Genomic DNA, 241750 nt, shown 5'->3' on the forward strand with positions numbered 1-241750 from the left:
AAATGCAGATTTCATAATGGTACACTTTCACTTAGCAAACATCAAGATATCTCTGGCATATATATCTGCTTTATTAAAGTATGGCGCGGAGAAAAATATGAAACATCCTGATATCTCTGATATGTATGTCTTGTATATTAAAGTCATGCACATGAAGGGCGTGCTGAACAATGTCTGATATATTAAGGTAATGCGCTCGAAGAGCACGCTGAAAAATATTGAACATACAGATACCTCTGATATATGTATGCCTGATATGTTAAGTTGGGCGTGCTGAAAAATATGTTTAATTATTAAAGTTACGCGCCTGAAGGGCACGCCAAAAAATGCAACTGGATGAAATTTGAGGCTGACACGATGCATTTTAGGCAATGATGAGCCTGTGTCGAAATTCAAAAACACACTGACCCCCCTATTGGGCATTTCAAAAACATGGTGACCCCCCCCCCCTATCACCAAAGTCAAAACAGAGTGACCCCCCTCATGAATCCACCGCCCGGCCCCCCCCCCGGCCAAAGAAACTGACCAGTCCCTAAGTACTGTGCCCGAAGGGCGCGCTGAAAAATATCAAATGTCCAGATATCTGTGATCTATATGTCTGATATATGAAAGTCATGCGTTTGAAGGTTGTGCTGAAAAATATAGGGTGCGCCAAAAAATATAAAACATAGAAATATCTCTGATACATATGTCTGATATAAAGTCACGCGCCTGAAGGGCATACGGAAAAATATGTCTGCTTATTAAAATTACGCGCCCAAAGGGCACGCCGAAAAATGCGACTGAATTATGAAATTTGTGGCTGACATGATGCATTTTAGGCAAGCTTGAGCCCATATCGATATTCAAAAACACAACTTACCCCCCCCCCCTATTTGGCATTTACAAAACATGTTGACCCCCATCACCAAAGTCAAAAACACGTTGACCCCCCCCCTCCCCCGGCCGAAGAAACTGATCAGTCCATACACTGGGCATAGTTGTCTTACAAACGTATATTGCAAGTAACAGTTACTTCTATTTTATCTTGAATCAATACAAATAACATTTCTAGTCTTAGGGAGCGTGCAGTTATTACAGCTGGGGGTGGGTCGACAAAATCCAGGGGGATCATTTGAAAACTGCAAAAGGGGTGGGGGTCCTGTCAGTATTTTTCAAACAGCTCAGAGGAGTGGGGATCACTTAATTTTCATAAGTATCCGTTTCCGTGTTCTAAAATATTCTAGGAGATAAAAATGATTCGCTGCATGATTTCATTCTCTGAAGTCGTAAAACTGAACAAAAGTATAATTAGGCCTATCTGCCACGTGAACATCTTGACTTGGCAACTCTTAGGCTATTGTCTTATTGTATATCGAGCTCACTGAGGGCAATGAATAATTCCTATTACTTACATATTAGAGATATAGCAAGTTTTATCAGGAAAATATTTAACAGTTACCTGTAGACTACAAATACCATGAAAAGTGAAATTATACTTTCAGTTGAAATTCCAATATCATATTCCTAATTGTTGTCAACATACGAATTCAAATACCCTATTTGAATCACGTACATTTGTATCAATTACATGTATCAAACACCTATAGGCCTAAAAGCACAATTTAATTTAGTTTAGCATTGTAAAAAAATTCCATTCATTGTTTCCTCACATAGTCTCCCATGTATAGTGTATAAACATTTTCAATGCAATTCAAAAATCAAATTTCTTGTACACACACTATGTAAATTTAACCATCATATTCAAATCAAGAACAATTATATTAATTATCCAATGTCTGCATAAGTATAGGAAGTTTTTCATTGGAAAAAAATTATTCACAATTTTAACATAGACTCCCATGTATAGTGGATAAACATTTTCGGTGAAATTCCAAAGTCAGATTTTTATGCACATACCAGTTGTTACAACCCTATCCCAATTAAGTACATTTATTTATGTCAATTATCAAATATCTATAAATAGGTACATAGATATAGTTTTGTATTGAAAAAGTATTGCATAGTTTTCTCATAGACTACCATGTATAGTAAATCAACATTATCAACAGCTGATTTTCAATTCAATCCAAATGTCAACATCTTGTTGACACACGCTTGTGCAAAAATATTGAGATCCACCCGTAATTTCTGTCCAATCCCTTTGAGGGGTAATTTTAAAATTATAGCTAGTCAGAAGGGGAAATTTGTAAGTTTGTAAGGAGGGTAGCCTAATTTGAAAAAATCTGAGAATCTCTTTTTTGGATTCTATCGCCCCCTCCTCCAGAGGTGTTTGTGTGTGCAGCTTTACTCCGGCAATGGGGGGGGGGGGGGTATGAAATTTTTGTCGTCTTAAAAGTGGGGGAGTCATCATTTTTTTGGTGCAGTGGGTTGAGGGTTCACTTAGGGGTCCAGACACTTCGCACCAAAACCAGTTCGCCCCACACAACTTCGCCCCAAAACCATTTCGCACCAAAACCACCTCGTCCCAAGTACTACCTCGTCCAACGCCACTTCGCCCCAAGTACCACCTCGTACTAAAATCACTTCGCCCAAAGTATAGTACCGTCAACTCGTCCTAAAACAACGATGCCACGACGTATCATAACGTTGTTTTTACCTGCAACTTGGAAGCATTAGGGGCCTAATGTGTCAAGACATTTTGGCTACCACGAAACATTTATTGTTGCATGAAACCTAAACAGTAGGAGAAAGAGAAACTACTCAATGCTACAATTCAGGCGACGTGCGCAGATTTGCACCATGTCATTTTCTCGAAATGTGTACAATTTCAAGATTTCAGTCCTGGGTTGATAGATAGGTGATGAAAACTTCGATGGCAGTGGTTGGTTATTTTCAGCTTTAAAGGGCCCGGGCCTACCGGTTGGCGATAGTTTGGGGCAAAGTGGCATTGTTTGGGGGCGAAATGGTTTGGGGCAACGTGACTTTTGGGGCGAAGTGGTTTTGGTACGAGGTTGTTTTGGTGCGAAGTGGTTTTGGTGCGAAAATGGTATGGGACGAGATGGTATGGTGCGAAGTGGTTTTTGGTGCGAAGTATCTGGGAACCTTCACTTAGGCTATATTGACTGATGCGCAGGAAGAATTTACCGACCCACCCCTGCGCCATTAAAACTGAACGCTCCTTAACCCCTCGCGCGACACAAAGGGCTTAGGCCTACATAATATTTTACATTAGAAAGACGATATCATCATGATTTTTGACAATTCATTTCCAGTTCGCCTGTGTGTGACATCGTGAGTTCAGCTCATTGCATATAGCTGTCACCCCAATGCCTTTCGGAGGAACACCACAACCAGGTTCAAAATGGCGTCGATGCAGGTAAGTATTATTGTGTCATCAGCATTTTCTTGCGTTTCTGGCCCACATTAGGTGTTTGAATTGGACAAATTTGCACACGCCTATTTAGGCCAAGATCAGCAAAATTTCATATAATGAGACAGAATCCATCTCCATCCATGTTAGATGGACGGACAGTTCTCTGGCAACAAAGGTCGCGGCGTAGGATGTTTATGTCAGAGTGTATAAAAACATCATCAGGGATGTTGAAGTACTAGTGAAATGATGTCAACATAAAGAATCATTGGACTTGTATGTTGTGTTATGATCAAGTATACACCCCGTCTAAGTGAACGTCTTTTCTTTGTAGCCGCAACTCGGTAATATTGACAATCACGGGACAGCATAGTGGATGGACTCTGGCTGGCCCAGAATTTTTTTTGCAAGTGTATCTATCGTATCGACTATCGTACGCGGATAGATAATTTTGTTGCAGCCTTTGTTAGCGTGCTACCATAGTATCAGAGTTGAATGCGATTCTGATTCGGTGACATAGATACAAGTGCGGAACTCAAAACGCTCTGGTCATAAGATCATGCCTCGGACACACGCACGATCTGTAGTCTCTTCACCATGATCACCGAACCGAATTTATTAACTGCATTTCCTGTTATAGGAGTACATGTACATAGAAGTCACGGTAATCGATAGCAGGGAGGACATTGATTTCGAGAAATTAGTCACGTCACAGTTTTGTTAGATGATTACTTTTGTTATTAAACATGACATTTAAAACAATATATCATCAAATATGTCCAAAGAGGACACTTTGATGAAAGTTACCCAGTTCTTCAACATAAACAGGATATTTATTGATAAACGTCAAGTGAAAGTCAACCAGTTCGTGGAATCGGTCATTCATTTCACACCATTCGAGGTTTGGTTGAATAATCTCACAGTTTCAGTCCCAGACATTTGTAATGTTGTCTACAATCATTGCTGTATTGTGTGTTTGATTCAGAGACGGCTACAGAAAGAACTAATGCAACTACAGAAGGACCCCCCACCAGGGGTCAGTGTCAATATAGAAAGTACTTCATCAACAATAAACCAGTAAGTCTCATTTCTTTTCAAGTTGCAGAATCTCCATCAGCATCAGCTTTGTTTTGCCCCATACATTACACATGCCTTGATTCTTGAATTGTGACATTCTAGTGCCCCTTCAGGCCAGATGATTTAACGACTTATGTTTATATGCAAATATTATGATTACATGTGGTCACAAATTGGACCTATAAAATACTGAATATTTTTTCCATTGTTTTTGTTTGAAAGCCAACAACAAGTTCTTGTTCTACTTTTAAAAGAATGTTGAGCTACAGCCAGTACGTGTGCAGACTGTGTTGTTATTGTTGACAAGTGGATTCTGATCTGAACTAGGATACAAGTATAAGCATAACAGAGCTTTTTACATGAATACATGCTGTGTGACAACCTCTGTTGGTGTTTCAACATGCTTTGGGAAGTAGAACAAGAAACTACAATTGACATATGAAAACCAAAATGGTGAAAAATCATTAAAAGTTCCAGCTGCTGGCCCCTAGACTATTTATCTTGCCAAGATCATATAGTGTACCATCTGGTCAAGTTTGTATAGTGTACCATCAGGCCAAGTTTGAGTAGCGTACCATCATCAGGTCAAGTTTGTTATAACCAGTGAGGTATACCAAGGTCTATATGTTGCATTTTAACAAAAACATGAACATTGCAAGGCCCTTGAAAGAATAGATACTCTGTAAATACGTATGTCTTGGACTTTGCGCAATACGGCCTTTTACAGATTATAATAGTAAATGGGGAAGTGACAAGCCTTACAGTGTAAGGGTTAAGTTGAAGAATCATCATGAGCAGATATAATGATTAAGTCACATCGATGGTGTTAATGTTAGATATGCCACGAGTGCGCGCTCTCTCTCTCTCTCTCTCTCTCTCTCTCTCTCTCTCTCTCTCTCTCTCTCTCTCTCTCTCTCTCATATAATGTATGTTGATTCAGTTTTCAGTGAGCACATTTATTGCAAACAATAAGACGGAACTACAGTAGTAGCAATTTACTTAAACTTACGTAAATGATTAAAACTGATTGAACCTTGTTTAGAATGTTTGATGTTGCTTGTTGCAGAGGATGTTTGAAGAACTAATTAAAAGTTTAATATTTGATTTGAAGAAGTAACATGGAGCAATTCTTACATTAGCCACCGTACAATGTAGATATCATATTGTGTTTATCAATCTTTGTCATTGAGAATCCGCCTCAAGCAAGCAGTATTTCAAACAACTTCCAATTCAGTTAGGAACAAAGAACATCAGTAGATTTCATAATGTGGTTTGCAAAATCCATGGTAAAGTTTGTTGCGTGTTTGATAATCTTCATTTGGATGGAAAAAGAATGAGTAACAGCGGCAAGGATAGAGTGGACATAAATACGATATTGGCATGGTTTTGATACTATGGAATTACTTTGACTGATTTTGATTTATACCATGGCATTAATTTGACTGATTTAACCCATGGGACGTTTCTTCATTGTAGGTGGATAGTAGATCTAGAAGGCGCACCAGGTTCATTATATGAAGGTGAAAAATTTCAACTAAGGTTTAAATTTGGGCCAAGATATCCTTTTGACTCTCCAGAGGTAAGACTTTGTTATTGTTGTACCTGCGTTGAATATTTTCCTATGTTCATCGTTGATATGCGTGTTGTAAGCTTTTTTCATTACTTTGAAAACAGTTATTACATTCTAGAAAGCAGAGACAGTGATGAACGAATGTAGTGATCTGCCTTGGGTGTATAAATTTTGTTTAACAATGGGTTGTCATTCTACCAGACTGCCAGGCAAATAAATACTGGTGCCACAGTATTGATCAAAAATGAAGACAGGATTACTGGAAAGGTTGTAGATTTCCCTTGAATAGTGGTCCTGAGGAACACTAAGTCCTGGATTTGTTTGCTGATTCTTAGAGTGTAGTCAAAATAATGTAAAAGGCGTTTTGTCTTCATTTAGTGGATAATTTGTAAAGTTGTTTCAGTCTGCAGGATTGGCACAGTGAGTCATACATGTACTGACCTTTTTGTTGGATAGTTCATCTGTGAACATATGTCTTTACAACTCCTTAGTTCTTGTCCATAGTGAGCTTTGGCTTCTTTAATTATGGTATGGAGTGATAAACACATTATAGCGGTATATTAGCAAAAGAGCTTTCAGAAATTATATAAGGCCTTGACCATTTGATCCTAATTTGCTGTTTATTGGTACACCAACTTTATTGTAAGAGAGTTACTTTTGGAATATACATGCAACTAATATAGCTGTCAGTCTGATTATGACAATGGTATGCATTTACATGTATGGGCATTTCATCTATTGCGTACTGTAACATCATGCATACTTACTGTGACTGTACATACATACATGACACAAGCATACATATACCTTTACAAATTTATACTTTCAGTCATCGAAGCAGTGAGTAAACTCTGTGGTATAACTCTAATAGATATATATGTATGAAAACACAGTGCTGTCATTGATACACACCCAGTACATGTAGCAAATCCTGTTTGGCAGAAGTATATCCTTCAAGTGACACATTTATGAATAAACAATATGTAAATTCACTTCCTTGTTATACGTATTGATCAAACTTACAACAAAATGCAAATACCAGGAGTCTAAAACGTTTCTTTTATTTTTCCAGGTTATATTTATAGGAAGCAACATTCCAGTACATCCACATGTCTATAGCAATGGTCATATATGTTTATCAATACTTACAGAGGACTGGTCACCAGCATTATCAGTACAATCAGTGTGCCTTAGTATTGTTAGTATGCTTAGTAGCTGTAAAGAAAAGGTATGTAACTCTAGTCTATGTGGTCAATCCCACTGCAGCATTGTTTATTTACAGCCGATTTCTTTCAATCTTGCTGATTTGGTGTCTGGTAAACACACATTGTGGCATGGCACATACTGTGTGTTATCTAATACTAACAACAGAAAGTCTCCTAAAAAGATGCTGTCTCAAGTAACTAATCAGGGTTAATTCCAGGCTGTATCATTGTACAATTTGCACAATAAGATCTTTATTGGCCCTCATATCAGTGTTATACACTGAGGGCGCAGCATTCTCCAAAGGGTAAAGTTCCACACACACATGGCAAACTTAGGCCTGCGGGTAGTTATCTTGGTTATGGTGTGACATGTAAAGCATTAGAGTTACCCATCAACCTTTGCTACATAGATACCCAGTATGTGTACAGTCTTGTTCAGTCTTGCAGTTTTGATGACCATTATGTGATTCTGTGTACTATGGCAAATAGATTTGTATTCTCCAGGGATGATGATAAACTGTTATGTGCCTATAGAGTGACCCTTATGGTCTGCAGTCTTGGCTGATATGTCTGTCTGCTGGTGTCTTCTTGGTGAAATATTTGCCTGTCTGAATGTTTTATGTTTTTTTATGTCACTAATACTGGTTAACAGTGACATAATTTCATTGACATGTTGTGTTTGCCAGAACTCAAATAGAAGTGAAGTCAGTTGTCATACAGTCTGTGCTTCATCATATGGTCAACGTGGCTATCTTTGATTCATTGAACTTGGAGCATTGCACATCCACTAGTACAAGCAAAAAACACAAAGTTGTTGAAGACATCAATTGACGAGATGGGCTGCACTTGCCCTTTGCATTGTGAAAATTTTTAAGTCTGTTGTTCAGTGTCACACCACAAAACTCTTATTAAGTCAGCTTTGTATTTAGTTGTGGAGCCTGTATGTAGGGAAAGGGCTTAACAGTGTTTTCACATTATGAATTATAGACTTCTCAAACCATGGAAGCAGAGGACATCACTCATTTTTGGCTTGAGTGACCTCATGTGACCTTTGAGCGTTTGACCAGAGCAACTCAGGTGGCCGTACTCATACACAATAAGCAGTGTGCAGACACTACAAAGATCATAGTATCAACAGAGTACACTAACAATAAAACCTTGCAGCAAATAAAACAGTTTTAATTGATGTAAATTATTGGCGTCAATTTAACAACAAAATTAGAAGTGCAATGGAGTAAAAGTATTTAGCCAATATGTCATCATTATAGTCAGCCAATAATTATGTCATTATTTCAGTACTGAATCCACTAGGCAGATATTACAGGTAAAGTTATTGGTAGCAGTGAAAAATGTAAAGTAACCTTTGAGAGTTTTGACATCTATTACTTTGTTACGTGCAGGTTTACTGTAGAAAGAAAGACACCTTTTATATTAATGCTGTTTTACTTTTCTTTGCAGAAACGTCCACCAGATAACACATTTTACGTTAGAACATGTAGTAAAAGTCCCAAGAAAACAAAATGGTGGTATCATGGTGAGTACATTCATTACAAGCTATTCTGAAACAACTGGACAGCTCATTGTCAATATGATATGGCTGAAAGTTATAAAAGTAGTCTTATCAAATGGCATATTTTTCTCACAGCAAACGGGAATTTACGGTAGAATGCGCCTCCAGGACAGATATTCAGAATCTCAAATTTTTACTATTTTTTTCTGATCTGCCACTGGTGACAATTCATTTTAAAGCTCTTGGAGTAAGCAAATTTTTCACTCTCTTAGTTTTTCGAACATCAACATTTTAATTTTTCCCCTAAGAGACAATACAAGAGTGGCAGACATTTTGAATGTCAAAAACTGGTAAATATTGGGTAATTTGTTTCTGTTGTACCAACATTTGCAAAGTGACACAAGAGTTTTATTCGTGATTTGGTAAGACAAATGTGAAACGTTTTCACTTTTGAGGTGCATACTACCTTAACCATTCTTTCATGGGATGTCATATTACATATATCTTCTGGCAGATCGTTACAGAGTCATCTGTCGGGTTCAAAAGGCAAAACTCAATGAATGGAGTCGATGTGAGTTTGTTTGCGTGTTTCTATAACTCCCTTTTGTATGTTTGTAAAAAAGATTTAATGATCTGTATTGAAATCACACGAGGTACTGTCTTATGATAATATTTAGGTTGGAATATTTGACAATATATTATTTAAAAGTATGAAGCTTCAAACATACATATACATGTATTTAAAAATTTAGGTCTTTTTGCTTCAAACACCAGATAAATACATTGGAACGCTTGGTGTCCGACTGTGAGATTTCATAGTTTCAAATACTAGATAAATACATTGGAATGCTTGGTGTTTGACTGTAACATTTCACATTACAGTTGTTTGATCAGAACATCTCTGCTGTCATTTACTTTAGTCATCAATGTAGTCTTGACTTCCAGACCTCAGTCACTTCGCTCTTGCATGATAATCATAGAAAAGTGTGCCGCAAGTGTTGGGAGTTTGACTAGCATTAAGCTCGAAGCAATGTTGTCTGGAGACTACTGATTTCCACATTCCAGGATATTTATACCCACCAATCAAATAGCTCCATCAACATTTGAGATAGTAGGCGAAATTTTGTGCATATTCAATAGAAGAAGAGCTTCTAAAAATAATTACAAAGAACAAGATGAAACTGACAGCATCAATAAACTTGTCACAAGTGACTTGTAAACAATCAAATGACATATCAATTATACGTCAAGACTATCAGGGATTCCCTCAACTTACAGACGTACCACAAGACTGCTAACATGACAGGCACCGTAGCTAGTTTGACTGAAAAAATGGACCTGACAGTAGAAATGAAGAAGTTTGATAATGAGTCTGAGAGACAAGCAGGTTGACGCAAATGCATTTTTTTTAGTGTTCGTTATTTTGACAACTGGATACGGAAAGTCTGTTGTCTTTCAGATCACACTGTTCTGCTACAATACAAACAAAAGAGGCTTACAATAACACAAGTCCGTCGCCATGGTTCCATCTCAATTAGTGGCTCTGATGAAAGATCAAGTAAATTTTCTGCAGCAACACAAGGTTGATACTATATATTTAGGGGACAGAGGCGTTGCAACAATAAAGCAGAAAATGGAAGATGGAAGCTGCAGGTTGGGACATGCAATTCTCACGTCCCCAGTGCGCTGGGAGTGTGAGAACACAGTGTGAGAACAATTTGTTCTCACACTCTGTATTGTTGCGCGACCGAACACCTCGTATGTGAAAAGTATGTTGATTGGTCAATTCTGCTCAGTGCCTAGTTCTCTGTACGAATTATTTGACGAATAGAACATCGCGTAATGTACAACTGGCACTATAGCGGACAGACGACTGAACCGCAGAGTGAACAGGTTGTTCTAGATTTGAGTACGGTCAGCACGGCGTCGGCAACAAATACACGGAGGATGACCGCTTTTATGTTGTAACGGGAGAATTCAGGCCATTACAAACCTATCGGCTAAACGCTCGTCGACATATTTTCTTGAGAAGAACTGCCTTGACAGCGATACAGTTAGCGAAAGACTTCGATGAGCGAGCCATTTGCACACGAGGCTGTAGCAGACGACAGCTTTCACGCAATGTCATCAACAGATGGCAACCAGAGCTGTTTCGCAACATTTTCCTCAGATGACCTGGAGAATTTTGTGGCTGACCAACAAAACAAAATTGCCATATCGGTAATATACATGTTAACGTGTTTGATATGCTCATCAATGAACGGAACTTCATTTTTCTTTGCGGAATGATACAAATGAAACAAGTGCAATCATGTGCTGGTTTTTGATAGTATAAACCTACCACAATAAAATGCAATTTTCTAAAGATATTGGAGGGACGTGAGAAAAATAATCCCACACCCCAATGGGTTGGGATGGAATGTCTCACACTCGTTGGGGAATTCTGTCTCACACTCGCCTTCGGCTCGTGTGAGACAGAATTCTCCAACTCGTGTGAGACATTCCATCCCAACCCGTTGGAGTGTGGGATTCTATTATTCTCTCAATCCTGGCCGCTGGGAGTGCGGGATCTACGGTGTGGGAAAAATCGATCCCACACTCTCAGAAATCGTCCCACACTCTGCAGTAAATATTACACAAGCTCTGATTGGATGATAAACAGTCTGTTTCGTTCCACGCATGACATGTTATCCAATGGCACAACAAGTAACACACGGACTGGAACAACAGTTCAGCTCAGAACTCACTTTCCGACCTCGTTAACGCAAGGCTAACGCAGAGCTAACGCAACGTTAGCGAGCTCTATGACGCTGCGTTAACGCCTATTGTTAAGCCAAACAAAAGAAGCTAACGAGCGCTAACGCACAACAATGGCCGGTGGCCTACCCAGAATATTCATGATTAAATGGTTGACACAATAGCTAGTGGCACATGAGATTTTCCAACTCAAAAATAAATGTTGTAGTTGGTGAAAAACTGGATGAAATCGAATTCTAAGAATAAACAGTGTGAAACATTGCATGCTGTAAAGGGGGTATATCTCAGAAGTACGTAAACTGTTTAATAATTTCACATGCCGATTTTAACTTCACGTAGGCGACCTAAAGCATGGACGTAAAGTCATGCAAGGTTGGAAAATGAGCAAATTACTTCAATAGTTGCCATTGTCGTTGTTCAAAACACAGCGAACGTTTTGTTTCTCCATGTTGATTTTGGTACGTAGCAAAACATCAGTACGAAAGTGTCACTGACATTGCTTCTATCAGCGGTCCTCCGAATATATTGATATCGTTATCGTCCACTGAAGACTTTCTCAAAGTTTGTAAATAAAATTAATATTCTGAATAACTGCTGTTCAGATTTTTTAAATATTTTTTTGGGGGGGAAAAGAGTAGGGGAATAAAGAAATTTTTGGAAATCATTGTGTCGGAGTCATTATATAATTCAAAACCATTTCGCGCATTTACTTCTTTCCATATCTGTTGGATTACGAAAATTACTTTATCAAATCGTTTTTGTATCTTCAAGGTGTGTTTCATTGCCGAAAGTATTTTATCATTATACTGACACGAACCTCGGAGACATGAAAAAGATTTGTTTTTTAGTTCACGTAGGCCTAATCACGCACGATCCCTTTTGTACAGGGACCGTGACGTAAATATACATAACGCTGATTGTAAATCCATGCCCAAGGCCGATGACAGGTTATGTTAATCTCAAGAAAATTGTACATTCGAGTTTTTGTACAGAAAAGAGATTCGTGATTTTCAGTGCCAGACTTGTGCAGCTCATCTGTCTTCATAAATTGTGTCGTTCTTTCATGACAACTACAATTAAAGTATGGTAGCATCGGAGAAGGAGCCAGCACGACTTCGTCCTCAGGCAGCTTGATTGATTCATCCCCCTTACAAACCGTTAACTTATTCGACGTATGAAGTTCGTCGATACTTGCATTTATTAAGTTCACGGAATTATTTTCTTTACCTTTCAGTTTGTTTAAATTTTCAAATGTAATGCTGAAGTTAAAAAATTTATGTCAAGTGGCAAAATGATCGCAACTGTTAAAAAAAATACTGACACGAATTTGCACTGAAAATTGTTGCATACTCATTTGAGACGGCCTTTGGCACATCACCTGATCAGTGCCATGTCGCAACTAATCTTTATTGCAAAATATAGGACAGCACGAAAAGAAAATAAAGACAGTAGTTTCTAGCTTCATGAACAGTATTTAATCGTTCCTTGCAAGTAAAAAAAAAATTACAATACGAAGTCTCAAGTCTAAAAACAATGAATTCCTTCAAGTTGAACTGATATTTTCACGTATATTATTGCGATCTCTTAATACTTCCGTAAAGCCTTATCAATGTCTACAATACAGCGTTTCCAAACACTAGCGTGGTCGGCAAGTGCAACTGGTTGTGGATAGTACGTGAACACAGCTTGGTAGATAGCGTCATTCCGTCGCGGACTCAACGCCTCCTTCTGCAGGCCTCGACAACTACATGTATTTCCGCTTACCGTTCTGTTAACCCTCTCTTCAGGTTTGTACACAAGGTACACAAGGCGCTTCGCGAAGTTACCTATCGAAGAGGCACCCGAAAGTGCCTCCTGAACCTTATCCAAAGATACGGTAACTTCGGGAAGTGTCTCTCCCGAAGGGAGGGCTACAGGCACAGGAAGATGAGAAACGTGTTGGGGCGGCATCGATGGAGTGATGACTGGTTGACTGTGAAACTTTAACTGGCGTGGTGCAGGGATGAAGGACGGTGTGGTCAGCGACGTAGGTTGGCATGGAAGGGGGACTGTTGTATGCTGACTAATCGTAGCGGGAGTTTCCTGGGAAGATCTATCTAGTAAGCACCGGAGCATCTGCATCAACTCGTCCTGCTTCTTCTCCAGCCGCTCCAGTCTTTCGGACACATCCAGGCTCCCCTGATTCTGACGGTTGACTGTCTGCGTTGCCTTGTCGGAAATGTCGGTGTCTGTCTAGGTACTTGTGGACTTCGGTATGTTATGTTGCCTGCCGTACTCTTCTACCTGCCGCTGGACTGCTTCCATTTCCTCACCAGTTACAATGACACGGGAACGTTGGTATTGCATGTGGGTACGATGAAGGGTTCGTCGGAAGATTGGCCTGGATCGCCGTTCGCCTCAATCCTGAAGGTCTGAAAAATAAAATTCATGTAGAACAGTGTAAGATTGATGAACATGCAAATACATCAAGATCGTTTCTTAGCTTACTACTCGGATCGCGTTTCAGATGTGTAGACATAACGACGTTTTTATCTCTCTGTTGTTTGCTCTTCTAATTACTTTTACAAATTTGGCTTTGAATGTGAAAATACTTACATCTTTAGCTGACCTGGATTTCTTCTGCCTTGAACTGCTAGTAGTATCACTACATGACTGTTGATCCAAATAAAAAAAATACAAACTACATTTTTACCAGTAACAGTACCAAATATTTAATTTTGCAACCCGGCCGATATCGCAACGTAATACAATGGAATCCAATACTTAGGTAAGATGGCGTATGTCCTTTTAACATTTTTCAGTTGAAATATGGGTAGATGCGCGTTGGAAAGAATAGGCTGACGTTGACTTATGGATTATCTCTGTTGGTAAATAATATCATGAATAATGCTGCGTGCCGACTTACCCTTTTGCTGCCTGTCTTTGTTTTGCATCTCGTAGTTTCATCAGACGTCTGTGGGCATAAACATCAAGAGTTAGTATGAGAGTGGTAGACTCATAGAAATACCACAAAAACGCCGTCTAAAACTTCACCCGACTTAATAATTTGAGCAAGAATTTCGTTCGTAGTCTATGACATTTACTGGGATACCGTACCCGCTCATCGAGAATAAAGGCTACTTCGATTTCATAATGAGACTAACCACGGTGGAGGGACCGTAGACTAACTTACTCTTTTCAGTGATTCGCTAGACGGAGCTGTATTCTGGGGCTCATCGGTTGAAGGACCTGCCTCTGCCAACATATTACCAAATTCTGCCTCTTTTGTTCCGAGATCTTCTTTGTCATCTGTAAAAAAGGAAACTGACAATATTAATACAAGCAACACTACTATGTTTGATCTACGAGTTGAAACATTGAATGCATATCAACCTAGGCTAAAAAAGCCATATCAGTAATATGCATGTTAATGCATACAACATACCTGACAGTGCTAAGATTTTAGCATCGAGCTTCTTGATCTTATTTCCCTCCTTCCACGCAAAGTAAGCAGGTCAGAGTACAGTGGCAGACGACAGAGTATAACGATTTTTGATAATGTTGTACGTGTCCAATGTGACTTTAACGCATCATTGGGGATATTTTGTTTCACACTCACCTGCGGCTCGTGTGAGACAAAATATCCCCAACTCGTGTGAGAAATCTGATCCCAGGTCCTTGGGGGTGTGAGATTCTATTAGTCCCATTCGTCTAGGTCAAGGGTCATATGTACAATTTGAATTCAATGCTCAGTCTGCCCAGTTGACATCATCACAATGGAATGCAGTGGCAGTCTTCAGACCCATGGTTGCTTTGCTCCACAACTTGTCTGTCCCTACCGACAGCGACGCACTGTACATTGATGATTTAAATTGCATCAGCAAAGTGAATGAGGTCTGGAAAGCGAGACTATCAGTATCATCAATGGCTCTCAAAGAAGTAGTCACCATGTAATCAGTGATATCTGTTCTAATCCTTTTGTTCATAATTATGTATCTTAGATAATGGTACATTACCATAGACTGCATGTACCTAAAAATGTTTAAATTTAAAGCCGCACTTTTCAATCCCAGGTTCTCGCATTAGTGGAGTTCTCTTCCCAGTCAAACACATGGCCAGTACGGTGTTTGATTTCTATAACATTAATTACACAAATTGATTTCAATCTTTTGTCACCTTTTGCTAATCCTGCAAACAGAGCTTATATAACCGCTTGTTTGACGGTCGGTTCAAATTTCCAACGGTCATTTATTCCCCGGCACCACACTCGAACGTCTTCCAGTCATGTTAGAATTTGAATATAACCATTGAGTTCGATCAGCAGCAGCTTCGTGCTGACCGCTTGGCAGTCTGTCAGCGTTTTCGCGGTTGGAAAAAACTAAAAAGTGGCATTTTCTGGAGCGTGTGCCCTCATGTTGCCTGTTTGGTGTCCACTTACACAATGAACGCCGCCATAGGTTGGCACCCTTTTAAAGGGAGGCTCTGCCTTTAATGGAATCCTATACATTTACTGAAATTACCTGTAGCTGTAACTTTTGTTAGCTCTTTTATTGTCCTTGTTTTAAACATCAATTGGCAAGTTCTTGATCTACATACCAAACCATTTGGAAATGCACACTATTTAGCTTGTCAACACAGTGTTCATGCATGAAAACTGCATTATTATCGTCAACTCATGTGAGCTCAGATTGATGAAAGTTTTGGATGACTGATCATGTCAGAAAATCAGTTTTTCATGTTGTCAATAATTGACTTTACTGGTCAAGTCTTACATGATATCATTGCCTTTCTTTGCAGATGACAAGGTGTAAAGATGGTCCTCTTAAAGAGATACGTCACAAAGTACTCAGTCTTACACTCAACACCCAGGATGCAATATCTTCAAACATTTTTACAGAATGCAAAACTACATCACTCAAGAGCTTTTACTCCATAACGTTGATTGAACGTGATGGATACGGACTGATGCCAATCATATGAAGACTGTACTATGTACAGGGAACCATTGCAGAGCACACGTTGCTATTGATGCTGTAATGTAACCATTTACAATGTTGCTTTGGTCATGTAGGAACTGTTTGGGATATGTGGGAATTAACATCCGGCATTTTCAGGGAGGGAGATAGACTAGAGAACCTGCCCATAGTCTGCAATGAGTAAGTTTCTCCATCCTCTAGTATGTATATGTATTTTAGGGCAGCTGCCACACGTGTTCAGTATTTCATTAGCAGCAAATGCATTTATATCTGACCAGTCTGAAACATGGACTGACCTACCGCTAACTGTCTTGTACTGTGTGTACCTACATGTATGTAGTGGTTCAACCATATCATTGAAAACAATGGGGTCCAATGGAAGACCAATCTGAAGAATACTCATTTCATGCTCAGCACTATTATGATTCAGCATTACCCTAGGGAGTCATGTTTCATATAAAAGGCACCCTAAGATTACCACTATTTGACTGTTCTACAGCTGCGTTAAACTAATGAAAAAGTTGAAATATGTGCTTTCTAGTAAACCCTTTTTTTCTTATGAAAACCAGTTGCCTTCTATTGTGCCTGTGATGTTGAACCATAGCAGCTTGCCCTATTCCTTTATATATCAGAAGTGCCATCTACCAAACCAAAGCTTGCAACTACTAAACATGATAATGGTTGAAAGCTATGCATGGTTGAAATCTGTATGCATGATCATGTATGTCGTGCTAAACCTAGTGATGGCATTAAGTGCACTGGAAAATCGGATACAGTATGTGTGTTGGAAAGTCAGTTAATTTCAAATATGAAACTGTTTTCAACTGGAAAAGCTGATTTCTATTAGAAATTGCTCATTCATATTTCTCTGTCACATTTCTCTGTTTCTAACCTTTTAAGGTAGCGACTCAGGTTCATTGTCACTTATTTTCAATCCTCATTTTCACAAAGAAGACGTGGTCACACACCCGACATGTGGTACTTTTTTTATCTGCTCAGTCACCGAAGAGTTCAGAAAATTTGTTAGTTTTTTAAAAACAGTGCGCATACGGCTGTTTTACTCAAAAACACGTATTTTTTAGTTTTTTTACTCAAAAAAGTGTAAGTACAAATCTCCAATCGGCCTTGGTGATCTGTTTACGGCAATCGACGGCTGGGTATACTGGGCAAAAAACCGTGTCCCGGATTTTTGAAATTCGCTTTTGTTTTCGCACAATGCACCTTCAAAGTGTCAACTTGACGTTTTTTGCATAAATTATCGGCCTTTGTTCACGTTTGTCAGGATATCTTCACTTCCAGGCCCTTTATCGGAAATCTGAGACACGGTCTTTCAGATATATTCATTCACTGTCCACAGGTGAAAAATCAGTCTAGTCTGTCCAGGCGGCGCCGACTTATACTTATTTGAATAATGTACGCACTGCCAAAAACGGAACTGAGAAAATCGACGATTTGTGTAAACGACCTATGCGTCACACATTGTGACCAAGAAGTCCGACTCGTGCACTATTTTCTGCGAATTTTCTTACACCAGGACTAAGTTTAAATATTTAGAGTCAGTTTTTGGAATTTTGAATATGTTTAGGATTGCAGATTGTGTGAAAATAGAAAGAAATTATACACTGAACTGGCAAATGCTTAGTGCCAGCAGTGGGTAGTATTTACACAACAAACACAGAGGGGTACTTAGCGATTTAATCCATTTTTGGAACGTTTAACTAGTAGATTAACTGTATACTTATGTCTCAACGGTTACAATCTGGTTACCAGAGTTCACAGTCAAGACGAAGACGTCGAAACTTGCGTAAAAAAGTCTATCCGATCGAGACTTATGTGCTGTCGTCGCGCGATCGCGTCGGGCATTCAATTGTTCTTGACTCAAGTTGTCTACTTCCTGTCTCGCGATCGGCAATTTATGCATGTTCTTTGTGAAAAGTGATTGTCAAGTTCATGTTAGCGCCGACACTGTGCGAACGGGACGTCACTTGCTAGTTTTCCTACCTCAAGATGAGACGAACACACGTAACTCTTGACAACATAAAAAGTCTGTCGTATTTTCTTAGCTTTTGCACCACACTGCAAACTTGTCGCCCTTTGTTACGACGGGAGAGATTTACTCGTGTTATTTTTTCAAACTTTATTTATATGTGTTCTTGTACCGATTTTATCAAACTAATAATAATCACGCCGTAGCGTAGAACGCTATACCAGCGCAAACATAATTATTTCGGAGATTTTTACTTTTAGTCAAACTTTCGATGACTGACCTCATATAGCAAAAATTGCTAGTTTCAGCACTTCTAGAAGTTGAGCCGGGTTTGTTTTACGTTCAGTGTTGAGGTCCAGCGAGCAGCTGTGGAGTCTGCGAGTAATTGATAAGTGTAGACAACACGTACACAAGAATCATTTGTGAACCCTCGCAGAAAAGGCATGAAATAAAAAAAAATATTTGCATTTCGTTTCGAAAAATTAGCAGATCGGTGAACTTGCTCTTGTGAATCTACATTATGTGTGTATGAACTCCTGCACTGGCTTGGGAAACTCCTTGACATAAATGTCGCGTGATGTCGGGTACGGTTTCTCAGCATACACGAAAAGACTGCACGATAGAAAACTCGAGTTTAAAAATATAAAAGAACACGATACTAACACCAAGCATGTACAGCAAGAGTGATAAAATTATCGCAACTAACAGAAGTCTCATCTCGCTCAGGCTAATTTTTGGACTCGGGTATGTAATCAGCATAGCCTAATATGTCCGAAAAGCAGCGTGTCAAATACTTTCATAGTTGTTGAACTGAGCACGTCTCCGTTATCGTCTGCGTCCTCGGCCAAATCTGACTCTTCACTGCATTCTTGATCGTTATTGCAGGGAGTATGAGCCAAAGTCGAACTGTTTTATATTTAAATCGACCTTTGCGCACGTTGGCGTCTTTTTCAGGTCTGCTTTTGTGGACCTCGCTTGCTTTTTCGATGGTACGGAGCGCGAGCGCCGGCTTTGGTCTGCTCGACGTGTTTGCCGTACCGATACATGCGGAGTTCAAAATGCTGAGCCTAACGTTGAAGCTAGCGCATGCGCACTATACCGCAAAGCCTATACATAATCTCTGCGTGTTTATCAAAGATATCGTGGTCGGTAATCCGCGACTGTTAAGAAAAAAGGGAAATAATGGCACGCGGTGTAGCTGATAGTTTGCCATTTTAGTAATATTTCAGGAATTTCCCGGTACGATGTGACCCAACCCCTTTCCCCAAAAGAAAGACCACGTGTCAGTGGTTCGAAATTTGAAATAAAAAAAAAATTGCTAAAATTGACCTTTGAACCTGAGTCGCATCGTTAATATGCTTTATTTCATTTATATTACATTTATGAGCCTAACAATTTTTCTTATCTATTGAGAAAAGCCGGTCTCGAACGTTTGTAATCAAAAGCAATTCCCTGCTTTCCAAATGAATTTCTAAAGTAGTATTGTCTTTTTTGTATAGATTTATACATTTTATTATGATGCCAACCGTCATTGTTTTGACTCCGAAATTATGGGAAATTGCACAAAACTGAGAAAAAACAAGTGTATTCTTGATGGCAGAATTCTTTAGGTCTGATGGTTCATGATCATTTCTGATTTGATTGGAAGCACTCCAAAGAAGTGTTAAAGTTCTGCTGGAGAGTCTACAAGAAATAAACACAACCATCATGTACTGTAATACATCATACGCTCACGTATCAGTTTGTTTACAATGTGTCCTAACTCCTTAGCTTAGCAACAAGAGTGTGGATGAAGAACTATCGATCTTTGCAACTGCAAATTCAGAGGCCAGCAAACTCAAAACTTTCTGAAAAAAGTTTTTGAGATCTGTACATAATTGCATGGTCAAATATTGCATGATTGTTTGAAGTGAAACACATTTTTAAATGAAAAAAAGACAGTGGACACAAGTCAAAACATAAGTGAACAGTTCCTTTTGATTGACTCAATGCTCATTTTCATTCCGTATAATGTTACAAAGAAACGATGAATGCTGTTGGTAAAAACTCCACTCCAGATGATACAAAATTGTGGTCATTGTCACATAGGTCGATGTAAACGAAATGTGAACTTTTGGCACACATCACAAGATAAACAAATCTTATTTACATGAAATACCATTAAGACATGGCAAAAAATAGACGAACTTATTTCTCCTTTTATTCACATACTATAAACTTTCACTTGCATTTAAAACTGGTGAATAAATTATTATATAATTTTTCAGGTCACTAATCTTTTACGTTGATAGTCTTTGCTGCATGTCCCAGGTGTAAAATGTGATTTTAAAGTCCTCCAGGGATATGCCATGTCATGTGAAATCAATAAGATTAGTAATGCATCATGTATCATATCAACCTATCATAACAGCGTATATTTGCCAAATAAATCCTTCACGTGGTGCATTTCAGTTTCATCTGGTCTCACTAATATAAGCTGGCCTTTGATTTCAGGGAATTCATAAAGGTTGGTCTAACCATTCCACCATCACAGTCACACCTTGGCATATCCCCATTGTTTTCAGCAGTGCGGTTGAACCCACATACAGTGAAATAGGGATGAAAGGGTGTAAGTTTCCCTAATTAAGATTTGACTTCGTAGAAGAATGTATGTTATCATAATTGTGATTTTGGAATTTGTCAATATCCAAGAAAAACGTTTTGGGACTAGCTTTTTTAGTATCTTCACTCCATGAGATGTGTAATTGTAAAATTGTCTGATATTTACATTGACTCATAGGCTTTATGGCTATGAGAAATTCATTGATTTTACTGATAAAAGACTTATTCCACTGGACAAACTATAATCAGGAATGCTAATTACACACTAGAATTTTGTTATTACTACATTACATATAGGAAAACTGACATATGCTTGGTGATTACTTTTATATCTGTCTTTTTGTCAAAGAATAGAAAAAGGGTGTGACATAATGACATGGACAACAATAGTGATGCGTTTGTGTAATATTTGAGTCTGTTTTTGTATAGGTTGACGAATTTGTTTGTGAAATTGCTGATCATGACAGCCACATGGTTTGCATGATTCCACAGCGTGAAGGGCAGGAGTGTTAGCCATAAAACTTCACAGTGATACAAAATTCTGAACATTTGATACAAATTGTTCAGCTGTCTGTGACAGAGAAAAATCTCACTTTGTGCTGTGAGTAATGCATCAGCAGTGCATCAGTGTTTAACATGTTTTCCATTTTCTTTGATTTTTTTCAATTTTACATGGCAATTTTGAGGGAGCTGCTTTTTTGAAAATTCTTTTAGACTGAAATCTTATTGAATAACAATGACCTTTGAACCTAACTGGCAACATCAGTCTGAATATAAAGTTTAACAAAAGTCAAATTTGAAAGGTCAAAGGCCAACAACTCCCTGTAAAGCAAAGGGCAATTTATTGCTTTTGACTGAAGCAAAAATTCTGAAATACATTTACACAACCAGTATTTGTTGCTGTTTTTATTTTTTTCTTCCACTTTGTTTATCTTTATAACAAAAAAGAAAATTTGAGGTTTTAGGGAATCATTTCAAAACACTGCCCATGTCTGTTTGATGAATTCATTTGCACAGAAAACTTCCCAAATTTGAAATTATTTTGGCTCCAGGTGTGCAACAAAAGTGAAAATTTACAACAATAAAGAACTGTCATATCAAAGTGTATCAGTACCAAAATCCAACAAAAAAGATATCATCTGGCATAGTATTCATTGCAGTGAAAAAGCAGTTTGCTCAAAACACTGGGTACAGTTTTCACAAACTGGTGGTAACTATGAAATGAAATCTGGGGCCAAAAGTTTTTTCATTTGAAATCATCAAACAGACAGGAGATAGTGAGGTGTCAATGATATGAGACATATCTGAACATAAAGAACAAACCCCTTTTAAAACATTGGTATTCAGCTTTGTTTAAGCAAAAAAATCAATAATAATTTAAAGACTTGTGAATACTTGTTTGTTAATTGTGAGCAGAATTGGCTAAAAAGCATAGCTTTTTAAGTAAATGTGTAACGATCAGATGTATTGATTGCATCAACTAAGAGGTATGTATGAATAAATTATTAAAAAAGCTCCCTGCTGTTTCTAATAAGTTGTCTGTTACATTATGTATGTTGTTCATGGATCCTGGCTTGGGTATCTGTGACTGTAGATAATATTATATCGGTATTTTTTCATTCTAACAACCGTGGTAAAATGTCAAACTAAGCAAGTATTTGGCTTACAAACACTGTATGTATATATGTATATTGCATTGTTGTTGTTGTTAACAGTGAAATATTGATCTGAACATAAAGTTACCTGTCAACGATAACAAAAGTGATATACATATCGATTACTGACAATTTGTTCAACAAGTGTTCCTAATATTCTAGTTTATAAACAAAATAGTAAAAATTTGGTGACAAGTTAAACGTTATGGCTTTAGTTCAGAACCATGATTGTTATTTATACTCTTTCCATGAAAACATTTGGAATTCCTTGTAACATGATTGGAACTAATTTAGGAGAATAGGATCTTTTAGTTGTTCAGATTTATCAAATACGTTAATTCCAATTATCTCAAATTAGTTCCAATTGTATTTTGTAAAGGCGATGCCACCTGATTGGCCACAATGTGCAGTCTGGATTGTCTGATCGTGATAATGTTTGATGGGTGCCTTTCATCCAACTTGGATTTGACACTTGGGTTTTAAAGGTTGGAAAGATACATGAAAGATGGGCAACATCCTAAAGGTGGTGTCCATTGTCTGTACCCAGCAAGTAATGTTATGTCAGCTACCTTGTTGGCAGGATTATTGTAAGGTTGGCAAGACAGTTCAAGTCAGGTCTACTGGGAAATAACAGCCTGTTAATTGATTGAATTAAATAATGAATTCCCACACATAGATAGGAACAGTGAGACAATTTGTCAGCAGTTCACACAATCTGCATGTCATAAACTTGGTAACATTATTTCAGATGGTACAAAAAAGTAAATTAGGATTGTTTGTCTTGTCAAGATCTTTGTTGTGACATGGTGTTGTTTTTCATTATGGAGATTTTCACTTCTGTTGAGATTAGATTGCATTGCTAAAGACTAGTTTGGGTGCACCTAGAAAACACTGTGCCACGTTTTCCTTAATGAAAACAATTGAGTTTTCTTAGGTGGCCTCAAATGGTTTTGTGAAGTAAGTAGACCCCGTAGGATTATGTTGATTTCTGAAACTGATCGGTGTGGGTCTAGCATTCTTCAGTATTACTGTAATTGGGCCCTTACGTGTCTTTATGTCCCTCATACTGTAATTGGGCCCTTAAGTGTCTTTATGTCCTTATTACATTGTTTGTTAATGTTTCCAATTCACAAAATTGAGTTTACTATCATCCATATTTAGTTGTGTTAAGGTAAAGCATAAAGCTAGTGATGCTGCACATTACTATAGCTATGTACAGCTAGTATACTATTATGTACAATTTAACATCAAAATAAAGTTACTGTTTCAGAAAGAGCAAAATTTTGTCATTAAACAAGGTCATAACTTCAAATGCAATTTTTTTTCTACCTTGGCAAGTTGATCATGCCTTGCAAATTTTTACAGCTATTTGGTAAAATGAATCTACCAATTGTGTACTTTATATATTTTATTGAAAATATATTTACTATGGAACTTTGTTGTGTGTATTCATCTTTTGTTACTTCTACTAAAGTGTAGTACTCAGTAATTAACATGTTGTTGCTCTTTTGCTTCTTGAATGTTTTCAATTGTTTAATTTTTTTTGTCTATGAGCAGCAGTGGGTGCTTTTTGAAGTCCACAATATACTGAAATAAATGTCAAGTTGTACAAGTTCAGTTCCTCAACACCTCATCATTTCTCAGAGTTGGTAATGGCACAATAAATACTGCACTGTATGTCCTGCTTGACCAGATTTCTGCTATCATGGTTATAAAGGATTGTATTCCAATATTGTCATCTCCTTACAGACAGCTGTGACTAGCTGATGATTCCTGTAAACATGCTAATAGTTTGCTTTCGTCTTTAAGTGCATGTCACGAATATTTCCCACCCCTCAAATCATTATCTAGCCCAGTTAATATTTTCCAAATTTTTTTTGCAGTTTTTTTACTATTTCATTGTAATCATGAAAAAAATACCCCTTTTCATATGATTTTCTGAAGATGTAACCATGTATGCCATCAGAGAGTACCACCACTGGGCTCTTTCCCTGTCTAATATCTATATGCAGATCTCTATGTTCAAGTTCCTGTCCATGCAGCTGCCCCCCTCTCCTATCACATCCAATATGCTGATCACAGCAGATTGTAGGCTACAGCTGGTAGTTTTACTGGTCAGTACAAAACTACTAGCAACTGGTCACACTCCACTGATAGTTAATCAACAGGTGGTAAAGTACACAGTCAGGATACCAGTGACTTGGGTCCGTGGGAAGGAGTTATGATGATGTCATGGAGAGAAATGTTCATTTTATCTATAATTTAATTTCTAGAATAGCTGATGATCTAACCATAGATGGAATCAACTGTCACTTGAGGGCGCTGTCTGGCTTCAACACAATCTAGCTGCCAGCTAGTGCTGCTAGCCAATGGATTACATGACTGAGGATAGTTTTACACACCAAAACCTTTACATGCTTTGATCTGACATCTCTTAAAATCTTGCCGTTGAATTTTAATGAGCTGGTTCCTTGGGATAACCTTAGTTAAGTTTTGTTCAAATTGTGATGAACATATTTGTACTTTTAGGGCATTTTCCACCCCTTTTGGTCAAAAACCAGTGAAAATGGACAAAGCTACAATGTGATAAGAACTGTGAAGGAGACTTTGAACTTAATACAGCCAAGAACTTTATTTCACTATTTCACTTTGACTAGCAGGCACTTTGCCTGAAAAAATCCATGGTACCCCCGGTACATTGCGGCCAATCAAAATGTCAATTTATTAATTGGGTTGGACAAGATTAGTTGCCATGCAGACAGCTGTTTTCAACCCCTTTTCCCATTGATTGTATACTTATACAGTATTGGATGTTGTAATCACCTACATTATATTTATGGGAATAAAGAAGAAGAATTCAATTCAAATTAGGCTAATAATCATTTGTTGGCATTTCTGCTATGTTGATGAAATGCTTCATGGCCCTTTTTAAAATGCAAGTGTTTCCAAAAGCAGCAAAATTTTGAGATATTGGTAAAACCCCATGTGAGGATGGTTCTTTGCTTCAATCAGAATTTTGTTTGGCCTTTTTGCCTCTTTCCTTTTCTGAGTCGGTGACTGACAAAAGGGTACTGAATCCCCTAAAATCTTGGTCAAGTTAGTGACAGACAAACTTCAAGGAAAAAAAGCGGAACACCAAATTTTAACTCATGAATATGTTCCGATCATTTCGCTCACTACAAATTGACAATTAGTCATCCATACACAACAAAAAACCTTCATTGATGCTTACCAGTCAACATACCAGAACAAAGGAAAAACCGTCAGTCAGGAAGTGTGCCGAACAAAAGAAGACAGACTAAAAATGAAAACGAGAAAGAGAATAACTTTATTGCAGATAACAAACAGCCCAACCAACTGATGAGCTGCTAAATAATCACAGGCACTACCATCTACTAAAACTCAGTGATAGACAAAACAAAATAAATTCGGTCCCTCTTGAAATTGTCTGGACAACATCAAAGTCTTTCTGTTTTCATTTTACACAGTGATCTTGCCAACAGATTTAAAGTTTCCTGATCGACTGTTAGTAAAATATTTTAAACATTGCTGAAGTTTCTTGAGTGTTATTTTAAATGCAACGTATTTCATCTTCACAGCGATATTATTTTACAAACTTTGCCAGGAAGATTATCTTCAAATTAACGATTTCAAAATTGTCTTCATATCATTCATTGTACAGAATTAGTTATAGTGTGCAAATGTGCAAATCTGATGAGTTAAATATAAGACATAATTGCAGAATTTGTGTCAAAATGACAATCAGACAGTTGAAAACATTCAAAATTTTAAAACGAGAAATACTGATTATGCTGTTGCAACATTTAGATATATTGTGTTTGTTCAGCATTGTTTGTCTCCATGTACATGAATAAATAGGAATTCAAGGTGTTACTCGTCTAATTTGTTAAAATTATGACAAAATTGGGAAAATTACTATTTTGGAGCAATTTTGTCATTTTTAGTCAAAAAATCTTAAACAGTATTTTCTTTTTAAAACCCCTGGACAGACAGCTTTTATATTTGGTACACAGACGTACAGAGATGACAATAGTTAGATATGTGGAATTTGTCCTGAAATATACAAATTTGTATTTTTAAGACGATATTGTCATTTTTGGTCAAGAAAACTTGTTTTCAAAATCACTCGTTTGATAGCTTTGTAATTTGGTACAAAGTCCCGATTAGATAAATTTTCTGCTCAAAGTGTTGGGAAACCCCCAAATTTTTATATTTTAGGTAATTTTCTCAGTTTGTGACCTTAAATGACCTACACCAATCCAGGATATGTTGTGAGACAGTTTTGAAGGCTGTGAACATAATTTTGTCATATTTGGTATCAATTTGTAGGAAAATTTGAACCAGAAAACAAAGCTGAGGTGAATGTTTTCATTGCGGACCAATTTTTGCAACTTTTCTTTGTAAGACATACAAGAACTGATGAGAAATTTGGATCCAGGATAATTCCAGATGTTGTAATCACCGCCCACAGTGGAAGGCATTTCACCATCTGCTGTTTACATTAGAATGATAACACTCATGGCATTAACTAAAAACTCACCAAGGTTGTAAGTACATTTCCTGTCGTTCGGCGTTATATAATACCAAGGGTTGGAACATTTGATATTTAGGAGGGGGTAGGGTCTAGAAGATTGATGAGGTAGCATTATTTTTTTACCTGATCCCTTGTACATTTTTTTACCCACTCCCACCTTTTCTTTTTATCAAACCTTCTCTGTCTATTTTTTGTTGTTAACAGTTGCTTATGTATTTAGGATCTGCTTCTCCCATTGCTATAGAAGTTGATATGCATGTTCCTAAAGATGACCTCCAGTACTTAAGTTGGAGACCTTATTTGCTTTTGTCATTCTTGTTTTTCCTGGTTTAAATATTTCTCTAATGGACCAATTCAAACCGAATGTGAGCACACTGTCCTTGACGGTATTTTTACCAGTATCTTATTATTTTGATAAAACCTTCAAATGACCAAAAAGTGCTTCATTTCACAGCAAATCCAAACGTTTCAAAAACTGATCATTACCTTAATTTCTATTTCTTTTTGAGTTGGAATATTGACTAGTTGCAATATGCCATGGATTCTTCCTGCATGCAAATTTAGGTACAAGAAAAACAAATAATGTAAAATTTGCTGATATTTGAACTTCAAATTAGAAGTTATCCCTAGCTCATTTAGTCTGTGGGGGAAAAACTAAGTTTTCAAAATTCAAAAAAGCAAGACACAAGCATTTGAACCGAGTTCGTGCAGGCAGAAAACCAGCAAAGAACTGCACAACAGTCAGTTTGAAAATGAATTTGTTCCGAGGCACCCTGGATGATTGATACGGGAACATTTTTATTATAAAATCATCCTGAGGGAAGGACCTAGATGCAAACACCTGGGATTAAGTGCAGCTTCCATGTACTAGTAGATATAATATACTACAGGTAGCTTTACTTTTGAATTATTCAGTAGAAACATGGATTCTCAAGAAGCATCTTTAGTGTACATCTTCAATCTCCACCCACCGGCATTAGTTTAGCAGAGATGTTCTCATCTTTTTAATTTTGCATGAAGTTTCCTGGAGGAGAGGGCATGAGGGAAGTATTATAATACATAATGGATGACATATTTGGCATGTAATTATCAGAAAAGGGTTTTTCTGACAAAACCCCCAAAGGAATTAGTCACTTCCCCAAGAAAGCAAAATAGAACAGAAGATATCAGCAAGAAGTAATGTCTCTTCCGTTATGAATATTTAAAATATCTGTGCTAAAACAGGGAAAATGTTGATTGAAACTCATGACAATAAATTTGGAGATATCTATAGGCATTTCATTACTGAAAAAGATTGATTTATAATTACCTCTAGAGTTTTTCCTTCTTGAAATTAGGATGTATATCTCTATCTTGGATGGCCAAAGGGCAAAGGCACAGACAGGTTTCAAGACCCACATGGTGACCAGTTAGGTGGAGAGGATTTATTTTGCATGTGCACAGTAACAATCATTGATAAAATTTATCTTTTCAGCATCTCTGGTGACAGTATAGATTGCAAATAATGAATAGTTCTGTTCAGGAAAAGTTGACAGTGCCATGAACTCAACATTATCAAGGTCAGCTGTTTTCATCTCTTTGTAATTTGTTGAAGTTGAATGTCTACACAGATTTTTTTTCTCTTCTCATATACCATGTAACATTAACCCTTTGAGCGCTGTAATTTTCTCCCACCAAAACTTTAGTGCAAAATTTTACAAATTTTTAGGAATTTTTCTGTAATTTTTTGATAATTTTGGACCGAATGGACATCAAATTTCATTGGCTACAGTTTTTTCTCAAAATTATGGCAAACATCTGAGAAAAAGTTGACTGTGGTTTGTTTTTTAGCTACTATAGACTATAGTCTATAGAAGCTATTGGGATGGGTATCCGTCCGGCGTCCGGCGTCAGTCTGTATGTATGTATGTATGTATGTCCGTTTGTGAGGCGTCCGTCCACTCAAATATCTTGAGAACCGCAGTACTTACTGATTTGATATTTGTTGTGTAGATGAAAAATACGATTTTGAGAAACTGTTTTTTTTAATTTTTTGATATTGTTGAAAATAGGCAAATTAATGCCAAAAAAGGTGTTTTTGGTAAAAAATCTTCTTCTTCATAACCGCTGGTCAGACAGCTTTGTTATTTGGTATACAGGTCCCTAGGGGTAACCCAACTTAGACTTGTTCAAATTGTGATGAAATATGCAAATCTGTATTTTTAAGGAATTTTTTTGTCATTTTTGGTCAAAATTTGACTTACATTGTATGTAATTCTTGTACTGTATAAGCCCTATCAATTCACCCAGAAAAAAATAATTAATATGATTGTAAATAATTGAATTAATTAGGAAATCATCAAAGCCAAAATATTTTTAGTGTAGAATTATCAGAAAGTTCAACTTTTTTTGACAGTTCATAGTGAAATGCTTACCATCTTGGAGGATTAAAACATGTAAAGGCAACTTTCCTGAATCCCAACTTTGACATATTCTGAACCGTCATTTATTGTGCCCTGTATGTTATCTAAAAGAAATTGCTCAAAATAGTCAATAGAGATAGAGATAGAGATAGAGAAAGTTCTAATTTCCATTTATGGTTGACTTGGTAAGGATAAAATAAAATTACTTTTTGAGGAAAAAAATAGAGTGGTCAATTAAAAGAGTGGTCAAAGTGATAGGGTTTTTATGGTAAAGCTGGGCTGTATAAAGATTCCTCATGTGCTATTTATAGCAATTATGCAATCTGTGTAAACAGTGCAATGAAAGTGTAACATGATTCCTTATAATGCTTTTGATGACCTTGAACTTCTTAAGTTTCAAACCTTTGTCTCTTCAGTGTGCTTTCTCTGAGTATGTACAGTCTCAACTTATTAAACAGAACTCACAATGTTAATCAAAGATATCCACCTTCTTCATCAATACATGTGTCACAAAAGGTTATTCTCTACATAACTCAACAGAGCTCTGTCAACTGTTGAGTTGCTTGTTCTTTCAAAACCGCTGGTCAGACAGCTTTAATATTTAGTTTACTTGTCCGTAGGATGACCTTAGTGAGATAATTTCATACAGTAAGGAAATACTTAATTTTGTATCCATGTCTATAGTAGCTTCAGGGACTTTGGCCCTATGTTTTATAAAGGGGACAATAATAGACTTTGGCGCTCAAAGGGTTAAGGTCCAGGTCTTTTTTGCACAACACTGGCTGGCCGTGTTTATGATTGAATTAACCCTTTGCACCCTGACCCCCTGGTATTCTATGACGTCGTCAGACATTTCTGTCCAAGCTGGGTTCAAAGGGTTAAAAATCCTCTAATCTATGCAAATTAGTATACCATGATGTCACATAGTACAAAGCTGATATGCAAATTAGAAAGCCCTCAGCTGGGCTACAAAGAAGTTAATTTGGAGGAATAGGGAACATCAAATATGATCTGTAGAAATACACCAATATGTTGAAAGAATGTATTTTTATAGTCTGTGTTAGCATAAATCAAATTCCAGATGAAGATGATTTATGCACATACTGACAGTTTTTACATGAACAATGTAGCTGTTTTTCACAAAGGTGAATAAAAAACAAGACAGGTCCAGATACTTGTCAAAATGGAAAATGATTTATTCATCATTCTTGAAATATTAACAATAGGTTAAATTACACCTTCAAGGAAAGATAGATGAGAGGTGATAGCTAAGGTATCAGATGTAATAACTAAACCCTATATCAGACAAACGCTTTCTTTTTTTATAGTTTCATTATTTTTTCCCCATGTATTAGTAAATGTTTCTATTTTTTATAATCTGGGAGCAATATCAAAAGTTTGATTTAAATAATCCATACACATAACTGGTATACTTGCAAGTAACTGGTATACTTGCAAGTTTTTCTTGTGCATTGGTCTTTCTGAAGTCACTGTAATTCTAGCTATATATATTTTTATTTACATTTTTCAAACTAATTAGCTCTACTGCACCATATGACATATTATTTTACTGTCACTCACAATAAACATGTTGAAAGGAACACTCAAATGACAACACCATTCTTCTAAGGTCATATTTTTCCTCAAGAATTTCGAGGTTGTAAAATCATGATTGAAATGGATTCTGGAAGATTGAAACCTGAATTTCAACTCCAAAGTTGTAACAATGTACATTGTTATTACACTTGATTCAGGGTTACGGTATTGAGAAAATTCACAAAGTTATTTCCAGTTCTTTCTTTACCTGAATTTTAAAATATCTTTGTATCTCAGTATGGACCTAATTCATTTAGAAAGTGTTTTGTCGTTGCGACAATGGTGATTGCACTCTTTACTCCTACAGGAATATAAATTATACTATAACCCAAACGGGATTCGAACCCCCACACACTCACGGCAACATCGCCTAGCTGCTAGGCCTCACACAAAACCAGTCTGCCACTGCTTCCAACCCAAAAGAGTTGGTCACACTAACCGACTTAGATGTTTCAATTCTGTGCGCGACCGAACAACACGGTATGCGTGGAGCAGACGACACACAGACACAGTACACACACACAGTACACACATATATAGTAATCGGAAAAGCACGAAGCTTTTTACAGAGCTATCAGACAGACTCAATTACCTCCACCAAAATATATATGACAAAAATCTTGTGTTGCAATTTGCAAAATCAGATGTTGAATTCCAACTTTTAGACTTGTTTTTCTCAGTATCACATTTTATTTGTAGTAAAGTTGACGTCTCTTGCTATTATTACACTACTGGACATTTATTCAAAACTATCAATAAAATATGCTGGTCTTCAATTAGCAAAATATTTTGTATTTGTCTAAAAAATATGATAAAAGCAACTAATGAATATTTGAAAACTTTGAGTAGACATTCCTCAAGTAAACATCTAAACCTGGTTATGACTCAATATGTTGAGGTGACATATGTGTGAATGAACTTACAAGTCCATTGACATAAAAATTTTGTACTTTTTGATGTAAATTCATATGCACTTTGACCTAATATCTACTATACACAGTGCCAGGAAATTCCTGACCCAACAAAATTGTAGTTTCTACGAAAGCTAATTTCTGCTATGTAGAAATACTCAGATACTATCGGGAAATAACCCTCCGGGCTCAATTTATGCAAGATAAAACTTGGACTCCCCGCTCAGACTACCTGTGATGGACTCCCTAACTCAGTTATAATCTTGCACGACTGTCTATGACACCTCCGTATGGCTCCGGCATCTTGCATGTTGGATCACAAAATCATGACATTTGTGATATTCAGTCAATTTTTGTCAGTTCATTAGAAGCAGTAAAAATTAACATATTCTATCTCTAAATTTACAAAACAAACTAGATTAAATATGACAATCTTTGTTAAAACTATAGATTTCATACATGTATCCACCTACTGTGTCATACTACTTTCAATTCTATATCTTCGAGTAAACAGAAAAAACATCTTACTATATGTATTCATTTTGAAATGATAGGTTACAATGTAATGTAATGTTAACATGATAACTGCCCTTGTCATACGTCAATTGTCACTTTGTGGTGTTCTGATTATCCATATGATGTAATAAAATATTTTGACTGATTGCAAGCAAGACCAATGGACAAGAAAATGATTATACCGTTAAAAGTTTGATGGGTAATCAAATCTGACATAAGACACAACTCCCAGAATGCTTTAGTGATATACTTGCTTAAACATCAATACCCACAGAGAGCTAGACAAACTTGAGACAAAGCGTAATTTTCAAAATCATTAAAAAAAGGCGAACAAAAATGAAACAGATCTTTAAGTTGGTGCAGTGTAAATTTTTGTTACAGAACTTTCTGGAGAAAATAAAACTAAGGTCACAGCACCTTGTGGTTAGCCAAGATATGACTGTCATCACAACAACCAATCAAAACCTTGACATTGTAAATAATATATTCTAGGGTCTTGAATTAAAGGTAAAAAGTACAAATTATTTAATTACAGATGACTGTGTTCACAGTTTACTGCCAAACAATCTGTGCAACTACATAACTGCTGTCTTATACACTGTACTCATGGTTCTACTGTGAAATGCTCCGCTGTTTTATGTCGTTTGCTGTGCAACTGGTATCTTCCTGCAAATGAGAGCAGACAACTCTTTTCTGGAAGGAGGATGTTCATTGGATGCCTGATTGCTTACTGACCAATCACAGACTATCTGTTATTGGTTACTTGCCAATCACTGTTACTGTTATACTTCTCCAATATGACGAATCACAGCCATGTTTTTTTAACCTTGCAGAAGCAAGATGAGTTACTTATCAGTAACTAGCAAACTAGTTTACATAAATCTATAAGGAGATCATTGTGATGTGAATCTTTGTGCCAATAAGCAAACTACATAAATAACGGATTCACATTTCTCATCTTTTGATAACCTTCAAATTTTAGCTTCAAATATAACGTTGGAATAGGCAGCTACAAAGACACAAAGTACATCAAAAAGTAAGAAAAATACAAAACAAATACTTTGTAATAAATAACTAAAAGGTACATGTACAGTACCGGTATCTCCATTTACAATACAAAACTTTTTTGGTTGGATGTGGACAAGTATGTCCCAGACTGCTTTGAACTCTTTTTATGCTGTCCAGACTTATTTACAACTCCCCAGTGTATTTGCATACATAATATCATGGCCTGAGTATACTTTGGCTACATTTGTTGCAAAAATGAAAATAATAACTATTGAAAATAATTATCAAACAGTACGATGGGTCAAAGGTCAAAGATGTGAGAACAATAGAAATCATAACACTGACTTTCTACAGTTGTTGTTCCTATTATGCTAAGAAAATTATTTTGAAATAAGTTTTTAAAATCAATGACAATTTGTTAAAATAATTCACATTGGCAGTTATAACACGGTATTATGCATTGATATGCAATAATTCAAAATGTTTAAAATTGTAGTTACCAAACTCAACCAGAACTGAAAGGACATCAGAAAAAGACTACTCATGTACAAGAACTATATAAGTGCATTTACCATTTGTTTACCCAGGAGCAAACAAAAACCAGTGGAGAATTAGGAATTTAAGAGTCAACAAGAAAAGGGATTTCTCCGTTGAAGAAAAGTGAGAAAAGTTAACACACTTCAGTGGTGAATATTAGAATTCTAGTGTCTTACAGTGTTAGAATGCAAAACAAACTGAACATAGACTATTGCTGTTGTCATTCTGAAGATCTGACAACACAATTGCATGACATGATGACACACTGCACAGAGCCAGAGATCTGCTACACTGATTTCTATCACATATATGGCCATAGTTGAAACTCTTTTGAACAGTTGCCATGCATATGCTTGAAATATTGTAGAGAAGTTGTCGGTGTTTCACCAATACTGCAAACAGTAAGATATATTTTAAATATGCTGTATCCTATATGTAATTATACATGGAATTGATACACAAGCAAAGAATTACAATTGATTTTTTAAGTTTTGTAACAAAGTATTCTTTACAAGCTAACAAAGATACAAGCTAATTCTAGCAGTACAGAGAATGAATCAGCATATAGAAATGTAGTCATGAGATAAGTAATCATATCATTATCCTTTTTAAATTTTGAACTTATAAACTACATCAGTTTCATAATACTTTGTTGTACAAGGATGTATTTTGCTGTCACAAAACACTTATCTTGGCATTTTCAATCCAGAATGAAAGCAAGTAAGAAAGCCCTAGCCATTGAATAATCACTCAAAGTGTTGATAGTAAATTGGTTCAGTGAATCAGCTGAACATAATTTGCTGTAGAACGCTGTTATATCAAGACTATCCCTTGAAAACCTGTTAAATACGGGAATAACATGCCTTGCCACAGTCATGCAAGCAGAGTATATTTATTTGCAAACTGTTCTATTATGACTGAGACGAGCAGATCATTACAGCATGTAGGATTAGACGCTGTGTTTTCTTCATGTGTGCTGTGTGGCATGTCTGTCAGATTCTATCTTTACAATAGCTTCATTAGACTTGGTTCAAGTTGGTGAATAAAACAGACCTTTCTTGAAACAGACTCTCATATCTTTTGTCATTTCATCAATTGAAAGTTAAATATTTGACCTTGGTTAGGACAAGTTGCTAGTACGGTAGTTCCTGATCAGATCACAGCAAACACATAAGAATGGATTCTGCACAGTAGGGTTAAATGCAATCTTGCCACTTAATCCTAAATTTATATGATTTTGACAGTAACTCTACTGAATCAGGTGCTTCTTTACACGTGGAATAAGCAAGTACAGTAAACATGTGACCCGCAGCACACATGGAGAACTTAAAAGTTACAGACTTGAACCAAGTCTAGTGTTCATGTACGTGGACATTCAGATCAGATGAAAACAGCATGGTTAAGTGTTGTAAGAGTGTAGGATTGACAATATAGGAGAAACATGGTTGTGGAAATGAGAATTAGTCCGCCTTACAATCTCCGCATATCAAACTCTACACACTTGCAATATTCACTATTTTTAAAATACCACCAAATATATGTAAATGTTGATTTGTTCAGGAAAACACACTATATTATCTTGAGCAAGACTGGCTGTACCTGTTGATGGGAAAATCTTTGACCAATTTCGGCAGTAACTGTTGATCATAGAGTTGAAAAGGAACATGTCATGTGACAAGTGTACACTACAAAATATTGTCAGCAACATAATCTGGCTTAAAATAAGAGATCAAGAACAAAAATATTTTTTGTTAGTTTTGAGCTTCTGATCACTGGGGAATATAAGGTCATATTCGGAAACTTCTTGACATTCTTGGAAGGACATCTTTATCAATAAACAAAAAAGTTTTATACATGCAGTTCTGAAATTGGACACAATTCTGCTACATCAAATTGTGTATCATTGTCAGCTCCTGACATGCAAAGGTATATTGCAGGGAAGAGAAACAAACTTTTCGTTTTAGAACCCGCACTGTCTGATATCATGTGTTAGATATGTCTTGTTTGAAGGTATTAACCAAAAGAGGGGTTTAATATGTGTTCAGGAAAAAAGTAAAATGAGTAATGCCAAGTTTCACATGCAAGACCTGAATTTTTGTTCTGAATTGAAATTTACAAAAAAGCAAATTACTAGGTCGTATTTTGCAAACAGACTTAATACAAGTATGAAAAAGAATTGTACATCAGATATGAAATATACAAAAAATGAGCATCCAAATATCTGCTGTACAAAGACAGAGTAACTACTTAAGAATCAAAAGTTATACTTAACTGAAATTGCTGAAAACAAAGTCCTGACATCATATTGCACTTTTCAATCTTTTTTGCTAAACAGTACTACGAAAGACACACAATCTCACGCTGACAAACAGTAGGAAGGTTTCCATAGCAACAAGCACAATAGACACAGCATCACCATGGCAACTGCTATCACTTATCATCACTTTAATATATTGTCAATTTAAAAACAACTATATACATTGGTTGCCTACAACTACTGGCTGGTAATCTGGACTATACATTTTGAAGTTCCTACATTATGATTTTAAATAACTAAATGGAGGAAACAACTCACAAAAATTATCACTACTATACCAGCCAAAGGTGGAAAAGTTTAGGATTTAACAGTTAGGAAAAACGGAGAAAGAATTTCCTGAAATTTGAAAGTGCCAAAGTACCTTTATACAGTTAAGAGTACCTTTGTCTATTGCTTAGAAGTATATTATACCAGTTTTAGTAAGTTTAATAGTAAGAAGTTAAGTATTGAATAAGTGTGAAATTTGCAGCTTGGAATAGACTGGCAATGCAGCTATGTACAGCTTTCTGAAAGCAGTTATAAATAGCTAGTTGCTACTTTGCCTATTAAGGGTGGAATTGGCCACTCAATGCAAGTAATAGTTGACCTGACGTCACCTTAGTTCCCTGTTTGTGTGTTACAAGTACCCACAGGTCAAAGGTTTGTAATCCTACATGACCTGACTTCACCTTTTGTTCCCTCTTTGTGTGTTACAGGTGCCCACAGGTCAGGGTTCACAGGTTTGTAATCCTTCCATGACCTGACTTCACCTTTTGTTCCCTGTTTGTGTGTTACAGGTAGCCACAGGTCAGGGTTCAAAGGATTATAATCCTTCCATTGCCACAATTGGTACAACCCAAGTGTCTTTGATAAAATGTTGGACCTGTAGAAAGGATTATGGGGGTGAAAGGGTGAGGTTTACATTTAAAATAAATATTTTATCATAAGTAATGACCCACTATATTAAAATTTGCTCCATTCATTTGTTTCGTTGATTTTCATTTTTCAATTTCTTACTTTGTAGGTATTTAGGGTTTGGCTATTGTTTCAAATTTTGTTCAAGTTTTAATTGTGTTGAAATCACGATGATAAACACACATTGAGAGGATCTCACAATTCCACAAATGTACATTAATTTATCACTTGTTGTTTTCACTCTGGTATGTTGCATGATCTGAGACTGTTCTTTGTTCTGAAGAAGATTATGTTTGCTGTTGCGTAAAACATATATTTTTGTATTCACAGACTTTCTCTGATTTTTACACCAGGCATTTTTTCAGCTTTCAGAACTACCAATTGGCATCATTTGAGTAAAAGAATCATTTCTCTCTTTGTATACCAATCGTGGCAGAATTTTTTTTGCAAAACTTTCCAAGGAATGAATTTATCCAAATTTTTGAGATGTAATCAAAGATGACTACATTTTGATCATTCATTTTGATCCAGAGGTGAAAAAATCAGGGAATCTTTGGGAAACTTTATCCCAACGAAACCCTGCAATTTTGATGATTTCTCAGCTTACGTATGTAGTTCATCCAAAACTCATTACTTATTTATTTATTTACCTGATTTTCTCCATTCCTCATGATTAAATTTGCAAACACCTGGCTTCTAATCCTCTTTTAAACTGAGACGGCACATAGGTTATTGATAGACACTGATATGTACATACATACATTGATATATATACATACATAGATCATTAGTGTACATTTATAAGCTCTTGAAAGAGCCAAATGCAATAATTTGGACACTGTTAACATAAATTTTATTTCATGATAGATAGTTTTTTATATTTCATAGTCTTCTAAACCATTTTGAAATGTTAATCCATAGCATAGTGCTCTGTTTTGAAACATGACCAAAGATGAAAACCTAATATGCAGAAATTTTAACTGGAATTTTTTATTCTATCTGTCGGTCACAGCTCAGTGTAATCAACTAATATTTTAGCATGTTTCAACAAAACATACATTATATTCAACAGAATTAGACAAAATTATGTCGGAAGATAGCTTATGGGTCAGTTTAGTCTCCCCACCCCTACAGAGGGTTCAATAATTTTGTTTTGAACAGAGTGGATGGATCCATATTGTGGAAAACGGGTAGGACAGGGTTCATGCAAGAAGTTTTAAGATAATAAAAATATCATTCTAATTTTACTTGACAAATGCTCATTGCAAATGAACATGTGCAATGCGCAAAGATTTAAACAATGATCATAATTTCAAAGAAGTAATAGTTGTGGGATTTTCCTGATGAAATGAAATTTGGCAAAGCCTTTCACCTCCACATGCCTGTACATTGGTCCAACCACACCATTGTGAGCAACTGTTTTGAATGAAATCACGGCAATGAAAGCATTAAAGGAACACAGGTCACTGGATGTGAGTGGTTTAAAGGTTACAAGGAGAACACATTACATGATTGGACCTTTTGGTGAGAATTTGACACTCTCTGTAGCTTTGTATTTGAGATTGAAGCCTAATTCCTAAAGTTCAGGATATCTATAGTTAATCCAGCAATGCACTGGTTATTATTTTGATCTATAAATTATTACATATCTAGACTTGCTACGTATGACTGATAGAATCTTGATGTCAACAGACAGTGTCTGACTGTGCCGTTTGTTGCTGCTGTTCTGTGGCTTTGCCAGGGTCAGTTGCAGGAAGATCATCACCGTTTTGAGACAATGTTGGCTCAGTCATGTTATTGAGTTCAATCTCAATCTCATCACCTGATTGTAGTGCCTTAGGTTCACTTTCGGTTGCCGGCTCTTTGCCAGGGGATTCCACTCCTGCAAATTTAACTGGCTGTGCTTTTGGGCTTATACTTTTAATGGGTAGCTGTTTTGTGGTATCCTGTTCTGCAACTGTCTTATGGGGAAGTTCTTCCTTACCCTGCTTGCCATCTTTATCAACCTTGCCTTTCTTTTGTTTTTTATTTCCTTTATCTCGCTTTGCGACGGGACTCTGCGTCTCAGGCGCACTGTCACTTGACTGAGAATCTTTTCGCTCACTTGAGCGGTCTTTTCCACCAAAGCTTGCAAATCTTTTGACAGCTGCAAGGCTGGTGCTGGCTCCCAAGATGGCAGGCAGTTTAGGTCTCTTAAATCGGCCTTTCAAAAGTGGTTTCTTAACAGCTTTTTGTGGCGTCTTGCTTCCATCAGAGTCTGTTGAGGAAATGCTCTGTTGATCTTCTTCTAACGGTTTTGTCTCATCGTCTGCCATAAGTGGTTCCCCTTCGATGTCATCTGTTTCTCCAGTCGAGACTCCTTTATCCTGAAGTGATGCACGTTTCCACTTCGTTGTAAAACCATCATCTAACTGTTGAACAATGATATCATCATCCTTTTTCTGTCCGTTGGTCATGGTTGGGCCGTTCTCTCCATCTGCTACTGGATCCGCTTCACTTTCCCCTCCGACAGAAGAGGCACCAGGCATTTCACCTTCATCCGTAACTGTAATATCTGGAGTATCCACCACTGAACCTGTTGGCTTTTTCTTTGTTTCTTTGGGAGTTGCTTCCAGTCCACAACTTGCATAGCTGTCAACACTTTTATGGCTTTGCGAATCCTCACCAGAAATAGTCCGAGAGCGCCCTCCTGGTTTTGGTGGCACATCTTTGTCTCTCTGCCTGCCTAGACCAGACTGGGTTGCCAAAACGCCCATTCGTCCAATGGCATGGTGTGTTTTGGGCAGCTCTACTTGGTCAAGAGAATCCAGAAAGACTTCAGATGCTAAACTGTTTGAACTTTGCCTCGTGTGGTCTGCATACGGCGCAGAAGCACAGCGATCTCGGTGACAGTTTTGGGATCCTAAACGTTCAGAAGATCGGTAATGTGTGCCACAGTCACCCGGTAGACTGTGGATACGATTTGCATCCTGGTGAGGGTTTTCTAGAGTTATTGAAGGATTACTCCCATGAGTCAAAGATACATTAGATAAACTGTGTCTGTGCACCTGTGGAGATTGATTATTTTTATCAACTAATACATCAATCATTTCAAGACATGCGTCTCGTACATTCATACTTATCAAGCTTCCTTCCTGTTTGGCTTTCTCCAGAAGTTCGCGGCGTTTCATTGCCTTTTCGTGCCGCTTCTGTTCACGGTAATATTCCGAGAAGTTATTGACGATAATTGGAATTGGTAGAGCTATCACGAGTACACCACAAATACAACAAACAGCACCAATGAGTTTTCCTAGTAAAGTTTCTGGGTAAATATCACCATATCCCACGGTGGTCATAGTGATTGCCGCCCACCAGAATGCGACAGGTATACTGACGAAAAGAGTATTTGGATCATCCTTTTCTGCAAAATACGCTAAACTTGAAAACAGCATCACTCCTATGGCAATAAATAAAGTCAAAAGCCCGAGTTCCTTGTAGCTGCGCTGTAGAGTATAGCCCAGTGCTTGAAGTCCCGTTGAGTGCCTGGCAAGTTTTAAAATCCGAAGTATTCTCATAATCCTGAAAATCTGCACCACACGCCGCACATTTTGAAACTGCATATAACTTTCATTGGATTCCGTGAGGAAGAGAGTCACATAGAAAGGTAATATTGCTATGAGATCGATGACATTCAGAGGAGCTTTGAAAAATTTCCACTTATTGGGTGCAGATATTAGTCTTAGTACATACTCCAAGGTAAACCAGGCTATACAAACCATTTCCACAAGTTTGAGGTCAGAGTTATCGCCAGGCTGTCCAAACTTATCCTGTTCTTGAAGACTTGGAAGAGTGTTGAGAGAAAGTGCTATGGTAGATAGCACAATGAAAAGAATTGACAGGATTGCCACCACCTGAAAAACAAAGAAAAACAACAATAATGAACATTATATTACCATGCCCTGTCCGTCGCATTTTAATTGGTCGAGCTGAACCATGTGACCGACCACAAATATGCAATAATGGTTTGTTTATGTGCCCATGAATATGAATAATATCGTAAACATCGTAACTTTTCAGCTAAAACGTAAATTGTAATTTGTACAAAGATCATAATCATTCACAAAATAAAATGGAACACTTGTGGGCCAAGTTTAGACACTTTTTTGAAAAATCTCCGGATTTGCAAAATTTTTACAGCACGCGCACTACTCACTGACAAGTTCTGGGGCCCCGTTGTCGTTTGCGTAGGATAATTTCGAAAATGGAATAATGGAAATAACAGACTCCGCGCTGACCATTAACGTTTATTTATGGGCAAGGGCTCGGCAAGCCTTGCCTGTTAATTTTTGGTTTTCCTCTCGCCCTTGCCCATAAATAAACGTTAATGGTCAGCACGTCGCCCGTTATTTCTAAAATGAACTACCAATTATGTATAATAACAGTGACTTTCCATCTAACCATTACTTTATTAATGTATTCAGAGCAAGTTTACACAATATTAAATGTTGCTTAGTCTGAAAGAAAAGCTAAACACAGTTCCTTTGCTTTGTTAGGATTTCTATAGTAAATGTATCATAAAGGATAATGTATCTCCTCTTTATATACAATATTTTAACATGCACAACAGAAAATTTACAAAGCTAAAACTGTAGGTTGTATTCATAATTTGTCACACAAATCTGAACAGACATATATAAACAAAGTTTGAGGCTATGAAGCAACTAAAATCCCTTTAATGGTTAAATCCCAAACCATGACACTCTTTGTGAAAGGAGCCTGACAAGCTTTGACCTTAGAGAAGGGCGCCAATGTGTGACTGTGGTACAGCGCCCCCTATAGTTCATAGATGCAGTATTGTGGATATCCCACAATATTGGCAGTTCAGGAGTGAAGGAAATTGAAAGATTGATGATGGCTTTCTGTTTATCGCCTTCCCTAAAATATACAGCATCTTCATCATCTGTAGACTACAAGGACATAAATTATAAGGATTTGATATGGCAAGAAACTGCATTCAAATCTTTATTACGACTGACAAAATCATTAATTATTGTAATATTGAGTGATAGCTTCAACAACTACCTGTAAATGTGTGTGGTATCCTAACGATGGCGTTTGTGGAATGCATTTTTAAGAACGATCAGTATGATAAAACTTGCCATGACAACATAATGGATTAATTTCAGCATTTACAATACTCTACGATCTTTTATAAGAATTTTTTTTATTATTCCAGATTTTGTTAGAATGGCAGCTAGGCCACAAATTTTTATGAATCTACTTAAAATTGAAAGCACAAGGCATCTAAAATTGTGTGTACTTAAAGATTAGAACTGAGTACACCTATTTCCAGGATTTCAAAAAGCTCCATGTGTATCTGAACTAAAGTAGCTTTATCTGCATCACTACTGCAGGGAAAGATGATCAGTGTACTGAGAGCCATCCAATGTCTTTTTATATCCTGCCATTTTGTATCTTAGCCTATGTGTGAACTCATTTTCATGATGGAAATGGTGACAGGGCATTGAACCATCTTCAATTCATCAAATTCAATGGTGCATTTTTTTATACTTGTAGCATTTACAAAGTCTGGCAGCTATTTTAAATGTCAAATGGCTGGTAAACTTTAGGATCATTTTGTTTGCTATCTTTCAAATTTGCACCATGGCCCTATTAAATATTTTATACGATTTTAAAGAGGAAAAGTTCAATATACTTCACAAAATGTATCTGGACATACAGACTTAGTTCAAGATATGTAACACAAATTGACCCCTGATTTCCTGTAAACTGGTCCACAATCACCATTGATAACAATGGGTTGGGTCAAACCATTGATAACAATGGGTTGGGTCAAACCATTGATAACAATGGGTTGGGTCAAACCATTGTGGTTAAAGGGTTTGGGGGAGAAAGGCTGAGCACTTGTGTAGATTTCTTTGAGATATCGGGTACTGGCTTTACCGTTTCACTATTGGACTTAGGTATATCAATTAAAAAGTGTGGAGGACTTAAATACAGATATATTAAATAGGGGGAAAGTTTAATTTAATCCTTAGATTTGTAGGAGCACGGTTTATAGAAAACTCATCAACTTTGGGATTGCGAAGCAAATTTGAAGGTCCAGGTTCTATTTTGAATGAGAGTTGTTGTTCTTTTTTTATTCATCACAATCAAAGTAATATCTTAGTCACATCCCCTTATATCCGTTACTCAAAGTACAAGTATCGATATTTGAATTTCAATAGCATTGCTTTATGAGGTCAGCTGTGAGGTGAACGTTAAAATAAACATCTCCGCGATATTTACTGATTTCATTGAGACCATCAGCTTTGAACAAGATTGGAATAAAGAGCCTTTCATTCAGTCTAAAATTGCTCTGTGTGATTTTCTCCAATCCATTCAAGTCATTTCACAGACAGGGCCACGGGGGAGATTGGCGTACTGTAATTGGAATCAGTATTGCCGAAGGCTTGCCTTGATTGACAATGCTAAGCTGACATCACTCTGGTTGAGATGTAAACAATATTATGTCAGCTCAGAACACAAACAGAAACAAAGGTAGATTAAATGATGACTTGAGTACTGTATACAAACATGGAGAAAATAGTTCACTATTTATGCTGTTGAAATCATCGGTACTGCTTTGATGCAGAAGATATTGAATCAATGCCTGTTATTCATACCATACTTGTTTTCCAAGTTCAAGAGACAAGACAAACTACCAGAAAAACTGTTAACAGCAAAATATTTGTATCTTTTTCTTAATCTATGCCACGAGCAGATAAATTTGTGGGTTGTATTTGTGCATTGTAAATGTTAATACTCACTTTTCCCGGAAGTTAAATTTGGCGATCACATCTTTACAAGTAATAGAATCACTACAAGTATCTGCTCTATTCTTTACTGTAGACATGGAATATACACTAGACAAATTTCTTGGTGAGTGTACTTAGTACATCAACAATATTTACCTGACGTAAGTTTATGTTCAAAATCAACTACGCAGGTTTTCTAACTTAATTACTCTACAACACTCAGGTTTATACCTGTAGCCCCATTAGAGTAAATTTAAGTGTCAAAGTGTTTTGCAGTATTTCTATTTGCCTGCAAAATACAGTTACTGGTTTTACTCAAAATATCACAGTAAAATTCCTAGTGTTCAGCTTGTCAACACAGCCTGTACACTGTACCATGTCAGATATTGTTGACAACTAAATTTTAGTCTAGACTAGAATTCATAAAAAAACACAAAATTTGCCAAAAATTGAATAAAAAAAAATATAATTGTAGGTAACTTCCCTCTCCTTCAAAACCCAAACATCTATCTCCCACCTCCATAAGATTAAAAAGACGGGTGAGCGATGTTTGCAGTTATGACAGCTACATTTCTTGATGACCTAGAATATTGATTTTTGTCCTGAGATGAAAAATCCATGTCAATGTGTTCTTCTAACACAAACAAGTAGTTAATATCAATCAGCAAGAGATCCACCACAGAGAGTAAATAATCAACAAATATGATGAGATATTTGGCAACCGTGTCACTTAGATATCTGTACATATGAAAGTTGGATTAATATCCTACATTCACTAGGATTCTACAAAGCTACATAGAAACAGTGCCAAATTTGCTCTTGTTGTACTGTATTTTTGTGATTCCCCTTGGGCGACTTGGTGCAAACATTCAAACATTAATGATCAAATGAATTACCTACATCACTGTTTCCATGGCAATGGCTACCATGGTGATAAGATTATTTGCATCATCAGTGACCTGTTTCTTTTTAGATCTTGAGACATATAGGTATTGCGGGGCATCATTGTCATTATCTGCCCATCAGTTCTGACCTTACAGGAAAATTATCAGAATTCAGTAAAACTAATTTACGTTTAAACTTCAGCCATCCTAAGACAGAGAAAATACAGCGTAGAGAATCCGGAATTTATCTTTGACAGTATCATAAGAAACATTTGTTTTGATCACCCATACAAATGGTATGTTGTACACATCGGGATATTCTGAAATAGCAAAAGAGTGACGCCTTGCAAGCCTTCACAATTATTTTCTATGTTCTTTTTTCACAAATTAAAATGACATTGTGAACTTCTAACAAAGAACCATACACCAGGACAATCCAACTTCAATTTACACGTTTTATTTTCAGTATACATTACATGAAACAGATGTGTAATGCAGCTATTCAATGAATTTTTTATATACCGGTATGCAGTAACATTGGAACCCCTTTGAACCCTGGAGAAGGGAGACTTAGGTCGGGTCTGGGTTCAAGGCACAAAGTATCATTTGTAGCATTTCTACTGAATACACAAATCTCTTAAAATCTGTTAGGAAAAAATATGACATCATAAAAATGTAAATACATATGCATGTAAATACAATATAAAATTTATTTGGTAGAAAAACAACAAAAGAAAAACGGCATATTCATAGCAATCTGTTCTCCTTGAAAAAAAATACTCAACCCTCACCCCATCACATTGCCATGGTGACCATTACCATAGAGATTGTGATGAAGATATCTCATTTCATCACTAAGGTTCGAATGTTTGAATCAACCTATTCCATGCAAAGAGATTCCCTAAATTAAACTAGCAAAGCACAAATTGTTTATGCTAAGTTTGAGTGTGAATTGAAATTTGCTATCATCTATGGATAAGCTTCCTTATCCACCAACAACACTCAAAATTAACGGTACTTCCTTGTCTCAGGAAAACTAAACCTTGCCTGTGGACAACTAATTTTTGGAAATAGTTAACACAGTGAGAGTGCATGAAAGCACATTGTAGCAGAAATGTTGTATAACACTACTCTACAAAATAATCAGTTTTCTTTTCATTTCAGCTTATAAAACAGCGTCAAACAAATGTGATACAAAACAACACACCATGTTCACAATCCCTTCTTTCATCATCCAGAATGCCTAAGAAGATTGAGTACAAATAACTTAAAGCTGATGATGCAACTTTATTGTATTTGTTCACATTTAAATGTTCAAAGTTCACCAACTGTTGTTTTAAAAAGTCTGCAATCCAGCATGGAGCTACCACATTCCATTCCACTGTACACTGTGGTTTTATTACACAGCACATGTGTATAAGTGGTAGTCCTATGAGATTGCCTGGCTGACTGCATGGAAATTAAACTACACAAGAGACGATATTAGGCTAGGATGTTCATTTGTTGGTCAGATTTTTAGAAATGTATAATTTCAAATTAGCCACATGGTTAGAGTAAAAGCGGACTACCAAATCTTTTCTTGGGACAACTTATTTTCAGAAATGGATGTTCATTTGGACTACCATATAAAAAATTTAGATAAGAAGATAAAGGGGGTCGTTGTTCTGTAAAGAACAGCTAGGCAGGTTGACTTAGGGATCACTGCTCTGGTAAAGTTAGGCAGGTTGACTAGCCTACACAAATGTGACTGCTGAGCTCTACCTGGGGAAATGGAGTGTGAGGAAAGAAATAACAAACAAGAACACTTTTATGACGTTAACAATCTTCTTCCAATATGACTGATTACGATAATTTTATGGTCATGTGATCATTCTTTAAACTTTTAACAGGTAACATCAAATAGACTGGCAGCATATCAGAAAGTATCGGGATGAAGGCCTATTTTCAAAGGTTTTTCATGAATTGCAAATGTCTAGCAAGTCTATACAAGCATTTTATGTCATACACCATTTTACACGTGAAATATTCTATGGGTAAATTTGTCAAATGTAGGGCATTTGTAGCAAAGCTAGCTCCCGACTGAGCTTTTCAATGTGCCACTGTGTGTGTGTGTGTGTACACAACATTCTATGGACATGGTTATAAAACGACAGCCTGCACAAACATCCAAGAATTTCACGGACAATTTACACAAATGAGTAGAACCTGTACTGGCATCCACCGGTGTCGACCCGATGACCCACAGTGAATTATTCTACAATTTATACTCCTTAATCTATGAAAGGTGCAAAATTTGACAGATAAATTCACGGTGCTAAATATAAGATGAAACACCGTCGTTACGTTGTACATGCATGTATTTGACAGCCTGGATACAACATCATTTATATCCATGAATATTTCATATCAATAGAATTTTTGTCTATTAGGACTAGGCTGTAGTATTTTGCTCACAGCAAGTGTGCTTTTACACCAAAGCAAATACCAGAGCTAGGCCAGTCTAGGGCATTTGATGAAGTTGTCACTTGGACTCTTTCTGTGTGTGACAGCGAACAGTTTAAAATGCTGTAAGGAAAGTACCCTACAACTCAATAATATAACAATGATCCCTCATTTGTTTTCAATATGGATAGGCTACACAAATGCAACTTTTGTAAATCTTAAAAGCAAAGATTATATACTTTCATTATTACTGATCACAGATTATTTTAACATTAACGCTATACTTATGTTATTACAATACAATGCTACGACTTAACTGTTATTAACTGTAGGGTAGTAGAACCAGCCTATGACCTCACTTTATTGAAATTCACCTCGCAAAATTCATAGGGAAATCAATAAAAACTAGGCCTGCTTTCAAAATCCACTCAGGGCATGTTTTTCACCTGTATAAGCAACTCTAAAACCTTTTCAATGTGGACAGGTCTTTCTACACCTACACTGACAACACGTAAGGTGTGTGTCTATGTACCCAGCTGTAAAACCTGTCAAAGGTAGTCAAATCTTACACAAAGCACACAGATTTATTTGAATTTGTCTAAACCTACTTGTGTTGTAACAATTAATATCTGTCACAGCACTGACAGCTTTCCTTTGCAAAAAAGTCGGCAAGAAAGCCTCTCATAAATTCTTTTGTGATAGGAACTTGACAGTTCTTGTAACGGGGACACTTTTGGTTTTCTTTATATCACAGTATGGATGAATGCCGGACAAGAAATATCTTTTAATTCAAGAATATGGACTTATTGCAAAAAAAATATTTACTGGATGTTTATAAAACTAAGAAAATCATTAAATTTTTAAGCAATTGCATGGCGGCTTTTGATATAAACATACTAAACACTTCAAATAATGCAATTTTTCTAAATTTTAGATGAGATTGACATTAACGTGACAAACATGATTAAAATCTAGAGACCTGGATGTCACAGCTATTCCCATGGTAAAAGAAATCAAGGGTTGTACAAGGGTGTTGATCACAACACTACATGTAATGCAGATTACCTGTATGGATCAATGGCCAACTTATCAATGTATATCACACTGCTCACTTGTAAAATGAATACCATTCCGGTATGCTGAACAAATCTGACTGAGTATATTCTTTCTCAAGGTTACTTATTATTATTAGCTTCAGCAGACTATGTCCCTGCCTTCTTACTGCACTTTATGGTTACAGTAAACATTCAGTAGCTGTCAGATTCAAGTTGTTGGCGGCACTGCATTGCATTGAATTTGCCAGTGTTTGCTAAATGGCAAGGCATTTCCTTATCATCCATGTCACCTTACTGTGGGACAACAGCTGATAAAACAATCCAATCAGTTCTTATGCCCTACATGACAGAGTGCCTCACACTTTCCATTCTTGACCTAAAATGTATTCTACCGTTATTATGCCTGAACTGATTTGATTGGTATATTCATTGAACTGTATATGGTACAATATTTTCCACAAAACAAGTTTTACTTAGATTCTTATTTTCTTTACTCTTTGCAAGAATAGACGATGACAATATACACCTATGCAGTATGCAGACACCTACATTCAGGTTGCAAATACTTTAACTATTAGAATCCGGATTTCTCATTCACACGTAGTGAACAAAAAGCATTGACAATATTGCTTTTAAAAATCACATGTATATATATATATATATATATATATATATATATATATATATATATATATATATAATATATAATATATATATATATATATATGTATATATATATATATATATATATATATATATATATATATATATATATATATATATATATATATATATATATATATATGTATCTGGATAAACACAAATTCATGCAAAGTTTCCATTTAGTGTGATGATAGAATTAAGATTTTTGTTTACAATCTTGAAGGAAACAACACCAGTGTAAATCAGGAGATAAAAATTCAAATGTCTACACATTTGTTTGTATTTGTTAACCCAGATCAGGTACAAGGCTGTTGCAATCAATAAACACTGCATGCAATCTTTCCAAGAATTACCATTAGCTGGTGACTGATTGCCATCTTGCAAAGACACACTTTGTGTGGAGTATACCCAAGCTAACCATTATGTGAGCTGCCATTCACAAGTAAGTACAAGTAAAAATCAACTTGAAACATCATGTTCAGCCAAGCATGCAGAGTGTGTGGGAGGGAATATTTTTACCTTGTGGCATTGCTGTTGATAACTATCATTATTAAACCATATATACGTGTACCGCAATCCAGGGATATATGCATGCACAAATTTGGCAAATGTAAGCTCTATAATGGTAAACTGGACAGTGGTTCCAATTCTTTCTGCTAAAAAGGGTGTTTTTTGGTCACCATATGTTTTTTTACCATTATGTAATTGTTTTTCCCTGTTTATAAACAGTAAAGATCGATGAAAGAAAATTAAAATTGGCAACACAAAATAGCTTGTCAGATGACTTGACATTTTTAGAATTCACAATCCTCTTATTATCCAGTCTGAGAGCTTCAATACATATCACAGCATTAGAAGTAACTGTGACAGAATATTGTGAATGACTGGAGTAAAAAGCACACAGGCACTTAAGGTTTTGAAAAAGTGGTATCACAAATAATTCTTTTTTTGTTTTATTATATATTGGTGTTCCCTAAATTACAAACTAAACAAAAAGAATTGTAAACACATGGGACTTCTAGTCTAGAGTTGTTTATAAAATGTTTACATCAGGAAATGTAAACAGTCATTTCAGCAAGCAACCATTCAGATAAAACATTAAAGACTGACATAAAGAGTATTTCTGGTTGACTGAATATTTACATCTTCCATTGCTTTAACAATGGATGAGCTTTGAGTTTGCAACAAAGAAATTTATCAACATTTGTCACTTGTTAGGTAAACACACTTCAGCCTAGGCCTGAGGAACAATGTTACAAATACCATGTGTACAACACTGCATACATTGTTAAATTCAGAGACAGATACTGCCTGCAGTGTTGATATGCATAACTGAATAAAAACAGTCACATATCCATGCAATTTCACTGATTGTACAATATATACAAAATTAACAAAACAAAATAAATTGGCAAAAAAATATCCAGATCACAGAAAGTGTGGAAAGTATAATACTATTTATCACATATGATGGATGCTATTTCCAAATCTTGTCAGGACAAAATAAAATAAAATGAATACATCCATTTGTTGCCTAAGGCAGGCCCTGCCAACTTTCCATCTAAATTTCTACACACTAGAATCTTAATTCAAAATAATTAACTATGGGAAACAGATTTTTTCCAAGGAGTCATAGCATTGTTGCCTGGTTTTAAGATTATTCAAACATTGTTGCTGTTACACATTATATTGCTTGTGTTTATGACAGCGCAGTCTCTAACCATCATCACAGCCTGGTTACGGTAGCTGACTCATATTTCATATAAATTATCTCATTTGAAAGCCAAGCGTCAGACAAAGCTTGAAAGAATAATCAATCATTTTATTAAAATTATGGACATGTGTCTCTTTCAATGAATTCAAACATATATCTAGACTAATCACATGTACAATGAGATGTTACATTTGAAACAAAACAACACAATTGCAAAGCTTTTTGAGCTCCAACATTTACAAATACTTTAGACCCCTTTAAATGACAACACACACTTCAAAACACATTTCTACAAGAAATTAAAATTGAATCATCCAAACATTCTAAATAGTCACATTTTTTGATGATAGATCCACAAATGATTAATCCATTCCCTATTTGAAAATTGTGTGTAAGCTGACAAACTTTAGCTTAATAAGATGACAATATTTTGGTTATTTCAAGAAAAAATTTTCAAAAAGACAAGCAATATCATCATTCATCAATTAAGAAAACACAAGCTTTCAAAATTGGCTCTTTGATGCATAGAGAATAACAAGATATACACTGTAGGTACAGAAATATTTGCCTTGAATTTTAATAATTGAACAAGAATACTTCATTTGCATGTTAATTATGTCAATTTTAACACTTGCCATTACCTTGTTGCATTGATTTATCTTTAAAACAACATGATAGACAGGTATTGAAATCAATTTCACGTATTACAATGTCAGTATTTCAGGGATTTTGGAAATGCCTTTCAGTCATGATCTCCATTTGAATTTTGAGACAGAATGGCCAGGGTAAGTATGGTAGGATCAGGAAAACCTTTGATGGTAAAAAAATTCAAAAAATCCTATGAAGAACCAATGTTGTAAATTTATACACCTCAAATGTATGTTTTTAACATGATAGTCTTTGACAAGTGTAGTGATCTGATGTTTTCAACACTTAGTTTTGTCCAGTTTGAATATTCCGTTTCCTTCATGCCGACACAAAACTGGTAAAATGAATACAAGGAAACTGAAATATTAAAAATAGCATTACTGTTCATGATTTAAATGGAGAAATAATTGGGTAATTATGCATTTTTCATTTTACAGAAAAGTCTGACCTTTGACCCCCGTACACAACGCATTCCCCTTGCAATTTTTTCATTAAGGGGTGAAAAAGACCACCTTTGAAACCATGGTAGTTAATGCAATCACTCTTTATCGTAACTTGTTGCTATGGAAATCATACATTCAGCCTTCCTTTGGGACATTTCCGTTCATATTCACCGACACACTCTGATTTTTTCTTCTAATCTATTTATAAACATGTATGGAGAACAGAAAAACGTGACTGCAGGGGAGCAATATCAGGAATTTTGTTCAGCGAGAATGATTTAGATTTGAACCCAACTCAGGGACTCAAACAGTGTTTTATTTTACCCATAATTCAATAGTAATGTCAACATACATGCACAGCTTCATGAACTCCTTCTCATTTTCTTCAATTTACTGAGATTCAAATGAGGAATTTCACTCATGGAACAAAAATTCCTTGAACTCAGAGCACAGAATACACAATCAGATTTACCGGTATACCAACAGCATGTGTACCTCCCCATCTCTCACTGACTGTGTGATGGTACTTCATGCAAAACTCACGTCAGGGTGCAAAACACATGAAATTTACCCACTAGAATTTACAAGTGTACCGTTTCTCATGATGTCCAGAGTAATGTGAGGTACCGTGGTACATTTATCTGTTATGTCTGTCTGTCTGTTATGCTGGAGATGTAAGAATAAATTGCACACTTGAAGAGCATTTTGGGATCAGGTGTAGTAACGGGTCAGATTTTAGCTGTTTTGACTTCGAAAAATCATGTTTTGAGAGTGTTCAAAAAATCGTATGCCTTTGTGGTGAGACGACAGTAAAAACTATGTTTCAAAAAATATTTAGAATCAACTGTATGATTTTCTCACAATGGTTAATCCATCAGGCTTGCACAGAAAAATTTGGTAGATCATTCTTTTCATGTATACCTTGTGTGAAATGCTGGAAATAGCTATCAATGCTGGAATCATACCAAGGTTAATTAAAATTCAGGGATAATCTAACTGTGTGTCTGGCAGTCACGGTGAAAGACACTATACAACAATCAAGTCACAATTGTACAGAGTCAAGGATGATCAGGCAGTTTACTCAGAGGAAATATTATGTATATGTGTGTACTGGTATATGCATATTTACACACTGTCCTTACATCTCACAAATACAATTTTAAAATGCAATATGATTTAAGGTAAAAGCCTCAAATCAATAAACAAATGTTGAATTCATTTCAGAGCTGTGGAGATTAACTGCATTTGCAGAAATTATTTTGTCTTTTTTTAACTTTTTATGCAGTTCTTGCTGACAAGGAAAACATTTATTTTCAGTCTTTCGAAGACTTTCACTTTATTCATGGCTAAAATTGACTGCCATTTCATACACAGTCATATAAACATACATGTATACAACAAAGCACAATAAAGTGTAGTTTGAGCTCCATCTGGTTGGAACTGTATGAATGTCATTAATGGAGAGGAGAGTCTTAGAAGAGTGACTGAGATATAATTAGCATGCACAACAGAGCAAAGTTCAGGTGCTGAGACAAGAAACAAGTCAATACTTGACCAGCGCTCTTGTTACTTACAATTAGACAACCAAAGAGTACTTAGAGCTCTCAGAGTTAATGCCTTGACCTTGTGTGACCGGCGCTCCTTAGCTGGATAGTCTGCTAAGTAGATCGATTTTCGGATCGATCTATCGATCCCGTAGTCGATATGCCCGCCACTGCAACCTAAATACTCACAAGGTGTGCAACACAATCACTCAAAAAACACGCGATCCGGGTTTTCAACTGGCCGTGCGCTCACACAAAACATTCAGAACTACACTACCATACACCTAGTTGGATCACAAATTTAACCATCTCTTTGAAAATCACGCCGATGAACGTGTTACTCGCATCATCTTTAAGAAATCGGCCGTGTTTTGAGACCAAGCGTAGTGAAATGTGGCCTGCAGAACGATTCTACCATATGATGTAATTTATTCCACTACTGATTGGCTAATCAACGGCCCAAACAAAGGTCATGGCGAGACGTCACTGGTTAAGTATAGTTGTACCAATCAGCAGTAGAAAAAATTACGTCATATGGTAGAATCGTTCTGCAGACCGCATTTCACCGCGCTTGGTCTCAAAACACGGCCGATTTCTTCAAGATGACGCGAGTAACACATTCATCAGCGTGATTTTTGAGGAGATGGTTAAATTTGTGATCCAACTAGGTATATGGGAGTGTCGTTCTGAATGTTTTGTGTGAGCGCACGGCCAGTTGAAAACCCGGATCGCGTGTTTTTTGAGTGATTGTGTTGCACACCTTGTGAGTATTTAGGTTGCAGTGGCGGGCATATCGACTACGGGATCGATAAATCGAACCAAAAATCGATCTACTTAGCAGACTACCCAGCTAAGGAGCGCCTGTGCCTTGTGTGACCTGAATGAACATTAACAGTTAATGAAAGTTCTAATTTCAATTACGGAATAACATGCATTATCGATACGTTTATTAGATTGGAGAGCAGAGGAACTCTAAACGCCATTTACAATTCTTTCCTTAGTAGTTTTTGGGAAGTCTGACATTTTCAGCTAAGCTATCAACATCGGAGTCAATAGAGTCAATGTGAATCCATGGAACACCTGATCTACGATGGCTTAAAAGAGTGTGATGAACAGAATACCTGTCCTGAATGTCAATGAAGTGTGGGTGCCTGGATGACAAACCTTGAAGGAAAACAAGATAGTATTTCATGGCTTGATTTGTCCTTGAACCCGTTTCCCTCAACATGATCAGAGTTCTGCTATGAGCTATCTGCTGTGATCAGCATATTTTATCAGAATGCAAATTATGTCTTTTGAAGTTGGAGAGATTGCTGTTTTCCTGGAAAAAGTAGAAATTGGATACTTGAACATCTGTATATCTTCTAATACATCAGACGAATATTCTGATGTTCTACAATTGAATTTCATGTACATAGTATTAGAACCAGTGAAACTGTAAATTTTTGCAAGGAAGGATCTCCCTAGCTTACTCTTGAATTTTGAATAAAGCATCTCTGTAGAGAATACCTGGGCAATGCAGAATAGACAGCTTCAATGATAATTTATGAATGTCAATGCAAATTTTTGACTGTCTTCAGTTTTTGATTTATGTTTGTGAAACCCATAGGTTCTCTGTACAAGTATGCATTAAAATAGACTTGTGATTGTTTTAATACAAGAGGTTATCATCTATAAGAGGTGACATTGCAAATAAATTATGATGTATAGCATAAAAATTCATGCATACTTTACAGTGATTGTACATGTACCTTTTCCCTGCATGTACCGGTACATTTAGGGACTTTGTGATGCAATCATTTGCACTTACAGTTTTTTCCTTATTGCATCTTTTAAGGAACCGGTCAGTTTCTTCTCAGGGGGTGGGATGGGGGTGGATTATTTTTTGCCGATGTCGAAAAGTGGCTGACCCCCTCGATTCCAACTGTCAAAAACAGGGCGACCCCCTGCGTTCGACAAAGGTAAAACAAAAGGTGGTTATATATATAAATATATATAATATATATATATATATATATATATATATATATATATATATATATATATATATATATATATATATATATATATATTTAAAAACTATCCACTGTTGATTGACCAATCAGAGTGCTCAATTCAGGGTGTTTTATTTACACGTAAAGCCCTGGTCACCAAATTCCAGAAACGAATGACAGCGCCGTAGTAAAGTACTGTCCAATCAAAAGTGAACATGTCATATTCTGTAGACATCTGGTACGTTTTAATATTCAAATTTGGTAATACAGCGGAAACCAGCTGCAACACAAAATCTGCTGTGCCCTAGGGCATTTATATAATGTGCCCTAGGGCATTTATAGGATGTTCCATTACATTGGAAGGCTATTTCACAAATAAAAGTTTTAATTCATATCCTAAACATGTTACATTGACAAAGGGGACGGTTGACGTAAATACATTGAAAACGAAAATATATCAGTTAGGGGCGATAGTTTTTAAGTCGGATAAAACCCTCATACGAGGGCTCTTCTGGTATATAAAGTCCAACCTACAATAAAATGTCTCGGCCTGCGGCCTCGACATTTTATCGTTGGGTTGGACTTTATATACCAGAAGAGCCCTCGTACTCGGGCTTTATCCTATACATATATATATATATATATATATATATATATATATATATATATATATATATATATATATATATATATATATATATATATATATATATATATATATATATTATATATATATAAAATACAAAATTAATGAATTTATATGGGGTGTCACCCTGTTTTTGACAGTTGGAATGGGGGGGGTCAGCCACTTTTCGACATATATACCGGTATATATATATATATATATATATATATATATATATATATATATATATATATATATATATATATATATATATATATATATATATATATATATATATATATATATATATATAGTATAATTTTTGGGGTATATTTAATACATTCAGTCATTCTGTTTCAATGAAATTGTTGTTATGTCAGTTGTAAGATAGTACCGGGAACTTAAAAGTGTCAATTCTAAACTTTGAATACAGTATTTTGATTGAGCTGTGAATGTACACCACTCTTTTTTTGCATAACCAGATGTCCAGAACTGTTGTAAGAAAAATGTGACTCTGAAATATTAGTGCATGTTGCTTTCTAATACTGAATTCTCATAGAGAAAACAGAAAAAATTCAGGAACTTGTCATGCTTTTCATATGAACTGCAGATTTTATAATGATTAGTAGACTTTACAAAACAGAATTTCAATTTACAGACGTCAAGATATTTCTGACATATATCTCTCTGATATATTAAAGTACTGCGCCTGAAGCGCGTGCCAAAAATATTGACATCCAGATATCTCTGATACACCTATCTGATATATGAAAGTCATGTGGGTGTAGGGCATGCTGAAAAATATGTTTGATATTTTAAAGTAATGCACCCGAAGGGAGCACTGAAAAATTTTAAACATACCGATATCTCTTATATATATGTTAGATATATTAAAGTTTCTTGCCTGGAGGGGGCTCTGAAATATATGTCTTATTATTATTAAAGGTACTTGGGCCTCAGCCCAAGTACATTTGTTTTCATTCCGTGGGAAAAACTCTGTAAGGTATAACCATTCCTGGCTGAGACCAGGGAGGGCAAAATGTCTTGGCTTCATCTTTCTTGGCATAATAAATGGCGTAATGATGTTAACTGAATGGAAGTGCTGCTCTCAGCCAGTCTTGAATAAGTGAGATGTGAATATTAATGCTTCTCTATCTGAGTTTTTGCCACAAAATCTTCTGAATATAATCAAAATGTGCATCGAAATGCAACAATTAATGCACCCTCCGTTTCCTAGGCGATGGCACGACCCTTGCTACACCCACTGGACAAGCCAAAGTGGGAGGGGTAATTTCAGTTTGGTCGAACAAGAGGGCTCGAGACCAGAATTTAACATTTAAACTTGAAACATGTTTAATCGCTGACAAGATGTGGACTAGTGTTAATCGAAGTAAAATTGTGAAAAGGAAAGGTTTTATATCCCGGACACAATGAAAAACATTACGACTGGAACTGTACCCCCAGTTGAGAATAGTAATGCCCACAGCGATGGAGAACACTTATCCTTGAGCTGAGAAAACCAGACCATCATTTCGAAATAGAGCTGCAGATTCGAGAAGCTCGTTCAAAATAGCTAGGTACACCCCATAAAGGGGTGGTTTCGAGTTTTGAGGGCAAATTTCGCCTCCTTCATATAGAAATCGTACGTTTGTTTTTCCAGGAGAACACACCATTTGACACAAAATTTGCATGTAAAGGGGTCGCCAGTAAGCACGTGGTCAAATCTGGCATAAGAAACAATATGAAATGTTGGGTAAAGCCAGTCCAAAATAAACTGATTTGAACTTTTGTGTTTTGTAATTTATACCACTGCAGTAACATTACCTTTTTTTGACAACATCACACAATGTAATACGTTTTGAAACTGAATACTCCGACGTATTCTGTGTCTCCTTTGCTAAAAAATACGGTATGCCGATTACCATTTAAGGAGATGATGACGTCAAGACAGATTTGTAGTGTGTTTGGTCCTGGATGGTGCACGAAGTTTTGTCAAGGTAGCTTGTGTATTTATTTCCTAAATGGGAGAGATTAGGGTCGATCTAAACGAAGGCCGAAGAATGTTATGATCCTCTAAGCGAGCTGAACTCTAACGCGAATGGTTGGATAATTTGGAGGATGTCTAGAATGATCTCGTCTCATTAAGATTATTTGGCGGTCAGTATCGAATTTCAACTGCGTCACATCACAAGTTTGCGAAATGAGTATTCCGTCGAACGGTCAACGAACGATATTTTAGAAATCTGGAGACATGGCACATCGTATTTTTATTTTAATATTTTATATTTTACAAAAGATGTAAGAAGCAATGATGTTGTCGAAAATTCTGAAAAAAATATAGGAAGATTTGATCGCGAACACATTTTCACTTGGGGTCAACTAGCTCTGCGTACGATGCTGTGTGTTCCGCTACAGCTAATCGCCCCGCTCACCACAGCCCTGCAAAGACCCGTACACGTACGTAGGGTCGGTGACTTCAAATCCATTTTAGGACTTGACGTAAAAAGCCAATTACTGCCGAAATTCAGCGTTCTTGGGCCCAAGTCGTATCCCAGCCTACCTCAGCTACTCGATCGCTTCCAAAAATGACAGTCTTTTATTCACTTCTCGTAAATAACCGTCGATGTCGGCAACTCTCACGCTAGCCCTGCGTACGATGCTGTGTGTTAGCTGTAGCACATAGCATCGTACGCAGGGCTAGGGGTCAACATGGGGTCGCAGCCATGTTGCCTCAAAACTTATTTCTGTCTGCACTCAAAACTCAAAAATGTCGGATATGAACCTGAAAATCGATGCAATTTTGTCAAACTTCGGCGAAATTTCAGCATATAGACAAAATTTCATCTAGGTAAGGTAAATTTACTGAAATTTGATCGACAAATAATCCTGAGCTTGAACGTGACAGCTCGCCTTCTCCGGGAAGTCAAGCATCCAGCTGCTCATACACAGTTGCCCATATAGCCAGGTTTATGAGATTGTTTTCAAGCGACGGCGGCAGACCGTACGGGGCTCTGGATATGAACCTACCGCCGGTGTAGCTATAATAACTGTTGCGTTGTTTTTAGTGCCCACGGACGAAGTCCTGGGGGAGTTATAGGTTTGGTCATGTCAGTCCGTCCGTCCGTCCGTTCACGCAGATATCTCAGACATGCCCTGGTCAATTTCTTTCAAACTTTGCACAAGAATAGTACCCAACCCCATACAGATGCATGTCGATTTGTTTCACAATGCGATCGAATTTGGCCGTGTTAGAGGACTTTTTAGTTTACACCTCCATAGACTCCCATGTATAAGGCAGTTCTCCATAGACTTTCATGTATAAGGCCAAGAAAAATAAAAATTTAGTTTCTCATCGTATTCATATTGCCTAAAGGATGCAGTGACACAGTTTTTTGTCCCCACGGATAAAGTCCAGGGGGCTTATAGATTGGGTCATATCCGTCCGTGAGTCCATCAGTGAGTCCATCGGTTCACGCAGATATCTCAGACATTTTGACAAAATATCATGTGACCTTGGTGACCTTTGATCTCAAATATACATTATTGTCCATAACTCAGTAACCACAAGTGCTAAACCTTTCATATTTGGTATGATGGGACACCTTATGACGCCACATATTGTACCTCATTAATTATGCGCATATCTAATTTTGAGCGAGCCAATAGAGCTAGAGGTCTGATTTTTGGTATATAGGGATAAGTTAACAATATAATTTGTTTGACAAAACGTCACGTGACCTCAATGACCTTTGACCTCAAATATACATATTTGTCCACAACTCAGTAACCACAAGTGCTACACCCTTCATATTTGGTATGATAGGACACCTAACGACACCATATATTGTACCTTATTAATTATGCGCATATCTTATTTTGAGCGAGCCAATAGAGCTAGAGGTCTGATTTTCTCAGCATTGTATCTTGATCTATTATTGAAATTAGACACAATGCAATACACACCAAGTTGTATGATAAAAGAGATGATTTTAATTTGAAATCATTAACTTTCCTACTTGACCAGTAATATTCCGTCCAGTCCAGCTTATGGTGTGTACATTTCACAACTACTGAGATGCTGTAGAGCTTGTGATTCATATGGAGATTTTCAAGAGAGACACAGCTTATTAGTCTTAAAGCTGGTGAGACAAGGATTTTCACAAAGTAGGTTGGTTAGATCTTTTAGAAGTTCTATGGTAGATATGGAGATCTTATATCTAAATATGGCAAATCTGTCACTCAGATGATGAAAGACAGTATTCCCGACTTTGACTCAGAACAGTAATTTAGCAGATAGCTGAATTACCGTACAATAACTTTGTCACACTAGTTCAATCTTGACGGGTGTAGCATGCTAGCAGGGTACGCTTACCCATTCCGGACACCTGGTACCACCACTTATATAGTGGTTCAAGATTGTACTACCGATTTTGTCAGTGATCTTATGTTTCTTTGTGTGTTTGTTTTTACTGTTTATTGGACCTGGTAATTTATTTGCCTTGAATGATAATGATTGCTGGAATCGATTTGATGTCATATTGTATATAGGAATAACTTAGCAATACAATTATTATGACAAAATGTGACGTGACCTCAATGACCTTTGACCTCATATATATATATATATATATATATATATATATATATATATATATATATATATATATATATATATATATATATATATATATATATATATATTTGTCCACAACTCAGTAACCACAAGTGCTACATCCTCCATATTTGGTATGATAAGACACCTAACGACACCACATATTGTACCTTATTAATTATGCGCATATCTAATTTTGAGCGAGCCAATAGAGCTAGAGGTCTGATTTTTGGTATATAGGAATAACTTAGCAATACAATTATTTTGACAAAATGTCATGTGACCTCAATGACCTTTGACCTCAAATATATATATTTGTCCACAACTCAGTAACCACAAGTGCTACACCCTTCATATTTGGTATAATGGGACACCTTATGACACCACATATTGTACCTCATTAATTATTCACATATCTAATTCTGAGCAAGCCAATAGAGCTAGATGTCCGATTTTTGGTATATAGGGATAACTATAGGGTAGAAATCTAAATATGCCCATCTAAATATTAGACATCTACCATCGAGAACAAAAGAAATTTGCTGTAATTTGAATATTTAAGGAGTTTAAGCAATTTCACTATAAATAAAGAACCCCTGCCTCAAACTCCACAAAAGTTGCTAGACATATTTTGCCGTTGTCATGCGATTGCTTCGTTTAATAACCAGTTAATCAAATGCCTAATTGACAGGAGGAAATTCAAGACCATATTTGAATAGTAGTATATATTGTCCTCAAAATTACTCTATCTCGGCCCAAGTACTCATTGCCTTCAGCAATACTGCCTTGTTATCATTAAAGTTACATGCCCAAAAAGCATGCCGAAAAATTCAACTGAATGATGAAATTTGCGACTAGCACAATGCAGTTTAGGCAAGAATGACCCCGTGTTGAAATTCAAAAACACACTGACCTCCCTATTTGGCATTTCAAAAACATGGTGACCCCCCTATCACCAAAGTCAAAAAGAGGGTGGCCCCCATGAATCCATGGCCCCCAGGCTGAAGAAACTGACCAGTCCCTAACCACTGACACTGTCATAACCTACGGTATACTAAATTTATCTAATAACCTGCAGTAGGGAGAGAAAACAACTAGTAGCTTTTTCACTAGGTACTACTGTATAGACTTTGTACATTTGCAATATTCATGTGTAATTTTAAAGTTTTGACATATTTTGCATGATAGGTTAACTTCCTGTCAATTAACATCACCTAGTATAGCGCCCTCTAGAGACAAAAACAGTAGAGCACTTACGGTATTGGCGTTGAGAAAAACTGTGATCACGAAAATTAAATTTTGAGTTATTTTCTTAAACAAAGAGCGCTACTCTTAGCAGCTTGTACAAATTCAAGTTAGATTGAATGATAGCATGCAGCTGTCGTACTTGGTGAATCACAGGGACACCTTGAAAATGTGGTTAAAAAGAAAATGCCACGGGCCATTTATTGATATGCTTTTAATGACAAGTTGGTTGGACAAGTACCAGAGGGAATTGCACCAAAGCTGCTGGCTGCAATATCTCAAAATTTTCACTCACTAAAATTAGCGAAAAAGTCACAATGGCATACAGTGAATGAATATGCAGAATACACTAAAATGAATTGAGCAAGCCTGCACTACATCTAAAAATAGTACAAATTTTCCATGGTAAACATTGCATTTTCTTTGGATTGCATAAGTGGGCTGATTACAACAGGGTGTTAAGTTTGCAAAACGCTAACCATGTCATAGTTAAAGATGCACATACGACTTTGCTACCCCAATTTCCCAGTGTTCAAGTTCAACAAAACCAGAACAAACTACAAGGTACAGGATTGGGCTTCGCAAATGTATTGATGTTCTGGGCAGGATCGACGAATCTAAAACAAACAACCTTTCATAGTGCCATGATTTCATCACCATTTCATCACAAATCATTCACAATCTTTATCTTAGCATGAACTTTAGACGGTACATTACACCCGAGTTTCGCAGATGAGCAATTAGATTGAATTTTCCACTGTCTAACCCTTGTTTCTGGTTTAATAATCATGGTTGAAATATAGGAAGCAGGTATGTACCGGTATATGAAGCCATGTCATATGGAACCTGTGTGGTGAATGAGCTGTGAATGATTGTCATCTTTATCATGGAGACAGCTAGGTTAGTGTACAATATCTGCCATCTATCACAGAATGGGATTAAAGCACACCATGGTACCAGGGCCGGTGAATGATGTTACAAAACTCTACATCAACTGTGCCTGCTGTCAACAATACACATATATCAGTGAATATAATATTGCTTTTGACTGTATTCTGTCACTCAGGAAGACCATGTTACTATTTTATAATTTTGTCTATAGCAATTTGAGATCAATTTCAACTCCTAGTTATTTGCATTTGATGGCTAGAAAATACACTATTTGAAATGATTCAGCTATTTCTACAAAGATCTAGTTCCGCTTTTAACAATTATTGGATATACCATATTCAGGAATGCTTGGAAGTCAGATGCCATTACTAGATACCCGACTAATTTAGAGAGCCAGATTAATTTAGGATTTTTAAAGTATATATTTCAACAGATGTCCTTCAGTGTGTTAGAGTGTAAACATGTCATCCAGAATTTCCATTTCAACAAACTTTAAATACAGCAGGTCAGTGACCATTTACCTACATTCCTTTGGTTTGAGTAATTATCTGTAAATTGTATTCCTATGGATAGGTTAGACAGTTCTTTGAAGTCTTCAATGCCAAAATATCATTTTCATACAATTTAAATTTTATGATCCTATTGTGAATGCATCAATTATCCATGCTATTTTAAGGATCATATAGTGCTGACACCTCACGTGCCAGCAATGAAGTGTCTCAATGCGATAAATATCAATTCTGCATGACGATCATTTTTAATAAGAAAGTCTATTATTAAATGACTACTTGAACATGTAAATTGAGAAGTACCAGTAAATTGAGAGGTACCAATGTCATCACCTTCATACATATGATGTAATAGGTTTATCTTTGTCCACGTGATTGTTATTCCCACACTGTGAAAGCCTACTAGTATATCCCTTTTCCTGCCGAGCGCCCTTGTCCGTTATTCTCCCAAGTCAGTAGAAAACCGCCCCATAATATGTGCCTGCAAAAGATTGGCTCTCCTGCATGTTATCCTGCCAGGCATTTTGGCAGAAATCGCCCATTTTCAGGGTAGTTTTAGCCGTACTTATACGTGTTAGACTTCGATAATTTCTACATGCCCGTAGACAGGGGAAGGAGCTCAAGGGTTGCTGCAGAAAAAAATTGAGGTCACCGGCTTTGTTTGCCCCTGGGAGTGCGTCATTTTATTGCCGTTTCATGTTTATTTTTTCGGAAATAAACTCCTTCAGTATTACGCACGTCCGCTAGGCACAAACATCACCTCACTCGTCTGTTAGTCAGAGACCCTGAGGGTCGTGCTAGGGGTGCAGAAGCACCGTCAAACCTGTCCTGTTTCCCCCAGGTAGGGTCATTGAATACGTACCTTAAACGACTTGGCAGTGTAGCACAAAAACTACGTTTTTGCCGTTGTATTAACGACATGGCTGAGCCATTGAAGCACAGCTCAACGTAATTTAGCCAGCTCAGTTGGGAGTTGGCTTACGAGTGTTACCGTTCATTACTGACTTAATCGAGTGGTCCTCAGTCAGGTACGGGTTTGTACCGACATGGCTTGGGCTGCAGCTAACCAGTGATAACCAGTCACTACACCCAAGTCTTCAGTTGACTTTTGCGATGCACGGGTGCAACGCAATATGCTTCCATTGTTCTAGCCATCGACGTGTCCACATGCCTGGCAGCCATATTGTACTGCTAGCTGGTTTGCATAACAAAAGCAGTCCCTGCTAACTGCAGGCGGTATCCCCGTAGCATATTGACCTTATGTCACCTTTTGAATTCTCTGTACGCAAACAGCGTACGTAGTTACTAATGCGTCGGCAAGAGGATACGTTTGCCTGCAAACCAGAGCCAATACTTCGGACGATGGAATAAATAAAAAATCCAAAGCTACGTCCATTGAATGGCACGGCCAAGGCGGTGAAGGACGTTGCCTGGCTTGAACTTGCAGAGCTGAAGCCCAGCTTAGTACGTCGGACACCAGTTTGTAATGGTATTTCCGAGTCGTTCATATCCGTTCCATCGGAGGAACAAGTCAAGCCGTCCCGTCAAAAATACGTTCTCATTTTCAGTCACGCACAACTGAATAAGTGACTTTCGTCTCGCACCATCGGCATATCTGCCAAGTCGTTTGCAAGAGGTAGCCTTCTAGATTAGCATTGCCGAGTTGGTCAAGTTCGGCAGCAATCTCTATAGTGCCAGGCAGCCAAGTACGTCCAATTCCGCCAGAAAACGTCACCGTGCTATCCTGCCAAGTCCGCTAAAAAGCGGTAAAAAAAACCCAGCCCCCCTCGGGTGTGGGGGACTGGCGGACAGGTTTCTGCACCTTTCCCTGTCTATCGACTCCCTGCGAACCCATTTCGAGGGGAAAAGGCGTTCCTTGTCAGAAAACCTGTCCTCGGATGACCCCTAAACGCACAGGGGATAGCAAAACGTAGTGCCGTCGACTTGGCAGGAAAGGGGGTACCCAAAAAGGGCCCGATTTCCACCGGGTTGGGAGAATAACGGTCACCAGTGCTTAGATTCTGGCTACACCGAATTTCAAGCGGATTTTCACCGACTTGGCAGGAAAAGGATATAATAGTTATGAATGCTGGCACATCTTAGGGTCAAGCTTCAAATGTAAGCAAATATATAATTTTACATGTTTGTAAATATAAGACAAAACTGAAAGATCCTTGGCAAGGCTCTCCTCTGTATTCTTTGAATTTTTGATAAAATGTCAGAAAGCCACACTCCACTGGCTGTGAAGACAGATGGCTGCCAAGATAAGCTGTTCATAATAAAAATGCTGTGGTACACAAGAAACAGTAGCTCTCATAAATAAAATGAAGGTATTTGTATTTGCTGATGTAACTGGGGCAAGAGTGATAGGGGCCTTTTCAGATCAGCTGAGTGTGTTCTACCTGCCCAGCGGATCCTGTAATTTATATGATCAGAATGTCATGCTCATTGAAGATGCACTGTACAATACTACTGCATCTAATGAAATTATAGTTGATGGTTAAAAGTAGGTCGATAGCAAATGAAATTTCAAAAGACTGACCCTGCAAAATCTGTGCACAAATCAAGCTTTTTGTTGTAAACATTTCAAAATTGACTGTGACAACCATTCTTGATCTTTAAGTATTGATTGCTACTCTCTCTTTCCATAGCTAACCAAGTTCCTTTGGGAGTTCCATCAGCCTTGGGCTTGTCCTATCACACTTTTATTGGAATTATTTTTATTCAATTTGGAAAATTAGGGCAGGCGCTGAGCAAACATAATTAGAACGATTTTCACTTTAAATGAAAATAAGATTTCGGTTTCGTCATGTGAAATTAAATTCTTTTAGATGTTAAGACAATAAATTCACATAAAAAGTGCTTTCATTTGTAAAATGCCCTGGCACACTTTCTTGTAAAATGTAATCCACACTTCTCAGAGTATTACACAATAAGTCATCGCTGATGACACAGTCCACGCTGGATTATGGTGTTTGAATTACAGTGATTGAATTACATGCTCGGTAGCTTCATTATAGGGGAGGGGGTGATTTTGTTAAATGTTGGGAAATCACATGATAGTGGTCTATGGGGGTCATGTTTGTGAACTTGGGACAGTAAAGTTATGGCTGTTGGTATTTTTTATGGTAAGATCAATAGTTACATTTATTTAATTAATGATGTCCATAAACTGCGGCAGCCATATAGTTCGCATTGCACCATTAATTGACATGCACATGCACACTACAATACAATGTCTGTGTGCCAAATTAGTTTGAATGAAATCTGTTCAGGGATACCGGGTAGTTGAGTTTAAAAAATATGAAAAAATCGCAACACAATGGCCATCGGGCGGCCATATTGGATTGTATCGCAAAATAAATTGACGTGCATATATATGCCATAGTACCTTATCTGTGTACCAGCATTGAATTTAATCGGTTCAGGTATAGTTGAGTTATGGTTCAAAAACACAAAAAAATTGCAACAAAATGGCCCCTTAGTGGCCACATTAGATCGTATCATGAAATAAATTGGTGTGCATATATATGCCATAGTACTTTATCTGTGTACCGACATAGAATGAAATCTGTTCAGGGATAGTTGAGTTGTGGTTAAAAAACTTTCAAAATTCATAACAAAATGGCCGCTTGGTTGCTGTATTGGATTGTATTGCGAAATAAATTGACATGCATGTGTATGCCACAATACTTTATCCTTGCACACAGTTTGAAAAAAATCAGCTTAAGGGTGACAGAGAAATGGCTTCTGACGGAAGTCCCCGCCGGACTGCATCTGCAGGGACTAAAAACATACTTAAAGCCACCACATGATTTCCGGTGTCAATGTTTGTATGATGTCGGTTTCAAGTTTTTTGAACTTCCATATGTGCATATATGAAAATTAACCAGCATGCATTGTACTGTCACATGGCAATGTCACTACCAATGCATTCATCAGTGATAGCTACTTACAATGCTAATACCGGTACTTTAGTTCCCACTTCTCTGATGTCAGTATTTTTGGAAAAGTTTTTCCACATTCTTGAAGCTTGAAATACCATTTTAAAGCACTGAAGGATATCAGCATTAAAAGCTTCCGTAGACAGGTATGTAATGCATTGGTTAATAAAGTATTCGCCACTAGCTGTGGTACAGGTGTCTCCAGGCAATCTTCTGATTTCAACACTCACATGAAACGAAAATTTAACTTCGTTTGCATCTCATACGGAGCAGTTTTGACTGCTTGACAGTGCCATACATTGTAAGCTACAATCCGATCAGTTACATGTATTTATTCTACAGTTTAGACTTTCATTACTACGCTAGTTTTTTATGTTGAGTTTAGGACTAATATCCCTAACCTAAGTGGTAATATTGCAATTTAGATCCTCAAAGTTGCTGATATCATAACAGAATGCTTTTGTTTAGTGGAGACCATGACCATATTTAAATGGCAAATAGGTTCTACATCAACCCACAGTATATCCATCTACTCTTTCCTTGTACATTTGAGCTTTTTCTGTTTTAGCAATGATATACTTTTCACTCTTTCTTCACATATAGTGGTCCAAAATTGGAAATGCCTCCCAGAACAATAGCAATTAATATTGATCAGTGATGACAGTGATACTGATTTAGACCAAACAAAAGACCCTGATTAATTATTTATGACAAAGAAAGTCACAAAAGAAATCAGTAAAAATAGTGACAATGACGCTGTACCTTCTCTAATGTGTGGCCAGGTCAGGTAATTGGTTGTTGGCATGGAGTTGTTGGTAAATAGTTGATGATGTAGGGGCATGAGGTGGGATATGGACCCAAAGAACCCAAAAGATGATTAAATACATCAATCAAAAAAATTCTAAGCTACAGTATAAACTGCCTAAAGATAGTTCAGAGTGGAAAAAAAGGTTAAATAATTCAGAAATAAGAATTAACAGTCCAAAATAGTAATGACGCACTTCCTACTGACCTGAGTGCATGTGAAATACACAACCTGGCATCTGTAAATTAAATGTATACCAAGTGATCATTTTAAGTCACTTTTAACTGTTTTTAAGGGATATTCCAAAGAGTCCTGTGGAAATGATGAAAAACGCTTATCTGGTCTTGTGTTTGTAAAACCTCATGGCTGATAATTGTCATAGTATTCAAAAGAAATTGAAAGTGAAGAAATTACTGTTTTTAATAGGCATATTTTCCTTGAAATACATGACCGTGTAAAGAATATATGCTAAAAGTGTTTAAGAGTAAATTTCTTTTCAAAAAATAATTTAATCTGTGACCAAAGGATTTTTATTCTTTGAGTTTACAAATTCAAACATTACAATTTGTTCAATCATCTTGTGCAGTGCAAAATTTATAAAATGACTGAAAAATAAAAAAAATTGGCAGAATTAGTCTTTGTGATGTAAAATCATGGGTTGACATCACGATAATTGTTAATCTGTTCGAAGTACTTTCTATAATTTAAAAAAGAAAAGTTCATGCAGAAACGGTAACATATATTGTCAGCAATGTAGTGTTAATTTTGACTTTACATCAAAATATGCCTTTGCTGGATACCAAATATGTGGGGCGAAATATTAAAATCAGCCGTGTTCAGCAAAATCCACACAACAGCATTGATCCTTTTCTAATTTGATTTGATTTGCCTGTGTTATCCTTGTATGACAGTCAGTACAATATGGAACTTGAACACAACACAGTGAATAAGTACCCTCATTTCCAACCTGTCCCATCCCTGAAAAAATAGTTTGGTCTTATATTTATAATGTTAATAATTTCTGTATTTGTTAAAATGTGCGCATCTCAAAAACTTTTGATCATAAACATTTTCATTGTTTTTTTATAGCTGACCAGTCAGTTAACCTGTTTATTTTGAATATTTGAGCATTTTTTCTCAGTATTTGACATTTTCAGAATAGCTTCTTATTCAATTTGTCATTTTCTAAAAGTTAAAATGCTCCTTTGTGTGGTCAAGCTTTCCACAAGCATCAAATGTTGTACAATGTACTTCATATAGGAAGGTCTGCCTCTAGAGGGCGGGGCATCATGAATAATGAATAGTGTTTTGTTAGTTATTTCCTCCACATAAACTTCTGATTGTACTGTAAACATTGAACATGGCCGACGTCCGATTTTCCTGTCTAAAACTTTCACTCATTTTCGTTCATATGACTCTGAAACTCAAGGAAACGATTGGGAAGAAAGAGTTATCTTGAAATATCGAGGTACTCGCCGATATTTTGCAAAATTAAATGAGAAAAAATGCAAGGAAAATGCCGACAGGCTTACACAATGACTTTTTTCAGACTCAGAGGCATATGATCATCTGCAGATTATGCAACATGCCCATATCACGTGAGGCCATGAGGGGATATCCACGCAACTCAGTACCAAACACTAGCGCACACAGGGTGAGCAAACACAAAGTGAGTACCCCTAACGTCAGCTCAGTAGTCTGCAATAGATCGTAGTCAACTAAGAACCTTTAGTGGAGAAAGGCTTACATGTAACACTGTGGCTATGCCGCTAAGTCCCTTTTGATTTTTGTCACAGCTCAAAATCGTTCTCCTACACCTCAACCTGAACCATGAACACCCCCACCAGTTTATGATATGACCCATCACAATGGCATAACGTCAACGGATCTTGACAGACGGAAGTATTGACAGACGGAAGTAGTTGACACCAGCATACTGGTTTTCAACTCTAATACCTTCTCTGTCTATAAATAGACATGGGAGCTAATAAAAACAGTAATGATAAGAAATTCCATATCAGTTATATTCTAACTGAGCAAAAGTAGTGTTTAGGAAATTCAGGATCTATCATTATCTTGTCAACATACTGGCTTTTTGTCAAAATAATAGTTAGAAGGAACAGCTTGTTGAAAGACAAAACTTTGGTGTACTGAGAAGAATGACAAGACGAAAGAGATATCATTTATGATTTCAGACTGTATTTTGTATTGGTAAACACTGAAACTGGACACAATTCGATACTCTGCCTGCTATAAGATCAGGTGACAGAATAAATGGATTGTAAATGATCATTTGTTTCAATGTCATGATAGAGTGAATGAAGTGAAAAATGAATGTTTGTCACACTGTGACTTGTTTATAACATGCACCTGAAAGAACTGATCGATTGTACAAATACAAGTGATTTGTCATTCAGTGCAGGTTCACTGTCCGATCTAGGTCAAGGTTTGTTTTGCATGAATGGAGTCAGGAAGTCCAAATCAAACTACACACAGTGGAATTGATTTCTGAAGGTCATTCTCACAATATAAATACCAGTATAGTCATTGTAAAATTTACAGCACCAGAATTCTTCCTTGTTTTATTATCTGGATCAAGTAAACACAGCTCATTTGCAGGGAGGAATTGTCATTCATGATAGGAATCTTGTAACTCCTAAACTTTTGTCTCACATCCTAATGTTTTTGACCAATAGAAATAAGGAATTTTGTTCAAAACCCCATGACTCTGATACTTGCTGTATATATCTATTTTTCATAAGGATTCTTAAGAATGAATAGCACTAACTCAATATGTGATAGAGAAGACTTTGGAAAACTGATCAGCAGCCACTGTTGTATTACAGGCTAAATAAAAGCAGTATTTGCCACTTTTTCACTTTCATCGGTTTCCATGTATCATCTTCAATTTACTGGTTAACCAGATGACATTAATATTGCCACCACTGTTACTGTTGACAAGTGAATTCAGGTTTACGGCATTCACAAATTCATGTGTTATCAGCAAATGTGTTGTGCAGCAGTTAATTGATTGATTGATTGAGTGATTAATTGATTGATTGAACCCAGTTATCACCATGATCTGATCCTATTCCATTGTTTCCAATGGTATAGTTTGGAAATAGGATTAGACTAGAGGTTGAAGATTCGGTGTTAGACATTTACTGGTAAAGATGGTACTCATAATGACGATGCTGTGACATCAAAGTGCATAAGATTGACAATGACAGTTACCATAGAAACCAATGCCATATAATCTATCAAAAAAATGTATCAAATATGGTAATTGTGAATGAAATTTTCAAAGCCGAATGATAAGGTAGGGTGAATTGATATTCATGTTTGCCAGTGCAGTCTGTAAAATTTTGCCCATTTATTGAAAGATGTAACTATAGGTCAATTATTATTCAACCTAACAAGACAGTGAATGATAAAATTCATTGAGAACTGTAAGTCATACATATACAGAATAAAAGGTCATACGGAGCATTAGTACATATTTATATTTGCCAGTCAGAAAGTTTCTGTTTTGCTAAGTATGTGCTAACAGCTATGCTTGTTCATGTTGTTTGCCCTAGACGACTTTCTAACACTATCCTTGTTCCAATTATCAAAGACAAAAATAGTGATATTACAGATAAAAACAATTATCGTCCTGTTGCACTTTCCACTATTGCTTCTAAAATAATTTAACTTGTTTTATTGCGTCACATTGATTCTTATCTGGGAACGACTGATAACCAATTTGGTTTTAAGTCAGGATATTCCACTGATATGTGCGTCTTTATTTTGAAGGAAATTATCAATTATTATAGACAACATGGTAGTAATGTATTTATTACATTTATGGACGCCTCTAAGGCTTTTGACAGAGTGAACCATTGGACGCTTTTCAAGAAATAATTCAACGTAAAATTCCCATTTACCTTGTCAGATTTCTTGTCAAATGGTATCGAACTCAAATTATTATTTTTCGTTGGGGTACATGTTTATCTGAGGGTTTTACTGTCACAAACGGTGTAAAGCACGGTGGTATTTTATCACCAAAGCTCTTTAATATCTATATTAATAATTTGAGTGTTCTCTTATCAAACTTGAATACTGGCTGTAATATTGGTGGCATTTTTGTTAATCACTTAATGTACGCGGATGATATCTGCTTGATTAGTCCTTCTGTCAAAGGTACACAAAAGTTAATAGATCTCTGTACTCATTATACTTTATAGTGATACTCACGACATCATTTTCAACAGTAAAAAGACTAACTGTATGTGCGTGTTTGCGAATCACAGTAAGATTCGGCGCATTCCATGTGTGTATCTGAACGGGGTTAAATTAACCTTTGTTGTTCAGAAAAAACATCTAGGGTTCGTGTTAACTGATCATTTCAGAGATGATGATGACATTGAGCGGCAGACGAGATATTTTTACGTAGTAGCGAATATGCTAATGAGAAAATTCCACATGTGTACTTTTCATGTTAAATGCATTCTATTTAAAGCGTATTGTTATCAGTTGTATGGGGGACCAATATGGAATAGCTATTATGCAAATGTCTTGAGAAAATTGAAAGTTGCTTACAATAATGCTGCACGACTGTTATTGGGTTATGAGAAACGGAGCAGCGCGAGTCTAATGTTTGTATCTAACAGAATAAGCAACTTTGATGCTCTTCTGAGAAATCAGATTAACAGCCTGAGACAAAGACTTTTGAAAAGTAGCAATGCAATTGTACGAAATGTATGCAAATCATTGTATTTCAACTCAGAGATGGTTAAAACACTGGAATAAGTTACTCTTTGTTTAAATGTCTGTTTAAAAAGAAACCCATTGGATTATGTCTGTAGATATAATCAATTTTTCTATCTTTTCAACGATAATTTAATTTTGTAACTGAATTTTCATACTATTGCCTTATTTGACTATTATATGGACGCTCAAGTCCGAAATAAAGATATAATAATATTAGTACATATTCATACTATCTTTAATCCTGACCATTTCATTCCAAGGTATAATCGATAATTGTCACAGTAAACAAACATATTTGATCTACCAGGTCATAATGAATGAAAAATTTCCCCTTTAATGTAGTAACTGAAATTACACTAAATATTAACGTGAAACTGTCACTACTGGCAAGCATGGCATTTCTTCGTTGCTTGCATGTTTTCTGAATCTAATAATTGCACATCAGAGATAATCGGGAAAGTACCAGTGTGTGATAGATATGTATAAAGACTACAGTATAAGACAAAACCAACATCTTTTTGTAAATTATTTACACATGTTACAATCTGTCAACAACAGATTGTCAATCTGTCAACAACTCTTATTTTACAGCACTGGAAAAATGTTGCCAAGTACTTGCAGCTACATTTACAACAATAATGTAAGCATTGTCCCTAATTAAATATTCAAAAGTTTCACTTAATCCATCTGCTTTTTGTTTCTAATGTCATAAATTACTTGGATGGCAGTAAATAATAACTGCATAATGGATTGACATAATAGCTATTAATTAAGCAAGGTATCTCAATTTTATATATTCTATCATTTTATAGGAGAGTATCAAATACAAAGACCAAATCATTGCGATTTATCTTGTATGTCCCCATGATCGGTGGGATTCTAGAAATTTAGCTCGTAACAGCTGTGGCCATTAATTCTGGAAAGTTAATCTACTGGACATCCATCAAGCGTTTGGCAGAGCAGCTGATAATGTACAAGACATATTCTTCAAACTGTACAGTGTGGGCAAGATCCATTTATATACGGTGTGGGCAGGATGGTATATGGGAAGGATAGTAACTGGGCATGATCGCATTACAACACTAGGGTCAGCTGTGACTGATAGTAAGGTGACTGCAGTCAGAGTGTTGGCTTTACATCATTTTAACAATAAACCATTGTGCCTGATATAAGCTCATTTCTCTGACAGCTTAAATTGCAAGTAAATGACAGATATTTTGATCGTGCAACATTAATATTTTTTAATATTTCTGGGCAACATACTCCATGTGGCACTTCTAACAGTATTTTTTATCAAATAATATTACAGGTGGTTTTAGGATAATTAGGGATTATTCAAAATTAGGCAGGACCCTCAAAGAGACATCACAGCTATTAAAGTTGCGTTTTTGGTGGTTTTAATGTTCTGGCATCAAATTCTCTTTACTCAGAAGGATAAGATACCACGAAGGCCCTATCAAACTGTTATTTCCTGGTGTAAGAAAGAAAAATAGTTTGCATAGTTTGGCAAATCTTACAATGAATATCTCTCAAATGTGAAATGTAGTTTTGTTTTGGAAAAGATTTGATATCTACATGCCTTTCAGTTCAAAAACTCTGCTGAGACACTGGTATGGTCAAAACTCTGGCTTGTGACTCTGACTGGCTATGTCCAATATGTTAGACCAAAAATATGCATCAATTGTGCCAAATGTCAAAGACCAGCAATAAATCTCTACCAGGGTTCCCACTAAAGTTTATTTGCAAGCTGGTTGCGCAGTATCCCCAACTTCCCTCCCAGTGGAATTTCATGTTTTATGCAACTTTAGTTTCAGTCATTTCGATCAGTATTAATGTTGGTAACGATAAATATGCAATCTCAGTGCAGACTTTTCTTCTGTGTTTTGAGTTGTAGCGCTTGTTGGCGGCACAGTTGGTACGAACACATGGTCTCCACCGTATCGTTTTGTATTGGATAAGTCGCAGAGGAAGAGATATGCCTATTTTGCACTTCTGTAGTGTTTTGTAGGCATAATGACGTTAGATATGACGTCATGAGGTACTTTGAAATTATTGACATGCACTATTTAGCAAATGATCTCATCAGACATCAAGTACTGTCTTGTCTTCCTTGGAGTCAAATTGCAATGAGTAATAATAACTTTACAGTGAGGACAGTAAGATAAGATTTCTGTGATTATTCTATGAAATTCTCCACCTGATACATCTTGCATACTGCAATTCAACACTGTTATGAAGATATTGACTGGAAAGTCAGCGTAACCCTTGCTGTGATAACTTCACAGATCAGTTACCACTGGAAAATTCTAAAAGATTTGATATTAAAGCATAAGTCACATACCGGTATATTAAAACTCTTCCGTTTGCATGTGAAAATCATGTTGATTTTGATCTTGAGATATCTTGGACATGATAAATGGACTCACATTATGTTAAAAACTTTATTTTCTGAGTATCTTTTCACAAAACAAGTCACAAAAATTGAATTTACAGTTAATAAGTATGTTTTATGGGACAATGTCAGACTTAATTAGTTTTAACTTTTGACAGACAAACCTGGCAGGAAACAGTTCATGCTCCTTCCATAATAATTTACACGGTCTGAACATTTCAAATGGGAAAGAACTCAGTTGCAGATACCCTCTTGATGTAGCATCCATGCAGATTCTAGCATTATTCTGTACTTGCACACAGCTATGATCTTTCTTCTATTGACATCAGATTTTTCATGGTGAAGATTATATTTATCTTCAAATGCACACTTGGAAGTTTCAGTGTTAGAATTATTAACTTATTGTTCATATTCTTAACCATATGCTTGCTTATATGTTATCATATAAGTTAGGCCAAACAAAAACACTTGTGCTGTTCCGATAACCAGACCTACCCTATTTTTACCTGCCGACCCTAAACTTTTTACAGCTACGTAAACATGGAAGTAAAAAAAGAAAGAAAAATACTATAAAATCATGCGTTCGTTACTTGGAATTTAATTTTTGTTTAAATGAAGATGTCTTTTTTTTCCTTTTACATGTATGATACATTTTTCTGGAAATGTGGCCAGTGTTTGACTGCCCCAAACCCCTGAAAAATGCATATTTAAAAATAAAAATATTTTGGGAAAAAAAATTCCTGACGACCTACCTACCCTATTTTTGAAAGCCATGTTATCGGAACTGTTAAGTAATAACACTACATGGTGCAGGCTCCTTTTTTTCCAAATTTCAAAGGTGGATTTAGCAATTTTCATAGATTGAGCAAATACTGGCTAGACAAATTATGCGTAAAATGCATGTTGCTGACACTTGGTCTGGTATTATTGTACAACAGAACTCTGATTGAGAAATAATTCACAGCCAAACTGCCAAACTGATGTTTCTGCATTTCCAAAGTCTTTGTATGACATGACATTTCCTATACATGAAATATTCTAAATTCCTACACCTATTTGTATCAATACTTTTTGCATATGTTCACTGTACAACAAAGGCCAGTCATTGGCTTGGAGCTGTGACTGTGATAACAGCTAGACAAATGATGCATCGTATTTGAAGGTTACTAGAAACCCTGCCAATATTTCATTCATTTAGTGCACAATACAAATTCAAGCCTATATGCACTTTACAAATGAAGGTTTTCAACGTTTGCTCACAGTTGCCTGAGGGAACTTTCAACTATTCTGTATCATTATCAGACATGTCAAATGTCAGGAGTTACACAACGAGATAAATCTTTTTGACAAGCAATACATACCAGTATTAAATTTTCTTAAAATAAAACACTGAAATCTACAGTTACCTTTCTTTGCAGGTTCGAAAACTTTCTATCAGATGAAAGAACATCGGCAAACTGATAGAATTTGTCTATCAAATTCATGTACCGGTAGTGCAATCTGTCATCATATCAATATGAAAAACTGAGCTTACGACTACAAACTCAGTAGGCTTATTTTCTTGTCACAAAATTACCACATAACTCCATTATTCCAATGGTGTTGATTGAAGGGAATGAAGTGGTATGATACAGAGGTCCAAAGGGTTGAGTATCTAATACTAAATTAAATTACTCAGTGATCTGTACTCTCTATTTGTTGACTGTAACATTCAGTTCAGCTGTCTCCTACACAAGTAATCCGGAAAACTAAACCATAGACTACACTCTTTGTTAACACCTCCAAACTATGAACACAAGTAACGGTATACGTTAAGAACAATCTCTTAACTGTGAACACATGTAATGGTACAAGTAAAAAAAGAACAATGCATATAAAGATTTCAACAGTCACACTTGTTATTGATCTGTCTGTGCTATTTCTCTCCACTACTGGCAAACTGAGAAAAAAAATAAATTGGATGGTACCAAATTGCGAGGTCTAAAATGTTAAATCATTTAATGCACAAAAAAAATACGTATTTGAAGAAAAGTGTATTTTTTTGATTTGTAATATCTTATCCATACATATTGTTGTAAACATGTAACAATCTATAATAATGCATAGAGTCTTGTTTATGATTTCTCCATGAAATGCACACTGGGATTTTTATTCTATTCATTTTTGTCTGAACAATCAAAAGTGTAAAGAAAATAAGATTACAGTATAATGTCCTTTGGACAGAAACCCTTGTACTTTTGTGAAATGTCACATTATTGGTAAAAAGCAGCACTTTTAGTTTACCGCTGAAAAAAATGCCACATTATTATATTGGGAATGAACACCTGCCTGACTGTCAGATCTCTAAGGAGATGTGTTTTTCACAGTAATTGGTTAGAAGAACTGCAAACTGGTCATGCATCTACACTGCCTGGGAATGAAATTGATTGCTTTTGTGTGAGCTGTGAGCTGTGCTAATCAAGGAAAATGCAATAGAGTACTGATCAGTAAAGAGAAAGTCATGGCTGGCAGACAAGATTTCACTGAGAATCAATCTGATTGCTGGCAGCAACAGATCAATTAGAACGAACACAGAAAAACTTTTTGCATTCATTATCAGCATACCTGAATATAAAGCATCCCACACTTACATGTATCTCTGTCACCATAACCTTAGTATGGTATTTCAATTTGTTTGATAAGACACGAATTCTGCCTTATCATCAGTACTACCATTTTCACAGAAACAAAGAAAAATTACAGGTGAATTGATAATGGAGTTGGAAAGTGCACATTTTAATGACTCAAAGCAATTAAGCTGGCAAGCAAGAACTTCAAAGAATGAAGCAACATGATTATTATTCACGGAAGATGTTCACCGAGCCCTTGATGAGTTTTGTCATCTACAGACATGTCAACATTATGCACATAAAACTTTTTCCAGCAGTTTCATTATTTGTCATGGTTTATCCTCTTATTTTATGACAAATATTTGTAAGTGATACAGTGTTTTCACTTTTCTTGTTGTATGCCCACATTTTATCACTTTTGTAATAATTTGTTCTGCGTTCACCAGTATTACATACTGGGAGCTGGGATGTGACTTCATTAAGACATTTCTCATTTCTTAGCTGCCTTCTTGCCTTATGAAATATTTTGTCACTGTGCCAAGCAGATGGCTGAGTAAATCTACAGTCTCCACAATTTAAATGTATCAAGATACCCATACAGACAAGTGTGGTTCTTCTAAATGCATTTTTACTACAATCTTCACACTTTTCATTGCATCGTTAGAATTAAGAAATTTTTGTTCTGGCAAAGAACAGCATCAAAACTTTCATTTAATCACATGACACCCAACTGAACCATGTTATGGTGTGCATTTAATTATTTAATAGGAATGTGAACATTGCTTTGTCAGTTCTGTTTAATAGTCTTCAAGTGTCTCAGTTTCTTAAGTTAGAATGCGCCACAGGGACATATATTTAGACACAAACATTTTTTCACAGGTCTTCTGATCTACCATTTATGGCAGCTTATAAAGTTTGCACTGTCTTAGTTTTGTGACAATCAAACATTGAATTTTCCCCATAGAGTTAACACAGGGATAGCAGCCATTTTGAATTTGGAATGTCAGTAAATGTTGGGTAAGTTGTTTCAGTAGTTCCCATATTTGTGATTTGACCTCTAATTTTTATTCTTGATTTGGAATGAGAATGGTTGGAAGTTTTCTTAAGAATTGCCTGAGCAAAAGTTTAAGTATTTCAGTTGTAAGGCAGGTACTTAGCTTCAAGATATTTAAATAACCTTCATCAACACCTGACATATTGACCCACTATGTCAACTGGAGTATAGTAACATCACATCAAATCCCAGTATCCATACAACAAATAGTGATGATCATTTACAAACTAGACATCGGCATAATATTATACTCACATTTCATAGATAGATTTTATCCATCTGAGTAGCAATCAGATGGTAATAGTAAGGTTAAGTAAATTGGCCTGAAACACTAGGACCTTAAAGTGGCTATAATGTGACCATCTAAACCATTAGATGTATCCTGATTGTCTTGTGCACAGCTTATGTCTGCCTATCTGTCTGGAAGACAATTTTGAATATAACCACGGGAAAATTGCAATTTTTATTCAAAGAATGGCAAAAATAACATTTAATTAACATGGATAACAGCAATTTGACATGGTGCAGTTCATAGATAACTTTCAGAAACCAAACAGTCTCCAGATAATACTCAAGATAACACATGATCACATGTAGTGTTATTGTACACTGACATCCTGTTGGACAGGATCAAGAGTGACATCCTGTTGGACAGGATCGGGATTGATGGACCCAGAATGCAATGTATCAATATCCTTGATATCATCTGATATCATCTCATTGGTGAATGATTCATTCACTATAGGGAAAAAGTGCGTGACTAGAGCGAGAAACTGACGCTTTCTCGCAATCGGTGAGAATATGTTCTTATTCTCACCGCTGTCGGTGAGAAAATTTTAATCTCCACTGGAGATTGGTGAGAAATGCACTCCTTGGCGAGAATCAAGTGTGAGAACAAATTCTCACCGGTGAGAATTGAAATTCTCATCAAGACTCGCTGTTCATTGGCGAGAATCATAAAGACTCCGAAAGGCGAGTCTTGATGATTCTCGCCAGTGAATTTCAATTCTCGCTGTACTTAGTGAGAATTTCCATTCTCACCGGTGAGAATTTGTTCTCACACATGATTCTCGCTAAGGAATGCATTTCTCACCAATCTCCAGTGGAGATTAAAATTTTCTCACCGACAGCGGTGAGAATAAGAACAGATTCTCACCGATTGCGAGAAGCGTCAGTTTCTCGCTCTAGTCACGCCCTTTTTCCCTATAGTGATTGTTGATGTCACATATCACAAGGTATTATCCTGAGCATGATTTCACTTCTGATCAGTCTTTCAGCCATCATTTCATGAGTCAATGTGTTGTTGAAACAGAATGCAACCAGGAAAGATTTTCTGAAGACGCCTCATAATATAAAACTGCTTTCCAGAAACGGCTAATTATGAATATACAAGTGGTCTTAATCGTTTGTTATAGACAGAAACGGCTAATTCTATGAATATACAAGTGGTCTTAATCGTTTGTTATAGACACTTTGATTGCTTCCAAACTTTCAAATACTTTACTTATGACAGTTATGTAAATTTTTATTTAATATCCAAAATATATTTGGCATGGAATGTGAAGGTATGGAGTTTCAAAACCCTGTAAATTAGACAAATTTCCAGTCTTTAATATCAAAAATACCAAAACATATGATTATGAATGTTAAACCCAATTTTTTTCTTTCCTTTAAATTTAATGACAATCCTTTGAATACTGACAAAACCAAAATCATTCACTAACATTTTAAATATTATCCTGAGGGTAAACTATCAGAAATACACACTGTGGCCCCCAAAGTATCATTTTTCAGATACACAATGCTCGTAGCTTCCATTGTGGTCCTTTGTTTCATTCAATATCCTGTTGCATTCATATGTTACTTTCAATTACTGCTATTAATAAATGCTTTAATTAAGATACATACAATGACCATACTGTGTTCATTTCCAATTTATGATTAACCCTTTCTTCACCATAGTTTGGCCCAAACACATTGTTGTCAATGGTGAGTGTCGACCTCTTTACTTCGAATAAGGGGTGAACAGGTTAAATGCTGGCAGCTTTGCAAGAAATTGTACATTGCTGTTTTCTGCAGAATCAACAGTACCTGCTGTTTCAGTGTGCAGCTTGAAGTCTTTGGTTATTTAAAAGTGGTTAATCCAGTGCTACATGTACGTAAATTTGCAAATTATTTGTTTTACAATTATTTGTTTTACAATTATTTGTTTTACAATTATTTTCAAAACAGCGAAATGTATAATTTGCAGCAAGAGTAGTGGGACATACTGGACATAGTTGAAATGTATTCAGGCACTTTGCAATTAATGTTAAAACTGTTGGTAAAAGACATTACACAGTCAAGGAAAATGATATTTTTTTTACTTATTTAGAAAAGATATCTTAAAACAAACTGCAAATTACAAAGCAGATATTTTTCAAGAATATTTATAAAAGATTAGATAAAAGACTGAAGGGGATGTAAAATGAATAATAAAAAATATATTGACTGCAGTGAATCAAGATCAGCAGCCGCTTTCAATCCCTCACTTGGATATCATCATGTGTGGTCAAAGCCTGCAGTACTGATGATTGGAGAAGAGCTTCTTGATAAAATCTCAAAAAAAGATGACTTGTGTAGACCTTTGGAGATTTCATAATTTAAAGTGAGAAAAACTAAATGCAATGTGAAATGGACATGAGTGCAACTAACAAAGATGAAGTGTTGAAGATTCCATTGTGGTTTTACACTGGAATGAGTAACTTGAGAGAATAAGGACAGAGTAATTAAATTCTTTGTTACACATCCACTCAAAATTATGAAAGGTACCAGTAAGTTAGTAAGTGGTTCTAAAACACACACAAAAATTTTTACATGCCCAAGGTTTTAATACCTGATTGTCTCCATGTGATATGAAACCCTGTTCAAGAATCAAAGCAGAAACTTTGTTTATATGTTGACTTCAACATGACATTTTACCGTTCAAGCATGCAAGCATTGTAAGTCCATTTTACAAAATTTGTAAATTGTTATTGTAATTATTCTGTATTTCAAGATTTGGGACTCATAAAAATACAACCAGAAAATAAGTATAAGAATTTCACAAAAGGTCCACAAAATGGTAAAAAAGTGTAACAGATTTGTAGACAGAAAAGCTACGTGGTAACGTGCTATTCAAAGACACTGTCTTTTTTTCATGACAACTTCCAAAAACCAATCCACGTGTAGACGCAAAACAAAGAGTTTAATTGCTTTAGCCGAAGTGTATTTGCAAAATGAGTATAAATGATGTTTCATGTAGCAAATCCATGGTCTGGAAACTGAATATGAGTTTGTCAAGTGTCAATGATACACACCACATAAGTACATGATTTATTGGTGGACAGGTAGCACACTCAGAAGCCATATTTCACATGCTTATACATCCATACTGAACTGATAAGCAAGTCCCTCAGAGAATACTGTAATAATTGCCATGAATAGAAACGCCAAATTTTCTGTTGTTCATTAAAATTACAGTAATGATCACCAAACGGGTTTACCCTTTCAGCACTAATTTTGGAACAATCCTATGGTATGCAATGGAGTAATTGGACCATTAAACTGGGAATGGGGAGAATAGGTTGTGAACATCACTTGGATGGATGACGCAGCTGTCATCAGTGCACAGAGCGCTGTATGAGGATATGAAGTGTGACAGCCATGGAGGCTTACATTTGTGTGGGTGAACGGTAGATTACTGTATCTGCACCTGGTATCTACATTCACTGTACTTGGGGAAAATGACAAAACAGGGGATCAATAATGCTCACATCAAAATTTTCAAAAAAAATTTACCCTGGGTTATTTGACAATTTGATAATTTTACAAGTAAGATCAGGAGTAAAACCAGCAGGTACATGTATATGTACTGTATATTATTATACCACTCTCTGTGACATCATCTTCTATGAAACAACGAGGAATATAACCAGATTCTACCTGCAATTTGAATAATTCACAAAAAACACCAACATTCACCATCTCAAATTATAAATATCGATGAATCCATTCATTAAACACTGTTATGCCGAACTAGAGAGCTATGGTACGAGAAGTTTTGAAGATGTTCTTATCAAAAACATTCAAATTTGAAGATTTTAGCGTATTGAAAATTTCAAATTTACAAAAAGTCTGGAGGCAACAACAAACATAAGAAGCAGAACTTCTTGCATAATTCATGACACTCTCGTAAATGAAGATACCGGTAGATATTCAGATCAGCTGTATATTACCACAAGGAATGCTGTAATAAAAGTCTGTATAAAAGTACTTGAGATTTGCCTTAGAGACCTCTGACAATTAAGCTGTTCAGTTCAATAAAGCACTGGGAGAGGTCGCGTAACTGACCCACACGCATGAATAACATGAAATGATTCTTTATTATAACCTTTCAATTTCACCAGTTTTTTTAATATATTCACCAAAAGTGACACCCCTTTCAATTTTCTTCCTATGTAATGTATTTCTGTTGTTATTTTGTTTTGAATTATTTTGTAAATATATTAATGAGATTCTGTCGATTGTTACAATCAAGGCTTATTTTATCTGCTACTGACATTTTATGAAATGAAGATAAAATCCAGTTTGTTGAAGTTGTATCTGATAATTTTCAACAAACCTGCAAACACAAGTAAAGCTTGAAAGACTTGGATATAACATAGACCAAGGTTTTTCTCGAGGGTCTATGGATATATTGAGCCACATTGTCACTGCATGTACAAACAGCTATACCTACAATTAACCATCTTTCATCTTCTTACGATGTTATCAGTAACAATTTACAGTCAACCTTCTGTGAAAAATTTACATAACATGAAGACAATCTTCCTCAACTGATTGGATAAATTATTGCAGTATTGCATATCTATGCAAAGGAATTTTAACAATTAACACGATGTTAGAAGTACATTATCTGGATAATTTTGAAAATCAGTCGGATATGACACTCTTTTTGTTTGATGTGAGCAATAACTAAACTTTATGAAGTCCACTATACAATGAAGTACCGGTATGAAGTGTTATATACATACTGATTAGTATGATATGTCAATAACCAGTTGGGAAGGACATGAATGGAGCTCTCATGTTCAACATGTAAAATGAATGTGCAATCAAAAAGAAAGCAATTTTTCGGCACTTTCTCAAGTCGTGCCGATACCATTTCTTCCCATTTCTGCTCTTCTGCATTAGGAGTTTAAAACGCCCGGGTCGCTGTGTTGTCTGTTGAGCTGCACTCGTCCTTTGAAATTGTATTTGGGCCAATTACATAACCCGTATCGGCAGAGTCGATTGACTCATTGGGTGCGATACGGTTATGTGATTGGTCCATTTACGATTTCAAAGGACTGGTGAAGCTCAACGGACAACACAGCGACCCGGGCGTTTTAAACTCCTCATGCAGAAGTGCAGAAACCAGAAGAAATGCTATCAGCACGACTTTAGAAAGCGGCGGAAAGTTGCTTTCTTCTTGATCACACATTCATTTTTCATGTTGAACATGAGAGCTCCATTCATGTCCTTCCCAACTGGTATGGATTTTTACTCATTTGCGGTGAGATGGTAGTTTTATGTGCGGTAGGAAAAAATATATCACCGGCCAGGTCTTGGCGTGAGCGGCCATTGAGTCACATCTGTTACGTGCAGAGAAGACGAACAAAAGGGTGAACTCAGCAGTTAACGTTTAAACAAAATTTATTACGAAAATAAAACTAATTGCTAAGTCAGGGATAGAGTACAAGCTTTAAAAGTGTACAGACTACTTATCTCAGCTGGGACGGCAAAGCTCCAGTCTCAGAGTTGTAACAGTCAGTTGGATGAATGAACAGTCCTTGCAGGCTTGAAGCTGCACAAAGTCCACAGTATAAATCCAGCGTTGGCAGTGAAGGTCTTGAAAAGTCTTGAGAATGACTACTGCTGGAGTTTAGTAACACACAAGAGACACGATCCCAAAAGTCTGACTGGAAGCTGTGCACGTCCCTTTTATAAAGGCATATAAGAACAATCTAGAACTTTTATGACATGCTAATTACTGTTCTAAAATTATCTCCCTTACACAACTAATCAACTTTCCAGAACATTCCAAACATGACTAATTGAATTCAAGGTTGTGAGGTCATCAAGGGCAGTGACCTTGGGAATGTTCTAGACTGATTGAACTCAGGTCATGATGAGTGTGGGGGAAATGACCTACATAACACACCCCCTCTTCAAAAAAGAAAATTTTTCAAAGAAAAATCTTTCTTTTGGAAATGTTATCTTTTAAAAGATTTAAGTACTCGAATATTTTTTTTTTTTTTCTAAAGTAAAACTTCTTGAAAGTGAACAACAATAAACTCTAAATACGAGAAAGACAGTCTGCAATTAAATTGTCTCTGCCTTTGATATGTCTAATATCAAGATTAAACTCCTGTAACATTAAACTCCATCTTAGCAATCTCTGATTTTTGCCTTTAAATTTCTGCAGAAAAACAAGAGGGTTGTGATCAATATAAACCACTATTGGCTGATTTGAAGAAGTAACATAAACTTCAAAATGCTGTAAAGCTAATATCAAAGATAAACACTCTTTTTCAATTGTAGAGTAGTTTCTCTGGGATTTGTTAAATTTGCGTGAAAAATAGCAAACAGGATGATCTACCCCATGACTATCCTCTTGCAATAAAACAGCACCAGCAGCCGTATCACTAGCATCCACAGCTAATTTGAATGGCAAAGTGAAATCTGGTGCAGACAAACACTGGAGCACTTTGCAGTATGGCTTTAAGTGTATCAAATGCCTGTTGGCATTGCTCTGACCAAACAAACTTTACTTTCTTTTTAAGTAAGTTAGTCAAAGGCTCAGTAATTGTGGAGAAATTTGGACAGAATTTTCTGTAGTAACCAGCCATACCGAGAAAGCGCATCAGTTGTCGTTTGCAGTTTGGTATGGGAAAACTTGAAATGGCACTGATTTTGGCATCAACAGGTTTTACCTCACCCTGTCCTACAGTATGTCCGAGGTAAGTCACCCTCGCCCAACCAAACTCAGATTTGGCAAGGTTGACAGTCAACATTGCTTTGCTCAGTCTCTCAAAGAACTTTCGCATGAGCTTGATGTGTTCCTCCCAGGTGTCACTATACAGGACTACGTCGTCAACGTAAGCTGCACACCCGTCTAGCCCGGATATGACGTCGTTGATCATCCGTTGGAACGTTGCGGAGAGTTCTTCATTCCGAATGGCATCACCTTGTACTGGAACAATCCGTCTGGTGTAACAAAGGCGGATATTTCACGAGCACGATCCGTCAGAGGGACTTGCCAAAATCCCTTCAGTAGGTCAAATTTTGTCACATACTTGGCTTTTCCCACTCGGTCGATGCAGTCATCAATCCTCGGGATTGGGAAAGTGTCTGTCTTTGTTAAAGTGTTGACCTTCCTAAAGTCCGTGCACATACGATAACTGTGGTCTGATTTGGGAACAAGTATGCACGGCGAACTCCAGTTACTTTTACTGGGTTCAATAAAGTCATTGTCCAGCAGGTATTTGACTTCTTCCTGGAGATATTTCGCTTTTGTTGGATTCAGTCTGTATGGATGTTGTTTTACAGGCTTACTGTCCCCAACATCAACGTCGTGATAGATGACGTTTGTCCTCGTTGGAACATCTTGAAACAGGTGTTATATTCATGGAGCAGTTCTTTCACCTGTTGTTGTTGTTCTGGCTGGAGGTGTGCCAACTTTGTAGACTCCAGCTTCTCCAGGATTTCTGAGTTCTGAAGCTTGACCGAGCCCAGCTTTGAGTTTAGAGTATTTTCACTCAAGTCAGTTCAGTATCACTATCTTCATAATGGTTTGAACTGACTGCACTGACAGGCTGAGTTATAGTAGGATTATCCCTATCCAAATATGGCTTAAGCATATTTATGTGACATAGCTGTTTTTGTTTTCGCCTGTCAGGTGTTATTATGATGTAATTTAAATCACTCAATTTCTTATCAATTAGGTATGGCCCAAAGTAACGAGCATGGAGTGGTTTGCCAGGAATTGGAAGTAGAACAAGAACTTTTTGACCTGGTTCAAACTTCCGTTTTGAGGTGCTTTTATCATATTTGGTTTTCATTGACTGCTGAGATGACTCAAGATTTTCTCTGGCTAATTCACATGCTTTAGAGAGTTTTGTACGAAAATCTGACACATATTGCAAAATATTCAGACAATCATCGTCGTCAGACAGGAATTTCTCTTTAACGAGCTTAAGTGGGCCACGGACTGTATGTCCAAATACAAGCTCAAATGGGCTAAAACCAAGAGACTCTTGAATTGACTCTCTAACAGCAAAGAGCAGAAAATGAATTCCTTCATCCCACTGCTTCTCTGTGTCAAAACAGTAGGTCCTAATCATGTTTTCAAAGTTTGATGAAATCGCTCAAGAGCACCCTGACTTTCTGGATGATAGGCGGATGACCTATACTGTTTAATGCCTAGCTGATCCATTACTTGTTGAAAAATTCCAGACATAAAGTTGGAGCCTTGATCGGACTGGACACATTTAGGGAGGCCAAATAAAGTGAAAAATTTGACTAAAGCTCTCACTATAGTCTTTGTCTTTATGTTTCTCAGTGGTATGGCTTCGGGGAACCGAGTTGATGTACACATAATTGTCAACATGTACTCATTTCCTGATCTTGTTTTTGGTAGGGGCCCAACACAGTCTATTAGTATCCTACTAAATGGTTCTTGAAATGCAGGAATTGGCTGTAAAGGGGCCTTTGGAATGGTCTGATTCGGCTTTCCTACCATTTGACATGTGTGACAAGTTTTACAGAAATGTGTTACATCTTGCCTGAGATTAGGCCAATAAAAGTGACTGAGAATTTTGTGATAAGTTTTCCTTACTCCTAAGTGACCAGCCCAGGGCGTTTCATGGGCCAGGCGCAATATTTCAGCACGGTAGGGCTTTGGAACCACAATTTGATGTTTTATAGCCCAATCGTCATCAACCAAGACATCTGGAGGTCTCCATTTACGCATGAGAATACCAGATTTTGTATAATAGGAAACAGAGCTATCTGAAGTTTTACCTTCATCATCTACCCTGTCAAACAAAGACAAAATATCTGGGTCTTTGTGTTGTTCCGCAATGAGATTTGATCTAGAAAATGTCTGACTTTGGTCAGCAGAAGTTTTACTGGAAGTTTCAAATCCACGAGGGATAACGGAATGATCCGTGTCAAACACCTGACTGAGAAAGGTGTCATTTAAGTCAACATCTGTGACATTATTTTTGAGAGTATTTTGATTCTCAGAAGTTTTCTTTGACATGGCTCGAGTAATAGCACATGAAGAAAAAAGGCCGGGAATGTCTTCCTCTATTGGCTCTGGATTTTGATCTAAACTAGGATTATCAGTCACAAGTGGATTAGTAATGACCTTGTCCCCAGCAAGGTCGTTTCCGAGAAGAAGGTGAATCCCTTCAAAAGGCAAAAAAGGCCTAATACCTAAAGTCACAGGTCCAGAAACAAAGTCCGAAGACAAATAGACATTATGGAGAGGAACAGGAATGTAGTCATTACAATCTACCCCTTAATAAGAACTTTAGAACCTGAAAATGACTTTTCAGAAAACGGCAGGGTATCTGCCAACAAAAGAGACTGGGAAGCCCCGTATCTCTTTAAATTTTGACAGGGGTAGCGGAAGAGAAATCACTAGAAAGTGATATAAAACCATTATGAATAAATGGCTCGAAAATACCCATAATGCTATCTTGAGAAGAATTGACCTTGACCTCATTAATTGGGGATAGAGGGGTTTAACCTCAGAAAATGTGTTGCACACATTATTAGACTCTAATTGAGTTGATGAAGAAATAAAGCCGGTGGCTTAGATCCACTTTGACCACTTTGACCTTCACGTTTTTTTCAATTTGAAACACTCTGACATTAAATGGCCGTCTTTCTTACAATAATTACAAGAAAGTGTACCGAACTGTTTGTCAGAAGGAGATTGAGACTTGGGATTTGATGATGTGGAAGTGTTACTTGAACTCTGTGAACTGTTGTCATTTGATTTTCTACTGTCCTTTGAGAAATTCTTGGATGAAAAGGAGGAGTTAAATTTACCTGCATTGTTTCTGTAGGAAAAGGACTGGGATGGTTTGCTGAGAAATGAAGATTTGTGGGTCAATGAATAATCATCGGCCAAACGTGCAGCAACCTCCAATGTATCTGCCTTTTGTTCATTGATAAACGTCTTGATGTCACTCCGGATGCACCTTTTAAATTCCTCAATCAAAACAAGTTGTCGTAATTTGTCATAATTCTGACTGACCTTTTCAGAAGAACACCAGCGATCAAACAGTTGTTCTTTTGTTCGAGCAAATTCAACATAAGTTTGGTCTTTCGCCTTCTCACAATCCCTAAATTTCTGACGGTACGCTTCAGGCACCAACTCATAACCCTTGAGAATTAATTCCTTCACAGAATCATAATTTGAAGCCTGCTCTACTGACAATTGAATGTAAATTTCTCTGGCTTTTCCCACCAAAGCACTCTGCAAAAGCATAGACCAGGACTCCTTAGGCCAGTTCAGACTCTGAGCAATTTTCTCAAAATGAAGGAAATATTTATCAACATCCTTTTCTTGGAAAGGGGGAACTAACCTGAAATGCTTAGTGATGTCAAACTTGTCTGAAGGGAAGAATTTTCCTGACCGTCCAAGCTCTAAACGTTTCATTTCTAATCTTTCCTGCCTGTCTTTCTCTCTCTGTCTTTCTTCCATTTCTAATTGCATTTGTATTTTTTCTTTTTCTAATGCCTGTCTCTCTTTTTCCATTTGTAATTCTAGTTTCTTGATCTCCAAATTTGTCTGCAATTCTAATTCTAATTTTCTGAGTTCAGAGGTAGACTCGGGCTCATAATCTTTCAGGGTGGATTCCTCAAATTGGCCTAAATCAACTAGATGTTTGGCAATACGGTACTGTATTTCCTCTTGCGCATAGATCTTTTGACTTCTACTTTAAGGAAATTGGCCAGTGCAATGAGGTCGTCTTTTCTGAGGGAATCAAATGTGTCCTGATCAAGGTCATCCATTTCCTCTGGTTTAAATTCCGCCATGATTAAATTTCGCTGAGTTCACAGAATACTGTAGTTTTAAAAAAAGGCAGGCAAAATGTTGTCAAACGGCTCAAAATATTCGTCTCCCGGACGAGCCCCCAATTTGTTACGTGCAGAGAAGACGAACAAAAGGGTGAACTCAGCAGTTAACGTTTTAAACAAAATTTATTACGAAAATAAAACTAATTGCTAAGTCAGGGATAGAGTACAAGCTTTAAAAGTGTACAGACTACTTATCTCGCTGGGACGGCAAAGCTCCAGTCTCAGAGTTGTAACAGTCAGTTGGATGAATGAACAGTCCTTGCAGGCTTGAAGCTGCACAAAGTCCACAGTATAAATCCAGCGTTGGCAGTGAAGGTCTTGAAAAGTCTTGAGAATGACTACTGCTGGAGTTTAGTAACACACAAGAGACACGATCCCAAAAGTCTGACTGGGAGCTGTGCACGTCCCTTTTATAAAGGCATATAAGAACAATCTAGAACTTTTATTGACATGCTAATTACTGTTCTAAAATTATCTCCCTTACACAACTAATCAACTTTCCAGAACATTCCAAACATGACTAATTGAATTCAAGGTTGTGAGGTCATCAAGGGCAGTGACCTGGGAATGTTCTAGACTGATTGAACTCAGGTCATGATGAGTGTGGGGGGAAATGACCTACATAACACATCCCTTGGGGAAGTATAGGGAGTAGTGGTACTGCCGTCGTATGTTGATTGTTGCATGAGCTGTTCAGTCAATCATTTCAATTTTTTTTCAATATTTTTTCAATATGCAACTGCCTGTTACACTCACACACACACACACACACACACACACACACACACAACACACATATACATATTATATACCCGGTATATATATACATGTATATGTATATGTGCATGGGTGTATACATTTGTTTATTTATTTGTGTTTGTTATTTATTCAACGTTCTATGATATTGTTTGTTTGTTTATTTGAATCTGCTTGTCTGTATTTTTGTTTTTTATTTAATGCATTTGTACGCTAATTTATATGTTTATTTATATGTTTGTTTCTTTTTTATTTATTTATTTATTTACTTATTTATTTATTTGTTTGCTTGTTTGCTCGTTTGTTTGGCTTTCCCTGGCTCCCCTGTGATGAAACAACCAGATATGCAGAGGGTGATAATACACACAGTCTTGAGACATTAGGGACATCTAGGATGCCAAATGATAAAATTGGAATCGTCAAAGCGTACCTTAATCCTGTTTGTCGTTGACACAGATTGTTCACCTTCTGGGGTAAATTGCAACGTGCATTTCAAGGAGTTATTAATTCTTGATCTTTTGTCTGTTCAAGTCATAACATCCCTTCTTCTACTCAAAGTTGTCAGTCATAAAGACTGTTATATCTGCTTTCATGCTGCACTGACTGATGACTCATCCTCTTTTAACATAAAGACATGTTTATTTGTATGTACAATGACTGTGTACTGGTATGCAATCTCCATGTATGGCTTATTATTTACATATATGCAATAGTGACATATACCAGTAGACCTCTAAGGGCTGGAAGGACCATTCTCATGTCACAATCATAAATATACACTGCATCAAAGATCAGTATAACCCTTTGAGTACTGTAATTTTTCCCACCAAAATTTTAGTGCAATATTTTACCAATTTTTATGATTTTTTCTGTAATTATTTTTATAATTTTGAACCAAACAGTCATCACATTTTATCGGCCACAATTTCTTATCAAAATTTTGGCAAAAATCTTAAAAAAATTGACGGAGATATATTTTTTAAAGGCAACAAAAATTGACTTTGGTGCTCAAAGGGTTAACTACCTTGATTAGAACTACACAACCCCTAGCGACTCCCTAGGTAATTGCTATGGAGATCAAATGAACTCCCTATGCAGTTACAAAGATCTCATTGAATACTTTGTATCTTTTCTATTTTGACAGATGCTGTTCTGTTTAAGATTGAAAAGTTGAGTAGACTCCTTGAGTATAAGCTACAGAGATCTTTGACTCCCCAGGTGATAGCAACTGAGATCAGATATTGACTCCTTAGGTGATGGATTCATTTTCCCCTACTGGATGAAATATATCACCTTCCATATTATTAGTGTATCTTACAGTACCATTAGGTGTCGCACATAAAGCTATACTGCATGGCTCTTTTTTACTCCTTACATTGAAAATGTATTACAGGTAACTGAGTATTAGTAGAACAAAAGAGTAATTTGATAGTGGATTCTGGTTTTCATGGGTACCTTTGCAGAGAAAATGTTAAATAATGGATTGAAAGTTTAAGTGATAGGAGCATCAGTGACAGAAACTTCAAAAAGTGTAATAAGCTATGCAAAAACATTTTTGGACATTGGGGAAAATATATACGGTAGATCAATAGTTCTAGCCACCAAGTTCCTACACAGGTTTTTTCTTCTGTCATTAGCTGGTATCATTTTCACTTTTTGTAAATATTAATACCTACAAGAAATGTTTTCTGTCAATTAATGTGGTATAATCCCTGTGGTCAAAACAGACCAGAACTTAAAATGTTGGGAAAAATCAAGAAGTAAGAAGTGATGTCGTCAGCAAGGCATACATGTATTTACCTTGTCTCAATGTCTTGCTGCTTAGCAAGGTAATGCAATATACGGTACTTGAAAGAAATTGCTATGCACAGGGTTTGCTCTGAGAATACAAATAAGGAATAACCATGAAATCTTTGGAGAAAGGATTATAGTGCTGGGAAACAAATCGTGTCAAGACAATTTGTCAAAACTTTTCCTGCTTTAGAACTTTTGCTCATAAATGCTAACAACTTGGACCACACCATGTAAAATGTATAATAATATTATTATTTTTAAAATATCACTGTAAAATACCGGTACACACGAGGGCATTACTGCAGCATTATCACTCTCTTTTCATGTGTGAACTGGAAATATCCCAGAGTGCACTCCATATTGGTGGTATAAAATCGGAAGAAAATCTTTTAGTAACATTGACATTAAAAAGCACAATTATAAGTAAGGTTACTACTGCAAAGTGTGTACTTGGATATTGCTTCTGTTTCACATTGCTTGAATAATGACACTGACACAATGGTATTTTCCAAATAATCTACTATTAGAGCATTTATAAATTGTGAGTCAATAATAAGAGATGCTACACAACACCAGAAGTTCAATACCACTCTTTTTCTCTGAATACACATATTTTCTAGTTTTAAGATTTGATATTCTGGGCTTTTGTTGCAATTTTACATGTACCTCTTAAACTTGTAGTTTCAATTTATTTTGCACAAATTGTGTAACATTTATCAGAGAACACTTGATCAGATTCTAGGGAAAAAAAGATTTTTTTCACTCTTTCAGAAACTGTCATGTCATGCATCCAATATCATATCAAATCTTGCTTTTTTTCTAATAAATTAATTGATTAAACAATTTTGAATCAATTGATTAATTGATTGATATTATTTGTACTCACAAAAAAGCTAATAATCGAAGTGAAATATGATATCAGTGTTCAGGCCAGCAACATACAACAATTGCTGCCTACAAAGCAAAGCTGATAACAATATAGTTAATCAATGTTCACTTTGAAGGTTGTAAACGCTCAACCATTTCTGATCACTTGAAATTTTACAAGTACAGTTTACTGGAACTTCAGGTGCCACTTCAAGCTAGCGGTCATTGTGAGTGTGTCCATGATCTGCTAGGTAGGGCATTGTTAGTGTGTCCATGATCTGCTAGGTAGGGCATGTCCATATCAATTAAACAATCAGTCTTGGAAAGTACTTCAGCTTTGATATCATCAATCAATTGCCTCAACAAAGTGATCTGTGCATGTACTGCCCAAATTCTCTCATCAGCAGAAAAGGAAATTCACACAAAATCACAACCAGTCAGACATATGGGCCGGTTAATTGAAAAATTGTGTGCCGCACAAGTAAAATACTACTTGCCTTGATAATTAGGTTTTACATGCTGGTATTTCATGCCTCTGTTCTGAGCAACTTAAAATTAGCAATCATATCCACTCGCCCACCTGCCACTCAAATATATAATTTGACCTGAATGGCTGAACGTTTAACTGCCCCAGCAGGCAAATTTTCATTGACTTCTTACCCTGTTATCATCTGTTATAAAAAATCCAGGGAGGAAAAAGCCAGCTGACACACATTTCTATTTGCTTGCAAGCATTTGGTCAAGAACTGTATCATTAATTGATTGTAGATAATCAATTCCCAGATATATTGAGGGTTTTTTCCAACCAGTCTGGTGTATTTTTGTTCTTGACCAAATATTGACGTTTCATTTTCAGTGAAAGCAGTTACTCACAAAGAAAACAATCTGTAGAATTCTGACAAAACACACAGTATTGATCATCCATGCACAAAATCACGGCCATAATCCAAATATCCTAGTCTGTTGCAGCATTCAATGTCAGAATGTCTCAATTTCATCACTGAGCCTGCTTGGCAGCCTTTAATACCGATACATCTAATTCCTTTACAATCAAGATATATTTTAGAATTAGTCAGGCTGCAATTTGACTTTGGTGCAAATACGATGAAATTAAACTATGCATACAAACATCCTGGAGGCTAATCATGACATATTACAATCACTCTACTACTTAAACACTTTCACTGGAGCATTGCATTGCTCATAGTTTAAATTGAATGGCAGACCAAATATTACAGGTGGTACGGTATCTTTCATTTTGTATGGTCAAGGTAACAGTGTTTCATTTGTTTTTGTTTTTTTGTTTTTATTCTTAATTATTTATTTTTTTATTAGGAATAAGCAGACCAAAAAAAAACTACAAAAAGTGTGGGTACGTTAGTGTGGATTTGCATATGAACAAGACAAAGGAAAAATTTTTATGCATTTTTTGTGAGTGTACAACTTTATGCAGATTCTCTAACTTTATAGACATTGTACTACATTTTTATACCAGATTTTTAGAGCAAATTCTTCCATTTATGATTTACCATTTGAAACCTTGTATTCAGTGCTAGGCAGTCATACAAAAATGGTCCCCAAAACTTTATATACCGGGTACATGTAGCTTGTTAATGTGTTTCATACCTTCCTTGATCTTCGATAAATGTAAGAAAACAGGAACCAATCAAATGGCCCTTTTCAACAAAAAGTCAGAGTAAAATGAGCAAAGTCACAACTGATTGGCCAAGCCACTCACTGCTGTCGAGCTCAAGTAGAGCCCTGAAACAGATAGCACTTGACAGATGGACGCTGGGAGCAGGTGCAGAAATAGTGATACCTAAGAGTGAGATTGCATCTCTTGACATCTGAAACAAGATGAAAAATTTGTTCACCTTAAACGTATGTCACTTGCTAAAACGTGTAATCCTTACATATGTTTGGGTGTAAATTTAGAACGTTACAATGTATGTTTGCATAATGTCTTTGCTCAGTGCAGTTCTATTACAGTTGATGTATGAATTCGTGGGAAAATCAGTCTCCTGTAACTCCTGTAATATTATAGTCTGATTTCTTCTTGTAATGTTTATAATCAATCCTTGTTCTTGTCCATCATTGATGGGTCTGTCATTTCTTTATTTTTATATATAAATGTTCTGTGGAAATAACTGGGGTAAATTGTGATCCAAGCATCTTCTAACTAAAAATATAGAATTATTGTCATATCAATTAAATCTAAATTGGTGAGAATCAATTATAAGTGAAAGGTATTGAATTATACTTAACGTTACAGGTTAAGTGGCTGAATGCTAATTCATGATAGAAATTAATGATACTGTCCTTGATAAACCAGTCAAGCAAAGTCGTGATTGGCTGATTTTTGAAACTCAGTCTGCTTTGGTGGGTACATGTATGTACATGCATTCTTACAGTCATGGATGAATTTATGCAATGATAATATATCATTATGATAATTATGAAGAGTAAAAGATGAGATATATGGCAAAATTATGACTTTATTACTTTGTGACGTTATTGCAACGGTGCAGCAAATTAAGATACATAAATACTTATTACACGTCCAGGGTCAAATAGGAAAGGTCACCTGTACTGTATATTTCGAGTCGCATTCAGGAATGAATCACCAAGCTTTTTTGTGGAAAGTCATTCATCTGTTTAACCATGTCACATACACCATTTACCATTAACAACAAAACAGAACATGTTATAACACCAGCCTTCACTTCATCTCACCCGCCCCAGTGAGTTTATGTAAAGTGTGTTGACCTACTCTGAAATAACAAGTCATCGTTGATGACACAGTCCCCACTTGTTAATGGGTGCTTTGATTACAGGTCCTCAGAGAGGATAGAGTCCTCTTCATTAGGTCTGTGATAAAAGTACTTTTGAATAAATTCGCTTGATACATGTCTGAGTTGTAGTTCAGGAGATGAAAAAATCGTAATAAAATGGCGACATGGTGGCCATATTGGATCGAATCACAAAACAAATCAATGTGCATATGTATGACATAGGTCAATGCCCTTGTACCAAGTTTGAATAAAATTGGTTGAGATATGCCTGAGTTATGGCTCTGTACATGAAAAAAATCGTAACAAAATGGCCGCCTGGCGGCCATATTGGATCGTATCACAAAACAAATTGATGTGTATAGCTATGACATTGGTCAGTGTCCTTGTACCAACTTTGAATAAAATCTGTAGAAACATGCCTGAGTTATGGCTCTGTACATGAAAAAATCGTAATAAAATGGCCGCCTGGCGGCCATATTGGATCGTATCACAAAACAAATTGATGTGCATAGCTATGACATTGGTCAATATCCTTGTACCAACTTTGAATAAAATCTGTAGAAACATGCCTGAGTTATGGCTCTGTACATGAAAAAATTGTAATAAAATGGCCGCCTGGCGGCCATATTGGATCGTGTCACAAAACAAATCAATGTGCATATGTATGACATAGGTCAATGTCCTTGTACTAATTTTGAATGAAATTGGTTGAGATATGCCTGAGTTATGGCTCTGTACATGAAACAATCGTAACAAAATGGCCGCCTGGCGGCCATATTGGATCGTATCACAAAACAAATTGATGTGCATAGCTATGACATTGGTCAATGTCCTTGTACCAACTTTGAATAAAATCTGTAGAAACATGCCTGAGTTATGGCTCTGTACATGAAAAAATCGTAATAAAATGGCCGCCTGGCGGCCATATTGGATCGTATCACAAAACAAATTTATGTGCATATGTATGACATAGGTCAATGTCCTTGTACCAATTTTGAATGAAATTGGTTGAGATATGCCTGAGTTATGGCTCTGTACATGAAAAAATCGTAACAAAATGGCCGCACGGCGGCCATATTGGATCGTATCACAAAAAGAATCGACGTGCATATCTATGACACTGGTCAATGTCCTTGTACCAACTTTGAATAAAATCAGTTGAAACATGCCTGAATTATGGCTCTGTACATGAAAAAATCGTAATAAAATGGCAGCCTGGCAGCCATATTGGATCGTATCACAAAACAAATCGACGTGCATCTGTATGACATATGAAGTAATCCTTGTACCAAGTTTGAATGAAATCGCTCTAGGCATCTCTGAGATATCTGCGTGAACGGACGGACGGACGCACGCACGCACGGACGCACGCACGGACGCACGCACACACGCACGGACATGACCAAACCTATAAGTCCCCCCGGACGGTGTCCGTGGGGACTAATAACAATTGTGAAATTATTTACATGACAATTTCCCAACGGAGTTCAGTATAATTCTGCCATCTATGATATCTCTCATAAATATCAATCATTTTTTCATATCTAATCATTGAAACTATGAAAGTATTCCTATATGCTTTTCTGAAGCTTCTGTTTTTCTAACTGAACTATCTGTATAATTTATGCAAAGAACTTTCATGGGTAAACAAAGTTTAATGCTACTATCATCTGGTAAACATAAAAATAAGATTATAAAAATCTAGTTTGTTCAGTAATTATTATCTCGTCCCTTCAAAAACTCACAGACACATATACTGCTATTATATGGAATTGAAATTTTAAAATGTTCACGTTCGAAAACAATCATATTTGAATCACAAAATTTATGGTGAAAACTTTATTTACCGTACTCCACTAGCTTCAAAATGAACTCCCACAAGTGGTAGTCTAAGAGATTATAGGGAAAGGTTTCAAGTCTGATATCTGCCCCGCAGGCAAATTCTACCTTTCAAAACAATATATGCTAATTTAGGCATTTGAAAAACTAGTGTCAAAAAAAAAACTTGTACTTATGTATTGATACTAACTACCTGTATACACAAATCTTAAATGATAATTCATTGAAACAGAGAACTGTGCCATTAATTACACTTACAGCATGCATAAATATGAGATATTTGTAATAACATCATGGTTCCTATAGTGACAATAACAAATCTACTGTTAAGGTCAAACCCGAGATTCCAAAGACCAAGGTACAAACAAACCTACACGTGCAAACGCGCAGTGAAGTACATGTATTCCGTACATGTTGTACACTTTGTTTCTCTTGGGCGTACTAAGTCTGCACAACACATCACACATCGTGTCCTTTTTATTCTGGAGTAGAACTATTTTCTAAAATATTAACATACGTATTTTATTCATAACTAATATTCGAATTTTGGATGTCTTCAGGTGTTCACATTGAAGTACTGTTATGTATGTTCAACTACCAACAAACAATATCAAAACACAATCACTGTGTTTTGATATTATCTGTTGATAGTTTACCATATTGTGGTGATTTATTCAAAGAAGACTAGGAACTACACTGCAGAAAGTATGGTCAAACTTCATTTGAATAAAATTTGTTATCTAAACTATTGCCATCATATTGCTTCAGAAAATCTCTGAAAAACTTTTTTATATAACAGGGTAAACAGCCATGAAAAATGTTATGATAGTGTTCATTTCAGAATGACTAAAAAACACTTCATAGTTGTCAAAAGAATACATATTCAATAGACATTTACAATGTGATTACATTTCTTCTGATAGAATTTGATTATCTTACCTTTTAAATATTCCTTTTAAAAATTACTTTGCAACTTATTTACATGTCTAGTAAAATTTGTACTGAGTTACAGGGTCTATGACATCATCAACTTTGACAACATATTGCAACACTGACAAACTGTCAAAATCATAGTTACAGAATCCAAATACCTCTTTGTACAGAGTTAGAGGGTCTATGACATCATCAACTTTGACAACATATTGCAACACTAACAAACTATCAAAATCATTGTTACAGAATCCAAATACCTCTTTTCACAAAAGAATATATTTTTCATACAGGTTCTTGTCTCTTATGATATTTGTTTGTCTTAGACTGTATAAAGCCACAATCTGTTCTTACAATTATAATAGACAAATTGAAAATATCTATACCAACACCATTTTATTTTTAACCTGAGGTTCCCATCATTTGCGGCATTTGTTTCTTCACAGTTGCAACCAGGGTCAGTGTAAGGCATTCACACACATGATTTTAGGCCTGCTGAAATTTTGCATCTGACCTATCGCTAGACCATTGAATCTCTCAGGACCTCTCTAGTCCTAACTCCTCCATAGCTTGTTCACATTTATCATTTTGAGCAGACTTAAAACATACACCTAATAGATTCCATTCAAAGTGTACCATCCCAGTATAGACCCTACTACTACATATTTCATTTGTTTCATTATTTTTTTTTTGAGGGGGGGGGAGGTGTCAAATTTTCACAAAAATACCAGAATCTGAGTGACCAGTCTAAATTGAGAAAAGAAAATAATCAGTATGATGATGTGATAACGCATTCAATAAGTGCCATGGGATGCCAGACTCTGTCATACTGCAACTTCAAGTTTTTATAAAACCTTGGAATTGAAAAGACTACGTATCTTGAAATGCCCACATCAAAGGAACACTAATGTCCTGTTTGCAATATTTGAGAAGTTTTCTATCAATCCTACAGGAACTGAGACAACAGCACATCTTAAGTATTTTGTGTGAGTTGCCAAGATGTGATATTTAGGCGGTAAAATTTGACAAACACATATCTGCTGCCTAAAACTTCCTTAATTGGTGCTCTCTTGTACCTCTCATGCCAATTTTCAAACTAAAAACAACATAAACGACCGCACAATTGAAAACAGAACCACCCATTGTAACTGACCCATCTGACATGTACCATACAATATTGTACACAGAAATGTGTATATTTTTAGCAAACACATTTACCATTCACATATACAGGTACATGGATCACACATAACACGTTTCTCCATGCCCTAAGGATTACAGTGACACGAACCAAATTTAGCAAAAGCTAACTATATGCAAACAACATGTAACGTAGATTAATTCTCACGTATTCATGCATTCTACTTTTAGACATTAGAGGTCACATGATATCAATGACAGTACTCACGCACATATCAGTTTTCACTTTCTACATTTGCCATTTGGTGATTTTTAAATATTTGACACTCAGATTTCCCATCGATATATTTTCAGAAATGCTAAACTATTTTCAGAACAGTTACAAACTTTGCTCTGACACGCTAAGAATTAATTGTCTTCTAAACAATAATTATTCATTTCCACAAACAAAAAAATCAGCTTCAATATCTGAATGTTTTTCTATCATGGTTTGTTTGAGCTACAGCTACACTGTTTGACACCCGGCAATTCAACGAATAACTCACAAAATTCAGATGGCTGAGGTTAAAGGCTACCATTAAAAGTCAAGCACAAAATCCATCTGCCGGCAGCAGAAAGTGTTCTGGCCGTAACAAACATTGACGCACATTATCGGTAACGTCACCGACATTCGGAAATCAATAATGCTTATTTAGTATTCTGATTTACTTGTCGCTGTGGGTACTGTTATCCTATAATGAAAGAAAGTGTCTTTGATATGAATGATCAGTTCCAACAACACTGGCACTGCTAAACTATTTGGATATTTCATTGATGTCTAGGAGACTGTTTCTGGTAAGGCGCTAATGTCACTAGAGGTACAAACATCACTTTATGGAACTCGTAATCATTTGCTTCAGTAAAAATAAAGAGATTGATGTTCTCCAGCCAGTAGACATGTTTCAAATAGAATCAGAAATTCTGAGAAAAATTCCTTAAAATATGAAGGCTGTGTGATGTCGTAGGTATTCATCATTGTAAATAGGCGTTTTGTACGGCCCTTATGACCTTTGACATACCTGTACATTCCCATGATCCATAGTCAGCCCATGCTTCACTTGCGGGCTAACCATCATAAAGCAATAAAGTTCAGTTCTGTATACTAAATACTTGTCTTTAAATGGACAACTGGATCCTATAGGATATGTATTGATGGCTCCTGACGTGCAAAGATTTGATTGCAGTTAACATAAATTGCGTAAAGCTTGACAAATTTAGAATTTAAGCTTCAATCATAACAGAGAGACCTATTTCAGATCTACACACACTATTATACTGTATGTACATTCATGAAATATACATCTGACTGCATGCTATGACACTGATGTGCAATCAACACAAGATTCCCATTAGAACAATCTGCGTACTTTGCAATCCAGTAAGGGGAATCAGGCTTGGCCTGTTGCCATGGTTAATAGCCCCGTTGTCATGGCAGCCACATCCTGAGCCCCTTAACAATGACAGTAATACAGACCTTCCAGTATTTAGTTACATGCAAAAAGGTCTGCTGGAGAAATCATCATTCATGCTTTCAGCTATTGTATTTTTTGTGGATGGCTGACTTTGCCATAGACTGTGATGCATGTCCTTGACTGATCATAACTGGGATGATCACGTAGAACAAGATGGCTACTGGTCAAGCTATTCATTACCTTTATCCATATTCACTTCCCTCATTGTGGCTGAAAATTCCTGCCGTAGAAGACATCAGAGCATGCTACATTATTTGAAAACTAAAGAATAATGCATAATACAACAGATTACGAACAACATGAATTCCAATGATTATGATGTCAATCACCAATCACAGCTATGCATGATGATGATGTCATCAATAATCTTAGAAATGTACATCAGGATGCTCTAGCAGAACTGAAAATCTTGATCAATAGGTTAAATCGAATGGTCTATGATACAAACAAAACCACATGCACAAACGCACACAGAAATACATGAACTAGTATTTCCATGACTGTTTGCACACATGGGTTGTTTGTCCTGTCATCACATGATCTCCTAGACATACTGAGTCTGTAGAACACATTGTGTCCTTTTTATTCCAGAGCAGAACTATTTTCCTGTACCATTAAGCCTTAAATACACTGATATCAAATGGAGGAAGTTCCATTTCCAAAAAATTTTTTCATGGCTTGTGTCATGATCTACTCAACTTAGTTTATAAAGTTCTATATGTGCTACACTGCATGCATTGACAATAGCATTCTCTTTTAACCTTTGACCTCAGCTTTTCTTCCAATTTGCAACGACATCATCCCAGTCAACTATCATCAATGCAAGAATGCAGGCTATGAGATGTTTAACTGATTCACATTTTGTGGAATATTTCACTCCGAATGATAACAATAACGGCAATGTTAGTGTATCAGCAATATTCAAATAAATTTGTATTTCCAAGATATAAATAAAATACGATAACTGTACATTGTGCATCTAACTTGTAACTCATGTCAGAATGACTATAGGCTTAGATGAGCTAGATCAATATGGATGACTTGAAAACAAGCTGTCTTCACAGGGTAATGGCTGCATTCTTAATAACTTTCCGATGAATGCGTTTCTTGTAATAAACCTCACAAATAAATCACAATATTGCCGTAAATTTTCCAAGTTTTGCTGATTTTATAAAGGAAGAAGAATGGCACTACTTAAGATTGAACACTGGGGCATGAAAACTCAGAAATGAACACATTTATTCTGCTCAAGATCTGCTTGCAGAAATTCACTTTTTTCATTTTGATGTCGTACGTGCCTAATTGAAAATCCTCGGGTGTTGCTGATATGCGACGGATTTTCGTCGCCAAGAGATTACGCTGTAACTTATGATGATTTTGTTATTGTGAATTATGAGTTGCATTATGAACTAATAATTGCAACAGCCAGCCAAGTAATTCCCTGAATCAAGAGTTATTACTTCAGAATACAATCCCATGTGAACCGGAATTCTTTCCAACAAGAATATTTTTAAATATCTTTTATAAGCAATTTCTTTTCATATAAATTCCAATGATGAACTTTCATTTTGACTAAAACTTCACTTTGTTCTGTATTTTCAAAATTCTGGATTGTACTCGTGCTAATTTTGTATAATTTTCATGAAATAAATTTTTAATTTTTACTATCAAGAGATATTGAGCTTCATCTTTTGAAACCCTATTTCAAAGTGTAGAGACCCAATGTCACCATGGCAAACAATAGGACTATACCACTGATGAGGGTGAAATAAACCCTGTCCCTCATCCTGGATGCAGTTCACCTGAAATTATGATATTCACAGTCTTATTTGTCATGATGTCTTCCATCAATTACAAGAAAGTAAATTAGAGTCTGCAACAAATAGACGGTAGGAGAAGCAAGAGGGTAGAAAGTAACTACTACTACCTCCTTGTTGAAAAGAGTGGCTATTATACCCTAACTGTGGCTATAGTGTTCAATGCAATGACAAAAATTGGCAGTGAGTACAATTTGACAGCTCTGTGATGAAAGTAAGGGAAATTAAGATGGCTATCTCATGAGACAAGACAGTTGGTTGGAGAAGACCCTGATAACACAGTTAATATATGCTCTGCATAATGACATGTTAATTAACTTTCACTACAAAAACGTTTCTGTATCAGCCTGTGGACAGTTACTGCCCCTACCAGCCATGCTTGGCACACAGAAAACTGTATGTCTGAAAATCTAGATGTACCATAAAGCAGTACATACACAACAAATGCAGTGATTGCAACCACTCAATTGCACTTTGTTTGAAAAAATTTAAAGTGGGGTTGAACAATGATTGTATAGCATAATAAAACATTTGGCATTGAACAGCTGGGACATAATTTCCTCCTTGATGACAAATAATGTTCTTTGGGCTAAAGAATTAACTAATCAGTTCACAGGAGGATAATTACAAAATGAGCTTGGTGTTTGAGAATGTGATGAAACAGTCATAAGAATTGTGCCTGTGTGAGTTCTTGTTTACAAACAATGTATTTCATGCACGATATCTAGATGTGCTTAATCATCGCATAGCTGCAACATTTTAATTATACGATGTTCTCATGTGTTAGTTCTCCCTGTTTTCCCAGAACGCATTGCAGTATCTTGTGAAATGACGATACTCGCATCAATTTAAATTCACTTTTTCAGGAAATGAAAATTGGTCAGAATACCTTGAACTTTGACCTCTAATTTATATCATAGCGGTATGCTGATATGAGTTCACTCAGTAAGGTTGCTGATCGATGTGAAGACAAATGAATGATAATGTCAAGTTGTGATTTTATGGCTGAAAACCGAATCCAATATATTTATGTTTCATTGGGTATTTTTGATATTTTAGTAAGTATACCACTTAACTTGATTAGAGGATACATTAAAACTTCTTCAATGGTATATTGCTTGCTTCTAGTATTTGAAGAAAACACAAAATGATGTTTTTTAGTAGTGTATGAGTATATTGTCAGCATACATATCGGTATAACTACTAATTTTACAATTTGTATCATAAGCAAACAAAGTATGTAAGGATTACAAAAATGAACAGATCTACACTGAGTTCAAACTCTCTATCCAACAGTGTATCCGTATATGGAGGTATAGTTGTAGCTTAAAGGGAAGACAATTCTAACAACTGTACCTATGATACAATACAATTGTCGAAAAATGAATTTTAATGAGAGATAACATCGGATATTTGTATTACATACATTCAATTGTGTTAACAATGTGACAAGTTTATGCACATTTAGATACAGCTAACATATGGATGCTTGATATTGTGCAAGCCAGGCTGTAGAGTCCCTCAACAAAAATATCCCATAATATTACTATGAGATCATGACAAGACTAAACTCTGTCCAATAGAATGGCAATTTACAAGTTGATGAGATGCACATGGGACTACTGCAAAACGGCTTCTTAGCAAGCACCCTTTTATAGCGAATTCAGTCTAGGGTTCATTAATTTATGATGCTAATCTAGAGTTTTCATAGTATTTACTATGGTGATGATGTCATTATAGCTAAATTAAAAACCTGCTGATTGCAATGAATTCTAAAAATGCTAAAAAAACTTCAAGCTGATTCAAAACGTTCGGTACAGAATGTTCAAAAATACGTATACATGTGTGAGAGAGTCCCGTGGAACTCCCGTGAGCATTTTGTAACGGTGAACGGAAGTACTTGGGTCAAAGGTGCACAGTGATTTGTAAGGAATACAGAGAAAAGGCGTTGAATTGTGCATCCTGTTTTCTCTGTATTCTATGGTTCCATTGTGAGCTATGTGAAAAGGTATAAAGGCACCGGAGATACCCCTACGGGTAAATTGTGCTTCTTGGTATTATCGCGATGGAGGCAACATAACACAGTCCCTTCATGACATCAGTTCTCTAAAGACTACTTTACAACCATCTCAGTACCAGCATCAAATGATGAATGAAAGTTGAAGTATATAGGTAAAGTTTGAGTGTATAAGCAAAGCTGAGTGTATAGGCAACATTTAAAAGATCAGAAATTCAATTCACCATGTGTACAAATGAAGGGACAATCTTCATCCTGGCTATGGGTACAGTATACACATATTGACTGGCCATGAGGGCAACAGCATACGTCTTTAACCCCTCGGGCCTGTGAGTCACCCCAAAACAGACTGTTTCCCTCGGCCTACGGCCTCGGGAAACAGTCTGTTTTTGGGGGTGACTCACAGTCCCTCGGGGTACAGACGTATGCTGTTGCCCTCATGGCCAGTCAATATGTGTTTTGTAACACATCTCATCCGTAGCCATGCATAAGAACGTACTATACACAAAACTTGTCTTATGTAGGCCTATGATGTAATATGTTGGAGTGGTTCAGTAAGAAAACGTTTTCCCCAACAGGTCGCAATACTTCTGCAAAACGTTCAATGCACCTTTGATTATAGTTTTCGTCCGTTTCGAGTCCTCGTTGGAAACCAAAGCATTCAATTCTTCTTCAGAAAGTAGGATAAACCTAAAAAATTCTTGACTATCGTTTCGATCGGCCGCAGACGACATCTTTGTTTACATTCCGGTCCGCGCACGCGTCAATGTCGTTTTTGACGTCAGCGGGCATCATTTTTCGGAACTGATGCCTGGCAGGCAACAGTTCCAACAAATGATGCCTGATGACGTCGTTTACGTGGATCAGCACAAAAAGAATGCATCCCACGTGACTATCAACTGGCGAATTAGAATACAGACTGCGGATGAGGTGTGTTATGTTACAATTGTACCTGTACTTATTTTCAGGAAAGTGGAACTTTGAAGATCATTGACTTGTCTTTAATATTGCTGTGTTTAGAATTCATGTTTTAAGATAAAAAAATGTAAAATTCTTTAAAGTTTCAAGGTTGTAGCTTTATATGGATACCTAAAACATCTTAAGAATAATTGGAAAACCTTTGAACCTTTGAAATTCATTTACCAAGATTTGCAAGACGTTGTTCATAAAAATACCACTCATGAACAAGTTAATGACAGGACAATAGCCATATTTTCGTAACATTTTGATAAAATGTGTTTAATTCTTATTCTCCAGAAAGTATTGTTGAAATATGATCTATAAGACAGGCAAATATAATACTTTATTTTATTAATATAATTCAGGGAGAAAAGACTATGAAAAAGTTTTGTTTAACAAAACATTATAAAAATATCAAGATTAACAAGAGTTGTTTATTTCAAATGAAAATTAGGTTTTATCTATTGAGCTTCTGAACTTGTACAATTACAGACATAATTTCCTTGTCAAGAATAATATTATTTTTCAACTCCAAATTTTGTGTGACCCATTGTCATTCATGGCAAGTTAGGCCTTATGGTGAAATGGGGAGAAATGGTTGAACTTTTAACTTTGGCCTGACCTTTGACCTTCTTAAGGTCAAAGTTTGTAGAAGTATTTTCGTTTATACCTTCACAATGCAAAATATTTAATGTAACTCACTGGAACCTGATATCATGATGAAATTTAAAGATAATATTATGAACTGATTAAATATTTGATAAATTTCCAATATCTAACATTTGAGAAATACCCGGTGTAAACAGGAACCCTTAAAATAATAAAAATCTGCTGAAAAATTTCAAAAATTTTAGATGGACTACTGGAACAGAAGAAAGGATATTTTCAGTGACAATTATGTTGACATAAAGCATGGAGTTATTCTGCAATATTTCAATGTATCCTTGGCGACGGATGCATCATGAGGTTTATGTAATCTGATGAACTCATGTAAATTATTCATGAGTGATGTCATCCAGTGCTGTGACTGATTGTTTTTTTATGCAGAACTAGATCTGGGACAGTAAAAGCAGAACTGTTTGATAGTAGCAGATTTATTTTCCCATTAATATGCAACGATCATTGACAACTACATACACACTAATTTAAAGGACCAATAGCTGTAGCTTTTGATCTTTTTTCTGTTTTTGTTTTGAATGTCAACCATAATTCCTTGTTCTACTCCATAAAGCATGTTGATACACAGTATTCAGCTTGTCAACTCAGCCAATACCGGTACATGTGTAAACTGCATTGTTGTTGTTGAAAAGTGAATTCTGGTCTAGACAAGAATTCAACTGTAAACAATAACAATACATTTTACACATATAGACACTATGTTGACAGGCTAAATAGTGGGTGTTTCAACATTCTTTGGGGAGTAGAATAAGAAGTTGCAATTGATAGACAAAATAAAAATAATGAAAAATCATCATCAAAAGTTAACATCACTGGCCTTTTAAAGGGCCAGTACCTGTAGCTTTTGATGAATATTTTACTATTGTAGTTTCTAATCTCAACTAACTGTTTCATGTTCTACTCCTCAAAACATGATGACATTCACAGTATTCAGTTTGTCAACTCAGTCTGTACATGTGTAGACTGTGACAAATGAATTCCAGTCCGGAATAGAATTTTAAAAAATCATCAAAAGTTACAGCTACTGGTCCTTTAATCCTTTGAGTGCTGTAATTTTTCCCACCAAAATTTTAATGCAACATTTTGGCAATTTTTATGAACTTTTGTGAATTTTTTTTGATAATTTTGGACCAGATGAACATCACATTTCATTGGCTACAGTTTTTATCAAAATTTTGGCAAAACTTGAAAAAATTTGACAAGAGTACATTTTGTAAAGATGACCAAAATTGACTTGGTGCTCAGAGAGTTAATTTCATTCAGTTTACAATAACACAAAAACGGAACCGAATACTTCCAAATTTCACCATTCCCAAGTTCAGTTCCTTTAGGAAAATAAATTTATCTCCTTAACTATTATCATTAAATGATTATGATATTACCTGTCAACTTTATTTGTATCAAACTTTGGCATAATTTCACCATTTCCTATATTAATTGTTGGCACATAGCAATTTGGAAAATGAAGCTAGCATACTACATTCAAGTTAATCAACTTTACAAGTTTTGATACAACGTGTTTAGATGTCAGTATAGACACAGTTAATTACATTTTACTAAAACTAACATGGCAAAACAACGTAAAACCTAAACCTGTAAATTGGACGACTATTCAAAATTACTGAAGTTAGAGGCACATTCATATTCGTGAAATCTTTCGTCATCGTCCGGATATGTTCATAGTGTGGTTGTAAATTCATAAATTCCAATGTGAGCAGCGTAGAAATGTATGGATAGCGTGACCTATGTGTCTCTCTAGAGTGCCCCTGCCTTAAAATTATAAAGGAAAGTTTACAGTGCATACCGGTATGTCTCTCAGCTTCTAAGACAGTGTAGGGTTTGTGATTCATGAGGATTTCTAAATAAGATTTGTATTTGAGTGTACACCAGTAATTAAGGGATATTCGGAAAGTAGACTGATATATGATCTATCAAAATGTTCTGTGGCAGATATGGAGATATTGTGGACAAATATTAGACTTCTGTCACTCAAATAATGATTGACAGCATACCTAATTATGACTTAGGTGATTCATTCAATTGAGTCACTTACAAATTTGTCAATTTTTGACTAATTCTGACTGGTGTAGCAATGCTAGCCAGATACGCTAACCCATTCCAGACACCTGGTACCACCACTTACATGTATTATCTGCCGATGTGCAGCGCACTCCGAAGATTATATCTGATTGGTCGATTGTCACAATTCACAGCAACTTTAATGTTATAAACAATAAAAGTGTCTCATTGACCTGTGATTTGATTATTGGACCAGTTTTGATGTCATATTATCATTAATGTGCCCTCACCATTAAATTGTTGCACCTCTAAGTCAAAATGACATTATTGCTGGTGCTACATGACTTTATTGCTGTTTACCTACCATGCATATTACAGCATAATTACCAGTATATGAAGAATACAAGTCTGACTTGAGAAAATTTCTAGAAATTCATATTAAATTGACAAAAAGTCTTTGTGAGTAATATACATGTAGACACACTGCTTACCAAGAACTGCAACACATATACCCCTTAAAAGATTCTGCATTTAAGTATTGTATTACTATACTGTAGATTTGAAAATGAGGCTAGGATTGTTACAATGTTACACATTGGTCTATAAAAAGGAAGATCCATTTGTTATAACTCTTGCCGTTACAGGCCACAAAGTCAGACTCCAGAAACTTACCTCATGCTCTGACTTTTTGTCAAAACCATAAAGCTACTTATTTGACTGTAGCCCAGCTAGAAAACTAGCATCACTCTCATCGTCATGTGACTCATCCAGGGGTCCCAGGTACAACATATACGGTCAGCATCCAGGCGACAGAGTCGTCTGCTGTTATTTGGTATAATGAATATAAATCATGAAACTCCCATGGCATTCATAGCCAATTACTATAGAGACTAGGCGACACAAGATGTAATTTTTCTCGGTTTGAATCCTTCACAGTCAAATGAGTAGTTATATTGTTTTAACAAATGATCAGAATTTGATGCTGGAAGTACATGTATGCATAAACCCTTTTTGTAGGGTCTATGATGTAAGTTTTTGTAGTCTGAAACTGCGGCTAGGTCCTAAATGTATTTTACTCAAACTCTTGATGGATTCTGTTTCTGTTCATAAAATTCTGTAAAATTTCTTGTTCAAATCCAGACAACATCTCAAAATTACTCCCATTGTCAACAATTAGGCCAGTATCCATGTGTTGTTACTCTTTGTAGCTGAGTTTTAGTCTTTGCTTTATTTATTCACAATAACATTCACTATACAATATGTTAAATGGAAAGGAAGATGAAAATATGGTTGTTTTCTGGAACAAAAGTAACGGAAACATCATCAATAGTTACAGCTATCTTTCTAAGGTGTAAGAAAATGAGTCAAAGTAATTGAAAATCATGTCACTTATAAAGGATATTTATTCCAGTGGACTTTAGGAAGGGTGAATTACTGTATGTCAGCTTGAGGAATCTACCAGTATTAACTTGTAACTTTATAAATTACTGTACAAGCATTTTCCCTGCGCTGCCTATTGGACTCAAAAATCCAGAGTCAAATCTCTTTGGATTATTTTTAATTGTAATATATTCTGAAATGACCCAGCTGATAATCTACCTTTGCAATACTTACCCAGTCTGCTTGTGTGTGAAACATCAATCATGCTACTGGAATTACAAAATATCTGAGACCTAACAGTTCATTAGAAGAAATGTTATTTCTAAGGGAAATTCCTCACGATCAATTAAGAAATTCATTATGTGAAGGTTCGTTTAAAATTAGGACACTTTTGTATGCTAGTGAATGCTTTATGTGATATCATAATGAATGGCTTTAAGTTGTACATGGAAAGCTTTATTAATACCATTTATTGGGAAAATGATGACGCCAAACGATGAAGATTGATGTTTTCAAAACGGACAATTCCAAGAGATAGATGTGGCCACAAAGCTATTTTGTATCAGCATAATTCTATGGCAACATTTATAGTAATGTTTCCCTCCAATACGCATCTTGATTGGGCTTCAAAACACATGACATCAACCTCCAAGATTCTACAACCTATTATACCTATGGAATATCAAACATGCTGGGTTTGCAACATACAGTAGAACGCAGAGACTTTATATGTTTCAATGACGGCATCATTGAAATTGTTATTCAATAATTGTGAATTAAACCGTTATAATGTACATCAAAACAGATGACTTATTGGCTAACACAAAGGTCACCGTGAGTTGTGCAATAATTCACACAGTTTGGCTGTATGACACTTTGGCCCTAGATTCTTCTATTATTCATTGTTACAGGGTACTCATATGTGTAGAAATCTCTGAGACTACCAATATGAGTCGTACATGTTATCTGATTAGAGTCATCGCAGTCTTCTCTACAGCTTGAAGGGGGCCCTAATTAACATAATATGACTAAAGTTGCATATCACTGTGTTATGAAAATTAATTCCTTTGTGTAGTTATTAACATACGAATAGATATATTAACATATGAATAGATATATTAACATATGAATAGATATATCCCAAAACACACAGCTGGTTCACCCCTCAATATCTCAAGTTGAGAACCCTTGTCCAGTTAATGATCTGTTCATGACTACGACAGATCACTTTGCGGACAAAATACTACTGTGTAGAGATTCAGAGGGTGAAACCAGGAATTCAAAGGGCAGTACAAACAAAACAATCACGCACAAATGCACATAGAAATACATACATTTCATACATTTGTACCAAATCAAGTGACACCTGGGTGAACTGAATCCATAGAACACTATCCAATAGGTGAAGGGACAGTGCTAAACCTTACGTCCTTTGGCATAAACAAAGTTCAAAATAAAAACAACAAGCAATATTTGCTGGCTGTTTTCAAATTCAAAGACAACAAGCAGTAATCAGCATTATCATTTATTTAGTAGGTGTAATGGAACACACGATTCTAGCACTTCAGTATGGTATTAAATGTTAATGACACACAGGATGTCAGAGAGATTGCATTTCACTGCTACATCCATATTTGAATTATGGCATCATTAACAGATTTTTTATTGGTTTCATTAACTCCATCAAAATTATTCTCTTGCAACAAACGTGATGCATATATCCTGGGTAATTATCATGTTCTGTCTCCGAGCTTTGGACACTGCACTTCACGTTTGCAGGTCAAAGTTAGTGCAGTGGGATTTTCAAGAATTATTGAACTTGCATTTTATAGTTATTGAATTATTGAACTTGCATTTTATAGATAAATTTGGTTTCACTGTGCTGTAGCACACCATCTGTTATGCTAGCTGCATGTTGGGTTAGATGGTGAGATAGAACTCTGTGTAGCTAAAAGGAAATTTTCCATCATATATTACAACTTTAATGGACTCAAATGATTGATTGATTGATTGATTGATTGATTTCAAATTATCTCTCACAAGTTGTTTTTGATTTAATGATGTGATCTGTCACCATCAGTACTCTCGATGGTTACTTTTAAAATATGAAAATTTGAAATTGCTATTTTTCGCTATTTTGAACTTGAATTTCTAATAATTTTTGGAGACCTCAAAGGGAGAAAACAAATATTCTCCAAAATTCAAGTCTGTGAAAATTGGAGTAAGATTTTAGAATCCTAAAACTACTTTATATCATGAAAGAAATGTTAATGTTCAGCTTTAAAATCTGCTTTGATATATTCAAGAATTATTTCAACAAAATGATGTCTCGGAAAGAGAATAAATACTACATTTTATCCCATCCCGAAAAACAACATTTATCTAAATATAAAATCAAAGTTTTAAAGTCAAATAACTGCAGCTGTAGTATTCATAAGATGCACATATTCATATCACATGACCCAAAAATTAGAAGCACCAAAATGTGTTGCCAGCGGGATATTGTTTGACATAGATAAATGGTGAAAACACATTGTATAGAAGTACTGAAAGTACTGGCATGCAGTCAACTACTGTCGGAAAACAAGAATTCAAACAATACAGCATGTACATAAAAGGCATTACATCAAGTTTTCAAAAAAGTGATCATATTGGCAAAACACACTGAAAATTTGATTTTCGCTAACTAAAAGCAAAGATAAATCTTTCCACGTAATGTTCGACAGTTGACACGGAATATTTTGAGGAAATTTTTTGATGATAACATTGTCTTTGTACATTTTTCCATGTTGTTGTTGACACTTGACACGGCTCAGTGATCAAGGCAAGGTGCAATAAAAAATTGATAGAAAGCTTTACATACAAATTGAAATCACTACATCAAGGTGACATAATGTAAACCAATAAAAGATTCATAAATATTTTATTACTTTCAATAAAATATTTCCCCTGGTTTCCACTGTCAATCTTTAAAGGGAAAGTTCACCAAGGCTGATTTTTACATATGTGCTAGCTTTTGGGTTACTTACTCCAGAAAAGCTGTTTTCGCAACTTATAACTCACATGATTTTTTACAAGAATGGACAAAAATAGCTGCAGAAGTTGCACTTTAGGGCTTCATCAACTCACTGTATTTTGAATCATGGGAAAAGTGCCTAGCTTGACGCTTTCATCACATGAAATGGCCGTGACCATCTTCTGATGGGTATGGCATTGTCCACTCACTCACGTTCAGGCTGTATGTATTTGCATAAATTAATTACCATCTTGATGGAAATACTACAGCACTGTCTTTAGATCATACCTATAGTCTATACATTCTGGACAAAAATAAGGAATGGTTTGCTCATCATCCTTGGGAACATGGATCTAGATTTGCCACCTCAGCAATTTTTTTGCCTTCTCTTGAAAAAATATGTATGAAATTGACATTGTTGTACAAGTCACAGACACTGTCAATGTCAGAAGCCATCACATACAGACTGTATACATGTACTGTACTTCTGACCAGAGAATTTCCCATCAGCCTTGCTTCCACCTTATTCAAACATTCCTGTTCTTTTGTTTTCAAGATGGTAGGATCTTTCAAGCTAAACAAACAGTTTAAAATGAAAAATTCATTGTAGCATCATTTTCATGAGAAATGTAGAATTAGAAAGAAAGCCATAATATATTTTAGCCGTAACGATATGGAGGAAATAAATTCAAAATATGGCGGAAGTAAACTCTTGACGTGACACATGACATAAATTTATGACAGTGTGCATCTCTATCCTGAGTAATGGTACATTTCATCCAGTGGGATTCTACAAGATGATTCAAACTGCTGAATCAGCACTCTCTGTTATGTACAGCTTTTGATATCATGGAAAGCTTGATAAGCATCCCTGGATATATGCCATATTTTGTTACACTCTGACATTGCTTACTGAAGTTCTCGGCATCACTAAAATTTTACGACGTCGCCTGGACCACTATTTTTTTTTAAGCAACTGGGACTTTGCCGTAGATGACTAGTGCAAAGAGGCAGCTGTGTATTTTGCTGCATAAATGTATTTAGGAACCATCTCAGATTGTCACATGAGTTTAAGAAACGAAATTCCTTCATTTACATCAAAACCCCTTTCCCCCTCATCCTAAACGAAGTTTGAAGTGCGAATTGTTGATGCCTGCCTGAGAGTACAAGTAGCATTTTCCTATAGCTACTGAAGAATATGTTTCCCCTGACCACATTACATGGTCAAGTAATCGATCATATATGAGTACTAACCACTGTCAGTATGACACAAACAAGTTGGAAATAGCTACAGCAAAATTTGTTCATACAAGTGTGCAGTTTTTGTTTATTTTTATACACAATGTAAAAGAGAACTTGCAATCACAAAATAAAAGTGAGAAAGTGAAACTCACTAATTGAATAGAGGTCTAACTCCCTCCCCTTTAAACACATGAATTTCGCTTTTTGAACTTATGCAACAATCTGAGACGGTCCTTTATTAGTTACAATGTGAATGGTTGCACAGAATCAAGTGTCACCGCCCAGCAATGTTCATTTCGATGAAGAGTTATGCAAAAAAATGAAGTCAAAACTGTTTCATAGATTCTACTTGAAGTGGCAAAAAACTAATGGTTTATATCTATTCATTTTAGTGTTTCACAGTTGCAGTTTCACCAGTTTCACCTCGAATATCACAAAACACAGTGTCAACAGCTAAATTCTAAAATCTTCTTATTTGTTTTAACATCCTACAATAAATTGCAATAGAAGCATTAATAACAAATTCAATATTTAATTTACAGGTAGAGTTGGCGTAGTGGCCGGAAACTGACACACAAATTTTATGAGATAATATCAAATGAAAACTCTGAAAACACACGCACATATTTATATGTACTAAGAGAATGATATTGAATGTAAATCAATATACCTTTGAATTCACAGTCTGAGATAAATCGTAGTCACTCACTGAGGTACTACAGAAAACTGATGTGAAACAGCAAATGGCAAATGAAGCTGAAGATTTGTAACATAATTCTGAACAAGTAATGTTTATTGGATTGAATATGGAACAAGTTTTAGATCATTAATTTTACAGCAGCCTGTAAATGTATATTGTTTCTTGTAGAATTTTCGAATTAAACAAAAACATAAACAAATTTTATAAAATAATAAACAAATAGAAACCATTCATACAGAATGTTCAATAACTGCTTCTTGCTTGTCTGGGACGAATTAACTGACCATGACAACAGTTCATGACAAAAAAAAATGAGAGTTTGACAGAGTTTGTGTACACTTCTGACATATTTATATTTCTATTCAGACAATGAAATATGCATGTATAGGAATTAAAATGATAACATTCTCCAGATGCAAAGAATTCACATATTTCTGTCTTCAAGCACAGACTAACCTGTGTCAAGAATTAATATGACCTCAAGAATTAATTTACAAGTAAGATACTTTGTGTATACATGTACTTATTAGAAACTTCAAACCCTGAGTCAGTAATGTGACAATACTGTACATCTACTGAAGATATCCAAGCTAGAGTTTATCAAGAAAATGTTGACTGATTATGATATGTCAGAGGCATTCTAATCATATGGAAACTTAATTCAGCAACTACAGTCAGCAATGCGGGGTTGAAGAAAGGAAAAATTTTAAAACTAGACTGTTGACAGTCGCCCTGAGACCTTTGTCTAAATTACTACTGCAACAAGTGATGAAGACGAGTGTAATAGAGGAGGTGTGATTTCAGTGCCAACAGCAAAGTTCAAAAGACTTGGCTGCCAGTGACAAAGCAAATTATGGACCCAAACATTGAGAGTAGCCATCAACAGTTGAGATGAGAGTGCTAGCCATGAAATGTATCCCTGCCATTTGAAATTACTCATCAACATCATCCAGGGATTTGACCTCATCAACCACATCATCGCTTGAAGACAACTTTTCAAAACAGCTTTCCCTTGTGAATAGTTTAAATATAATCAAATTTCAATTATATTGAAATAATATTAGTATAAATCATATCATGGTAATTTTGGAAAAACAGTTAACATCATATCATTGAGGCCTCATTTCTGACGTTCAATAGTTGTTATTATTATACATCTGCATCTGTAACCTATGGAGTTTTGTTGTACAGTAAGTTTTGGTATCAGAGGACGCGGAGTCCGATAACTTTGATGCGGAATACAATAACTTTAGGACACCATTTGACCTTTGACCTCATAACACATTTACCTCAACATGGGAAAAACAAGAGAAGATTTTACATTTTTTACCAAAAATATACTTGGAAACATTCATTACTTCATACAGTGAATGATGGTCTTTTCAAAACATGTGAATTTGAGTGAAATTATGCCACTAACCTACAAATTCTACCATGTGCACTGCGCTGCGCATGTTGAAATTTCGTTCCATGCAGACCGTGTATGCACTTAGTGGAAGTGCTAAATACGTTCCCAGTCTGCTCACTCTCACTCAGAGTAGTGCACGGCGGACATCCTAAAAACACCTTAATTTCAACTTTTATGTGGTAAAATTGGACTAAAAAGGTGTATGGTAGGGTTATTCGCAAAACCGCGATTTATGTCCGAGTACATCGTACGCTTCAGTACTGTCCTCGTCGCTACACATCTCGGACAATACCTCCACTTAATGATGTACTCTGACATAAATCCCGGCCCAGTATTTTGTGAATAACCTTATAAGTTATATTATCATCAAAATATATACATACATGTATTTCAATCAGAGCACTGTTGCAATGTTTGAACATTAATAAACAAATGAATGAAAAAACTCATGAAAGAGAATTTTAGTTTTTCTGTAACAAACGTGAATCAATTTACAGCCACAGCTTTAGATGATTTTTTTGACAAAATAGTCCTGATTTTTGCAGTTTATGTATCAATTGCCAAAACATAATGCAATGTCCAGTCAGCTTTCTCTCTGTGACAAGCAATTTGTATTTGTAATGGACCATCATTAGTGAACTCAAGTATACATGTACATTACAGTCAAGACTCACAAGGAGGTATTTTGAGAAAATGTCGATTGTCAACTCTACACTGAATATTTAATGTTTGTAGAGTTGTAAGATTATAGGAAGTATATATCTCTTTGATAACCTCTAAGACAGTAAAGCAAAATTATTAAAATTTCTATTCCGCCTCAAATAAACTGTACAATTTTCTGGCTGTTGTTTAGTTCTCAGCTATAGAACATACCGGTACAATAAAATTAAAAGCCTTAAAGACTATTGATCATGATTAAATCTGTTCAATTTTCAGGGAAATCACGATGGATGAATGTCCCCTCACTTTGTAATGAAAATCTGCGATGAAATCCCAAACAGAATAATAAATCACAGGTTTCACAACTTTATCTGAGTCTTGAAATAGTCAAGTTCACGTTAATAAATAACTGTTATTTCCAAGATATTGATGATTTTGTTGTTTCTTTTGGGACTTTTGACAAAATTTAGGGATGGTACGAAGTATCAATCACACAATTAATGCAATCTAGTTGTGGTATAACGATCAACAGATTGCTGAGCCAGCAACTTTGTCAGGAAGGAAAAGTTTTCTGTTTCAGGAAATATTTGTAAAGACTATATTTTCAATAAAGCTGTTTCATCCATATAATCTGTGACGATTACATCCTGACAGTTTTTGCAAAGATTGACTGAAATTACACAAGCATAACACACCAGTACTAACAGATTCACAACACAGATTAAACCAGGGTCCATAATTACATTCAAAGTCACTTCAAATCCAAGAACTTTCAAGGACTTTTTTAGCAATTTTCAAGAACTTCCAAGGTGCAAAATACAATATCATTTTTATACCATATCACTTTACACTTCAGTTTTGCAATATCAAGATGCATTGTTTCATGATATGAAAATATTGTGAGTGCCTTGTCAATTTTCCAGGATTCCATTTCATTTTCAAGGACTTTTGAAGGATTTTCTAGGAGTGCATGGATCCTGTCAAACAAGGCATCAGTAAAATGAGAAGGCAAGAAAATCAACAGTTGTAAAAGTATAAGCAGGAACGAAAAAAACTATCTTTGATATTTCATTTGATGGTGGAAAAATGAAGAGAAAGCTAATTTAGACATTTCAAAAGAGACAGTTACATGTACCATAGATGAGACACTTACAATTCCGACAAAATATCCTAACATACCGGGTACACAGATGGTTTTCTGCATGTTCCATGTCAAAATATTTTCCACTTGTGTGTAACTCCATGCCCTTCTCACCATATGGCATACTAATGACGCAAACACTGCTTTCATACTCAAGAAAAATATATCAAATGAGACCTATTGATCCTATCCTGAAGTAGGAAAATTTCTTGAAACCTTTTCATTGACACTGTGCATGTAGTGTATGTATACAATACATGAGATGGGAGACTGTGGTAAGGGTGTTATGGGATAATATGACAGAAAAACACATTGCTTGATATGAAGAAAGACCAATGGTAGATGAGAGAAAGCTGTAGTGTCTCAAGACATAAATTAACCTTGAAAGTCAAGAAATTGGTACGTTTTGGAATTAAGAAGAAGGTTAACAGATTCTCTCTAAAATAAAAAGAAAGCTATCATGCACCCAGGCTTGAGTGAAATTTTCATTCTAATATTGGTGTAAAGACCATTAACATCCAAAGAATACATGTATCATGAAGCACAATTGGACAATCGACACTAAGATGATTTCAGCATTATACATGTAAAGTACATGTCATAGGAATGAACAGGTTCTGCCCCATCAGCAATAGAACCAGCAATGGAGCAGAAACCATGACAATATGCCAATCAACTTTTACTGGGATGCAGAAATTAGCAATAATTCTTCTTTTATGCTTCTATAAAATCAATTTGAAATCATTTTGTAGGTACACATTACAACACAGTTAAGTAACCTATAAAATGTTCTGATAAACAAATGATGATGGGAGTTTGTTACAGCCTAGCATATCGGTAGGTGATATGGTAACCATAGTGATGGATCGCTGTATGAGCATAGTTATCAGTTACCTTGGTAACCAGTACACGTACAATCAGCATTGTGTCCTCCAAGCTAAATCAATAGAACAATGACAGTTCTTTCTGACACAGAAATATTCAAAAATGTTTATCTGTACTATGGTTCAAGCAGAATATCAACTTGTCAATTGAGGTATACTGATTCATTTAAGGTACTACGTGCCTAGAAAGCGAAAGACTTAAACTTTTGCTCAAACTTTCCTCAATGAATATTTCAACCATTGTCTTTCAAAATCACGAATAAAAATTGGGCGTGAGTGTTCAAATTTTGGTACTAGAGAAACAAATTACCCAAGATTTACCGAGATTTGAAATTCAAAATGGCCACCATCCCTCTGTCAACTCTCTGGGGAAAAATAAAATTTTTAATTTTTGAAATACTAAGACGGTGAAAGATGTTTTTACACTAAGAGCATTAAAGTGAGCTCTCACAAGTGGTGGATCAGAAAAGAATTGAAAAGGTTTGAGAGTCCGAATTACTGTCCCCAAGGCACATTCTACCTGAAGTTCAGTTCGATACCTACACACATCAATTTATGTGTTCACTGGTACTTTTTCATGCTGATTAAATCTATCAAACCTCTGCTATTTGAAACTTTTTTCTTTGGTATTTTTATTTCTAATGTCTGGTGCAGTTTTTTAGTCCAATCTCTCCCTGAAAATAAGTACAATGTATGTACATGTTGTCAGCTTGCGAACATGTACAGATATGACGTGCCTTTTTATTGACAAATTAATTTTGCCTCATATTCCTTTATCAACAATTATATCATACCAGTATATTGATGGCGCAAATGCAGCGATCTGATTGGTCGAGACGCAAAAAGAACCGTGGTATATTGGCGATATACCACGGCTGGCACACGCACGAGCTCTCAGCAAGAGCCAAAATCCATTTTTTGACGTTCTATGCAAGAATTTCAATATACTGTTATGATATAATAGCAATAAATCACACCCAGCAAAGGTATACCACTCGATTTTGACCAGTTCACTCCATACATGCACTCGCTATCGCTCGTGCATATATGTCATGAACTTGTCAAAATATAATGGTATACCATCGCTGGGTGTGCTTTATTGCTTAATTATAATACAATACAGTTTATGACTGCCAAGATGAGCTATGGAATGTTTATTTGCACCACCACACGGAGTCATCATGATTCAACATTGACAAAACAAACAAAAAATACTGGAAACCATCAATGCATTAAGCTTGTCAACAAAGCATACCGGTATATGTCTTAATTTTTATTGTTGATAAATGGATGAGAACTGGGTGGATAATAATTCATTTGTCAACACTTTAACAATACATTACAGGACAATAACAGTGTCAGACCTGACACATTGACCTGATGAATTTTAGGTAGGCAATCACTTTATATCAGCCTAGGGAGTCACTTAAAAGAACCAAAACACACTGGAAAATGTCACAGTTTAGAGCAATGTTCTTCTTATTAAACAATTCTCAGTTCAAAATTCTGGATGTGAGTCTATCAGAAGAGATTTTGGATATTACCCATTTCAGTTTTCAAAGTGACGGTGCAGTAGCAATTGAAATCATTGAGAAGGTTTAAGAGTCAGTGGCGTCACAGATTGTCACATAAGTTCAAAAAGCGATTTTCTTTTCCACTTACAGGCAGAGGGAATTCGATCTCAGTTCAATTAGTAAAGTTCACTTTCATACTTATTTTGGTGATTGTATTTTTCTTTCTTTTGAGCTTTTTAGTTGATTGATTGTAGGATATTATAGAGCTAAAACACAGGGCTCCATGGATACAGCAATTACTTGGCGATGCCATATGGCAGGGAGTGTATTACAGAATGTTATCACAGTGTTTTCTCTGCATGTTCATTGAAAGGGGCACTTTCTGCCCCATTCATCAAAATTAGGGGGGCAGACTTGACATTTTAGGGGGCAGTCACTTTTGATGTGAATTTTGCCTTCTTATGAAGCGCTTCCTTGATATCATTACGATCGCCACCCAGTTCAGTTGTGTCGTATTTGTCGTATGCAGCACATATGCATAACCATCGACATGATGACGTTTGTCAGCTTTTGTTGTGGCTCGGCTGCTGCTAAAGCTCGAAGTTTCCCAACTTCCATCATTCATTCACACAGTTCGCTGTACTATGTGCTTTGGTCATCCTCAAATATCAATATATGTGGACGCCTTTGCTTGCTGTGTTTCTGTGCGCGATTTTCGCGCAGTCAGTGACTTTTCAGGGCAGACAATGACTCGAAATGCGCAATTTGCGCAATCGTGCAGTCGAGAGAAAACCCTGAGAATGTTATCACAAAGTGTTCTATTTTACTCCGTGGATGATATCAACACTTCACACTTTTGAACTTTCATTTAGGAGAAGGGGGCTGATTGCAAAAAAAAATTAGTTTGTTGAGCTTATGCCACAATCTGCAATGTTCCTTTTGTCAATTATCTTTGCATGAAGTGTACTCAAACCGTCGTCCTGTCCTACATGCAGATACATGTATTGATTGGCAGATCAAGGCTGGTATTTTCAGATGTACCCGATGATGCAATTCAAATATATCATGTCTACCCAATATTGACAGACTCTACATAATTTGTACAACAGTGTTTGGTTTGTCAGTTAAAATCACAGTTATATGGAAAAATACCACCGTCACTAATATCAAAGCTAATCTTATTCATGGAAACGAAGCAATTTCAATCTAAAGTGGTTGTAGCAAAATATAATCCATGTACAGATCATGTCATGCTATTAGGGCGCCTGTGAATTACAGCTGTGTATTAAGAGAAGTAGGCAAGTCAAGTCTGATCTACTTTGTGTAATATCAGCTGCATTTTCATTATCTAAAAACAGCTTTTTCAACTGATGATACAAATACATCTCTACATTAGAGAAGATTACATGAAACAATACTGTGAAACCTTTTTAAAACTACTATTGCACCGGTATAACATAATACACAATTATTTAGAACTAAACATTTTATAATATTTAGACTGTCATGAGCAACTTCCCAACTCCTCTTTTAAGACAATATGCCATTTTCATGGCTTCTTGAAGACACTATTGGTAGCACCTGGACATTTTGATGGCACATGTCTGTCTTTTTCATTCAGCATTTTGTGGATGCAATTTTGATTGAAAGAGTGGCAATTAACACAGACAAGATTTTTGTGAATATGGTTTGATGTTTACAGAGCTTTTATTCATACTAATTAGGTATACTTGTATGTTAGGTCAGGCATGGGTCATGAAAATAACCATTTGTGGTAATGTTTGTGGATAAGTTTCTTTGTTACGTATGCGATATAGTGGAATATTCCTTGAAAATATTTGATATTTGTAACTATAATAATAGGACAACCTTTCAAAATAATCATTGACACTTGGTGAAATCGCACAAAAATGTCAACTTGCAAAAATGTTCACACTTCCAATATTTGAAGGATTTCTAATTGGTTTGAGGACTAGCAAAGTGTAAAAATCATCACAACACTATTATCGTTGGTGTAAGTGTGAAAATTTCTCACGACAAAAATATTCTCACATAATTTCAAGAGTTTTAAAGGGATATTAACATACTATTAATAGACATTTGATAACTTGTGTATCATAAATTCTATATTTACAAAAACCCAAGGGAATGCGGTGGTGAACCTATATCAACCATTTTTCATAGATACACACACCTATCGATATCAGCAGTATAGTTTGTGGGAAGCGTTGCTATCTGTATTGAAATATACTATTTTATTATCACCTAGGCGGGTTTTATCGGCACAGTTGGGTTTACATTTCTTTGTTAATTTAATTTTGTTTGATTGATCTTCACGATATTTCCTTTATAAAATATATCATCAATAAATATTACATTTTTAATGTTTTACATTTTTGCATAGCCTACTCACAGGAAGTAATAAATGCAGTAAATAATCACACTAGCAGTGACCTCACATTCAAAACATCTTTTACGGTGACCTCCCTGAGAGAGTCCAATTTATCATGTTGACCCAAAGACCTGTACATTTATTTGCTCAATAACGGCATGAAAACTGACACCGACTTCAAGAAGTAAAAGGAATACATCAAAGAAAACTACCGTTACTATCAGCTGTCACAAGATCATTCAAAACATCCATTGTAGAGAATTATTGTGAACTCAAGTGTGTGATCAGTATCCTAATTTGAGGTTTTGAATCATAAACCCGACAAATGCAATATTTTCCAAATAAACATGTGACTCCACCTTTACGTAAAAGATAAGCTTATCAGGAAATATTCAAGCAAAGCAACAAAATCTAATGTGTAAAATAATCATAGAAATTCCAAGTTCACAAGCATAGAAGTGTTCAAGACAACCACAAATAATTAGTACAATTAATCCTTTGAGTACCAGAATTTTTTCCCACCAAAATTTTAGGGCGACATTTTACCAGTTTTTGAGAATTTTTCTGTAATTTTTTTGATACTTTTGGACCAAACAGAGATCATATTTCATTAGCTACAGTTCTTTATCAAAATTTTGGCAAATATCTCAAAAAAGTTGACAAGAGTATACTTTATAAAGGTGACAAAAATTGACTTTGGCACTCGAAGAGTTAATATTATAGTAAAATATTTGAAAGGTTTTTTATCATTTACATTTCTAGCAGAAAAGTAATAATCCTTTCAAGTTTTTAAGAAAATATTTTTTTAGCAATAACGTTATGTCATTGTAATATATTTAATATTCTTTCACTGTTGTTTTCAAATCCTATTTTAAAGAAAAACATTTGAAATAGCCTGCTAGTTCAAGGCTGACGATATCATGTTAGCATTTCACAAAGTATTCCACTTTTGCAATACAAATATTATGACGTGATGTGTTCTTCACATTACCCCGACATTTGAATTCAAGGAAATGAATACAATAGTGTCTATAAATAGAACGTCTGACCTGATTAGCTCCCTTTCATTGCCTTTTGTTTGCTGACTCCGCATAAATATTTAATTTTTTCCAGCACTACAAAATCATCTCACTATAGACAGGCAATGCAGTGAATTCAAAATTTGCATGAATACTTGATCGTTTTATGTCTGCATATCAAGCTAAATTCAAAAGCAGCTTTTGTTTATATTTTTTGGTTCCTTGTACATTTTAAAATTTCACTTTATTAATATTTCAACTGCTCCATAAGAATGTACCCTCACAAGACGATATGCTATGGGCTGTCTTCACAAATCACATAGAGCAAGAGTTTACATGGAGACGTAAATATCAGAGACTTGGTTCAAGTCTGTGAAAGAAAAAATATTTTGGTGAATGCGATGAAGTAGAGAAATCAGGACTATTTTTTCTGATGGCAAAGTGATGGAGATCTCAGTGGTGATTCTGGGAGAAAGTCACTGCTGAACGTGTTCAGTCCATGCATTTGCAATTGCACTGCAATATCAGATGTGAAGACAGTGTACTTTTGATCATACTGCAATCACCTCACTCAAAACATTTCACACAAAAGTATCATGAATGTGTTATAACTTGCTCAAATGACTTTAATTCACATAATCACCGAACTGAAACAATTCGTCTAATATAGGTACATTTTCTCTGTTCAAATAAGGCCAAGATAGAAGAATCACACTAGGGTAACATTTTTAGCGATGGTGTTTTCAACTGAAAACATTCTGCAGATGAAACCATGCATTACTAGGCGGCTCAGGTCACACCTTTTGTACCCCCTGAGAGTGTGAATACAAGAACGCATTCTCTATAACTGCTCTTTACAGATTACTTCAGAATGCCATGAAAGGTGACAGCTTTTCTGAATTTCCAAGAGGTCAAAGGTCAATATGGCACTAAAGATGACATATTTTCCAAGAAAGCTTGTTAATTATCAGATGCATTGATAGCAGCTGGTCAGTCCATATGCTGGTGAACTTGAATACTATTTATAACACCTTCATGAAAATTCCCTGCAATTACATAACATAGCATGTATGCATTTTCAAGGCTACAATACTACAACATGTTGCATTTGTGAGATATGTCTTCATAATCAATGAACGCACACTAACCTATATTGCCATTGATACATAGAGCTAAAAATGTAAATTTCATGTAGATATCTGTAAATACTTGTACCTACATGTAGTAAGCAAGTGTATTTATTGTTGATTTTCCTGCTAATATGCAGTAGGCATCATAAAAGTCACCCAATAGATAATCATATCTCAATCTGTTGATATTAGAAATATTGTAATTTGCTTGCCCCTGCCTCAGTGGTGCAGTTACCCATTCTCAAGTTGTCATCTGATATTCACAAGCAACCTATGATCTGGTGTGAATCAGCAAAACACACACTGAGGTTCTCCTTCTTTTAAATAAAAAAAATTGTGAAATTAATACAATGTATGTGTCATTAGAACACAAATTGTGCTTACTAGTAACTATCCTAGCTACCAAATTACAACTGTAATTTTTCCAATGAAGGAATTCATAACCCTGTCAATCCCTTATTATCCAACACATTGGTATGTTCCTATTATGCATAACAGTATGGCTTGTTCCAAGATGGGAAAATGGGGACAAAACCGTCAACCATACTACCGTATAACATCCCTCAATCTTTTCCATTTACAATCCTGTATTTGCATTGTGATATTGTAATTGGTTGTATGAATCCACTGTGATGAATGTCACTGGCAAACAGAATAATAGATATTGTGACCCCAGTACCACTCAAGCTGATGAATGTAAAGGAAAATGACATCTACCTAAAGGTTCCTTGTCTGAGTTAGAAGTTAGATAAGAGTCCCCCCTCCCCTCCTCCCTAAAAATTAACTTACTGTAATTTCCTCGCCCCTGCCTGGTCCAGTTAGCTCACCTTATTATTACTGTGTTCCAAGTTCCATCTTGATGTTGATGAACAATAATCAACAGTAACATGAACACTGAGACAAATACTTTACCTTTTTGCAATACTTTGGGTCCATGAAGATACAAAGGTTAAAATAAAAATAAAGGCACGGTCCCTTGTGAGCTACATGAACTAGAAACATAACATTAAGGGAGAGGTCTACCCAAGGGTAGTGCAGTCAGCCTGCTCTATTGACTTGCATGAAAAAAATAAAGGGAACGTCATCATAATATTACATTTTCTTGAAACTTGTGACAAAGTCTTGGTAAGAGAAGCCATTTTGAAAAATGTATTCAAGTAGTGGTGATGCTAGATTTGAAGAGATTAAAAATATTGGAATCTAAGATTATTTCTTTCATTACAAAAGAACCTGTGAAAAATGCTGACTCAGCAATTCTTCTCATGCTTTTGACAAATAAATTATTGTAAATCTTCATTGCTTGATCAGCAATTGACTTCTTTCTTCATAAATCTGGAAGTCATTTGTATCGGAACATTTTCAGAATTCACATTGTACATTTATGACAATGCGTCGATTTATCAGCTCGCTTGAGGGCTGAAATTTGCCATCATGCATTATGACCTCCAGAAAATCAAAGGGGCACGTCACATTTTTACAATATATACATATCTGTAAAATAAATATACATATCTACAAAAACATGTGATTGAAACACCATGTTTTCTAATCGTATTAACTATTCACTACTTCCTAAGACATATGCAATTATTTTTATAAAAGAAAATGACAAGATTTGTCCTACTGTTTCATCACCCTCCATAAATTATAATATAGTCACTTTAAACATTGTGAGACAAATATCTTTTCAAATACAGATAATTGTTACAGCTGATAACATGGTCTGTGACATACCAATATTATAACTGACATTTGTAATACAGTGCTCTATTTATAGTATTCCTAATTATCTCTTATTTCATGTTTGCCATCCTGGGCTCGAAATTTTAAAAACGGCAAAAGAAGTACTAAAAATTTAATCCTGAAACATTGATAACTCACATTCTTTGTGCAAAATAATGCAATAACAAACCTGCAAACAAAGGAAATGCTTGAAAATAGAACAGATCATGGTCTGGAATGGACAGCGCTTATCAATTACTTGTGAAAACAAAGGAAATGCCTGAATGTTATTGTTTCCCATCTTTCCAATATGGCCGCCACTTCATGTTTGATAAACTCACTCACCCTCAGCAATTAATCTATATCTCCCTTTGTGATTCTAAAAACATGAATTTTTAATTTGCATTGAAGTTTAAAAGAACTGAGCATCTTCAAATTGTTGCTGTTGACAGTACAGGATACATTACAGAATTAATTACTGTCAAATCACAATATCAAGAATCGTAATGATGAAATCAAAATACATACAAGGAGAGAACTGCTTGGAGTTCAAGGAAAATGAGAAATACATCATCTATTAGAAGGATTAAGCTGAAAATAATCTCATATTTATGACCTTCAATTCAGTGTGATACAAGATCAAAACAACAAAGCAAAGACTTCAGCTATTCTGTATTTGTTCTTTTCTTATTCTTAATCTATGAAAGGTTTGTCTGTTTTCTGAGATTTGCAAAACTTAGAATATATCTTGAATGTATTTCACCAGAAAATTATTCCTTGTATTTATCTTTTAAGGTAGCACACGTCTCAAAATAGAAACAATTAAACTTTTGCTCATACTTTCTGCAAGGAAACTTAAAACCATTCCTTTTTGATATTAGAATAAAAAGTAGGTGCCACCACACAAACTTTGGTACTAGAGAAAAATGGCATCATTCCTGTGTTCAGTTTATGGGGAAAAATTAAATTTTCAGTTTTAACAACTTTTATTTACTCCATGGCCTTCAAAGTGCACCTTTACAAGTGGTAGACTAAAAGTTTGAGGGTCCACATGTCTGTCTCTAAGGTGCATTTTATCTTAAATTGCAATTTTTCATACTTATTGCCCAGTGATAACACAGGTTTGTAATGCAGAACCAATGGCAGCCAATCTGCAGATCTGAAATCTGAAATCACTTGAGCATTAATTCATCCATTTGTATCATTTGTAAAGTCCAAAACCACATTCACAATTGGTTTATAAGGTACAGAGCAAAAAGACAACAGAATTCAATCAAAGAAAACAGGATTTGTATTAAAAAAGTTATGCAAATAATGTTGGGTTCATATATACCGATAGTGAACACATCCTTATATAACTGAAATGCTTTTCCACTCAGGATGAATACCAATGGAGGTTTTTATTTTTGCATGAATTCATGCAGAACCAAGTGATGGGGAAAGGACAATCACAGAGTGAGTTACTTACACTTCTGGTGCTGCCAGTTGGTAAATTTCATCAATTTTCCAAAATCATCACAAAATGTATTTTGAAGGCTGATACTGATTTTACATGTTTTTGACCTTGACCTAAAATTTGGAGGGGAAAGCAGAGCTGTTCTTAACTGCCCTCCCACTGGCATATACAGAAAATATGCCCTATAACTGAATTTTGATGCCCATGCACTGCCCTCCAGTATGTACCGTATAGTCTGCCCGCTCCCACAACAGTTCAAGCTCCCCACTGCCCTCTATCATCACTGAAATTCTCACCTGCTTTTATTAAATCACTGGATTACATATATCTTTTTTTAAAAAAAACAAGCAAAAACATAGCTAGTGTTAATTTTGTCCTTAAACACATTTTCCGGTACCCACTGCCAGAAATTTTCTCCTTGCCCTCTGTAAAAATTAAAATTTCTTTCCCACCCACTGTAAATATTGACTTTCCCTCCCCACCTGCTGATCAGTTTTAAAATTTGCTCGTACACTGAAAAACTGCATGTGAACACCCTTTTTGCAAGAACAGCTTCATTGGTGGCACCTGACAGTTGCAAAGAATCAATGAAAAAACCATTTCCTGAATAAAACTCTTGTAAGTGTAAACTATACACAGGAATATTTAGGTGTAGTGTAAAGCATTGATAATACTCTACACTTTGCTAAACGACTACACTCTCTATATGCTATGTCCTTGTCCGCTATTATCCATCAAAAATACATTAACACATGATTATGCATAAATTGAAGTAAAATTAATTTAATGGCCTTGAGCAAATGTAATTACTCTCATAATGATTCTTTTATCATGTTAATGTACAAAGATGAACTTAGAGTCCAACGGCCCATGTACCGGTATTCTAATCAAACAATGGACTGAAAATACAGTACATGTACCCTATCAAATTCAGAGTCTCTGGTTACATACATGTATGGTTCACATTGCAAAGACCACTTAATCACTCAGCTACATCTCTATCTGTCAAAAATATGGTTTGAACACCAAGCAGCTAAGTTGTTGGGATCTTGCATTGGTAATGGAGACACATAACAGGAAATAGTGATTACAAGATTATTTGACAACATTCAGAGTTTGGTGTAGACTAAAAACACAGTACCTGGGAGTCATTTCGATACTTTTTCTGTAAACAGATGATATGAAATAATTTCATTTCTTAACTCAACTCCCTACAAAGTTTGAAAGTGGCACCTACCAGGCCTAACATTGAATTCATTACTAATGACAGTTGCACAGAATCAATGAAAACACTCAATATCATTACTAATGATATTCAATGTTAGGCTAGGCAGGTTCAAACATGCTCAATAACTCATGCATAAATTGTCTCTACTGGCATTGAATTACAAAAATAATTGCAACATCCTTCCAGCATATTGCAATTAAGCTTTCTATTGCATTTGCATATACTTGACCTTCTGTAGGACTTAATGAAATCTGACCTCAATATTATACCTATTGATCAAGTTTTTGACTTTTTCTTAGCAGTTCCTATAAAATTGTCTTCTACTCTCAAACTTACTCCGAAAACAGTTACATATGCCGCTACATTTTTTAATTATTGTGGTTTTCTAGTTAGATCAACTTGTATCAAAGGCCCTTTACACTTTGTAAACACATAAAAACAAATTATTATCGATTACTTCTTCTAGAAAGTGTACTGTCTGGGCCAATGGATTCACCACTGAATAAAGAAAATTCTCTCTGACAAAGGAAAATTTTCCCATGTAGATGTAATGGTAATTCATTTTCAGGAATTCCTAAATCAACAGAGACTGTAAAGTCAGGTAAATTTTTTCTCACGCACTAAATTTTGGCACAACAACCCCTGATTTTTTTTGTTGATTTGGTGAGAGAATGGTTGAAAAATTCATTGAGGAAAATTTAAACAAAAGTTTGAGTCTTTTATTTTGGAGGCGCATACTACCTTAATTATTCTAATGTCACTATCAGCAAAGAGAGACACACAGTGTCACACTGTGACCTCCAGATTTTAATTGGGAAATATTTTTTCTTGAAATTATACATACATCCTTCTTTGAAAATTATGTAAAATTGAAACAATGTTTTAATAATCAATTCTTAAGGGACAAAGAAGTGTCTGATGCTTGGTATTTTCTCCATACTGCAGGCAATACTCGTGCCTGAACAAAACAACCTACTTTCAAGCATTCAGAAATCTACAATCCCGTTACGAACGCCTGTTGAATTATTAATCTGAAGTCAGGTAAAGATAACAAGATGTGAAAACGACTGCCATGAAGTATACATCCAACTGTAAAAAATTCCTTTTTTTCACCACTGTTTATGAGGGGGGAGGGGGGAGTGGGGTTAAAAATTGGGATGGAATATACAAATTCATTTGTTCAAAATAGAGAGCACATCACACAATTCTACAACCATGTTTGTTTGTTTTTATTTTACATACTTTGCCCAGTTTTGAGTGTGGTCTTGGATTTTGCTTGTTAGTGTGCTTACAATTTATGAGATATTCCACAAGCTTCTTAAAATGTTTATATTACTAATATTTTATGATTGGAAAGGTCCAAATATTTTGTCATGTTCATACATGTTCCTTGTATGATTTAGCCAGTAGGAAATTCGACCATACTTCACCGAAAGCAATACATGTATATTAAAATATTCAAAAATATTCCGAAATTCCTGAGTGCTTTGAACGAAATTTAAAGACAAAAAAAATGTTCATATTAAACTTGGTAAGCATTTGATGAAGGAAAGCTTGAATCAACAAACCTTACATGACCCCATTTCCAGTCAGTGTGTTTTAAGATTGTGTTTACTCTATTTCAGTCAAACAACATTTCTGACTCGCTAGCATTTCTGTCATGAGCTTCTTCTACTCCGATTCTTGAATTTCCTCAGAGTATAAGAGTGTTTTTGTCATGTATTCTCAGCTAATGGCTCTCTCATGTCACTCCATGCATGTTTTCTTCTCAGTACAATGATCTTAAATTTTGAAAAATATTTACAAGTAAAAGTAATCGATTACAAGGTAAATTTCATTTCTGATCAAGATTATCTTCGTACAAAGGTAGGCATGGCAATTCACTATCATTCTGAATTCCGTTCCAAAATATTTATTACCCTTTTCACTGGCCTTGATCACAGATGGCGTTGTCAATAAGCTAGCAGTCTAAAACACAGGTAAGGTCACAGAGATCTACCAGTAAACTGACAATGGCTATTAAGTCATTTCAGGGACTGAAGACAGTAAAAGACAGCAAGCAAAAGACTACGTACTGCAAAATTCAAAACATTCCATGTGACATTCTTTCAAGTTGCAGCAGAAGTCATAGCGTAACATTGCTCAATGACATGTTCTTAAATAAACATGCACAAGATATGAATAAATTTCCATGTTCCGGTAATGACCTTGAATTTCAGATACAGCTGTCTAGTTCCATTGCATTAACAATCAATCACCAACGGGACTAACTAAATCTTTCCATCCTTTCTCCCTGATGCAATCTTTAAGCCATGCCGCTGTCATTTGAAAAGTGATACCCTAAATTCTGATTTCAAGAACTAAATTACGAAAAGGAAATTTCACAAATTAACAATTTTTTTCCCTCTCAGGTTTTACAAGGGATTAAATATCAGGAAAAAATTACAGCAATCATAGAGTATATCTAGAAAGGTAAATTTGGATTATTTAAAAAAAAAATGCCAAAGTGATGAATTACAAGTTCCTACATTGAAATGCAAATTTTAAAAGGATTTGAAGAATTGTTTTTGATTTGAAACTTGTATACTAGAAAACATACGAGCATTTTTCTATCTTCTCACAGGCTAGGTTTTGACATATTAATTATAGTGACAAAGCTCTAAAAACTTCTTTGTTTCTACTCAAAAACAGACTCCTTGAACTTTTAACTTTGGCAGAGTTCAACACTTATGAATAAATTCATCAATCAATTACTGAAGTGTTAATCATTGAATAATGATTTTGAAATGATCAGTGCTGTTTTTTAACACACCTGCTGCTCTTATGCTGACCCATATACTAAGAAACAAAGTTTTAACCAAATTTTTGACCAAAATGTCATCATTTCATTTTCACTTGTGATATGGGAAACAATAAAATTAAAATTTCACTCTCAGAGAATATAACAATAGAAGTGTTGGTGGCTTTTTCTCATGAAAATACATCTTAAAAGTCAAATTTGAATTTGTTTTCCTACATGCATTATTTGTCAATATATATATATATATATATATATATATATATATATATGTGTGTGTGTGTGTGTCTATGTCTGTGATATTGATATAAATATATAAATATATATGTGTGTATGTGATATTGATATAAATATATATATATATATATATGTGTGGTGTGTGTGTGTGTGTGTGTGTGTGTATTTCATATGGACTATATATATGCTGATATAAGTATACATAAACAATAAAACATTGAAAACAAAAGTTTGAGGAAGGAAGGAACTGGACAATGATGACAGGCGTGTCATATTATCCACTATACACTGAATATTGCTCTAAATGACAAGTGAGAGTAATTCATACATAATTACTGTATTAAGTTCCTGATTGTCTACGTAGTGATATTGGCCCTTGACAGATAAATAGCCTATGTGATACGATAAGTCATTCAACTTGTAAGTATATGCCACTTATAAGTATGTACACCTAATTTGAAAGAGACACCTCTTATCATCTGAAAGTCACATTTTTTCACGATTTACCTGTAATTTGGCAAAATATAATTTACTTATGTTGCAACATTATGTCCAAATTTACACGATTGAAAACTCAGACATGAAAACAGCCATTTGTATGAAGTCAGTCATACTTATTTACTCTGTTTGGGTGAAAAGAAATTTTAGAAATTATTGACCTGTTTGTTCAAGTCATAAAAATGTTACATTTCTAGTTACAACAGAAAACACAAATATATGTTGTTGACTTCCTCAGCCCAATTCCCTGTGAGGTCCAGACAATAACTTTGATTACAATTGGTTAAAGTGGTAGGAATAAATCCCTGGTTCTCTCTTATCATTGGTTGTTTACATTGCCTGTTTATGTTATTTTAGCCCTTTGTTCTCCTTTGAAAGTTGTACACAGTTAGTCAATTTGCTCATCAATAGAGTTGATAAAAATATCTGCCCCTTTTAAGGCCAAACCATGATCACAGAGGGGTTCCAGTATGGCTGTGCAACTGTACTTAGGAGAGCATAGGAAACTATTGCAAGTAGGATTACAAAAATATGAAGAAAATGTACATGGGATATTTGTCTGCGGAGTGGATGTGTGTATAGATAGTATACTGGTTAACAGCTGTATTGTAAAGACTGTCCCGTATATCATCAGCTGATCAGTGCTACACCCACACCTAACTCATTGAGGTCAGTGATTGAAACCCAGGTCATATCAATAATTCTAAAAAAGTTCTGGAATGGTGAATATATAGGTGTCCAGTTTAGTAATAATTTCTAAGGAATAGAAGAAATTTATTTCTGACATGCTAGGCCTGGTTGAAGACGTTCATGAATATTAATCAATATATATCATCTCCTTTACTCATATGTGTGCTACAATCAAATGAATATGATTAGAATATTTGCCTGTAATCCCAAGAGATATGACCGTTACAATTTCGTTAATGTATGTTAATAACCCTTAAATCATCTGTGCTTTGATATTTCTTTCTTTTCGGTTTAATTTTGACGTATTTTTACTTTCGAAAGAATTTCAAAGCATTTCTTGATGTCCTGGTGAATTTCTAAGACTACACCGTCACAAATGTCATTCACTTGTTCCGGGTCAAATGTCTTTCATGCACCAGTGAAGTCTTGAAGAACTGACGGAGGGCGGTCACGACATGTGTTGCACGTTGGCGCTGGTAGTACAGCCATTCAATGGAAAAAATACAGAGAAACAAAGCCTCCAGTCTTTTACGATGTAATTTGCGACCACGTATTATGCAAATATTGTAACAATAATCGACAAATACAATACCTGGGAAAACTATTGTCATTCAAACTCAAAGACAATTTATTGGGGGCCCCTAAGGTCAAGCTGTCTTTGAACATTTCCAGTAAATAATGACAGTGAACTTATCAGGCATCCAACCCCAAGCATGGGACTGCTCATTCCCCTGAGCGTGAAAATTTACTAATGTCAGCGCAGGCACAGCATAATTTTGCAATAAGTATGGGGCACACCATGGGTTATGACGGCTGAAGAAAGTCAAAATAACGTGTTTACAGTTTTCAAGATGCTCTGTGCATGCATTGTGTGTACTCACCCGAGCAGCCGATGAAGAATTCGGTTTTTCCATGAGTGCCCATATTTTCCGTCTTTTATCGGCGAAGCAACCCGTTCCGAAGTTTTCTTCGGCTCTGGCTTGTAAAGAATTATGAATTCGCTGTTGTTCGTCGTGAAGTTGTTCCTTCTTCTGGTGGTATTTGTGCTGACAGCACGTCTCGAGGTAGAGCTCGTCAATGCCCCAGAAATCTAGTTCGTCACTGAAAGAAACCGGACACATTTCCTCGATAAGGTGAAGTTTCCCCGTCCGGTAGAAATTTAGAATAGATGTGAAAGAGCCTGGATGTCTGTCGAAGAAATACTCGTTGTCAGAGAGAATATAGTCGTCACATATAGCCATGATCATCTCGTGGGTCGTGCATTCTTTAAGTCGTCCCAGTCGAGAACGTGGCAGCCGCCCCAGCGTTTTCCACATAACTTCATGCCGGATCCCGCCGACGTTGATAATCACCCGCTTGTTGACGGCCTTGCTCCGCATAATCGTACACGGATCGGGCGGTAACGAAGTCATCGAGCGGGAGTAGCGGTTGCTTGGCTGCATGATCGTCGCTACGTTGAGAGAGTGGCTATGTACGAAGTCGCGGCCGCTACGCACGCCGCCACTTTGTGAGTGCACGGGCGAGTCTGAAGTCTGGCCAGCCACTGCAATGTTCGATAGGGAGGGACTCAATAGTGCTGTAATCGCTGCCAGGATGAATTCGGAGTTGATACGATTCAAATATTCAAATTAGTGACCCAGTCAATTCAATCTTGTGAATGACCGATGAAAAAAGATCGCTTCTTTTATTTAGGCGAAGATCTGGCCCAGATGACAGGAATGCTGACCCTACCTAGAACACGGCGAATCGCTCAACACAGCCCATGTTAAAATGCGAAGTTCCATCGAAACGCAGGTAGAATTATTATGTCACTGGGAGTCATCTTGAAGCCTGAAACTTACAGAATTTCAATTAGAAGATTGTCACGTGCAGATATTAAGTTATCACTGTATTCGCCTGCGGCGGTATTCAAACGTGTCTTGTAAAATGGTGAACGACACAACTAATCAAGCGCGTCCTGTCATACATCGTCAGGGAAAACCCTAAAAACGCAAAAATTGTAATAATCGCAACTTTCTTAGCAACAACCCAACATGAAATATGGTTTCGCTTTCACGGATAGCAATATTAACAGCATGACAATTATTCATAAGTAAAATTTTACTTCTCTCATACCTACATCACTTTGACCTCAAAGCTGATTTTGTGATCAAACAAGAAACGGCCGACACTTCTACTCATCAATACGACATATCGAAGGAGCTATACGACATCATATGACATTGGCTCCGCCGTTCGGTTAAGAAACGAGGTCTCCAAAATAATATCACAACATTTTCAATACAGTTTGTATATAGCTGCAAATTTGAATTATTAAATGGGTTCAGAAATTTGCATATCGGATATTTCGCAAAGCATCAGAACAGATGACAGCGCGTACCCGTAGGATTTCAGTTGTTGGCAACTTAGTAACTTGATGGTCAACCTCAAATTAGACATCGGTTGCCTTTCCAAAGAGCGGTTTTCCCGTGGAGAAGAAAATATTTTATCGGCGACGAGTATTTTGTCGTTTGTAATTACGCCAGCGATTATCACTGACGGCCTTTGTTGTCACTCCCAGCACCGTGAAATTGTGTTACCGCATCGAGAGCTTCCAGCGCAGATGATCTTCCCTTATGAGTTCAGCAATATTATCATTAAGTCATGAATATTCTATTTTTGCCTCCTCTTTCCCTTTGTAGTGGTGAATATCTGATGCGAAGGGTGAGTTCTGGCGTTACAAATGTGTTCTGACGGCAATTTCCGAGCTGATCAATCCTAAGGCGATGATGCAACGATGGCCGTATTGTTTTCGCTCTCTCCCGAGTAACGGTGCGTACATGAAGATGAAATATCAATGGAGGCGATATGTAGTCCGACCGTCGTGTTCTCGAGCGTTTCACGACTACAGGTCGCTGTTGTTGGCGTCCAAACAAAAATGATGCTAAGATCACGACTTTGTTAACATCAAAACTGCATTCCGGCGAGACGACGGCGAGTCCGGACCCCGTAACGCACCCCAACACGAAATTGATGTTACAGGATCGTCGTCGGTGTTAGCGCACCAACTGTCACCGACCGTGAGACGATGTGTGCAAATACATGGACACGTTCTTTTGTGGTCTATTATAAGACACACACAAAGCGGTCACTGGAAACTGATTATCGCGCACGTGCGGGAGGTATGACGTCATGAACTCCATATATTGATACCACATATTATTAATGTCTGCTTGTTCAAGCCGAAAATTAAAATTTCGCAGTCGAGCCCTCGATAAGAGCGCTCGAGCAATATATTATCCAGAAAATTTGGAAGTTTGCAGTTACTAAAAGATCGCACACCATTAAAATCTAACTCGTAAATTTTAAGAAAATATCAGCGATTTTGGAGAATATTAGCTTCAAACGCAAGTAAGCTTGTTCTGATGCTCGGTACAAGCGCTCAGAAAACGAACAATTCTCAACAACAGGGGGCGCCCTTGGGCAAGCAGATTGTCTTGCACACAATCGACAAGGCAAATCTCTCTCGTTCGGACACTCCACGCAACACAATAAGTAATTTTCAAGATTAAAGAGTTATTTCCCGAAAATTCTACTGAACTGTTAGCAGGCAGTGTAGGCGATGTATTGGGAAAGTGAAACTAATTCTTCACAAGACCGCACACATTTCTTGACAATTTAAGTAGCAACTGACGTCATCACCGACTGTAAATAAGTTTGATTCGGTAATTACTGAAGTTCATCTATCGATCCGGGCGGCAGTTAATATTTATTGGATGTCTAATGCGAGGGCCAAACAAAATGCTAAAAAACCAAGACGGTGACGGTTGTGCGAAAAATATGTATGCGAATCATTATAAATGTAAACTTTATCGAATTACTAAATGGAACAAAAAATATTTGTTTCGGGTTTTCGCCATTTGTCAAAACGATTAGCAATCGACCGTTGTGTCCACTTGTGTGATTTCCGTCCGAATACGTTTGACAAACAACCAAAAAAATTAAAACATCTACTTCTAAAAAAACATACTTACTTACCTTCAGGTATTCTGAATATGCATGAATATTTGTATTGTATTTGACGGTCTAGTCGCTTTCGTTTTTTTCTCGTCAGCAGTTATCGGCTTGCGGCTGGGCCATTACTTTCACGTCAAACCACGATCTACGCAACAGCCTAGCCTGCCGGAGTATATTGCTTCATTTTCGCGGTCACCTCATCACCATTTCTGGTGAAGTTTACTCTTTCAATTTACTGTTTTGATATTCATATGCCCACAGACTCAGTCTAAGGCTGGGGTGTAACATACTCTGTTCAACTTACAATACACGATCGTTTCCATGGATACCGAACACTCCCATATTTTTTCAGGTGCCAGGTACTGTATCGCGGGCGGTTTATCGAAAACTGTCGGAAACAGAGAGAAGAGAGACAAAGAAATTTAAGAGAGAGACAGAGAAACAGAGACTTTTATTAGCATAGTGCAGAGAGAGAGAGAGAGAGAGAGAGAGAGAGAGAGAGAGAGAGAGAGAGTTTTGTTATCATAGTGCATAGTTTCTCACTCGAAATATTGTCTTCCAGAAATGCCTCTCTGACTCAATTTCGCATAACACCACTCGGCGACAACGTAGAAGCGGTGTAGCCAATCAGTGATGACGTCACATGTTACATCATTAACTGCATTGAAGATATTTCTAAGGGCGATGAACATAGTGAAAGATTTCCGTCAGTTCAGTGTAACATTTTCAATTGTTAGGTAACAACCTAAAATTTTACAAAAGTATCTCAATGGTCATAATTATAACTTACTAATCTCGGACTCGGACATTTGTGCGAAGCAATCTTTCTCAGTGCAATGGGTAAAAGTGCAAGAGGTGCCAAAGAAAGTTAACCATTAGGCTAGGAAGATAGATTGAACTGTTCATCGGTATCGCCGCTTGTTTGCAGCAGAGCAAATCTCGTGTGGTAGTTGGTTTCATAGTCGGTTTATATCATGTACCTGGTTATTTGTCATGTTTTGCCATTCGGCCCCGCCTTGGCCTACAGACAGACTCTGGCGACGGCTGTATGGACCTGTTGACATCATTGCTCACGAGTTATTCTGTATTGTAAACTCACTGTTGCGGCTTGTTGACTTGGTAACGACCAGTGTTAGACCAATGACAATGAGGTATACTGTCAGAAAGACGACGCGCATTTTCTTCCTGTCATTCCATGGCCATAGCCTGGGGGAGGAGGGGCCGCTGTCCCCCTCCCAGCAGCAAAACTGCTTTCTCGCACTTCGTGGAATTGACATAGATTACACTCTGTAGCAGTACCCTATACCTTTAATTTCAACACAACTTGACCGCGAAAATTAGTTTAATTAGTATTTATTTTGGCAGTTTTTGCCCCACGGATTTAATCTTAATCTTAATCTTTTTATTTCTTATATAGCGCATTATACATTGAAAATAATCTCAATGCGTTTTACACTTAAAATCAACAAAGAGAAGATGAAACATAAAATTGTTTTAAACTGACAGTAAAAAAGCAAAGGTAAAATTAGCAACATGTTATAAAAACTCATCATAAAAACTACAAAAATTACGAATAAAAAGACGTGAAAAGGTGAGTTTTCAGTTTACTTTTAAAAACATCCAATGACTGAACCGCTCGAATATGTAATGGCAGAGAATTCCATAAGCGAGGAGTCTGACCACGCTTCCAAGATGTAATTTCAGTATTGACAGGGGACTGATCAGCGAAGATTTCTTACGTAACGAGATATATGTGATATTGTCCTGAATGCAAGGAGTCAAGGTCACGGTAGAAGGGTCGTAAACGTCAACAGGATGATCTGCTGAAGACTGCGCGCGCCTTTGGGGTGGTGAGCTTGCAGACCACTCAACGGTCGGCCCGCCCGGGGGAAAGCAGTATGTGATCTGTTGCGAATGCTACAAGGCGATACCTCTCGCTCGGAAGACTAAGAGCCAAGCCCTTTATCTTAAAGTGCAACATGATCCAGGGCCTTCGGACGCAATCTCGACACAACAAACGAGCAGTGGATGCGAATCCGTGACTTGAGAACTTGGCCGAGATCATTCATTGATTCCACAGTTATGAGTGTAGTGATATATAGCGGCCGCCGCGTAGTATGCATAGAATAATTCTAATTCTGGGATTGATTCAATGAAAATCTACGAATGTGGTGCACTACACTACAGTGCACTGGTGCAGTGGTACGGTGGTGCAGAACTTACCCGGCACCCTGATGATACATGGATGTAGCCTAGGTTACTAGACTAGGTAGTTAGAAAATTTAAATGGATATTGTTGTTGAGGATATACATGTATGCGAAATATCAAAATCAAAGCGTATGACGTCGATGACAGACGTGGTTTGTGGACTGCGTAAATCAAAGTTACAATCGCTTGTGGTTCGGATACACGGCTGACACGGCGAAGACCGCTGTATGCAATTCTCATCTTTCTAATGCGTACAGCAAGCCTTCGCCGGCCGTCTGTCGACCCACAACTGCACAAGCCACAGGCGCTTAAACCGTCGCTACGCGAAGCCGGCCTGTATACCGAGGGAGAAAGGCCGGCTTCGCGTAGCGACGGTTTAAGCGCCTGTGGCACAAGCGACCCTGGTCGAGACATAAATCAGCTTTCTTGATTTTACATGTAATCATTCATTTCATCACCGCAATTAACTTTAAAGAACTATCTTTAGAAAATTGTACTTTCATGTGGCTTACCTGATGAAATCGCATTGCCCCTGCCCTGCGAGAAACCGGATTTTTATCTGCTCCGTAATCGCGAGGTTCAAATTTACCGCCATTATACAAGCTGCTGTCGCCATTTTCATTAAGTACCCCTAGCTATACCAGAAGAACTCCCTAGCCATATCAAAATAAAGAGTTAGCCTTGACAGTTAAATTCCAAGTGGGCGCTCGATCATAATACGATAAACGTTCTTGTAAAAAGAAAAGCTACCACAAAAAATGTAAATAATATAGTGTAAATGATAAATGCAAGTATGTTTAAAGCTATATAAAAAAATGTAATTTAATAAAATTTGTCTATGGCTGGTCTTTTGTCTTTTCTCACACAGCCGAGCTCATCAGGCTATTAACCCTTTCACCCCAGTTCCCTGTATACAGGCCAATTTACCATAGAAAACAACAGATTTTGGACAAACCATGGTGTGAAAGGGTTAAACAACGGACATTCAAAGTACGATGGCATGGAAATTTCTCTGGTAGGTCAACTGTCCTATATATCATTTCAAGTTTCAGCTTCTGTCTGGTTTAGTTTTGCGTGTGTATGTCTGTGTGTACTGCAACCATATACAGAGTTACTGCCGAGTCCGCGGGTGTTGGGTCCACAGGTGCGTGGAGTTGACGTGTAGTATACATAGAGAGAGGGGTCGTGGTATCATGCCGGTATCTATCTCCAACCAACCACAGGTGCCTGGACGTTCCAGTGTGGTATACACAGACAGAAGGGTGTAGGCCTATATAGTACCAAACTGACAATTCCAGGCACCTGTGCAACCAACTGTCAGAAGATACTTGGTGAAAGGAGATTCATCGTTCCACGGGAATCTTCTGAGAGTTTACAGATTTTTAACCGTGTGACGGTCGACATTTATCGTGTTTATTGTGCTGATGTGGTTTACGTCATGAACTGAATGTCCTAAAGAATGATGACTGGCCTTGAAGCCCCAACTGTCATTACAGATAAACAAAACTTATATTCGGTGCGAGGGTATTTTTGTAAGTTTCAACTGATGTGACCAATTCTATATGTAAATCAACTACAGACGTCCAGACACTGGCAAGTTCGTCTTATATGTTACATTGACGTAACGTCTGTGTACATGTGTCATCTCTCTATATGCAAATATAAATACGGATAGATTTAGATAATCATAATTTGCTTGAAACACGTCACAAGGCGCAATGGATTCAAATGATCGTAAATTTATTGAAATTGCGTCACAAGGCACTGCCGGCGCTCCTTGATTCTTTTACCCTCAAATTATATTATGCTTAGACAACGTGAAGGTTGACTGACGAATTCGAGACAGTAAAAATAAGAGAATACACCGTAGTGATAGCGTTCTAAAGGCCTACTTATGACGTCACTTTATGACATCATATTTCATATCGTAATACAGTCTGTTGTATTTCGCGTCACGGTCACGTCACGGTCCAGGGACCGTATCGTACTTGCGTGGAGGTGCAGAACGTTAACGGTCGCATGATGTATATTTGTGACGTCAGATAGCTCGGAATGACGTCATCATTTTCTTAAGACGAGAGTCCATGGGGTTATAAGAAGAATCCTAGGTTTATGGCGAGACCGTCTGCAGACGCAAATGAACGTCAGGGTTAACTAAGCTGACAAATCTATTATTATCCGCCTAAACCTGTAGTCACATAAGATTCCAACGGGTCTTTCGTCACCAACCCTTGTCGGGATCTTTCCACATACACTGTGTAAGCCTACGGTCAGCGTAGTGCCTAGTGTTGCACCCACTCACAAGATTACGAAAGGTGAGCGGGTAAGCGGTTCAAACAGAAAAAAATAATACACGAGCAGGTTTTATATTTACTTGATTGCTTTTCCATGGAATATGAGTATCCATTCAGGAATCAAAGCAGAAACTTCTTTTTCACATTGATTACGGCCTACGGGTGGCACAAATAATACAAGATATGTTTCAGTCGATATCTTGATGTACATGTAGTTTAGTCGTAATTACATGTCAGATATTACTCCTGTACACTCGGGATAGCGACTTTCGTACAGTTTGACAGGTGAAGAATGAACGCATATTAGTCCATTTTCTTTGCTAATTACAATGTACAACCCCTGTAATCAATATGCTTTGGAGTTCATTAAAATGCAACTCTGAAATCTGTACATTGGAAGATTCTCTACCTTGAGATGATTGCATCCACTCACATATCTTTTATGGGTTTGTACAGTTTACCAGTCAAAATATGAAATGACCCACCACAAATTGCAACAGAATTTTTTTTTCACTACTCACCTCAGAAAAACCTATAGAAAAACATATCAAAAGTCTTCCAAAATCCAAGGAGTGGAGAAGTGCCTAATTTGCATAAATCCAAAATGGCCGCCCCGGTATTATAGGTTCAATGCTTTTGGCCACTTACTGCCCAATATTGGTCCGATTTTGGTAATTTTTTTTTTTATTTCCATTTACTTGTACATTTTCATCATATTTTAGACATGTTTACAAAATTTCATTGTTTTTATTTACAAAACAGGAACATAATTGTAAAACAAAGGTATTCTCACACACTATGTCTTCTAATCAATACTTGTTTCATGATTTTATAAGGTGCAAATGTCTGTAATGTTAAATAAATAAATAAATAACTAAATAAATAAATAGATAAATACACAAGGAGTGGAACAATGCCTAATTTGCATAAATCTAAAATGGCCGCCCCCGGTATTATGGATTCAACACTTATGACCACATATTACGCGATATCAGTCCGATTTGGACAATATTTTTTTTTATTTTCTTATAAATTGTACATTCTTTTCTAATTTCCAACATTTTTAGGGCATTTCCAATTGTAGTTATGAATAAAATAGGCACACAAGTCTGAATTTCAGGGTAAAACAATGGTACACAAACACACTTCACCTTCCAATCAATACTGGTCTAATTTTGCAAGATGCTAATGGTGTAAAATATATTAAAAGCAATCTCAGTATAACTAATACAGAATATGTATCCATTTTGTTTTTGGCTGTTAATTTGCCAATAACCTATTCCCTATTTCACATTAAAAGCCACCGGCTGAACTTACGCATTTTTTAGAACATTCGTCCTATAAAAAGTTGGCGGTTTATTCATATCAAACACAGTCAACCTGGTTTGAAGTCTAGTTATATCTGTGTGTTGATATTGTGTTACCAGGGTACACTGGATGTCACCATAGTTGTGAAACTCAACATGAGGTTCAATACTAGCTAGTGATTGTAAAATTACCAGTTTCCCAAATGCTGTTTATTTTACCCAAATTGTAGATAACAGCCGCGCCTGAATTGACAAGGTGTGCCAGCGCGGGAGAGCCGGCAAAGGGAGAGGGGCTTTAAAGTCTCCTGGAAGGTGTACAGATCACATGGGAATTAAATAGTATTGGTAGTAAAGGGAAAGCAACTCCACAAATGTTAATATTTAGGTTGTTTGCGTTTTGTGAATGATTATTTAGTATAATATAAGTGTATATCATGTTTGGCTGTTTTATGTAAAATGTTGCTTAGCCATGGCGAGACGTACCCGTAATCTACGTGTCTTGTGTTAATCCGCACTGGCGCGGAGAGATTGCTGTGACACTACGATCCTTTGGCGCTACGTTTCGAAAACAGAGTTTTCTTCATCAGCCACTTAAAATTCATTTTTGATTGGTGAGCACAATTGATTGATGTTAGGTTTTTTAATTTGCTAATATGTTGTTCCACTTACGTTTGTTGTTTACAAGTAGGGAAGCTAGAATGTCTACAGTTTGATCTCGTTGTGTTTGTGTAGGTTCGTTTCATTTTTGATTGGTGAGCACAATTGATTGATTGTTAGATTTTTTTTTTGCTAATATGTTGTTCCACTTACGTTTGTTGTTTACAAGTAGGGAAGCTAGAATGTCTACAGTTTGATCTCGTTGTGTTTGTGTAGGTTCGTGTGACTCTGAGTTTGAGCTATTGTAGTTTTTGTGAAGTCTTGCGCTTATAAGTGTGTCACCTATATTTATGTTCCTTCTAATAAATATATGCGATTATAGGTTGGTTTTGGAACAGTTTTTTTTTAGTGTTTCGTCTTTTTCAAGTTCACTCCAGTTTTCTGTCAGGGCTTGCTTGATTTTTGTCGTTTCTATGAACAGGCTATATGTTGGTATTGTTGGTGGCGTTATTTATTTCTTTTTGTCGTTCAAGCAGTCTTTTTCTGCTTTTATGATCTGTCTCTCTGATAATGCTTTCTATTTCATTTATTTGTATTGTCGGTCTTGTAATTTTTCACTAAATTGTGTGACTTTTTGTGTAAAATCGATTATCGTAATGATTCACCTTTGATCAGACCTTTGAATGTTGCTGCCGGATGGCATAAGTTTCTTTTTAAGAATTGAAATGTATCTGTTGGCTTTGTGTGTGTGTTGATGTCGAGAATATTCTCTTTGTTATGTATCGACGACCTTTGTAGATAGGTCTAAATATGTGATTTCTTGAGAGGAGCTTTCAAACGAAAAATTGAAAGTAGGATGCATTTTGTTGATGTTTGATGTGAATTCATTGAGTTCGTGTTGTGTTCTGATGAAAATCAGAAAAACATCGTCCCTGAACCTCAGCAAGGTGGATATTTGTTGTTTGTGTTTCTGTATTATTCTCGTTTCTGTCTCATGAAATGTAATATCTGCTATTTCTGGAGAAGACGGGGACCCCATCTAGCATCCCTATATTTACCAGTAGAATTCATCGTTGAATTCGAATGTGTTGTTTTTTTTTAAGATTACTTCTAGCAGAGCTATCATGTGTTTCGTTGGTGGTTGCTTGATTATGTAACTGTTTGATGATCTTTTCTGATTTAATGCTCTGCCGATTGATTCAATTACCTCATCATGTGGTGTATTCGTGTACATGGAAATTACATCCAGTGTTACTAGAGTCGCTTTGGCCGGAACTTTGATTGTCTGAATTTTCCGTATAAAGTCTGTTGTCTTTGATGTATGTTGGTTCTTTCTTGACGATTTGTTTGAGAAAATGGTCAATGAATTCTGATATGTGAAATGTTGGACTGGAGCATCCACTTATGATTGGCCGTACTACGAACATAGCTCCTGATGGCGGCACTTGTGCATTTTCGGTAGAAGGTACTAAAGTGGCGTTCGTATTTTTCTATCGACTGGATTCAAATATCATATGTGTGATGGTCAATGTGTTTTTCATTGTACATTCTGTTATGAGATTGTGTACCGGTATGTCTTCTATTGTATTTTTTGTGTCATCTGTTGCCAATTTTGTGTAGTATTGTTGATCGTTAAGTTGACATTCCCTTATGTAATCATCAGTGTTTAAAATTGCTGTCCCCGTCCTTTATCAAACGGTTTGATGGTTATCTTCTTGATTTTTGATAGCGTTTTGAACACTATTTGTTCTGCACGTGTCATGTTGTTTTTTTTGTGTTTCGAATAGGTGTGTTAACAATAGCCAATTTTGTTGCTTCTAAATAATTTTCTAGTTTTGTGTTCTCAGTTGTATGTGGGATCCATTTCGAGTTCATTTTGACTGGGTGTTGTACGGTCTGTGTCTCATGATATATCGGAGTCTCATTTTCGGAATGTATATTTTATGTCCCCTAACAGGTGGATTCTGTTAGGATGATTTGTTGTGGGAATGAATTTTAAGCCTTTGCTAAGTACGTTGATTTCAATGTTGGTGAGTTTGTGTGTTGATAGGTTCTTAATGAATCTGAGTTGTTTGATGCAGTGCTCAATTTTGTTCAATTGTGACTTTTCGTTATTTTTGTCATTCTATGATTCTTGTTCTATGATTCTTGTTTATGTGTTTCCTTTTTTATCTTTGAACTTGGTCATACTAAGACACAATACAAAGCTCTCTCCGGCCATTCTGTCTCTCTCTAATCCGAACCTATCTCCAAGTGTGTACCCAAGAAAACTCTGTTTTCGAAACGTAGCGCCAAAGGATCGTAGTGTCACAGCAATCTCTCCGCTCCAGTGCGGATAAACACATGACACGTAGATTACGGGTACTTCTCGCCATGGCTGAGCAAAATTTTATACAAAACAGCCAAACATGATATACACTTATGTTATACACAATATCACACACAAAACACAAACAACCCAAATATGAAGTGGAGTTGCTTTCCCTTTACTAGCAAAGACGAACAACAACTGATGAATAATTTTGTCTTTCTTGTCTTTCTTTCTTTCTTTCTTATTTGTTTATTTATTTATTTATTTATGTATCTATCTATTTATCTATCTATTTATCTATTTATTTATTTATTTCACATTACAGACATTTGTATCGTATACAATAAAACAAGTATTGATTACAAGACATAGTGTGTGAGAATGCTATTGTTTTACAGTAAAATTCGGACTCATGTCCCTGTTTTGTAAATAATAACGATGGAATTATTGTAAAAATGTCTAAAATATGAAGGGAATGTACAAGGTATATGGAAATAAAAAGAAATTATTAAAATCGGACCAATATTGGGCAGTAAGTGGCCTTAAGCGTTGAAACTATAATACCGGGGCGGCCATTTTGGATTTATGCAAATTAGGCGGTTTTCCACTCCTCGGATTTTGGAAGACTTTTGATATGTTTTTATATGGGTTTTTCTGAGATGAATGGTGAAAAAATAAATTCTGTTGCAATTTGTGGTGGGTTACCCCCTTTTGGCCTAAAATGCTGACTATATGAATGCCGCGCACACGGAAAACCCACGCCCCGAAAACCAACATCGATTGAATGATGATGCTAAATAAATATTGTATATTAAAAATTTTGTAATCTTGAACTGTCTTAGTGTGTGTTTTATAATAGCTATACTCTTCATTCCCTGTCATGATGCTTTGTTCATTGTATGTATGTATTTATTTTATTTATTTATTTATTTATTTATTCATTCATTTGTTTGTTTGTTTTTTGCGTCCTCCAGTACATTTTGCTTTAAAGATTTTATTATTTATTACAAAAAGAAGAACGAAGAAATAAAAAAAACAAACAAAATTAAACAAAGACAAATCAAAGACAAATGAATCTTATATATAAAAATGCCTGAGATATTTATTCCGAAGGTTCTCTGAGATTGCAATATAATTTTCCATCTTGTAGACGGATTCAACGTAACATAGCATTGAAACTTTGCCATATGAAAAAAGAGTTGGAATTCTTACATTTAAAAATTATGAAAACGACCCATGAACAAAATAGAATCAGAGCACGGGATAGAGTTAGCCTTTGCATTTGAATCACCAAGGATACAATTCACGGCATTCAGCAATATTTTTTATTGTGTAACTTTACAAATCAATTCATTGACTGGATCCCGAAAACGTACTGTGTACAGAGTCCCAGTAAGGCTGTAATAGTCATCTTCTACCTCATTACAAAAACCACACAAGAAAGAGTCAATTAAGCCCCCAAGATTTGCGTCTGTTAAATATAAAGGCTACAGGCCTAGACAACTATCAAGCACAACTTCTGGAAATGTCAGCTCCTGCCATTTCTAGTAGTGTTACCTATCTTTTTAACCGTTCTCTGGTGACTGCCAAGATTCCGTGTGACTGGAAATCAGTAAGAATTTCTGCAATCTTTAAAAAAGGCTCAAACAGGAACTTGGAAATATCTGTACTGCCATTGATCTCTAAGCTCGCACAACATTATGTTCACAACCAATCTATTATTACTTTTTCCAGACCAGTTAGGGCTTTAAAAATCACTCTTTTCAGTCTAGTTTACACAGACAGACTGAGTTCTTCTATCGATGCTCTTCATTCAGGTAGGATGGTCGGCATGGAGGCTCTTGATTTAATACACAAAGCATTTGATACCTTGGATCATGTCATCTTCCTAAATAAGCTGCAACGGTATGGCCTTGATGACAGCATTTGCTGCTGGTTTCGATCATACTTGAATAACAGAACCCAGGTTACTGTTATTAACTATACAATATCAGCAGGAGTTCCCCAAGGATCTATACTTGGTCCACTCCTGTTTTTGTATTACGTAAATGACTAACATATAGACTGACTGTATGATGCGAGTTTACCGGTAAAACACTTGACAGCATGTGTACAAAGTTATATCGCAGTTGACAGACATTATATATTTCTGCGAATATATAGTTTTGATGGGTAACTGTGACAAGATACACAATGCTATGTTATTGCTACTATTCGAGAGCAATCACCAAGCAGGCTGAGCACTGTAACGATGTACAGCCTGATGGTGCGGATCATGTCGTAGAGGGCGCACGGACGACAAGACGAAGACGGCCGGTCGAACCTTCATTTTCCGGTTTTCTCACGTCATTGAATGTGCGAGTCCCTCTGATCAACTTACCCCATATAATGAGAGACAAATGTCGACTAAGGCGTTGGATAACTGTCAGACAACATTAACTATCACACTTCAATGTTGGGCATACAGGATATAAGAAAACCTAAATTAATAGTACCCCAGGGCCTTGCAATTTCATCCCGTTACTTTCAAAACGAATATTGTTCACGCTCGAATGAAAGGCAAACTAATTTGCTTTTTCGAAAAAATGGAGTAAAGTGAAACAAAAGTGACATAATTTCGGTGTAATCTTCGAACCTTTATGGAATATTCAATGTTCATGTCCGTATTTTGTCAACTAACAGCATTTTTAGTTGTTACTCGGAATTCATATAATTTTTTCAGAATGAGAAAATGACGGGAAAAAGTAATATCTCTGAAATTTGACGGATATTATTAGTTTTTCAGGGGGAAATTGCTATATTGGTTTCTTGAATAAGATGACGAAGTTTCGTTTTGCTAATATGTTTAATCATCTCAAAGCGGGAGCAGGAAAATGATCAAGTCTGAAAACACTTTTCTAAGACATGCAGTGCTGAAAAATCTTGAAGTTGCTTGGAGTGCCGATTGATTGATAAGAACTTTTACCTTAAGGTAGTGCGCCCACTAAACTGAAAGACTAACACTTTTGCTCAGTAATTGTTTACAAAATTGAGAATAAAATCGAGGATAACCGCGCAAATTTTGGCGCCTGAGATGGCCACCCATCTCTGCGTTAACTCTATGGAGAAAAATAGAATGTTCAATTTTTCAAAAAACTAAGACGGTGGCAATTTTTCTTACTCCAAGAACTTTAAAATGAGCACCGCAAGCGGCAGACCAAAATAGTACTGGACAAATTTGAGACTCCGAATATCTGTCCCTAAGGCGCATTCTACCGAACCATGTCAGGGGTTGTTTGGCTTATTCGTGATTAAGATATATACTTCTTCATATTAGATCCTGGGAAAAGGTTGCTAGAATACCGAAATACAAGGTTTTCTGCATTGAGGTAGAACGCGCCTCGGGGACAGATATTCGGACTCTCAAACTTTTACTATTCTTTTCTGATATACCACTTGTGGGGGTTCATTTTAAAGCTTTTGGTGAAAGAAAACTTGAGTAATTTTTTTCTCTAGTTTCAAAATTTGCACCCCCGATTTTTATTCTTGATTTAGAAAGAGAATGATTGAAATATTCCTTGAGGAAAGTTTGAGCCAAAGTTTGAGTCTTTCACTTCGAGGCGCATACTACCTTAACGGATACGACATCTCTGTTTGAAAGTTAGAAGAGATTGCAAACATTTTCCCAGATATTTCCTCAGCCTCACTTAGTTATGAGACACCCTGCCCGTAGATTTTGTGGAGGAAAAAAATAATATCGCAGTGTCAGGTTTCTGCTGTGTGTGCTCATCTCAGAGGGAAGACAGCTGGTTGTAGAAGACCCTAATTAAGGTTTTAATCAATCTGATTAAACTCTGATATAGCGATGCATCATGGGTCGGTCGCAAGTTTTACGCAATCGTATTATGATCTTGTTTTTTTCTGCAGAAAAAAAAACCGTAATAGGGCGTACAAGACCGGTAATGCCGCTTATAGGACGATTATCGTATGGTGTGTACTTCTTCATATTATGCAGAAGAGAGTTTAGTGATCACCCCCTTTCATCAATATAATACATAAGAAATAAGCATATACATTTGAAATGAAACAAATAATGCTGGTCGAAAAATATGAAAATTTATCAAAAAGAATGAATTTTGGAGAGTAAAATCAAAATATTCAATTTCTTGCAGTATTTCACTTTTGTCCATTTAAACACTAAAAACATTCCATGATTGATTATAAATTATAAATGATGAGTCTGGTTGATAGGTTTCATAAACAAATATGATTTAAGAAATCACTACACATGCTGTTCAAATCCAGTATATGAAAATCAATTTTATCAAACTAAATATCTTACAGGTTTAGGAGAGTGTCAATGTTTTAACAGCTTATAATTAGAAAAATAATCTTGTGACCTATTTTATTTCTTCGCTAATGTTTCTTGGCACTAAAATAAGGTAAATATTAAATATTATTATGAGGTACCAATCACCCTATTTCTAGAAATTTCAACAAAATGTATTTTCAGTGTTTTTAAGTGTAAATATAACATTTAAAAGAATTTTGGACCAAAGAAATTGGAGGGGAAGTAAAAGCTGCTCGTCTACTGCCCTCCTATCATGATTTGAAAAAGCTTTCCCTCCAACCAATTATTTTTTCTCTCTCCTACTCTCAACCAAAACTCAGAAGCGACCTTTTATCGCCACATGAACTCCCTACTCCCGTCCTCTCATCAAATGAGTTTGTCGTTCAACTTAAAGTGCGCCACCTGTCATGTTCCTAAAGACTTCTTTTTACTTTATTTGGACCGAAAACTCTCGTTTCAATAAACTCTTTGTCCGTTGACGTGTTTTCTTTCATAAACGCAGTTTTTGCAAGCTTGAACAAGTTGATGAAGTTTTGTTTATCGGTTGCAAATGAAGACTTCGCCAAATAAAAATCAAGTGAGTCTGATTTACTCGCATCTGATGATAAATTTGCCAGTTGTTCGTTTTTTAAGCTTCAAATCAAAACCAAATATTTTCCCTATAACTGACATAAAACAGGCACCCTGTTCCCTGCCACCTGATGGAGTAAAATATCTACCCTAGTGCAGTGGAACCACTTGCAATTTTCATGAATAATTTCATTTGCTGGTACCAGAGAAATGCGACATGCTTGAAATATTTGATAGCCTCGTAAACTTAAAACAATTCCGAGAAACTTCTCTGTAGGCGTTTCAAAAGTGAAAGACTTAAACGTTTGCTCAAACTATCCATAATGAAACTTTCAACCGCACTCTTACCTAATCTAGAATAAAAATCAGGGGTAACCATGCATAGTTTTGAAGTAAAGAAACGAATCACCTTGTATTTACCAATATTTCACATTCAAAATGGCCACCAGCCCTATCGGATAAATTAGTATTTCCGATTTTCAAACCAGCTAAGACGGTAAATATTTTTCTCACTCCAAGACCTTTAAAATACCCCCCCCCCCCAGTGAAAAACCAGAAAAGTGTTGAAAACATTTGAGATTTCGAACATCTGTCCCGGGGGTGCATTCTATCTAAACGCAATTCCTTATATCCAAGCAAAGTGGAAAAATGTAAACCACATTCTGCGATTCGTTCTTGTACCTGTTGAATCAGGATACCCACGGGGCATTACTATAGGAAGGGTATACAAATGTTACCGTGGTTTTAAAGCCTCGTTCCTTTTTCGCGTCAAATACATTGTTTTACCAAGAAAATGTTGATGAAATAGAGACGTTGAACCCTGGTTTTGACTCTGGCAAAAGCTTTGACCCAACATATACACTTTGACCAATCATGTTGTAGAAAATATTGAATATTCAAGTATTCGGCTAAAATGTAGATTTTTGACACCCCCTTAATTTAACGATATATTGCTTTGTAGTTTAAACTCTCAAGTGTACACCTTTACCTAATTGGAGGGTGAGATGCTCCCCGGACGGAATTCTTGCCAACTACGTAAGCTTATATCATCGAGCTTGCAAAATTGTTTTCCTAAGGGAGCTTTTAAAACTGATTTGTTCAACAGACCCCCTAAGCTAATGTAGGTTTTCGTTATGCCCTCGCGTGATCCCAGTATTCTGCAGCTTTGTCCAGTGTACTGACGTGAGGTTTTTTTATACACGGATAGTCTCATCAAATTCTAAACATTTCCTGACCATATTGATCAAATTTAAGTCTCACCCATTTGATTTTCTACTGCAATTGAATATACATGTATTTAATATTGCAGAGATTTTGTATACGTTTCGGAAAATGTAAATAATTTAAGAAGCAGAAAGACGCCAGAAGCAAAATAGGAAATGCGTATTTTAGTACACAGATGTTTAATCGTACTTTTCCGAATACAGCTGCGTTGGCAAATTACCGATCAGCATTTATGGTTAAAATGATCGCGTTAAGTCGTCACAAATTCAATTCTCCTGATCCAGTAAAACGTCTGCTTCCCAGAATTCCATCCGAAAACCGGAAATTGCTGCGATTAACACCCAACTGACCCATTATACAATATATTCCCAGTCGTTTGAAAAAGGACGGATATTCTATCCCGCCAATTTGACATTTCATCGAGTCCATCAACAAAATACCGTGGCCTTCTATGCGGCTGATAAATTAAATTCTACTTGACTACTGTGTAAAATGGAATTTCATCCACACTTTCATTTCCCTTACAACTCTTCAATACAAAGCTGTCAGCAATTGTAGGCAAGCTGTTGGAATGAAGCTCACTATGTAACCGATTTTACTGACGATTTTTGACCAAGAGATTCGTAGATGAAAGCAGACGAAAAAAGTCTGAATGCGACATTCTTTCGGATCAATCGTACCAACTTTATTTTACCTCCACAGCCGAATAAATTAAAAGTGAATGGAAAATTAAGGGACTGGGCAGTTTCTACGGCGTGTAGGGGTTTGGTGAATTTTTGCGGTCATCGAAAAAGTGGCTGACCCCCCTCCTCTCGAAAAATAGAAAAACACGGCGAGGCCTTATGCCAACTTTCAATAAAGGGAAGGTAACAAACAGGCGAAGATAACAAAAGTATATATATATATATATATATATATATATATATATATATATATATATATATATATATATACATTGATGTCAATCTACAATATAGAGAGAACAAAAGTAAACCAGTAGGTAATTAGATTGTTACCAGCTATCAAATTGAGTATTTATCAACCCATGTTTTGCTTTCTGAAAGTCTATCAAGTTTATCATTACTCGGAAGGCTTGTAACTGTGTCTTTCAACTTTTTTCATTATTTATATTCTGTATATTACCGACATATATGCCCAGATTTCAGTTTGTCAGCACAGCGTACATATGAGTAAAAATGCTGTATATTGCTAGTACATGAATTTTGGTCCGGACTGAAAATTCACTTACTGTCTGTACATACATGCTATTTGAACAAGCTCAACACTTGGTGTAGTAACATACCTTTAACCCCTCGACCACCATGGTGGCGCTTTAAAGAGAAATTGGGTGAAAGGTTACGAGAGAATAAAAACTGCAGTTGATATTACAGAATAAAAATAATAAAGAAGTTGTATATTAGTCATGAATAACAGCTAGCCGCTTTTAAAGGAGAACATCTCAGACAAGACCACTTTTAAATGTTTATCTTTTCATCATAATTTAATAGGTTAGAGCTTTGTTTTCAGTGGGTATGCACCATTTCAATTCTCTGAAATCGTATTTTAAAATTTGCTGAACTTGCTTCCAAAGTATTGAACATGGAGTTTACTATCTTGGTTTCCTTTGTTACCTTTTAATGATGGGTTAGAGACTTTTCAGAAGTAAATATTGCTAGTATCAATAAAGTTGCAAAAACCAATGACAGAATCAAAGAGAAACAGTGTTTATTTGCTTGATTGCAATTACATATCCTGAAAAGTCTCGGGGAACTTGTTTTGTAAGTTTAGCCAAATCTTATGAGCACAGTTTCTGAAACGCCTTTTCTTTTCTCTTTGAGACAACAAAGACAACTATGACAAAACTATCTTTAATTAGTTATCATAATATGAAGAACACACATTTTACTTGAAAACCTGACACAGAGAAAAAAATGAGAATCAAAAATTGTCATTTTCACGTTATTACATATGTGACTGTATCCATGTATTATGAAATATTAGCTCAAGTTACATGTACATTCTCATACAGAGTTCTCATAGAGAAAAAAGTTAGGGATCTGGTTTTTGACATGCTTTTGCGAAGACTTTCAATTTACAAACTTCCAGATTTCACTGATATACACATATCTGATACAGTGAAGTTACGTGTCAAAAGGGCGCCAAAAACTACAACTGAGTGCTGCAATTCGCGGCTGGTACAATGCATTTTATGTAATTATGCGTTGTATCTTACAATTAAAGACACACTGAGCCCCCTCAAACCAATTGAGGATTTCCGAAAAACGGTGAGACACCCATCACCAAAATAAAAAATACCGTCAATGACGCTGTACCTTCTCTAATGTGTGGCCAGGTCAGGTAATTGGTTGTTGGCATGGAGTTGTTGGTAAATACAGTAGTTGATGATGTAGGGGCATGAGGTGGGATATGGACCCAAAGAACCCAAAAGATGATTAAATACATCAATCAAAAAAATTCTAAGCTACAGTATAAACTGCCTAAAGATAGTTCAATGTGGAAAAAGTTAAACAATTCAGAAATAAGAATTAACAGTCCAAAATAGTAATGACGCACTTCCTTACTGACCTGAGTGCATGTGAAATACACAACCTGGCATCTGTAAATTCAATGTATACCAAGTGATCATTTCCAGTCACTTTTAACTGTTTTTAATGGATTTTCCAAAGAGTCCTGTGGAAATGATGAAAAACGCCTATCTGGTCTTGTGTTTGTATAACCTCATGGCTGATAATTGTCATAGTATTGAAAAAAAATTGAAAGTGAAGAAATTACTGTTTTAATAGGCATATTTTCCTTGAAATACATGACCGTGTAAAGAATATATGCTAAAAGTGTTTAAGAGTAAATTTCTTTTCAAAAAATAAATTAATTTGTGACCAAAGGATTTTTATTCTTTGAGTTTACAAATTCAAACATTGCAATTTGTTCAATCATCTTTGCAGTGCAAAATTTATAAAATGATTGAAAAACAAAAAAAATTTGGCAGAATTACAGTCTTTGTGATGTAAAATTATGGGTTGACATCACGATAACTGTTAATGTGTTTGAAGTACTAATATACTATAATTTAAAAAAGAAAAATTCATGCAGAAACGGTAAAATATATTGTCAGCAATGTAGTGTTAATTTTGACTTTACATCAAAATATGCCTTTGCTGGATACCAAATATATAGGGCGAAATATCAGCCATGTTCAGCAAAATCCACACAACAGCATTGATCCTTTTCTAATTTGATTTGATTTGCTTATGTTATCCCTGTATGACAGTCAGTACAATATGGAACTTGAACACAACACAGTGAATAAGTATGCTGTAAATGAATGGTGTGGCTGCATCCACATGCAGCAATAGGATTGCCTTTGTCTCTCACCCCTCATTTCCAACCTGTCCCATCCCTGAAAAAATAGTTTGGTCTTATATTTATAATGTTAATAATTTTGTATTTGTTAAAATGTGCGTATCTCAAAAACTTTTGATCATAAACATTTTCATTGTTTTTTATAGCTGACCAATCAGTTAACCTGTTTATTTTGAATATTTGCACATTTTTCCTCAGTATCTGAATACCTTCTTATTCAGTTTGTCATTTTCTAAAAGTTTAAATGCTCCATTGTGAGGTCAAGCTTTCCACAAGCATCAAATGTGGTACTTCATATAGGAGGGTCTGCCTCTAGAGGGCGGGCATCATGAACACTCCTGTGTTTGTTGGTTAATTCCTCCACGTAAACTTCTGATTGTACTGTAAACATTGAACATGGCCGACGTCCGATTTTCCTGTCTAAAACTTCACTCATTTTCGTTCATATGACTCTGAAACTCCAGGAAACGATTGGGAAGAAAGGGTTATCTTGAAATATTGAGGTACTCGCAGATATTTCGCAAAATTAAATGAGAAAAAATGCAAGGAAAATGCCGACAGGCTTACACAATAACAGTTTTCAGACTCGGAGGCATTTGATCATCTGCAGATTATGCAACAGGCCCAGATCACGTGAGGCCATGAGGGGATATCCACGCAACTCAGTACCAAACACTAGCGCTCACAGAGTGAGCAAACACAAAGTGAGTACCCTAACGTCAGCTCAGTAGTCTGTAATAGATTGTAGTCAACTAAGAAACCTTGGAGAAAGGCTTAACACTGTGGCTATGCCGCTAAGTCCCTTTTGATTTTTGTCATAGCTCAAAATCGTTCTCCCACACCTCAACCTGAGCCATGAACACCCCCTTCAGTTTATGATATGACCCATCACAATGGCATGACGTCAACGGATCTTGACAGACGGAAGTCTTGACAGACGGAAGTTCTTGACAGCAGCATATTGGTTTTCAACTCTAATACCTTCTCTGTCTATAAATAGACACGAGAAGGTAAAAAAACACGCATGGTGATCCCACAAATCCATCGCCCCAGGCTTAAGAAATTGATCAGTCCCTAAGATATTATTCAGAAGTAGATTAAAGAAATTCACAAAAGTTTCAAAACGACAGTAATTTTCCTACATCCAGTTGAATGTGTAGCTTGCTAAGTGCATGGCAATTGAAGAAAATTATGTTCAAGCAAGTGACAAATCTGCAGTTTTAACATTCTTGTGCTCTTTTTAAGTTTGGAGCGGTTCGTACAACAACAGTTACCGATGTACACAGTCAGTGAGAATCGTCTTCGCGTACCGCGTATCGATTCACGATAAATTGCTCAAAAATTTTGCAGTAGCACCAAGTGGCATTCGTCGATCTTTGAACAAAAGAGGGCGTGCCACCAAATTTTGACCATTTCGCCTCTGTGATGACCTCATTTTTATTCCCGTGGCAAGGTAATATCCTACGGCGGTACATATATTAAGAAGCAAACGTGCGATATTCTGGACGGATGCCAAAAAAACAACACTGGCGTCTACGTATTCACGAATTTTCATCCTCGATGTTGGCAACTTTTTCCTGATTAAAATTCCAAGAAAAATAATGTCAGGTAAATAAATTTAAAACTACGTTGACTCTTATCAAGAATCATGTGATAAAAATCAAGACAAACGGTCTGTCTTGTTTAAGAATAAATGAAGCGCGACAATTAAACGAGCCGTGAATTTTCATACACCGATTTCGATAATGTTTTTCTCTCCTTATCCAGTGTAATTACCTTACACATTCGGCAGGTTCTAAGTAAACGTCACTCGTTTTACACTCTGTAGCGGTAGTTCTTATCAGATTTGTCGCATAAAAAGCCCTTGGAAATTGTGAGCACCTGTCCACTTTGAATAATGTTTCCTCTTTAGAAAAACTCTAACAATTTTACCCCAGGCTATCACTACAGCCAAGCCTTTCATGCAAACTGGGCAAGATCTAGGAGGTTCACACATTATTGATCAGAAAGCACACGTTGAGAACACGCTTTCCTCAGCTTTGCTCTACACAATGCCGCATCATTGCGATAAAAAGTGTGCAGATACCAAAGCATGCGTTCCACATTTCAAACTTTTGATTACAGTAAGCGTTGATCAGCAAACAAAAATAGTGAATGATTGTGTCAGCTTTGAAATGGGTTCATTTAATAATGTTGAGAATGATGAAAACAAGTTTTAAACATGACTTCGTTGTCAATTTGTTCTTCACTCATTGATATGCCCCGTTGTCTCCAGTTGACTTTTGACCCCAGTTTTTGCCTCCAGTACAATTTGGGCCGATAATTTCGTAGAAAATATAGTGTTTTGACGCTGCTATGCGGGTCAAATATGTGAACTTTTGCACCCCGATTTTACGGAAAATTGTAGAGTTTGTAGTTGGAACGAGCTAGAGTACACCCTTAGGCAAATCAGGAATGAGAACCCCCCGGTGTTCTAAAGCCCTGACAGTCGGGGTTGGAGTGGGCTGGGTAGAAGGCAAGTCTTACATACCAGAGATTCGAACTCAACTAAGTGTCATGTGTTTTCATACAAGGCAACTCTATTGCTTTTTATACACATGGAATAACATGAAACAAGTATTCCAAAATCGCAATGAAAGAAGTAATAGTCCAGCAAGTTTAGCACTGATAAAATATAATGTTTGTTATCAGAGAGAAATTTTTTAGTTTTTTTTTTCTCATAATCATGTCAACTATACATGGTCAGAAAAATGAAAAATAAAAATGAAAATAAACCTGTGAATAACTGTACTTTGTAATGAAATAAGATTGTAAACACAAGTGGTTTTAATTAATTTTGAATGCCATAAAGCAAAATCTTCTTTAATCGTAAACTCTTCTACGCTGCACACATCAAGGTCTGGCTTCCAAAACACGATAGAGGTTCTATTGTACTAAGTCAGACAATTATTTTTCCATCATCTGACCTTCAATACAATCAGTCATCACACTGTGAAACGTAAACAAACGTTATGAACGTTGAACCCTCATAGATGACGTTCGACCGAGGTCATCTGAAGGAAGGCAACTCAACAACCAAATGGCCTCAGCTAGTTTAATACAGTAGCAAAAATGCATCCTCAAAATCAGGAAATTTTGGTCATTTGCATATCCTGTAAGTTTGACCAATCTTAGCGACACACTGGTGTTGATGTAATAGAAGCTGATTAAAAATAAGATAGCTTAATTTGATATAAAATTTTCATTTCAGAGAAAAGCGTAAATTACCTTTGCAAAGATTTTACTATTAGGCGATTTAAAGAAAATTCTGTGTTTGCCGTCCTTGGATTTTTGAAGAATCTCTCAGCCAGGGAAACAAACAAACGCGGACAAAAAACACAAGTGTATTAACATTAGCTCAATTTTTAACTGGTTTCTTTTGGAAAAACAATATTTTTATTTGTAATAGTGTTAATATTTTTCTTTGTTTTCTTAATTTTCTCTCAAAACCTACCAGCATGCGGACGTCAAACAAGTAATTTTATTTAAAGCGCCTTATATGTTTTGTAAAACAAAGATAAAACTCACTGTGTGCTAATCTATATTACAGTAATATTGCCCCTTGAAATAATGCTGTCTGTACATGTGACATTCAAAAAACTTCCGGAAATTTTTACACCATCGTTCAGACACAGATGTGTCAAAACTATAAAACAAAGTACAACACTTTATCTGCATTGCTTTCACTTTCCCAGAAATACATGTACATCTTATAACTTTGCGTGTATCAAGCTGGTGATGTCGTCTGCTGAAAGCGGCCTGATCGTCAGGTACGCATGCGCAGTTTCTCTGTTACGTTTAAAAAACAAACCAGACGCAGAGTTTGGCGACTGAAAGCTTGAATGTGTTTTCTACCAGATATGTAGTTTCGTTTCGACTCTACTTTGGAACGAGACAGCTGCCTTTTAGTCTGCCACTTTCATGGAGGTAGGACACATATTGATATTTTTGTTGCACGCGTCCTACATACATACAGACTTGAATCCTCTGCTCGTTTATCATTTGACGTACCTGACCCCAAACCGCTTTTAAATTATCAAAATTTTCAGTCTGAACGAAACGTATTTCATTCGATTGTTGCTGATATATTTATATGGAGCACTGTAGCCAGGCATGCAAAATACTCCTAGAAGATATATTAATGGCACACAGTGCCATAATTTGAATGTAATCCTATCTACAATACAATAATTTACAAGTCAATTGTTGAAATAGTCTAAACATTAATCATCAAGTGGAACTTTGTAGGCATCCACTAATGCTTCACCGGAGTATATTATACCGATTGTTCCACAAATAAGACCAGTCAAAATTATGACAAAATCAAAGAATTTTTGATATAAGGGCATTTGGTTCCACTTTAGCTTTAAATGAAACCAACAGGGCCATATAAACGACAACATTGTGCCTGTAAAACTTCCTATAAGACCCATTAGTATTGCAAAGTGTGGTATGTAAATTGCCAGGAGTAAAGTAAGTACAACTAACAAACTTCGGAGGAATACACCCCATACTTTTATTGCGCCGTCCAATGCATAGCATGATGGGAAGTATGTTTCTGGTCGTCCTTGGAAGAAAGAACGTTCGATAAGTTCCACAGCTGCGTAGTAGGGCAACGGGTACGACAGCAAAGCCTTGACGACAAGGAAAATGTTGACAATGGCGCGAAAAACATCGCCTGGTAGGTTGTCTGTGATGACTTCCTTAGTAGCTGCTCCCCAGGTTAAGAAGCCGACGTAACCAAAGAGACTCTTGAAGATTCCGGCAAGACCGTGAGTCCAGTGCATCATCTTGTTAAAGTTTTCTTTATCGTGCATATTTCCTTCCAGACTCGGCAAGAAGATCTGAGAAGTGTAGCTAAACACCACGATGCCCAGAACGACAGGGAACAGCTTGATATCGACCAGGATGCGAACTTCTGACCAGTGCCAATGTTTGATCCTGGTCAAACAGTAGCCAATAATGATGATGTTGATAAAGATATGAGCGACAGTGCACCCCATACTAAGACGGGACACTGATTTCAGATTTCGAAGAAACGCGCATGGTATTAAAAAGAAACATGCTATGATTGTCCATGCGCTCTCCGGCACCCCCGAATACTTAAAACTATTCTTTAAGAGGTCCCCGCACAGAACCAAGTACAGAATACACGTCATTATCAGTTCTACAAACTGAGCAGCATGAACAACCTGTGCGCCTTTTTGCTTCCCCCACACTGCCTCAGCGATGTCCACGTATGTATTTCGAACGCGAACTTTTTCTCCCGTCTGTTCGTCCTCCTCGTAGAGGCAATACACCAGGATTTTACCGGTCCAACAGCAGATATACGCTATGCCGAGAAGAACCACTATTGCCCAGTAGCCACCGTGGAGCACTGAATAAGGAAACGCCACTATGAACATACCCTGGAAAGAAAAGAAACCAAAAACAATGAATATGTCTCAAAGATGAAAAACATGGCATCACGTTATTGTATGAAATATCAGGAGTGTCTTTGCAAGGCTTTCAGCTCATTGAGGCAGATATTACCCTGTCCGACCAGACAATATAAAATATGATGAACCGGGGAAGAAATTTGACCTTTCATTCAAAAGCAAATGTTTCATCGGCGGAAAACATTCCTGATCAATAAAACATCGATTAAAACAAAGATTACTTCAAGTTTAGCATTTGAGAAATGTTCCATTGTCATCAGAGTGCAGAGTGTTCAAAATATGGCCATTTAGACATTTCATGTATCCCCATTTTCCAGTTAATCACACGAAATGCTTTGCTAACATAGAAACAAATGTTAGTAGCGAAAGGTCGACTACCCTACAAAGTACAAATGTTTAGGCAGGGCACGTTTTAGCACAGAGTAACATAGAGTGGCAACGTTTGTATGCCTTTTGTTCCATGGTCGTCTCGGTAGACTATTGGCTTTTCATATTAAAATGAGCTTCAAAGGTGTTAAACTTTTTGGAGGCTTTGTTTGTGGTTGATAATTACACGAGATTATGCGAAAAATACGACGAGATGGCATCGTACTGCCAGTCACGTAGCAACCATAGTTACTTTGTGAGCTCTCAGGCCAGAAACACTGCTTCACGCCAATCAAAACATAACACGCCAGCAGTTTCATAAACATGTCCTTCCTAGACGCACGTGTAAAAGACGGTGTGACTGACCGTAAACCATTGAGTAAAACCAGACAGTATCAAATTTGGTTCAAACACACTCATTATATATTCATAAAAATATGAGAGGAATTTTTAAAACGGTAAAACTCACTTTCCTGAAGCTCAAAACACTCCCGTTTTCGCCAGCACATCAATTCCGATCAGCACCACACGACAACAACAACACAAACTTTGTCGAACATACTTTCGCTTAACAATTGGTGAAAATCCGAAAATTACCGAAGGGTGCATGGTCGGCACTCTTCGGAAAAGAGAGCCAAGAGCTTCGTAAGGCGAGACAAACATGGATTGCTTACGTAACCGCTTCACGCCTTAAACAATAGCCGTTGCCACTCTGTGGTTTTAGGTACAATGCGCCTCGGGGACAGATATTTGGACTCTCAAACTTGTACAGTTCTTTTGTGGTCCACCACTTGTGGGGGCTTATTTTAGAACTCTTGGTGTCAAAAAAAATTCACCGTATCAGTTTCCGAAAATCGAAAATTTCATTTTTTCTCCATAGAGTTAACACAGGGATGGCAGCCATTTTGAATTTCAAATCTCGGTAAATCTTGGGTAATTTGTTTCTCTGGGACCATAATTTGCACGGTGACCCCCAATTTTATTCTTTATTTTGAAAGAGAATGGTTGAAATATTCATTGAGGAAAGTTTAAGTAAAAGTTTAAGTCTTTCACTTTCGAGGCGCATACTACCTTAAACGCCTACGGAGACTGCGACCTCGTTAGGAATGTTACTTCTTTAATGTCACCTCAAATGCATCGTTACTAGTGTATAATGGTCAGCTGATCATGTGATGCCATCGAACCAATCAGGTTAACTCAATTAGTCAGCTACAATAGGCCGATCATTGCGCTCTTTAATTGCCACTACTTAAGTATACAATAGCATCATCAATATGATTCTGCAGGATTCAAGTTCCCAACTCTGTTACTGAAAAGTGTGTAACAACAACAATTTATAATTCATATTCATCTTTCTGAGTCACATTTCGATAGCGCGCGGCTGTCAGTATGAATTAAAAGTTCTTCAAATTACACTTGACGTAAGTCGTTATTAAACAAAGATAGCTATTCTTGATACTGCATTGAAAGGTTGTCGTGGTATGAGAGTTGCCCTGAATTGTCTTACAATCATTTCAGCAAGTCAGACATTTTGCTACTGTAACAACAGTGCATTTTGACAAGTCAATCAAAGAAAAAGAACCTACGAGATACATTTTTATTAGACGTTCATGAAAACAAATCACTGGGACTTGACAATATTTTTCGTCGACAAAATTCAATAAGTTTCTCCCATTTCAAAGGTCTCTTGAAATTAGCACAATTGAAAATACTTTGTTCGAATGGGTGGAATTCAGTACAAACAGGTCTACAAGGCAGTCTCATGACTTCAACATTTGTCTCAGTTTTTTAATTACCACTGAGGGTCACGTAATAGTCATTAGTTTTCAATGCCTTTTCTGCAGTAATCGTGTTATTCGAAGCAAATAACATTTAGTTTATGACATGTCGATATTTTTCTACAAACGCTCTTTTTTGACAGCGCAGCCTTTTAACAGGTGTCATTGGAAACCGTACTTTTTACAAGCATTTCGTCCATATTTTAGTTTTGAGATTACTTCATATTTTCTCCACACAGAATATGCCCCTTACCATTCTTTGGCAATCAATAGTGATCGTAAGCACACACACCCACGTGTTCTATATTTTTATAGTCCCCGCAATAATACTTCACTTATCGCTATAAATTATCGGTTAATTGAATAAAAAGTGTTCTTAGTTTCGGAAGACAAACTGCAAAATTTCTTGTATGAACAAATACAACACCATTTGGTATTCCATCAACATAAATCAACATGACGACATTTATAATGATCACAGAGAGTAGGCAGTCAGAAAAGCTGGCTGCGACGCATAATTCAAGTGAACCGTACTAAACTTTTGTCCTTTGTTAATGAAAAAACAAACCTTGCTCTATATCTGTATGGCGATATGACTGCAGGTAACTTCTGCTTTAAAACATTCACATTTTTTTCCTTTTCTTTTAAAATGGTCGTAGAACGCATTATCGTAACATGAAGTGTCCCAAATTACAGTTTTTCCAACATGTACATCAATGGGTTCAACGCATGCATCATAAACTTGTCCATCATGAACTGTAGCATCTCTTCATTTCAGGCAGAAAGTCTCTGCACAGTACACACGCTGAAAATATAATATTTATACATATGTAAGATAGTGATCGACGCAATATGGGGAGGGTGTATCTCCCTGAACCTTCGCTCAATACAGGTTTGTCGTCAGAGCTTGCAGAGGTCGCTGCTGTAAATATAGAATTATTTCTGTCTGAGCGAACAGATCGACGTGGACGTTGTTGAATAGAGAGAATTTCGCATGAACGAGCCATAAGCCATCATCGTGGGACTAGAACTCTTCAGGGAACATCTTACATTATCGATTGGTAAATAATAGAAGTCCTTTTACCCAGACCGATCGTGATGTAGTTGTATCTTATCAGTCTGGGCAGGATGTACTCATGACTCGACACTCTCAAGACTGTCACTCTCACTGCTATGTCATTTATTAAACACCATCATGAATTCTTAATTAAAGTCTTCTCTTAAGAGCCCAGGTAAAAATATCGAAGTAATAGAATTAAAAGGGTAAAGAAATGTAACATTTTACTCAAATAATAAATCAAATACTTCATCTCCTGACCTTCTGAATTGATGCCCTAATTAACTATTCATAAATGCAATGATGCAGCTTTCAGTGTATACAGCTACTTATATAGTTTCTTATGTCGGCCTACCAAGCCAGACACAATCATGACGTACAGAGATGCGCAGTAAATGGTACAGAGAGAGAGAGAGAGAGAGAGAGAGAGAGAGAGAGAGAGAGAGAGAGAGAGAGAGAGAGAGAGAGAGAGAGAGAAGAGAGAGAGAGAGAGAGAGAGAGAGAGAGAGAGAGAGAGAGAGAGAACAAGCGCGGGTGTGGGAGAGAAGAACAGTTAGGCCAATATTACGCTGATGGGAAGAGGTCTTAATCAAACATTAACCACGTCTATGATGATGGAACATCAGGTAAAATTGCAATTCATTTTACCCTTGATAGAATCAACGGAAGCCATGACAAAAGCCAATTACATCCAATTCATTTCATTTCAAAGGAATCCTGTATCAAACACAATCAGGCCAGCTACCTTTACACGAACCCTGCTCTCATTAACTTACTGTAAATCTAAGAAACAACGGATAATGGCTCTCTTTGTGATCGTGAGATGTCACTTAACAACGCGAAAGTTCAAGTTAATTCAATTTCATGTTTTTACATTGTTGCAATTCGTGAGAGTGAATCAAATTTTCGGACATGACCATGTGAATTACGATAATAGAAACTTTTGTAACTAAACACATTACGAAAATTCTTAAAGCCGAAATAGAAATGTTTATCGACGCTCACTTCTGATGTCACAGTGTTATTTTTCCAAATGGACATCATCTCAGCGGTAAAGTGCCGGAATGGCATTTGAATCAGCTAAGAAGGATATCAGCTGCCACATGTGCTGGAATTGCGCTGATAATTGACTGGAATACTCCCGATGGAATTATTAAAATACACATGGAATGTACAGTCCACCCGTTGCCGTGTGACGCTTGTTTTAGTCTAACATCTCTTTCTTTACAGTAAATGCAAAATCAGTTCCTGAAAAGAAAGCTTTTATGCTCTCTTAGGAGAAAGATTCATATCGGCTTTGGGTCCATACAGCATATTGCATCACTTATCTTCATATTATTGTATGACTTTGAATTATTCATAATTCGTCATTTATCAAAACTTAAGTTTTTCTCTAATAGATGTAAAACACTCGCATTTGCTTTAAATCCCTGGTATAAATTTTTTAATCAAATAATTTCGTCCAATGAAATTTAAGTAAAAGTCACCAGTTATCATGTATTTTAAAGATGAAGGAGAAGAATATGTCTTATGCCCTTTTGACACATAATTTGAAATTGTGAACAATCGATCGACTCATGGCGCCAGGGTTGGTTTTTATGACATCGATTCTTGCTAGAAAAGAGTTTCATATTTGTATAAAATGGCGATCTTCACTCGTAACTCAAAGTTCACTGATAATAATTCCAGGAATGAGAGTCGTCGGAAATATTGATTTCCACTCGACGTGTATTTTACAATCTATCTGTTTTATCTTGTATAGTTTACTTTTTACATTAGAAGCAAAATCGTCCGCAAACTAAATTTGACGCAATGTTTACGGATATTGAATCATAAGTCTACATAGACTCATACATGTCGTTTTCACATCACAAATGTGTAATGCATTACTGAATATTTGTAATGGGTGGACTGACCATTACAGAAAACAAAATGGCGCTCATGCAGAGACACGCCACTAAGTCTATGAGGTTGTAGTTCGATCTGAGTTGCATTTTGAACTTTGAAGATGCATTTCCGTCGTACCGATTCACTGAAACACAGTGATATGACCTTGATCGTTAATTGGAGTAATTCATGACACAGGAAACGTAGAAGAAATAAAGTATCATCGACAACACAAAGACGTCAGAATAGTTTGCATGGGTAGACTAGTGTCTTGTCTATTTGTAATATGGAACTGCTGTATCAGTTTGACTTAAATAAGAAAGTAATACTTCTTCAATCTTGGACACCCGAGGGCAGCTTCTTGGAACAAATGCAAAGAGACTCAGCGGTGGCTAAAATCAATGGAAACTCTCTCTACCGGGCTCTTTGTGATTGTAATTCCAGGGTAGAACCATCTGCTTGGAAGGTCGTCTCTGTAGCTGCGAGATATCGCACGCAATTATAGTCTAACACTTCTCATATTCGCCGTTCTCCAGGCTACAAACCTGGGTAGACATGGTAGCGGTGGAGCGTATGAATTAAGCTTCTTAGTCACGTTCCATTGCAAGCCATTAGAACGTCGACTTGAGAAGAAGCACTTCTCATGCCATGCGCTTTACTTTGTGAACATACGGAGCACATCATTAAAATCTTTTTTATCTAGCGTCGATATATCTTCTTTTTTGTGTCAAACTATTTCTACTTAAGGTTATGAATATGACATACATAATGAAGCATGTCTGTCGGCGTCTTCGTCTCTCTGAGACTTTGATGTGTTTTCTTCGCTTTTCTAAAAATCTCATTTCATCAAACAACTTTTCATGTGCACCTCTACTCGATGATAGCTGTCTTCATTTTGCATTGTCTTGAGGTAAATAACGAGTCTACCCAGCTCTGACAAACTCTGAGTTGCTTCAATGCCAACGTTTGTATCCACTCTGTTTCTATAAGTCTCTGTGGCACCAAAAACAAAATAACGGTGTCGGCTTGTTTCTCGAATTAATGCAACACTCGAAAGCTAAGATTTGACGGGCAAATCGAAGGATACCGTACAATATGCATCAAAACGAACATAGACCGTAAAACATTTTTGTTAAATGACTTGAGTCAAATATAATAATAAGAAATGAGCTCCGGTACTACGGTGTTTGTTCGCAGCAGCGGAATACAGGTCCTTGTTTTAGATTGCAAATATTCAGTAGATCAACGGTTCTGTCACATTTAAGCAACTGTCAGATGATGTCTTATCTGGCTTAAGGTATATTGAAAAAATAAATTGATATTGATATTGATATTGATACCTTGCAGTTTTAACAAAATACCATCACGAAATATTTTGCTCTACATGAGCGCTAATTTATTACTGTGCCAATCACGTATGCACTCATTAACAAACCTAATTTTGGCGCCATTCAGTAGAATCTATTTTGTGATACAGTGTACCGATGCAATAGCGTTCGAGGCCAATCTACATCATTAGATATTTATGTCTTATGTAATTGGATATCTCTTGTAACAGCATATGCTTGAAAAATTAATAAGCCGAGCGCAGTTTATTTAACAAAAAAGAGCTTGAAAGAGATAAAAGGTCTTGTTTACGAATATTATTCTAATGGTTCTCTTGTGCCATTAACGGTGTTTGCATAGTTAAATTTACAGCTATTAAAGAGGCACTCCCGTTTGGTAACATTTTAAAACACATCTTTTTAATGCCAACGGTCGATATTTGACGTGGCGACTGCGCGCGGATCGCGAGATATCGATAAAAACATGTCATTTCCCGAGCGTATTTTTCACATCCGAAGTTTTACGATCGTTTCTGATTATGACGCGAAATCCACCGAAGGTTTGTTGTTGTGCTGATTGACGATATTCTAGGGAGTCCATAATAAGTTCGAACGACGCAATTTTACCTCCCACTGCGAAGACATTATATACAGCATTATGCCTTTACCACAGGTCAGTTTTTGAAAACTTCTACTCAGTGGTATTATATTTTTAACCAATAACACAAAAACATAAGTTTTTACGTGTTAAATATTAGCCGCCTCCGGTGACTACATTTTGTCGTCTGCCACACAGTACGCGTGGTTCGCCGCGCGCGTGGTATGCGTCTAGTCTATGCATACCACGCGGTAGCCGCATGTATCAACCACACGTAACTTGGCTAGTCACCTATACGAATTCTGGTGGAATCAGCAAAAGTTGTTTTTCGTTTTATCACCAAGTCAGTAAGACTCAACTTTCTCCCATGGGGCATAACCGATCACCGAGGCAAGTGGTACTGTGGCGTAAAGCAGCGTCAGTGTAGACTCGTACTCCATAGGTTAGTTGATAATGGCCCCAGTGCCGAACGTTCGATGTTCGGAAGCTGAATTTAGGTGGGCCACCGGAATTCAAACTTTTACTTTTTTGAAGACATGTTTTTATCGATATCTCGCGATCCGCGTGCAGTCGCCACGTCAAATATCGACCGTTGGCACCAAAAAAATGTGTTTTAAAAATGTTACCAAATGGGAGTGCCACTTTAAAGTTCAGAGTTCATATGCTGTCATATCTACCTCTGTATTCTGTAAGGAGCCGTTGAAATCAGCAAAACGAAATGATCTGGCAAGATAGGTCTCAAGAATCTGGTCTCAAGCATCTGGTTTTGCGCGGGAATATCTTGATTGTAAGTCGATAACAGCTGGTTGTAACAGTATGAATATCAGTCTAACCATTGGATTGGGCTAAAATAATTAATATAAACGCCAGGCTTGAAGAATTGCCGTAGATAGGTCAGTTTTCGAGACTCGACGAATGCAATTATCCAAGAAGATGCGACCGCTCTTGACAGAGTGACAGTTAATAAATTTTGTGACGTAAGTAGCTGTCAGCTATCCATCGGTCACCATATTAATGCGGAGACAGCCTGACCCTATTATAGTTAATAACGCTGACAACATCTGTAAAACTAACATTCATCCATCCATCCATACGTACGACAGACGGATGGACGGACGGACGGAGGGACGTACATTTATGTACGTATATACATATCACATCCACCTATCGATCGAGCTATCCATCCATCTATCCATCCATCCATCCATCTAGCCATCCATCCATCCGTCCATCCATCCATCCATCCATCCATCTATCCATCCATCCATCCATCCATCCATCCATCCATCCATCCATCCATCCATCCATCCATCCATCCATCCATCCATCCATCCATCCATCCATTCAAATAGACATACGTGTACCTGCCTTTAAAACTCATTACACATTCTCAACTCTTTATTGAATTATGCAAATTCATCAATTATTCTTTTTATCTGAATGAAAGGATAAAGGCAAAGTTGTGAAAATTCAAAACGTTATCGCCTTAAATTTTGCTGACAAATAAGGAGAACAGGCTTTAAAGTGCACCAATTAAAAAGAAGAGAACAAAATTTTAAATGAGACCGTTAGTTTGAAATGATCCCGTGTTACAGTTTCTTAAAAGAATATATTCGATAGGTCATATTCGTTCGCTTAACGAAAAACGTGACATACTTGGTATCGATTTTATATCAGTCAATTCCTAGACCGTCTGTTGGCCGCCAGCGTTTTGCGGCAGAAATTACAGTTTGCAGAAATATGTATATGAAATTTGTGTGCTCTGATTAAATTACATCGATGGGCTAAATTGAGTTTGACAAAGTACATGCGTTATTGAAGAGGACAGGAACAGCTGGGTAAACGATTCTAATTATGTGAGGTTTTAACAGAACATTTCAAACACTCAAATCTGAAGACTTGAAGACGGTTGGCGCGTATCTTTCGCAGCACACTGATTAACCAAGCAATATCAGAACCGGAAGCATACAAGACATGTGACCATTCTTTTAAATCTTTCAGTACTCACTGGAGTTGCCCTATTTCGACCTCCTCAAAGATTCCTAAGGAATAAGCGAAAACTCAGAACCACAAAAACAAAAACAACAACAAACAAAACACGTGTTACTGACTCTGAGGCGAAGCGACACATCTGTGTGTATAAGCTGGCTTCATCTGCAAGGTAGTAATGTATATATTTTTTGAACATTCAACTTGGAGTAATAATACGCAAAAAGTGTAATTATTATTCATCAACGAAGCCTTTATATAAAGATTTTACTTATGCTATCGACCATGGAATTGTCAGACATGAAAAATGGACGTTTCCGACCAAATCAAACCATATCTCTATTTTCCTTGCCATGCAATTGCCTTCGCTGTAATTTTCCTTATTGTCCAACGTCTCTAATGAGAGACGCCAAGGTTGTCTGTTTAAAGGTGGGAGACATTACTTTCTACATCAGACTGCATTCGTCTGTGCGCAATTCTTCCATGGCTGAATCAGCCAGGATTGTTTGTAACAGTGCATCTGTGATATTCGCAGACAGATTGTGTAGTCAATTCCATATCCCTGGGCAAAAAGCACTTAACTCCGATTTGAGATTCCAATATTGGTTCAGTTCTCGACTCTAGTCTCCGTAGATGCTATGCGCATGTGTAGCTAACCCTAGGGGAAAATCTGTTTTGAGATTTTTTTCGCAGTGCTTCTTAATGAGTGACCACTATTTCAGTTTGTGTTCTTGTTTCTGAAGGCCCGGGTCTTCATCTAAATTGAATTGATGGAATGGCGACATTTCTTTCAAACAATGCAGCTCGCCCTAAGGCTATTGTTTTGCATGGACTAATGAAATCATTAACGTATGATATCATATCCACGTATCACTTAACTGTAGAAACTCTGGTGTCTTGAAGTATCGAGAACATTTACGATGAAACCTGATTGAAATACTGAAAAATTGTAATTGATTTTAACATTAATAATGTATATTTATAACAAAAATAAACATACTTCAATTATGAACTTGAATGTATACAATAAACAATAAGATTAAAAGGTCCTTATCAACATGAATGGGAAATTTTGTAACGTTAGAGTTTCCGATCACGAAAAACTGAATATGGCGCTTGTGTTTAACAATTCATGTCAGTAACCACATGGCTCAGACTTGTCCTTCAACAACAAGTTTCCGATACATTCTTCAGATAAACCTACCGGTGCAATATCATTATGGTTATCTGGGGGCATTTGTACAGCTAGAAATATCGAGAATTTTATCTGTTTTACAATCAGCATCATTTGTTGGGGTTGTCGTATATTTTATGATTCACTTCGCTGCTCAGTATGTGAGGAAATAACGATTGAAGCGACAACACCTAAATCATCTAGGGTTGTACTTTTAAGAATGTTATTTTAAGGGGTGCATATCAGTCGATCTGTCTTTAAAACATAATAAAAGTTGACACTTGGGGGAGAGTAGAAAGAGAGAGAGAGAGAGAGAGAGAGAGAGAGAGAGAGAGATACATACACACCTACCTATACCTACCTACCTACCTACCTACCTACCGACCGACGTACCTACCTATACCTACCTACCTACCTACCTACCTACCGACCGACGTACGTACGTACGTACGTACACACACACACACACACACACACACACACACATACATACATACATACATACATACATACATACATACATACATACATACATACATACATACATACATACATACATACATACATACATACATACATACATACATACATACATACAGGGAATGGCAGACGTGCATAGTAACAGAGAGGCAGATACAAAGATATGGATGGAGAAGAGATGGCAAAGCAGAAGATAGTGACAGATGAACAGATGCAAGACAACAGGATCGAGGACAGTAAGCAAAGAAAAGTACTGTGATAAAGACAATTAAAATTACGAACAGACAAGTGAACGGAAATGTGTGTGAGTTCACTGAAAGTGTTCACGACTCGATTTTTTACTGACATTTATCTTCAATTTTAACTTTACACCATTTAAAAATATCACGACAATGTTTATCGTGCAAGTGATGATAAAGTCAGCGAGAGAGTTGGACAGCATTGACATCTAAAAAATGAAAAAAATAGTTATAAGAGAAACGATTTCACCTTTCCACCCAAAGAGTAGTGTTTCCATTTTTTGATTCACATTGATTCGTTGGCGCCAGAAAATTACACCGTCGTCAATTTCGCCTGATTTCGCCAAGAACATGCCAATTTTGGGTCCAATTTGCACGTCAAAAGAAGCAGTTGAAACTGAATGAAAGTCGCAGCGAACGATAATAAACTTTCTCGCGTGATCTAGTAGTACGTGATACACATCACCGATTGCATATGTTTCAACTCACATAATGCAAGACAACTTTTCTCCGAAGATTTGCTGTCACTTTCGTCTCAGGGTCGTCTGCTCATCACTGTAACTAGAGTAGACTCAAGCAAACATCTACAAGTAAAACCTACGGTTATTTTCCCGACATAAACCTTGTTTTTTTTAAGGTATGAATGTGCCTTAGGGACATACATTCGAACTCTTCAACTTTCGCAAGTCCTTCCTGTTCTACCACTTATGGGGGTTCTTGAAGTAAAAATTTCAACCGTCTTAGTTTTTTCGAAAATATAAAATTATATTTTTCCACATGGAGTTAACGCAGTGGTGGCGGCCATTTTGAATCGCTAATATCGGTAGGTAATTTGTGTTTCTAGTACCGAAATTTGTACGACGGTCCCTGATTTTTATTCTCGATTGGTGAATAGAATGGTAGAAAGTTTTATTGAGGAAAGTTTGAGCAAAAGCTGAAGTCTTTCACTTTCGAGGCGCGTACTACCTCAAGTGAAATGTTCCAAAGTATATTCCATGGAACAAAGGTAATAGACCCTTCTACTTCACGACAACCATTATGTGCGCTAATGTTTAATCTTCCAATGGGTTTGAAATTCTCCTGCTTTCAGTGATCTAACCGTGGCCACATTGACTCCTTATTATGGTATTTTAAATTAAACATCCGCGTGTTATCTACCGCTGTCAGAATGATTGCACTAGTTGACAAGTTGCCATGATGGTCGAACCTCATTGAATGTTGGTTAAAGTAAGCAAATTTCATTGTTTTATGTCATTTACCAACTCGGTAGCGTCGTGTACTTCAAACATTTGTCCTGTCTTCGCTGTCAAACCAATCTGAACTTCATCATAGAATCAAACAACTTCGTCAAAACAACCTTGCTTGTTTCTTCCTCTCTAAGAACCGTCATTTTTGACAATCCTGTCACCGTGCTCTGAAAAATGTCATTCACAACTTTGCATGAATATGACGTATTTGTACATGAAAAGAAGACGCATCGACGTCTCCAATGAGTCAGGTATATACAGAGACAAGCTGAAAGATCCCTATCTGAAGATAGACAGTGAAATAAAACAGTTTTCAGATTTACGTCGTGTATGGAGTGAGTGATCCATTGAACGTCAGGAATATATCTCTGAACACAGTACAAATTTCCATGGATGGGTTTCTTTTATCCAGGATCGTATAAGCTGAACTGAAAACATTTTACCTACATGTATAACGAAGCTACTCAACTCTTCCCCTAACACCAGTCGATGTGAAAATCATTCGTAGCTAACTGATTTCGCATCGGAAAAATGTGTTGTAAATCAGGCGTGGCCACGCTGAGGGCATTCCAGGGGGACTACGCACACAGTGCGTCTCTTTTAAATTTCATTTTCAATCAACGATGGCTTTGCTTAATTCTTTACGATTTAGTGATGATGTTACAAAGCTTAAGTATCTTTTTACGGATCGGTATTTCAACGTGGAAAAGTTTGAAAGTACACTGAGCGCGATAGTCGTACAAACAAAAGATAGTTTCTGGGATGCAAAAATTCTTCAGCGATGATCGTAATCCATAGCTTGTTTTAACCATGGTAAAATTGTCTATGTGACAGCTATAATTATTATGATTCACACGAATTCAGCGTTTATTCACACTGTGTGGCAGCGGAGGCTATAAACAGTAACGTTTCTCTCGGAACGCAAGCTCAATAAAATTCGTATCATGATGGTTGTGAATACAGACCTATGTCAGATGTTGAAAGCTAGACTCTACGAGGGGATTTATCTTTTGTAATTTAGACAGAGAATTTTGTTAAGCAAATGATCGCCCCAGAAGGAGCGTGTTCTAATGGCTATATGCTGGATGGGGTGAACCATTTAGCATTCAGAGGGAAGCCCGCTTAGTAAGTGCTAATAAGTGGACAGGGACGTTCGTTATGTCTCCTCACTAAACAACGGAATAACATCCTATTATGCAGTTAAAGTCATATTTTCATCCCAATGGCGTGAATATCTAAACATCAATCGAGTTAAATTTTCAAACAATTACTCAATTACTGACGATTTCAAATGTCATCGAAGAACACTGACGTTGCAGCAATAGGAAAATATTGTCTTCGATCACTAACTCAGTACCCTAGTTTTGGACGTTTTGCTGCCCGAAATTCCAACTCCTTATCTGATCATTTTCCACACGTCCCGATGCTCTCCTATGTTCAATTTTTTTTTCTGTGTGTAACATAAAGGGATAACAATATTGGAAACATACTGTTGACACAAGTCTGTGCCTTCAAAAGAGGTGTTTCGAATATGTGAGTCGTTGAACATCGGTTACAACATACAAGATGAAAGTCCACCGTCTCGTCAGTTTTATTTGTTTTAGCATGGAGATAGACGCTTCTACCGCTGGTACCTCTACGATTTGAGCTTCAGCTAGACTGCAATTCGATGAGGACTGAAAAGAAATTACGGCCAACGGCCATGTTGGAATTCCCGGATGAACTTCCATTTAAATAGTCGTTTGTCATTGGGATATTGTGACGCTACATTACCCGGGGCTGTACTGAGCAATGCTAACCCAAGCATGCTATCCGCCGAGAGAAGGATGTCTTACATGCTTCATGCTTTACTCTCCATCAATGGTCACATGTAAATAACTCATTAAACACATCCACATCAATCTCGTATATGTAAAAGATATGCAAATGAAGACGTTCAGCGACTAGCTTCTTCCTGATCAGGTTTCAGAGCTTTACTGCAAAGCCATGTTGGTGGATGGTCGAAGCGTCTCTTAGAATCATAAAATTGTGTCTCATCATTTTCAGAAATGAGACTGTCAGTGTTGTTTGGCACAGATAATCTCTGTTTCTTTCACGTGAGGATTTTAAGGTACTACGCGCCTCAAAAAGCTGGAAAACTTCTGTTTTTGTTGTAACTTTCTTTGAGGAAACTGTCACCATTCTCTTTCAAAATCATGATAAAGGTAGATGCGTCTCGGTGACAGATATTCGGACTCTCAAATTTTTACAATTTCTTCCTGATTTATCTCTTGGGGGCTCATTTTGAAGCTCTTGGAGTAGGAAAAATGTTCACCGTTCATGTTTTTCGAAAATCGATGAAGTTTTTTGACCTTAGAGTAACACAGGGACGGCGGCCATTTTGAATATCAGCCATCGGCAAATGTTATGTTATTATTTTGTTTCTCTGGTGCCAAACATTGCACTATGACCCATAGTATATATTCTTAATTAATTCTTAATTCATTTCTGAAGAGAATGGTTGACAGTTTCATTGCAGACAGTTGAGCAAAAGCTTAAGTCTTTCACTTTTGAGGCGTGTACTACCTTAAAAATCAGGGGCCACAATGCAAAGCTTCGAACGAAAGAAAGAAATCCAATATTCACCGACACTTCAAATTCAAAATGGCCGCCATCATAGGGTTAAATCTTTGAGGAAAAAGTGACACTTTCTATTTTCAATGTGATAATGAGAGAGGTTTGACAATGGCCTTTGTCTACATATGCAAGCTGACTAAGTCAGAAATGTTCAAGTTTTTTTTCAATCGCAGAGAAATATTTGTAAACGAGAACATTCTGTTTGTATCTGTTAGCCTAATATGAAATGTTGGCTTATCGTTGTGTAATATTGCAAATGCCAGTGCTTGTCTGGAACAAAATGATAAAAGGAAACAAGACAGGGTTGCCAGCGATGCTTTCCTTTGCAATTTCCAACACGCGCGGCTGTTAGTGCCGCGGCTCTTGTATATAAGAAATCACGATTTCTCCGAACGCTTCCAAGTGAAATGAACAGACTAAAAAGGTCAGATACGTGATTGTGGATACTTTGATTTATAACTGAACAGAAATACACTGCATGCAAAGCTGAGAGTTCTCTCCGACAGCAGAACATGCTTCAGTTATGATTAAATCAGGGCCAATTTCTTCTCAATCATGTGCTAACCTTACGATTTGAGGGTGATAATGAATGATTATTAATGTAGTGTCAAAATGATTTCCTCTTTCGAATCTCTGATTAAACTTGTCAGCTTCAATTCATCCATTCAACGTTATACACCTAACACTTCACGAATGAACACCCAGCCACCTTGAATGAAATCCCAGGAACACCTACATTGATATATTCCATATGGAATCGCTTATCACCGTGGGTAATCAGTTTTGCCAGCGGATTTACGAGCGGTTCCTTCCCATAACTTTTATTTCCCCACACCTCGTTCTATTTTTCATTTTGATAGTTTTCGTTTTGGGAATTATCAATTTCTCTCGCTTGTACCATATTTTTTTCCATGGAAAATACTTTCTTGTATGGAATTACTCATGGTCCAAAGCTCTGTTGAATAATTCTGAAGTGATGTGTGTCCTATGTCACGTGTAGGTCACGTGCAGGTCAGAGACCAGACTCCTAGACTTACATCAGAAACGTAAAAACTACAAAAACATTGGTTGCAATACCAAAAAAACTGCATGTAGCCTGAACAAACAGAAAATGAAAACAAAAATGGAGAGCAGAAGTCAGTCCACACCAAATTCAATTCTGTTGGGTATACTGAAATCACAAACATTTGAATTACATAATTTGCTTTCCACAGTCTATAATGACATATGAGTTTTTCCATTAAAAACTTTGCCGTTGAGGACGTATGCGCCTCGAAAGTAGCAGACTTAAACTTTTGCTCAATTTTCCTAAAGGAAAGTTTAAACCATATTCGTTCTAAATCATGAATAACAATGAATGGAGGTCACCGTGCAAAGTTTGGTTGCAGAGAAACTAATTATTCAATATTTACCGATACTTAAAAATCAAAATGGCCGCCATTTATAGAAAAAAAATCATATTTTCGATTTCCTAAAAGATAAGATGGCGAGGCTTTTAATTTCTCCAAGAGCTTCAAAATGAGTCAACATGAGTGGTAGATCAGAGGTATTGGACAATTTTCACAATCCGAATATCTGTCCTCGAAGCGTATTCTAGCTTAATAAAATCTTCTGCGATCGAAATCACAATATGCTACATAATGGACAAGTATAGGTATGAGTAATGCTCAGAGTCAGGACTTTTTTCGCGTTCTAAGATTTGACGTTTTTTCCAGATTTGGCAAGAGCATGAAGGCTTATCTTTGAGAATTACACATTTCAGTTTCAGTTTAAAAAACCATGGCTGCAATTTTACAAACAAATCGTGCTTTCAAAGTATCCCCCAAAGTCCCAAGATCTAATTGTTGATCCCTAAGTTGTTGCGTGTCACTAACTTAGCGACATCCGTTGTCAAATGGTGATCTACTTCCCTTATAACACAAGACACCTCAATAATATAGCTCAGCTGTGATAGTTCACACAATACAAGAATGAAACTAATCGGACGCACATACTTAATGAAACATGTGGCAAAAAATACCCAATATTGATCAGAATATTAAGTTGCAGAAATGGAAATGACAATCCAAATATGTGATAATGGTGTATCTGAGACGCCTAGATTTGACCAAAAAAAATGAAAAGCGTAATCTTGAAATCAAAGACATGGTGAATTGCGCAAGTAGGCTGACATACACAACCGCTTGCAACTTTAGAACCCAATGTCAATTCTATCGATCACTTGAATTTTAGATTTTTCTGCATAAAATGTCAGAATATCCCAAAACATGAAATCGCTAATGTCCGTAAACTTCGAATGTATCTAAATGTGACTGACTGTTTAGAGGTAGGCAATGCAGTAAATTCTCCATCAGATTCGTACATAGCTTACTGCACCTGAACCAAATGTACCCGGCAAAGATTTTTGACCAAAATGATAAAAATCAATCACGATGAAACTTTTCTATTTCCCATGAAATCGAATCAATCCACACGAGGTCAGACATGGGACCTATGTACCCAGTATTCGAGCAATTGACAGAACGGCTCTTCAAAATCAGCTGTACTGATGAAGTTGGTAGAGACGACGGAAGACCATCTACAATGCAAACTCAGCGTCCTCACCAAGGGAATTAAGCTCAGTCAACGGGGAAATAAATGCGACGAGATCCCTGGCGCTGAAAATCTGATCCCACTGTGTCATCTACCATGCGAGAAAGACGAACATGTGATTTAAAATCATGGTTGTGTTTTAATCACCTCAATACGGCATCTATTTCTCTACCAAAATTCACATTCAAGGGTCTCGGGGAGGGGCGTATTATACTCTTTAGTCGGATTCCCAATGGCACATGGCAGCCTCAATATCAAGTTTAAAACATACGTCATCGTGTGACTTCGCATTCTAGATTTTTTGAGTGGTTTGTTTGTTTGCAATAATGCACTCTCGCCTCCAACCAAGACACGACGGCATTTCTGCCAAGCCCTTTGTGAAAGTGTCTTGAGGAGTCTGTACACGTTTCCATCACGGCAGAAGTAGCTGAATCGTGACATTTATTATGCTTGTGTGTGCTCTACAGGCATTTTTGAAAGCGACATGAAATTAATAAGTTCTGCTGTATCATCGCCTGTCGATTTCATGTTTTTTGAAACTGTGAATTAACGCGTGCCATGGAATGTCTGGGCAGTCATTATCGTTACTGCCGGTGAGCGAAATAAAAAGAGTAAATGAGACGATTTTTTGAGGGTCAAATGGGAAATCAGTCGGAATTCTCTGAAAATTGCGATAGTTTCGCTCACCTTAAACACGGGAAACAGTCGCATGGCCACCAAATGGTACATAATGACGCGAAATTATGCATAGATGAATAGGACATGAATAGGCAGGACATACAGTGTGACACAAATGGAGTGTAACCAACAAAAGCATGTCAGGCTTGAAGTGTATGACTCAAATCACTCCTAAATCGCTGGCATTTGATGGAATTCTTTTGTAGAGAGTTGAGTTTGCTCCCGATGGAGGCTGAAGGAAAGAGATTTCATTTCTAGGTGAAAAGAATTTGAAAAGATTCGACTTATCAATGTATTGAATTTTCTAAAGCTCTATGATCGATGAGCAGCTGTAGCGAGATTGTTGTATGCCGAACAATTGACCATGCGTACTGATTGCAAGCCATTCAAGCCCACTACAAACCATGGCAATTTCTAACAGTCGCTGGTTGTATCGAATTTTCCCTGGTAAAACCCTTCAGGCATCTCTGTATCGGTGCGTTTAACGTACGTGCTAAGGTACATGTCCAAAGCAAGTCAATAACACGTAGACGGAAATGTGAAAGTCTTGTAGACAAGGACATGATCTGTATTTCAAAGTTTTCCAGTAAGAACATTTTGCCGTACTAGCCAGTCATATTTCCAAATTTCAGAAAGGCTTTTGCATCGGGACAGTTTTATGTTCAAGAGAGATTTGTACTGCTCATGGGAACAGTTGGACAAATATCTGTGACGTGTCATGTGTAGCGTAATTGAGCCACTCACAATCACGGCATATCACGCCATAAAGCTCTGAGTGTATTCGTAAATTAAACGCAACGAGTCAAAATCATGTATGAATAAATATACGGTATAAAAAATCGGCGTCACCGTGTTTAATTCACAGCTTAAGGTAGTATGCGCCTCCAAAGTGAAAGACTTTTGCTCCAACTTTCCTGAAGGAATTTCCAACCATTCTCTTTCAAAATCAAGAATAAAAAATCGGCGTCACCGTGCAAATTATGGTACCAGAGAAATAAATTACCCAAGATTTATCGATATTTGAAATTCAAAATGGTCGCCATTCCTGTGTTAACTCTATTGAGAAAAATAAAAGTTTCGAATTTAGAGAAACTAAGACTGTGGAAAGGTTTCATACACCAAGAGCTTTAAAATGAACCCCACAAGAGGTAGATCAGAAAAGAATTGTAAAAGTTAGAGAGGCCGAATATCTGTCCCCGAGACGCATTCTACCTTAAACGTACCTTTTGGGCAAATTCAATATCATTGAATATAGTTAACTGTGTAGGATAGGGGCCTAATACTTTGTAAAAGTTACAACAAAATACTCTGTTGTCATTACTTCGCTGTACGTTACATGGCACTTTTTTCATAGGAGATTTACCCATTAAGTGTTCAGGTTACTGTTCTTCGCAGACGTTAGGTTATTTCAACACATCGTCAACGGCTAGATAGACCAAACGCATTCCTAGTTTAATAAACGCCATTGCTCTAGCTGCCATTGACTGAAGACTTGACAAACATGGGAATCAACCATTAGTTTGCGTTCTTGCAAATGGCTTTCTTCTCGCTGAATGATTGTGGATTATGGTTCTCTGGGCAAAGGCTTAGGCCAATGAAAGTATTCCCCTGAGATTATCAACTGTATTTATGATTATACCATGCTAGATTGATTGTAATCGAAGACTGAATGTGCCTAGTGGAGAATTGAGTGTACCCTGTGGAATTGAAAATGGAAAAATGCGAATAGTTTGGCAAGGTCGACGAAGATATTGATGGGGCAATCATATTATAAATGTTAGGATGCAGCATTCGCAAAAAGCACGACAGCGCTAGAGTTAGAGTTAAGGGAAAGACGAGGGAAAGGGAAGATGTAGAAAGGAGAGGTAGGAAGAGACAAAGACCAGATGGAAAAGTGACAGGAAGAGGCTTGATTAGAAACAGGGGGAATAGAGGCGAGAGGTTAGAGGGATTTAACATTTTATGTGCCTGCTTCAGTAGAAAGAGATTACTGGACCGGAGTAATTGTAAGTACGGTCTGTCTGTCTGTCTGTCTGTCTGTCTGTGTATGTATGTATGTATGTATGTATGTATGTATGTATGTATGTATGTATGTATGTATGTATGTATGTATGTATGTATGTATGTATGTATGTATGTATGTATGTATGTATGTATGTATGTATGTATGTATGTATGTATGTATGTATGTATGTATGTATGTATGTATGGACGGATGGATGGGTGGATAGATGGATGGATGTCATCCACCAAACATGATTGGAGGAACATGGATGGATGAATGAATGAATGAATGAATGAATGAATGAATGAATGAATGAATGAATGAATGAATGAATGAATGAATGAATGAATGAATGAATGGTTTAATTGATAAATGAATAGCTACAAATTGATCGATGTAAAGATGGTTAGACCGATGGACTGAATGCTCTGTATTTGGCTAAATAAATGAACAAGCGATGGGTGGATAAATGAATAAAACAATGATTGACGGGGTTATCAAACGAACGGATGGATGGATGGATGGATGGATGGGTTGATGGATGGATGGATGGATGGATGGATGGATGGATGGGTGGATGGATGGATGGATGGATAGATAAATAGACTGAACACTTTGACTAGGGGAATGAACAAACGAACGACAAATGAATAGATTTAAAGAATGTCAGAATTCACGAGAACACTCAGGGATGAACAAATCAATAGATCGATTAATTGATTGCCGGCGTGTTTTTCAGGGTTTGCAAATATAGATAAGACAACTAAACAGAAGTTCATCGATTCAGTAAAAGCAGAAAATTTCACTGCTGTAACAGACCAAGTCACATCGCAATGCAGTAATTCACCACTGAGGTAGATCAGTGCAATATGAATGTTTGTCTTGAAACAGTTTTCACGACTAACGCCCTGAGCTGAAAAGAAACGCACAGCTTTCACAGTTCCCGGCTCATCACCCGGAACATGCGCTCGGTTTACTCTGATTTCCCCGAAGTCACGGTGCCAGAACATCTTTCCTACAATTCTCAGGGATTAAATTACTCGGCGTGGAACAAGGGTAGCGCTTAAATGAAAATTTTCAAGACAATTTTGTTTTCGATTTTCAGCTGTGCGGTCATTGTTGAATCATCTGAAGAAAGAAAAGAGGGATTGGTTTCACACAATTTTTGAGCAATTTGTCCTCCTCATGGGTGTGTGTTTACTGAGAAACGTAGTCAATCATCTTGGCTTTGATCAATATGACCTATACGGAAGTAGAGCAACCAGCCCCACACATGTGACATGTCACAATCAAACTCTTATGAAGCAATATGCGATGACAACAGAGTGAAACTTTGCACTTCAAAATCTGTTTCGACTAATTATCAGCTTTATGCAACGTGAAAAAAAACCCAGAATAACGCCGATACCGACTGAATAAATCATCTTTTCCACAGCTTTAATCAGGCATCGTCTATCATGGCACGCGCCAATCAGAAAGTGTACACTCAAAATCCATGATAAGCTGTCAACTCCAAACAAACAACTTGCACTGATCAAGGTTGCATAACATGACTTCAACCAATCACAGAGCACCGCGAACCCCTTAGAAACACGTGACATCATCCAGGATTTAACCAGGCGTGACCAATCACCGCTCTCATGCAACGTTTCTTACGCGACAGATTTAATATCTCAGATGAGAGAGATATACTAATAGAGTAAATACCTTGTGTGGGAAATACATCCTCACCAATTTGTACCCAATCAATCAAAGCATGAATGATTTAAACTCCAGGTAATTTCTTCAAAGAGAAGGGCAGTATGAATTTTTGCTTGAAAGTTTTTCTGAAGAAATTGATCGAAATGTAAAGAGGTACCGTCGAGTCGAGATATTGCATCATCGGGTTAATGCACTCCTTAAAAAGAATGGAACGAGCCAATACCAATATCCGTAAGATACACGCCAATTTGGCCTGCTTATGACTTATTCCCATAAAATTTAAAATTTATTTTCCATGGATGCTGGTTGGATCTTGCTATCGGCAGCTATCGGCAGCTATCGGCAGCCACCGGAGACCCTTAAAATTTGACAAGCAATATGAAAGATCGATTTTCCTTGCTTATCATGAACTTATTATCTAAGAAAAATCTACTTCCTCGCTTTCGATTTCGTATATTTTTCGTGGAATTTGTACAAATGCGATTTTGTAGAGATACCCCCAACCACCACCACCACCACCACCACTATTGTTTACTGAGTTAGACAAGGGTGAAACGGACCTGTTCGATCAATCACTAACCTTCCTTGGTTAACCGTTGTCACAGCAACTGTGGCGTAGGGTAATTAAAGACATCGTTGGACATATCATAAATCCCCATGTCCTCAAGCCAAACTATTTTATTTCGACTTGTACGGAAAACTTCAATGTTTCTGAATTAAAACTGTACAATCGTAACTGATAGTTGTCGTTGTAGAAAGTTAAGGCAGAATGCACCTCGGGGACAGATAGTCCAACTCTTAATTTTTTACAATACTTTCTGGTCTATCACTTGTGAGGGCTCATTTAAAGCTCTTGAAGTAAGAAAACGTTCACTTTATTAGTTTTTTTTTTCTAAAATCGAAAATTGTATTTTCCCCTAAGAGTTAACACAGGGATGGCGGCCATTTTGAATTTTAAATATCAGTAAATGCACTTCGACACCTGATTTTTATTCTTGATTTGGTAAGAGAATGGTCGAAAGTTTCCTTGAGCAAAGTTTGAGCAAAGGTTTATATTTTTAACTTTCGAAGCGAACACTGCCGTAAAGTTATAGAAAATCGGTAGTCGCGGAGAGCTACTATACTCTTTATATGTATTGCTATGCGAATCTCCAGTAATCAAAGCTGCCAAATGTACCAAACGCCACTCAGATTTATGTAATAGAAGTATAACATTAAATCGCTACGGTCTAACGATCTAGAGAGTGTAACGATTTGTGCAGTTCAACCAGGGACTCGTAAAACACATTGACGAAACAAATTATTTGCTCAAATTTTACTGCCGTCGCATTAGGGAAACATATGACGGCAACCCGAACGAAAAAACACGAGAAAAATCACGTATGCACGCCTGGGTACAGCGTATTGATTTCTGTAAGTACATCGATGTCCTTTTTTGTATTCGAGGGTCTCATTTCAAATTGCATTGTTTCAATATCATCGTTACTTTGAAAAGAAGAGAAGACGACCGGGAAGTTGATTACAATCCGTGGAGACTCGTCAATCCAACTGAAGTCATTTTCTCCTTACTTTTAACTTTGATTCAAAGTTCAATAAACCGATTGCGTTCTTTGAGCTATCTCGTCCCATCTAAACTAGAACCACTAATGACTTGGCTATTTGCTGTGATGACAGAGAGATTTCACAAATGCTCTCCAAATCAGATTAAAGCGATCATGGGTGAACAAAGTTCGCGATCTTCACTGCTCCCGAAGCCATTCCAAGCAGATCGTCCTGGGAACAAACAATACAAATCCGGGAAAATTTACTCGCGGGAAATCTTCCCAGAATGTTTTTAAAATCCTCAGAAAGTGACCTCGAATTCTCAGTGGCAGCTTTGGAAATCAGCTATACAGCATTGTAAAGTTTCAACTCTAGTGATTAAGTCAAGTCAAATTAGGGTGTACGACAAACGCAGTTAATTGACGAATTTACATATATTTACATATATTTACATAACGCACGCGTTACTAGTATATTACCTTCATAGCCATTCTGTATTTTGTAACGTTAAATAATCAGTAGTTTTACGAGAAGGTGAGCGTTGAAATATTAATGTGATAGAGTCATTCTATAGAAGAACACGCTTGCAAGATTTACTTGCCAAATCGTGCTGATATTTTCCACACAAATGCACTTTTATCTTCCGCAAAGCTTGTGGACATTTCAATGTTTTCTTGTGGCTTGATTGGCTATTGTAAAGTCTTTGGTGTTGTCATTGTCGTCATGATTTGCGGCTCGTCTCTGATTGGTCAGTGATAGACTGCCCTACACCCCGTAAGCAATTAAAGCGAAACTTCGGTAACCCTTGAGTGCATCCTTGTGCGCTTCTTTCTGATAATTTATTTACACCAAAGTATGATAAATAATTCCCACTGCATCGCATGGACGGAGGGCCTAGCTTCCATGTATCTATGTTAACGCTTCAGTCGGTTTTTGTATTCATCCGAGTTCGTGGAAAACGCACACTTATCAGACAGGCATAGGCAGCATCTCTACATCACTAGAGAATTGCGTGTTAACATGAAGTGAAAAACACACAGAGATGTATTTCTATTGTCAACGAATCCAAGCCGCGAGCTATGAATCGATGAAGGCTCCAAAACCGCTTATGAATGTATTGTAGCGTGCTTTGTAAACTGCAGGATGTGTGATTCACACGGTATCGCTAACATTTACAACTGTGTTTGTTTGTATCATCTTCTTGTCGCCTCTCATCTTCGTCTCATCCCATCCCTTCTTCCTTTCACCTCTTCCTCCCCCCCCCCCCCACCGCCCCGATAACTATTATGGCACTTCCACGCTGAAGCATAATGTGCTGAAATCCGACAGCATCCATATGTAGCAACTATACAAAGTTAAAACCTGCTCAAATGCTGTCATCATTTTTCGATCTTGACGTCAATACCAAATTCAGCATCTGTCTACTACAACATTACCAATAAATTTTACGCTATGATATTCATAAAATTTTTAAAAGGTCAATTTTTAGAACAAAGTCCTTTACTCAACTGCGTATCACAGAGAGACTGTTTACCGTTGTTAGAATCATACAGTAGGTCAACACGTATAGGAGACACAGAGGTATAAGAAATGCCCTCCATGAATTAAATATTTAAGCGTTTGGGGAATTCTTTAACACCTGGTAACGCAGGAACAGGGATACCTCCGTTGTTAGGACGGAATGCGAAGAACTTTCGTCCTCAGGGGCGAAGCTCTTTCAATGAAATAGAATTTAATCTTCACCGGTGAGTAATATTAAACAAGGAACTGTGAAAATTGAGGAAACGTACATCAAACAGTCAGTTTTCTAATTTTACCCAAGCTTGCGTAGCTTTGTATTCTGTCGGTATGAGCCGCAGAGAAGTAGACGGTAAAATAATTGCCGATGAAGTGATGTAGATTCTGTGTCGGAATGCACGTTGAAGTTGAAAGCTGGGTCGTTTACAAAGCAGAAACCGAACGGCCCCTCATCATTTTACGCTTTGCTCATCGTTTCGTCGGTTATCATGTAAGAGCTGTGGTGGAACCACTCGCTCTTCAAGATTATTAAATTATACATTTGTTACACTCAATAATTTAGATGAGCAGTGAACAATAGCCATGGCCCATACGCTCGCAATCTGCAACTAGAATCAATCAGACATTTGGCACTCAAGTACCAGAAACTGCTTTAATTTGTGGATTTGCAGTGTAATTTGTCTAGATAATGAATGTTAACGTCGACGGAAGAGCTCAGAGTCCGGTCCGTACGTCGAATGAAAACAAGGCCGGTTTACGGTTGATATACACTGATGATTATGAGTGTTGTCGTGTTCAGTTCCTTAAAACAGCACGGTTTTGAACGCACACGTCTTTCGTTGACACTGTCATTAATTTAGTTTGATAACGCACGTCGTAAACAGATCGTGAAGACGTGATTTCTGTTTCACAACATGTAGCCGACTAGTTAAACTGAAGTTTTAGTTTTTTATACAAAGCAGTTGGCCTGGTAAGCTTTATTCCAAGTGTACTAGATGTTCAGAAGTGTGTTTATTGAGGATCTTGAGCTCACTGACGTTGTAAACGAGGCAAATGCTGTTCAGTGTTGTTCTAATCACGGTCGCATCAGTGACAGCTACCGTTTTCCAACGAAGGAAAGCATCGTTTCAAATGCCGTCGCTAGTAACCTGTGCCGTTTTTACCACAAAACACCCCTGTGGTATGCGTTATCAGAGCCGTGGTAGCGCTTTTTGCTGGCAAAAAAAGGTAGCTGTCTCCGACACTCCTTTAAAACGCCTGCGGTAGTCGCAGCTATTCTAAGTTGGCAGATGTAATCATTTCTGACGTAAGTACATCGAAGGCACGGACCACTGCCGACTGCGAACACTGTGTACTGCTTTAATGCACCATATATTGACGGCCGGCAGTAGTGCGTCTCACAAATTCATTGGTCAAACCATGAATACTCCTTACAGGGCCTATGGTCAAAGTGGTAACAGTTTTACACTGTCCATCGTGACATCAGCAAAGCAAAGAGCATAACATAATTTCCTTGGAATTGTAAGAAAGATATACTTGTGAAGAAATACGACTAAAGGAATCTAAGTTTAAACACCTGACGGAGTGATCATTTCGTGTTCAGAAGGCCAAAATGAACATATAGATTACTGAAGTGGACACAAAACAAAGTTAAATGTGTGCATGTCATTGTTTGCAAAAACCCTCCCCTCTAACGGGTCCGCTGAAATTTCCTTTGGTGTTTCGTGATTGTCGAAAGGTTCAAAGCTATGCCCGACAAAATCGGTTGGAATCATTTTACCTTACCTGGATAGCATTGGTAACATTCCATCCAGCATCCCATGACGATATGGATCTCTTAGCGATAGGTTCGTTACTGCTCTCAACTTTCGGTGGCGGCTTTTGGTCGTTCGGTATCCCGCCATTCATCTCTAAGCCTTTCTCCGCCTCACTGATATCTTCAGCGTCCTTCCCCTTGCCATCTTCGTTGAAAACTTCCATTTCGGTCCTGTCATGGTGAGCGAAGTGCACCCGCTCCTCGTCTTCGCCTCTGTTGAAGGGGAGAAACCGGCGGGCGGTGTTTCTCGCTTCGGCCAGGCGACGCGAAGCTACGGTAGCCGCACTTGTTACAGCGTGCATCGTGACTTCGTTCGGTGTGTTCACTCCTCAAGGAATAGTCGTCTTGAAGACTGAGAGTTCACTCAATGCATGCCAGAACAAAGCTTCGTTGGAGGAAGTTCTCAAGAGAATGCGATGTTAAAGATCTAAAGAGATGTGACAAAAAAGAGGAGAACCACATCAGTAGGGAAATTTGTCGCGTTCCGAGCTCGAGTATTTGGCAGAGGAGCGAATTCGGCGCACGCCTTCAATCAAAGCCAGTCAAGTGCTGGCATTCGTTGTCTGATATTACTAACAAGTCCAGCCGTACAAACACATACAGTTCTCAGTCACAGTCGCTGACTAGTGTCTATGCCAAGATACTTAGATCAACCTGAAACTTGGATGATAGTCTTTTCAGATATTTAAACAAATGTACTCATAATGAGCGACTGTTGCCATGGGTAACCGGCTATCACGGCAAATTCAGTCAATGGCTTCGTCTGTACCGAGGTAGGTATTTCGAAGCCTTTAAGGACTATTTTTCGTGTTGAGTCACGTTTAAGTGTAAGTGCAAATCCCTGGCGATATTTGTATAAGTGACGTTGACCAATAGAAACCCCTCTAGGGATATCGACCGCTTGTAATATCAGACAACCTAGGGAGTTCGAACGACCTGAAATTCAATCAACCAACCAATAGAGCTGTTTTCGTCACCTGAATAAATTTAATACCCAACAGAATTATGAATTACCTATAAATGCATGGGATGAATACTTCCCTTTTCGTTGACTCCTCCCAAACAATTTACTAATTGGTCGGTAATTAGGTAGACCACTTAGTTAAACAAACTCTCAGCTATAGACTTGATATTTGAGTTCCGTCAATAGGGAGTCGAGTGAGGTTCGTTTTGAATGCACTCGTTACACTTAATGCTTTCTTTTTCTCGTCAATTTGTCCATCTTTTCAAACCTTTCCGGTTTACACAGTGAACGACATGAGAGAAGATGTGGCGTCGGGCTCGGATCTCGATAGCTAGAACTGCATCACGGACAGCGGCTTAGAAACAGGACAGATAATACTGCGATACCAGGGTCTGTGGTATACAATACTAATAAAGACAGGAAACATCTGTGTGAAAAAATAACTTAATTATCTATACTGCAGAATGTGCAATCTCTTTTATAGCGTTCTAAAGAGGATTTTTTCTGCCATTTCTATATAATTTACAAATGAACATGGAAATATCCTGCCGATAAAATTAGTGAATAAGGTATATTCACTTCGGCATTAAATGCTTTTGATATTTTAAATTGGAACTCATCTAGATCGAAAAAAACAAGTTAGAAAGTACATGTAATAGGTTATCGTGTTATCGAACATTAGTACGTGTTTTTACCACCATGATTGATCAACTTAAGTGAACGTGGGAGTACACAGGGTTGGAGCAAAACGTTGATTTCCGATGGTTGTGATAAGTCGTGATGAGCTTGTATAGCGATCCACAGGATTTAGGAGCACTTCAGAAATTCATACGAGAGTGATTAAACCATACGTAACAATTGCGCCAAACTCTGATCGCTCCCTCGGTAATTCTGTAGTTCATTTTACATAAAACATGTATCATTGGCTCTCTCTCTCTCTCTCTCTCTCTCTCTCTCTCTCTCTCTCTCTCTCTCTCTCAGTAATCATTTCACATCAAAGTCTTCCTGTGTCTAATACTATCTTAACGACTGCCAGTCTCTCTGCTTTCCTGTCTGTCTATCTATTTGTCAATCCTGGTGTAAGCTCCTGTCTGATTATTGCTCAAACTCATGCTTACACGCGTCACATCACCGCAACTAAGATATTCAGTTTTTTCTTTTTCCGACTTTTTCTTTAAAGGTCAATTCAAAGTGTACCGGCCAGTTCTGTTCACATGTTATTACCTGTCATGCTTCAGTTTGAATGACTGCGTACACTAGCTGACAGCTACCTGACAGTTCAACGGACGTACTTTTTTCAGAATTAAAAACCACACCGTACAAACTGGAGGAGTGACTTGGAATAAAATTGTTTGGCTACTTCTTCATCGATTCGTCGGATATTCCAGGAAAAATTCATAGAATGAGATTAAAAAGGCTAGACACACTGAAAGTTATTTTTAGCACTTGCTCTTTTCAGACTTGAGCAGGGATCTTTTATGATGTCCATCGCTAGCGACGGATGAGCAAGACATGGACAATATCATCGAGGGTCAGCTGAACTATAAGTGAAGGCATGAAAGTTCAACCATCGCTCGTTACAAACTGTCACAACATAGAACATATCAGCTGAATACAGTTTCTACTCAGCCTGTGTTTGTATTTCGTTGTGCGGGTTGAAAACTGCACTACCCTGATAAAAAGTCATGTAATACCACTATGTGATTCGTAACACCAAGTTTTCACTCAGATTGACCCATTACTGTTATCTATGGCATGAATGGGTCCTTACCATCATTGCTGAGAGGGCGTACGTTGAGGAAATTATACATAAGGACTACGATTGTCCATCAGAGAATACTGATGAACAAAATATGGCTCTCTAATAATTCCACAGTGTCAGCGACCTTGGTAGACTTACTTTAGCAACTAAACGAATGCCTACACTAAATACATTTGGAATAGAGTAAAACTTTGCAAGCCCACAGTTCGCAGTCTCAGTCTCGTAGTTAATGTTTTATTTTGACCAGTTCAGCAGCCAGAGATTTTTCGCTGTTCAGGAGTTAACAAACGTTGTCATCGACATTTTAATATGTGAATAAAACTGTAGAGAATTTGATCGAGCGAACGGGAAAATCTTAATTCGAATCTTCTAATTTGTCTTTATTATTTGTTGAATACTTCAACAACACAAAGCGGATTAGGTGCATACACTAGCTGTCCGGTGATACATTAAAATTTGAGTTGTTGCAAGGAAATTACATCCTGGTAACCAGATATGCATTTGAATTGCATAGACAGCAACTAACAATCCAACGACTCAAACTTAAAGCAGTCTATTTTGAACATTTGTGTTCAATTACAGTTTCCACACAAAATTTAGGAAAGTTTGACGTTTTATACGTAGTAGCAAACAGTGGATATCGGGCGATTATTATACATGGTTTGGTTTTTAATTACGGCGTACAAATAATTAAAGGCAATTGTGCCACAATTTACAGAAATAATGCTCGGTACGGTATAATTAAATTAGAAAATTAATTTAGCATGAAAGTTGTGACGTCATTTCTTTTCTACCGATAATTACGTCATCGCATGATGTTTCCAAGAGCTTGTCGCAGTCATTATTTCGTAGAAACACCGGACTTATTTTAAAGAATCAGTTTGGAGGTTTTCTCGAGGCTTGAGTATGAACCTGTGTCATTCCTATAAACACCTTATGGTCCGACGTGATCACGTGACAGAGTAAACGTCGAAAAAATGTAATCAGCAAAAGGCTTCGATCGTCCTGGTGTCATGCAGCCACAGTAGCCATGACAACAAAATATCTTACAGACATGCGTCATAAATAAACGTTGTATGTTTTTTCCATAAATATTTTACTTACGCCCTAGATATGCAGAATCATGTTTACTAACTTAGCTATAAGCTTAGGCATGGAAGCGTTCATGTCGACATGTTTATGTCAATTCTTGTCACAATAAAAATTACCGTTATAACCGATACTATTGCTCGCCTCATTAAATTTGAAAAGAGAATGGTAACTGATCACCGATTTGAAACAACTGTTCCACTTTTGTCCGGCTGCTCAGTCTTCTCAGACAATTCAATATTCGCGGAAACGAATACCAAGTTATCAGATTCTCGGGTCATATCGGATAACGACGACCATATACGACATATCTGCCTGGGGAATCTATTTACAAACTCCGTACAGATAGGAATCGTTTGTGGCGACTGATTCGGGGTACGGTGACGTCCTCGCTCTCTCTAATGTCATCATGAGTATGCAGATCGTGGCCTCTGATAAGGTAGCTTCCAGAATGGAGTCGCCAACAGTAGCTCTCAAGAGAGTCGCGTCTCCCCTTTATCCGGGTATTACGTACGGGAGAGCAATTAGCGACGCTTATTTGGGGTCAAAGTTCATGCAAAGGCCCACCTTGCAGAATACATTGTTAGTTCATCTACAAAGAAGCGAAGATGATGATAATTGTAATGCAGTGCTTGAGTTACAGACACGGCATATCATGTTGACAATGCATTCTAGCCTGCTTGAGTTCAGGTTTTGATTTAAAGGGACAAAGTCGCCCATTTTTCCATGAATTTTGTTTGATACGAGATACTATTTATATTGTTTGACATGATGAAAGATACTGAATGAATGGGTGACCATGCATATATTCGACCCCGGTTTTAGGCACGATACATGAAACCACAGCGAAAATTAATTAATGGTCATGACCATTAATTCATTTTCGCCATGGTTTCATTTAATTAGTCTAAGACTGGGGTCGAATATATGCATGGTCATCCGTTCATTCAGTATCTTTCATCATGTCAAACAATATAAATAGTATCTCGTATCAAACAAAATTCATGAAAAATGGCCGACTTTGTCCCTTTAAAGGACCAGCAGGTGCAATTTTTGATGACTGTTTACCCTACTTTTTACTGTTCTACTCACCTAAGCATTTTGGGATACTCGGTATTTAACCCGTCAACTAAGCTTGTTTGCACGTGTAGACCGCATTGTTATTTTTCACAACTGAATTCAAGTCCGGACTAGAATTCAAATGTAAACAATGACAATGCATTGTACAAGCGTGTAGGTTGCTGTGATGATAAGTTGAATAGTTTTTATTTCAACATGGTATTGGGAGTAGAAAAGAAATTTGCGATTGACATACAAAACATAATCATTTAAAGTTAAAGCTACTGGTCCTTCAATGTAATATGCGCATCGAAAGTGAAAGACCTAAACTTTTGCTCAAACTTCCCCCAGGAATATCTCAACCATTCAAATCAAATCAACAATAACAATTAGGGGTCGCTGTGCAAGTTTTGGTACAAGAGCAACAGATTTACCTACATTTGAAATTCAAAATGGCCACCATCCCCGTGTTAACTCTAAGGGAAAAAAATAAAATTTTCGATTTTCGAAAAACTAAGACGTTAAAAAGTTTTCTTACATCAAGAGCTTTAAAATGAACCCCAACAAGTGGTAGATCAGAAAAGAATTGTAAAAGTTTGAGAGTCCGAATATCAGTCCCCGAGGCGCATTCTACCTTAAGGACTGAAGTTTGCGTCTAGCGCATTTAGGATCGAACTGACATTTACGTTCCCTTAACTTTGTATTGAAAGTAAACAAAGGGCTCAAAAATGGTTCTGACATTCTAGTTTTAGGTGAGAAGATCTGATTTTACTGACATGTGTACTGTAACATTACTGAAATATTGCTGTGGCGTAACCAATGGGTTTTTCACTACTAACATATGTCTTCTATCGAGTCCTTGTCACTTCACAACAATGAATAAGATTTCATCCCTGTAACCAAGACAAAATATGTCCGAACCATCCACATTTCGTATAGTTTTACTCCGTGAATGCAAGGATGTTACTGTAATACGAGAGCACCATGTATATGACTGTGCTGTTCAATGTCTAATTGGGTCTACAAGTGCTGTAACATTGTAGTCTGAAACTGGCTACGACTTCACACATTATATATATTTTACCTGAAATTAACCTTTTTTTTGAATTCGCTGTGATTCTTTCCCGCCGCGAAGCGCCATCTGCTGAGGTTTGTATGTAATTCATTGCCACTGTTTGCTTGCTTACCATCATGATGAAATGCGTGGTTCTAAAGAAAGAGAGTAATGCGCCGAAACTCAATCCTAGGCAAACCGGAGGCTGTTCATGAACCACAGACTTGACTTGAAAATGTTGGGGTCACTGTTTTATACCGTGTGTAGCATGCCCTAGCATATCTTATGACAAGCAACCTCAGGCGTTAACCTTCTAGTCTGTGAACACTGTAGCACATTGTACGAAGATGAAATGTCAGTGAACACATTGTAAAATATGAATTTAAAAGTTTGACTTCAATTTTACGTCAAATAGCAAACGTGAAACGCATGTAGCACGTGCTTCACAATAATCGCCCTTGCTTTGTGATAATGTACAGTAGTGTATATTCATTGACCTTGACCTTCGACGTCCGTTTTCAATATGAAACAGAGTTTATCCATTAAAATGGCAACATGGAAAACCAAAGGTATTTCAGCAACACATACAGTTTTATCATTTAAATATTTCTCTTCTTGATTTAATTTCGACAAATGATTGATTGTAAATTTTGATTCATAGTCTGAGACCTACCTACCTACCTACCTACCTACCTACCTACCTACCCAACCTACCCACCCACCCAACCACCCATCCACCTACCTACCTACCTACCTATTTACTGACCGACCAACCGACCAACCTACCTACCTACATACCCAACGATCTACTACAATACCTACCTCCCTACCTCCCTCCCTCCCTCCCTCCTCCCTACCCCTCTACCTCCCTACCTCCCTCCCTACCTACCTGCCCACCCACCTACCTACCTACCTACCTACCTACCTACCTACCTACCCACCTACCTACCTACCTACCTACCTACCTACCTACCTACCTACCTACCTAAAGAATAGGTATTACAATTCGACTTCTCGTTGTTTTTTGACCTTATATCTATACGCCGGTGCCGACAATGATGTAATTTTTAAAAATCCCTATATCGCACTATCTCCTCCGCCATCTAATTATAACGTCACTTTATATCAAAGCCTTGCATTGTTGGTTAAGCAGGGTGGCTTCTGCCATAAAGTACATCAGTAGTTATGCTGAGAAAGCGTAAAATGAATTTTACGCAAGATATCTTGCCGGGTTTTGAAACCATGTGCAAAGAAAGTACGACTATGCATATGTTTACAGCCTTGAGGAAACCCTTTTGTAAGTGAAATTTACACAGTACTTGTCCCGGCATGTTGCCAATTGAATATTCACGTTAAAAGCACTTGTACACGCAATTGTCCCGAGTAGGCCATACCTGGCAGGCAGCACTATTTTGGTACCACAGTGTTTAACTCGTGAATATTTACCGTAATGATAGCGTTATCTTGTTGATAGATCGGGGTTTACTCAACGTTTCTTGGCAAAGGAGAAATTATATTTCCTCGAACATATCGTGCCATTATGATTTCATGATAAACCACATCAGGAAAAATACTAGGCCGGATCTCATGGTCATCTGACTTCCTAAATTCTAAATGATAACAAGAATATGAAATAAACAAACAGTTACATTTATGTCAGTGAGTGAGCAGGGAACCGATCGACTGATTTACAGTGGTTCCGACATTCTAATCAGTCTTTAGATCGAGTTGTAAAGTTAGACTAATATAAAAATTGCTATACCTAGATTGACTCATTGGCGGTTATTAATTACGAACATTTCTTGACTACAATAATTCATCGAAGATTCCCGTCTTTTGAAATCCCTGGTACGTGGCTCACGCATAGTCCTAGCTGTTTTGGGAGGTTGTGCATTCTCGGTGTCGACAGAAGAAGAAGCAATGTATCACGGGTACACAACATTCAGAGTAAATTTTACTAGGCTAAACTTCCTCGTTTGAAAACTGTGCGGATAAAACTCCTTACAATTAAATGTAAAAGACTTCATTCATAAGCTATTGTTTTTTAGAGTCTTGGATGGTTTGCAAATTGGGATTATTAAAGCTCAGTGTCGCAGTGTAACTCTGCATACTAATGGTGTGAACCAATCGCAATCCATAAAACGATGTGAGAGATTGAAATGTGAGGGTCAAGAGTTGGTGAAAGTTAATGCGTCGAATCGATGGCGATGCTCTAAATCTCAGACCCTGCATTACGTCTCAACAGTAATTTAGTGAGGAGGAATTCCAAGGCGTTGAATGATGTTCACGTTTACACATATACTTCAATTGGCACATGCTCAGTCGAAATAAAAAAAATACTTCACGTTTACTGATATACTTGCCATGCGCGCATCCTCGTTCCAGAAAGTAAATTCCTCTGAAAAGCAGAATACCAGTTCATCGATTGATCATTAAATGGAGTGCAGCTGCACAAACCGAGGGCGTTGAGCAAACAAGAGATGGATCTCAATAAATTTTGAGTGACAGATCTTTGTCAATCAGAAAATATCTTTGCAGCAACGGAAGGAGATTTTTTATTAGAGTTGTTTTATTTTCAGTCACGCCCGGTAAAGCGTGGACAGTCTGCGCTGTAAATGGCTGGCACCCAGTGTATCGGTTGTATAATGTAAATGCGTGTTCGTCAGGCGAAGTTAGAAGCCGTCATTTTGTTTCATCGAATGCGAAGACACGGTATGGCAATCATGAGGTAGTTTTACACAGCTTGTCTTTATGCCGTTCATACGTTTGGGCATTGGCGGCATACATACCGTAAAATATTCAACAGAAAGGAATAAGATAGCTCTTTGACATTTAAATAGCCTCGAAGACAACCAAATAAGTAATGTCAGGATGTACACGTGGTCGTAATGACACATGGCGCCATCTAGAAACCCAGAAGCCACCGTATGATATACTTTACACCAGTCGGCCATAAGAGTTTACCAAATGTAACGATTTTTTTCTGTTTTGAAATATAATGCAAGTTTTAATGGTAGCTGGCAATGAAGCAATGCATGGTAATTGCTATTTATATGAAAAAAGACTTTAAGAGAAAATTACTGCAATTCCAAAAAAAAAAAAATCCTGTTACTTCGACTTCAAAAAGGCTCGTAAACAAGATTTCAATACCTGCGAAATATCAGAATTGCATTGAAAGATTAATAAAATATATGATGTGTCATGACATTTTGAGAAGGCAATGTAAATATCATAGTTTAAATCATTCATAAAATTTATATCCCTTCTCAGAAAATAAGGGAATGCCAATAGTGAGCCATCTAATGCCTAACTAGCTGCTGCAAAGCTTTAATAATTTTATTATTATCTTTATAGGTAGGGTCTTTCCTGCACCTCTCAAATGGCTGATTCATTGTATTAGGGTTTATCACATAAAAGGGCATAAATTCCAGCTAACCTGTTCAATTTGCCTGTAACATTAATATATGTACTTGTGTTCCGAGTGAAGAGTATGTCTAGATAGATTTGTTTTATTTTCTTGTTGAGCAAGTTTTTTTGTTTTTTTCCTCTGGTTTTATGAGCACGTTCTAGAATTAAAGAATAAATAAAAAAAATAAAAAATAATTTGATCGACATGTATTGTGACAGAATTAGTGGGCGTATCATCGGCATGGTTATTGGCGAGTGAAGAAGTCGAGTACGAACCCAATGCTGTGGGGATGGCAACACATTTTGTAAGTTTGAAATAATTTTGCGAGAAAAATAACCGATTTTATCCACGGTGAATCACAGAGTCAGTGGTTAAATTGCAACAAAGTTCTTGCTCTTCATAAGCTGTAGTACACGATTATATTCCAGGCCTTGATTTTAATATTTTCATTATGTTTGTTCTTCTTCCTAAAGGATGTTGAAATGCAAATTTTAGCCTTTACCCCACAACATATTGCTGCAATGTTATCGTTGAAAAGAGGATTCCGGTCCGGACTTAAATCCATTTCTCAACAATAATCACACAGAGAAATGAGCATTGATGAGTTGAATACTAGGTATTTCAACATACAGGAGAATAAGAAATAGCTTTTTTACGAACAGAATAACAATAATGGACAAGGGTCTATTACAGCGCGCTAATTGAACTTGAAAACACACATTGGCGGGGATAGGGGTAGCACAGAGATATCAGAAGTGATAGAGTGCTTTGTAAAAAAATGAGTTAATGAAAAATACCGATCCATCTTTTGATGCTCACACAAAAAAATCTGATCCTTTAGTTTGTGAGAGTCAAACAGAACAACCGGTCTCTGTTAATGCACTGTCTTTAAAATTTAACGAAATAAAAAAGAAAACACCATGAAGGTACTTCAGCTGCTACGAACTGTCAATCGCTACATTTATCATCAATACACATTCTTCACGACATTGCATGTTACTTGACGACAGCTCCAACAGTGATGGTGAGGATGATGATGGCAGTGGTGTACGGAGTGGCGGTAATGACGAGGTGATGATCTCTGTGATGATGTCGGCGATGATGATGATGTGACAACGAAATGGGGATAAGAAGTCATCAGGAAGATAAGTTAAAATTGTTTGGGAAAAAAGGAAAAACCTTGCATGGATAACAACAGAGTACACAGTTGCACGAAAGAAGGGAAGAATTAAACCAATGGCAATTTACACTTGTATTTATTTAGTTTTGTTGTGAACTTGGTGAAGGATACATCTGAACCAGTATATCCCCACATCACCAGCTGTCAATCTTCAGGTCAAAGGCTACGGGAAATGTTTGAGTCACGTGACACTGTTCTACTTCCGTTGTCATCTCTATTGCAAGCGTAAATATCGAGACCTTGAAATATCACTTGATGGAATTTCTGCATCCTTACATTCATCGGAAACTTGATTTCCTTCGAAAACGTTCCGATAATTTTTGTCTTTTGAAGTAGAGGAACCCCGGAAGGACAATCAATTAATGCGTTTGAGGTCACAGAGAAAACCAGGGATATGAAACCGACAGAGTACGACATGCAATGAAAATGTTAAATAGGAGGTTTTAATAGGAAATTCATAAAGCGGATACTATAAGACGGTAGTTAATAAGGTAATGTGGGGCACGATATTTTGAAGGTGCGACGAAGGAAAGTAATTCCATGTAACATATGTGGCAGCATTTCAATTACTCATAGCGTGTATAAAACTAATGTTTAAGCTTACCGTGAACTATCTCTCTGCACTCGCCATTAAATGTTGGTTATTTTGGCGATGGCCGTGTCTCGGTTTCACTTTCTGGCTTCGTAAGTGCCAAGCTGACTTTAATGAAGATCGAAAAGCGGAAGATATGAACACAATAAAGGGGGAATTTGTGTAACGGGTACAATATAGAGGATATACACGCGTGTGAAGTATTGAGAAAAAAGGCGGGTTACAGACAAAATTGATTCTGTCTTTCCTGGAGGTTTGACATATGCAAAATATGCATAATGTCGTAGGGGTAGCGGTAAGCAAAGACTTCAATGTTGTCAGACATGGGAAACAGTCGTAACATGCGTTAGAGATAGATTTATTCAACTGCTGTTTATGGGACTTTGGAAGAAACTGACGTATCAACTTTGAGATTCAGAGCATGGCCAAAACCACCATGCATAACAAATGGAATCGATCCAACCCTGAAATCTACCACTTCCCTTCGATAAATTCTCAAAATCAGCTAAAATATCTAAACTGCAGTTTTAGATAGCACGAAGATATAGAGATCTGCAGGGCCCCTCGGCCGGTTAGTCACAGCATTCAACATATATATGTTGTGTCGGTTCAAGTATTAAACGACATTTGTAAATATACAGTGTTACCTGCCGCTTTTGAACTGCTGTAATAAAAATGTAACCGAGCTACACATTAACCGACAATTTACATACATGGGATAAATTATTCGTTTTAAATAATATAGATAAAATATGATGTACCCTATTTTCATTTTATTTGAAAGTATCATTCGTATTTAATAAAAAATTGCCAAGCAATTTTATTTATGCCAAGCAATTAAAACTTACCTTCAGGTTCTACATAATCATCTAAAACATCTTTTGTGACGTTGTATTGGCGGGAAGGTCTTACACTGAACGAACCACATAATTATGTATCTCCCCATCAGAGAATTGCTAGTCATAAGTACAGATGGCTGACGTCAAACTGGGATTAAAATATCTACCAGATTAGTTCCCATGTCGTGGAGTTTAACATTTTGTGATCATTACTTGTTAATACCTCCATGATAAACTCTAATTTCAGCTAGTTCACAGATGAAGTTGTAGATCGGCAGTTGATTAAAGCCAAGGAGACGAATGTTATATAGCAGTCTAGGGAGGTTTATTTCACCTTCACAATAAAACATATCCAATTGCTTATTTGATGTTTTCATTATTTATATGGCTTCGTTCTGCATCGAAGAAAATGCTCGAGCAAAATATCGCTAAAGAGGAGGAAGATGGTGGTGATGATAATGATGATGATAATAATGATGATGATAATGATGATGATAATAATGATGATGACGATGATGATGATGATAATGATGAATTACTTCATCGGCAATTATCAATGTCAACAAAATTTATAAAATAAACATTTTTAATTGGAAAGTAATAGATTTCTCTTTTTCGGGTTAAATGTTTGTTTCCCAACTTCAAAGGCAAACAAATGCACAAACAATTGTAAATAACTGATTTGGTGAAGACAGTTATAATACCCCTTCGACATTGTTTTGAAGTCAAATTATGAAAAGAATTCGCGAATGACTTTCTTAAAGCTATAACTGTCACCTGATCCAATTTTGCCACAGTTACCATGAAAGAGAAATCTAACCAATCATAGATTTTAAGCGGGTGGCCGCTTTTTAAAAACAGCACCCTCACGTGGGCATTTTGAATACCAAGCAACGCCCCTTTGACCATATATGGGCATATTTAGATTATAGGTGACTGCATACCTTTAGCCTAACCTCTCGTTCATACCCCAAACCCTGTGAGAATAACGTGTTCTTCATTCTGCTTCCGTAAAGTCAAGATGCCTGCCCGGAAACCTTCTTGCCACCCCAGAAGATTTAAAGTAGGGAAATTGGAAGTCTAGTTTTGATTCTAGTAGAGGTCACGATAGAGGACATGGTAGCCCTCATCGGAGCGCTACCTACAAGATAATTAGGCCAAATAAAAATGTGTCTGTTAAAGCTAACATGCCTCTGTAAATTACTGTGAGCAGGTTGGAGGAAATTTGTTTTTACTGTTAGTTTTGTTGGCTCGGACCCATAACATAGTCTAAAATTTCGAGAATTTACTCAAAATTATTTTGAAAACGTGAAAAAAATGTCGGGGTCGGCAGGTTTTCTATAGGGTCTGTCGGGTTACCTGAAAAACACACATTTTTATTTGGCTTAATTGTATAGACTCTATGTCTCACCTCCATGGAGCAAAATAACGTCAGGGTAAGTCATCAAGGCGGCGTTCACCGCGCAAATGGAACGAGAAAGATTGTGCAAACAGTTCAGTCATGTTTCATTGCGCTATGTTTCAGTTTGCTTTCTTAAATGAAAAATTACAAAAATACAATATGAAGGACTTTTGAAACTTTCACTACTATAAACCATGAACAACATATTTGTCAGAAAATGGTCGGATTGAAGAAATTACTTGTTTTACACTTTTTATACACCGAAAAAAAGCAATCGAAGGCGAAATTTACATAGAAAAACTATAGAGAAAAACATAATTGATTACGAGATTAGGCGGAACAGGAAACAAGCCTGAAGGTTTAAAAAAACAGCTGTACCCATTCGAATGAGACTGTTCGCTCGAACAGACAAGAGAAGCGCTGTGTAGCGACATAAGTTCGTATACACCCAGTCATCTTAAATGGATTGACGTCCTTTGATGCGATGATCGCCCGTCAGATCGCATCTTCAATCTTCTTTGTTCGATAACGAACCAGGTGTGTACCTGCAATTCCTTTAATAGGCCGCAGCAATAACTCGTTAAATGCACATTCCCCTCACTATTTTTCACTCGGGCTTGACGTATTCAAACATATACTCGTTTTATGCCATCCAGGTCAAATATTCATAAATTTATGTTCCAATTGTTGAGTAAGGTCGTTCCGATGGTACACCCTTATGACAGTATTATTGGACTGTGGACTTTATCATCATCGCGGATTGATATCCAATCTGCCGCAAATAAATAGCTGTGAGACACTCGACATTTCAGAAAGTCGGTAGTATATTCAAAGGAAACGATTTCAGAAATTCTTACCTCTGTTTTGCTAGTTTTCCTGTCAAAACTTTCTCACTTCTGTTGGCTTTCTGTGTCAACTTCCTTTTCTCATTCCAGCCAGCGTACAGTTAGAAAACACCGGGAGAAAACAATTCACGGGGAATTGCTTACTTCACCGAGTTCGTTCTACTGTTCCGTTGAAAAACACCGAAAGTTGCCAAAGCAGTGACGTAGGAGTCTACTTCAACTGTGAACGCTGTTATGTAACCGGGTCGGCCACTTTCATCGTAACGGATACGCTACATTCGATGAGAACGTCGACTATGAGAACAAATTAATATCGCTCCGCGTCGCAGCGCACCTTTCAGGGCATTCAATACAAGCCAGTGAGCACTCTAATGCGCATGTCATTATTAGTCCGTTAGCCTAGGCAACGTTAATGTATAGTAATGTGCAAGACGGTTTGAAAGTGTCAGTTTTTGAGTAGTACGTGATGAAAATAATGAACTCGACCACGGATGATCGCGCTCGGTATGGCTGCGCTTTTTATTGCACGAATAAACGACCGTATACCTCGTTACTAGTTCCATTTCGATTCTCACAAAATGAAGAAGAAAATATCTATTTTACAAAATCCTCAAACGAGCAATTCCGCCGAAGGCAGAGAAGATGGAACACAATTGCTCCGCTTCGCAGTTTTCTTTTCAAATTTGCTCGACTTGCAGGACGAAAAAATGAAATTCGACAAAGTAATGAAACAATTTGACAGACTTCGCCGCCGCCGCCGCCAACTGTCTCCGTGGTTACAAGGTGGATGTTACACACACTCACGGTGTACCAGGAATCTTACTATTCTCACAATTTTCCCGACAGGAATTTCGGTTCTGTGTTGTATCACTACAACCTCTCAATACATTGTAAACTTAGCCTGGGTAAGTTTAGGGAGAGTTACAGAAGATTAACAACAAGTCATGTTTTTAAATAAATACATTCCAACAGCGAACAGTGAGAAATCTCAATTATCTATTGGATAGAAACAGGATTCGAAGCGGTTGAATTAATGACAATATTGAGAAGATTTTCATCGTGATGGCTGCCGTTTTTCTTTAAAGTGCCTCAAATCAACCTTCTTGACAACGTTCACCAGCTAGCTGCACCCGTCGTTCTCCCGTATGTCACCCCAACATAGAATGACGTGATCATTGGCATGGCTGTTAACGACGCATGCGTGATTGGTATCGATGATTCAAAAGGTTTTTACTTTGAATCAGTCTTTTGACTTTCTATATCCATAAGTTTGATATTCGTGAAGGATATGTCAAACAGTCTCTTGAAAGCAATTCCTCTCTCTCTTCCCACTCAGCATCAATCCCAACCTCACCAGAGTGTCTGAGTCAACGAGCGAACTGAAAAATTAGCCTATTGTGTTGAGACAGCTGTTTTATAAAGTTGACACACAGAACAAGACAAATTTTCAAGGTTTGCTTTCCAAGTGACTCGCGCAGATTTTTCTAGTTCGAGTTCTCGCTACGTTCAAACCTTGCTTCCGTTCCAGAAACAGAAGTTGGTCAAATTACACTGACGCTCAATACTCTGATTGTGGCTCGGTAAGTGAATGTCCTCGCGAATTTAAACTGATTGTTGGCAAAATGAAATAAAATGACATGACAACTGGATTATTTTCAGACATAATCAGATCTTTTCATTGATGTAAGTAATATGGTGGACATTAGTTGTCTGTACTGGATGATTTGATCACTGGATCACGAATTGTTCTATAATTGTCCAACTATTCAACACAAAGTCACAAATCTCACGTGTTTGGCTTAGTTGGCCTTTTGCAGACACGTCGCATTAGTTTTTTTCAAAACTTTAGGAAAACTAAAAGGTGAGAATACACTATGTGTTATGCCATGTGCGAATATAAGGTAAAAACATTCTTGAAATAAAATGCAGCGAATTTTAGGCAGTAAATTGTGGCCATTCGGCGAGTCTGCAGTTTGAGACTCTCCTTGATGAAATTGAATTGGCAATGGAGCGATAAGTGGTGCAAGTTGGCGACATTCAAACCGATAGATCCAAAACATTACGGGAATGGGGAGCTCGAAAAAGGTTTAGCATTTCCTGTGAAAACTGACTATCTTTTATGATAAAATATCAAACTCAGTCCTACAATTCAGATTTCCTTAATATAGACTACAGTTCAATTCACAACTGCTACAGTAACTATTCTCTATGTACACAGCTCAGACGATTTTGCACACAAGAACCTTATTTCTCTACAAATTTATTGGTTGTAGACCGACGGAGAATTGTTAGATTTCAAGATTCTAATCTTGTCCTTGTGATGCATTAATAACAATAACTAATATATGATGAAGCAATGAACATATTATTAAAACATAACTGTCTTATTTGTGGCTTCGTTGATTTTTCCGAAGCATGACAACTATTATATCAATCACAGTCCCTCCACATTGAGTGGAAGGACTGTGACTAAAACTACATTATCAACACAGGGACATGATGGTTCATAAACTTTGACAGAATTTTACCTTTTTGTTTATTTTCTTGTTTGTTCGTAATTTTCGACGTATCACCCGGCTATGGGGAGAGGCAAAATCAATAATATCGTGGAAAAGGAATTTCTGCTTTGTATGCCCAGATGTTCCTATGTTATCTTATGATCATGTGAACGTAGTTGGGTTACAAAGTGATTCCTAAGTACCAGGGATGAAACTTTGCACTCGAAAGTACATTACCAGGGCTTTGAAATGCAAATTACAGTAACTTTTTTATTTCTGGATATATATATATATATATATATATATATATATATATATATATATATATATATATATATATATATATATATATAATTAATTATTATTATTTATAACACTCTGCTTTCCGCATCGAGCACTGTAATTTCCCACGAGGACATATGTATACTTCGATATATATTATAGGGTTATTCACAAATACGGCCCTGTATCTGCTGTATGGACGAGGGCTCAGTGAGTGACGTATTGGACGAGCCGAAGGCGAGTCCAATACGTCACTCACTGAGCCCGAGTCCATACAGGGCTGTATTTTGTGTATAACCCTATTATTATACACCTCCCTCCATTAATCGTCCGTATAAACTAATTCTATGGTAAATTTTGAGGGATGCGGCACGCGCGATATGAGTGGAACGCGCGCGATTGTTGAAATAAAATTGCTACAAACCCCTGAAAATTGCGCGTCGCGCGTCTCCCGTATTCGGGACTCCGCGTACTATACAAAATACGGAAAGTTATTGGACGGTCAAACTCCCATGGGTTACGGCAGTAGGTGTGTGTGTAGCTTTTCTGAATTACTCAAAGTTTTAATTGAAGTAATGTCAAAAATGGGTGGATTGGTTGAGAATTCTCAGTTTAATAACAAATAAGCTTACTTATCTATATTTTTTTCATCAATAAAAATATTTCATTCCCCTCCTCCAAACAACACCGCTGTCATGTGTGATATCACTTATGTGACCTAATGCCGGCATATCGTTAATATTGAAAATTTTAACATGGCTTTTGAACGTGTATAAAATTTAAATTAAAAGGCGATTGGAAATTCTTAGAAATCGCCAATATTTAAATTTTCTGACAAATTAGGCTGTTATTTCCTATACAATACTTTGTTAACTTATTTGTTTTGAAACAGATGTATCAACCACGTTTGTATGAGCAAACGTGTTATGAATGTTAAATGAAACGAAAACTTGACGGGAAAATATCAAATCATTTTGCCCTGAAACTCTCAGTCCGTCTGTTCCGAACATCTCTTAGTCAGCCTTGCCTAGAGATGTCTTCCTCAGTCTGAATTTTGTGCCTTGCATTCTTACCCCTATATCCCCCATGTATACGTATCTGATGTATGTATGTATGAATGTATGTATGAATGTATGTATGTATGTATGTATGTATGTATGTATGTATGTATGTATGTATGTATGTATGTATGTACGTACGTATCTATGTATGTTTTTATGTATGTATGCATGAGTGTACGTGCGCATTTGCGTAAGCATATGTATGTATTACATATACTTAAGCACATGTCTCGGGTACACGAGATAATGGCTTTTTTGTCTGGCACTATCTATGTGCACTTTGACTGTTTGTCTTCTGGTCTATAATATCCGTCTATATGCGAGTGTACCTATTTCTTTGTTCTTCTGCTTGTTTGTCTGTATGTTTCTTCTACCTGTCTATTCGGTTGTCTCTTTCGGTTTCTCTGCCTATGTCTCTGTCTGTCTCTGTGTCTGTGTCTGTGTCTGTCTGTCTGTCTGTCTGTCTGTCTGTCTGTCTGTCTGTCTGTGTCTGTGTCTGTCTGTCTGTCTGTCTGTCTGTCTGTCTGTCTGTCTCTCTCTCTCTCTCTCTCTCTCTCTCTCTCTCTCTCTCTCTCTCTCTCTCTCTCTCTCTCTCTCTCTGTCTCTCTCTGTCTCTGTCTCTCTCTCTCTCTCTCTCTCTCTCTCTCTCTCTCTCTCTCTCTCTCTCAGTGGCTGGTTCAGAATAGCGTTCACTCTTACTGGCCCGGTGACTGGGACACAGCATTAAGCCAGGTAATATCAGGGCTGTACAACTTACTATAACCATTCCTGTACAGTATTTCTGTAATCAGGAGTAGTTACATTGTGAAGTAATCGTACAACGCATTCACGAGATGGGTAATGGGTGTATTTGAAGACAGACTGGTCCAGGAAATCAAATACAGGAATTAAGCAGTCATTTTCCTTTTCCAGCTGATCAAGTTAATTTTCAATTTTCCTTTTGAACTTCTCATATGTGTACTGAAGATGATAAAATTCAAGATAATTTTCAACTCAGTAGAAAATTGGCCTTTCTTTGCTACACAGCCATAGGTCTTGACTCAATAAATATCGGCCAAAACGTCTGTTTGCCTGGCGTTATTTAGCATTAGTCTTCTTACTGACATGTGTAAATAACGCACTTGATTTCGTCATAAAATCGTCACAGTGACTTTTGCAATAAAACTTGTGTCGTGACATACAGATGATAGTCACTGTTCAGTGAAGTTTTTATGACCAGACGTTTGATTGTTTGTGGAAGAGAATTTGACGCGTTTGCAGCTCGTTTGCCCAGCACATTACGCACCCCATTAATATCGTGATAGCCATTCCAGTATCTGAATAAAATTGATGCGCAATTTAATGAACGCATTTTCGATGAAGAAAGTGGGCCGGGTTTAGGGAAAGAAAGAAATGGAAAATGCTGGGAAAGACGTTACCCCTCGAGACAGTTTCAAAGCGTAGTTGTAAGAGGCCAATGTTGGATTCTTTGTGATCGGCTTAATCACCTGGGAACTAACTGCCAACCCACTTTGCAGTACCTCATGCCCCTGTTCTAGATACGCCATTATTCTTGCTTACGCTGATTGTCGAGCTGTCGTGACTTGTGGAGAAATAGGTTATCAGAACCTAAATGATTGACAACGTTAAGCCCCGGATGTTACCTAGAAACGGATTAATCCCCGGATGTAACCTAGAAATTGATTTACTATTATTCCTTTGATATATATCCATGAAAATGTTTATGCATTAATATAGAGAATTGATGAAATGTCGCGTGACATGAAAATGTCTCGATTTGGAAGTGTATGCAATACACTACTTGCGTTTGACCGAGAAAGAATTATAGAACTTAATTTGCAACAAAGTCACACTTTGTGGACACTTTTGTCAATTTTTTGTCATTTGAGAAAATATTTATTGTTCAAATTTTGGAACCTGCTTTAAGGGTGATTGAAGAAAAGTAACCGTTTAGTCCAAGTTAGTTTACAGAAAATCAAGAGCTTATGCTTTTCTGTACCTTCGCTCCATTATAATTATTTATTGTGAATATTATGGGGCCACAGTCATCAGCTCTCCAGTCAGGGCTCAAATACCGGTAATGTCCTATACAGCCAACGTTACAACTCTATGTTGGAGAGGATAGCAAGCAAGAAATTGGTTTCACGCTAAATTGAACATACATGATATACTACTGGGATAAACAAAACGTTGTTGAAGAAATACATGGTTTGTAACCCAGCAAGTGGCACATGGGCTAACTTGACGACCTCAGCAATTTAAAAGACCAGTCAACTTTACCAGAGAAAGATAGTCTTGTCTAATGGATTGCACTGCCTTTCGTTTTCTTCACTGAGGGCACTGTTTATCATCTCTGACACACAGCAGACTAAATCTGCACGTATGTTTGTAAGACGTGTTATAATAGGCCTTTTGTCATGAATATGAGTCAACTGATTTGATTGGCTTGCGTATTTTCCACGAAGTTTATGAAACATTCATCCAGAGTCTACTCATGTTATTTGAAAATTCTTTTCGGACACTGCAACTCAAAACGTGTAGTGTCTAAAATGTTTATCAGACACTACACTACACTTCACCGTTCACATCCGAAATTGCCCAGTAATGGCACTCTCTCAAGAAAAATGAGTACCTATGCGTGTTCCAATAACCTTGAAAACGGTGATCACGACCATCAACAGAAGTTACTTTTTTAAAAAGTTTGTCCGTGAAAGAATTTGAATACCCCTTTGAAATTTGGTAAATAATTGTCTTAGATGTACATCCATGCCAGTGCTAATGTGAAAATGATATTTATTTAAATAATGACCTCACCACGCATACTCTTCCCGGGCTCTAAAAGTTATCATGTTGCTTCAGACTGTAATGAAGGTAAGCTGGTACGGTCAACAACCATATAGACTACAGTACACTGATATGTTAGAAAGCTCCCATTGCTCTACAAAACATTGACATGGCTAGTAACTCTATACTGATATTATCTCTCCTTCTATGAAATTAAGGGTGCATTTTGGTCTATGTTTCTCCCAAACTTCTGTTATAAAAGGTGTTTTGACACTTGTGGTACAGGTACGTGGTACCCAGCTGGCCTTAAGTTGCCACCACCGCACAAATAGAAAGCTGATACTGCAACCAAACAAAGTGTCTTTGCCAAACATATATGAAAATACACCAACTTTCCGTAAAATGCCACCTGTATAACATGTAGCAGACGGCAGAAACCCGACTTTTTAATTTTTAATCGAAAGTTAGGCTTGAAGAATATCTTTGTTCAATTTTAAAAGCCGAGTGCTTCGTAAAGGTGATTGGGTCACGCTTCGTATAAGTAGAATGAGAGCCAGTGAAAACGTGGGGTCGAATTATTGAGCGCCAGGAAAGAGTGCTTTACGAGAAATGAAGCCAAGAAACAATCTTAAGTGTTAATATTGGATGGGTAGACAAACAGTAAGGTGTTACTGCACCGTCCGTTGGGGTCGGGTACCCGAGATAATCCGAAGTATAGACTAGTAGAGTTTGTCTTTATGTCTCTAACAACGCTCCATCCTACAGAAATGCCCGCTGATGGTGAACTAAAGTGGCTGGACTTTTAAAGTAAAATCTCTACTTTATACTATCTTAACCTAATTGTTATGCAACATCATACATTAATATCACATTAAAATAAATAATGCTGTTTATCAGACGTTAACAAGCTGCATATTGTGGTGAAGACCTAAACAACAAAACAAGCTCGTAAAACTCGATAAATAACATTATAACTAAATAATTGGTGTTTCAATTTATTCAATACTTTCGGTGGCAAGATCCGTTAGATGTGTGAACTTTTATGTTATAAGATATTGAATGTAATATATGGAGGAATGAACTACCCCCTATGAACCACCTACAAAAGATAGACTGTGATTTGTTACAAACGTTGTCCCCTTTTTGTCCATGTTCAAAAGTGCAACAATAATAGTATTTGCTGTATTATCATCCAAACTGTTCCCACAATTGAGAAAACACGAAAACATCGGCATATCAACGCTCTCATTACAGCTACAAAATATGTCATTCCTATAGACTACCTTTCTCAACTTTAATAACATACTTCTTTTCTGGTCCTAACGAAATACATACATTTGTTAAACTTGGCAGAATTCCTGAAGGCGTTTCAATTGTTGATGCTTGTGAGCTACTTTCGACTTGGAAAACACAAGGTATTTTAGAAAAGTGGTTTACTGATGAACAATGACAAACACCTTTTTTAAACGCCTAACCTTAAAACATTGTCTGAAACTTTCTCTTTCTAAGATCAGTTTGCAGATCTTCCTTGTGCTGACCAAAGAACACACCTGGAGCTTTCGTTACTGTCTGTTAGCAAGCCACCATATTAGGCAAAGATCGATTTAGTTCCTTGAAGGGAGGCAGTCGCTGGAACTGCGCATGTGCGACTTTCTTGTTTACAAACAATGTATTTCATGCACTATATATAGATGCATCGTGTCAACACAGCTGAAACATTTAAATTTTACGATGTACATCAGACAAACATGTTTTGACTTTCATCAAAAGTATTGACATCAGTCCTAGCTGTCCCGAGCGACCTTTGAGCGTAGTTCCGATGACTGCCTCCTTGGATGGTCTCCCATTGCCTCACTGTGCACTTCGATCGGAGCAGAGAATGACTTGCCTACAACTCTTTGACATTTTTAACTGACGCTCACAAGCAAGGCTGCAAGTCTGAAAACTCCAGAGTAAGTGCTTCTTTTCTATACGGACTATCTTCCTGGGTGAGGGAAGCACATAGAATGATATTGAACAAATCCTAACAAAGTTCGAGTACGAAAACGTGATAAAACAAACAAACAAACAAAGAAACAAACAAACATTGTCTTATCGTTGCAAACATCGCGCCTATAAGCAAATTTGAACCTCGGGAGAGGGGGATACTGAAAGTCTTTCCGAATTGACGGTAATATGCCACAAAGGTTGAAAATATCCAGCCATTTATACTACAATCACACGGTAGAGTAACCGTGACAAAAATAACCAATTATAAGGAATTTCTAGTCGAATCGTACTCATAGCTTAACTCTTCAAAGAAAGGGTATTTTGAGGGAGCTGTCATTATCAGGGCCTTGAGGGTCGGAGGAGTTTCAAAGGAAACTCCGAAATTTCGAGTACACCCCGTCCCGCAAACCATGATGAATTCGAGTAACCTCCCTTTCTAACACAGAAAGTTTGACTGATCCCCCCCCCCCCCGGCCAACACACACGCTTAGAAAAGTTACATATGTTCATGTATTTGTAAAATTTACAAAATTCAGCAATATTAAAGACCTTTCAAATCCTGATGTGCCCTGCTAGATTATTATCGGTTATCTCATGTTGGTTGAAAAAAGTGAAACCAACAAAATGAAATTCAAAGTCACAACTATAGAGTGTTAGAGGGGCATGTCCCCTCTCGTGCATAGAACATGTTGAGAAATTGATGTGTGCAATAGTGCAGTCTGGTGCAATCTGAGATGTGTTTTTACGATTTTTTTTACTAAGTAAAACTGTTCGAACACCCAAAGGGGAGAGCACAGAAGGGGTTCCCCCCTCTGGCATCGAAATTTCGAAAAAACTGATGTGGGCAATGATGGTCGCAGTCTGTAGGTCTTTCAGATTATTTCACTTTCGCTCCACATTTTGAGCAACTGCCCTTGTAGCTTCAATTTTTTAGTGATCTCCCTCAGATTCCTTCGACCCCCTCGACCCTCGGAATAATGACGGCTCACTAGAGCAACATTCCAAATCAAACAGTGTTATTATTGAAGTGTGTACAGCCCGGGTCAATAACCTTACAAGTTTGTTTGGCTTAAATATTGTTATGGCTATCATAGCAGGTGGTTGTTGGTTTTGACCAATTTCGGCAAAATATTCAGGTTATTTTCAATTGTTGAGTGGCTGACAGTTTTCATAAAAGAACACAGTTTTCTTTGGACGAAGGTGTACTGAAATGTGCAGATTCCCCCCCCCCCCACGAACATTTGACGCAATCTGCGACTGTATTTGGGACAAGATAAACAAGAAACTTTTACATAAGCTTGAGGTCCATTTTATTTATTTGAAGCTTCCCGGATAAGACTGAAAGAATAGCTTTTTCAGCCGATCACGCAATCCAGCGGCAGCAGCCTGGTGGGAGGTCGCAGAGCGCCCGCACACGGCAAAATCTTTGAGTCTCCTTCGAGTAGGGGGCAACGTTAAAAGTTCAATATAATAAATCTAACTTAATTGCTTAAGTTTGGCCTCAGACCCCCCCACCCCCTTTTAACTTAACTGACCTAAAATTGAAAAACATTGCGAACTCATACCCTGTACTAATTCTATCAAACGACGTACCAATGTACCATTGAATTAAATAAAAATTGAAAACCATTATAAAGTAACAAAAATACAGGTGACTCGATCGGTTTTAGCGAACAAAAACAGCCTTGAAATCGTAAAATTTGCCAAAAAGACGTTAAATCGTTTTGACTGCACAGAAATTAATTTGCCAAAACCCCCCACCCCCAAACTTAAAGCAATTAAGTTTTTTTCAAACATCGATCTTTTGACGCCGCCCCTAAACGCAGACAATCAAGGACGATCTTCATCCACTTCACTGTTCACTTTGATCAGAGCAGAAAATGATTTTCCAGCAAAGCTATGGCAATTCCAGCTGACGCTCAACGACCATCATTTGGAAAGGAACTGACTTTGGGTCCATAGCTGTGGTGTTTTACGACCTTTTACCCCTCGTTAAAAGTCGCAAAATTAGAATCAGCCCGTAAAAGGCAGGATTCCCGTCTGAAAACACCACACCTGTGGACCAAAGCTAGAAAGGAACGTGCTATTAAGAAGAACGTGCTAAATACAGTTTTTGGAATTTATATATTGCAAGTGTACATAAATTAACTTACTCTACAGCGAATAAATTTTAGATACTCTTAAAAATTATACTAGGTAGTTTCGGGAAGTGGACTGGGAAAGCTAGAACATTCACTATAGGAAAAAATTGCGAGACTGGAGCGAGAAAGTGACGCTTTCTCGCAATTGGTGAGAATCTCTTGTCATTCTCACTGCTATCGGTGAGAATTTTTGAATTCTCACCGGTGAGCAGTGAGAAATGCACTCCTTGGTGAGATAATAGATTCTCACCGGTGAGAATGGAAATTCTCACCAAGCACTGTGAGAATGGTAATTTTTACGGTGAGAATCAACCAGACTCACCATTCACTGGTGAGAATCAACCAGACTCATTGTTCACTGGTGAGAATTAATTAGATTGATTCACACCAGTGAACAACAAATCTGGCTGATTCTCACTAATGAATGGTGAGTCTGGTTCATTCTCACCGTAAAAATTACCATTCTCACAGTGCTTGGTGAGAATTTCCATTCTCACCGGTGAGAATCTATTATCTCACCAAGGAGTGCATTTCTCACTGCTCACCGGTGAGAATTCAAAAATTCTCACCGGTAGCAGTGAGAATGACAAGAGATTCTCACCAATTGCGAGAAAGCGTCACTTTCTCGCTCCTGTCTCGCAATTTTTTCCTACAGTGATTTTCCTCATAGAGTCACAGACAAATAGTATAGACAGACTGGAAACGCTGCATGCCTTTTGTTCCATGGTCGTCTCGGTAGACTATCGGCTTTTCATATTAAAATGAGCTTTAAAGGTATTAAACTTTTTGGAGGCTTTGTTTGTGGTTGATAATTGCACGAGATTATGCTAAAAATACGACGAGATGGCATCGTACTGCCAGTCGTGTAGCAACCATAGTTACTTTGTGAGCTCTCAGGCCAGAAACACTGCTTCACGCCAATCAAAACATAACACGCCAACAGTTTAATAAACATGTCCTTCCTTGACGCGCGTGTAAAAGACGGCATGACTGACCGTAAACCATTGAGTAAAACCAGAGAGTATCGATAAAGACTTTCAAAGTTGGTTCAAACACACTCATCATATATTCATAAAAATATGAGAGGAATTTTTAAAACGGTAAAACTCACTTTCCTGAAGCCCAAAACACCCCCGTTTTCGCCAGCACGTCAATTCAGCTCAGCACCACACGACAACTACAACACAAACTTTGCCGAACATACTTTCGCTTAACAATTGGCGAAAGTCCGAAAATTACCGAAGGATGCATGGTCGGCACTCTTCGGAAAAGAGAGGCGAGAGCAACCTGAGGCGAGGCGAACATGGATGGGTTACGTAACCGCTCACGCCTTAAACAATACCCGTTGCGAATCTGTCCATGTTTGTCTGTTAGAGGGTGTGTTACAAAAAATACTTTAATAGTATTGTATAACGTAGAGAAAGTCAGCAATCATGGTATCAAATGAAATCGTTGTCACAGACTAAACCAATTCAAAAGATCACCTTGTTGGTGCTTCCGGTCTGCTTAAGTCATAAGAGTGTATTATTAATTATCGTTTCAACAGGACAACGCTATAGGTGTAATACTTCTTTTCATTTATGTCGAATAGATAAAGACAAATATGTGGAGATAAAGAACACGTAAAAAGCAGAAGGACAAGACAAGAAAACTAGCAGACAAGTGAATAGTATACAGAATGTCTTTATCAGAATATATACCGATAAGTTTTCTGGCCCGACCACACTTCACTGCCTCTAATTTTGACATATAACATCAAACTGGATGAAGTTTGACTAGGCATACACTACTATTGTTTACATTTGAATTCTAGTCAGTCTGGCCAGAATTTACCGCTAGCGGATCAGTGGTTTACATTTTTTGGGCATTGCGCCCGTGCGCTGGGTAGTCTACCAGATCAATCGATTTCTGTTCGATCTATCGATCCCATACTCGATCTGCCCGCCACTACAACCTATATACTCCCAAGAATTTAGGTATTGATCTAACAGACTACCATGGGCACGGGCGCCTGTGTGCTGACACAACTCTGCAGGATGACACACGTTGCTCACTTATATTTGGCAGAGTACTTTAGCATTATCACTTTGATAATTAATATCATTTTGATATGACCATACCCAGAAAAGTACCAGGCAGTTTGATTTTGGCTACTTTGACCTCGTAAACATAAGCAGGTTCAATACTTAGGACAGGATAAATAATTTATATAGGGCCTAGTGTTCATTAGTAATGTTCACTGGCGCTTTACACGCTAGGTCACAGGTAAGCTCTCTTGAAGAAATGAGATAGATCTGAAGGTGCGAATGTCGGGAGCTGATCGAATATGAGCTGGCAGTTTGTTCCATAGAATTGATGAAGAATAGGAGAAGGGTCTGTCACCATATGATTTTTACCGAGTTCGAGGAACTTTACGTGTGGTTTGTAGACTTGATCTGAGAGATCTGCTAGGAGTGTTGACTTGAGGTGTTGTGGCTATTATCCACATGGCCGTTGACAAAAAATTTTGATTTGTTTGTACTGTACCATGAAGTAGACAACAGAATGTCTTGAAAAGAGGAATGAGAATCAAACTTTTTGTATGGATGTCTGATAAACAATTTTAGATATCGATGGTAGATTGTAAATGATTAGAAAACAAGTTTTAAAAATCTGATAAGTAGATTTTAATTATCTGTGGTAGGTAAAATTGAACACGGTTGGATATTTCTAAGAATTTTGCAATAAATAAATTTGCGTACTGCCTGAGTATTGCCGGTAATTGCCTGATATCATGCAACAACAAAACATCTGTCAGATGAATGACATTTTAAAAGAATCATGATGAAATGCCTTAAACTTATAAACACAGCCTGGGTATGATTATGTAGAAATGTTGTCGTATTGACAGCAGTATTCAATTTATGGATGACTCAATACAATTGCCAGTAATATAAATGTACATTGCACGTATGCAGGTTGCTAAATAAGCTTAATATAAAAAAATCAACATGAAAGGGTATGAAACGAGCAAATTGGAGTTGATACAAGGAGCAAAAGTACTGAAAAAAATGCCAACTCTTTTGTTGGCTTTAAATGTTTGGCTATATGATAACGGCGATATGATTTCCTGTTTTGGTACTGGCAAATAATTCCTCTTCAAAGAAATTACTTGTGAGATAAGTTTTTTATTTTGTATGCTGATTGTTGGAGTGACCTTAGTCGGATTCGTTTTACTAGTAAATTTGTAATTTGTATGTTTGTATACATTTGTATTTTGGGGGCATTTTAAATTCTTTTTAATGTTCTTTTCTGAAACCGCTCATCAGATTAAATGCTTTGAAATTTGATATGAAGGTCAATTGGGATGATCTCTATCAGATTTGTGTGAAAATCTGCAAAACTGTATTTTTTGGGTAGATTTTCCTGTTTATGGTCAAACTATTCCAAAAATAATCTTCTTGGAATTCCATTGTCTAATTGCTTTTGTGTGCAAGTTTGGAGGGATGACCCAAGTCAGATTTTTTTTGGAAATTATTACAAAACTTGCAAACTTGTATTTTTGATGAATTTTTGTTACCCATGTGATTACGTTGAAACTTGGAGTAAAGGTTTCTAGGATTGATTTCATGGAGGTAAATGGTTCAAATAATGCTCTATGCAAATACGGCTAATTATCAATTCGAGTTGACACCTCTGACAATGGTCTAGTTTTGGCTGAACTGTTGGGATTGGCATCTAGGGTGTGTTGTAAGATTTCTCTCACAGACAGTGATCTTGTGAAGTAATACTTTTCTGTTGATAGCAGTGTGTGAAAGAGTGCCCAGGGAATTAATAATTTTTAAAGTTTGAGTTGCTTTCTTATTTTGTCGTGTCGAGAATAGATTTCACAGAGGCCAGTGAATTAGAAGTGGTTAATATTGTGACCGGGTTCATGAAAGTGATGGGCGATCCAGGGTATCTTTGTGTGTACGAATGCTATAAATGTGTTCATTGATTCTGATACGAAGTTCACGTTTTGTTTCACCAATATACAATTTGTTGCATTTGGCACAGGCAATGGCATAGATGATATTGCATGTTTTGCATGTCAATTGGCCAGTGAAAGGATATGATTTGTCATTGACTTTGTTGATTATTTTGTGTTTATTGTTCTGAATCATGAAATTGCACATTCTACAGGTGTTACATGGTTTACAGTTTCCTGGATCAGTGTCTTTAGTCTTTGTCTTCAGTCTGGCTTTTACCATAGACAGTAAAGGGGCTTTCCCCCTCTACTGTCTATGTTTTTACTAAAGTTTGAACAATTCAGTCAGCAAGAAAACCAGATCAGCAATAGAGTTCTGTAGTTATAAGCATAAAATTATACAAATCTGTCAACAGATAGTGGTGCTGTCTTTTCTATGATTATCAAATATGTATATTAAGTATACATGTGCACTCTCAAAAATATAGTCTTTTTTATCTTGCTGTCTGTTACCCAGGAGAAGAAGACTCGAGACAATAGTAGCCCCCGTCCCTATTCCTGCATTCATAAGAAGACATGGTCATGTACGTCTGTGGATGATGATACATACCGGTATGGATAAAGCCGTAAATCCTGTTTGTCTTTAGAGTAATGATGAACTGGATCATTATAGCTTTTGCGTATTAGAGCACTCAGTAAGATCCTGTAATATCTTTTATTCTTGTATAGTTTGGAGATCTCAATAATACTGAAATTTTTCGAGATCCATGAAAGACAGAGATGTAGGCAAATGTGTCTTGGTAATTTATACAGCCTTTGAAAAAATTTTTCGAGATTCATGAAAGACAGAGATGTAGGCAAATGTGTCTTGGTAATTGTACAGACTTAGTCCTTTCATAGAATGTTACCAGCAGAGTATGTATAACCAATGGAATTGTTGTTTTTGTTGAAATCAGGTTTACAGCATGATGTCATAATGGGAACGATGCCATCTGATTTGCCACTGAATGAAACTACATTTCCACGATATTTTGAGAAATTGGGAGTCTCTACACACACGGTTGGCAAGGTAAGGTGTATGTATCAATACATGTACCAGATCAACACTACAGCCATACACTGGTACTGAGGAAAAGACTCTTGTTTCAATTAGCCAGCAAATTGCACGGAATTGTGGGCCATCATCTAGACATTTAAAGGGGAAGTTCACAAGCTTGACGCTTTTCCCCCAGGATGATGAAGCTCTAAACTGTAATCCGTTTTTGTAAAAAATCATGTGAGTTATAATGTGTTTATATAATGAGTTATCATGTGAGTTATACGTGAAACCATCGCGAAAAGGAATTAATGGTCATGACCATTAATTCATTTACGCGATGGTTTCATTTGTCTAAATCCGGGGTCGAATATATGCATGGTCACCCATTCATTCAGTGTCTTTCAACATGTCAAACAATATAAGTAGTATCTCGTATCAAACAAAATTCATGAAAAATGGCCGACTTTGTCCCTTTAACATGTTCCAGGTAGGATGCATATTGGGGATGTGATATTTACACACTCAAATTTTTTACAATACTTTTTAGCCTACCACTTGTTGAGGATCAATATAAAAGTACTAAGAAAACATGTGGATCGTGCTTTCAGTGTTGCTGCCTCCGTTCTTTGGAACAATCTTCCACTTGAGATACGATGCTCCCCTACTCTCTCTTCTTTTAAATCAAACCTTGAATGCACCTTTTAAAATTAGCCTTAAGTTAATATTTTATGTCCTTTTTTGGTGATTTAAGGTTACCACATGAGTTGTTGTGCAAAGTGTTGTTTTGTTGAATTTTAAATTTTTATTACTTGGATATTTTTCTTTTAGTTGTGAACTTTTTCTCATTTTACTTGCATATTTTATATTTTTAAAATAGTAGTGTCATTTCATAGCGTCTTTGATCACTTTTTATCACAGTGGATATAGACGCTTTATAAATAAATTATTATTATTGTTATTAAACAATTTTAGTGAGCTACCTAGTCATCTTATAAATAGATTTCTCATCCATAGGCTGACAGTACAAGACATTGTCCTCTTCCTCAAACAGACATGGATTTTTTATTTCTTTGCTCAAATTTAGTCTTTTTAGAAATATATGCCCTCTTTAGATGACTGGCAAATATGGACAATGAAAAGCAACTGACTTTAGTCATACTCCGAGGTGACTTAAAACTTGCTAATATGAATTCCTGTTTCATTTTAATCCATTGCAGTATTGTAATGTTGTCTGTCTATCACTTCAACATTTTAAGATTCAATCATGGTTTTATTCAAGAACTTATATTTGAAGAAAACTATTTTTTCCCTAAAATAATGTATCATTATGTTTTTCCTTTATTTTTAACATGAGAAATAAATATTACAGTATTTTAATTCAGTTTCTTATTGTCATTGCATAACTACAGATCCTTTAAGCATTAAAATTTGACAATTTTTTTTGTATTTGTGCAATCAGGTAAATTGTTGTAGATTGATCATGTAAACATTGTTACATACACATTCTTTAGTACACTACTGAGTCATGTGATTGAACAGTAATATCTCATTGAACCAAATATAACATTAAGGTTTCTAATCAACAATGTAGATACAAACTTAAATCTAATAAGATCTTGATCTAATAGACATTCTTAATCATAAAATTATCACCTTCAAACATAAATTCTGCAGCAAATCAAAATGTACAGTTTTGTGGCCACAGGTGCTAATAAACAATCAAAGTGAACACATACATGTATGTGAATGAGTTTTATCTTATTATGTACAAAAAAAAAAAAAACCCATCAAGCAACAGAGTTTATAATGTGTCAGGTTCCCACCATTCTAGACTCTACAATCTCTGGTGCTGAATTCATCAGTGTTGTATTCTATATTAGTGACTGCTCTATGTGGTAGACTCTTGCATAGCCTGGAGTTGCAAAGCACTCACTCAAGATGTTGCGGCACTTTTGTGTGAGGTCAAAAGGACAAAACAGCTCAAACAAATGTTAACTGTCCAGACTTTGTTGTAGAGGTTGGGTTTAGTCCTCAAAGTTGACTATTAGAACAATTTATTGCTTGCTTTAAGTCTTGTCCAAAGATTTATGAAAATATACAGCATGAATACATTCATCCTTACTGTAACATTGACATCAATGAGTTTTTAATCTCTGCACTGGTTAGGTCATCTCCAATTATAACAAAGCAAAACAAGAAAATGTGCCAAATACATCACTTTATCAGAAAATTTAAAAATATTACATGAGTCACTATCAAGTCTGGTCAAAGAGGATGTTTTTCTATTTCTCTGTACAACCCTGATAATATATAAATGTTCACTGTTGTACATGCACTGAAGTAATGGGAATGTAATGCTGGACACAAGAATTAAACAAAGAGTACTCTGATACAGCCCTATACCAGTTTGTGAGTGTTCAAAACATTTTCAATCTAGACCTGAATCAGAGAAATGGCTTAAAAAATATAATGCAGATGGTCAACTTTTCAAAGCATATTGATAATAAATCACAAAGTTCTCGATGATAGCATTGTTAAATCATTATTATAATTTCCTATTTATGTAATTTTACATTCTTTACCACTTTATTTGTGGTTTTTGTCGAAAAATATGTCTTCGTATCTCAGTGTCATAGCTTTTAAACTGAATCGGATTTAGTGTATGAACGAAAGTAGTTGAAGAATCCAACATTGGGGGCGCTATATACATCTGAGCCCTAAAGCACGATGCTGAAGTTAGACACGGTTTCGGATTCGGTTTCGGATTCAGTTTCGGATTCGGTTTCGGATTCGATAGAGTGAAAGAATTTTATATTTTCAGCCAATTGTTACACAGTGGAATACTGGATTTTCCTTACTTTCCCTGGACCTTTTTTCAGCTAAAATAATATCTAATCACACTAGACAAAGTGAAAATAAGATCACGATAAAACAATGTATATATTTCATGGCATAAATTGTTTGCATATATTCACAAGTAAAATGGTTTAAAAATAGAAATTACAGAAAGCTTCAAAGCACTCTAATTTAAAATTTAAAGGAAGTGTCGAGCAAGGAAAAAAATATTTACAAAAACATACTTTAATCATTTTATATGTCACAATGTGTGTCACATGGTTTAATGTTAATATGTTGTATTAATTTGATGTTTTGATTGATGTTGTTTTACATAAATTGCATTTGGAATGTACCATACTAAACTCTCGGACTAAACTATCAGTTAATATGTTGCATAATAAAGATAGCATTGAATGCATTTCTTTGAATTGTGCGTAGTACTGTTAGCTTGAATAGTCTGAACTGCATAATGCCCATAATTGAGATGGACAGCTCATAAGTTCTAACTTTTGACTGATTTTTCAGCAGTTTTGTCTTGTGTAGTCATGCATTACAGTTCCTTGCTCTACTGCCTAATGTTTTTTGATTTTTTAAACTTTATAAATTATGATTATATATGAAACATTTATGTCATGAAACACATCCTACAATTATGTGATAAAATACATGCTATTTGTGCAGAAATTTCATCTATTAAAATATCTCCTTGTGTATCAGTAGTTATTATATTCTTCGAAAAAATAATAACATAAGCTGGAAATATAAAACTATTCTCAGTTATTCGAATCCGAAACCGAATCCGAAACCGAATCCGAAACCGAATCCGAAACTGAGTCCAACTTCAGCATCGTCCCGAAAGCTCCATCTCCGTCCAGTGATATCGACTATCAACAAAGTATCTCTATACTTCGCCCTTCAAACGCAATTTAATACGTAAAAACTATCGCCGCTGTGTTTCTGCCACTATTGACAATTTACTGAAGTTTAATACAACGGTGTAAGACTGGAAAAAGGACAGTTCGAACCAAAGAAACGTTTGGACACCAGACTGATCGGGAATTAAGATTTTTATCTTTGCATATGCGGCTGATTTCGATGCTAATTTATTCAATCGTCGGGGGGGGTTTTGTTTTTATTTTGGTCAGAAGTATCCAACCGCCACTAAAACCAAACTGCAGGCAATGAATTCCCCTGCTGCGGGGCATTTCCTTCTAATCACAGTAGAACTGACAGCGCGTTGAAGCGTTCTGTACGCGGACTCTCATGATGCTCCTAACTCCAGTGCACGAAGCCTGTTACACAAACTTTGAGATTAAGATAAAATTAGAATGATTTTGATTAATTGTCACGAATGAAAACTGTACACCTTCGATACTGAATTCTGTACCTTAAGAGTAATTTAACATTCTACAGGGAAAATTAAATTTAATGCTAAAATAGTAAATGTGTGTAGTCTGAACACCTGTGCACTTGAACTACCCTACCCTGAACATTTCGTCACAGGTTAACTTTTACATCTACTGTGTACATTTACAAAATTTTACCATCCTCTTTTAATCACAAAAAGCAGTCTGGGAAAAATATGAAGTGCAGATCTCGACAGACCCTCTCGGCGTTATGCCGCAGAAAACATTAGTATAAAGTTTGAGTTGACTTTTTGCGGTCCCTCTACCAGAGTTTATTATCATGAATGAATGTAGAAAACACCAAAACGATAAATGATACTGAAAAAATGTCCTTGTTACGATACAAATGTCAACATATGAATTAACAACCATGAAAAGCTGACATTAAAATCGTCCTTGCTGCCCACTAATATCTGTTGAAGAGCTAACCGGTCATTCTCCATGTACGTACACTCCGGCTCACTCGTCATGTCTCAGGTGAATGCAGCTGTGTGATAGCGCCCTCTCCAGAACCACTGTCACAGTTCATCGCGATGGCGTCGGGTCAACATCATGTCTGTAGGGGCATTGGATATAATGACTTATGTCGGCGTAATTTTGGTTCATCGATAGGAAAACTTGAAACCATAGATAACAGAGATAACAGAGGATATGCAGGTAATGTTTTAAAACATTGTTTCACACACACAACTGTTGATTCGCCATTCTCTACGAGTTGAGATGTGATGGGATCGGTTCTGTAATCAGTAAGCTTGCATTGCAGAACACACCTCTTGACAAAATGACTCAAATATTTCATTACAAATTCTCGTAAACAACTCACTTTTGGTATATTTGTATCGAAGACATGAAGTGACAGCAATGTTGAATATTTCAGTTCAAAATTCTGTTGGAAATGCTGAAAACAACCCCCATATTGATTTGTTGACATGACTCATGTGTTGTGATGTTGACAAATCACCGTCGATGGTCATACACTTCTTGTCAAAGTTCCTTGATTTTTTCAATGAAAATGATTCTGAAATCATTAAATTCCATCATGTTCAAACTCTAGAGAAGTAGCGACAACAACTTTGAATATTTTGCCCCCAAAATATCGGTTATAAATTCGAGAAATAACCGATTATTAGTTTGGAGGGTGATGTAAATAGTGCAGATCGATCGTTTCGTCACGCTTGAGTGACGATTAAATTTAGCGCGTCAAAACTTTTGAACAAATTTCAATATTTTGATGAAATTTAGACATTTACACATCATCTTGGTGTTTCTGTCTACTTAGAAAATACATAGATTTCATCGCTGGGTATTCCTCTAACAGCAATTCTATCACCGTCGGCGGTCACTGCCATGTACCAGGGGTAGCTCACTTGACCATGGAAAAGATTACAAATCCAAGTCCTATCTCGACTCCAAATCGAAATCCTATCATTGTCGATCACAAACATAAACATGATCAGCGCCATCAACGGCAATGCTGCGTGGGAAGTACAGCTGACTATCGCCGTGACCGCGGTGACCGTATTGGTACAAGTAATTCAAGTCAGTGTCAAAACACTTGATGCAGTGATTGTAACGGTCAGACACCATGATGACATCCATACTGTTGACAGCGACAAAGCCAAGCCAGTCAAATTGTGTCTCACGATTACCTCGACCACTGAACTCTGAAATGTACTGTCCAGTCTGGCTGTACTTCAGGACGCGTTGACCTTTGACATCTGTAACAATAACAAACCCCTTCACAAGAGCTATGCACCAGGGATTTGAGTCTGTAGGTAGGGTAATTATTCTGATAACTTTATTATTTTGATCACAAACAACTATTTGCACATTACTGTCATCAAGGAGGAAGTAGAGGTTGTCCTGAGAGACAGCTATGGACAATGGCTTGAATGGCTTGGCAAACTGACCACTGAAACTGCCCAACTCCTTTTCACATGTGTAATCTTGGTTCAGTATGTGTACAATATTGTTTTCTCTGTCACACACCAAAAGTTTATCATTGTGGAATGCCAGACCTCCCACACCTTTGAACTTCTGTCCTTGATGACCCTTTAGAATTCTTCTTGACCAACGTCCTGAAAGGTCAAAGGTCAAAACAGGATAAGTTGGAACTGAAATAGAAATGTAGTGACAACAAGGCTGCACTAGAGTTGAAGCTGAAAGGCAATATGGATTCACATTAAACTATATTACCAAGTCAATCTTTCACCCTAACTTTTTAGTTTATTTATTATCGCCATTTTATATGTGTTTATATTATTTTACCATGGCAACACAACAAGTAAATGTTCTGTCAAAGATACGGTAAGTCATTTCCAATGACAATCTAATTTGCAGCTTTTAATGTGTAGTTTATTGATCATATTTGATTATTAACATATTATTGTAATGAAGGGGACTTTGTCTGGTGTACTTGATTTGATGACCATCATGCTGCCATAGCAACACTTTTTATAAATTTTGGTTCAAAAATTGTCACTTGCTCTTCTGTGTGTGGTCCTGAAAGGTCAAAGGTCAAAGCAAGATAAACAGAAGCAACAGATCTGTGTTGACAATCTGACTGTACAGTAATTCAAATACCTTAAAACTTTGAACAAATATTGACACAAATTAAATTGCAATGTCATTATAGCTATACAGCCAAGATTTTGATGTATCTATTATCATAGTGTTTAGTTTTAATGCCCTTTTACCATGGCAACACAATGAATACATATTTTTTGTCATAAATAGTCCTTTACACTTTTTAAACAACCGAGTTTTTAAATGTGTTGTTGATTACACTTGCTGTTGTTGTATCACTATATACTACTTTCTGAATATGGTTAATTTAGTGAAAGCCATGTTACCATAGCAACACATTTGTAGAATTTGGTTCAAAAATTCTCATCTGTGTATATCTGCTCTATTTGTTCAGCTACATCAAAAATTCTTTCAAAATTCATTTAAGGTAATGCAAGCCCATTGTTCCACAAGCTAAATTACTGATTCTACCAATGACAAATAATGGAAAAATAGTCTTTGGTGAAAATTATACTTCTACTATTATGCCATTGATATTAAAAGTCAATCTCTTTCTCATAATAACTTTAAGAATAATATTACTGGCATTTACCATTATTTTTATGAAATACATGTACTTATAACGTTCTCATTTCACTGCAGTTTTTTGCCATTGTGTTATCTTTTTATTTAAGAACTTCATGTTGCCATGGCAATACCTTTTGCAATATTAGTTCATCATACTAGTATATTCTTTTATCAATGCCCTGAAAGGTCAAAGGTCATAGATGAAGGCAGGATAAGTTTTAAAGAATGAAAACCTGCAGTATTTCCTATACCTTGAAACTGAGAAAAGTTATTGATACAAATTGCATCAAAAAGTAAATCTTGTGACCGAAATGTGTAATGTATTTATGATTGATGTTAGATTAATTCTAATGCCTATCACCATGGTGACTAAACAATTGCCCACTTATAATGGTTCATTCCAAAGATTTCAGTTACACCACAGTTTTTTGTGCTCTATTAATTTTATTTCTTTATGTCATGTCATGGTTTTGAACAGTTGGGGAAATGCTCTGAATTGTTTGATGGGAAAAAGGTTTGTTGCCATGGCAGCAAGTTTGTAGATATTAGTTCAAAAATTGTTATTTGTTCTTATATCTTCATTGGTTCACTCTGAGTGAAATCTGAGTGAAAGATACACATGTTTATCAGCAAGTACATTGTTTCATCAGCAAATTGATTGATGGTTACATGTAATAACAAAATACAGTTATGTATGTTTGTTATTAAAAATATATTGCTACAATTATGCAATGCTAGTCTTCAAAACAGAACCTTTAAACTATAAATTCTATAATTTCCAAAAAGTTAGTATATATTTTCTATATACCGATATTGTGTACTCATTTCGCATTGTCAGACTATGCATAATGCCATCAACAAATTTATCCAAACGCTCTTGACCAGTAATTATAGAAAAATGTCTTGCATTAATAATACATATTGTTGAACAATAAATAAATTCATATTTCTACAGGCTGATTCAAATTCCTTACTTTTGAATGACAGTTGTATTTGCTGTTTTCAACTACAGCAGGAGTAATACCTACTGGTACCAGTGTTGCCAGTTACCTTGAAATGATTTATTTTAGCAGATAACTGTTGCTTCAAATGTAAATATTAACTTTTTTATCACCAATGATTCCTTTTTTCCCTGTTACAGAACAGTTTCAAGTAATATGATGGTGTCAGACTGCATATTTGAAGCTGGATATTATATGGAATGGCTGAATTACTTTATGTAAGTAAAATGCAAATTTTATTTTCAACAGACTGACAATATATAGCTTGCAGGAGAAGAATTTCTCATTTTATGCAGTGATGCACTTGAAATCAGTGTCTTCTCAAACTGGAATTGGTCATGTGAACTTATTTCTTGTCAATATTATCTGCTGTTAACAAACATTGATATCCTTTTCATCATATTCTTGTAACGCTTGATATAACTTGGATTTTGTCAGTGGTGTGTATATCTATAGCTATCTAGTAAAAGTGAAGACGTGTGAATATTACTTTAAATCCAAGGCATTTTGTCACATTTTTACTTGATGCCTTGATAAAGGAGTTTTACACACTTTTTTGGGGAAGCATAAAAAACAGACTATAAAAAATCATACGGCAACCTCTGCATATGATTAATTCGTAGCAGCTAGATCAGTATTCAAAGGGACAAAGTCGGCCATTTTTCATGACTTTTGTTTGATACGAGACACTATGTGTAGTGTTTGACATGTACATGTAGATACTAAATGAATGGATGACCATGCATATATTCGACCCCAGTTTTAAACACGATAAATAAAAACCATCGCAAGAAATAATAAATGGTCATGACCATCAATTCGGCTGTTCACCGCTATGAGCATCCGCGTGTGAAAAAAACACACACAGTGCACATGATGCATATAATTATATGGCTCCAGATGGATAACACAGTGTTACGGATTCCCCCCTACCATCGATGCTGTAAGCTGCATTAAGTTACATCATTTTGACAGTCAGCTTTGCATGTACAGAACTTGACAACCAATCCTGTTCTTCAATATACTGTTTTTTGCTGCAAAAGAGAACATTTTTCGAAAAGGCATTTCAAATGCCTACAAGCTGCAACGACAGTACCCGGTACCTATTCTCAGTCTCTCTCACTGTGACCTATTGCCTAAATGGTGGAATTGTTTTCATTTCATTTGTACATGTACCTCCATGCAGGTTTGCCCATGGACTGCGGGTATAGAAATATCAAAACAGAGTAAAATGAAAGTCTAGAATAAACTTCAGCAGACTGTCCCGGTGATCGTATGATTGAATCAATATACTTCGGCGACTGATGCGTACATCTTGGAGTGAACGCCAGTACTGCATGCTGTCTATGCCCGGTCCTCTGATCATGAGTGCTTGAATACGCAGTACAATACTGTTTCAATATGGCAAGACATACCGGTACATGCATGTTGTTACGTGCAGAGAAAACGAACAAAAGGGTGAACTCAGCAGTTAACGTTTAAACAAAATTATTACGAAAACAAAACTAATTGCTAAGTCAGGGATAGAGTACAAGCTTTAAAAGTGTACAGACTACTTATCTCAGCTGGGACGGCAAAGCTCCAGTCTCAGAGTTGTAACAGTCAGTCGGATGAATGAACAGTCCTTCGGCTTGCAGGCTTGTAGTTGCACAAAGTCCAAGTATAAATCCAGCGTTGGCAGTGAAGGTCTTGGAAAGTCTTGAGAATGACTACTGCTGGAGTTTAGTAACACACAAGAGACACGATCCCAAAAGTCTGACTGGAAGCTGAGCACGTCCCTTTTATAAAGGCATATAAGAACAATCTAGAACTTTTATTGACATGCTAATTACTGTTCTAAAATTATCTCCCTTACACAACTAATCAACTTTCCAGAACATTCCAAACATGACTAATTGAATCCAAGGTTGTGAGGTCATCAAGGGCAGTGACCTTGAGAATGTTCTAGACTAATTGAACTCAGGTCATGATGAGTGTGGGGGAAATGACCTACATAACACACCCCCTCTTCAAAAGGAAAATTTTTCAAAAAAAATTTTCTTTTACAAATGCAATCTTAAAAGTGTGAACAACAATAAGCTCTAAATACGAGAGAGACAGTCTGCAAGTAAATTGTCTCTGCCTTTGATATGTCGAATGTCAAGATTAACTCCTGTAACATTAACTCCATCTTAGCAATCTCTGATTTTTGCCTTAATTTCTGCAGAAAAACAAGAGGGTTGTGATCAATATAAACCACTATTGGCTGATTTGAAGAAGTAACATAAACTTCAAAATGCTGTAAAGCTTATATCAAAGATAAACACTCTTTTTCATTGTAGAGTAGTTTCTCTGGGATTTGTTAAATTTGCGTGAAAAATAGCAAACAGGATGATCTACACCATGACTATCCTCTTGCAATAAAACAGCACCAGCAGCCGTATCACTAGCATCCACAGCTAATTTGAATGGCAAAGTGAAATCTGGTGCAGACAACACTGGAGCACTTTGCAGTATGGCTTAAGTGTATCAAATGCCTGTTGGCATTGCTCTGACCAAACAAACTTTACTTTCTTTTTAAGTAAGTTAGTCAAAGGCTCAGTAATTGTGGAGAAATTTGGACAGAATTTTCTGTAGTAACCAGCCATACCGAGAAAGCGCATCAGTTGTCGTTTGCAGTTTGGTATGGGAAAACTTGAAATGGCACTGATTTTGGCATCAACAGGTTTTACCTCACCCTGTCCTACAATATGTCCGAGGTAAGTCACCCTCGCCCAGCCAAACTCAGATTTGGCAAGGTTGACAGTCAACATTGTTTTACTCAGTCTCTCAAAGAACTTCCGCATGAGCTTGATGTGTTCCTCCCAGGTGTCACTATACAGGATGACGTCGTCAACGTAAGCTGCACACCCGTCTAGCCCGGATATGACGTCGTTGATCATCCGTTGGAACGTTGCCGGAGAGTTCTTCATTCCGAATGGCATCACCTTGTACTGGAACAATCCGTCTGTGTAACAAAGGCGGATATTTCACGAGCACGATCCGTCAGAGGGACTTGCCAAAATCCCTTCAGTAGGTCAAATTTCGTCACATACTTGGCTTTTCCCACTCGGTCGATGCAGTCATCAATCCTCGGGATTGGGAAAGTGTCTGTCTTTGTTAAAGTGTTGACCTTCCTAAAGTCCGTGCACATACGATAACTGTAATCTGATTTGGGAACAAGTATGCACGGCGAACTCCAGTTACTTTTACTGGGTTCTATAAAGTCATTGTCCAGCAGGTATTTGACTTCTTCCTGGAGATATTTCGCTTTTGTTGGATTCAGTCTGTATGGATGTTGTTTTACAGGCTTACTGTCCCCAACATCAACGTCGTGATAGATGACGTTTGTCCTCGTTGGAACATCTTGAAACAGGTGTTTATATTCATGGAGCAGTTCTTTACCTGTTGTTGTTGTTCTGGCTGGAGGTGTGCCAACTTTGTAGATTCCAGCTTCTCCAGGATTTCTGAGTTCTGAAGCTTGACCGAGCCCAGCTTTGAGTTTAGAGTATTTTCACTCAAGTCAGTTTCAGTATCACTATCTTCATAATGTTTGAACTGACTGCACTGACAGGCTTTGTTTAGTAGGATTATCCCTATCCAAATATGGCTTAAGCATATTTATGTGACATAGCTGTTTTTGTTTTCGCCTGTCAGGTGTTATTATGATGTAATTTAACCCTTTTCCTGCCAAGTCGGTGAAAATCCGCTTGAAATTCGGTGTAGCTAGAAGCTGAGCAGCCACGGCCGTTATCCTCCTAAGGCGGTGGAAATCGGGCTCCTTTTTGGTACCCCCTTTCCTGCCTAGTCGACGGAACTACGTGTAGCAAACCCTTGCTCACGCTAGGGGTCGTTCGAGGACAGGTTTTGGGCGAGGAACGGCGTTTGCTCTCGAAATGGGTTCACAGGGAGTCCAAGGACAGGGAAAGGTGCAGAAACCTGTCCGCCAGTCCCCCACACCCGAGGGGGGCTGGTTTTTTAGTCCCCGCGGACGAAGTCCGGCGGGGACTTATAGATTGGGTCCCGTCCGTGTGTCCGTCCGTCCGTCCGTCCGTCCGTCCGTCCGTCCGTCATCAACAATTTCTCAGACACTGCCAAACCAATTTTGTTCAAACTTGGCACAAAGGCATAGCACTATGACCTACAGATGCACATCGATTTATTTTGCAATACGATCCAATATGGCCGCCAGGCGGCCATTTTATTACAATTTTTTCATGTACGGAGCCATAACTCAGACATGTTTCAACCGATTTATTCAATTAGTGGTACAAGGACATTGACCAATGTCATAGATATGCATGATAATTTGTTTTGTGATATGATCCAATATGGCCGCCAGGCGGCCATTTTATTACGATTTTTTCATGTACAGAGCCATAACTCAGGCATGTTTCAACCGATTTTATTCAAAGTTGGTACAAGGACAATGACCAATGTCATACATATGCATATTGATTTGTTTTGTGATACGATCCAATATGGCCGCCAGGCGGCCATTTTGTTTCCATTTTTTCATGTACAGTGCCATAACTCAGGCATATCTCAATCGATTTTATTCAAACTTGGTACAAGGACATTGACCTATGTCATATATATGCATGTCGATTTGTTTTGTACTACGATCCAATATGGCCACCAGGCGGCCATTTTGTTATGATTTTTTCGTGTACAAAGCCATAATTCAGGCATATCTCAACTGATTTTATTCAAAGTTGGTACAAGGACATTGACCTATGTTATACTTATGCACATTGAATTGTTTTGTGATACGATCCAATATGGCCGCCTTGTGGCCATTTTTTTTACGACTTTCCATGTCTCGAACAATAACTCAGACATGTATCAAGCAAATTTATTCAAAGTTGGTACAAGGACATTGACTTATAGTATACATAAGTACATTGATTTGTTTCTCGATATGGTCTGATATGGCCACATGGTAGCATTTTGTTATGGTTTTTTTCATGTCGAGAGCCATAACTCTAGCAAGTCTCAACTGATTTTATTAGTTTGTACCTGGACATTGACTTATGTAATACATATACGTGTTGATTTTTAAACAGTAAGATCAAATATCACTGCGTGGTGGCAAATTTGTTACGATTTTCTCATGTACTGAGCCATAACTCAGACATACCGGTATTTCCACCAGTATCATTCAAAGTTGGTACAAGGACATTGACCTATTTCATACATGCTCGTCAGTTGTTTCACATCATGTAGCAGTATCATGTCAATTATTGAAGTTTCATAATTAGGTTGATATGTCAGAAATACTGCATCAAATTTCATGAAACTTTGTACAGATGTTAAGCTCACATTGCTTTAACAGTGAAAAAGACATTTATCAGTGTCATTTTAATTAATTTGTAATTCATATGTAATGAACTTTCCTAATTAGAGTGATATATCCACAAATACAACGTCAAATTTGATGAAACTTGATACAGATGTTGATCTCATAGTGTTGTAAATACTACATTAAACTTTATGAAATATGGTACGGTTATCTATCAGTGTTAGGATAGAATGAAAAAATGTTTTGCAACATCCTGTCAACTAATTCCCAGTTGACTCATTTAATGACCTTTAGGATAGTGGCCTACATTGGTTTTATGTTTTTCATCACCATGGAACTCATTCTTGGCCATTGAGTGCCATCTGTATCAAAGTATTTTTATCACAGAACCTGTAATCAAAGTACTTATTAGCAAGCGGGGACTGTGTCATCAACGATGACTTGTTTTTACCGCTTTTTAGCGGACTTGGCAGGATAGCATGGTGACGTTTTCTGGCGGAGTTGGACGTACTTGGCTGCCTGGCACTATACAGATTGCTGCCGAACTTGACCAACTCGGCAATGCTAATCTAGAAGGCTACCTCTTGCAAACGACTTGGCAGATATGCCGATGGTGCGAGACGAAAGTCACTTATTCAGTTGTGCGTGACTGAAAATGAGAACGTATTTTTGACGGGACGGCTCGACTTGTTCCTCCCATGGAACGGATATGAACGACTCGGAAATACCATTACAAACTGGTGTCCGACGTACTAAGCTGGGCTTCAGCTCTGCAAGTTCAAGCCAGGCAACGTCCTTCACTGCCTTGGCCGTGCCATTCAATGGACGTAGCTTTGGAATTTTTATTTATTCCACCGTCCGAAGTACTGGCTCTGGTTTGCAGGCAAACGTATCCTCTTGCCGACGCATTAGTAACTACGTACGCTGTTTGCGTACAGAGAATTCAAAAGGGCACATGAGGTCAATATGCTACATGTACGGGGATACCGTCTGCATTTAGCAGGGACTGCTTTTGTTATGCAAACCAGCTAGCAGTACAATATGGCTGCCAGCATGTAGACACGTCGATGGCTAGAACAATGGAAGCATATTGCGTTGCACCCGTGCATCGCAAAAGTGAACTGAAGACTTGGGGGTAGTGACTGGTTATCACTGGTTAGCTGCAACCCAAGCCATGTCGGTACAAACCCGTACCTGACTGAGGACCACTCGATTAAGTCAGTAATGAACGGTAACACTCGTAAGCCAACTCCCAACTGAGCTGGCAAAACTACGTAAAGCTGTGCTTCAATGGCTCAGCCATGTCGTTAATACAACGGCAAAAACGTAGTTTTGTGCTACACTGCCAAGTCGTTGGAGGTACGTATTCAATTGACCCTACCCTGGGGAAACAGGACAGGTTTGACGGTGCTGCTGCACCCCTAGCACGACCCTCAGGGTCTCTGACTAACAGACGAGTGAGGTGATGTTTGTGCCTAGCGGACGTACGTAATACTGAAGGAGTTTATTTCCGAAAAAATAAACATGAAACAGCAATAAAATGACGCACTCCCAGGGGCAAACAAAGCCGGTGACCTCAATTTTTTTCTGCAGCAACCCTTGAGCTCCTTCCCCTGTCTACAGGCATGTAGAAATTATCGAAGTCTAACACGTATAAGTACGGCTAAAACTACCCTGAAAATGGGCGATTTCTGCCAAAATGCCTGGCAGGATAACATGCAGGAGAGCCAATCTTTTGCAGGCACATATTGGGGCGGTTTTCTACTGACTTGGGAGAATAACGGACAAGGGCGCTCGGCAGGAAAAGGGTTAAATCACTCAATTTCTTATCAATTAGGTATGGCCCAAAGTAACGAGCATGGAGTGGTTTGCCAGGAACCGGAAGTAGAACAAGAACTTTTTGACCTGGTTCAAACTTCCATTTGAGGTGTTTTTATCATATTTGGTTTTCATTGACTGCTGAGATGACTCAAGATTTTCTATGGCTAATTCACATGCTTTAGAGAGTTTTCATACGAAAATCTGACACATATTGCAAAATATTCAGACAATCATCATCGTCTGATAGGAATTTCTCTTTAACGAGCTTAAGTGGGCCACGGACTGTATGTCCAAATACAAGCTCAAATGGCTAAAACCAAGAGACTCTTGAATTGACTCTCTGACAGCGAAGAGCAGAAAATGAATTCCTTCATCCCACTGCTTCTCTGTGTCAAAACAGTAGGTCCTAACCATGTTTTTCAAAGTTTGATGAAATCGCTCAAGAGCACCCTGACTTTCTGGATGATAGGCGGATGACCTGTACTGTTTAATGCCTAGCTGATCCATTACTTGTTGAAAAATACCAGACATAAAGTTGGAGCCTTGATCGGACTGGACACATTTAGGGAGGCCGAATAAAGTGAAAAATTTGACTAAAGCTTTCACTATAGTCTTTGTCTTTATGTTTCTCAGTGGTATGGCTTCTGGAAACCGAGTTGATGTACACATTATTGTCAACATGTACTCATTTCCTGATCTTGTTTTTGGTAGGGGCCCAACACAGTCTATGAGTATCCTACTAAATGGTTCTTGAAATGCAGGAATTGGCTGTAAAGGGGCCTTTGGAATGGTCTGATTCGGCTTTCCTACCATTTGACATGTGTGACAAGTTTTACAGAAATGTGCTACATCCTGCCTGAGATTAGGCCAATAAAAGTGACTGAGAATTTTATGATAAGTTTTCCTGACTCCTAAATGACCAGCCCAGGGCGTTTCATGGGCCAGGCGCAATATTTCAGCACGATAGGACTTTGGAACCACAATTTGATGTTTTATAGCCCAATCATCATCAACCAAAACATCTGGAGGTCTCCATTTACGCATGAGAATACCAGATTTTGTATAATAGGAAACAGAGCTATCTGAAGTTTTACCTTCATCATCTACCCTGTCAAACAAACACAAATATCTGGGTCTTTGTGTTGTTCTGCAATGAGATTTGATCTAGAAAATGTCTGACATTGGTCAGCAGAAGTTTTACTGGAAGTTTCAAATCCCCGAGGGATAACGGAATGATCCGTGTCAAACACCTGACTGAGAAAGGTGTCATTTAAGTCAACATCTGTGACATTATTCTTGAGAGTATTTTGATTCTCGGAAGTTTTCTTTGACATGGCTCGAGTAATTGCACACGAAGGAAATAAATCGGGTATCTCTTGTTCAATTGGCTCTGGATCCTGATCTAAACTAGGATTATCAGTCACAAGTGGATTAGTAATGACCTTGTCCCCAGCAAGGTTGTTTCCGAGAAGAAGGTGAATCCCTTCAAAAGGCAAAAAAGGCCTAATACCTAAAGCCACAGGTCCAGAAACAAGTCTGAAGACAAATAGACATTATGGAGAGGAACAGGAATGTAGTCATTACAATCTATCCCCTTAATAAGAACTTTAGAGCCTGAAAATGACTTTTCAGAAAACGGCAGGGTATCTGCCAACAAAAGAGACTGGGAAGCCCCGGTATCTCTTAAAATTTTGACAGGGGTAGCGGAAGAAAAATCACTAGAAAGTGATATAAACCATCATGAATAAATGGTTTGAAAATACCCATAATGCTATCTTGAGAAGAATTGACCTTGACCTCATTAATTGGGGATAAGAGGGGTTTAACCTCAGAAAATGTGTTGCACACATTATTAGACTCTAATTGAGTTGATGAAGAAATAAAGCCGGTTGGCTTAGATCCACTTTGACCACTTTGACCTTCACGTTTTCTTTTCAATTTGAAACACTCTGACATTAAATGGCCGTCTTTCTTGCAATAATTACAAGAAAGTGTACCGAACTGTTTGTCAGAAGGAGATTGAGACTTGGGATCTGATGATGTGGAAGTGTTACTTGAATTTTGTGAACTGCTATCATTTGATTTTCTACTCTCCTTTGAAGAATCCTTGGATGAAAAGATGGAGTTAAATTTACCTGCATTGTTTCTGTATGAAAAGGACTGGGATGGTTTGCAGAGAAATGAAGATTTATAGCTCAATGAATAATCATCGGGCAAACGTGCAGCAACCTCCAATGTATTGGCCTTTTGTTCATTGATGTCACCCCGAATGCACCTTTTAAATTCCTCAATCAAAACAAGTTGTCGTAATTTTTCATAATTCTGACTGACCTTTTGAGAAGAACACCAACGATCAAACAGTTGTTCTTTTGTTCGAGCAAATTCAACATTGATACTTCGCCTTCTCACAATCTCTAAATTTCTGATGGTAAGCTTCAGGCACCAACTCATAGCCCTTGAGTATTAATTCCTTCACAGAATCAGTATCTGAACCCTGCTCCACTGACAACTGAATATAAATTCTCTCTGGCTTTACCCACCAAAGCACTTTGCAAAAGCATAGACCAGAACTCCTTAGGCCAGTTCAGACTCTGAGCAATTTTCTCAAAATGAAGGAAATATTTATCAACATCCTTTTCTTGGAACGGGGGAACCAACCTGAAATGCTTAGTGATGTCAAACTTGTCTGAAGGAAGAATTTTCCTGACTGTCCAAGCTCTAAACGTTTTATTTCTACCTGCAATCGCTGTTCTTCTAATCGCAATTCTTTTCTCTCTGTCTTTCTTCCATTTCTAATCTTCCTGCCTTTCTTTTTCTTTCATTTGTAATTCCATTTTCTTAATTTCCAAATCTGCCTGTATTTCCAGTTTTCTTAGTTCAAAAGTAGACTCGGGCTCATAATCTTTCAAGGTGGATTCCTCAAATTGGCCTAAATCAACTAAATGTTTTGCAATATGTACTGTATTTCCCTCTTGCGCATGGATCTTTTGACTTCTACTTTAAGGAAATTGGCCAGTGCTATGAGGTCGTCTTTTCTGAGGGAATCAAATGTGTCCTGATCAAGGTCATCCATTTCCTCTGGTTTAATTCCGCCATGATTAAATTTTGCTGAGTTCACAGTATACAGTAGTTTTGAAAAGGCTGTCAAAATGTTGTCAAACGGCTCGAAATGTTCGTCTCCCGGACGAGCCCCCAATTTGTTACGTGCAGAGAAAACGAACAAAAGGGTGAACTCAGCAGTTAACGTTTAAACAAAATTTATTACGAAAATAAAACTAATTGCTAAGTCAGGGATAGAGTACAAGCTTTAAAAGTGTACAGACTACTTATCTCAGCTGGGACGGCAAAGCTCCAGTCTCAGAGTTGTAACAGTCAGTCGGATGAATGAACAGTCCTTCGGCTTGCAGGCTTGTAGTTGCACAAAGTCCAAAGTATAAATCCAGCGTTGGCAGTGAAGGTCTTGGAAAGTCTTGAGAATGACTACTGCTGGAGTTTAGTAACACACAAGAGACACGATCCCAAAAGTCTGACTGGAAGCTGAGCACGTCCCTTTTATAAAGGCATATAAGAACAATCTAGAACTTTTATTGACATGCTAATTACTGTTCTAAAATTATCTCCCTTACACAACTAATCAACTTTCCAGAACATTCCAAACATGACTAATTGAATTCAAGGTTGTGAGGTCATCAAGGGCAGTGACCTTGAGAATGTTCTAGACTAATTGAACTCAGGTCATGATGAGTGTGGGGGAAATGACCTACATAACAATGTACTTCTACTATTTTCCTATCACATCTAAATGAAACCGTGAGAAAAAGAGCTTTGCCCCCAAGAAATCTGATTCATTCCCGGGTATATGTTTCAACCTTGGCTTCGTCCATACAAAATTGTTTTGCAGTAGTTACTAAGCTCTGCATGGCAGGGCTGTGTATTACCAGCTATAGGCTTCCAGTAGCTTAGTTGGATGCATGTCTAGGGGAATCAGTCTTCTGGTTTCAGCTGTACCCGGCAAACACAAAATTGTACAGATAAAGGTCCAAACAATATGTAAATTTGTGTTCGTAGCATTAATTTTACAGTATTCACAGCAATTAAGGCCAATTTCCTGTAAGTGGCTGTTTGTGTTTGTTTGGCAGTCTTTGACTTCGGGCAAACCTCTATCAGTCAGTGCAGCAAACACTGCAATGACTGCCATGTGATGCAAGTGACTGCCAACGGAAGACAAGGGTGACTGCTGTCATTTGAAGTCACCGTCATTGCCATCCTTGTACTCACTTGTGATTCAAAATACCGATCAACTGTAACAATAGTTGTGAGGCACAGAGAAATACCCCGTTCAATAACATTCGCACAGATTTTGTTTGTCAAGAGGTAACAAACAATCATGAGCAGTATCAATCGATAGTACTCGGTGATGTCACACCTCTGGGTGCGATGTTTCAAAGTTCAACAAGTGATCATCTGGATCATGTCATGTTTGAAAAAAAAAACACTATGGCAGAAAAATGCCCAAAATAAAAGTCTGCGAAGACGTAGGTTTATCACGATTTGCTCACCATAAAATGCAAAGAAAATGTATGACTCTGTAACTGTTTCACTATCAGTATCACCGTAGCAATCTTACATGGTTTTAGTTTTATCATAGAACCATTGGGTCTATGGTTTTATTTCTGTTTCACAGTCCCTGTCATTTGATAGTTAAAGTAACAAGAAAATGCCCTTTTAATTTTCACTATTAACTGTAATTTGTTTTTGCGTGTGCTCATCGTTATGCATTGTGCTGAAGTTTGTATGAGGGTTACAGGCCATTAACACGCACTGTTCCAAATGATGATGTGAAGTAGAGTGCGCAGTAATTCTTATGTGATGGGGTTCAAAAATGGTGGTTAATTCAAATTGCGTGGACGCCAAGACAAACATTGAACATTGCCATAAAGAGCAAGAAGGCAGTTTTATATCTCCTTGAAGCCATCTATGGTCACTATTTGGGTTGGCTATTGATTTGACTGCGGATTTTTGCCATCGAAAAATGTGTAGAAATTGGCCGACTTTCTCCCTTTAAAGATATGCTACATGTCATCTTGCAGCATTCTGGAAACTGCTTTGTAATTTTCATTTGTGTGTACATTTAACTTGAAACAACCTACTGCCTTGCATTTGCAATATAAATGAATAAAGAAGTCATGGTAGGTTTTGTTAGACTAATGTGCCCAGCCATGAAATATTATAATTCTATGCCATTAAAGGAAATCCTGTGTACAAGATACTGTATCTTTATCTTAGGGTCTGAAAAAATATTGTTTTAGATCTGATCAAGATATTGCTTCTTAAGCCAAAAATGGTGCGCATATTTGTAATTATACCACTCTATGCTATGGTAATATACTGACCAGCTGAACTTGGAGTTGCTCCACCACCAACCATCTTCTCCATGGACTCTAAATCACTTCCCTTGCCACTGCCATCACTATATGACCCACTTTGTTCCTCTTTACTACCAGGCAGTGTCGATGTACCACCAGACATCACAGACGACACTGGACCACTACTACTAGACAACTCTTTACTACCGGCTGTAACTGAACCACTCAGTTCCTTTTTACCAATGGACATCACTTTACTACCATCAGTTTTATCCTTGCGACCAGTAAGACGTTTGAAGAACTTGCTATAAAATACCACTGGAATCTCTCTTCTCTGTGGATGGACAAAAAAATTGCCAGTGGTGAGTAAACTTTCTTGTGACTACTAGAATCCAACGCAATGAGTTGAGATTCAAGTGTTTTACAAGATGTTTTCAACATCTTTCTATTCATATCAGACAGAAGTTCCCAACACAGTACAAAGCATTCAATTTCAGCTGATTGGTGTGTACGAATAGTATTCTTATGTTCCTCCAATACTTGCAAAATTCTGTTTTTATCATTACCTGTAGAAAAATATAGTTTAAAGTCATCCACATCAAAAGTGTAAGTTTTATTCTCACAGTTGTACCTTTTATAACATAATAATAATAAATATTAAAATGACCACATTAATTAACATAAATCTGTTGGTCTACTTCAATATATATTTCATTCGTGAGGAATTCATAAAAGCTCACTTTGAAATGACTCGTCCGATTGTGACATCCTATTCATCAATTAATATGAATGCCACAAGCATGAAGACAATTGAGTAATGACCAAAGAGCTCTCGCTCTGTGAATGTGGTACTGTATACCCTGTATGTTCATTCATTTCATAGGAGAAAGTCTGGTGTTGTGCCACCAAATTATCCCTTGTCCCTTCCACTCCCATGATATGGATGAATGATCTATATTCCTTCCTCAATCCAACTATGACCTACCGTATTATCATAATAAATTCTTTTCAAATACTGGGAAATATTTTCTCCCATGTACCATAAAGACAGTGTTCATGACTATATCGGTCCAAAAATACAGGTGTTTACCTTGCGCTTTGCTAAATCAAGGCATAACTTACATGTACCTTAATTGTACAACAGTATTTACTATCACGCGAAGTTGACTACAATCTTTCTCTATCCTCATTGATATGCCAATCTATACATTGCAAACATCATATAAAGTAGCGGTAAACTTTTGTTACCTGTCTGATGCTCTGTTGCTGTGGTGACCACTTCTGTCTTTATTCCATGTCCCTCCATGCCAGTCATCTCAGGTTGTGTTGATGTGGCTGTCTCCATCTCACTTCCCTCCCTGACAGTCATCTCAGGTTGTGTTGATGTGGCTGTCTCCATCTCATGTCCCTCCCTGACAGTCATCTCAGGTTGTGTTGGTGTGGCTGTCTCCATCTCACTTCCATCCCTGACAGTCATCTCAGGTTGTGTTGGTGTGGCTGTCTCCATCTCACTTCCCTCCCTGACAGTCATCTCAGGTTGTGTTGGTGTGGCTGTCTCCATCTCACTTTCTTTGCTGCTTGTAATCTCAGATGGTGTTTCCTCTTTCTCAAATTCATTGATGTTAGTTTCGGTGTAGACTTTATGTAATGACGTCTCAGATAATTCTAAATACAAAGACAGGCAAATTATTCATGTTGCAATAAATATAATGTAGGCAGGCTTAATTGTTTCACAAAAGACCAGCACACAAATTACTTTCCGAAAAAATGACGTCAGAATCCTGATGCCGTTTCCCTGGGTATCAAAAGCAATGATCAGACATTTTTCTCTGTAAACCATCAAATACACCGTGATGGAACATTGCATATTGACTAGGTTGATTATTTATTATTTAGATTGAAATAATAGCCACACAGCATTATACCCATACTACCAGTATGTAGTCAAACACTACACCTATAATCAAGTAGATTCTCAATTGGATTCCAACCCACAATGCACAGCTCCAAGTCACCTTAGAGCCTCACTATGGATTTTAAAAACTAAAACGAATAAGAGTAGTACCCTTTCATCTTGATCTTATCGTAGATTTGTATACAACTTTATGTGAATTGTCTTTTATGCCATGTCCTAAAATAATCGCAATCATACCAATCCATAATCCAATAACACTAGGTCAGAATTTGTAAGACAATAGTTGTAAACATAGACACAAAACAGCACAGAACAGACAGTAAATAGACGGTACACAAACAAAGTCAAATTCATGAAAGAAAGATATAAGTT

At 37.0% G+C, this 241750-nt stretch overlaps 4 protein-coding genes across 6 annotated transcripts; 1 reads left to right on the top strand and 3 right to left on the bottom strand.

The window, feature by feature from the left end:
- The first annotated feature begins 3206 nt into the window (after positions 1-3206).
- On the top strand, positions 3207-24247 carry LOC139134096 (ubiquitin-conjugating enzyme E2 W-like). The gene is made up of 6 exons (XM_070701004.1): positions 3207-3319; positions 4299-4390; positions 5867-5969; positions 7033-7188; positions 8624-8699; positions 16209-24247. Exons 1-6 carry the CDS (start codon positions 3305-3307, stop codon positions 16220-16222), a joined length of 456 nt encoding a protein of 151 aa, XP_070557105.1. The 5' UTR covers positions 3207-3304; the 3' UTR covers positions 16223-24247.
- LOC139132638 (uncharacterized) lies at positions 13616-15118 on the bottom strand. The gene is made up of 5 exons (XM_070698908.1): positions 15031-15118; positions 14605-14735; positions 14338-14385; positions 14028-14084; positions 13616-13843 (listed from the first exon to the last, which is right to left on the bottom strand). The coding sequence occupies exons 1-5, from the start codon at positions 15116-15118 to the stop codon at positions 13748-13750; spliced, it is 420 nt and encodes a 139-aa protein (XP_070555009.1). The 3' UTR covers positions 13616-13747.
- Positions 24248-30759: 6512 nt separating the features above from the next.
- On the bottom strand, positions 30760-137498 carry LOC139134095 (potassium voltage-gated channel subfamily B member 2-like). Of its 2 annotated transcripts, XM_070701003.1 has the most exons (3): positions 136760-137498; positions 135261-136209; positions 30760-41256 (listed from the first exon to the last, which is right to left on the bottom strand). In XM_070701003.1, exons 2-3 carry the CDS (start codon positions 135819-135821, stop codon positions 39052-39054), a joined length of 2766 nt encoding a protein of 921 aa, XP_070557104.1. In that variant the 5' UTR covers positions 135822-136209; positions 136760-137498; the 3' UTR covers positions 30760-39051. The 2 variants fall into 2 exon arrangements, with proteins under 2 accessions (XP_070557104.1, XP_070557103.1); XM_070701002.1 differs by having other exon boundaries at positions 135261-137498.
- A 21659-nt stretch (positions 137499-159157) lies between these two features.
- Positions 159158-203176, bottom strand: LOC139134097 (vesicular inhibitory amino acid transporter-like). 2 transcript variants are annotated; one of them, XM_070701006.1, is made up of 3 exons: positions 202891-203176; positions 188653-189110; positions 160042-162045 (listed from the first exon to the last, which is right to left on the bottom strand). In XM_070701006.1, the coding sequence occupies exons 2-3, from the start codon at positions 188983-188985 to the stop codon at positions 160861-160863; spliced, it is 1518 nt and encodes a 505-aa protein (XP_070557107.1). In that variant the 5' UTR covers positions 188986-189110; positions 202891-203176; the 3' UTR covers positions 160042-160860. The 2 variants fall into 2 exon arrangements, with proteins under 2 accessions (XP_070557106.1, XP_070557107.1); XM_070701005.1 differs by lacking the exon at positions 202891-203176 and having other exon boundaries at positions 159158-162045; positions 188653-189506.
- Between the last annotated feature and the right edge of the window lie 38574 nt (positions 203177-241750).

Source organism: Ptychodera flava, chromosome 5 (assembly GCF_041260155.1).
Source record: "Ptychodera flava strain L36383 chromosome 5, AS_Pfla_20210202, whole genome shotgun sequence".
NCBI classification, from domain to species: domain Eukaryota; kingdom Metazoa; phylum Hemichordata; class Enteropneusta; family Ptychoderidae; genus Ptychodera; species Ptychodera flava.

What these genes read in the sequence shown, in the direction of transcription:
- LOC139134096 (XM_070701004.1), top strand. An exon ending in ACTTCATCAACAATAAACCA is followed by an intron (nt 4,391 to 5,866) that starts GTAAGTCTCATT and finishes TCTTCATTGTAG; the next exon opens with GTGGATAGTAGATCTAGAAG. An exon ending in ATCCTTTTGACTCTCCAGAG is followed by an intron (nt 5,970 to 7,032) that starts GTAAGACTTTGT and finishes TTATTTTTCCAG; the next exon opens with GTTATATTTATAGGAAGCAA.
- LOC139132638 (XM_070698908.1), bottom strand. Translation starts at nt 15,118, where the DNA reads ATGGGACTAATAGAATCTCACACCCCCAAGGACCTGGGATCAGATTTC. An exon ending in CTAGCGAATCACTGAAAAGA is followed by an intron (nt 14,386 to 14,604) that starts GTAAGTTAGTCT and finishes TTATGCCCACAG; the next exon opens with ACGTCTGATGAAACTACGAG. An exon ending in AATCCAGGTCAGCTAAAGAT is followed by an intron (nt 13,844 to 14,027) that starts GTAAGTATTTTC and finishes TTTATTTTTCAG; the next exon opens with ACCTTCAGGATTGAGGCGAA.
- LOC139134095 (XM_070701003.1), bottom strand. Translation starts at nt 135,821, where the DNA reads ATGCAGCCAAGCAACCGCTACTCCCGCTCGATGACTTCGTTACCGCCC. An exon ending in ATTCTTCATCGGCTGCTCGG is followed by an intron (nt 41,257 to 135,260) that starts GTGAGTACACAC and finishes TTTGTTTTTCAG; the next exon opens with GTGGTGGCAATCCTGTCAAT.
- LOC139134097 (XM_070701005.1), bottom strand. Translation starts at nt 188,985, where the DNA reads ATGCACGCTGTAACAAGTGCGGCTACCGTAGCTTCGCGTCGCCTGGCC. An exon ending in ATGTTACCAATGCTATCCAG is followed by an intron (nt 162,046 to 188,652) that starts GTAAGGTAAAAT and finishes TTTTCTTTCCAG; the next exon opens with GGTATGTTCATAGTGGCGTT.